Here is a 288,358-nt window from a genome sequence, read left to right as displayed (position 1 = left end):
ATTGTACTTTGGCCATTAATTGTAAAACTAAACGATGTGTAATGCAACTGTAATGCTATAATTTAGATTCATTAAGGTAAGCAATCAAATATAATTCTATCCAATGCTTTTATTCAACAAGGACATATTACATTTATTGAAAGTGACAGTAATCGGCATATTAGTATGATTTCTGAAGGATCGTGTGACACTGATGCTGAAAATTCAGCAGGAATATATTACATTTTAACATGTAAAACATGTCAAAGTGATTAAAAAATCTGATCGACCCCATTACCCTACATTATTATAACAAACCCATATAAAAGCATATCTGACAACTTTGATTTTTCACAGTAGCCTATATTTTCTTTGTGTCATCCATAAGGATTGAGAACAGAACACAGCCTGCTGAAAAACACAATAGAGCCCTGCCCAAAACACAATAGAAAATGTATTGGTTTTAATGGAAACTATAATGGTTTCTACTGGTATGTGATGGATTCTGTTGGTGGGATGTTAAATCCTATGGAAAAATGCCCAAAACACACTACAAAAAGGAATTTTGTAATGGTTTTACTGGAAAAAGCTAATGGATTATAATGGTATTTTAATGGAAACCATTGGCATTTCTGTGATGGTTTCTATTGGGCTTCTATTGTTTTTTTTTTAGCAGGGCAGTCACTTACCACCTAAACATATAGTAAACAACCTAAAGAGTTTTAAGTTAGTGAACAACATTATTACTTGTTTAATATTTAACAATGAAGTCAAGTCATCTGCTAAGGTTAAAGTCCTGTGAAATGATTATAAATCTATAAACAGCTGTTAATACCACCAACAGTGGTTCCTTGAATTGTTTAAGGAAAATATAGGCCAAGGCAAAACTGATATGAAGGAAGACTCAAGCAGCAATACTGATCAAATGTTTTCATCCAGAGCTCTCCAGAAAGTCATCAGATGATGCTATTCTGAATTTATAATCAAATTAAAAAAGGGATATTTTTATATGGCCCTGTAAAGAAAAATAGGAAAGCAGGAGTGCTATGTATTTCCCAGCCATACACCGTGTAGCAGCACTAGAACAGACACAGTCCAGCAGCTCTCTCTCGGTGCAGTGTGTAGCAGACGGCGGTGGGTTGAGCCTCAGTGACAGACTCGAGAGGAGCCAGTAGGAAGTGTTGTGCTGGTTAATGTGCAATCTGTCTGGGAGGGGAAGCTCTGTTTGCAAATGAGTTCTCTAATGTTTCATCCTGTTCTTTCGTACTTGTGTTGTAGCTCACAGGAATGAGCTTCTCTAGAAATCCTGTCCTTTAAGCAATGGTCGCAGTCTGACTTTTGAAAACCTACAGTTGGACATTTGAGGAAGTTTCACTAAAGTTTCAGAATGGTAAGTACACTAGAAAGCCTGCGCCGTTTGTTAGTTAAATGTTTATTTAAATGCTTATTTGTTCAAGGCTTTGACCTGCCTGTTTGAGGTGATGTGTTCAAATGAACATTGTTTAGCAGTATGACATTAAAGATGATTAACCAGCACATGAAACAGTGTTTCTTACTGGTAAACAGAATATGACGACATTATCTGTTGAAGCTGACTTCATCTAGATCTTTGGACTCATCTGAATATGATTGTCAGTCAGGAAGTTCATGGTGGACATGTGAGGGAAATGGGGACAAGATGGTACAGAAAAGCCAATAATGATATCCTGTCTAATTCAAAATATCATACTGCCTTCTTTTACTGGCAGTACGATACAGTACCATGCTGATTCGGTGCTGTCATGTTTGAATTTGATGTAATTACCGTTTCATCTATCTATCTATCTATCTATCTATGTTTATCTGTTCCTCTTCCTGTTTTTGTCTCTCTTACTGTTTCTAACATTACTAACACTGTTACTAATATTGAAAGTATATATGAAAGCAGGCTATATATATATATATATATATATATATATAATGATCAAAACGCATTGAGATTGTCTATTGTCTATTTCGTTACAGTGATCTAACTATCCATTGATATAACTGCTCAAAATGGAAAAGTAACTAAAAGTAAAATGAAAAAATTTAACTGTTACATTACTCTTAATGCACACCAATTACTATGAACATTAACCAACCGGACTAAATGTTCTATGGATGTAATATTTCATCAGTCTTTACTGGTTTCCAGACCATTTACATACATTGCTGTATGTATGCCGGCCTTTTAATGAAAAGCAAATATATGTATATATATATATATATATATAAGCAGGGCTTGACATGAACTTTTTTGCTCGGCAGCCACTGTGGCTAGTGGTTTTCCAAAATTACTCAGCATTTTCACTGGCCACAATTTTGTTGTTGGGAAATTATGTTTTATATGACTAAAGTTACTACATACTAAAATGTATTTATTTGCCTATTTAAATAGCTGTATTAAATGCATGTGTCATTTTTCATATCAAATTCTTACATTTTATTAATGATGTCACTTACTATAAGACGCTATGTATATATTGGGTTGGACTGGTGTTAATGTCAAGTCCTGTAAATAAGTACAGTTATCAACTCTTTGTTTTGCTTTTTTTTTTGGTGGGAAACACTTTACTACTGTGCAGTGTTTTCTTCCTTTTTTGTAGAAAATTGTTTTTGCTTTGATTTAAAAAAAAAAAAAAGAAAGGTCATCAATATTGCACTGTAGTCCAATACTGTAGTGTTTTTACAGTAAATATATATATTAAAAAGTCTGTCTGTCTGCATCTATGAATTCATTTAGTATTTTAATTCTACATCCTGTTTTCTATCTAAATCCAAATATTCAATTTAAAAGGCTGGATAGGCCTCATAGAATGTTGTGAACCAGATACGTGTGTGTTGTTATCTGTGTATTGTCATGTGCAGTGTTAGGGATAACGCAATACAAGAAACGAGAGTTACGTAATCAGATTCATTTTTTCAAGTAATGCATTACATGAGAATTTACAGTGAAATATCTGAGCTACTTTTTCCATGAGTAACGCTTTGTTTTCTCCTGTGCTGACTGACAGCTCTCGTGTCCTCATGTTGAGAGAAATTGGGAGTAAGTGCAAAGGCAGAGGCATTTCCTTCAGCCTGAGGCTTATTCATTTCACTTTCGGTGTGAAAGGGCTTTCACGGTTGCCAAAAATAGAACTTCTGGGTTTTTTGTTATTAAAATCAAATAAGCGAGCCCAGCTCAGGTTACAAAAAGTCATCTATAAAATTTACGCAGCTAGTCACTTTTTCATGGAGTAACAAAATGCATTACCTTAAAAAAGTAACTTTAACCCATTACTGGTTATGTGTATTGTTATTGTCATGTTGTGTCCAGTGGTTTACTCTTGGGTTTCTCTTTATAATGTAGGCTGACTACAACACCGAACCACCAGCACCTAGCAAACTCGGCCAAGTTCAGGATCAGGTCAATGATGTTAAAGTCATTCTCAAAGACAACATCAACAAAGTCCTGGAGAGAGGAGAGCGGTTAGACGACCTGATCGGCAAAACAGATGATCTGCAGGCCACGGTGAGCCTTTGAGACACAATATGTAACAAAATGAGACCAATATGTAACGTTTCTTGACCATGTTGATCTTTATAAGACCTCAAAAGAACATTTAGTGAAAATAACATGGTGCCAGATGACCAAACCAGTCACAAAACATGCTTGTTAATGATAACAATTGATTATTTGTGTAATTATCTTGCCCAGGCTGACTCATTTCAAAGGACGTCCACGCGTGTTGCCAGAAAGATGTGGTGGAGAAACACCAAGATGATGATTATAATTGGTGTGGTAGTGCTTGCCATCATCATTTTAATCATCCTGTTAGCAACAAAAGTCATTCCCACCTAATACAACCCAGACATACATTTCAGTCATTTGCATTCATAAAATACACACACACACACACACACACTAAGAATTAATGACTTTTTTACTATGAAAGTAACTGGATACATTTATGTATAGATAAATAACTATTTTTGTTATATTGACATTTTCTGTGATATTCTATAGAAATCTGGGTTAAATATGTCAGGGGTGTATACATATGCATTATGTGGTTTTTACTGCTTTGGGTTTTTACTCGTATACTGGGACTGAAATCAACAGAATTGATTGTAAGTGAAAAATGTTTCAGGATGTTTTTATTGTTAGTAGTCTTCCTTCGAGACTCACCGCTGTGCTTGACACATTCATTCCAAAGACATCAAAACTATTTTAATTCTATTTACATTTCATTACAAACCTGCATACCTCCAGCAGACCTTCATTACGGCGCTACAGCTGTGAATTGTTATATGACTGAGACTCATGATTCCTGGAACATTTCTCATGCTTTAATTACTGTGAAATCACTCTGTGCTCATGAAACTGATTTTATAACTTGACAAAGTGCATAGTCTGGACTGAGTTGAATTTAGAGCGTTTGTTCTTTGTATCTTTACATTTAAATTCAAACCCTTATAATGTATGAGTCAGTCTTTGTCAAGAGGATGTATGGCCTGTATAGATATGGGAAATACTGATTGACATGTACTTATTGTGTAAAAATAATTGCATGATAGAATGAAGCCTTTAAAGGAACAGTTCACCCAAAAGTGAATTACTTTTCTACTGGAAACAATATAATGAAAGAGAATCTAGACTATCACACTCCAAAATGAGCACCATATAAATATAGTCCTTATTACTCTGACCAAATGGTGTAGGATTTACTTTAAACAATTTACAATTTCTATTAAATTTCATGAATAATTACAAACGTTAAGTAACACTGAATTTAACAAGTAGAAAGACTGAAATAGAATTTTATTGTAAAATGTAATTTAGAAAATATAATGGTAACACATTATGTATAATGCATTATAAATGTATTCATAATGTGCATTGTAATGCATTTGATCTTTTCATAAACAATTGCAACCAAAGTGAAAATGCATTATTATTTGAAGGGTGTTTTAAGCTTTACACTTTCTGAAGGTGAATAACTGTGGTTGCAATTATTCATGAGACCATATGATTCATTATAAGGTGCATTTCTAATGCATTAAAACTACTTTTATAGTGCATGATAAATTGTGCTTGCAATCCAGTTTATTTCCCTTATAATGTCTGGGAATATAAATGCACAAGTCAAATTATGCTTTTTTTGTGTTATTTTAAAGCTGGGCCCCATATGCTTTACTGGTGTTATATTGAAAACACCAGCAATATTTGACACGAAGGAGAGTAAAAGATGACAGTCTTCATTTTTGGGGGAGCTATGACTTTAATCTCTGCAGAAACAACAGACGTAAAGTTTCATACACTTTATTTTGTTGTATTTTCCAATGGTTTACATGACTCTGTAGCAAAATACTGCAATATGAAATGAATATTAAATGGCCTACGCTCTGTACGCACTTGTAAGCAATAAATTAATAGACCTGTATACAAATAATTTCTAAATGATTTGGGCTCTCTATAGTTCATTGTACTCAACAACACAGAAATGCACGAGAGCAACACAGCAAGGAATACGATTATAAACGTACACAAGCTACAACAAATCAAACACAAAAACACATATTCTGGACGTTATAGTTCGAAATAACACTTGAAATATTCTTTAGTGTGTGTCCTTCAAAGTAACTTCAAAGAACTGGTGAATGAAATGGCGACCAAAGTGTAGTAACGTGTTGATCAACTCCATATTTAATAAGTCTGGCCCTCTTGTTTTCTCCTCTCAGGGTTGACTTTCGAGTCGCTCGTCCATCTGAAAAACAAAAAAGAAAACAGCAATTATGCTTCAGAAGGACACAAACTCATAAAATGTAAAGGAATCCCAATTCTCTAATAATTTCAATAAGGAGACAAGACATGACTTTGAAATCGAATAATAGCAAATACAATAGCGTTAAATTAAAAACTTGTGGAATCAGAACACTTAATGCGCAACCTTGAATCGATGGAAATTAAAAGACAAAAAGGTAAGCATTACAAGCATAACAATATGACCTTTCCAAGATTTCAAAAGGTTAAAAAAGAGAATCTGTTAGATGAAATTAACACGGTTTACAGGTGAAGCTTTGTCCACCGCTGTCAGTAGAAAACCACACAATACAAATATATAAAAAATAATAATAAAAAGCACTTCTCCGGCGCAGCGGCATCCAAGTACAAACCGGCTTTTAGCTCATGGACTACAGGATATTACAGCTACACGAGCTACAAGTAAAGAAAAGCAAGCATTACAAGTAAGATTAGATTAGAAGTGCATATTAACACTGGAAAGTCCAGAGAAAGCCGTATCCTTCAAAAAGTGAACAGTTAATTTTAATTCCGGCTCTCGTGTCATATTTTACCATTACTTGATGGTGCCTGGAAAAAATGGCATTACATTATAATATATTATTACATAAGACCAATCCCAAGACGTTCTAAGAGGAACATTTTAACACAAAAAAAAGAATAAAAATACACTCAAAACAAAAACAGAAGATAAAAGCTTGACGTGTCCTTTTTATGTTTTTGTTGCTGTAGTTGTTTTGTTTTTACAATTCGTATACAGGATGTTGGAAGACCATACCAAATGGGAGCATTCGAGAGCGTACGCCTCTCGTACCCTGTCCGCATTGAGCGGGCCTGAGACAATCGGGAAGTCAGCTCATGGCCTGCAAGGAAGTCCCCGCTGGCAGGTACAAACAAGGTATATGTCAGAGTTAGGAGACAACATTCTTCGGTTTTCTTTCCTTGTAATTCCATATTTTCTGGTACCCATTTAGCAGTACTGTACCTGTTAATTTTTACAGTTAAAACCCAAAAAAAAAAAATGGCAAGAAACAGCCAAAAGCCAGCTGTTTCTCTATGTCTCTATGTTACCACTACTGTAAAGCACTTCAGGGTGCTGTGAAACTTTAGAGAAAAACAAAAATTAAGCAACGTACATTACAAAAAATGTTTACAAATGGTGATTTAGAGACTAAAGTTGCATCGGCGTGAGCAACGCGACAACATACCTGCACGTTTCTCGTTAATACGGCTTGTAACTGTTTTGATGGCCGCCTCGCCTCGGGGATTTGCCGTAGCCGCTCTGCTGATCTAGAGTTAGGAGCACAAAACACAAACAATGCAGATGTCTACGGTTAAACGTGTTGGCACACGGGCGCTCGAGAAAGGCGGAAAACAGAAAACAACCTTAGCAATTTGGGTTTTAGAGCCAATTTCGTGACACTTGCGAGATACTTACGTTAATTGTATTCAAACATTCTTTGAAAATACTGTATTCTGAAAATGTGGTGAGAGACACAGATCTGTGGCGTAAATGAATGTTTGAAAACTGTTTATTATTTCCTAAAAACGACCGCCGTCCGGCGGTCGTTTCTTGCATGGCCTACAGATTTACATGTCCAATGGATTCAAAGGCACTTTGACAGATGTGTTTTGAAGCTAAGACATCCCTTTCTATATTTAGCACCATAGTTATTATAATACATATGTACAGTATAGCTTTGTGCAAGCAAGCCTTCCCTGTAGGACAAAAAGCAACTGCAGCAATGTTCTAGAGTTTTCTTTCAAAGCGTAAGGCATGTATGATACAAGCATGTGCATTCTGCTCAGATAATTTAGTGCACAACTGTCATAGTCCGGGTCGAGTACCGACAATCCACGATACAATATTTCCTTAGTTTTTTCATCTGTGCGTTCACAAACAGTATTACATACTGCTGTAGTCACCATATCCGTAGTAGTTGTTGTAACCCGTGTAATCATAGCCCCCGTATCCACCATAGCCTTGATTGTTGTAGCCATAGTTCCCGTAATTTCCATAACCTTGATTCCAGTAATTTCCGTATCCCGGGTTCCAATTCTGATTGGGACCTGCAACAGATGCCGAAGGCACAACACGGTTAATAACGGCTGAGGATGCTGCAAAAAATGTATAGCAGGCTATTGTGCCATTAATGTAAGTGGACTGAGGCATCAAAACAAACAGAAAATTTAATTCTGAATACATGAACATAATTAAAATGCATTGAAATTCCAACCGTTTACAAATTAATTCCCAGAAATATGAATAATGATCAAAATGCCAAGTACAGAATTCTTAATAGTATTTAATGAATCATATTGGAAGAGCACTTCATGCACCAATTTACTCAGTATATCAAAACGTCTTTTGAAAGTTATATTTCTATAAATTGATCCTGAAGTTGTGTACGTTCTGTGGTGCTCAACAGTAAAGCTAATGGATGTGTTTATTGACCTTATTATTGTAATTAATCTAGAAAAATATGGTTTATAAGCAGTGTTGGGTAAGTTTCTCTAAAAAAGTAATTAATTACTAGTTAATAATTACATCTGTAATCAACAGTGTAGTTAGATTACTGTACAAATGACTCCAAAAAGTGTTTAATTAATTATTACTTTCTAAATTCTATAATCAACCTCGACAAGTTATTGATACAAGAATAGACATGAAATGGTTCTTTTAATTCTTTCAAATAAATAATAGATAACTACATAAATTATTCTGGTCACACTTTAAAATAGGATCCAATTCTCACTGTTAACTAACTATTAACTATGACTTTTGCCTCAATATACTCCTAATTACTGCTTATTAATACTTAGTAAAGTAGTTGTAAAGTTTAAGAACTGGGTAGGATTAAGGGTTTAGAATAAGGTCTTGCAGAATAAGACATTAATATGTGCTTTAAGTAATAATAAACAGCCAACATAACAGTAATATTCATGCTAATAATCAACTAGTTAATAGTGAGAACTGGACACTAAAGAGTTACCAATATTCTTATTAACTCAAAGTATTTAAAGTGTGAAGGGTACATAAAAAGCATGCGTTTTAAGGTTAGACTTAACATTTTGATGTTAAATTCACTATTGTATTGTATATAAATGTTTACACACAGTATTAAGTTCAATTACATAAGTAACTAATTACTCAGTAACTAGTTACACCCAACACTGATTATAAGTATCTAATCACTTGAGAAAAACATTTATCTATCAGAGTATAAGTAGTCCAAATTAATTATGCAAATATTCTGTGGCTAAATCTGGAATTTCTTTGAACTGTAATTCAGTAAATTCTTTTTCAGTTCAACATTCCAAATCCCAACATTCTGTTTTTGCCGCACTCTATCAAAGGGTTACGGTGGTGTAGTATTTTACCTCCTCTCCCTCTGGCTCTGCCGGCGTATCCTCCTCTTCCGCCCCACTGCTGCTGCTGCTGGTACTGCTCCTTTGACATGGCCACCTTGACCTCACACTGCAGACACAATGACAGCATCCACATTACGATCAGACACACAACAACATTCACAGCTGTCAAGAGCATTTCACCCACAAATAAACGTGGCATGTCACTATGAAGCCCGACTACTGACCTACTCTCAGTTCTCACATCACAGAAAAAACACGGAAATAAAATGAAGTACCTTTTATTTAACTGCATTATCCAAAAATATGCATTTCCACATGGTAATTTAGCAAACGAGTGATTTTTGGCAAACAAAAGAGATTGCGATATGTACCATTAAAGTGATATAAAGCTGTGGCCTAAGAATGAGGGAATGAGTTGTAGGATTTTTTTTTACTAAAACAAGGGGAAAAATGACTTCCAGCATGTCATGTGCAGGTCTCCATAGGTTTTAATACGTTTGTACAAAAAAGCAATTTCCTCACATTGTCTTCGTGAGGTTTTATAAGTCTATAATATATATAAAAAAAGTGAAAATATTTCACCAGAAACTGTTTTTATGGTTTATATCAAATGGCAGGATCATGCACATTAGGATCGGTTTAAGACTGTACCTTGCTTAAACCGATGTTGTGATACTTCTTCTCCATTATTTTCTTTACTGGCTCCTCCTCTTTAAATGTTATAAAACAAAAACCTCGTCTTTTATTTGTTTTATTCTCCATTGGCAGCTCAATGGATTCCACCTGAGGAAAATATAGAAATGTAAATCATGAAGTGTTTTGTGACATACATACATACATATATATATATATATATATATATATATAGCCTATTACAAACGTCTATCAATTTTCCACTTTCTCTGTACCTCTCCATAGGCGTCAAAGTACTCTCTGATCTTCTCTTCTGGAGTATCTGGGGAAAGACCTCCTACAAATATCTTCTTCACAGGCTCTTTGGACTTCATGGCCTTTGCTTTCTTAGGGTCAATCGCTTTTCCATTCAGTTTGTGCTCCTTTTGTGAGATCACCTTAGACAAGGAACAGACACACACCAAGATTTGATTTAATCAGTCATAACTCAAATGACATAATTCTAACAGATTTATAAATACACACAGAAAAATATATGTCTGCCAAAATACCTTTTCCACACTTTCAGCATTTTTAAACAGAACAAATCCAAATCCTCTGGACCGGCCTGTTAAAGGATCCAGTTTTAAGGTGCAGTCCACCACCTCTCCAAATTTAGAGAAGTAGTCTTTCAGGTCTTTCTTTGTTGTGTCCCAACTTAAGCCTCCAACGAACATTTTCCTAAAACAAAAAGACTGATGTTACAACAGATTGTGGAGGAAGACATTACAGTGCTTTATACCGGCTGAAAACACTTATAGGTCAAGTACCACATAACAAAAAACAAGCGATTACAGAGGGGTTTATGAAGGAAAATTTAAGACCTTTATAAGAACAAACATTAAAAGGGAATATGCCAATATGTTATCTCAATGTAAATGTCTAAGGAGAACACAAAGAGCACAATTTACAACCAATCTCCATTAATTACACCAAAACAAAAAGCTTAACTACTAGACTATAGAAACATCTTTTACTGTCCTTCTAAGTATTTTTGTCATGCATTTCAGTGAAAATGTCTAAACTCTTAAAACAAGATGCTAAAGGATAGGATATATAAGAAGTCCTATAGAAGCTAGTAGCTCAGAGAAATCAACTTGGTTCAAAGTGAAAACAAGTTTTTATTCCCCACTGACAGATGTTGTTTTAAAAAACACTTATCTTAAGTTTGCATTTGAAGTAAATGTATCGTTTTAACAATATTTAGGTATTTCTTTTGGAAAACGACAAAAATGCTGACAAAGATGTATTTTTTTTCCATTACATGGAACATTTAATACCATTACTTTATGATTTTAAGTATTTTTGATAGAATTTAAAACCGGTAAGGCCTTGATTTGTGAAAATGACCTTTTTAAGACCTACATTAAAGCCTGGGTTAGAATCCTTCAAGCCTTACTTTCATCGGAAAGGTTGACATTTCACACGACGTTTAGTCATTACTTTATGATAAAACTACGCAACGACACGCTATGAACAAACACCACCATGAGCTATTTAACGCTTTAAGAGTTTCTCGTTTGAAAAAGACAGAGTTGACATTTGACAAGCTTGTATTTGAAAGGCAAATGTGTTTGGAAACAGCTGCAACCTCATGAATATTCGCACACGACTAATGATTATTCACAATGTCTTCCATAGCTCGACTGATATATATTGACGTTATTTACAGTTTGGCCCTTAATTATGTGCTCCATAATGATAAACGGATACTGATTCACAGTCGATTTTTTTCCTTATTTGAGAGAAATAGCCTCGAATAGCCTCTATAGACCGGGGAAATGACTTAACTAATCGATTTTTATAGGGAAACCGTGTAAATTCTTGTTTATTTGTTCAGTCAATCAGCCGAAACTCACCCCTCATCTTCCTCGTTTTTACTGGCGTCTATCTTCGAGCCCTCCGCCTCTCCCTGGCCTCCTTCATCGGCCCCCAGGATCTCCTCTTCACCGAAACCCTCTCCATCATTCTCCTCCATCTTCATCAGCGGCTCTTCGCCCAGGATCTGCTCCTCCGACATCTTTGATCAGTTCTCGGCGAAAACGCGAGCTATTGGATTTGTTTTTCCTGAGGAAAACGTCGTGGGTTAAAACGCGACTGAACTGGCGCTATGTCGTGTTAAATTAGGCTCGGAATCGCGTTTGTTTTAGTCTGCTTTCAGGATGTCGATGGCAACGGCGTCCATTCACAAAATGGCGGCGTAACGGAAGTGGAACGTAATGACGTCACTGCGCTTTTGAAAACAGCGACGTTAACGCTCATTGGCTGCTCTCGTCTGCACGCTCCCAACGACGAGCGAATGCGTTTATAAAGATTATATCACAGGTCTAACCATGTCTAACACACACTATAATTAGATATGAATGAGAAAGTGAAAGAAACACAGTACAACGACATCATTTCTTCGCAATTTTTAATCCCTTTATCCAAAAACCTTCAGGAAAAGAACTAAAATACAAAATAAAGGACACTTTTTCTATTCAAGACTTAAGAACACATCAGCACAAAACCTACAGGTTCAATCTGAACAAAGCACGGAATAAGACAAACTTGGAAACAAAACGCCTCGCTATTTACAAGGTTAGACACTGAATTCGTCCCCACAGGACTGAATAACGTTTTTTTTTTTTTTTTTTTATATAGTTGTTTAAGGACAGGAATCCACAAGCTGCCTCCGAGGAGCAATGTCGAAGTCAGCCTGCCGACCTACAAGAGAAGATACGCAAGATGAACCACTCGAATTTGGACAGGTTAAAGAAAAAGAAAAAACAGCACGTCCATGTTTCAGTGTTTAACTTCTTGAGCTGTCGATTTTAAACTAGGAAAACCATCATTAAAGATTAAAGATCATATGTTCGACATCTTATATTGACAAAACAGCTCATAAGCCAGCAAAAGCTTCAGCTCCAGGCGGTCGGTCGACCAATCGAGGAGCGAGCCCAAACGTCTTCCCCTTTAAACCAAAAATTGACATTTGCATTTAGCCAATACGTGAGTTGGTTTCATCTGTCTAACACAGATTTGTCAGCTTTCAATGGCTTGGTAAACCCACTTTACATATGATCTTTAAAGGCTATGCGCTTAAGAAAAAGCCTTGAGGTGTACCCATTTGAAGTTCTCTATGGCCTCTAAAGAAAAAGCAAGCATTATGAGAGAAATATTTATGCAATTATTTACAAGGGAGGTGTGACTGAAACCAAAGAAATAAAAAGAATAAATCACTGAAGCTCCACAACTGAAATACAAGAGCACTACAATTGAAAAAAGAGAATACAACAATTAAGCAGTTATGAATCACTTTTAGGTTACGTTAATAAAGTCCTGGAAAAAACACATTTGGAACTGTTAACGAAAACCAACAACTTAAGGAAAATGAGGGAAGCTCCTTTGTCTTTTTGTTTGTTTTACGCTGGTACAGGAAGTTTGAAGAGACCATACCACAGGACAGCGCTTTCTTGTGCATGCCGTGCTCTCTGCCCGCTATGTGCGACGCCCAGAGAATGTCGTGGTCAGGTGACACACGGCCTGCAATGAAGTCCCCGCTGGCAGGTACAAACAAGGTACAATAATCAGAATTAGGGAAAGAAAGGAAAAATCAGGAGAGGCGCCCTTACTCTGTACCCCTTAGCTGTACTTTACCTGTTAGCATTGCTATCAAGTCTCTATGTTATTCCATTATGATCACCTGTTAAAGCAGGAGGAGGAAAAGGAAAACCTACAGAAAAACACTTACGTTTTTCTGGCACGCTAAAAAGGCAAAATGGCTACACAAACGTGAGTGATTAAAGATCTATAGACATGTGTTGTTCAACTCGGGCGCATTGATATGCGTAGGCCTTAAGCTGTCAGATAGTGTCTATTGATCTTTAACATTGAGGTCGGGTCCAGAACGCAGCAAAGATGTGACCTTACCATGAACGTCAATGTGTTTAGCCACTTTATCAATACGGCTGGTAGCTGTTCTGATGGTTTCCGCTTTCCCGTGAGGCCTTGCCATAACTGCTCTGTTGACCTACAAAAATTACAAACATATAAAGCAATTTGTACAGCGTCTTTTTTTTTTGCACTTTTTGAGAATGTTTGCAGCTCCTTGCTTTTCTACAAAACCACTGTACCTGTACTGTACCTGTGCAAATGGCAAGAAATCATCTCTAAATATAGTGATAAGAGACAACGATCGTATAAAGCAATTCGTACCTAAATATCACTAAATGTGGATCAAACCTACACATAACAGTAGGCTCGGTTGGGAACAAATTTATGTACTTACAAAGCACTGAAACACTTTTGTAAATTTTTTTTATTTGTCCTTTCAATTTGTATTCGGAGCAGTTTCATCATTTTCATTGAGATGGTGTACATATATATAATATATAGAGTGATATTAAAATGAATACACTATTTAAAACAGTTTAATAATACTTAGTACTTTAACATTTTCTAACTTTTTTTTTTTTATAACTGTATCCTTACTGGTTGAATAAATTATTCTTCTAAATACATTTGTGTGCTTAATCGCACTGACTTTAACTTGGTATAAAAATAAATAAAATAAAAGTAAAAAAAAATGGTGCAATTTTGCAGCAATTTTTCCAAATTATACCCCAATGTAAATTTTGCCTAAACTGAATGGATTTTCATAACTAATAGCTTCCAAAAGGGTGAAAAAAACAATACATCATGAATATCAAGGCTTGGGTCTTTGAATGTTAAAGGCTCAATAAAAAACTGTGTATAAAATTACCACTGTAATCATCATAGCTTTGTCCATAGCCATAATTGGGATAGTTGTATCCTGAATAGTCATAGCCAGAATAGCCATTATAGCCCTGGTTGTATCCGTTGCCGTAGCTTCCATAGTTCTGGCCGTAGTAGCTGTTGTATCCTTGATTATAGCCCTGGCCCTGTCCTGTTCACAAAGAGTCAGAGGAACCCTTTTAGTCCAAAACTACTGGAATTACAAGTCTGCCAAAGACAGCAGCAACCTCTAGATTTGCAAACCTCTTCCACGGCCCCTGAAGCCTCCTCGTCCTCCTCCGAAGCCTCGGTCCGCTCTGCCCTGCTGCTGTCTGTAAACTTCTTTAGGCTGGGCAACTTTGATTTCACACTGACAACAAAGATTAACAGCATTACGAACATGCAGGGTTGGGCAAAATAATGCTTTACTCACAATAATAAATAAATAAATACATGCCTACTACGACCCCTTTTATTAATATCAAACATAACATCAACACACCTTCCCTGATCCAATTTGATGGTATCTGTTCTCCAGCAGTTGCTGAACGGGATCCTCTAAAACGTACGTCACAAAGCAGAATCCCCGCCTTTCGTTTGTTTTGGTGTCCATGGGGAGCTCAATGTTTTCGATCTTTTGAGAGAAAAATGCACAGGTTAGTTTAGACGCGCCGGTGTGGTACTACTTCCAAAAAATGAGATCTTGATTCGAGATACTCACTTCTCCATAAGCTCCAAAGTACTCCCGGATCTGTTCCTCAGACGTGTCTGGACTCAGACCGCCGACGAACACCTTCTTGGGGGGCTCTTGCCCTTCATGGCTTTGGCTCTCTTGGGATCAATCAGTTTCCCATCCAGCTTGTGCTCCTTCAGCTCTAACACCTAAAACACATCAAGAAGAACCTGCTGTGAATGCTGCTGAAACACCGTTATCACTAAACGTAAGGACTGACAGGGAACATTTACCTTATCAACGCTCTCAGCATCTCTGAAGAGCACGAACCCGAAGCCCCTGGAGCGGCCGGTCATGGGGTCTGTTTTGATGGTGCAGTCAAGGACCTCTCCAAACTTGGACAGGTAGTCAGAAAGGTCTTTCTTGCTGGTGTCCCAACTGAGTCCACCGATGAACATTTTCCTACAAAAAAATAAAATAAGCAGCATTCAAATCAGCAACTGCTGGTATCATACACACATTTGCTGGTGATGCATGTAAGAAATACAACAGAATAAAGTATTGTTTTTTGTAATTAAACCTCATTGGTAGATTTTTTTTTTTTAATGCCCAAATTAACCCTAAACCATTAGACGCTAATATGCTAGCACGCAAACGGATTAACAACTAGGTTTCGGGCATCTTGAGCTCGATGTCATGTTTGATACCGTGCATGTTAATACTGTGCGCGTTTGGAAGGACATGGAGGTGAATGATCGCTAAGAAGATGTTTTCGGTTGTTGAAGCTGTTGTTGTGTCGCGAGGGCCTCGCGCCGGACTCACCCGTCATCCTGCAGATTTTTACTCGCGTTTATCTTGGAGCCTTCTGGAAACTCGTCGGTGCTGAAGTCACCTTGCTCTTCGGCCTGCATTTTGAAGTATATGTAGTTTGATCCGACGCTTGCTACGTAACTGATTGTATTACTGTGGATTTAAAAGGTCAAAGACTTCAACACGAATAAAGTGCCGCGTTGATTAAAATGGCGGACGGAGATCAGTGACGAAATCCGTCTGCACGAGGAAGCGGGGGGATGGGCGGGGCTTATGCTAATAAAAGAGTCGTCTAATCCCAATGTGTGTTTTTTTTTTGTTTGTTTGTTTGTTTTGTTTTGTTGCAATGACCCAGTTATCCTTAATAATAATATGTGCGTTCTATTAAATAATTCCAACAAATGACACCAGTGTACTAACATTGTAATTAAAATTCTAGCTGTTTTCTAGCATCGGGTAATGGGCGGGGCCTGATTCAGTTGAAAAAAAAGAAATCATAACGAGAACAATGAAGCCTGAAAAATTACCACTCCCATAAAGGTCATGACTTATTAAGTATTAAGTATTACTCTGGCTAGAAACAAACATTTATTTTAGAAATAACAGTAACAACAGCAACATATAACAATTGCAAATATATAAATGGAGAAAATATTTTGTGTTTCCTTTTGTTTAAGGAAAAAAGATGCATCATGTTCAATTCTTTATATGAAGAATTGTATTTTCGTTAGATAACCAGTTATGCATAAAATAAATAAATAATAAAAATAAGTACGTGAATGAATGAATTTTATTTTATTTATATGCAGCCTTTACTGATCACATTTACTTCCTACTCAACAGCCTTTCCCAACCGTGTTGCCAGATTGAAATAAAATAAATAAATAAAAAAAAGCTTAGCGGCTACACGCCTATTAAATTACTAAATACATAATTTTCTGCACAAAACATTTCCTTTATTAATTTGACCACCTCAAAAAGTGTGTAGAAATAATAATCTAATATTTTATAAACTATTATTATCACCTTCTCTTACAAGTATAAATAAAAGTATAAATGTAGAGGTGTTGCATATGACAATGTATCATACAAAAATGTACATACATATAAAAAATAAAAAAAAGCAAATACATAAATGAAGTGTACCAGTGTAGCATTAATTGCACGCTAAGCCTCCTGATGACAGACGGGGGGGGGATTATGTGCGCAGGATTTGGCAACCCGCAACCGCTCCATGTGTTTGTTAGCTCACCACTAGCCTTGCATGCTATTAGTGATTCATTTGTCAAAATCTGAGCTTCTCATCTGATATATTCAAACCAAACACAGGACTTTAACAAGCATATATATCGTTTGCCATTGATAAAAATGGCAGCGATTGCAGTACCAGAAAATACTAGAGTCTTTCTTCTGGACATTGAAGGAACCACGACGCCCATCACGTTTGTCAAGGTAAGAGCCCACAGAGATAATAGAAGAGCATAGAAATCATATTCATTGTGTGCGATGGTTTATTGTGTTATTTCTTGCACGTAGGACGTGTTATTTCCCTACATCAGAGAGAATCTGGAGGAGTATCTGTCTGCTCACTGGGAAGAGGATGAATGCAAACAAGACGTCCATCTGCTCAAGAAACAGGTCAACACCGTTTACGCGCTTTTGACAACTTATTTTCACATGTAAATAGGTAGTTATGGCACTGTTTTAAACTTTATTTTCATGTGTACTACAAAATGGGTGTATCTTTTTGTTATAATTCGTTTTACATTAAGATAAGTATTATTGTACAAAAGCTTCAAATCTTTTAGTCCTTCCCAAGATATATTGACAAACTCTTTAATCTGTGGTGGTAAAACAATGTTATTCTTAAAAAAAAAAAAAAACATGTAAATCAGTGGTTGAGTACTGAAATTAGGAGGCAAGTTTTTTTTAAATCAAAGGTAATTTCATGTCCCAGTCACTTTTTCTTGGTTAAATAAACATTACTTGCACTTTAAAAGAAAAACAAACAATTCTATTTGATATTGATTACACTTTTAATGTAAAAATATTCTATTTATTCAAGCTATTTATAAATCTCACCAATTTAGTGTTTTTAAGCATTTTATATTTATTAAAGTAATAACTCGAGGCAGTATAATTTAAACAATGTAACTTATCTTCAACTGTTCTTTTTAATAAATAACTATTTTTGAGTTTTTCGGATCATCCTTCATCAAAGCTGGTCACAAACGCTGAGATTTATTTAAAATTTAAAAAGCTGATTACTCACTAAAAACTCCCACAGTTCATGTTTTCATTTTAAATCTTATTTTGACGTAAAAAAAAAAAAAGTGGTTGTATCTAAGTGTGTGAGTTGTTTGCTTGCTTTTTAAATTAATCTTTCCTTTATAATGTTTATTCAGACTGATTTGCGAACATGCATGAACCAATCAAAGCCGAGCATTGCCTCCTCTCACGTAACTTTCCCCATTCATTCTCAATCACCCCCCACTAAAGTCACGGCACGTTTTGGGGGTTCTGTTTAAGCTCAATGGGCTCAGGGGAGGCGAGAGAGATGTGCTGCTTTAGAAAAACTAGTGATTTATACAGTTTAATGCTATATATTGTAATATGGACGTTATTTTATATTTGTACTACTATTTTTTTTCTCATCCAATATTTTGAGGAGACAGTGCCTCCTGATGTAAATGCACTATCCAAAAGTACAGCATTTGGGACAGATACTAGCGCAGTGCATTGTTCAGACCGAACCCTGTGTGTGTTTCAGGCTGAAGAAGACTTGCGGCAGAATAAAGCGTGTCACGTTCATGCGGTGGACCAGACGGTTCACACAGACGAGGAGAAGGCCATCCGGGAGGTGGTGGATAGCGTGCTGTGGCAGATGGCAGCGGACAGAAAGAGCACTGCGCTCAAACAGCTGCAGGGCCACATGTGGAGAGCTGCGTATGTGACGGGGAAAATCAAAGGCGAGTAAGTAACCTCATCTTTACCAGCACAAACAGCCCATGTGTGTGTTTGAGCAGGACTGCTGACCTAGATCGAGTATTTTAATCAAATAAATGCAGTCTTGGTGAGCACGAGAGTTTCACACATTCAGCTATCAAACATTAAAACATCTTTCAGACCCCAGACTTTGTAATGATAGTGTACATTTATATCCCATGCAGTAGTCTGATTAAATTACAATTCTCACTAGAAGCAGTAAAAGTGAGTTATGTTATTGTTTTTCTGTGGTTTTGTCGCAGGGTGTACCAGGATGTGGCTCCAGCCATCAGACGGTGGAGACATCGCGGCCTGAAGGTCTACATCTACTCTTCAGGAAGCGTGGAGGCTCAGAAGCTGCTCTTTGGCTATTCTGTCGAAGGCCATCTATTAGATGTAAGCTTGATCAGTAATTATAAGCACTATTAGATGCGATTCGTTTTCTAAACAACACATGATGTTGTTTCTTGTGTTCTCTGTAGTCTGGATGTGGGCTTTAAGGAAGGTCTTGTGCATCACAAAACCCGTTGGACTTATTAATGTGATTAATTATGCGAGGAGTCATTTCCTGTAGGCAAGTCATTATTGGAAAAACCCGGGCTGGTACTAATCAGATACTGTGTCGCTCTGAAGGGGTTTATTTTGCACTGATATCCAGCCGATTGTACATTATTGCTGCTACAGTGGCTTTTCTGAGTCTACTTATTGATTTAACTTCCTTTTTCATTAGATGCCAGCAGTAATGTAATTTTATTAATGGTGTTGGACTATTGTAGTATTTATTAATATTTTGAATTAGTATCTTTTATATTTTTAGTTTTTAATTTTAGATAAAATTCCAGTTTTCTTGTGGGTTGCATTATTTATTTAATTAAAATGGTAGAAAAAAAAATTGAAATACTATTATAGTATTAATATTTTGAATGAACTTTTAGTTCTGTATCAGTTTTCATTTTAGAAAAGTATTATTATTATCATTATTTGTCTTTAGCGGTCATGTATTTTTAGTTTAGTTTTAGCAATTTTAGTACTTCAACTTATTCATTTCAATTATTTACCAAGGCTAAGTTTGTTTTTCCATCTAATATTTGTGTATATATATATATATATATATATATTTTAAAGTTGACGACACTGGTGCGTTCTTTTTCTCATTATTTTTTTTTTATTTAGGTTTTTTATATTAAATAACACTTAATATATTTCAGTTAGTCGCTAAGGCAGTATCTCTAATATTCTCTCTTTTTTACATTTAATATTTATATTATATTTCAGTTTTATTTGAATGTTTTTTTTAATAGTTTTAGTCTTTGTAATCACTGGCCAGCAGTAACCACCAAGGTTTTTTGTTTTTTTACCAAGAAAGTTGGCAAAAAAAGTTAATCCGTAATGAAGGGTCACCAGGAAATGAAATAAATAAATTAGCTTTAGTTATGGTATTTCAGTAAAGGTCAAAATAAATAATGCAAAGTGATCTAGAAAGGATTAATTTGAATGATAATCACATTTATAGCTACATGGGTGGAATTAAAGCCAAGAAACGGGGATCCTTCCGCAGGGAAAATGAGTTGATGTAGATTTGCAAGTTGTGAATTATTATATTTATTTTCTCAGCTGTTTGATGGTCACTTCGACACCAACATTGGTGCCAAAGTAGAAGGTAAGAGCTACGAGAACATCGCAGAGAGGATTGGATGCCAACCCGAGGAAATCATGTTCTTAACCGACGTCTCACGAGGTGCGTGCACGCTTCTCATATTCATTACATGCTTGTGCCACAATTACATGAGGATTCAATGTTAATTCAGCTTCGTTAAATCTCTCTTACAGAGGCAAAGGCAGCAGAGGAAGCCGGGGTGAACGTGATCGTGGTAGTTAGACCTGGTAACATGGAGTTAACCGAAGAGGAGAGGAGCCATTATAGAATAATCACATCTTTCAACCAGTTAGAACTGAGCGGGAACGTTTGACGGCGCAGAACCGGGCTCAGCATCGGATCATGTGAAAAACCAGCGGCTTCTATGTGTTGTTATTCCGCTGGACTGAAACGCCAAGCCTCCCAGGTGCTTGTTTTCTACACTGAAACCCATCTTTGAATTATCATGCACTTGCATTCTCTCTGAATGTTTTATATGCGGTGTTAATGTGTAGCATATGACATATTCATGTCTTTATCCCCCACATGTGCAGTGATATAAAATATGATAACCTGCCAACTAGACACAGGTTTAGTGTGATTGTACCTCATGTCTTATAAACCTCAGTCTTAAATGTTGTTGTAAAATTTTATTCCAAATGGACACATCGAACAAATCACATTTGCAACATTTAGATACACCAGCACCCGAGAACAGATGTCTGTTTTAGTAACAAAATACAGGATTATGAGCAACATCAGAGATGTTTTACAATATTTAACATCAAGTATAAAAAGCTGCATAAGCTTCTAAGATAATGCAGGACAGGCTCAAAATGAAATGCGCTTATATGAATACTATCTATGATTCAGTGATATAGAAAGTATAGTTCACCCAAAAAATTAAAATCGTCATGTACTCGCACTCAAGTTGTTACAAACCTGTATGTTCTGTTGAACACACAAAGAGGATATTTCGAAGAATGTTGGTAAGCAAACAGTTGACGGTAGCCATTGACTTCCATGGTATTTTTTTCATGCTTTGTAAGTTAATGGCTACCAGCAACTGTTTGCTTACCAACATTCTTCAAAATAGCTTTATTTATGTTCAAAAAAAAAAGAAACTACAGTTTTGGAACAACTTGAGTGTGAGTAAATGATAACACAATTTTTATTTTAGGGTGCACTGTCTCTTTAAATGAAGTTTCCAAACCCGTATCCCGTGTACAGATTCTTCAGAAGCTCTTTGAAGTGACCAAAAGGGTTAGTAAATAACAACAGCATGTTTCTGAAGGATTATCTTGCCAAAAACTGTTTCGGTATTCATCTCTTCTCCTTGAAAGTGTCATTGTTGCTTCGCTCATCTGACACACACACACATGGAACACGTCACAGTAAATCGTTGTGCATTTCGTGAATTTGTTGCTTTTGCGACAAGCCTATCTACACATTCAGAAGATGTACTCGTCCGAAGGTCTTTGTAGAGAGATTACAGTCAGTTTACATGCAGGACTGATCACTGGAAGAAGTACGAGGCTCCACAGATACTGAAGAGTGAGACTAGAGCTGGTCCGACTGGTACTCGGAGACCTCGGAGAAGCTCTCGGAGAGGCTGAGTGGAGGGTCCTGGTCGTCGCTGCAGACGATCTCGAAATGGTAGTGGCGAAACTCAATGGCGAACGTGCCCAGGTACGTCAGGAAGAACATGACCAGTGCCCACTGAGCGCGGGCCGCGTGCATGTGCAGCCGCTGAGCCATCAGAGCGAAGTCTGAGATCTGCCGTCAAGGCTGGAATATGGACAAAATGTGTAGAAGAAGACTTTGAACAAGTAGGGGGTTAAAGGGATGAAAATTCAGTCATTAATTACTCGCCCTCCTGTCAAACCCGTAAGACCTTTGTTCTTCTTCAGAACACAAATTAAGATATTTGTGATGAAATCCGAGAGCTTCTGACCCTCCGTAGACAGCAACGCGACTGAAATGTTCCCAGGTCCAGAAACGTAGCAAGGGCATCGCTAAAATAGTCATCAATGTGACACAAGGGTTCAACCGTAATTTTACAAAGCCATGAGAATATTTTATGTGCGCAAAGAAATCAAAAATAACATAAATTATTCAACAACTCTCGCTTAGTTACCGACTTTCGTCATTTTGGCGAGTAATCAGCGCTGTTTACGCTTGGGGGAATGCGTTGTGATACTCTCTAAAATGGTGGAAGACACAACTCTGGGAGAATAATTAATTGTTGAATAAATTATCTTTGTTTTCTTTGCGCTTAAAGTATTCTCGTAGCTTCGTAAAACTGAAGTTGAGCCATTGATGTCACATGGACGATTTCTACGTTTCTGGGCCTGGGAACATTACAGTTGCGTCGCTGTCTACGGAGGGTCAGAAGCTCTCGGATTTCATCACAAATATCTTAATCTGTGTTCTGAAGTTGAACGAAGGTCTCACGGGTTTGAAACGACACGAGGGGGAGTAATTAATGACAGAATTTTCCGTTTTGGGTGACAGCGAGACTGTGGCTACTGGGCATGCGTGCATCAATATAGCGTCATTTTTGTCTCGCTGCACAACAATACTTTCTATTTTTGCATTGTTGTAAGGGGTAGGTTTAGGGTTGGGGTAGGTGTAGATGTTAATATAAGAATAACACAATCTAATAGGTAGAAAATTAAATTTTGTTGTTAGTTTCCGGTCGGAGCTGTATCCCTTCTAGCCAAAGTAGGGCTGGGTGATGCATCACATCCCAGATTTTTTTAAAAAGTACACTTCCATAATGTACTTAAAGTACTCTATTTTTGTACTTAATATACTAAAAATGATTCTGTGATCTTAAGAAGTACTATCTAAGTGTACTCAACTGTGCTATTTTGAGACACCATGAATATGAACTAAAATGCACTTTTAACGTACTATCTCTGTATTTATAAAATGTATTTATTTACCACTTGTAGCACACTTGAGCCCATCTTTTATACACTAGTACACTCAAGTGTACTACAAGCGGTGACTAAAAAATTTTTTTAAATACAGAGATAGTACGTTAAAAGTGCATTTTAGTTCATATTCATGGTGTCCCAAAATAGCACAGTTGAGTACCCTTAGAGATCTTCTTAAGTTAAGATGATCTTAAGTTTATCTTAAGAAGTACTAAAGAATCATTTTTAGTATATTAAGTACAAAAATAGAGCACTTTAAGTACATTATGGAAGTGTACTTTTTTTACCTGTGATACGGTATATTCACAATTATGTGGCGATCGAGCAACATTGACCGCAACAACTTAAACCAGCCTAAGGTGGTTAGCTTGCTTGTTTTGATGGATAAGAGATGCTAGATAGCTTTAGCAGGGTGAATTGATTCATTTCAGTGAATCAGGTCAGATTGTCCGTTTCAGTGATTTGATTCATAAGTCTGATTCAGTGATTCTTTTCTGTCATCCCTTAGAAATGTTTACGGATATCCTTGCATGGCTTTTTATATTAAATAAAAATTTAGCTTAAAGGGAAATATTGCATTTTGTTTTTTTGTATTGTTATTGCCTTTGTATGGAAGTTTGTTTTTGCCTCTGAATAAAAATAAAAAAGGTAATTGCAATGTTTTATTTCACAATTCTCACTTATCTTTTCTAGGAATTTTGTGATGTAATCACGCAGTTGTGTGTTATAAAGTAAGAATTGCAAGATGTAAACTTGCAATTGTAAGAGAATAGTCCTTTTCCCTCTGAATTGGACATTATAACTCACAATTCTGAGAAAAGAAGTCAGAATTTCATGATATAAATTTGCAGTTCTAAGAAAAATTCAGAATTGAAACAAAGTTGCAATTGCCTTTTTTAATTTGGTGGCGGATATGGGCTTCTTAGCTTAGTGAGAAACAAGTACACTTGAGCTTTATTATTATGGAACACATTTTTTACTATGGTACTTATTATGGAAGTAATATACTGTTCAGTGCAAACTCAATGTAATGTTTTCGGACACTTAATTACATGTTGCTATTAAATGAAAATGTATTATAGTTTAAATTCATATTAAATGAAATGAGCTGAACTTTAGCTTTTTGACCCACTTAAGTAGGACTTAAGTACATCTTTATATGAAATTTCATAATTACTTCTATTGTCTTTAAAATAGTATAAATGTTAAAGTGAACAGCCGAATGTACTGACAAGCATTAATGGAAAACTGAAATATTTTAATGTCTTATTAAAACTTGTATGCCATATTTAAATATATTTGTAATATATATTTACTGCACATGCTACTTTAGTATTTTACATGTGCTTTAGTATGTTAGTCAGCACTTTAAATTAGAGTGCTACTTTAAAGTATGACAAAATATCATTAAAATAATAATTACTTTAAAGTAAAATGTTTAAGTTGACATTATTACAAAGTGCACTTTTTAAAAGTGTGTTATGAAACGTAGGTTACACTTTATTTTAAGGTGTCCTTGTTACTTACAAACAGGATTAGGGTTTGAATTCGGGTTTGGTTTGGTGTGGGGTTAGTTGCATGCAATTATGCATAATTTACTGTTCCTATTATGATAGTAAATGCATGGTAATCTATCCAAGTTAAGTGGCCTTTTAAATGCGTGTGTGTGTGTGTGTACACACACACACACACACACACACACACACACAGTAGTCAACATTTGAAGTGGATGAAAACCTTTATTGTACTAAAACCAAAACAATACCTGTTCTTGTCTTAGGACAACTTTGATTAACTTTTTTGATCCTCTTCAAATGTTGACTACTGTGTGTGTATATATATATATATATATATATATAAGAACCGTTTTTACAAAAATATAATGTTAAGATTAGAAGTACTTAAAGTACCCTCTTTTTTTTTTTTTTTTGCAAGGGGTGTGTATATAAATGGAATTTTTTTTTTTTTATGCTGCTTTGTTCAAATGGTGAAACACATTTCTAAAGTTTTAATGTTATACATTTTTAAATAATTTTAACAACAGTGGGTTTTGTTTGAAATTACATATTTAGATATTTCAGAGCAAGATGTGTAATGCATATCATCAGAAATCCAGACATTATCACCCAGCCCTATCATTTACTTGCAGCTAAAAATACTAGATTCATTTCTTTCTGCACAGTCAACAAAGACAGTGCTCGCGTATATTGTTTTACATACGTGAGGTTACAGTGGAAGGAAGAAGGATACAAAGCAACATGCAGGAAGTTACAGCTCCGGACAACAGGAAGCGAGGGATTCCTGCTCGCCTGCCTTCATTCCGCAGGTTGACCTTTAGGGTCACGAAAGACTGAACCCAGCAGAACAGTGTTCCTAGGCCAAAGGTCATGGACGTGCCAATATTATGCAGCTCCTCATCGTTGGACAGCTAAATCAGCAAAACAAATTAGGTGTTTAAAAAAAATCATTTAAATGTGTAGAAATGTTTCATTTTGGCATGAAAGAATATCTTTCTGTTAATCTGTTACAAAAAAAGCCTAAATAAGTGATTCAATGTTGTTTGCAAAAAAAAAAAAAAAAATTCATACCTGGAAATTCCCAACTAAAGTCATACCAAAGCAAGCAAGAGACAAAGCCACCAGACTACCGATGTTGAGCCAGGGTTTATGTACTCTCGGCTTCAGCTGCAGATATCGCAGCACTCCCAGAATAAAGCCTGGAGCCCAAGACCATGAACATTTATTTCAAACAATTCTACATTCATTCCAAGATGTAGATGAGTTTGTTTCTTCATCAGATTTGGAGAAATGTAGCATCACATCAGTGTCTCTGCAGTGAATGGGTGCCGTCAGAATGAGAGTCCAAACAGCTGATAAAAACATCACAATAATCCACACCACTCCAGTCCATCAGTTAACATCTGGAGAAGAGAAAAGCTGTGTTTGTAAGAAACAAATACATGATTAAGGTGTCTTCAAACCGTTGCTTCCAGCTAAAATACAAGTCCTCTATTCATAATATTGCTTCCTCCAGTGAAAAAAAAGTGGTCTGGTCTGAATCAGGAGAGAAATCTGCACAGATCAAGCACCGTTTACAAGCCAAAACAGCTCTAAACAAATATGTGTGTGGATTTTCCACTGGAGGAAGTGTTTTTATGGGTTGTAGACTCAAATTTTAGCCAGAAGCGACAATTTATGGATTTGTTTCTTACAAACACACAGCTTTTCTCTTCAAAAGACGTTAACTGATGGACTGGAGTGGTGTGGATTATTGTGATGTTTTTATCAGCTGTTTGGACTCTCAATCTGACGGCACCCATTCACTGCAGAGACACTGATGCAATGCTACATTTCTCCAAATCTGATGAAGAAACAGTCATCTGCATCTTGAATGGTCTAAGTATGTTTTCAGCAATTTTTCTTTTTTTGGTGAACTATTCCTTTAAGAACTAAACTGATGTTCATATGATGCTGGTGGACAGTGCAACAATTGCATCAGGCTAAAATTCAGGTCATATGAAATAATGAACATATCAGTCGTTAGCTCTTAGCTCTTTCTGTTTATAAGACCAAATCCTCTGATAGGATCTGAGCACCATTCATACCTACAAAGGCTGCCATGTTCATGACTTGACTGAACACACAGCTGGCAGGTGGGGCATTGCCTGCAATGCTAAACAGCAAAGACGGCACATAAGATCATTTATCAACCTCTAAACAAATCGTGCAGTTCATAATAAAATTCATATAGATTTACCTGATATATGGAGGAGATTTTGATTCTGACCTCCTATGTGAGTAAAAAAATAATAATTGAAGGGGGCATAAATATTGATAACTTATATTAAACAATTGGCCTGCAATAGAGGGAAATTTCCTTACTTGTACTCTGAACTGAGTGGGGTGATTTTCTCATCCTCCACAGCAATGAAATACCTGTTTAGAATGAAATTATATAACATTTATCTTAACAGCAGCTTAAATCATTGACATGGAAATGAGCGAAGCAGGTGTTGGATACTCACACGACCCAGAGACCAGCAGCTGTGAAGAAAGAAAACATTACAGGCAGAAACATCCATGGACTGCACTTCCTCATGTCTCCTCATGAACGTCAATAAAACAACCCTGCAATAAAACCAACACCACATTCTAATGTCCTACATTTATACTCTAACAAATCAATCACATTTAAAGTCTATAAAGTGCAACAGTAGCTGCCTCGTGTTGTTTGTGGCCCTCTTTCCCCGTCATAGTTGTCCACAGTTCTGGGTAGATTTGAGTCTGTTACTGATTACAGTTTACATGATGTCGTTACTAAAATTGTATATGTAATCGAAATAAAATAAAATTTTAATGTAATCTAGGTTGCTCATTTTAGGTAATGCATTCTGACTACTTTTTAGATTACTTTTGATCTAACTTGTTTTAAACTTACCATTAAATGTACCACACTGATATAAAAAAGCACAGAAAAAGAATATATATATATATATAAAAAATTATTTGATCCCCTGCTGATTTTGTACGTTTGCCCCCCGACAAAGAAATGATCAGTATATAATTTTAATGGCAGGTTTATTTGAACAGTGAGAGACAGAATAACAACAAGAAAAACACATTTCAAAAAAGTTATAAATTGATTTGCATTTTAATGCATCAAATAAGTATTTGACCCCTTTGCGAAACATGACTTAGTACTTGGTGGCAATCACAGAGGTCAGGTGTTTCTTGTAGTTGGCCACCAGGTTTGCACACATCTCAGGAGGGATTTTGTCCCACTCCTCTTTGCGGAGTCATCTCCGAGTCATTAAGGTTTCGAGCGGGTGCTGCAGGATTTCAGTCCTTCAGTGTGTTACCAATTGTTTTCTTGATGACTATGGTCCCAGCTGCCTTGAGATCATTGACGAGATCCTCCCGTGTAGTTCTGGGCTGATTCCTCATCGTTCTCATGATCATTGAAACTCCACGAGGTGAGATCTTGCATGGAGCCCCAGACCGAGGGAGATCGACAGTTATTTTGTGTTTCTTCCATTTGTGAATAATCGCACCAACTGTTGTCACCTTCTCACCGAGCTGCTTGGCGATGGTCTTGTGGCCCATTCCAGCCTTGTGTAGGTCTACAATCTTGTCCCTGACATCCTTGGACAGCTCTTTGGTCTTGGCCATGCTGGAGAGTCTGGAATCTGATTGATTGCTTGCTTCTGTGGACAGGTGTCTTTTAAACAGGTTATACACTCCCTTTAAGAGAGTCCTAATCTCAGCTCCTTACCTGTATAAAAGACACCTGGGAGCCAGAAATCTTGCTGATTGATAGGGGATCAAATACTTTCACTCATTGAAATGCAAATCAATTTATAACTTTTTTGAAATGCGTTTTTCTGGATTTTTTGTTGTTATTCTGTCTCTCACTGATCAAATAAACCTACCATTAAAATTATAGACTGATCATTTCTTTGTGAGTGGGCAAACATACAAAATCAGCAGGGGATCAAAACATTTTTTCCCCACTATATGTATATATATACAGTCATGGACAAAAAATATTGGCACCTTTGCAATTCTATCAGAAAATGCAAAACTTCTCCAATTGCAAATGTTTTGGTATTCACATGCTTTATTGCAACCACACAAAAAAACAGAGAAGAAAAGTCAAACTTGATCAAATTTCACACAGAACTCAAAAACAGACTGGACAAAATTATTGGCACCTTGTCAAAATTGTAAGAAATAATTGCTTTTCAAGCATGTGATGCTCCTGTAATTTGTATTTAGACACACCTGTGGCAAGTAACAGGTGCGGGCAATATAGGAATCACACTTGCAACCAGTTAAAATGGAGAAAAGGTGACTCAACCTGTGTGTTGTGTGTCACACTGAGCATGGAGAAAAGAAAGCAGTGTAAAGAGTTGTCTGTAGATTTGAGAGAAAAAATTGTGGAAAAACATGGACAATCTCAAGGCTACAAGTCCATCTCCAGAGATCTTAATGTTCCTGTGTCCACTGTGCGCACTATCATCAAGAGGTCTACCAAATATTAAGTTAAGGGTGCCAATAATTTTGTCCAGTGCATTTTTGGGGGTTCTGTGTGGAATTGTATCAGATATGACTTTTCTTCTCAGTTTTTGTGTTGTTCCAATGCAAAAACAAACAAACAAACAAACAAACAAACATGTGAATACCAAAACATTTGCAACTGCAACAATTTTCTGAGAGAAGGGTTGCATTTTCTGACAAAATTGCAAGGGTGCCGATATTTTTGGCCATGACTATATATATATATATATATATATATATATATATATATATATATACTGTATATATATATATATATATACAGTCATGGACAAAAATATTGGCACCTTTGCAATTCTATCAGAAAATGCAAAACTTCTCCAATTGCAAATGTTTTGGTATTCACATGCTTTATTGCAACAACACAAAAAACAGAGAAGAAAAGTCAAACTTGATCAAATTTCACACAGAACTCAAAACAGACTGGACAAAATTATTGGCACCTTGTCAAAATTGTAAGAAATAATTGCTTTTCAAGCATGTGATGCTCCTGTAATTTGTATTTAGACACACCTGTGGCAAGTAACAGGTGCGGGCAATATAGGAATCACACTTGCAACCAGTTAAAATGGAGAAAAGGTGACTCAACCTGTGTGTTGTGTGTCACACTGAGCATGGAGAAAAGAAAGCAGTGTAAAGAGTTGTCTGTAGATTTGAGAGAAAAAATTGTGGAAAAACATGGACAATCTCAAGGCTACAAGTCCATCTCCAGAGATCTTAATGTTCCTGTGTCCACTGTGCGCACTATCATCAAGAGGTCTACCAAATATTAAGTTAAGGGTGCCAATAATTTTGTCCAGTGCATTTTTTGGGGGGTTCTGTGTGGAATTGTATCAGATATGACTTTTCTTCTCAGTTTTTTTGTGTTGTTCCAATGCAAAAAACAAACAAACAAACAAACAAACAAAAACAAACAAACATGTGAATACCAAAACATTTGCAACTGCAACAATTTTCTGAGAGAAGGGTTGCATTTTCTGACAAAATTGCAAGGGTGCCGATATTTTTGGCCATGACTATATATATATATATATATATATATAAACTGGACTTGCAGGTAATATACAGTATTAATGAAATAAAAGGCTGCTAAAGTGTATTTAGAGATCTCATACTTTCATGACTGTCTTAACACATTTTAAGTGAAAAGAAGGTATTTTGAAGAATGTTGGTAACCAAACCATTGGCTGTAACCATTGTCTTCCATACTATAGAAAAAAAATACTATGGAAGTCAATGGCTACCGTCAGCTGTTTGGTTACATTCTTCAAAATCTTCTTTTATGCTCAACAGAAGCACTAATTTTAAAATTATGCTATCGTATTTTTTTCCCACAAAGCTGTGGTGGGAGTGGACAATCACTGCTGAGCTCTTTTGCAGGATTTCGATTTCCACAGTAACGTCTCTGATTGGTGGATCTCTCTTCATGGATTATGGGTGAGGTTCCTTATTAGTAATTCAGCTATTACACTATTACCCAAATTTGTTAAAATGAACAAACACAGAAGCATGTATCATCACTTAACAACTCTTAAGGTCATAATGGGGATGATATTTTTTATTTGCAGTACCCTACGGTTGCACTTTATTGTGAATAAGACATGAATCAAACCACTGACCAGCCTCGAGATCTCTTGGAGAATGTCTTATGTGTCGACAGGGTTCAGTCTACAGAGACAAAACAAAAAGCAGTCCTTTTACTGGCATACTCCAGCGTGCCTGACATCTGAAAGCATTTATTGTTAATAAGACAGCAGGTTTATTGATCAGTAAATGTCCATTCATTGATTTGGTGCTTGTGGACAGCGCCTTAGTGCTGAAATAGTGGACAGTGACCGAGATCAACAGCATTTTCCTGATTTCACATTCACAAATCCAGCGGCAGAAATAGGATAATAAATGAGCTAACTTAATTATCAGCTTGATATGATGGACTTTATTAGCCTATATAGTATCAATGCAATTATTTTTTAAAAAACGGCATGTTAAAACTGTATTTCTAGCGACTCAAAATAATAAAATGCCACCTTAGTTTAGAGGACATACCCAAGTCATGACTATATGTTCACTTTGAATCGAAATACACAGCATGAAATATCTGAACAAAAAAACACATCGGACGGCATTAATACGCGACACGCGAGTCCGTATCGTCTTCGCCATTAAAATGCAAGATAGCGCGTCAATTAATAAAAGCTTTAAGTCACTTTATTGTGAACGACGAGTATAAAAGCCATACCTTGTAGACAGCCTTGTATAAAGCCCGTGTCCTCTTCATTTCATAAGGACTGCAAGACAGACATCGTTCGCATTGGGTTGTATGAGAGAGCCGGTGAGCGGGTTTGGCTTTACGCGGTGTGAAGTCTGTACAGCACGGACTGGGCCGACGGACTCGGTCTCAGACAGACAGCGCGCGCCATGGATCTTACGAGCAGTCATGTCCGATTCGCAAACGAGTCGTTCTTTTGAACCGGTTCTTTTTAGGATTCATACGAATCGATTCGCAAAGCATTTGGACTGCACCGCGGATACAGCGCTACACCAGGCCACATGTTAGAATAGAATAGAATAGAATGATTTTCTGAAGTAAATAAAACAAACTTTATTTAAATAGCCTACGTTTTACAAGAAAATAGCCTACACTGTAAAAAGTGATAAGTTTACTTAACTTAAAAAAATTGAGGAAACCCGTTGCCTTAAAATTTTTAAGTAAATGATCATTAAAAAATAAGTTAAGTGAATTGTCAAGTTCACTTAACTTTAAAAAAAAAAAATTTTTACTTCATAATTTTAAGGCAACGGGTTTCCTCAATTTTTTTAAGTTAAGTCAACTTATCACTTTTTACAGTGTACAATTTAGTCTTTCTACTTAAAATTTCACATTTAATATGTTGTTGTTTCTTTGTAATTAATTATCAAATTTAGGCTACACTGTAAAAAAAAAAAAAAAAAGTTGAGCCAACTTAAAATTTTAAGGCAACCAGCTTCAGCAGATTTTTGAGTTTGCTCAACTTATTTATGTGGGAGATTCTCAAGTTTTTGTTGTATTAATTTAAAACGACAAGTTGAGAAAATTTTAAGTTGGCTTAACTTTTTTTTTTTTTTTCTTTTTACAGTGTAATAAACTAAATCCTAAATGTTTTGTTTTGTTTGTCATTACATTTTGTTATAAATTATAAAAAAGTAAAAAAATTAATTATAGCTACATTTGCAAAGTGAAACCATTATGAAAAGTAAAACAACCTGTTTTGTTGTTGTTAGATTGTCTTATCTTTTGATAATTTTAGGCTATTCCACCTTTGTCAAATACACATTTACAAATATCAAGGCTTTTACCATGATATTAAAAAAATAAAAATAAATGCAAACTAAAAGCATTTTCGGAAGAATAGAAATCAAAACGAAACTGAAATTAAAAACCAAAATACAAAACAAACATTAAAAACTGGTAAAAGTTTTTAACACCCCTGATCTGTACCGACCATACAACAAAAATATGAGCAGTGATAAATTCCTGTGAAGCACAAAAGGATACGATAATCATGTGAGAACAGTGTTATTTAGGCTACTATGATTTCACCATTTTTTGTGATAGTTTGTTAAAGTTAACGTGTTGATGTGTGTCATCTTGACAATGTTCACTTACCAATTAAACACAAATGGAAGGAAAGGAGCTGATCTGGGGTGCGTTTCTCAAAAGAAATTATGGTCTCTCAAGTTCCGTCATTACCAATAGAGTTCACTGGAATTAACGAGTTAGCTAACGATGTCAGTATTGGGGAAGTGGCGAGTCTTACAGCACTGCAATGGGACCAGTTTAACCAGTGTTTGTAACAGGTTTGTTAAGGTGCTGTTACATAAGCTAAAGAGTGCATGTACAACTACTGTAGCCGAAAGCTAGTTTTGTGGAATCACATTTTGGAAATGCAAATACAAGTAAATCAAAAATGTGATTAAGCAACCTGAGAGAACACTATTTTCTAGTGTGTGTGTGTGTGTGTGCGCGTTCTTGTTTATAGTACATTGTGGGCACCGAATGTCCCCACAAGGATAGTACACTCCTAAAAATAAAGGTTCTTTATTGGCATCGATGGTTCCATGGAGAGCCTTGAACATCCATGGAACCTTTCAAATGCAGAAAAGGTTCTTTATAGTCGAAAACAGTTCTTTAGATTTTTAAAATGTTCTTCAAAATGGTTATTTTAGGAACTGTTCACTGAAAGGTTCTTTTGGGGAACCAAAAATGGTTCTTCTATGGCATCGCTGCAAAAACACCCTTTTGGAGCCTTTATTTTTAAGAGTGTAAAACCAGAAATTTTTGACATTGTGGGGGGACCAGTCTGCGGTCCCCACGAGGGAAAAAAACAATTATTAAAAATACTAAATGATGTTTTATCTGAAAGTGTAACAATGCAAACAGGTTTTCTGTAAGGGGTAGGTTTAGGGTTAGGGTTTGGTTAGGGCATAGAAAATGGCCTTTGGTCAGTATAAAAACAACAGAAGTCTATGGAAAGTCCCCACAATTCACAGAAACCTAACGTGTGTGTGTGTGTGTGTGTGTGTGTTTGATCCTTGATTTTGATCCATGTCTGGAAGAGAGTCCCGTTAGATTACCATCATGAGATTGTCAGCATTCTCCATGAAGTATATTACTTACTGAATAAGTAATACCTGACATGCCTGTGATGTTGCCTTCTCTTGTTAAATTTTAGTACTGTGTAATCTCACAAAAAAAGTTTGTTAACAAAGTTGTCAACTTATTCATGTTCCCTGTAATTAAATATTTGCTTCCACTTTAGAAGTTTACCCAGTTACTCAAAATGATCAATTAGACAATAGGCCTACCAACAAAAACTCTGCAGCATACACTTGTCTTGGACCAGTTTTCTTATTTTTCTGTGTTAGCCTACTACTAGATGGCGCTGTTCATCCACATTACAACATGACTGCGGCCCCTATAAACAAAAGCTGTTCAAACAAACCTTGACTGGAGCTTGGATCTTACCATTTAAACATTACAGCCATTCATAACCATGAGTATGAGCACTATTAGACGGATGTTTACTGTATTCATAGACTCCTTTTACCCAACTCAGTTAAACCCATTATTAGTGATATTGGAGTATTAGTTACAATCCACTTTTTATTAGTTAGTCAAAGTAAGAGTAGGCTACAACTACTTTTTTGTCTTATATTTTATTATATATTTTTTATTTTTTAGAATATTTTATTTTCAGGGCATAATAACGTATTTGCATACTGTTTAACACATTAAGAAAAAAGAGTTAATGTGTGATTAGACTAAAAACACAAATGAACTGAAACCTGTTATAGCCTACAAGCAATGAGCAATTATTAACATTTCGATATTATTACTTACGCGGTCCAGAACACTTATTATTATTTTACGGTTTTACGGTAAAGTTGTCATCACACCATGTGCTAAAACATGTTATGGAACGTTGATAGCTCAAAAAAGAATCATTATCACTGTTTTTGAACAACGCAAGAATAGCTGCGTCATCTGCATATTTAAAATAATGGGTAGTAGTAAATAGACATTGACAATCATTCGTATAGAGAGTATATAGAAATGGTCTTAATACACATCCCTGAGGGGCCCCAGTATTAAAAGCAATGGTGGGTGATAATGAGTTGTCCACTTTTACCACTTGCGGCCTATTAGACAGAAAATTATAAATCCAGTGAATTAGTCCAGTGGTGATGGAACTTGCAGACCCTGTAATTTCCTGATTACCTGATGACGCTGTATTGAATTAAAGGCAGAACTAAAGTCAATAAAAAGAAGTCTAGCATAATTTCCAGGGGTATCCAAATGTTGAAGCATCTGTACCTCTTTTCTGCTTGTATGCAAATTGAAGGCAGTCCAAAAATGGTGAAATATACGGAAGAATAATATCAAAACATTTCATTATAATTGAGGTTAACGACACCGGCCTGTAATGGTTTAACTCTGATGGATGTGATTTTTTGGGGACAGGAATAATGATTGATGATTTCCATATGACTGGTATTTTTGAAGTATGAGAATGAAGAATAGGAGTTAATTCCAGGGCACGGTTTTTCAAGACCCGACCTGGAATTCATCCGGCCCAGGAGCCTTATTCAGCTTGCATTTAATGAGCTGGAAATAGACATCCTGCTTGTTTAAGAAGGACTCATAATCCAACTCTTGAAAAGGCAAGGAATCCAAAAGGCCGTCACACTCTGCTGAGAAATCAGGGCATAAAAATGATTAAGATTGGTAGCAAAGGTGATAGGATCTGATACACAAGTAGACTGTTTAATAGATTGTCTAGTAAGAGTCCTGCCACGATGAAAAGCCTGTTTAGTGTTCATATTTGCAAAATCCTGCTCCAGTTTGTTTTTATAATACTTAAAGATTTCGCTTTTAATGTCCCGGTTTATGATTTTGAGACCAGCAAAGTCCTTCTGCCTAAAGGCAATTTGTTTCTTATGAAAGATGTTTTATCTGTGGGTTGATCCACGGTTTTGAATTTGGATACGTTTTAATAATCTTTGCCGGTATCAGCGTGTCTATACAAAATTATATATAATCACTGATAATAACTAGAGTCTGCTCATCAAGCTCTCCCTTAAAAACTGCCCAGCCTTGAAGGCGTGCAATAGCATCTTCCGACCATTGGGGGCGCTGTGTATGATCGGTTTGTGTTGTTTTAACCCTTGTTTGTAAACAGGAAGTAAATGAACAACATTATGAACCCCTAGTCCAAGCGGTGGAAGAACTCTGGCTTTATAGGTTTCTGGGATATTACTATAGCACAGATCAATGGTTTTGTTAAATCTTGTTGGCACATCTACATACTCTTTGAAGACTGGCAGTACGTAGTCAAGCCGACAGCTGTTGAAATCACCAAGAAGTAATCCTGGAGCGTCCGGATACTTGCTGAGCCTTAATGTTGGCGCTTGGTGGGACATACATTACACACAACTAAGCACAACTGTGGAGATCTCCCTCGAGATAAAAGACACGGGCGGACAGGGTGAGCAGCTCCGAGTCAGGATTACAAATCATCTCATGCTACATACACACCCCTCACTTTCCCCGAGTTACTAGTTCTGTCTGCCCGAAAGATCTCAAAGCCATCCAGGGCAACCTCCGTGTCCGAGACAGACTCGTCCAACCAGGGGGGTATTCCAGAAAGCAGGTTATGTGACATACCCGGGTATGTTCAGGGTAAGTAAGCGGATAAACTCAGCATTGGCTTCCAAAAACGGTGGTAACTTTCAGTGTATGTAACGTTAAGTAACCATAACAACTTATTCTCTGAACATAACTGGCTCCGGAGTAGGTTATTTTTCAGGGTTAGTTTACTTGAGACAACATATGGTTATAGATTATTACAATATAGTTATGTAATATTATGTAAGCAATAAGGTTCTCGAGGCTGCGCTGTTCGCGTCGTGCCTAACAACGCCCTTCAGCCGTGATTTATTCACGATTCAGCACGGCCTCGAGTACCTTATTGCTTTTATAAAACGGTTACCACACAATAACAAATATTAAAACCAAAAATGTATGTATTGAAATGTCACTTTTTTGAAGCAAGTTCGTTAAATGCTGTCCTTCCGCTAAAAAAATAGTTCCTGACAGCAACAGTTAACGGCTAGAGAGTGTTCCGATCCTGCCTCTCATCTAATGGAGCTTAAATCAAAACAGAGAATAGGAGCTCTTATCATCCGCTGTGTCATTTATTTTTTTAACACCATATATGATATTTTGTCACACACACATATATCTGCTTATCTCTCAGCATGAGAAAACGTCTGTTTTCCGTCTTTTAGTTTTAAAACAGACTGATTCGCGGCACGGCGCGAGTTTGCAAGCGTCATGATCAGTGTAAACTGATGGACATACAGAACCATACCTGAAACAGAAAACTAATAAATACAGTAATATTGCCTTCTTCGGACACTGTGGGCTTTCACACGGACGCGCGCACATATCTCCGCCTGAGAAGCTTTTTGATGGGGAGGGCGTGGTCTCAAAATTAAAGATGAAAGATGGAACATAAGGCCAGCAGGGGTCACTCATACTTAATTAAATAAATAACAAACAGTTAATTTTGCCGAAATACATAATACACGGAACATTTTTAATGCTATATTATTGATTGTTTATGTTGCTAAGTGATACACAGAACTCTTGGGTGAAGCGGTCATAGCCATAGATATGTCTATGGTCATCATAGCCCTGCTGTATCGTGAATAAAACACAGCTGCTGACCAATCAGAACCAAGGAATGGAACCAACCGTTTTGTGTATGTATATATATATATGTATGTATATATGTGTGTGTATGTATTCCATGGTCTGTCTGAATACTGGATTCTGATTGGCTGGCAGGTATGCAGTATAACCGTTTAATGCACAGGTAGTTCCAAGTCAGTTTAATCACCGTTCCATATTAATGCGCTGCTTTAATTGATGCACACTAACCAACACGCATCACTCGCACACACACACACACACACACACGCGCGCGCGCGGAGAGAGAGAGGGTCGGGGATCGCAGATTGTGCTGCACACACAACTTGTTGTCAACGCTTTCCCGCGATTTTTATTACTAAAATAAAAGATAGATACTAGATCGCTACATTATATTCCCCAGCAACAAGGTGATAAAATCGCTGTTTTTTTTGAGTAACGTTAATTGTTTGTAGAGAGACGCAGCAAGCAGGTACACACACTGTCCCTCTCTCTCTCTCGATCGATAATTAATTGAAATACATGCTATATATTTCAAATAAATGTGGTCTTACCGCACTATTTCACCTCTGTGTCTGATTTGAAGCGGGCAGAATGCTACGAGCCGTAACTGACGAAAATAACCGTCATTTTGAAAAAGAGCAACACAAGTTTGAACTCGTCTATAACTTGGCAAATGACCAATAGACCATGGAATAAGCGGGATAATCAACGGCTAGCCGTGCATTAAAGGATTTCAATGCACTTCGAGGCATTAAACGCTTCTTTGTCTCCACGTCGTGCATTAAAATCCTTTATCCCTTACTAGTTGTATGATATGTTAATTATAAAACACTAATATAAGTAATATATAAAGTAATATGTTATTATTAATATGGTAATATATTATTCAAATATGGTTACTATATTTATTTTATTGGAATATATAATAGTTATCTGTATAAATGATAAAACAATATTATGACAAGGTAATGTTTAGTTTATTATATTATATATATTTATTTCATGTTATATTATCTCACACATGGATCAGCATTTTCTATGATGTATTTCTATAATAAAAATATATGTCGTCTTATATAATTAGCATCATACAAACAATATAATTCTTATTCTTAAGGTTTAAAGATTAAATGGGAAAAGATTGCATTTGAACCAAGTATGCAAATGAACAGAAGAAGAAAGAAGCAGCATAGAATGCTTTTTCTTAGCGTCCGTTTCCATAGTGACTCGTAGATTCATTGGTTTGTTGAGAATGTCTTGAGTCTTAACCAGGAACATACTCTGGGTTGAAAGAACTTAACTTACTCCCGGACGTGTTTTTGGAACCAACATACCTCAAGTAAGCGAGGTTTGGGTTAATCAACCGAGAGTTTAGGGTTTAGCAGATGGTAAGTTAACCTTGCTTTCTGGAATACACCCCTGGGGCCTGTACCATGATGGTAGATGAACAAATTCAGAGTTATAGGATAAGTTTTGAGTTGACAAAACCAAACCACTCCAATCTGGCTTTGTTGGTACCATGAAGCTGATCATCAACTTTCTCTGTCAACTCAGGCTTGATCCTGAGTTAATGGAGCGAGCACATGCACATGAATGTGTGACATCAGTGGCCAACAGCCAATCACAACACAGAGCAAGTGTGATTCACTTCTCTCTCGAGAGCAAGCGAGATTCAAAACTCTTTTGTTAAAGGTTAAGAGTTTAAAGAATATGAGGAATTTAAACGCATTTCCACTGAAGTACTTGTCCATGAAAGAGGACAAATAAAGGAAATCATCTTGCTCTATCAGTGCAGTCACAAGTGAAACTTGTGAAGTTAGTTTATATAGTTGATAATATACAGTGATAGAGACTCGAACATGTAAGGTCACATGGTCACATGTTTAAAGTGTTATCTATTGATTCTACCACTTATTTATATTACATATTATCTGTATATATTAACATTCATTTAAAATAAATACTTTATAATAATTGTTAAACTAAAAGTGCTTGTGTGTAATGGAGTAATAATAATATAAATCATATTATAATTATGTAAATCATATGAAAATTGTAATTATCATATATATATATATATATATATATATATATAAATAATTTTTTTTTTTTTTTTTTTTTTTTTAAGGTACTTCATAGTGAGCTGGGGGAGTGACTTTTTTTGTGTCACACTTCTCACTTTGCTCACATCTGATTGGTCCAACTTATCCCTGGCTGAGGATAGAACCGCGAAGAAACAGAAGTCAGACTTGCTCTTGCTGTTGCTCATGTGCTTTCTGATCTAATTAAACTGCACTAAAACAATATGTAGAAATAACAAACAGGCTACTTGATGTAGATTAAAGCAATCTGTTACTGTATAAAACAATATGGTTTATATGGTTGCTGTAGTAGGCTATGTAATTGTTTGTTTGAGATACTGAAGCCAATTTATTTATTTATTTACTTCCTTTTTCTTTCTTTTTCTTTCTCGTCAGATATCTTCACGGCATCGCTGTCAGTCATTAGCCCCGCCCTCTGGCGCTTTAGTCCCTCCTCTCGTTAAACTTGTTCAAACTCTGTCAAAAGGTTTACTCAGAATGATATGAGAGCTTCACCGGCCTACAATGACTGCTGGATTCAATCATGGGCGATAATCAGTTACAGACCGGTTTCTCTGTAGCTCTGATCTTCCTGAATGAGAACGACTTGAAGCAAGAGCTGCCGGTTTCTAATCAACATCAGGAGCTCAGACTGCAGATCCACAGAGAGGCGGACGACATCAGTCTGACCGCTAATGACGGTAAACAAGCACTTTACACACAAGCTGCACCATTAATGTCATAGTCAGTTAATATGGTTTGGGAAGAATTGCATGAGATACCTTTGTAATTCAAAAGTATTGAAATCTCTGACTTCAGATTGCAGACTTGAGTATTTTGGCAAATACAGGCCTAAGCAAACTTTTTTTTTTTTTTTTGAGTTGCGTTTATTATTATTATTATTATACATGTATTTAGGCCTATTTTTAGACATTGTTGCGATAGCTTCTGGATCTATGAGAAGACGTAATGGCGTTGTTACGCTTTGCATGTATTTCCTATCGTAATAATTATGCATAAAATTACAAGCAGTTAACATTAAACCAAACACTAACCCTAAACATATAGTTAGTACATGTACTTGCACAAGTACTAGTATTTGTGCATTTTAAAATAAAGTGTGAATGGAGAATCAGGCAAGAGACATTTAAACTTGGTTGATTGTATTAGCTGTAAAAACTGAGATATTTATGAGATCTCATTTGTGATTTTTCGTCATGGATCACTATGCTCTTTTCGGTTACACTTTATTTTAAGGTGTCCTTGCTACAGTGTAATTATATATTTAATTACTGAGTGATGTTAATTAACTACATGTACTTGGTTAGGGTTACTTGCATGTAATTATGCATAATTTATTGTTATTACAATAGTAAGTACATGTAACCTGTAACAAGGACACCTTAAAATAAAGTCTTACCCTCTTTTAATTTTTTGGTCAGTTGGTCTATTTTTATTTTTTTTTCCTTTTTTTATGGAATTTATTAGTCAATATCATGTAATGCCCATTTTCAGTATGTGCTCCTGTCTGAATAATATGAAGAGTGAGGAACCACACGGAAGCATTTACACTGTAAATAACGTCATATCATACTCATTTCTCCACTGGCTCTTTGTAGTTTCTTGTTTATTGGTTGAAGGGCAAATGAAGACTCTTTATTCAGGTGTGCCACACATTTTCTCGGGTCTCTTTGTGTGGTCTGGCTGCTCTGACAGATCTCCAGATTTACGGCTCCGCTGTTCATTCTCCGTGAGCAGTGAGGCTGTTCTGCTGCTTGAGCTCTAGCATCGCCTGCACCGGACTCTGTTTTCTTTGACATGGTACACTGGTCCTGGCCGCCAGCGCTTTCTGCCTCCTGGTGCACAAAATCAGATAGCACCGCTCTGGTGTTTTTCTGTATCCCGTTCCTCACATAGCAGGATACAGTCATTTCTGATGCACGCTTATGGCTGAAACACTGAACCTGTATGACTTTGAACCTGAGATTTTTCTGTAGAGCACAAAAGGATATTTTTAGCAAAATGTTCATGCTTATGTTTTCTTTATTGAAAACAGTGACCACAGGCTCACTTCAAGCTTCAAGCTTGAAAACAGTTAAAGTCCCTATTCATTAAAAATGTTTGAATAATGTATTCACCAACTGAACAGATTTGGAGAAATATGCATCACATCAGTGTCTCTGCAGTGAATGGGTGCCGTCAGAATGAGAGTCCAAACAGCTGATAAAAACATCACAATAATCCACACCACTCCAGTCCATCAGTTAACATCTTGAAAAGACAAAAGCTGCTTGTTTGTAAGAAACAAATCCATCCGTAAGATGTTTTTAACTTCAAACCGTTGCTTTTTGTCAAAATATGAGTCTATAATAATGTTTCCTCCAGTGGAAAAGTGCATCTCCTGATGTCTCTCACATCAAAATCCACTCACATATTTGTTTAGAGCTGTTTTGGACTGTTTCTGTTTTAAACGGTGATTGATCTGTGCAGATTTCTCTCCTGATTCAGACTTTTTAACTGGATAAAGCAATATTGGGGATCGATGACTTGTATTTGTAGTTTTGACGTTAATATAACTTGCAACGCAATTTTAAAAGGGGGAGAACAGCATTTATTTAAATTATTAATTAATTATAAATGTCTTTTCTGTCGCTTTTGATCAATTTAATCCATCTTTGCTGAATAAAAGTAAATTTATAAAAAAAAAAAAATGAAGCCAAACAAAACTGGTCGCCACATGATTCACAATTGATTGTTACATGCCAAGTTTGAATATGCGGAAGTGCAAATGAGACCAAGATCTTGTACGGCTTCAGAAGACTTGGTACAAAGTACATGAGTTTAATGAACTACTTTTTTGTACTGTTTGGATCTTGACAATATAAATCACCATCCACTTTAGTTTTACGTAAACATGCATGAACATTTTTCAAACATTTTCCTTTTGTATTCTATGTCTAAGGAATGGTGAGATTTGGGGTGACCGAAACCTTTCATTGTTTTATCAGCGTTCATATGCCCAGTGTATTCTTATGCTTCCAGATGCTGGCGTTTGTGTTTTTAAGTTCTCCATCACGAGGGACACAGAGTGTTGTCGGGTGGCCACCCGCTCATTCCTCGTCACACTGGGCTGTTTCAGTATCATCATGCGCTTCAGCACTCAGTCAGGTTAGTTATCTGCATTTATTTAGACTTCTCATCACTCTTTGCATCAAAATTGGCATATTTAAGTCAGATTTCTGCCTGATCGATCTTCCAAAAGAGACAGAAATGTTTTGATCTCATGTGACAGTTATGCCCTTTAGCAGAAGCCAAAAGTCACGTCAAACGTTCAAGACTCATAGCATTATTAATTCTTTATTGCTTTTCAGTATAATTTGGTTAATATTTTTCTAGTATTACTTATCCAAGATCAAAGTATGGAATATCTTTTTCCTCTGAGAAGCATTAAGTTTTTCCAGCACATCTGTTGTACATCTGTATTTAACGGCTCAGGGAGATTTTGGATGCATCCACTGGTAACTGAATCAAACATGATAGAAAAATCACAAATGGCAAACCCTGTGGAGACACGCTCAACATCAAACTCTTTATACAGAGGAAATGACCTAACAGCTCTAAAAGTGTCCGTGTTATTTAATATCTGATATTTAGAATGTAACAAATGTATTTCAACTCATTGTGTTCTATTTACATTTGGCAGTGCCTCTAAATTCTGTAACATGATTTATAGTGTTGATACACTGATACTGACAATAACAGTGAACTGTTGGTTTCTAGATATACGTATCCATTTTTAACATTTCAAGTTAAATGAGCAAAATCACCATTGATATGTTTTGATCCAACATGAAGTATATTTATAAATTAACATTAACCTTGATTAACCCTGTAAAGCCCGACAAAAGAAATTGAACAGTTTATTGAATCTTTAGACAAAATGTACATGTTTTTTGTTGATGCATCAGACTTTTATGGCTCATAGAGTATGATATAGTGTGAATATGGAGCTCATACTCAAGGCAAAAATATGGGGCAAATGCAAAAAGTAAGATGAAATTCTGCTTGTAATTTAAATCAGTGAGATCTTTATAAAAGTATAGCAGCCTACGAACATAAAACGATATTAATTTCAGTCGTCACTCTATATCTCTCAATAATGTCTTAGTAAGATGATGTTTAAATGCTTCATTTTATGATTAGGGCATAACATATAATGCAATGCAATACAGTGATGATTGAGAGATGAACAAATAAACATTCCTCAAAAGCCTGATGGGTAATATTTGATACTCATATTTGAACAGTAAATGTTCATATTGAAATATTACCCACAATATGTTTCCTTTGTAAATGTCACAGCAAAAAGACACATGAAGCATGAGCTGAAAGTGGATGATTTTTAAATATGATACAGTGGGCTTAATGACTGTGTTATTGTCCTTGCACAGAGTTTCAGATCTTCCACAGAATGCTGTGCTCATGGCAGGAGCTCAGGAGACATCAGTCTGTGTTTCAGCAGAGGACAGACGATTCGTCTGCACTGCAGTACTTCCAGGTAAAGTGGAGAATTACCTCACATTATACACCTGCAACTTTATTCAGTTCCTGTGTATGTGATATGTTATTTACCTCTGTAAGAAATGTGAGACATTTGTAGTTTTCTCTCAGTTCTATGGCTGTCTGTCCCAGCAGCAGAACATGCTTCAGGACTATCTCAGGACTGCAACCTACCAAAAAGCCATTTTGCTCAATGATGTTGACTTCAAAGATAAAGTATGTGTTTATATACTTGGCTAGTTTATTCTGATTTACCTGATAACATTACATCAAACACAGCAAACCTTATCCTGCTAGTTTTTAAAGGTGTACGCAGTATTTTTTGTTTATGCTTTATTGGCCAATAGTGGCCTTATACTGATACCTGTTACTAGGGGTGGATGATATTACCAAAATTTCACAATATTAATAATTTATTTCTTGATACCAACATGTATATCACAATATAATTATATATTTGTGTATTTTACAATTACGACAGGACACATTTCTCAATACTTAGCTAATTTTTGAAAACTCTTCAAGTCAAGTCAAGTCACCTTTATTTATATAGCGCTTTTACAATACAGATTGTGTCAAAGCACTTAACAGTATCAAATTGGAGGATAGAGTGTCAGTAATGTATAATGATAAGATTAAACACTCAATTTTCAGTTAAAGGCATTTCATTATTGAATTCAGAGATGTCATTGTCTAGCTCAGTTTAGTTTAAATAGTATCTGTGCAATCAAATCGGCGATAATCGCTAGAAATTAAGTGTCAGAGGACAGTTCACACAGTTCTCGTTACCAATTTCACATGCAAAATGTACTAAAACTACTAAAACACTTCATAGATGTTTTAAAATCAAGTCATTTGTGACCGTGGACCACAAAACCAGTCATTAGGGACAATTTTTTGAAATTGAGATTTATACATCATCTGAAAGCTGAATAAATAAGCTTTCCAATTATTTAAAAATCTGGAATCTGAGGGTGCAAAAAATCAAAATATTGAGAAAATCACCTTTAAAGTTGTCCAAATTAAGACTGTATCAATGCATATTACTAATTAAAAATTAAGTTTTGATACATTTATGGTAGGAAATTTACAAAATATCTTCATGGAACATGATCTTTATTTAATATGCTAATAATTTTTGGCTTAAAAGAAAAATGTATAATTTTGACCCATACAATGTATTGTTGGCTATTGCTACAAATATACCCCAGCGACTTAAGACTGCTTTTGTGCTTCAGGGTCACATGTTTCTATAACACTATAAAGGTAAAAAGCCTTGATAAAAGGCTTTGTCAAATAAATAAATGTAAAAAAGTGCACCTTTAAAAAAATGTAAAAATGAAAGTCTTAGCGAACTATATAATAACTGGTATGTGTTTATTGTTTGTTTTCTTAATTTTCTGTAGTAAGCCTTTATTCTTATGTGTTTGTAGGTGGTTCTCGATGTGGGCTGTGGAACAGGGATATTGTCCTTCTTTGCCGTCCAGGCCGGGGCTAAGAAAGTGTACGCGGTGGAGGCCAGTTCTGTGGCCAAATATGCAGAGGTACACACAATCCTATTTATGCTTCATTTACTCACCCTTGTGTCGGTTCAAACCCATATGAGTTTCTTGCTGGAACACAAAAAATGCTCTGCTTGTTTAGCAGAATATTTTCCATGCAATGAATTAAAAGTATTATAAAAATAGTCTGTGTGACACATGCACTATAGTGCTAGTAATACGATATCTCCGTGTGAGGAACAGACTGAAATGTAATTCTCGTGCTCAAAATCTTGTTTACTACTGTGGCTCTCAAATCTTATTCTCTACATATTCAAATGTCAGCTATGAGACACACGAGAGCCATTCAGCAGCATTGATGTGTGACAGATCTTCATGCAAATTTAAATATACACAAATGAAAGTTAAATCTGAGTGTTTTTCGAAAATAAAGGTTTGGGTTTGGCTTAAATTTGGGTCTGTTCCTCACACTTTGTTGTTGTAAGCCTTTATACAAGTTGCATCACACACAGACTACTTTTATCATTCCTTCATGTCCTTTTTTACAGCATCTTTTCCCATAAACTTGAGTTAAAAAAGAGTTGAATGAACGTTCTGCAAAACTTCCATTTTTGGATGAATTAACAAATTTATCATAATATTGGGACTTCTGATAATCAGAAAATTACCAGTTCTTTTACATTTTTCTATGGATTTGTTTTCAGTGTAGCAATTGAAGGATTAATTCACCCAAAAATTTGCTTAAGATTTATGCCCCTGCAGACCATCCAAGATGTAGAGGAGTTTGTTTCTTCATCAGATTTGGAGAAATGTAGCACTGCATCAGTGTCTCTGCAGTGAATGGGTGCCGTCAGAATGAGAGTCCAAACAGCTGATAAAAACATCACAATAATCCACACCACTCCAGTCCATCAATTAATGTCTTGAGAAGAGAAAAGCGAAAATAAAAACATCAAGACATTTTTAAATGTCATTTTATACCAAAATATGAGTCCATAATAACGCTTCCTCCCGTGACAAAGTCCATGCCCAAAATGCTGTTTTGGACTGTTTTCACTTTTAAGTGGTGCTTGATCTGTGCAGATTTCTCTCCTGATTCAGACCAGACCACTTTTTTTCACTGGAGAAAGCAATATTATGAATAGAGGACTTGTATTTTAGCCTGAAGCAACAACTTGAAGTTAAAAAAAACATCTTAATGATCTCTTTATAAACACACACCCTTTTCTCTTCTCAAGACATTAATTGATGGACTGGAGCGGTGTGGATTACTGTGATGTTTTTATCAGCTGTTTGGACTCTCATTCTGCTGAGACAGAATGTAATGCTACATTTCTCCAAATCTGTTCAAATGAAATAACAAACTACATCTTGGATAGCCTGAGGGCGAGGACATATTTTTTTTTTTAGCAAATTTTCATGGGTGAACTATTCCTGTAAAGCAAATCACAGATTTCCATGGGTAAATGTATTACAAAGAGCTTCCAGTGCACAGTGAGGACATATGTGTTTTTTGGCCAGCTGTTGGATATGCTAGGATGATAAATCACTTATCGCTATCTGTGCTGTCATACCCATTTGGCCTGAAGTTAAAGGGCTATGGGTTTTGTGGAAAAATACCCAGGCCGAGACAACTTTTCTGGAACATTTTCACAGAGCAACACCTTCAAGAGTCCTTCAGAAGGATCTTTCCTGCATGTCTGGAATGCATGACATTCTGGCTGCTAAATGACTTGAAGACAGATTTGGCCCGGAAACTTGCGTAATGGGCAAGAACACGTGTTTTCACGGATAAAGACTGCTTTCTTAACAGTGCTAATAGCGCTCTTTTTCTCATTTAGTGGAAAGCTCTCGTTACTCTTGTAGTATTGTGTAGACTACTACCACATGTGTTTGAGTATCTATTGCCACATCTGATTTATACAACTAAAGTTCCAAACATAACACACAAAACCTTTAACTGTTCATCTCTAAATGATTTCCTTTGTTTAGAAAACAGATTACAAATGAATTTGTGTAAGTTTGCAAGGGTGATAATCAGACCCATATTTTTAAACTCTTCCTCAGTGCTTGTAAGGAATTTTCCATTTAAAGTTTAAAGTGAATACAGCCGATTTAAAAATTGCAACCTTATAATTACAAATGTGTAATTACAAATATATTCAAAAACATGGCAGTTTTTTAAATAGAAATTATTACATTAAAGTTTATTTTAGTTTACCATAAATGTTTGCCAGTGCATTTGACAGTAAACATTCAAATATTTTAAAGACAATCGAATTATGAAAGAACATAAAAGATATGACTTAAATATGTCTGCATTTAATATAAATTTAAAGTATAATGCATTTTCATTTAATTGCAATTAACATGTACCCAAGTGCCTGAAAACATAACATTGTGCACACACTTTTATTCTTTTAAAGTATATTATTTCCATAGTAAGTACTTAAAAAAATCCATACATAAATAAATCACATGAGCTTGCTCATATTTTGTTAATTACTCATATAATTCCATACAAATTTATTTGTAAGTCATCCAAGTTGTCTTTTTGTAGTTGCTACTTTTGTAGGCTGATTTGTAGACTTCTGGCTGTGTTACTGACATAGTTCCTGTAATTTTGTCAGTGTAAATGGCTTATAATATTAAGTTTTGTTTTAACTTATAAGTTTATAATATAACTTTACACAGTTAGTAGTGATGCACTAGTCTCATTAGCATATAATCTTGTGGTAATACTTATAATAAAAAGTGTTTTTTGATGTTTATTCTTGTGCAAGATATTGCCCCATAGTATCCCATTATAAATGCATCACCGTGAAAGAGATGCTGTTGATAAAGCTTAAGTTGTTTTGTCATTCTTGTCTCTTCAGATTCTAGTGAAAAGCAATAATTTGTCCAACAAAATCACAGTTTTGTCAGGAAAGATTGAGGAAGTGTGCTGCCCAGAGAAGGTGGATGTGATCATCTCAGAGCCCATGGGCTACATGCTGCTCAACGAGAGGATGTTAGAGAGCTATCTGCATGCCAAAACCTGGTTAAAACCCAAAGGTCTGTGCATCCAACAACAATCATCACACTTCCCTGTACACATATATGTTGTATTCAAATGTTATGGGTTATTAGTTAAGAGTACTTGTACTGGTTTTCTGTCACTGTCCAGGCATGATGTTCCCTACTCAGGGTGACATACATCTGGCTCCTTTCACTGATGAACAACTCTACATGGAGCATCACGCTCGCTCCAACTTCTGGTAATAACAACTCCTGCAATCTATACTGTAGCAATTCTCCAACCTGATATTTTTATTCATAGAAAGACCATCTGGACATCTGGGAAATAGGACATCTGCTTTTTAAGTGTGCATGATTTGAAGAGAACTACCATTGTCATATAGGGCTGCCACCGACTAAAGATTTCTCTACGTCATTCATTTAATCCATTAGTCAACTAATTGCACATTTATATTAATTTAATCATTTAAATATATGCTGATGGAGAAACTAAACCATAATGAGCCTTTAATATATAGCCTGTTCCGCACTCAAGTGCTCACATAAAGTATATTTTTAATATTTGTTTAATCTTTATTTTTATGACTGAAGGCCAGTATCACTGATACCAATTACTGTAATACTGATTTCCCTATAAAAATGTTTCCCCCTAATATTTAACCTTTGACTACAGCCATTCAACTTTACATTATAATTAAGAGCTATCAATTTTAACATTTATTAGACATTAAAAATAACTTCTAATTTAAGTGAACTTAAAACAATCTTCACATAAACCCATTATAATAAATGTCATATTTAGCTACCTGTGCCCTTCAGCAGAAATGTACAGAAATTTAATAAAGTTATCAAACACTAAATTCTAAACTAAATACAGATGAATCCTTAAAACTATAAAAGTTATTGATTTCCTCTTTTTTCTTTTGTTGTTGATGAACATACATCATCACAGCAGCTGGTTATTAGCTTCTTTAAGAGCTGCTGCTGCTGAACGTGACGCAGATCTGACACGCATCGTATTTTCTCTCAACTCTACCTTTTCTGACCCAATTCCGGTCGGACTCCTTTCAGTCTCTTCTAATGAGCTGACGAGTTGAATCAGGTGTGTTAGATGAGGGAGGCAGTGCTGGGATGCTCCAGGACAGTTTTGAAAACCATTTCAGAGACATGTTCTTAATGTAACTCATATATATCATATTACATGCATGCACAGTTTTATGGCAGCTTTAATCGCCTTTTTGGTAACTTCATAACTTAACTGATCACAACATTGATATGAAATGATGCAGGCTATGTGCGCGCCGGCACCTTTGTGTGTGTATTGAAGAGCACGTGCTGCAAGCACAGTACGCTGAAGTTAAGTTAAGTCGTGACGTATTGTCAAGTATGCTCTGCATTTAACCCATCCAAGTGCACACACACAGCAGTGAACGCAGTAGTGAACGAGTGCACACACACACACAGTGAACACACACCCGGAGCAGTGGGCAGCACGGGGAGCAATTAGGGGTTCGGTGCCTTGCTCAAGGGCACCTTAGTCATGGTATCGAAGGTGGAGAGAGTGCTGTTCATTCACAATCCCCACCTTCAATTCCTGCAGGCACGAGAATCGAACCAGCAACCTTCAGGTTACAAGCCCGACTCCCTAACCATTAGGCCATGACTACGACAACTAAGTGAAGTTGAAGCGTGCGTCTGAAACGTCTCCTGTTTGATGTGCTCGTAAAGACGTTCTGTGACTGAATAAATGCACTTCTTGTTAAGAAAAAAGAGATAGAGCCCCGCCCCTGCGTTAACGGCGTTAAATCATTTAATGCGTTAAACTGAAAAAATTAATCGCCTGTGTTAACGCGCTAATTTTGACAGCACTAATACAAATACATACAATACATACAAATATTTGTAAAAATATATACATACAGTATGTATGTCTATTTATATTTACATAATAAATATACACAGTACACAAACCATAGACTGTAAAAAAAACATGGACGTAGTGTCCGTGACGTCACCCGTAGGTTTCTGAAAAACACAATGTCATATCTACACAATGAGAGGATTCACACGAGTGCACAGAACTCAACACTGAACAAAAACTCAGGCGTTTTGAGCACTGAGTGGATTTTAACTAAAAAACGCTTCTGGGCATTGCATTCAAGAAATCAACGGATATGTCTGTGATTGGCTGCATTGCTCAACGTTGCAAAAACATGTAAATAGAAACCTTTGACACTCTCCAGAAAGCAAACACAAATACGCATTAGAGCATTTAACAAAAATTACACCAATGTCAGAGTACACTCCTGTGTGTGACATCTCAAAGCAGCATATCTGCTGATATCTGTGAATCAGAGTCAAGGCAAATGCTTGCTACACACTGAAAAGAGGCCTTAATTACTATTTACGCTTGCAACTGATAGATTCTTCTGCACTACTGTTCAAAAGTTTGGGCTCAGTAAGTTTTTTTTTTTTAAGTTTTTTTTTTTTTTATGGAAATTAATGTTTATTCAGCAAAGATGTAACTGGTCAAAAGTGACAGTAAAGACCTTTCTATTCATCAAATAATACAATACAATACATTCACATAGAAAACAGTTATTTTAAATTGTAATAATATTAAATAATATTACTGTTCTTACTGTATTCTTGATCAAATATATGCAGCCTTGGTGAGCAGTAGAGACTTCTTTCAAAAACATTAAATAATCCCCAAACCTTTGAACAGTGGTGTACATTAGAAAAGACCAAAAGCTTGTATGATAAAATGCAGAAGTGGCTAATGGAGCATTGGTGGTGGGGCTTAGCAAAAAGTCAAACATTGATAACACACAACCATATGCTCATAGACCTAAAAAAAAACATGATCTTACATTAACATACAATGATAAAGCATATAACACTTTTGTTTTTACTGAATAATTAATTTGTTTCATAATCTAAAAATGGTATTTAACAAAAGTACAAACTACACCTCTATGTATTTAGGCCTTCCCAAAAACTGGCTCATGTACTGTACCACTGTAGACATTTTTTGGCTCTGCAAAATAAAACTTAGGAATGAACCAAAATTATTATCTATGGGAATGGACGTTTTTCCACAAATGGTGTTGAGAACATTTCTTTAATAGTACACATGAACATGCTGCTACAGACCCTCTCAATGCATCACACTGAACGTTTACAGCCTCATCCATGATGGTTTATTTTACATTGGCCCATAGGGGATTGTGGTTTGCTAGAATGGAAAGACAGTAATGGTCTCACCGCCCACATGCCTGCACTGTACTTGCACCGTGCCGTGACCAAACTGAAGCCAAGCAGCTTCCCGGTGCTGTAAAACACTGTGCTTCAGTCCAAACCTGACTCATGGCACATAGCTCACTCCTCTCTGTCTGTGCTGTTAAACCCGACTGACTGTGAGGAGTTTATGATACCTTGTGTGACCGTACTTCAGAACAATAAATGAAATCATCTCACTATAGCTTTTATTACAAACACATATAATGTTACCAGGTGTCATGTCAAGTTGAACACCCAATATTTGTGTTAGAACAGAAAAGGCTCATGTTTTGGTGTGGGTACATGATGAAATGTTAATCTGTAGAGCTTTGAAACTTAGATCTCTTTTTTGGCTTAAGTTGTAAAGAGCTTCTGTGGAATGACATTGAGGTTTGGCTGGTTATACTAGAACACCACCAGTATAGGGGAAAAGATTCTCTCTTGATAGCCATTGTATAATAGTTGTATTTTATTTGCATTTAACATTGTTCTTTCCTCCTGTCGAAACCCACTGGTTTCCGTAGATATTGATAAAACCACTCCTCTAAAACAAGGGTGCTCAACAGGGGCCCACTAGGGGGCCTCAGCAAACTTCCAAAAGGGCCTCAAGATGTAGAAATAAGACAAGACAAGCATTTAAATGAGCTAGAACAACTAAAATATATATTTCTTATTTTAATTAACCCCCCCCAACAACTATTTTTTGTCTTTGAAGAACCACGGTTCCCACAAATCTTGATATCTGGGCTAGTCTAATTTGAATCATCTAAGTTCTAGACCTGGAAATGTCATCTAAATAAATAAGGAACAAGTCATGCAAATTCACTGCTTAAAGTCACCATGAAATAAAATAAAAATAATTTTTACACAGTGTTAAAGTATTTATTATAAATGATTTATCCGTGCACATCATTATTATAATTTTTTTAATTAATTTACATTTAATCTTTAATCAAAGACATTAAACTCCCCTCCCCCTCTCAACGACACCTCTTCATGACACAAGACTTGAAAAGGGGGTTGGACTATGCAGACTGTCCAATGAACAGGGTTTTAGCACCCTTTGCATTTGATTGACAGGCAATCTGACCGATCATAATGCCAAAACTGCCATTTTGTTCAAAAAAAACAAACCAGACAGGAAAGTTAATAGATTAATGTCATTAACTTGAAAATGGTGTATTGACACCTTTACACGGTTGAGACAACATACCTTCTGATGTTCATTCATGTTTATTTCATGCTATAACTAGAAGGAAGAGATTGAGTCACGTTTGAACCACTAGAACTGAAGCGCTATAGTGATCTGTAACATTAATGAGCCCCAAAAATGATATTTATTGGTTAAATTAAAAAATGACAAAATTTGAAAGCCGATACTTTGTTTAATACCAAAAGTAACCCGCTCTGTCTTGTCTGCCAGCGCATTGTCAGTGTCCTCTTTGCTCTGTGATTTATTTTTCACTGCATGATGATTTGTGAGAACAGAACCGCCTCAGATCAAGCAGCATGTGAACAGATCGTCTCTTCTCTTTACTACTAGTTATAGCATGAAATAAACATGAATGTACATTAGAGTTATGTTGTCTCAACTGTGGAAAGACGACAGTACACCATGGTCCACTGATGTTAATCTAATTCTCCAGTTTGGGTTGTTTGTCGGACAAAATGGTGGATTCGGCATTGTGATTGGTTAGATCACCTATCAATCAAACTCCCGGCGAAGGTTGAAATCCCACCCTTCATTCCAGAAGCCATTTCACTCAGATATAAGTCACAATATTGAAGAAAAGACGATCGCAACTTCTGTTTCATGATGACTTCAAAAAAGATTGGGAACCTAGAAGAACATTAAGCTCTGAAAATGTCTGTAATTTCTGAAGTTTAGGGCATTTACACACCTGGCTCATTTGGAGTGTGTGTTTCAGATACTTTTCTTCCTTGGTTCAGTTTGTTTAGGCCAGGGGTGTCCAAACTTGGTCCTGGACGGTCACTGCCCTGCAGAGTTTAGCTACAACCCTAAATAAACACACCTGAACCAGCTAATCAAGGTCTTACTAGACATACTAGAAACTTCCAGGCAGGTGTGCAAGCTGGAGCTAAGCTCTGCAGGACACCGACCCTCCAGGACTGAGTTTGGAGACCCCTGGTTTAGGCTCAGGTTCATGGCAGTCGCACTCATATCCGCACCAAAATATGAGGTCCAAGATCGCCTGAAGGAGGTGGTTTTAGCCCATTTGAAAAACTCTGGAGCTTTTCAGATGTGGAGAGAAAGTAATGCGACCAACGGATCAATGAACCAAGCAGTATTAATTTATAATGGGAAATGTGTTACGCAAAGCGCAGCAGTGACAGATTCTGAGGGTGAGCACATTAGTTATAGCAGTTGAAAACTATGACAGCTATAAAAAATGCAAGAAGAAAGCAACATTTTGACATTATGGCCCTAAACTGTTCACAGAATTCTGATGAACTCTGGAAATAACATTTGTTGGAAACATGTTTATATAACAGCTGGAATTTTATTTTAAACCAGGAATCAGAGATGTTTCTATGGTGTGAACTTGAGTGGGCTTCATTCTTCTGCTGTGGATGAGTTCTACAGACAGCCAATAGTTGTGAGTCTACATACACATGTACAGCATCCATGAATCTGGTTCTCTGATTGCATCATAATGTTGTCAGAGAAGGTCTTAATGTATTTGTGTTTCAGGACACATTCGAGATGCAGATTCTCATGGCCAGGTCTGTGAAATACACAATCAACTTTCTAGAGGCAAAAGAAGAAGATTTACACCGGTAAGGACAGTTCAAGAATATAGCATGCAGAAATTACAAGCTCAAGCACACCAGTAGCATGCACATTTTTAGGAAAAGTCTATTAAAAGATTCACCGTTTTAATTTTCAATATATAACTTTTAAGTCAGTGCACATCACTGTAAATGTATTTGGCATTCTTAGCAGTGCCAAAAATAAGTGCACCTTTGTCAATATTTAAAACTGCCAAAATATGCGCGTTTTTAGTAACTTTTTAGTAAAGAAAAAATTAGGTACAGTCGGTCAAAAAGCTTGTAGGATACATTTGAAAATGTTTGACTTAGAGCAGTGTCTTAATATCTGTAGTGGATGTATGTAATTCACAGGTTGGAAATTCCATTTGTTTTCAAACTGCTGCAATCAGGGCTGATTCATGGACTTGCTTTTTGGTTTGATGTGGCCTTTGTTGGCTCAAGGTGAGAATCATAATTATGAAAGGAAAAGTACATGATGAAAACATGCTTGAAAGTATTAATAGTGTTTTTTGTACAGGATGACAGTATGGCTGTCCACTTCTCCAAATGAGCCTTTGACTCACTGGTATCAGGTGCGCTGTCTTCTGCAGACCCCTCTGTTTGCCAAAATGGGACAGACGTTATCTGGACGAGTTCACCTAATAGCCAACAAGAGGTACGACTAACTTTATTCATGCATATGACGAAGGATGCATAACATTTCTGGGTTTGGAACACGGAAGTAAAATGTAGCAGGGTAAACTACTGAAGATGTTCATGGGAAACCATAACAAATACTGTTTGTGCATTCCATTTTGCTTCAAAATAATTTCAAGTAGCTTAATATCCATTAATTTCTTTTACTCAAACAGCCAAAGAGTATTTTTTTGCATGTCACCAAACAACACACAGACTGATCTAGAACAATTAGGGAATTTTTAAATAAATCACAAATGTCTTATATTTCAGCTTCTTCGAAGTATCCATCTTTTTGTATTTGTTTACAAACTAATTTGAAGCATTAATGAACCTTTAATCAGGACTACATGCAGGTAGTATGCAACCTTGCTGCAACAATGTTTTGTCTAACTGTAAATCTCTTCTTTTATAGACAAAGCTATGACATTCATATCACTGCTGTGGTTGATCAGTCTGGATTTAAATCTGGGAACTCACTGGATTTGAAAAATCCTTTTTTTCGGTAAGCACCACAGAAAGTCAGGTTATAGAAGGTTATAAGAGTTGTCTTCCACAGTTTTAATCAATGTCCCAGACAGAGAAAACAAGAGAAGTTATTTTTAGTCACACCAATGTTTAACAAATTAAAGAGTTTGTTATGAGCAGGTCCAGATGGACTCTGCTTTCTTTTAATTCATCTGCAGTGAATTGGGGGAAAATCTGCAGAATTAAGCAGTACAATGTAGTAGATACATAAAAGACTAATCACGTGTGCAGTGACAGGCTTTCCAATTCTTCAGTGTATTCTGTGGAAATCATTGGCCTTCTTTACACCCGGCAATGACTAATTAGGAATAGTTCACCCAAAAATGAAAACTTGCTGAAAATGTACTCACCCTCGGACCATCCCAGATGTAGATGAGTTTGTTTCTTCATGAAAAAAGATTTGGAGAATTTTAGCATTACATCACTTGCTAACCAGTGGATCCTCTGAATGGGAGCCAGTGAATGAGAGTCCAAACATCCATCCATTTTCTGCCGCTTATCCAGGACAGGGACTGGGTGATCCCAAGGCGTTCCCAGGCCAGCCGAGAGATATAATCCCTCCAGCATGTACTGGGTCCCATTGTACCCGAATCTCATTCTTTTGGTCATTACCTAGAGCTCATGACCATAGGTCAAATTGAGAGCTTTGTTTTCAGGCTTATCTCTCTCTTCACCACGACAATCCAGTACAACAACATTATGCATTACTGCTGCTGCACCACTCCACCTGTTGATGCTCCAACCTACTCTCTTGTGAACAAGATCCTGAGGTGCTTGAACTCTTTTACATGAGAAAGCAACTCGCACCATACCCAATGCAGGCAATCCACTTTTTTCAGGCTAAGAACCATGGCCTCAGATTTGAGGGTGCTCACCGTCATTTCCACTGCTTCACACTCGGACACAAATCGCCCAAGTAATTGCTGAAGGTCACAGTCTGATGAAGCCATCAGGACGACATCATCCACAAAAAGCAGGGATACCACCCTGAGACACCCGAACAGGACAAACACCACCCCTGGTTCGCCTTGAGAATCCTGTCCATGTATATCACAAACAGGATCGGTGACAAGGAACAGCCCTTGCACTCATGGCCGTAGTAGGGCTTGGCAAAAAAAAAAGATTTTTCGATTAATCGTTTTTTTGATTCGATATAGATTCTCAAAAGCCGCAAATCAATCTTTTCCGGTATTTATTTCAGCAAACATTTAACACAAGATCTGATTAATGTGAATCTTGTCATTAGTCTTCTCCACTAGATGTCATCCTCTTATTTATCTTGCGCGATGTTACAACAGAAAGCCTGTCATTCATTCAGTGCTTATCATGGCGGAGATACTGTTGACAAGAACCAAGAACAAAGCAATATGCGTGGTTTGCAATGCTCAGGTGAAATGCTATAGTGATACTACAAAGCTGCGGAAGCATTTGACATCACGCATAAGGCGCCATGATTTCCACAATAAATGAATGGCGGATAACGCACTGTTTTGTTTACTACACACATACTAAAGCGCGGACGATGCTCGCTGTGTTTTCAGCCTCTGCCGTCTCACTATATGACAATATGAACACACGGATATCATCAGCTGCTTTTAGAGTCACTTCATTAGCATTGTACCGTTTAATTTGAGAAAACTACCGTCGTATCACATTCACAGCAGCTGCAAGTTCTTCACGGCAACCCGTCAAAATAAAAGTTTGGTTTAGCGTGAAGAAACTGTGACTTAAGACTCAATGTAACAATACTACTACTACTAATAATAAATATTAATAAAACTTTATTTTAAAGGAATAAACACATTTGTTTTCTTTTTAATTTTAACAGTAAACCTCTGTTGTGCAGCACTTTGTTTGCCAAAAAATAACATTTTCATTTGATTAGGATAAATTAAATTAATGTTTTATGCCTTCATTTGATTACCAGAAAAATTAAGAAAAACATTTTTAGGGCCCTATTATTGTTTAAAAAAATAGTACCCTATACAAAAAAGAATAGGTTTAAAATACAGGTCTGTGGTTCTTAATTTCTTTTTATTAATTCACCATTTGTAAACTGGTGTTTACTGTTCATTTTTAGAAATATCAATAGCATTTGTACTAAAACTATATTCACTGAATGTAATCAAAAAATAGAGGATCGACTCAAGAATCGAATTGAGAGCTTGCGAATCAGAATCGAATCGAATCGAATCAGGACATCTGAATCGATACCCAGCCCTACTAGCCAGGGTTTGAAAATTAGTGAGGTCTGGTGTGGGGTTAAGCTATAATAACCCCTACACATACAACTTATTATATACACTGAACACTTCAAAAGAGAGAGATGTAGATGTTTGTGAAAGATGTTTTCTCTGTTTTGGAGGAATGAACACTGTAAAATTATACCATATACAATTACACCATACCATATTTATTGCATCAGAATTTGTTAATACTTTACTATAGGTTTAAAATTTAATGAATATACTGAATGAAATAGCACAGACTTCTTCGTGGATAGTGTTTGTGTATTTCATTTCGTTCTGTAACCTACTTGTTCTTCAGATCTGTGTACTAGTGTTAAATGCTACTGTATTTGATAGTGTTGATAACGTTTCTGACAGATAATATCATGTTTTTTGTGTTTGCCATACCGAATGTGGTATCCTGTCAGCAATAACCTGTCCATGGCTCTTTTGATTACTGTCAGTTTAAGTATTGATATTGCTATAAAAACAAATAAAAACCAAAAAATAATCCAAAATTATTTAAATATTTTGCAAATAAGATAAGGATATCTCTGACTAAACTGCAACTTCCCACTTTATTAACTTTTCTAAAATGTCAAATTAAGTGGAAAATACAAGTCCAAAATTGCCTATAATAGCAGGATCTGGCAACACAGCGGAGGCTGCTCCCCCAAACTTTTAGTTGAAAAGCTGTCCTGAATATTAAAGTGTGATCTATCTCTGTCTTTTACAGGTACGCCTGAATCATCGTTCTCCTCATCTTTCAGATCAGACTGCAGGTCTATCACTCAGCATTGCAGATAAAATCTATGAAAGTTCTGTTTGCATGTGATGTAGTGATATATGATATTTGTTAATAAAAACAAGGTGACAGAATGAAATTGTTTTATTTTCTTAGCTATAATCTTTAATTCATTTGTTTTACTTTAAACGGATAGTTCACCCAAAAACTTAATTTAGGCTTTACATCACATCAAGGCACGTACATAAAGCACCTCAAATATGTTCAACGGAAGCTCAACCATACTTGCTTGAAGTGCAAGAACAAACCATATGAGACACGTGAGAACAACCCTCATTTGTTCTTGTGCATCAAGCATGTTTGAACTTTCATTTATCATGTTTGATAAGCTTTATGTGTTTTCCTGACATCTGTTGATTGTATGAACACTTCTAATCCAAATATGCTGATTATGGAAATGTGTGTAAATGTGTTTAACAAATACAAAAAAGTGAACAATAGCTACGTTCTATACATGGTAGTTACCTCTAAATCCTGTAGGATTACAAAGAACATCCTTAAACACTTTCAACTGAAAGACTGGGATTAAGTAAAATAATTTGGGAGAAAATTTGCCGTTGGCTCTGATGTCTCTGTAGTGGTTAAACTTGTGATATAATTCATTTTGGGTAAATCTAACAGGCAGTATTTGGTCTCATTAATCTATTATTTGTTCCAGAGCAAATAGTTTTGGCTGATAACTCTGTATTTTTATATAACTTTAATGATGTTTCAGAGCACTGCCTTTGCACAGCCTCTACCCACAAGAGGGATAACTGGTTTTCTCTGCTTAGGTCATCAGTCTTTATTGCATATATAATATTCTTGTGACAAATGACCTTTAGCTCACTTTGGACTCTGGTAGATCAGCTATTTTAATTTGGCTTAATCTAAATGCAGCATTCGATACAACCTACCTCAGATCACCTAAAGCAGGAGGCTAGTTTTAACGGAATAGTTTTACGATGATTTCCCTCCTATCTTTTAGACAGGTTGCTGACAGTTTTTGTAACTATTCATCTCCTGAGCTTTTTTCCTGTGGTGAGCCTCAGGGTTTTATTTCAGGCCCTATTTTTATTCTCACTGTATGTTGTATGAAAGTTAAAAAAAAACCTCAGTCTTCTTAGCAGTGATTCTTCTGAGGGATTCTAAGGTCCTTCTCCAAAAATATACACACCTGAGGTACAGTCAAAGCACTTACCGTGCAGGAGATTTCGCTGAGGTTTCTTATACTGATGCATTAAGAAAAGGTTAGAGGAAGTGTGTGAAAGAGCAGCCTGTAGTGTGACACGATGTGCATTGCTTATCCTATTTGATTCAGTCACAAGCGAGTCTTCATACCTGAACTGTACATTACACAAAGACAATAAGTCTCAAAATATCAAATAAGATACAGTAAGATCATATTAAGGCTAAGATAAGGTAGAAAAATGACTCCTCAAAAAGGTTTTTCCTTAGCTTTTTTTTAATTAATTTATTTTTTAAGTTTTGTGTACAGACAACACCGCTGTCAAACTGATTCTTGTTCACGCAGATCAATGAAAACGACTAGACACGCTGTATTATGCATGCCAGGTGGTGAAGATGTAGTTAGCTTTGTAAAGAAACACTACGAGTCTGCGCACATACCTATAGACTGAACACATAATACACAAGCACGATGTCACACAAATTCGCTGAGGCGATAACGTTATTGTTTTAAATACTTGCACTTTGAAACCTGTTTTCAAATGTTTTTGTTTCAGAGTCCCAAAACTCCACTGTTGTGTAAATGAATGGCCAAAACTCTTAAAATGTTTACAACAGAAAAACACCACCTTAAAACCTTTTTGTAAACACCACCTTAAAAAAAAAAAACATTTACCTTTTTTAAAACTTCATAATACAAACATTTCTTGATAATTGTAAATACAAAAATCTGTTTCTTGAAACTTGGCACGTGTTTTTTAAAATTACATTTTAAAAATGTCCTTTTCTTTATTGCATACTGTTAAATGTGACTGACCCTTTATCCTCTTTATGTAAAAAGGGGGGAAAAAACATTTTTGAGAGATTTATTAATTATAGTGTTTAAATTCATGCATCTTTGTATTTATTTATATATTTATTTATTCATTAATTATTTTAAGTTTTGCTCTGAATGTGTTCAGAGTTCATGTATTTCAATCATTAACCCTGAATTGAGATATACATTTTTGTTTTTAAATAAAAATTTGTAAAGCACGTCTGACCATTTAAACAGATCTGACAGGTCAAACGCTCTCAATGGTGGATATGAGACACTCTAAGACAAGTACAATGCAAGACAAAAATCATTATCTAGATATTGCAAGTAATGAAAACTGCTACCTGAAGGCCATCTTTCAAACGGGTCGCTGCATAAACAGTCCCAAACCTTACACTCAGCCGAACGCCGATTTCATAGCTGCATGAACTGATGTCTGTTAAAAGATAAATAAGTGTCGACATAGCATGTGACAGCACTCATCTAAAACTATTTCAACAAGGTTTATGTTAACTGAGACGCTACGTTCAATATATGTGCTTTTGTTAATTCATGTCACACAACAGGACTATTTAAGTGAAATGTGGCGGTCAGAAAAAATCCTGTTGAATGTTGAAAAAGTTAACTTATCAATTACCATAAAACAAAGTGCATAATAAAGTCAATGTAAAGCATAAAGGATTAAACTGTTGATTATAAGCTGCTTCATGCCTGAATAAGAACAGACTTTTTCTCACAAGTGTGTGTGTGTGTTGTCCAGTACCAAACTAACCAATAACTGTCCTCTTGTCATTATTATTGTCCATGTCTGCAGTCTGAAAAAAACAAACAAATCAGGTTTATTAGGTCTCAACTCAAAACAGATAATGCATAGAAAACAAATGCACAACAAAGAGAGGCATCATTCTTAAAGTAAAAAAAAAGGAAATTTAAGAACAAGTAAAAATATTTCAAAAAGTCTAAACATACAGTGGATCGACTATATGATAGTTGCAGGATGTACTGAAAGGTAGCGTAAAAAAGCAAATGTCTATAATCTGATATTTAAACCAAACCAAATCAAAAATACTTAAAAATCATCAAAATGTTTTTTTACCATAAACCAGTTGTGGAGACTGAGTTTCTCCAGTTCAATCCGCTGCTTTGGGTCGATCTGCAGACAACAGCAAACAAAATTGCAGCATTCTGTGAAGAAAAACGGGGGGGAAAGCCATCATGCAGCGGTCAGGCTCCTCCTGCCAGTCCAGAAGCTGGATGATCTCGGGAACCCTGGGGCCTTGATTTGCTCGAATTAACAGAGCGACCTCCAGTGGAACGGGATTGGGATAACCGTCCTAGAAGAAAGACAGTTGCTATGATGTTATGATGGATATAGGACCAAACTGCTGACAAGGATAGATAGTCTGTTGAAAAATCATTCATAGTCTGTGATTAATGTTAATATAAGATTTTGAAAACAGTGACTATGAGTAAGAGCAGAAACAGAGAGAACAAAGACTACTTACGATGCTGACAGATTTTCTGTGTCCCAGTGTTCCTGCTGGAGGTGTATTTTACTGCCACCTGATCAACAAAACAAAAAAAAGGATTTGTGTAAGATTTACAATTCATTTGTGTGCCGAATTAATCTAATTTCAATCATTAATTGTGAACATACATGTACATTGTCATGAATTTAAATTCTAAGCATGTTTTAACAAGTCTGATAGGTTAAATGCTTTGAACAGTTCATATATATGACCCTGGACCACAAAACCAATCATAAGGGTTGATACATCATCTAAATAAGCTTTCCACTGATGTATGGTTTGTTAGGATAATATTTGGCCGAGATACAACTATTTGAAAATCTGGAATCTGAGGGTGCAAAAAAAAGTTATTGAGAAAATCGCCTTTAAAGTTGTCCAAATGAAGTTCTTAGCAATGTATATTACTAATCATAAACGGTCTCAAAGCCTCCTCTACCCAGCTGAACGCCGATTTCATAGCTGTATGAACTGATGTCTGTGAACTGTAAACTGTAGTGGTCATAAAAAAAAAATTCTGTGTAAAATATACAATTTCACCTTAAATTTAAAAATGTATTGAATGTTAAAAAACTATTTTCATATTATTTAAGAGCTACCATTAAACAAAGTGCATATTAAACCCAGTTTAAAGAATAATTCATGCGTGTGTTTTGGGTTATGTTGAGGTTATAGTAGCAAACTTACCAATAATTTTTCTCTTCTTATACTGCAGCTGGCTGGACTGAGGTGAAACTCTGTCCTTTGTCTGACAGACTGCAGCTTCAGGGACGTCAACATTTACAGAATAAAACCAAAAAAAAAAAAAAAAAAAAGCTTCATCCTCACCGTCCGGATCAGCACAGAATAAAACAAGAGCTTCATCCTCACCGTCCGGATCGGCGCAGAATAAAACCAGAGCTTCATCCTCACCGTCCGGATCGGCGCAGAATAAAACCGGACTCACCGTCCGGATCGGCGCAGAATAAAACAAGAGGGGCTTCATCCTCACCGTCCGGATCGGCGCAGAATAAAACCAGAGCTTCATCCTCACCGTCCGGATCGGCGCAGAATAAAACCAGAGCTTCATCCTCACCGTCCGGATCAGCACAGAATAAAACCAGAGCTTCATCCTCACCGTCCGGATCGGCGCAGAATAAAACCAGAGCTTCATCCTCACCGTCCGGATCGGCGCAGAATAAAACCAGAGCTTCATCCTCACCGTCCGGATCGGCGCAGAATAAAACCAGAGCTTCATCCTCACCGTCCGGATCAGCGCAGAATAAAACCAGAGCTTCATCCTCACCGTCCAGATCAGCGCAGAATAAAACCAGAGCTTCATCCTCACCGTCCGGATCGGCGCAGAATAAAACCAGAGCTTCATCCTCACCGTCCGGATCGGCGCAGAATAAAACCAGAGCTTCATCCTCACCGTCCGGATCAGCACAGAATAAAACCAGAGCTTCATCCTCACCGTCCGGATCAGCACAGAATAAAACCAGAGCTTCATCCTCACCGTCCGGATCAGCACAGAATAAAACCGGACTCACCGTCCGGATCAGCACAGAATAAAACCAGAGCTTCATCCTCACCGTCCGGATCGGCTCAGAATAAAACCGGACTCACCGTCCGGATCAGCACAGAATAAAACCAGAGCTTCATCCTCACCGTCCGGATCAGCACAGAATAAAACCGGTCTCACCGTCCGGATCGGCTCAGAATAAAACCGGACTCACCGTCCGGATCAGCACAGAATAAAACCAGAGCTTCATCCTCACCGTCCGGATCAGCACAGAATAAAACCGGTCTCACCGTCCAGATCAGCGCAGAATAAAACCGGTCTCACCGTCCGGATCAGCGCAGAATAAAACCGGTCTCACCGTCCAGATCAGCGCAGAATAAAACCGGTCTCACCGTCCGGATCAGCGCAGAATAAAACCAGAGCTTCATCCTCACCGTCCGGATCAGCACAGAATAAAACCAGAGCTTCATCCTCACCGTCCGGATCAGCACATTTACCATCAGGACTCCTCACAGGAGGAACATCACTCTGCTCCACTTTCTCATCTTGACCCGAGTCGATGTTGTGGACTTTTCTCCTTTCCCTCTGAACTAAAGCAATTACTCCAAGTAAAGTAACCAGCATTTTGAATGACTAACTATGGTAGACTGCAACATGAGCAAAGTTAGAAACACCAAAATGAGCAACTAACTGCAAGTGATTTAGCAAAGATTTAGCAAAGCAGCATGTAACTGTGACGTCACAATCTAATTAACGTTCCACTGTTGCTGGAGAGCCGTTGCTGAGCTGCTACGTGATTGGTCCGTTTTGCGCTGTGGGCGGGGCTTCTGCGCCGCAAAACTCGTAGCACTAGTCCTGTACTGTACTTTTAGGAGGAGCAGAAATAAAACTGTGATTTAGGAAATTATCATAACATGCTGTCTGTTTGGTGAATAAATGCTTTGTTATTATTCCGTGCCGATTTAAGGGTTTACAGGTAAAAATGGTCTAATATTGGGGTGTATTTTGTATTGGCCTGAAAAATGTAAATTGTTGAGATTTAAGAATGAATTAACGCGCACTTTACTAATCGCGAGCACTTCTGTTCTCATTAAAACACCAGATATGACCATTTATTCTTTAAGTGTATCTACGAGTGTTTAATTAAAGCTTAATTTGTGTTATAATAGTGTTTCTGTGATCTAATGCTCAGCTTGTTCACAGCTTGTTGAAGATCATACAGAAACATTCATATGGCAATCATCTGTGCATTAATGACAGTAATGCCAGTAATAACAGTCATGGATATTTTAAAGTACTCGTTACTGTTTTCACTGTCAAACATCACATATCTGAATGTGTCCAGATGTATTGAGAGAAATGTACAGTTTAATACCATAAAACAGTTGTCAAATTGTATTGGCAATAATGTGTGAGACTGCATGCACTATTTATAACATTAGGAATAACATAGATATAGAGTTGTAAAACATAAGTGCGTGTCTATATACCCATCTAACCATATATTAGGGACAAATTTGTGTCCAGAAGTGAACTGCTTCTGAGATCATCCAGGGATGCCTTCATTTGTCAGGATATAAATGTAATAGTTTTTATCATTCAAAGGGTGCAGAAAGCTCCCTGTTTAAAAAAGCTTCTGTTAGGGCTAGATTATAGTATTTGTAATTAGCTTTATAAAAAATAAACAGTCTATGCAGTGTCCAATTTAAAAAGCCAATAAACCCATCTGGATATGAATTAAGTGTTTGTGCGCAGTTATTAATGGAATGCAGTGAAAAAAGACTTTTACTGATATTCCAGTAATTAATGATTTTAACTTTTTTGTTTTGATTAACATGCGTTCCAAACCTGTAAGACTTTATTCTGCTTTTTCAGTCATGGTTTGTATCATACTTTGGAACAAATTTTCATTTTTGGATGAACAGTCCGTTTAATATTTGATTTCACTGGAATTGCTGAGAGATGGCGTTCACATACATGCATACAGTCATGTGAAAAAGTTAGAAAACCCTATTGAATTCCATGGTTTTCTGTATCAGGACATCATACAAAAATAAATGGTCCTGGGCTGGTCTTAAAATTTGGAAAATAAAACCTCAGATGAACAACAACGCATGACATATTACACTGTGGCATTATTTATTTTAAATAAATCTAAAGTGGAAAAGCCATGTGTGACCAAGTTAGGACACCCTTACTGTTAACATTAAGACTATAAGTAGCAGTCAGGCACTGCTAATCAAATTCCTTTGATTAACTGATCATCAGCAAGTGTGAGCACCTCCATGAAAGCAGAGGTTTTGGCAGTTTGCTGGTCTGGAGCCTCCAGGAGTGTGTAAACACAATGCCAAGGAGGTAAGACATCAGCAATGATCTGAGAGAAGCAATGTTGCTGCCATCCGTTTGAGAAGAGCAACACGGCCATTTCCAAACAATTTGAAGTCCATCCATCTACAGTAAGGAAGAGGAAGTTTATTCACAAGTGAAAGACATTCAAAGCAGACACCAATCTTCCCAAGAGTGGACGTCTCAGCAAATTCACCCCAAGATCAGACCGTGTAACGCTCAGAGAAATGGCAGACAACCCAAGAACTTCACTGCAGGCTCTACAGGCTTCACTTAACCTGTTAAATAATAAAATTCATGACAGTACAATTAGAAAAATATGGGACAAGTATGGCATGTTTGGAAGGCTTGCCAGAAGAAAGCCTCTTCTATCTAAAAAAAGCATGGTAGCATGGTTTAGGTCTGCAAAGTTGCATCTGAACAAACCATAAGACTTCCAGAACAATATCCTTTTACCAGATGAGACCAAAGTGGAGATGTTTGGCCATAATGCACAGCCCCATGTTTGGTGAAAACCTAAAGAGCATATCAGCACAAACACCTCGTACCAAACGCTACACATGCTGGTGGAGGGCTGATGATTTTGGGCTTGTTTTGTAGCCGTAGGACCTGGGCACCTCAGTCATCGAGTCGACCCTGAACGATCTCCTCTGTATAACTAAGTATTCTAGAGACAAATGTGAGGCCATCCGTCCGATAGCTAAAGCTTGGCCAAGATTGGGTGATGCAACAGGACAATGATCCCAAACACACCAGCAATTCTACAACAGAACGGCTGAAAATAAAAGAATCAAGGTTCTGCAATAGTCCAGTCATAGTCCAGAGCTCATCCTGACTGAAATCATGTGGTGAGAGCTGTGCATAAACAAATGCCCAAAACCTCAATAAACTGGAGCAATGTTATAAAGAAGAGTGGTCCAAAATTCCTCCAGAACGATGTGAGACTGATGCAGAAAATGATTACTTCAAGTTATTGCTGCTAAAAGTGGATCTACAGGCAATTGAATCATTTTCAACTTTGTCACACATGGCTTTTCCATCTTGGCTTTATTTTTGTTAAATAAATAAATAAATGACACAGTGTGATATTTCATGTGATGTTGTTCATCTGAGGTTTTATTTTCCAATTTTTAAGACCAGCCAAGGATCAGATAATTTTTTATGTCCTGATACAGAAAACCATGGAATTCAATGGGGTGTCCTAACTTTTTCACATCACTGTATATATATATATATGTATATACAGTACACATATTACTCATATTTAAAGCACAGTAATCAACTCCTGTTAAGTATGAGGTGTTTGCAAATTAAATTAAGTATAAATTTGTATAATAATATAATATGAATACTTTAGTATACACTTTTACATGAATATGTAATGCCATGTGTAGTATATGAATTTAACATTTAAAACGAAGCATCTGTAAAAAGAAACAAACAAGCTGTCTTAATTTGTTTTTAATAAAACTGCAAAAAAAGTCATCAGATTTACAGTGCAATCTCAATTACTGAGACCGTACACAGATTGCATAAAAAACCCAGCGTTTTAGAGCAAGCCTCCAAACTTTTGTGCAGCCATATGCAAAATTGCTCAAAACAGACTTACTAACAGAACGATAGCTGGCTGAGACTGATTTAAAAAAAGAAAAAAAAGGATGATTATAAAAAAAAAGAAACATTCCCTTTATTGTAGCCTGACCTTTTTTCACACTTCAGATCCTATTTCTTTTGCCCTTTGTTTCAGAAGTAAGATGTGAAAAGATGTTTAAAACATGTGGTGATGTACAATAAAAGACAGGCAGCATTATTATGAAACAAACATAAGTCAAGATTTAATCGTAAATTTCCAATTGTACGAATGCCAAATACTAAATCAAATAAACTGCTTAAATAAAAATTCATTGCAATTCATGTTACCTTGATGCCAAATCCAAACTTCATCTGCAGAAATGATGTCGTAACGTAAATCAAAGAAGATTCCCAGAAAATAAATTGAAATGCAGAGGAGCTGCGATAATCGTAAACATCTTAAAACTCAAAATAATCATGCCAAATGAATAGCATAAATTAAAAATGATGCACGGTGCACTTGAAACGATTAGCTTGCCGCTAAAGCATAAAACTCGCATTTCATTTTATGAAGCTAATTTACCATTAAAACTGGAGACATAAAAGGGGAAAGCCCTATTGCACTCTGCTCTGTCATGATTACAAATATGTAATAACAACAACAACATTAAAACATGTGACAAAAAAAACTAAGAATAAACAACAAAAACGTCGCTGTAAACCAGATCGGTTAAGACTGGCGAAGTATATGCACAACTGGTCCTGGAATGATGGCTTGAGGGTTTGAGAATACTTGTTGGTTTGTGTGTTACAGACAGCGGATATCAAACACCCAGTTTGTTGGCTTGTGTCAGCACCACCTTCAGGACAGGCATGAAAGCGGACGTCTCGCTGAAGTTGCTGCTGCTCACGATGTGTGTGTGGATGTTGAGTCCGTCGGTGTAGGAGCGGCATTCGATGCTGCGGGCCATACTGTGCAGACCACTGACTATAGCTGGAGACAGCTGGAGAGAAGAGTTTGCGTCTCACTCAAAACATCACATTTAAACACCAGCGGTATTTTGAGGCTTGTGGTATTACCGCTGGATTACATGAAAGTGAGTGTTCATTCACAGTAAAATACTCACTGTTTGCTCTCTCAGCTTGTCGTAGAGATACTCGAGCCTCTTATGAGCATCATCCAACTTCCTCTTGGTTTGCTGTTAGGATGAAGGCGAAAAAACCTGTTTACTTCGAATGCTGGGAAATTTGAAACAGAAGAACATGCAAACAAACATTTTTTGGTAGTAGTAGTAATATTTACTGTGTGTAATAACTTGTATGCTGGTCAATATGTTTTTCAAAAGGAGTTTGAATGAATGCTGTCAAATGGCGATTAATCGCATACAAAATAAAAGTTTTTGTTTACACAATATATGTGTGTGTTCTGTGTATATTTATTATGTGTATATATTGTGTGTATTTATACAAAATACACACATTATGTAAACAAAAACTTATTTTGGATGCGATTAATCGCGATTAATCGTTTGACAGCACTAGTTTTTAATAGTCAATATTTAAATGTTTATATTTCAACAATGAATTGGAGTAGAAATATTATATATCATTAAGAAGTTGATTATTGTATCTTAAAATAAATAGCGATTTAATTTAATAATTCATACTGTTGTTAATTTTAACCTTTATTATAGTAATGTATCAACTGAAAAGATTCCCTGTACTGTTTTTGACAAGTATTGTACTGGATATATATCCAAACGAATCGCTATAGATTTCAGATCATAATCGAATCAAGAGCTTGTGAATGCAAATTGCAATAAAACAAATTGCATGTACGTAATAGTACATTTAGTAGTAAATATGAAAATGAAAACTAGGGACACACCATATAGAAATGGCGTGATAACTACACGAGAGCCAATATACCAATATTCTGTTCAGAAATTTGGGATCACAAAGTCTTTTTTCTTTCTTTTTGAAAACAATGAATACTTGTATTCAGCAAGGACACTACAAATTGATTAAAAAAAAAGTTACATTTAAAAAAAAACAAAAAAAACAACATGTATATCTGATATTTAAAACACTTACTGGTGTGTTTTTAATGAACAGTATTCTCACTAAAGATTTGTTGTAGAATTTATTTTGTAAAACCAGGTATCACATCATTATAATATTCAAGGATAAAGCCCTGTTCACACCAAGAGCGATAACTATAAAGATAACGATATTAGCATCCACACCACAGAGGACGATATCGGCTGTTTATTTTAAGCACATGTTTGTCTGCGGGTTTAAATTCTCCAGCTCATATATAGCAGGATGGATTCTGATTGGATGTCAATGTTTGTATCGTTCATCGGCTGGAAAAAATCGTTCTGAAAGTGATTCAAACGATATCATTTCTCTGTGCCTTTATCGTTATAGCTGTGGTGTGGACTCAGCTATTCTTTAATATTGAGAAAGATTTTTAGAACGATATCTTTATAGTTATCGTGCTTGGTGTGAACGGGCCTTAACTCATTAGCACTTCTGAAGCCTGGCATTAGTTTACTGTTTGAAACAAGTAAAGTCGATGCTATCTTCTTCTAATACCCAATCATGATTTCTGACATGCACATCTGTTTTTTTTTGTAGCTTTGGAAGACCAAGAAATCGTGAAACAAGCGATTGCTTTTAGTGTCATTTAATTGTAAACAAACCGGGTCTGAAGCAGCAGCCAAGCATTTCTGGATAAGTCCCTCAAAAGTGGTCTTCAGAACCATGTGCTCCTCAGGGATTGGCTTCTTAGTGATCTTCTCAGCCGGTATGGACTGAAGTGGCTGAGAATAAAGTATAGTATGGGTAAAACACTAAGTGTACGACCACTAATACGCTTCCAACAAACATTTACGGGTTAGCATTGTAGGTTTATTGTACATAAACTAATACCTTTATGACATCTCCAATTGGCGCTCCAGGCGCACCCTCCATGTTGCCCAGAGGCATGCTGGGGTTTCTGCCCGGGGGTCCCAGTGGCTGCTGCTGGATGGGGCTGAAGGTGGCTGGGCCCACAGGCTGATCTGGACCCTGTTGTTGTTGCTGAAGGGTCTGCATGGTTTGGGCAGCAGGGACCTGAGGGTCTCCTAAAGGGGCCATGATGGGTGCTGTAATGGGTGCTGGTAGAGTGAAGTTTTCTGGCATCTGGAGACCATAAACACAATGTTTTTCTGAAATCAAGTCTAATCCACGTAGGTTATGAGCAAGCAGACGATCTTCAAACTCACCTTCTTCTTTTTGTGAGCTCTGTTGAGTGCGGGAGGATCGTTCCAGCCGTTCTGAGGTCCTGCAGAGGAACAGAAGAGATCATTTCAATTGGTGGCAATGCATGGTCAACCCTGCTGGACATCTGAGAGGTTAATGCTGGGTGGACATCAGTTTAACACTCAAAATGGAGAGCATAGAGTTGTTAATGAATATTATATCATGCTGATTGGAAGTAGGTTCTTAAATCACAACTACTGCAGGACTCAACAGTTAAAGATTTGTTCTGCATGCAGCACTCAATGCAAGAAAACAATCAATTATATTGGACAACAAAATACGCCATTTTAAAATTTAAGGCATACGTTTTTTTACAGCCACAGTGACGTTTACCACACTTACCGTGCAAATGCAGAGCAAAATGACTGCTTATGTCCTTATATTTATTTACAGCCAATATTTCATCATTATATAGCTAAATGAGTGATTAATGCATTTTAGAATTACTTCAGAAAACCAAAATCACTGTGCAAAATTTTAGTGAATCTTGTTGATTTTGAATTTTGCAATTATTTATTAATAATCCAAGATGGAAAATTACGGTCCTCCATGTTAGATAGTTATAACTCTCTTTATAAATTCACCTTCCAAAGACCAGGTTGAGTCTTGATTTAATCCTCCTGCAAATACATAAGATAGCGGACGCATGACGTGTCCATCAACTTTTTTTTAAGGCAACATGGAGATTTTAGAAACTTAGGTAATAAACAGGTAATAAACAGCACCAGTTCACCACTGGTAGTAATTTTTAACTGTATGTGTACAACTCGACTGATCACCACTTTTAATCACCTATTTGTCTTTATTAGTTCAAAAATAACACTGCAAACAGCCAATCAGAATATAGCTACTAGAATATACTACTATCTAATATATTTGAAAAAAGTCTGAAAGATTTAAGCCTTTTATACTCACCAAGGCTATATTCATTTGATCATAAAACCTATAATATTGTGAAATATTCATTACAATTTTAAATAACAGTTTTCTATGTGAATGTTAAAATGTAATTTATATCCGAGTCAAAGCTGAATTTTCAGCATCATTACTTCAGTCTTCAGTGTCACATGATTCTTCAGAAATCACTCTAATATGCAGCTGATTTATTGCTCAAGAAACATTTCTGATTATTATCAATGTTGAAAACTGCCCAATATTTTTGTAGAAACTGTCATCTGTCATACATTACCATTGAAAAGCTTGAAGTGAGTGAGAGAAAAAAAAAAATTGTGTAGATATATATTCTGTTAGGATGCAAATAATTGATCAAAAGTGACAGAATTCTTTGAAATATTATGTCTCTATTTCCAATAGATGTTTTTAACATTCATAGTAAGAACTATTATTAAGTGAGCAGCAATTCAGCATGTTCGAACGATTTCTGAAGGATCATGTGACACTGAAGACTGGAGTAATGATGCTGAAAATTCAGCTTTACATCACAGCAATCAATTACATTTTACAATATATTCACATAGAAAAGAGTTATTTTAAATTGTAATAAAATTTCACAAAATTACTGTGTTTACTGTTTGTTGTTTGGTGAGCAGAAAAGGCTTTTGACCAGTAGTGTGTCTACAATATATATGAAAGACCTGATGATTTTCATCTGTTTCATCAGATCTCATACTGCTTGTATGTCTTAGATCTGGTGCTGAGTGCAGATCTGTTCTCTGGGAGGCTGGAATCAGTGCGGGTTCATTCTGAGTACCTGGAGCTCTGGCGACCGGAGGAGGAAGATAAGCCGCGGGCGACCCTGGCCCACCATGCTGGAAAGACACGCCAGAAGAGAGAGGAGGAGGAGAGAAAGGCTGACCTCCCTGAGGAGGCCCAGGAATCACAGGAGGAGCTGCCGGCTGAGAGGAGGCAGGATGCATGAACTGTGGAGGATAGACAGCAGAGGAGGAGGAGGAGGGTGGAGGATGAAGAGGAGAAGCCGTAGAGGAAGAGTACTGAAGAGGCTGATAGATGCCAGGAGTCCCGGCGGCAGGCGTGAACTGCTGAGCAGGAGGATAGTCTGAAGATCATGAGGAGAGGAGACAACAGGCATATGCAGTTAGTCATTCATAGAGTCATTTCACAGTACAGCCACAGTTATGAGCGTGCAAACATTAATAAACAGCTCTAGTGAAATGATCTTTAACTGTTAACATACATCTGAGTACATACTGAGCAAAAAGTTCATGCAAAGATTTTACAGCAGCCAGGATCCGTACAAAAATTTGTGCATTGGTTAAGTTTACACTAGTGCTGTCAAACTATTAATCGCGATTAATCACAAGTTTTTGTTTACATAATATATGTGTGTGTACTGTGTTTATTTATAATGTATATATATAAATAAACACACGCATGTATATATTTAAGAAAAATGTTATGTTTATATTTTAAATATATATATATATATATATACACACACACACACACACACACACACACACACACACACACATGTAAATATTTTCAAAATATATGCTGTATGTGTGTGTATTTATATATACGTAATAAATGTGCACAGCACACACACACACACATATATTATGTAAACAAAAACTTTTATTTTGGATGCGATTAATCGCGATTAATCATTTGGCAGCACTAGTTTAAATTTGTTGGTGAACTCATTTCTGCACCAAAATTAACCATGGTTTTATTACAAAAAAATAAAATAACATGGCTACAATAGTTCAACTATGGTAACCACAAATTAACCATGGTTTTGCTGCAATAACCATAGTTTACCCTTGGTAACTGTGGTTATACAAGCCAAAAACCATGGTTACTACACTTTTACTATAATAAAACCATGTTTAATTTTCTAAGGGGAAATCAGATTTTTACTGAGTGTCGCCTGCTTGTGCAAATCTAGCTGCTGTGGTTTATTATGAGGTGTTTTTAATGGATTTCCATGTATATCTAGACAGATGCTTACTGAGCAAGTCAAAACAATCCACCTCAAATTGCATTTAAGCAAAACTAAAACTACTTAAAAAAATAAAAATAAATACATTTTTTGGAATTGAAAAGCATGAATAAAATATTAAATGAAAACTTGAAATGACGCAACTGATGCAGGTTGGTTACATGACAAAGACAACATGGCAGATATGTGACCCTGGACCACAAAACCAGTCATAAGGGTCAATTTTTTAAAATTGAGATTTGTACATCATCTGAAAGCTAAATAAGATCGGACAATATTTGGCAGAGATCTGGAATCTGAGGGTGCAAAAAAAAAAAAAAAATTGAGAAAATCGCCTTTAAAGTTGTCCAAGTTCTTAGCAATGCATATTACTAAGCAAAAAAATTAAGTTTTGATATATTTACGGTAGGAAATTTACAAAATATCTTCATGGAACATGATCTTTACTTAATATACTAATAATTTTTGGCATAAAAGGAAAATCTATAATGTTGACCCATACAGTGTATTGTTGACTATTGCTACAAATATACCCCAGCGACTCAAGACTGGTTTTGTGCTCCAGGGTCACATATAGTATGTTCAGATTCCATTCATACTTTATAGATTGTACTTTTACACTTGGTGCAAAGTAATTACTCAATAAAAAGAAGTACCTGCTCAGAGATTATGTCATTTTGGACACAGCCAACAAGTCCATTGGCCAATGACAGGCCGTCGTTAAGTGAACTGGCTTAGTTTTGCTCTGTGGGCACTTGATTGGCAAATTGTTGAAAATTTTAATTTATTGAATAACCAGCTGTCTAGAAAGAGTTAATCTAACAGTGCTCGTCAATGTCAAAATGTTTGACATGACCAATTAAACCAAAGGCGGGCTTCACTGGTTCACAAACCGTACATGAATTCTTTAGTGTTACAGGTGAAAGAGTGTGAGGTAAGCAGCAGCTAAACGTGTAATATTTGACAACTGATAGGAGAAAGCTTTTTAATGCGTCACCTTTGAGCTCATGTAGTGAGGAAACAAACCTTTGTCTAAGTACACTTACTCTGGTACTGCTGGGAGTACAGGAACGGAGCGGACGCACTCACTGGAGACTGAAGGCCAAAGGCTGGAGCGGAGGACTCCACCTGGAGAGACAGAAACGTGTTTAGATGACATCTGACTCATCATGTGATCCGGCCTGCCACCAACACTAGAGATCTTTTTATACTACAACACTCAAACGTTTGGGGTCGGTAAGATTTTTTTCATGTTTTAAATTAGTCTTTTCTGCTCACCAAGCCTGCATTTATTTGATTAAAAACACTAATATTGTGAAATATTATTACAATTTAAAATACCTGTTTTCTATGTAAATATATTGTAAAATATAATTTATTCCTGTGATCAAAACTGAATTGTCAGCATCATTACTCCAGTCTTCAGTGTCACATGATCCTTCAGAAATCTGCTCAAGAAACATTTCTGATTATTATAAATTTTAAAAACAGTTGTGCTGCCCAACATTTTTGTGGAAACGGTGATACATCGGATTTTTAGGATTCCTTGATGGAAAATTTTAAAATAATAGCATTTATTTCAAAAATAAATCTTTTGTAACATTATAAATGTCTTTACTGCCACTTATGACGGTTTATTTCTGTCTGAATAAAAATATTAATTACTGACCCCAAACTTTTGAACAATAGTGTACATTTGAACAATTATTACACTATCATGTCACCCTTTACATTACAGTGCATCTGCCAGTTAAATATCACTTATCACCTATAGCATTTACATAAAGAACCCAAACAACTAGTGCCTTTTGTTATGAATTAATGGCATATTTTATATGTTGATTCTGATGCACAGATGTTAAACATGTCAAAAGTCTAACGTTACGAGCCACCAACTTAGTCAAAACCGTGTACGCTGACATCTGACTCCAGCTTTATGAAGTACAAAACTAAACTGCTACAGCACAAGCTTCAGCATATCTACAATAATCATGTAAATAAATGTGAAGGACTGTAAAATTGTTGTCCTTGGGGGAAAAAAAAAAACACTTGAGAAGCTGCCCAGCTGCTAATGAAATGCAGTGTACAGTTTAGGACAAAAGACAAGCATGCAGGACAGTCTGGAGATTGAAGGTTGGGTGTATGTCAGGCTGTAATCCTCACAACTGCACTGCGTCAGGACAACGGGAGAGATTTGATTATAATCAGTGACATTAAAAGTGTACTAGATACATAAACACTGGAGTAACATCATACCACAGGAGCAAGAGAGAGTGATGGACAACCAGTGGTACCGTATTTTACAGAATATAAGCTGTGTTTTTTATTATAACATTAACGTCAAGCACACAAACTGTGCAAAGTGCACAAATCTGGATTTGTGGAATGAGAGAGGAACGTGAGCCCAAGTTTATATGTATAATGCATTTTAGTTTCACTTACATTTGTTTTAGCTTGATATAATGAGTGCCAATATTTATAGTTGTATTTTACTTTCCCTCACTCCATAACAAACCTTTCAACTTTAAATTATTCAGAACATAACAGGAAAGATATATTTTTATAGTGCTTATAATGTTTGTAGATGTTTACCAGTATTTTACATTATTTCTTAATGTAATAATAAAATGTGCTTTATACATTGATGTGACTTGTGCATTTTTTCCCCTCTTAAATGCAAGTTTGTTGAGACTAATGTTCCGGAAAATACGGTAGGTGAAAATATTAGATGTTATAACAACACATATGAGACAAACATGTGATACAAAACAAACATCTGCATTAATGTATGAATGAAGAGAAGCCACAGAAAATCAGAAACTTCACACCTGCAAACTCTGGACTGATGAAAAAGGAGCTCAATAATACAAATAATACTTATTAATACTCTTTCAATTCTTCAAAAACTTACATTTCTGATATTAGAATAAAACTACATGGTTTTTTTTAGAAAGTAACGTGGTTTGGAAACAACTCCAACTCTAAAACATAGAACAATAAATAACATGATTTATTTGATTAAAAATACAGGGAAAAAAGTAATATTATTGCAATTTATAATAACGGTTTTCTATTTTAGTATACTTTAGAGTGTAATTTATTTCTGTGATCAAAGCTGAGACACGATCCTTCTGAAATCATGCTGATTTATAATCAATGTTGGAAACAGTTGTGCTGCTTAATATTTTTTTATAACCTGTGATACAGCTTTCAGGATTTTTTGATGAATAGAAATTAAAAAAAAGAACAGCATTTATTTAAAATAGAAATCTTTTGTAACAAAAATATACACTACTGTTCAAAAGTTTGGGGACAGTTTCTTTTAATTTGAATGAAATTAACACATTTTAATCAGCATGAATGTATTAAATTGACAATAAGTGATAGTAAAGACTTACATTGTTAGGAAAGATTTATATTTTGAATAAATGCTGAACTTTTTATTCAAAGAAAAAGTATCACAAGTTCTAAAAAAAAATATTAAGCAGAACAACTGTTTCCAATGTTGATAATAAATCAGCATGATTTCAGAATGATTTCTGAAGACTGAAGTAACGATGCTGAAAATTCAGCTTTGATCACAGCAATAACTTACATTTTAAAGTATATAAAAATAGAAACCCATTACAATATTACTGTTTTTGTCCTGTATTTTCGATCAAATAAATACAGCCCTGATGAGCAGAAGTGACTTCTTTAAAAAAAAACGTTAATCTTTTGAACGGCAGAGACGAGTTTGCAGGTATGAATTCTCAGTTCAGAAAAGCAAACAAAAATGTGTCTACAGTTAAATGCACTAATAATGGAAGTCACTGGAGTAAGCTAGAAAAGATACATTACTGTGTAGACCCAAATACAGCTCTGATGGAGCAAAGCCCACAAGAGATCGACCAAAGAAACAGAAGTCAAACTATGGTATTAAATGAGCGGTTTATAGACCCGGCAGGTTTTGCTCATGCGGTATGTGTCTGTCACAGCTCTGTGGGTCTGTACCTGCGGGTCAGCGGCAGGCACGAGTGGGCGAGGGACACTGGGCAGAGCTGTAGGGGTTTGGTTACTCCAGGACGTGACAGTAGTGGCGGATCTACCCTGAACACAACACAAACACAAACACACACTGGTATCGGCTGCTGGTGAGTCAAACAATGCACCCGCGTGCTTTACTCGTGTCTCGTACCTGTGGGTAATACTGAGGGTGTGTGGCGGGCTGCGCGGGGACCTGTGGAGGTTGAGGTTGTGTGAACGTCTGCACTGGTACAGGAGCGGGAAGCGTCTGCCTCACTCCAGACTGCTGCTGCTGACCCAGAGCTCTGCTCAGACGATCACGCAGCTGATGCACAGCAACCTACAGACAAATACAAATCAAACGCACAGAGCTGGCATTAAACCTTATAGACACAACAAAAATTGCGGCCCCATTTGATATTTTAGGTGGCCTTAACTACTATGCTCTTTCATTAAAAAATAAGTACAATGTACTTATTGTGGTCATACTGTATTGCAAAACACTTTTGCTGCTATTGAGGTGGGATAGGGATAAGGTTAGGGACAGGTTTGGTGGTATCTGTAGGTGTAAGGGATGGGTCAACAGTGTAATTATGAATGTAATTACAGAAATTAATTACTGATGTAATTACATGCAGGTATTTTTTGAAGTATAAGTACAATGTAAAAACATGTGTTCACAATAAGTGCATTGCACCAAATGATTAAATTTAAATTGTTGCGTATACGTCCTACATCATCCGCCGGAACAGCTTCCGTGTACGACACCACAGAAAAGTGTTTATTACGTTATAAATATGGATATTTTTCTTACAAAAAAACGCATCGTTTTAATAAGGATGGATGCGCTTTATTTGACTTCTTTTGGACTGTTGAAAAAAATCACCCGTCCATGCTACTCTAAAGCTTGGAATAGCTAGGACAATTTTTAATATAGCTCCGATTGCATTCGTCTGAAAGAAGAAAGTCATATATACTGTACCTAGGATGCCTTGAGGGGGAGTAAAACATGGACTAATTTTCTTTTTTGGGGCGAACTAACCTTTTAAACTTACTTTATTTAATTAGTTACCAAGGCAACACTTCATAAACATTATTTTTCATCTAATATTTATATTTGATTTCAGCTTATTTAAATGAACAAAAAACTATTTTCTAATAATGTTAGTTGTAGTTTTAATTAACAATAACAACCCTGACCCAACCAGCAAAGGTTGAAATCCTTGTTTTAGCACAATTACTGCATTTTACACAAGACGTGCTTTGCCTTAGGATGCATCAGGAGACATTAGTATTTACATTGGCTCATTTTAGACCATGTTTAAACCTGTTTTTAGTGCTGGCCGTTATTATAATTTGATATAGGCCTAGAGCTCTATAGGAAATAATTCAACACATTATTTTTGCAAAAGCAATAGCAGTTCACCACGTGGTAAACTTTCTCGTGTGACCATCTACCAACTTAAGGCACAATTTCTGACGGTCACCTGTTGAGTGTTGGTGGGCAGGTAGGATATGGCCGTCTGTAAGCTGCCCTGTGAAGCCAGCAGACTGGCGTACTGATTCATCTTCTCTGCCAGCAGTGCACCCATATCAGGAGAAACACCACCCTGAGCTTTCAGGACAGCTCTCTGCAGGACCACCACCTTCTCAACCAGCTCCTACAAACAACAACACCGTTACAACAATCCATTAGTTCATGATGGACTGCAGTCTTGGGCCAGTGAGCTGCTGGAGTCCTGTCTCACCTGCAGTGCCAGCGGGCTGCAGGAGTCCTGAGCTTTGGCCCAGTAGGCGATCAGCTGCTCTACCGTGCCTGCGCAGATGTAGCAGAGACAGGCCTGAGCCTGCAGTTCTGTGTCCTCAGCAGCCTCCAGCCTGGAGCCCAGCAGACCTGCAGGAAATAAATCAAACACTCATGCACATAACTACCCTTGAAAATATTAGAATGGAGTAATCAAAAATAGGGCTGGGCAATGCAGTAAGCAAATATATATAATAGGGGTGTAACAGTACAGGTATGCGAACCGAAAATTTTTGATTCGATACTTGTGTACTGAACAAATACAGCATTGTTTTAAGAACTGCACGTTCACAACTTAATTTAAAACTTCCAGTTTTATATATTGTTACTTTCTATAAGAAACAAAGCCTCATCTTTCAAACTGTGTCCATTTTTTCAGGAAATTCAAATGATAAATGCAGTTTTGGCAAGTTTTTGATGTGGAGTGTTTCTCTTTACTACTAGTTATAACACTAAATAAATGTGAATGAATGCCTCATGTAATCGCTCAGTCAGTGTTTTAACCACGGAAAAAAACATCAGTAAAACAGTTTGCAAACAAAATGTCACATAGCATTTCACATAGCAGGCAAGTCATCAGTGTCAACAGCTTGTTTGTTCGCTAGAGAAGAGCACTTTGCTAAATATATCCACTAAATTAGCCTACATATTAATTATATTTTACTAAAGCTGTTAGTGATGTCTTAATTATTTAATATATGTTTAAATGAATCTATCATGAAAACAAGTCACAGTAACATCCATTGTGTAAATAATTACATCTCAACAACAAATAGAAAATGTATTATTAGATTTATGTTAATGTAAAACTGCCTAAAAACTGTCCAATTTACATGTTTGCATACAATTTTTACTTAAGTGTTGAGTATTATATCTAATAAATAAATAAAAACTAAATTTAATAGTTTGGGCTCAGTTGTTAATTGTAACTTTTATTTATTACAGTAATGTGCATGAAATAGGGCTCCCTATCTAGGTTAAAACATTAGCTGAGGTTGATTTTTATCCATAAGATCATTAATTATAACTCAATGTATTTAAAGACAGAGCAACATTTTGATTTGTAAACCACTGTTTATTAAAAAGGCAAAAGAAGCAATTTTAATATAATATCTAATATATTGACAAGCATTCTGATTTCTTTATGAATTGTTTATGTTCACTTCTCTTTAACACTGGTCCTCGGCCATCGGGCAGTCATTATTACTGAGTCCTGGTATTATATAGTTATTCAATATATAGTAGCCAATAGGGCTGTGCAATTAATCAGAATACAGTTTCGATTTCTGCCTCCAACGATTATGAAAATACAATAATTGAGATAAAGCGATTATTTCGCCCCAAAATTGTCCAAATGCGGCGCTTAGTGACTATTCACGTAAATCCTCGTTGGTTATGTAATAAATGAATGCAAACACGTGTGCAACAGTAAATTGGATCCGTGCGGCTCTTAAAGTGACAGCGGGCTAATATTCCTGCTGCGACTGTGTGCTTAATATTAAATGTAAAAATTTTTAAGAAAAATTAAAAAATAAATCACACACTGCTCTTGACTGAAGGACTTTTTGAAGCTTTAATAAGTAACAAATGAAGTTTAATTCTTACAGTAAAGACTATGTTGTTTTATTTTATATTAGATTATTCATATTGATCACTAACTTTAAATAAATCCTTCATTTAAAGTTTAGGTCATATGGCCCACTCATAATCGTGATTACAATATTGACCAAAATAATCGTGATTATGATTTTTGTCATAATCGAGCTGCCCTAAATCACTGAGAACATTAAAATATTCAGTTTTCCTCCAGTATTAATTAAGATGTTAGTGTAGCCTGCAGAAGAGATTCTGTACACTCGACTCACCACAGAGTGAGGAGAACTCCTCTGGCTTTGCGTAAGTCATTACTGCAGCCAGCGCTTCCTTCCAGTTCTGCAGGTCACATGTCTCCAAAATGTCCAACCAGTCCTTCATCACCACAGCACTAATGAGCTACAATACATTGAGATCTGACATCAGAGCTACTAGAGTAAATGTCAAGACATGCAATTCAACACATCAACTACAAGTTCCATATGTTTTGGAAGTCTGCATAAAATAAAAAGGAAACTGGTTTGGTTCTTAGTCGGGTCCAAATGAAAACGAGACATATATAAGAGAAGGACAGATCTCTAATTTATAATAACACCTATAACAGAAGACACAGTAATGGCAACACATTCAAAGCATGTCTAGTGTGGCACTACATGACCTCACCTTAGAGATTTTGCTTTGAGTTCTGCTGAAGTATTTCTTCTGAGTCTCTGCCAGAAGCTCGGGACCTCCGGCAATAGCCAGGATGATGCCGTCAGCCATTCGGTTGTCATGCAGACAGAGGTTAACAGCAGCTTCGTAATCCCCAGTCAGCAGTGCCTGGGTGATCAGCCCATCAATGTCTGAAAGAAAAAGCAAGCATGAAGTCATTAGTAAACATTTAAATTCCTTTCGAAGAACGTGACCCCCAATTTTATTTGCTCCATCAACGTTCATTATATCAGTGAAGGTTATGTGATGAACATTCAAAAGGAAACTTGCCCTGGCTAACTTTGAGGTTAACGGTGTCTGAAGTAGGAGCTGGAGTAATGTCTGTGTTGGACGTCTCCTCAGCAGCAGGTTCTTCATCTTCAAAAGGAATCTCGTCTAGGTCAGGTGTCTCAGCGGCAGGCGGCTCTTCTTCTTCTTCCTCAACAGGGCTTTTCTTCTCAACCTTGATAAGAAAAATATATATGTAAATGACAGTGAAAAACATGAGCAATGCTTCCTCTTCCTGGTTAATTTCAACCACTTGACATTCCACACAATTCTAAAAATTTTGGATGTCATTTTAAAAGCAAAAAACAAAACACAAACACTAAAAAATAAAAACAAAATGTTTTGAACAATACACGCAAGGCTAACAAACCAACAACTGAACTGCCTAGTTGCAAACACTCAAAAGCAATAAGTACACCAAATAATCAGAGTAAGAAATTACTTCGGATTTAATTGCTTTCAATATTATTTACATGACATTTATGGGTTTAATTCACTATTCATATGTATCCCAACCCGGAACACAAAATATTCAATTTAAATAGGCCTCTTTGTATCCATAATTTCTCAGAAACACAACTAAAATGCCTCTATACTGGTGTTTCAAACTATTAAAGCGGTCATCGGACGCAAAATTAATTATTCCATGAAATGTGCGTTGGCAGTGTGTGTACACAACCACCCTATAATGATAAAAATCCACCCAGTGTTTTTTTTTTTAAATCTCGATAAATCATCTTCTTGTCTGTGTGACGTCACACAGACCCAGGCCCCTCCCACGATTGTTGATTGACACTGGCGTTTTACCTTAGACCCGCCCTGAGTGAGCTGTCATCAGTCCACCATTGTTTCGACACCAGAGCAGGAGAAGACAAGAATGTCTCCTAAGCGATTGATGTGTTTTGTTGTTGGATGTAATAATGAACATAGCAGTCGTCATTCACTCTTGACGCAGAGGTTTACGTTTGTTTTTGAAGGGAATGCGCCGATCCCCGATCTACCTAAATGCGACTATGTTCAAGCAAATCTTTCGTGATCCAGCTTCACCTACAGAAGATGTGAGTGTAAGGTTTTTTTAATGAATTTTGCAAATTGCCTTTCCTAACAATGTGCTCGTTAGCAAGCTTCACGAATGTGGCTAAAGTTTACAGCCTCTCAGAGAACTGCGCGTCACCCCACAGAAGAGAAACATGTGGAAAATGGGCATCCGATGACCCCTTTAATAAAATACATGGTTCATGTCTTGTAAAACTGTAAGCAAATCTCTGACTCGGAGATGCATAGAAGTGCATTTATTTTCCATTTCGCCATGTTTCCAAACTGCTTAAATGCATCACCAGAGATGGTTGCTCCACCGGAAGATCGAGTTACAACATTCTGAATAGGAATTAAGAGTTTAATAAAAAAATAAAAAAAATGAAACTACTTCTACCATCATTTAAACCACGTTCCAATCACCTGCGAGAAATGTGTTCTCACGATAATGATAAAAAAACATGTTAAGGTACTTAAAAAAAAAGTGTATTAAGCTAACGACCAGCTATGTGAAGCAACAAGATATCAACAGAAAAAAAATGACGATCTTGCAATGCCCAAATGGCTACATTTGTGACCTATGCTGGCAAAATGAGTCACAATTAGCTAATTTTTTTAAATTAGTTATTTTTTTACATTCTCTATTAAAAAATGATGTTGATTTGTTTTTTGGAATCAGACGAAAAATGACTGTGCTACACCTGTTTGAAGTGGATGGAGTCAGATTTAAAGTTTTCTGAAGGTTCCAAAGCAAAATCACCCAGCAACATTACATCTTTCCCCCCACTTCATTTCTTACTCAATACTAGATTAATAATCACAATATAGCTATTTTTTATTTTCTTTGTTGTTATAAATACAAACCGATGAAAAATAGAACAATAAGAAAGAAACAAGTGTATAGTGTATTACTTTTAAAAAGCATTCAAGTCAGAAAAACATAGTAAAATTTAAAAATCACTTTTGTTCATTACAAATAAATTGATTATTAAAACTGCAAAAGCAGTTCAATCAAGAGCAGCGAGTGATTCCCTCTTTTCTTTTATTGTTTGATTAACATTAAGCAGAGAAAAGGTACTCTTCTCAGAAAATGTACAAATAAAGATACTTTTAGATGTATAATCACTGTTTGGAGAATTGGGATCACTAGATAAGGACTTAACAAACTCATTTTTGCCTCAAATCCGTCATCTCACTTTTTTTTTGCCTGTAGCTCAAAATCAGCCTGTGCGCATTTCGACTCATTTTGCCATAATGGGTCACATTTGTTAGTCAACTACCAGCTGTTTTGGTAAAATCATGCTGGTTCTATGTTATGTACACCACAACTCCCAAGGTGGTAGAAAAAGTGCATGCATTTTACCGCAAGACTACACCAACTACATTTCAAGGCTTGGTTGAAGTTATTTGCAACAAAAATCTACCACAAAAAAAAGCTACCATTCCAGCATTCCTGTGTGAGACTTCAGAGAGTAGTTTATTACTCCCTCTATATTTTTCTCCCCCTGCCTTGTCAAGTTTCATTAATTCAATTCCAATAAAATTTGACACAGTTACGAGGTAATTCTATCACACAGGGATGCAGCAACAGGAGGCTCTAGCTGAGTCTATCGGGAGCATCGCTGGGCAAGGTACCTCCTCCAGTGTCGCTGCCTCTTTAGCCCTGGATTTATTTGGGTCACCACAACCAGAAACCTCTTCGACATGTAGCACAGGCCGGCAATCACTGGTATTCAGAAGATCAGTCTCAGAAACAGAACGCTGTGTCCTCAAATCAGATTCTGGTGCAGGTGTTTGGGAGTCAACTGGAGTTTGCAAGCTCATGGCTTCTTGAGGCAAGATATCTGGAGAAAGGCCAAGAGCGGCCCGCGGCTGAGAGCTACTACATGGTGGCATCACATCAGATGCTGGCTGTTGTATATCAACAGTAGGTTCTTGTACAGACTCAAGAGGTTCAGCTGGCAGCACTGGCCCAGAATGCACTGCACCAGATGCTTGTTGATTGACTGCCACAGATTGCTGAAACTCAACTGTTTGTGCACATGAAGGAAGAGACTCTTGTGGCACCATCGCAGCAGCAGATTGAGGAGGTAACAGTAGATCTGAAGATCCCAGATGCTGAGGTGCAAAGAGTGGCACAGACTGTGACTGCTCTTGAGCTGTGACCATCAGTTGACCAGAAGAATCAACCTGTGATGTGGGTGTGGATATAGGCGTCTGGTCAAAGGAGTAGGTAAGATCTATTGGTGGGGTGAAGTCCACTGAGGGCTGTGACTGAGGTTTCTGGGTTCTGGCACTGGGGACAATTGTGGGCTCAAGCAGAGGTTCGTTCACAGACTCTAGGTTTAGCTCAAGGTTTGGAGAACTTGGATATTTTGGCTCGAGCTGAGGCTGAGCCGACACAGCAATGGGTTCAGTTTCTGACTGAGTTTCAAGGACTGGTTCAGGCTTGGAAACAGGGTCAGGCACAGGGTTTGACACGGGAACAGGAGCGGGATAATGGTGAGGTATGGAAGAAGGTATGAGTGAAAGCTTCACACACACCACAGTCAGGATAAGATGGAATGCAAGTGGTGAAAAATTAAGCAAACAAGATTATTTAATTGAAGAAGTGACGCTTATATGACAAGCCAATAAAGTCCATGACTTTTGGCAGCCTCTACCACAGGTTTACAGATTCCTAAATGTTTTTGTCATAAAACAAATGTGTGCCCTGGAGCACAAAATCAGTCATAAGTAGCACAGGTATATTTGTAGCAATAACCAACAATACATTGTTGTTTCAAAAACAAGTCAAGTCACCTTTATTTATATAGCGCTTTTACAATACAGATTGTGTCAAAGCACTTAACAGTATCAAATTGGAGGATAGAGTGTCAGTAATGTATAATGATAAGATTAAACACTCAATTTTCAGTTAAAGGCATTTCATTATTGAATTCAGAGATGTCATTGTCTAGCTCGGTTTAGTTTAAATAGTATCTGTGCAATCAAATCGGCGATAATCGCTAGAAATTAAGTGTCCCCAACTGAGCAAGCCAGAGGCGACAGCGGCAAGGAACCAAAACTCCCTCTGTGACAGAATGGAGAAAAAAAAACAATTTACCCTTATGACTGGTTTTGTGGTCCATATTACAACCATTGCATTGCCCATAGAAATTGTGTGTGCTTAAACTCATCTGTGCTTGCAGATATATTCCTTGTGATATGCAATTACTGTAAATTACTGCTTTTCTGAAACAAGCCAGCCTCAATGATATATTCAGCCGACAAATGCTCCCTCTGAAAGGCGCAGCCTTCAAAATGAGACACGGCTATAGTATTGTTAAAGGTGCATTCAGTAGTTCTTTCAGTAGCATTATCAGGTCACTGAAGACGGCCTTTCTGTCTTCAGATAATTTTTGCTTCTTCAGCTGTACATATTGATTCTCCCGTTGTCTCCACTGGTACAATAATAATTACGGTGCACTGTCTAATTTTCACTCTTCACATCAGCAAACAACACTATCTACAGGAGGCTTTCCTGTAGCTCAAATAGTAGAGCATGGCGCTAGCAACGCCAAGATCATGGGTTCGATTCCCAGGGAAAGCAAGAGCTGATCAAATGTAAAAACTGTAACTTGAATGCAATGTAAGTCGCTTTGGATAAAAGCGTCTGCTAAATGCATAAATGTAAATGTAAATGTACAGAGGCGGAAGCCAATGAGCGTGAGGATTCTCATTTACATTTACCAGGTCACATTATTTCAACATTTTCGAACCCTTGTTAAAGAAAACTATGATGAGTACAGTCTTCATCTCATGTGATTGAACACCATTCAGATGACTCTTGAATTTATTTAAGGTATTTATTAGCACCAAACTACTGAATGCTCCTTCAAAGGGTTACTCCACCCAAAATGAAAATTGTGTCATTAATCACTTACCCCCCATGTCGTTTCAAACCTGTAAAAGCTTCGTTCATCTTCGGAACACAATTTAAGATATTTTGGATGAAAACCGAGAGGTTTGTAACTGTCCCATTGACTGCCAAGTAAATAACACTGTCGAGGCCCAGAAAAGTATGAAAAGAATCATCAATAGTCCATCTGCCATCAGTGGTTCAATCTGAATTTAATGAAGCGACGAGAACACTTTTTCTGCACAAAGACAACAAAAAAAATGACTTTATTCAACAATTCGTCTCCTCTGGTTCAGTGTAACGCTGGACGCAAGCAGCGTACGCTCTTCTGTGTCAGCCGCGCCACAAGGATACGTCTTCTACGTTTGTTTACGCTTTGATTTGAATGAAAACAGCGTATCCAGTATGCGGCTGACACACAAGAGCGTACACTGCTTGTGTGCAATTCTCCAAAATGGCGCTACGCAGAACCAGAGGAGACGAATTGTTGAATAAAGTCTTTTTTTTTGTTTTCTTTGCGCAGAAAAAGTGTTCTCGTCGCTTCATTAAATTCAGATTGAACCACTGATGGCAGATGGACTATTCTGACGATGTTTTTTTATACTTTTCTGGGCCTTGACAGTAGAGATCGACCAATATATCGATTTACCGATATTTTTCCTGATATTTAAGCATTTTACCATGATCAGATATCGGTTTTGTAATATCGGATTCACCGATAAACACCGCAATCGTGTGGGTGTTTTGAGAATTGCACATAGGATCGCCAGCGCGTCTGAGGGGAGACGAGACGACAACAACGGCGTGCACAGGTACTTGATTTGCTGTAGTTAGTAAACTTTATTTAACGTAACAGCCATTAATGCACAAATTAGATGAATTACATAAATGCCTGATATGCAGTTTACGCAGCTTGGCTCTAAGAAATAGAGACGAACTCACTGAGTCACGTAAAATAATCCGTCAGTCTGTCCCAATAAAGACGTAACTTTGCTTGAATTAAATAATATGCAGCCATGAATGAGCACATGTTAGAAATAAAAGTGCTGAATTTATTTCTCTCTCTGTTGTATATGCTCATTATTAGTCTCGTGAAGATGATTTCATATTGCTGTTCACTCAGCGGTTGATGCTCAGGAAATGCTCCAGCACGGCCACCGCATATTACTTTTAACAAGATTCACTTGTTTAAAACACGATAAATTATATTAAAATTTTCTATATAACCATTATTTTGCTAATACACATCTAAATAAATACATCTCTATGGAAATTAATGATGTATTATCTCCGCGAACAAACCTTTTTTTTTTTTTTTTTTTAAAGATGACTGAAAGGAGGAAAAACCAAAGTGAAGTATGGACTCACTTCATTTAGTTATTTATTTACTTTATAACAGTAAAAGAAATATTGGTTCTGAATATCGGTTATCGGGCACATAAACATGCAAATAATTGGTATAGGTAATAAAAAAAAATCAATATCGGTCGATCACTACTTGACAGTGTTATTTACTTGGCAGTCAATGGGACAGTCACAAGCCTCCCGGTTTTCATCCAAAATATCTTAAATTGTGTTCCGAAGACGAATTGAAGCTTTTACAGGTTTGGAACGACATGAGGGTAAGTGATTAATGACAAAATTTTCATTTTGGGGTGGAGTAACCCTTTAATGTCAGTTGCAGATTTTGACAGAACACCATATGTGACCCTGGACCACAAAACCAGTCTTAAGTCGCTGGGGCATATTTGTAGCAATAGCCAGAATTATCGATTTTTTTTTTATGCCAAAAATTATTAGGGCATTAAGTAAAGATCATGTTCCATGAAGATATTTTGTAAATTTCCTACCGTAAATATATCAAAACTTAATTTTTGATTTGTAATATGCATTGCTAAGAACTTAATTTGGACAACTTTAAAGGCAATTTTCTCAAAATTTAGATTTTTTTTTGCACCCTCAGATTCCAGATTTTCAAATTGTTGTATCTCGGCCAAAAGTTGTCCGATCCTAACAAACCATACATCAATGGAAAGCTTATTTATTCAGTTTTCAGGTCATGTACAAATCTCAATTTCGAAAAAACTGACCCTTATGACTGGTTTTGTGGTCCAGGGTCACATATAAGTATTTCCTATATTAAACTTCATGAATAGTTCAGCCATGAAACTCTACTCGCGTTCTAATTGGTTCATTCAATTCAATGTTCCCAGCCAATCGGATTCCTTATATAACCGTTTATATAAGTTTTTACTTATATAACCGGCACATATTCAATGAATGCCATGTCTGTGCTCTACGCACGTCCTCATGTTAGCCCACCGCCTCCCCAGCACCACCTGCCTAGATCTGCTATGGGCAGCAGCATGTTTACTTTTAATTTTATGACTTTGAGCATTTAGCAGAAGCAAGTCTACTTGCTCTGCAGCAGCGTAGCAGATCTAGTCCACCAAGAACAAACCTATGGACCTATTTACATTGATAAAGATTTTATAATTTATCCCAGAAGTTGTCATGACTGAATTATATTTATGTAATTCTTAGAAATGGCAAGGGTCGGCTAAACGTTTCCGTTTCTGACTGGCTGGCTACTAAGCAACTGCTAGGGGTCAGGGTGCAGGTTCAAGCTTTTATCAGTTTGCTGAGTCACAAAATGTTGTTCACAAGTTCCTAGGCTTCTACAATGAGTGTTTTAGAATTTAAAAAATGCATTTGCCAGAAATTTGCCAAATCATGCACTAAAAGATTTCAGTTAAAGAATTCAAGGGTTGATTTTGGAGGTAGTTGTTAGTACAACTATTATTTCCACTTTGTTTGGTTTATCAATTAGAAAAAGAATTGAGCAGCTGAAAGATTGTATTTATGCAATAAAAAAAAAGAGTTTCTTTTCACTTCCCCTTCCTTAGAGGAAAGCACATGAATCAAACTTTAAAAAAATGTTTGTTGCGGTCTTGTTTTGTGTAATGAATTAAAGCACGAGCATCTACTTGCTTGGCTTTCAAAAAGTCAAACAGGCTCAAACTGAATGCAGAGGTTGCCTGAACGAGTGACTGTTGCACTTACCACATCGGCCTCATCAGATTTGCAGTTCCTTTCTAATGCTGATGCAATCTGAAAACCACAAGCAAAACTTATCAAGACACAAAGAAGCAGATACAGATATTCACACTACAAACACTGTGAACACACAAAAATACCTTTAAAGCGAGCTCTTCCTTCTTGTATCCCAAAAGGTCCAAATATTTCCCCCGTGCATCTTCTTCAAAGTTCACCTGAGCACATAAATCTATTGGTTACAACTTCGGTAAAGATTTGATTACGTAATACAAGTACGACAGCTTATAAACTATTCCAGAGTCCCACCTTCAGAAAAGACCAAACGGTCTTCTCAAATTCACTCTGAGCAGCTTCAATCTTGGTTTGGCAGTACTCAAGGAAATTTCCTGCAGTGAGTGTCGCCTGGAGTTGGTTCGAGCGACCGAGGAAATCGGTTTCTGTCACAACCTGACTGATATGAACGACATGGGCAGCAGTCTGCTGGGGCTGTTGGGCCGCTGGCTTGACGTTGTCCAAAGTGACTAGTTTTCCACCAAACTGCTCACAAAAAGACAAAAGCTGATTAGAAACAAGCACACCATTTTTAAGGTGTCTATTAGATCTGTGGCCACTTACAGCAAAAGACGCTCCAACTGGTCTACGGATCCATTTGGGGGGTTTTTTGAGAGGTGTGACGGTGCTTTGGGTCGTGGCAGTCTGAGGCAGCTGTAAAGGCGGCAGCGTCTTGCCCGTTCCAAAAGGATCCATATTTCCAAATGAACTACTTAACTGTTGAGCCAAAGAACATCAGGAGCAACTGTGAGCAGATCAGTGTTCAAGCTTATGAGAATGTTAACGTGTATTGAAAAGGACATATTATGCTCTTTTTACAAGATGTAATATAAGATTTAGGAGACCCCCAGAATCTGTCTGTGAAGTTCAGCTCAAAATACCTCACAGATCTTTTATTATATCATTTTGAAAATGCCTATTCTGGGTGGAAGAAAAAAAAGGTTGTTTTTGTGCATATCTCTTTAAATGCAAATGAGCTGCTGCTCCCCGCCCCCTTTTCCAGAATAGGACTGTGCCTTTACAGCTCATTCCTCAGATACGGAGCTAAAAAAACAACTGTTTGGTTTTGATTATCATCTCATCACACTGAAATCATGTTTTAACAGTTTAAACTGATATACAGTTTTCTGAGCGCGCAGAAAGCATCTGTTACACGGCATGTGAGCACTAAACTAAGTGAGCTCTAAGTTCTCTTTCATGTCTTATTGCGCTTTAACTGTCAAATACACACAAGTTTATGTTAAAAACACACGAGTTACAAAAACAGTCGGTTATGTCTGTGAAGGTAAACAGCTGGCAAAGAAATCGCATGTTTATATTAGGTCTGTGTGGCAGCAGCATAATATACAGTAAATTTATTAAAATGAATCTAAATAGTGTTCTGTACTCGTCAGTGCAGCCAAAGACAGAGTAAGTGGCAGTAATATTATAACAAAACCCCTTTTCTACGTCACGGGGGGGGAAGTGAAATCTGACACGTTCGTTTTTTCATAAGCTTGCAGAGAAACACTTACCAAAAAAAATTTACTGGGTTAATCTTTTTCACGTTTTCTGAGTCCAGATTATAGCATTTAAACATGGAAAGAGTCAGATTTTCACAATATGTCACCCTTAAGAGTTAAGTTGTACCTGTTCGGCCTGTAAAGTACTGGCGTTGTCATTGCTCCCTCCCATAACGGAGTAGATGCTGATATGGCCATCAAAGGCAGCAGCAGACAGCACAGCTGGGTTTCTGGGACACCACTGGATGTCAAAACACCACTGAGTACTGGTGGGCAGCTCATACAGAACCTGATTGAAAAGACATCACAGTTTACACCCCATAACTTTTTCACCACAGTATTCATCACATGACTAAACTCTCACCTCAGCCGTGTTGGGGTTCCAGCACAGGATCCGGTTATCTTTCCCGCAGCTCAGGAGCAGCTCTGGATCTGCTTCACTCCAGGCTATGGCCAAAACACCCCTGAAAGCACACATACAGACCGATAAGGATAAAGAAAGACTCAAGGAGGGTAAGAGTATCTGCTGATGTTTATATCTACCTTGTGTGGCTCTCCAGCACTTTGAGAGGGGAGGTGGCAAAGCGCAGGTCCCACATTTGGATGACAGGCATTCGGTCGTCTTCAGACGCCAGAACCAGCTGAGTGGCCACCTCCGGGTTCCAGGCCAGACCAGAGCAATGCATCTGAACCACAACACAAACTCGATCACAAACTCTAACATCAGACAGTAATAACAACAAAATACTACTTCAATACACAAGCATGCCCTAGCAGAAATATAGTAATAACTAGGGCTGTCAAGCGATTAAAAGTTTTTATGTAATTAATTACACAATGGCGATTAGCGAAAATTAATTGCGAATTAATCACACATCAAATTTGCCTGAAAAATGACCTATTATTGTGCTGAATGAGAAAAGCATCAATCAAAGACATTACAAAAAGTAGCTTTAGTAAGAAATATTTCATTTGATTCAACAAAGAATTTATCATTACAAAAACTTATAGGCAAGTTAACCTTTGAGAAATGAGAAATGTCACAGTATTTTTTTTTTTTCATACAATGAAAGTCAGTGGCAACCAACAGTTTGGTTACCAACGTTCTTCAAAATATCTGCTTTTATGTTTTGAAAAAAGTCAAACAAATCTGAAACTACATGCTGGGATGAACTATTGCTTTAATAGTTTTTTATTAATATGGAAATATGATTTAAAAAAGAAATGAAATTATACTTTAAATAAGAAATTAAAACTGCCAGTAGGTGGTGGTAAATGCCTTGAGTAAATCGTTCATTCATTCATTCGATTCATTCAAACAAACAACTGATTCATTCAGGAATGAAGTAAATGGCTCTCTATATGAATGGGCCACTGAATCATTGGTTCACCCGATTCATTCAAAACACCGATCCATTAAGAAACCATCGCTGTGTGCTGCTCGGAATTTCATAACAGTTCTGCTGTGGCTTCATAGTTGAAAATTGAGCTAAATCAGACAATACTGTGCCATCAATCAATTGTATAAAATGTAATCAATTGTATAACCTGTGCTGGTCTGTGAATTACCCGCAATTTTTAATGCATTATTTTTCTTAACTAATTAATTAATTTCACACATTATATAGACAGCCCTAGTAATAACATGATACTTTGTCTTTAGTTAAATACACAAAATTGTTATGCATTATTAAAGTTAACCGTTATTATTAGCAAAAGTTTAGTAAAATCAAGGCAAAAAGGAATAACTGCACAAACCCTGTTGCTGTGGTCGCTGACTTTGATGATCAGGTCGTTCTTTCTCAGATCCCAGACTGAAGCTTTTCCGCTGGGACTGGCCGAGGCCAGGATGTGCTGCACCTGTTTGTTCCACGCAACACAGCTGATGTCCTCTAGGGGCTAAAAGCAACAACAAAGTCAACATTAGACAAGGGTGATGGGCGATTGCTTACTGTCCCAGGACAGTCCCAAGTCACATGGGCTCCTTTTTCTATGTCTATGGAATTTGTGGGGCAGTTTTTCCATCCACCAGGAAAAAATCTGATTGCTTAAAAGCAAAGTTGTTCTCAACCTTTTTCCTCCAAGGACCCCCACTGTCCACAACAATATTCAAATTTGTTTTAGTAAAGTTTCAGCTTATTTCAATTCATCTTGTGCCCCGCTTGAGAGATGCTGCTCAAACTACAACCAATAGCATAGTGATGATGGCTTCCCATGAAAACCCTACTAATGACATTCATAAGAACACAACAATGCATCATCTCAACGTTTATCAGAAATCAAGAACAAAACTAGACCTCCTTCTTGAGTGCACATTAGATCTGCACCTGTGTTTTAGGTCCTGGCGTCATTGGGGAGTTTAAGTTGTCCAAATCCCAAATGTAGATTTCTGACTCATTTCCCCCGGAGGCCACAAGGTTTGACTAAAGAAACAAAAGAAAAAAGGAGTCATGTACACTGATCATAACTCCACTTACCTGACATGGAAAAATAATAATTCTTGCACAAGCTGACCAAAGAATAAGAACTTGGTTTGGTTAATTACCTGAAACGAGTTGACATCGAGAGCTCTTACTGGTCCCGTATGTTTCTCGCTCTGGGCAATAATCACTTCACTGTCTCCAGCAATGATTTTGGAGGCGTCATAGAGGATAATGTTGCCATTCTCTCCTCCAGCGATGAGGACACCCGATGGCAAACTCTGGTCTTCAATGCCACGTGGACCCCAGACTAGTTTGTGGTATCTAGAGACAGAACAGAAAGGTTACTACTGGGGTTCAAAATTAACCCTTAAGTACAAGATGAGAGCAAAATTTGCTTTTGTAAATGAATAAAACAAAGTTATTCACCAAACTGCAAAATACATTGCAACCTTAAAGGGTTTATATTGATTTATTTGAACATTTAGGAATGATATTCCCTTGCTAATATAACAAAAAGCTATAGGAAACATCTGCCGTGATTTGTTTTGCAGTTTATCTAAGATGCACCTTTTTTGTCCTCAGAAGCATTAAGCCACCAAAATGAATGTATATTACGACCTGCCAGATTTTCATTTTATGGACCCTGATTTCTGAATAGCTTTATAAGAACAGCTCATACAAAATTTTTTAATTCAATCATCATTAACCCATTATCATTTTCAACTTTATTGCTTCCATGTAAAACAAAACATTTCACAGAAACTCAAGAGGAAGAAATGAAAGTGAATGGGGCCGACTATAAAAGATATACTCCACTGTTTTCAATGGTGAGATTTGTTTGGTGGTCATTCGGAGGACAGAACTGTAAATCACTAGCAGATAATGCGAGCAAAACACAGTACCTGTGTGGAGAGGAGAACGAACCACATGACTTCATGGCTAAAGCAGGATCAGAGAGATCCAGTTCAAAGATCTCCAGAGATGCATTGGTGCTGAAGGTGGCATCGAGCTGCTGGGCCGACGTTCCTGAACACACATTCATCAATGAGACACATCAGACAAAACAGACCTCATGTTTAATACTTGACAGGAATGAAAATGAGGCTGTGAGGGACTGAAGCGTTCAGTGGACTGTACTGTTGATTAACAACGACATACTGACTGTTCAGCTGACTAAATATCTTTCTGAAAAAAAAAAGTGTACATTCAGTTGACAAAAGAACATAAAGCAGTTTTGAAGTTGTTAAAGTCACAATCTGGGACCTTTATACAGCATGTGCCATCGTAAATACTGTAAGTCTGTCCCTTACAGCCTGACTTAAGGTCTATAATTAGACTTTTTCCCAGACTTTTGACCAATGACTTTTCCAGTTTGCTTGTGATTACAGTTAAGGGATTTTTAAGAATGAAATGCAAACTTATTCACTATTGAATCATTTAGACTGATTTGCCAAGCGGTTCCACAAACTCACTGAAAAGAACTGACCACAAAAAAACAACAACAAAAAAAAACAGTTGTCAATATAACTTGTGTGCAAGTTTTACTACACATAAGAGCGATATCATAAAAATGTTAAAATAAAAAAAAAAAAAAACTTTCACTATTAATAAACATGAAAGCATTATACTAAATTACAGATTATTCATTATTAATCATATTCATATCCGACTGTTCATTAACTACTAATCTGTTAAAAACATTGGCGTTCACTTTCCCTGATTAGTTAGCGCAAGTGAAATGTCTCATGCCAACTGCGCTGTGTATAATAGCAAGAGTTTGGAAATGAATTCAGTGAGTGATAGCGGTTACCTGCAGCCAGGTAGATGGGGTGTTGCTGTGCTGGACTCCAGGCCTGGATGGCCGTTCGGTTAATTTCTTTTAGCTTCATCCTATGATTAAAAAAAATGATATGCATTGACCATGCTATGATTCTTTAGAAAATGTCACATTGACAGTCAACATGCAAACTGTTTAGGTAAGTCAAAGTAATAAGGTTTGATGTATAACTCAATGGAAAGATCTACCAATTGACACTTGGAAGTTTATTTGGGAGTATCTCCTAAATATAATCTAATTAATTATACATGAGTTATTTGGTAACACTTTATTTGAAGGTGTCCTTGTTACACAAGTTACACGTCAAGTCAAGTTTATTTATATAGCGCTTTAACAATACAGATTATGTCAAAGCACTTAACAGTATCAAATTAGAGGATAGAGTGTCAGTAATGTATAATGATAAGATTAAACACTCAATTCTTACTTACTTACTATTATAAAAACAATAAATTATGCATAATTACATGCAAGCAGCCGTAAGCCAAACCCTAATCATATAGTAAGTACATATTGTTAATTAATATTACTCAGTAATTAAATGTATAATTACACTGTAACAAGGACATCTTAAAATAAAGTGTAACCGATTATTCGTATGACAGTACAAACAGCAGCTGGGACCTTCATTGCAAACAATAAATAATATCTTGCTGAAAATTAATTTTAGGCATAATACCTAGTTTACAGTTTGCAATACATTGGACAATGAATGTTTAGGATAACTTAAATCAGAAATTCTAAATAAAGCACTGTTATACATAAAAAGAGACAAGATGTTCACAACAGACATGTTTTAGTGAATGAAATGTGAAATCTGTAGACGTAATGTCTATTTAAACAGATAATACTGTAGCAGAGAGGCTAATGCAGCGATCCACAGAGGGATTGTGTTAGTTTTAAAGTGTTTACCTTCTCTCGTCGCGCTTCCAGCGGTCACACACACACTCATCCACACACAAACACGAGCGTTAGAGTGAATTAGCAGGATAACTTTATGAGATCCGTAGGTTTGTGTGAGGTTTGTCTGCAGATGGACAGAGCTCCACGTCCCCACTGCTGTCCATCAACGTGGCACAACAAGCCCCGCCCACCGAGGTGACGACTTCCGGCAGCGACTCCCTCCCCCCTCGGGCGACGAATTCCGGCGGAAGAGCTCTGTGTTTGTTGTGTAAGTGTGTGTTTTGGTTTTTGTGGCACCTGTGTGTGTTTGCACTTCTCAAATCTCAGTTAGTGATGTTTATCAGCTTTAAATATCAGGTTAGCGATTTCTAAGAATATTTGCGCACTTAATTTTCATGGCATGAAATCATATTCATATCATGGACGCAGTGCATATTTCTTAACAGTCAGTATTATATCAGTAATCAAATGTTAACACCATAATACTGAGTGATTAGCATAACCATTTACCGTGGTTATTTGAACGATACTCGTGCTTTAAAGGTGGCATTATAGTACATGTCTGAACATATTGTTATGTGTTGTTGTTGTTGTTGTTGTTGTAGCGCAATGCAGAAGTGGCCGTATGCAAAAAACTAACATAAAAAGTTTTTGAATAAGTTGCTTCAGTGCCTTCAGAAATACTATTTCAAGAATGTTTAGCTTTAGATGTATATTTAAAGGAATAGTTCACCCAAAAATAAAAATTTACTAAGTATTTACTCACCCTCAGGCCATCCAAGATGTAGATGTAGATTGTTTCTTCATCAGATTTGGAGAAGTGTAGCATTACATCACTTGCTCAGCAGTGAATGGGTGCCGTCAGAATCAGAGTACAAACACTGATAAAAACATCACAATAATCCGCGCGACTTGAAAAGCTGTGCGTTTGTAATAAACAAATCATAATGATGAATTTGTTTCTAACAAACATTCAGCTTTTCATTTCAGCTGTTAATTGATGGACTGGATCGGTGTGGATGATTAGAGCAGTGATTCTCACGTTTTGACTACAAGACAATATTCAAAAGCCCTCTCATCTAAAGCTCATTTAAAAATGAATAAACTCAAAAATATGATGTTAGTTTATTGCTGTACAGCTTTTTTGTTTAACATTTTAATTGAGATTGCTTTAATAAAACCGAATGTATTAATTTAAAATTATTTCAATGACTTACTGAGGCCCCCTATAGTGGGCCCCTGTCCACTTGTTGAGAAACCACTGCACTAGAAGACACAGTCCCTGAATTACCAGAACATTGCACGAATTGAATTGTATCAAGCAAAAACACACATTTTTAATTATATTGTTGTTTGCATAATTCTGTTCAGTAATCAGCCAGCATTTAGCAGTGGAGTTCATCCAGTGGAGAGACTAAATCAATATAATATGACTATACCTCAAGGTACCTTGCGAGGATGCAAGCCGTTTCTGTGAGAAAGCGTTTAGAAAATCCTCCCTGACAATATATGAGGACTATAGACACTTTCTGTATCAAAAGAGAATGTGTTATATTTGAAATCTGTGAAATTTGCCTTTTCAATTTGACAGAATTGTCATGTGACTTGACATTATTTAAATAACTTATTTTGAGATTTCTCCTTGGTTGTGTACCATTTCTATGTCGAGTATATGTGACATATTATACCTTCAGAGACTAAAACAAAATTGTTTCTTCTTTCAGAGTAGGCTACAAATCCTGGACCAGAAAGTGCCAAACTGCATCAGTTTATTCACTGGTGATAAATAGACAGTAGACAGTAGTAGGGTTGAGTGGGGGGAGATGAGACACCTGTGCATCTGAGCATTGATTTGTCATGTGACACCAAACAGTCTGGAAGTGCACAGCATATCCAGCTGTCTGTAAATGAGAGAAACACAAGAGAAAAGTGGTAAGATTGTTTTCATATTTGTTTTACTTGAAAAATTATTTTATTTTTCCATGTCGAAGCATATTTGTTGAGCTCTAAAATCATACAGTGCAGTCCAGAAGTCTAAGACCCTAGTTTAAAAAATGAATATATGAAGGCAGTATTTTAATTTAATGTAATAAAAATGTATTAAATAAGAAGAAATTAAAGATTTTTTAATGTTTTGATGTATAAGACTCTTATGTTCACCAAGGCTGCATTTATTGGATGTAAAATACAAAAATATTGTGAAATATTATTACAATTTAAAGTAACTGCTTTTTATGTGAATATATTGTAACATTTTTTTTTATTATTAATTCTGTGATTAAAGCTGATTTTTCAGCATCATTGCTCCAGTCTTCAGAGTCACATGATCCTTCAGAAATCATTCTAATACGCTGATTTGCTGCTCAAGAAACATTTATTATTATTATTAATGTTGAAAATAACATTAATAATATTTTTAAATAATATATATTTAATTAATATTTTTATTATTAATGTTGAAAAAAAGTTTGTTGCTTAATACAGTTTTTAAGGATTCTCTGTATATATTCTCTGTCATATATTTGAAATCTTTTGTAGCAATATAAATGTCTTTACTGTCAATTTTAAGCAATTTAATGCATCCTTGCTGAATGAAAGCATTATTTCATTTCAAAAGATATGTCATAAGCAGCACAGGTATATTTGTAGCAATAGCCAACAATACATTGTATGGGTCAAAATTATCCATTTTTCTTTTATGCCAAAAATCATTAGGATATTAAGTAAAGATCATATTCCATGAAGATATTTTGTAAATTTCCTACCATAAATATATCAAAACTTAATTTTTGATTAGTAATATGCATTGCTAAGAACTTCATTTGGACAACTTTAAAGGCAATTTTCTCAATATTTAGATATTTTTTGCACCCTCAGATTCCAGATTTTCAAATAGTCGTATCTCGGCCAAATATTGTCCGATCCTAACAAACCATACATCAATGGAAAGCTTATTTATTCAGATTTCAGATGACTAATAAAAGTATAAAGTTTTAAAAAATTGACCCTTATGACGTGTGTGTGTGTGTGTGTGTGTAATTCTTCACAGCTTGTGCTGTTGTCAAACACCACAGGAAAGCGATCATGCCACGGAACTATATTCGTAAAACGGACTGGGGCTCAGTAACCTATGAGGAGCTGGAGAAAGCGTTTGTTGAAGTGAAGCGTGGGAAATCTATCAGAACCGTGGCAAAAGAAAGAAAGATCGGCAGGTCCACCCTGCAGCGCTACATGAAGAAGGCAGAAGAGAAAAGAGAGAAAACCGTGGGCTACAGAGGAACGGCTGAAGCCAGGAGGATCTTGTCTGAGGAGTTAGAGGAGGAGCTTGCAGAAAACATCCGCATGCTGGCTGAAGGCGTGCACAGCCTCACGCCAAAGAGATGCAGAGAAATCGCTTTTGAATTTGCACAGAAGAACAACATTCCCGTCCCCAACAACTGGGGAGAGCAGAGGTTAGCGGGTAGGTTTTGTTGTGACACTTTGATTCAGTAATTCAGCTGACAGCTTTTGTGTTGCTAACTTGATTTTTTTTTAAATTCCTGTAGGTCGAGATTGGCTCAGTAGTTTCATAGCCCGCCACAATCTCTACAGCCACATAACTGAAGCAACATCTTTGGGAAGCTACGGACAGGTGACAGAGCTACTGAAGCATATTCGACTGAATCACTTGATAGGAAATCAGAATCGGCTGTAATGGAAATGCACTGGTCAAAATGTGTGGGAGTTTTAGAGCTGACATATTTACGTTTCTGCATTTTTAGGTCATCAGTTTCAGTCTCATTAACCAGGACGAAGTCAAGAAAGAAATCAAAGAGGAGCGTGATGTTCCTGTCCCCATTCATCAGACTTCAGAGGAGGACAGCGCTCAAATTTGTGATTCAGACCGAGACCTGTTAGATACTGATTTATTTCTGACATGATGTTATGAGGAAGCACAATGTAAAAAAAAAAAAAACACATTTTGTTGCTTAATTGTGTTTCCTGTTTGTTTAGGAATATCTTTAACAAAATAAGTACTTTAAAATTATTTGAAATGAGGCCACACATTATTATTCAAAATTCTGTTCATGCTGTTACTTATATAAATCATTCATAATCATGTTATTTCTCAAGATGATGCAACAAAATTGTGTATTCATGTATTTATTTATTTGTATATTCCTGTAGCTCAACGAGTAGAGCATGGCACTTGCAACGCCAAGGTTATGGATAAACCTTCAACCCCATAATGATTGTTTCTTTAGATCTGTTTTATATCTAAGGGGGAAAAACACTTTCAAAAGTTATACTGTACATAAAATTGTGTTAGAAGATATTAAATATGGTGCTTTCAGAAAGTATTCAGACCCCTTCATTTTATCACAATTTATTTTTTTTTTTTTCACATAAATATACACTTCATACTCCTTAATGACACATCAAAAACCAGGTTTATGATAACCTTTCAATTTTATTAATACATTTAAAAAGAGCGAGAGAGAGAAACTTCTATGGGCTGAACCAATTATGAAACCTGGGTGATGTTACATGCAAGCTTTGATTACTACATCTACAACTATTTCAAATTACATTTTACTAATTTCAAAACAATGAAGTATTTTCTCAAACTTCTGAAGAAGTACACTGTTTAATTATTTGTTTATTGCTGGGGTCAAATTGCAACTTAGAGTAATTGAATGATGCCTAATTCGTGATAAACTGAGCTGAAGCTTCAATAACACTTCTACTGGATTTTAAAGGAATTTTTTATTAAATAAATTGCTGAAAATGTCACCCGTAGGACATCCCAGATGTAGATGCATTTGTTTCCTCATCAGATTTGGAGAAATGTAGCATTGCATCAGTGTCTCAGCAGTGAATGGGTGCCGTCAGAATGAGAGTCCAAACAGCTGATAACAACATCACAATAATCCACACCACTCCAGTCCATCAGTTAATGTCTCGAAAAGCTTTGTATTTATAATAAACAAATCCATCATCAACACGTTTTTAACTGTTAAACCATTGTTTCTGACTAAATATGAGTCCTCTATCCATAATATTTCATAATAAAGCCATCTCATCTGAATCAGGAGTGAAATCTGCACAGATCCAAAACAGTTCTAAACAAACACATTGGTGAGTTTTGATATGAGAGAACAACAGGGGATGACTTTATCACTGGTGGACGCATTATTATGGATTATAAGAAGCCACAGTCTAACAATGCATACACGCAGCTTTTCTCTTCTCCAGATGTTAACTGATGGACTGGAGTGCTGTGGATTATTGTGATGTTTTTATCAGCTGTTTGGACTCTCATTCTGACGGCACCCATTCACTGCAGAGACACTGATGCAATGCTACATTTCTCCAAATCTGATGAAGAAACAAACTCATCTACATCTTGGATGGCCTGAGGCGAGTAAATTTTCCTTTTTGGGTGAACTATTCCTTTAATGATGCAGATTAATTTTGGGAAATAATAGGTTCAGTTCTAATTTACCATTGTTAATTTTACTCCAACACCATTGTGGTAGGCCTATCTGGAAACACAAAGTCAGGTCGCCCTCCTCAACAGAACATGAGGGTTGTATTGTCATGTTGTATTGCTCTGTATTGACGCCTAAGCGGCGCTGTTTCTTAGTTTTTTGTCCTCGCGGTGGGAGTGTTCCGCCTCATTCAAGGGGTTTCCTTTCCTTCTCCAGCGCTGCTGTCATTCACAACCAGAAAAGACACAAAGGAAGATCACAGATGAAGGTGTAAAGCTGAAAGCTGGTAAATGTGCGTTTATTCCGGCGGAGGCTCGTCTGATCTGATGCCTGGCGCAGGTGGATCATTTCCCGCATTGATCAGCTGAGCCTCGGAGATCAGCATCAGCATCAGTCGGTAAGACAGCTCTTCATATATAAATCATTCAGAGGAATACAGCTGCTCACATTCATCAACTTCACGATACGTCTCAGTAAACTGTTTTATTAGCCTAATCAGTCCGAATAAGTAGAAACCACTTTTTCATATAAATTGATTTTTTTCTTTTTTTCTTTTGAATAATAGTAACTGGTTTCATAAGATGCTCATGCAGCAGATGTGTCAGAATCATTGAAGGAATGGGGCTTTTTATATCCTATACACCATATTACAAGGTGATATATAGAGGCATAACGTCAGTGTTTGGTGTATCATCATCTATAGTGGGCTGAACAGGCGAATGCCGGGAACATCGTGATCTATAGAGTCACAGTGCATTATGGCACAAGACACAGCCTCACAGAAATGCTATGCAAACTGTTGAATACCAGCACATTTTAGGAAGTACTTCATATTCGTTCTGTTTTGGCTTGTCTTTATTAGCGAGGCAAAATCAGATGAGTCACTTATTGTCATGAAAATGTGAAAGTCTTTGCATTGCACTGCATATACGCCCATGGGATTCATAAAACAATAGTTCCGATTCTTTATTCTGATTGGTTGAACCGGGTCGTAAAGCGCACAGTGTGAACGCACATTTTGTATTAATGCGCAACAGTGCTGTTGCTCGGCAACCATAAACAGTCAATAGTTGGTATATGACTTGGAAGAATTATTATTAATACTTATTTACTGATGTGTTACTATTCATTAATTAAATTATACTGTACATTGAACATTGGTGTCTTATATCATATTGCGATTTAATTTTTTTAATCTTGTGCTTTGCATATTACTTCTTTTACCCATCCTTTTGACCACATGATTGCATATGCATATGAGTCCATGCATGCATGAACTATCTCAACTCAGCTAACTACAACATATGCATGTATGCAAAATCTTGATTTAACAGACTTCCCTCTGATAATTAATTCTGGTTCGTTACAAACGACTGTGGTGAAAGGGTGATTATTGTTAGCTAAAACTAAAACAATTTAAAAATGTTATATGAAACAAATTAAACATCAACTAAAATAAAATAAAATATAAAATAATATACATTTTATTTCAGCTTGCTGCCAACATTTCCCATTTTTGTTTAGTTTAATTTGAAGTACTAAAATAATAAAAACCAAATAAACAAAACCGAATGAATAAATAAAATGATATAACGTTAATAAAATTATATAGAAAATGTATTTTAAAAATAAAAAACAAAATTACTAAAACTTAACTAAAGTTAAAGTGAAAACTTAAAATGAAAAAATAAATTCAACTAATTCAAAATATTAACAAAAACTATACAATAGTGCAGTCAAACGATTAATCTCAATTAATTGCATCCAAAATAAAAGTTTTTGTTTACATAATATATGTGTGTGTGTACTGTGTGTATTTATTATGTATATATAAATACACACACATGCATGTATATAGTTCAGAAAAATATGTTATGTTTATATATTAAATATATTTATTTATAATATAAATGATATGAATATAAATATAGACATGTAAATACATGCAAATATTTTCAATATATATACTGTATGTGTGTGTGTGTGTGTTTATATATACATAATAAATATAAAAAGTACACACACATATATAATGCTAACAAAAATTTTGTATGTGATTAATTGCGATTAATCATTACACAGAACTAATATATTTATATTCATATAATTTATATTAATATATAAATATATTTAATATAAACATAACATTTTTCTTAAATATATACTTGCATGTGTGTGTATTTATATATATGTTACAAATATACACAGTACACACACACATATATTATGCAAACAAAAACGTTTATTTTGGATGAGATTAATCATGATTAATCATTTGACAGCACTACTACAGCATGTCTTTTCCTCATGACACTGTAACTACACATCTGACTGCAAATACCATCTTTCTCCATTGAAGACTGTCCAAAAATATCTGTATTGTGATAAAATAATATATTTTTTGCATACATTTAAATATGATATAAATAGCAGTCAGAGACAGGATAGTTTCTGCACACTGCAGATGAAGATGTAGGTCAGGTCTGTCTGTTTGCGATGCAGTTTGCAGAACAGAGAACTGAACTGTACAAAATCAAAATCATGCTGCTGCCTCCTGATCTCCGCTGTGCACTCAGACTGCAGCGTGCAGACATATTCATGTTGTGGTATTATGTTGATATTTCAGATTGCAGATCTGTTTTCTAGGATTACTTTTTGAATAAATCTATTAATAATGAATAGCAATTTTACATTTAATAATTGAGATTTTATTATCTCACACTCTTATGAGAGTCAATTTAGACAGTGGAACCACATGATTAATAAATGAATGCAAAACTCAATTGAGAGCTTAAGTTATACACTGATGGACTGCTAGTAAACGTAAAAGTAGTAGTCTTGAATAAGTGAATGAAAGAATGAAAAAACATCACCTCCAATTAAAAGATCACTGCAATTTTATGCTTCCTTCACATGTTATCGGAAACTTCGTACTTCCCACATCTGAAGTTGTAATTACGAGTTATTGCTGGAAAGAACAGACATCATAGTGGACAGCCTATTCATTCTTGCCTGTTTCTTGGGGAAATTGTATTAAAGCCAAAAGGTATAGATTAGAAGATATTTAGTCAAAATCCAAGAAGTTTTGAATAAAATGCAGCATCCCATTTGTTGGTAACAATATAAACATTCACAGCGCTATCTAGATATTCGGCTTGCTGACGTTTCCTAAATTTCAGTCAAATAAATGCTATTTTCACTGTGTTCAATACATACAATATGCTTTAAATGGTTATTTATATGTGTACTGTAAATATGCAAGACTGTAATGGCAGGAGAAAGCAATGTAGATGTAGTGAGAAAAACTAATAAAACTTTACAGTATACTGCTATGTTTCTCTCCTCCAACATATTTAAAGTTTATGGCCCACCCGTCTTAGAAACAGTTGTAAATATGAGTAGGGAGGCTGTTCATGTCCAATTTCTGACTAGGAAACTTGTATTTACGATCATTCCGGTAGCATTAATTTGGTCATTTTTACCATCATAAAAATTATTGACCACAACTGTCAATTTCTTTTGTGAAATGTAGCTCTTTAAGTCAAGCATGCATTCGTTTAAAACCTTCAAGACCCTCTAAAGGTCTGCTATTTGAGAAAACAACATAAAATAACACAAAGCACAAAAAAGCAAAACAAAACCTTATAGAACAACACGAAGCAAAGAAAAACTAAACAACATGCAGTAAAACAACACAAAGCACAAAAAAGTAAAACAACAAAATGCAAAATAAGCAAAAAACAAAACAACACAAAACAAAACACAAAAGCAAAACAAAACCATATAAAACAACACAAAGCAAAGAAGAAGAAAAAATAACACAAACTAAATGTAAGACAAACAAATGCAACAAAACATAGTTAACAAACGTTAAATGACTGGTTTTGTTGTGTTGGTTGAGCAAAAAATCACTATTTTTATTTTTCCAGTCTAACCAAATAGTTTGCTCATATATTATTTAATTTTTTTTATTGTTTATGTTTAACTTTGCTTTATTTGTGTACTGATGATAATTTTCTCATTTTGTAGAAGAATGTGGCTTAATAAGTTTTGACTGAGAACTGGCATGGTATATGTTTTTTTGTGTGGCATGCCTCATCCAAAAATGATCCAGACTACATTAAATATTGTTCACTTGCATTCTGTTGAATGTTTAATTAAAAAAAAAAAAAAAAAAGTGTAAAAGAACTTGAAAAATGCTTTTAAAGAACATGACTCCTGGACTGTTGTCTACCAGTCAGTCAGATAACAGTAGCTTCAGGCATGTTTGATGGCTGCTGCGTTTGCATTGCCTTTTCATCGTTCCTTTAAGTGCTTATTGTCAGATCAGCAGATCAGAATGTAAAGTCACCATGTTTTTGTAATCATCTCTTTGGTCTCAGTGCAGCGGGGGAGGCAGTATCGTCTTTGCCCTGCGGCGTGACATGCGAGACATGCAGTCAGGAAAGTAGTTAAGTCAGCAGACACTCATATCACAGCTGGGCAGAAAGAAAGGAAACGACCTTCATCTAAACACCTCTGCAAAACTACACGGTTGCAATACAACACTGAAACTTTTTACAGAAAGATTCAGACACTACAGAACTGTCAGGATTGACTTGCATTGCATTTGTTCCCTTTGAGATGCAGAATTTATGTGAGAAGAGTTTTTAAATGAATCATGCAAGGTGATTTACTGTGGTTTGTTGTCCAAGAAAGCTGTGGCATGGCTCATTTGCGCAGCTCTTGGTTGATTGTGTGGGTCATTATGGAAAGGATCTGCATCTGTGTTCTTTAATTTGCTGATTGTCAGTAGATCAGCCACAGAACAACAACTCATCAGGGCTTTTATGGGATTGCGGTCTCATGCTAAATCTGGCCCTAAGTCCATAATCACACTGTTCAGTCGAGATTATAACTTTATTGACATTATGTTTATACTGTATAGCCATAGGAGAGCTGGACCCCTGGTGGAGCCTAAGGGTGTTTTTCTCCATTATGCAACATCAAATAGAGTTTTTCCATTGCTTGCCACATTCGTCTTTGGTTTGCACACCGGGGGACTAAAGATAAGTGATAAGGCATGATTTTCTATCAACTTCTTGATGAAACTGCTTAGGGGTGTGCGAAATGACCAAAACAGTGATACTCGTCACCTGATAGTAATTCTGGCAGAACGTGGGTTTGTCACGACACCAGAATATTTCTTAAGTCAACAACTAATACCGTTTTCAACGTACTCGCATAAAATAATATATAAGCTACTATAGCGAACCTGTCCTACTGCCTGCTCTAAACTGCTAAATTGTGCACTATAAGACATTAAAGCACTATAGAGCTTAACTTATTACAGTATTTAACTTAATAATATTAAATTGTCTTGACTTAAGACCCTTTTTGCTTAAGTCTTCTAGAAACTATATGGTTCAAAGGTTTGGGGTCGGTAAGAAGTCTCTTAACACACTAAGGCTGTTTATTTGATCAAAATTAAAGTAAAAACAGTAATATTGTGAAATATTATTCAAATTTAAAATAACTGTTTTCTATATGAAAATATAGGCTATAGTAAAATATAGTTGATTGCTGTGATCAAATCTGAATTTTTAGCATCAGTGTCACATGACCCTTCAGAAATCACTCTAATATGCTGCTGATGAATGCCGTGTTGTTTTGCTTCATATTTTTGTGGACATGCATCTTTTCATGATTATTTGGTGAATAGAAAGACCAGAATAACAGAATTTATTTGAAATCAATTTATTTTTTGTGTCTCTTTTGATCAATTTAATGTGTTCTTGCTTAATAAAAGTATTATTATTTTATTTTTTTCCTTTTAAATCTTATTGATCACAAACTTTTGAATGGTAGTGGGACTTCGATTTAGACAACACATCAATGCCCTGGCAATCAGTACATAATATACAAACAATCAAACGCTCTGGCTGAATAAAGTACAAAAAATACACTCTTGCTGTTAATAGAGTACAAAAACATTCTTTCTTTAGAAAATGTAAAAATTTGTTTTATGACTATTAGCTGAAACCTGTTCTTCATTATTGTTTAGTAAGTGGGTTTTGCCTGCTTCATTACACTGCCCAGCTGAAGAACGCTCTCTTCCTATCTCTTCAGTCATCTGAGATTTATGAGTTACAGATCTAGTGGAGATAAGCGGAGAGATGCTTTCGAATGTTTTTGTGCTTTTTTATGCTTTTCTTTTTGCCTACATCTGCAAAAGTGGAGCTCTGATATCTTGGACAGCTTCAGCTTCAAGTTGTATGAAGTTTTGCATCTGTGGTTATTTGGATCTTGATTGTACGAGCAGGATTTAGTTGACAAATGCCAACAGCTTGGATTAAATCCACAGACAAATCCTGGTGGAACTTTAGTGAACCCAAGAGCAGTTAGCAAATTAGTGACTGAATTATGGCCGAAAGCCACTCAGTTCGTACCTACTGGTTAGTGGAATTAGTTACCCAAATATAACATTTCTGTCATTATTTACTCGCCTCCACGATGAAGCAAAACCCATGCGTTGCTTGTTTTCAATAATTTTTTTTTTCTCAAGTGGAATTTTTGAAAGAATCTATTCATAGGAACTGCATTTTAAAAAAGTCAGAAAAGATTTAAAAAAGATTCCTCACATTTTCTCCTTTTGTGCTTTATAAAATCTGAGAATACAGGTTGATAGAATGACATAAATAACTGCAAGCTTTTAAAAGAGCATCGTACTGTTTCGCAATCTAGTTCTACATCATATGATCCAACAGCAAATCAAATAATCTTTATTTGGTGCTAAGCACAGAAATCTGGTCAAGTACCTTTGAGTGAGTGATTGCACCATTGTTGTTCAGGACAAAACTAGAGTGTATTCTAGGATTGTTTTAATACCAAGACTGTGAAATCGCATTTTCCTCTCAAACCATTGCATTTTGGTGTGAGTTACAGCTCGTTGTTAAACTGCGTGTTTGTAGAGAATGCTCAGGAACGTCCTAATCTAATCTAGCCTCCATATGTTTCTCTTTAAGAGATCCTCCCATGCTTAAGACCTTTCGTCTGTGCGATGGTCAGAAATTCCTTGCGTAATTGTATCTTGGCACCTGTCCCTGAGTGTTTGTGGCATTGCAGCTTTAATTCAGTTTTGGCTGTTGCAGAAGAACCGAACATACTTTAGTTCATTCAGTTATAGAGCAGGGATTGAATTGATGTAAATTATATTAAACAATGTGGAATATTTGGAGGTTGTTTTTCGAGCATCACTTATAGTTCTGTAGGTATTAAACTTGCTACATGAAAGACGTACCTCTGTACCTACATTTTTGCAAAACTCTCTGCAGTTTCCAGGTGAAATGAACACTAGTAGCAATAAAACACCAACAGCTTTTATTCCGTTTTCACACAAATTATGATTACAGAGGCAGATTATCATTTAACATAGACTTATTTTTGCATGGTTTCTTGCACAATACTATGTTATGACCTCAAAACACTTTTATCACAGTGCATGGTTTGTAAACGAATACATTTTGATGTTTCCATCACATAACCAGCTCCATATCTAAAAAAGTAAAATTGCTCGGTAGCGCACCTGGTACGCCATTGAGTTTGTGATGCAGGGCGTTTGGCTATGAGTCTCGTGAAACATGAGTTGTGATAAATGAACTGAAAGACTTGTAGAAGCAAGATACAATAGCATGGTTGCTTCAGGAAATCTGTTTTTATCTCACGTTTGCCTTTGTTGTGAGATTTCACTAGCCACTAGACAATTCATTTCCAAACTTCTACAATACATACAACAAATAACGTAATAACTGAACATGCTTTTAGTGCAGCTCAATGGAAATTTCGAAACATGCAAAAAGCAGCATAAATCATTTTGCAGAAATGTCACCAGAGGCACATTTTTTGTTCAAGGAGAAGGTTCTTGAGACTTATCTAGAGATCAAAAATATGATAGAAAATAAGGGCCCTTTTAGTAAGTAACCACATAGTTACTTACTAAATGTTTACATGCATACATGTAAACATTTAACAGTTAGTTAAATGTTTACATGTATGCATTGTACTTGAAGTCCAGTGTCATTATTTTGAAGAAAAAGTCAAAATAGTAGGTCAAAGTTTACGCAAAACTCAAATAAAGAGTTTTAAAAAGGTTTGGAATGACATGAGATGAGGTAAATAAATAAATGTCAAATGTCATATAGAGTATCAGAAAGGCACTACAGGCAACAGGGTTGTGTGCCATACAGAACTGAACTGAGAATGCTTGTAACCTTGTGTTTTTTTAAGCCTTTCAAATTTGCATAAAAGCCGTACTAAATGATGCTTGCTTTGAGATGCCAACAGAAATAGGATAAGCAAGTACCCTCGTGTCAGGGGCAGCTCAGTGTCTTTGGCTGTTTGTAGATGAATCAGAGCGACTGAAACCATGTCATTGTCAATCAGCGTGCATCCTGTTTTCAGTGGCTGTGCACGAGAACGATCAACTTTCAAGCATGTGATGCATGAGAGTCCCGTGAGCTCACGACTTCAAGATGTTTTAAAATCAAGCTCATGGTTTTTGTTCTTGGCCCATACATATCTCTGAAGGATTCTGCACCTCGGTACTTTTCAATAACCAGAAACATTAATAATTAATTAAAAAATAGGTGCAAATACTAAAATTTCCTTTGTGGTTAGAGCTGTACCGGACAAAAGTGATGTGAACCTGCAATAGAGATTGAAACTAATACTGCAGTTTCAGTCTGTCTCATGGACATGTTGGATCCCTTGTGCATTTGGCATAGTGTCAGTCACGAGCCAGTTATGATATTGTGATGCATTGCAATCTATTGAATTGCAACACATGACTTTGTTATATATCATATCATAAGATAGTTGCTGATACCAAGCTCTTCTCTCAGGACGTTGTTAGGTGTAATTCCTAAAAAAATAAAAAAGCTACTTCCCCGATCGCCCTGAAGGGTATAATGGTTAGGAAGAATCTGAGATATTTCTTCACAAGCCAAAAATGGTAAATTGGGCCTAGGCAGACAGTGATGGCTTTATTAAGCAACTGGTCAGTTGTCAATAGTATCTGGGTCATTGCCTTAAGGAGAGATGAGGCATTGATGTTGCCTTGTAATGGCAGTATAAGGCAGGCTTTGTTACCACTTTCTTTGCAAAGGGAAACAAACCCTCTACCACTGGCGCAGCCATGCAAATATATCGTGCCAGACTTGGTGACATTTGTGGTCAAACACATCCTTTCTTGCATGCTGCAAGGTGTAGCATTCTGCATCAGATATCTCAAGTCACATGGTTGCATTGAAATGTCTAAACAACATCTTCAGTTCTCTAGTATAACAAAAACAACGCTTTTAAGGAATATTTTCACCTCACCTAATATGCACTGCATATGTCACTGCCGAGGTCATGCGTTCAAAGCCTAGGGAATGCATGCATTGAATGCTATGTAAATTGCTTTGCCCAATGCATAAATGTATTTATGAATTAATAGTATATTAATGTTAATTTATTAATTTACTGCCAGAGCACTGCTCTGTTATGCTGCATGAAAGCAATGGAAAAATCATGGTCGTGCAAATCTTAATGTCTGGAAATCTCATATGTCTGGGAGAATTAAGATAAGAAACCATATGTTTGTTTGAAAGGCTTTTGTGAAACTTAAAGAGGGCCAGCTAAGGGGTCTTCACAGGCCTGTGACGTTGTGGTCTTGTGATCTGGATCACAAAAGAAGGACTTGTCTACTGGATACTGAGGAAAAGCATGATGACATCAGAATGTGCCCCTGGCACAGCGCAGAGAAACATTTGTAAATATTTCAACAATTTTTATTAGGACCTGTGTCCCGGGTTCTTATGTGCAAATTAGGGAGGCATGCAAAATGTGCAGAGTTGAGGACACTGATGGACTCATCTAAACCCTTCACTTCAGAACAGTCTCACTTCTCTAACCAAGATCTTCTTAGTGCTGGATGAAAGGAAGAGCTGACCTCATAATATGTCTGAAAATAGGTAAATAGACATCTTTATCTGTTAAATGGTAATGCCAGGGATCTCAGGAGGCTTGGTCCAGTGTGTTTCCAGCTAATCTATCCAGTCGTGTAACTAAATAAATACAACAAAGCATTGGTCTGCTCAATCTGGAGTACAAATCTGCTCAACAAGACTCGCGATGGACTACTACCACTTACTTCATTACATCCAGTGATGGTCATCAAACTGTAGTTAAAACGAATTGTGGTTAATGTCAACCAGATTTTCAAGCAAGATCTGACAAAGTGCCTTTAAGAGGCTGCACAGTTCCCTCCACTCGTTTTATTGGTTATGAGCTACTTATTTTAGCTCCTGGGATGGAATTGAATTGACAAAAAATTGGTCATATGTCTATCGAACAGGGTTGATAACATTAATGTGAGATTACCTACTGCTGGGATGTCCAATCCCCTGCAGAGTTCAGCTCCAACACTCTTAAAAATAAAGGTGCTTCACGATGCCGTAGAAGAACCTTTTTTGTCTAAATGGTTCCATAAAGAACCTTTAAGATCTGAAGAACCTTTCTGTTCCACAAAAGGTTCTTTGTAGCAAAAGACGGTTCTTCAGATCATAAAAAGGTAAGAAAGAGAAGGTTCTTTAAAGAACCATTGACTGAATGTTTCTTTGTGCAACCAAAAATGGTTCTTCTATGTGAAGAACCTTTTAAGCACCTTTATTTTTAAGAGTGAACACAGTGTTCTGGAGGTGTCTCAATACTTTGATTAGCTGGTTCAGGTGTATTTAATTGGGATTGAAGCTAAACTCTGATAGTGGATAAGGATAGTGGCCCTCCAGGAGCAGACACCTTCAGACAGGTGTGTAGGACCAGGCTGGAGCTGAACTCTGCAGGACACCGGCCCTCCAGGAGCTGGTGTGGAGACCCCTGGTTTAGGGTCAACTCAATTCCTACAATCATTTCCAGCAAAAGCAGATAGGAGGAACAGGAGAGGAACAGAGGACAAGATGTGGAGCTTAAATCCCAGATCCTGGACAAAGTGGCATATTCTCAAAACAAAAAATTAATACCGGCCAGCCTCAAGAAGTACCATACAGTACTATACTTCAAACTACAGCTCGACTGTTTATTGTTGATTACATAATATTTTTTAATTATATTAATGGAGCGAGATTAATCTTGACTGAGCAAAATATTAAGAAATGAAAAGAGTGCTGCTTTCTTGCCAGTTTTACAATCAGGTGGATTTATTGAATTAAGTCCCAGAGAAAGAGCTGAATAAAGATGGAGCCGCTTCTTTTACTGAGTAAGAGCAGGGAGGGAAAGAACAGGGCAGCTTTTTTCTTTGGTAAATAAGAAGAAATTATAGAGAAAAAGAGACTGCTCAGTCTGCATTTGGCAGCATTGGCAAGCACGTGCAGATGGCCAGCCTGCTTTTGTGGGCCTGTATAATCAAACACTGTACTGTCACAGAGTTTCGCTTTAGTTGACATGCATGTAAAAGAACATTACTGAGGTAGTACTGCACCCATATAAACATTTATGTCCAACTTCTCTAGAATAGACAGTTCTTCACAAATGTGACTGTAAGCAAGGCAGTTTGCTCAGATATATTTGGCCCTGTACTTTTGTGTAGATAAGCGTGTTCTCTTCTTTGTTTTTACGGACATGATGTAAATATCCAACGAATTCAATCTGACAGCTTTTAATTAGAATTATTCCAGGCATTATTTTAGGCATACTGTAGTGATGCAGAGTAAGATAATCGTTGTTGAGTAAAATTTTGTAAATGTTATACAGTCTTTTAACAGGAATCGGGGTCCCAATAGCAATAGGTCCCCCCACTATCCCAAAATTGACTGGGAAAAAAAGAGTTTATTATCCACACTGTAAAAAAAAAAAGTTGAGCTTAATTAAAATTTAAGGCAACCAGCTTCAGCAGATTTTTGAGTTTTCTCAACTTGTCATTTTAAGTTTATACAACAAAGATTTGAGAATCTCCACAAAAATAAGTTGAGCAAACTCAAAAATCTGCTGAAGCTGGTTGCCTTAAATTTTAATTTAGCTCAACATTTTTTAATTTTTTATTTTTACAGTGCATAGAGAAGGTGAGTCTTCGTGAAATTACCACTTTTGTTATTCAACCAATAACCTTTCAGCTTATTTTATAGTACAATAGTATTATTACTGCAATATATTTCTTAACTATTTTATTTAACAGTAATTAAAAAAAATCTTAATCATAAAAAAACAATACTAATATTTCATAGTTATATTGAATGGGACAAAATGGTGGGAATGTAGCCTATGAAAACTAAAGTGGAAAGAGATTCACTGTCCCCAAATTTTGTCAAGTTTTTTTCCAAATCGTTCAGTGCTAAAAGGGATTGTTTGCTGTCAATAATTATTATAATATTATAACAGTCCTACCCCTTATGGATACACACTCTTACTGTGACACATTGTGTGTTTATGGATTTGGTCACACACACACACACACACACACCCCACCACCACCACCACCCATGGCTACTGTGGCAACAAGCCCAATGATGGAGGAATTGAAAGCCAGTGTTCAACAACAAGCGAAACAATCAACCTGAGTCATGCATTGGTTAATGAGTTTGAAAAGGGCAGGGGTTTCCCTTTCTAAAAAAAAAATAATAATAATATTTCCACTTCTCCAATCAAGCCATTTTTGCATTTCCTCATGTTACATATCCATCTCATGATCTGTTCCAGCGCTGGTGTTGAAGCACATGAAGACAAGTCCTAATGCTCTTATGTGGTACAGTGCACAGGATTATGGATTGTTGGGGTTTTCGTCACTGGTTTCCTTGTAAGCCAGTACATTGCGAGTGTTTCTCCTCCCCAGCATTGCTTACGTAAGCCGCATTGAGTGGGAGGATGGTGCTTACATAAAAGCCTCCGCGGCGGTGGGACAGAGGGGCGGGGCTTAGGCTCAGGAGCGTGCATGAGCCCTGGCCGGTCAGTGATGCAGTGAATGAATGCCACTCGCCCGCTGATCCGTAACTGAGTGCGGGACAAAGGCCTCCTGGAGAGCTCACAGCTCCTCAGCTGGGATAAACGCTGAGGCTCCTCTCCTCTCCTCTCACTTCATCACTGCGGCCGGTTAGGATGGTGAGTAAGCTTGAGAATCAGTCGTTTCTTTGGGAGTTGTTGTTGCATTGGTGTATGCTTTATGCGTTTGGTTGGGGCCAGTCCACGAGTCAGTTGTGTGATGATGGTTCTCTGATGAGTTTGCATGAGTTATAAAATGCATTCACTTGCATTAATGCAAATAAAGGAAGGTGGTGTGATCAAAATGTTATATTGGCCGGTGTTAATCATTTTGTGTCATAGTAAACTGTGTATACAAAAGTTTGAGGAGTTGAAATATTTTTGAAAGTACTTTATTCTCACCAAGGCTGCATTTATTTGATCAAAACTGTAGTAAAAACAGTAAAATTGTGCAAGTATCATTATCATGATTGAAAACTCAGTGTTTCTGTGGAAACTGTGATACATTTCAGGATTCTAAACGAACAAAACTTATTTGAAATCGAAATCTTTTGTAACATAAATGTCTTTACAGTCACTTTTGATCAATTTAATGCATTCTTGATGGATAAAAGTATTAATTTCTTTCAAAAAAAAAAAAAATTTCACAAATAAGTAGAAATAATCAGCGAGTAACAGATTTTGAAGTAGAAAGACTGAAATAGTATTTTCTTGCAAAACGTACTATTTTTATTTTATTTACAACTTGACAATGTTTTTTTTTACAGTGCATGTGGTAATGTCTACATTTATAAGACCCAGTAAACAAAACAAATTAATCTTATTTCTTTATTTCCTCTTTTATTTTTAAACTTGATTGCTGCAAACCAAAACATGCGTAACATCAGTGTAAAAACAGCTTAGTGTTACATTACGTAACACTTGAGTTCCGAACAAAATATTGCTATTAATATTATATAATAGACAGTTGGGACTCTAAATTCTGATTGAATGAGCTACCTTTAAACCTGGTGTAAAATAGCTGTGTAAATAACACATAGCCCTGTGTATTTACCGCTGTGTAGAATGGCAAAATCTCTCCCGTCTGTCATCGCGTGGGAACAGGTCTTGAGTGTATTGTGAAGGGTCTTCCTCTGACCCCTCACACAGAGGCCTTTCTTGCGCTGACAGTCTCTTTCAATGGGCCGGCTGCTCTTTGTGGCTCACCGCTAATGGAGGGATTTCTGTGTGCATCCCATCCTGTCATCCTACCCGGGAACATGGGATTCTTCCCTAGAAAACTCCCTTCTTTCCTACAGGAGCACGTGGAGATGAGCTTGCTATAGTTCCTAATAATGTGAACCATCCTTAAGAATTAAAGTTCACATTTTCAGGGATTTTTTGGCTGGTTGGTCGAGCTCAAAGTGTCTTTTTCCTAAGAAAGAGCAAATCAGCAAAATGGACTTATCGGTTTGCTTAGAGGTAATCTACACCCAGAAGTTGACTAAATGAACTATGCTTTAACCTTGGCACATATGCATGTTTAAAATTGAATCATCTTCTTCCAAGACCGAAGCGTTTATGTTGTGCTGCATTTCTCTATAGTTTGTCTTTTGAGGTGCTTTCCTTTAGTCACGGCATGTGGCGGATATAGCTCAGTCTGAAATGATCTCACATCCTGTCAACTTTTAGATCTTGACTTGATGAATCCAGGATGAATAGAGACTGTGGAGAAACTAGACACTGTCACATCAATAAAGGAATCAAAGCGTATTGAAATGCACAGATAATTTTAGCAGCGGAAGACGCTGCACAGAGACCAGCTCTGTTCCCAGGTTCATTTCCATAGACATTTGGCTCATGGATTTGAGCACTAAGTGTTCTCAGCACAGGATGCGCCAGCATGTGTCCACCACCTTGCCTACAATCATATGAATAGCACATTTTCAGTCAAAATTATCAAGCATGCATTACAGCGTTCTGTCCTAATAACTCATTTTGCACACACTTTTATCAAAAGTGCCATACAGATTAAAACAGTAAGACAAGGCTGTGTGGCGTGCCTAAGACCCATTTGGCTTGAGACTGTTGGTTTACCATTGTATGGTAAAACTACTGTAAAACTGTTCCAAAAGTGTATTTTCACAGTGATGCCATTGAAGAACCATTTTTGGTTCCTTAAAGAACCTTTCTGTAATCAGTTCTTGAAAATAAACATTCATTTCTTAGTGTGAAGAACATTTTAATAATCTAAAAAACCCTTTTTCCACTATAAAGCACCATTTGTGCAATGAAAAGATTCCTTTGATGTTAAAGGTTCTTCGTGATCCATTTAGTTTTTGTTTTTCAAAATGAACATTAAAGGAGTAGTTCATCCAAAAATGAAAATTCTGTCATCATTTACTCACCCTCACTTGACGGTAGCCATTGACTTCAATAGTATGGGAAAAAAACAGTATGTAAGCCAATGGCTACCATCAACTGTTCGGGTACCAACATTCTTCAAAATATCTTCTTTTGTGTTTAACAGAAGAATGAAACTCATACAGGTTTGGAACGAGTAAATGATGACAGAATTTTCATTTTTGGGAAAAAACTATCCTTTTAATATGGTAAAAGACACCAATGTTCAACATTTGTTATTAATAATAATAATTACACACAATCCAATAACACAAAATTCTTGCAGCGTTCTGACCATAGAGTTATATCGCTTTAGGAGTCATTTTATCATGGCAAATGTCACAGTGATTATTACTATATTGTAATGGTATACTTATACTTATATGGCTTATATTTTAATAAACATATAGTTTTTGCCTGTTTTAGTAACCATATAGAAATGTCCGTGCCTGTTGATAATTCAGTGAATTAAATCTTTTATTTAACTGAAAGGCATTTTCATTGTTTTTTGCCTTTTTATTTAAAACTTGATGGAAAAGATAAGATTATTCATAACTGAACTGCAAAAACAAGATGGTTTGTGTGAGTTTTGTGTAAATTTCTAACTTCAGGCACACAGTCGCTTGTTTAGAATTCATTAACACTAGAATGAAGTTAAGAACAAATTCTCATGCATCTGTTGTGAATCTCATGAAAGAATGTTCATGATAAATTCTCCTGTGTGTATAAGTATGAATAATACATGTGATTATTAATGAATGACACCCAGTGGTATGATATAATACTCACAAACTAATATTATAAATCCTCTGTGAATGTCTCTCTCACTTGGACAAGCCTTGGAATACTTGAGTAAGTGAAAAGTTAGGAGCAGATTTGCTGTTCCCTGCACGTGCATGGTCTTGGTAATAGAGCCCTTGCTCATGAATGGACTGGTAACAGTGCAGAAGAGTTGAGCGGAGGGACTGTGCTTGTGGATTAATGAGCGCAGACGTGGACCCTGGACTCTAATGACTCCAGCACACTAGCAGTAGAGTTTCTGACCCTGTGTGCCCCTCGTTTCTCCAGGTGTGGGTGTTTAACAGCGTTAGTACTGGCAGCGTCATACTGCTGTTAACATCAGCTTTAATACAGCATCAAGAACAAAGCTCTTACAGTCTCACGGGACAAACTTTCCTTGATTTTCCAGAAGGTGCAAAGCTGCTAATTACTGGGTTTTCAGTGGGCAATGTCAGGTTTTAATCAGGTTTATATTGTGATGTGGCTACACTTTCGGCCAAATGTTGTCATTTATTTATTTTTATATTTGTTTGTGTGTGGTCCGGTTTTAAGTGGGGTAATATTTAAGTCCTGTACCACTCAGACGACCACTCAATTTTTGGGGGTCAAAATGATCCGGACAGACATTTAAGGTAAACCTCATATTGTTTTCTCCATCCTTACAGTGGCTTTAGCAAGTTTTTGGACACTTGGGAATATTTAAGTTAGACTTTATTTTAAGGTGTCCTTGTTACTGTTTAATTTTACATTTAAGTACTGAGTGATATTAATTAACTACATGTACTTGGTTAGGGTTTGGTTTAGGGTTACTTGCATGTAATTATGCATAATTTATTGTTATTATAATAGTAATTACATGTAACATGTGTAACAAGGACACCTTAAAATAAAGTGTTACCAATATTTTTGTGTGATTGCCTTAATAAAATAAAGCAAGAGGTGTTGATTTGAAAGAATGACAGAACATGGTGCATAATACTTCACAAAGAGAAGTTTGTTGGATTTTAAAATGACAAAACAATAGATGAAAATGAGTAGAAAATGAACTACACCTGTCATTATTCTACTTCAGTCCTTCACTAAAATCACCATCATGTCCGTTGATTTAGAGTGATTGCAAAAATGTCCCAGAAAAGTACAGAAAACTCCCGTCATTTGCTTGCAGATGACATTTGATTTGAAATTTGACATTCTGATATTTTTATATGATCTAAGTATCCAGATACTTTTTGAGAGCAATCTGTCAGTCTGTAAACAACTGTTTTAAAGATTATCCAGCAACAGAGGACAGCCTTCTTGACTAAAAGTGCATATTAGTGTAATTACAGGCTAATAGACATCAATGCTAATTCATTTCTCACTGGCAACATTGAATCATAATTAATATGTAATTATAGTTTAGTGCATGATGAGTAGCAAACACTAATTAACTAGCGGACTATCTTGTTATAAACAGATGGCAGATCTAATATATATGGCTGGACAACTTGGCAAAAAAATTATATTGTGATTGTGATTCGTTGAACCAACGAACACTGAAGTTACTGTATAAATATTTAAGTTTGAAATTAGAGCTTTAAATTAAAATGTAACAGAATTTAAATTTAACATGTCAGATCCTGAAGCTGTTATTTTGGTGGAATATTGGTGAAATGCTGTAAACGTTTGTCTACAAAAATGTTGGAAATTATATGATTGTGAATGTAAAACATGCAGCAGAGCCGATTATGATAAACGCTGGTGTAAATAATCTGACAGCATCTTCTTGTGTCCTGCAGGTCTGAGTGTTTGCTAAGTGGACTGAGCCATAAACAGGCTTCCCGTCTGGATCTCTGCCATCGCTCTCTTCCTGCTCTCCCTTCCCTGGATCCTCAGGCTGAAGAACGCCACCATCATCCCCGATCGGACCATTGAAACGTGAGACTTGTGCCCCGTCCAGACGCGGCAGAGCCCCTCAGGGCCCACGGGCACAGCGGCACTTTAGGACAGTCTGCTAGTCATGAGTGAATTCTGGTTGTGCTTCAACTGCTGTATCGCCGAGCAGCCGCAGCCGGTAAGATAATCATCACCTCCAGAAACCGGGAAGAAATCACTTTGTTTTCATCAATCACCTGCTCATGCCTGTTCCTGTTCCCCTGCTGGGTTCCCAGTTCCCCCTTTCATATTCTACATCTGTCTCTCTTTTAGTCTTCTGTTAGACTTCGAGTCCAATTATAATGTTAGTCAAGGTTGCTTCCACCATAAACGTTTGACCATTTTTATATTATGTGTCTTTAAGTACTATGCACGTGCAGTATAGAATTAAGCATTTGCAGCAATGCAGTTATGGTCTGCATACAGTACATGTTGTTCTGCAAAATTCTTGGCAGATTTACATTTGTTGATATTGAGGTTGTGATATGGATAGGGTTTGGCGTGTTTTTCAGTTGGGGTGCAGTCAAGTATCTGCATGTGCATAAATTACATATGTGATTACATGCAGGTACTTTAAAGCCTGACATAAATAATATATATTATATATAAATAATAGTCTTTTTTTAATGCAACAGTTTATTAAACCTTTAGACAAAAAAAAAAAAAGTCAGCTTAACTAGTTTCTCATTAGCATGAATATTACTAGTATATCGGCAGATTATTAGTACTTATAAAGCACATATTAATGCCTTATTCTGCATGACCATATTTTAGTTTCCTTAATCATAACTCATACCTAAACTTAACAACTGCCTTGCTAACTATCAATAAGCAGCAAAGTTGCTAGGAGTTTATTGAGGCAAAAGCCATAGTTAATTGTTAGTTAATAGTGAGAATTGGTTCTCAAACTAAAGTGTGACCAAAAATTTTGTATAGATGTTTTTTGTTGTGTCATATTTGATACATCAGGATTTTATGGCTCATATAGTACGATATAGACAGAATATGGAGTTTAATAATAAAATTTATTTATTTATTTGTATATCTTTGCATAACTTTGGAGCAGTTGATATGGCTAAAAAGTAAGGTGGGATTCTGATAGCGTGTAATGTAAATTAATGAGATCTTTATGACAAGTAAAGCTAAGTTGCTTCAGTCCAGTAGGAAATATTAAAATATTAAAAACAATATCAAAGTTATTTTTATGTTTACTTCATAAAAATCAATAAAGATTTCAGCTGAAATTTCAGACTTGAGCTGAAGGTGGACGTTTGTACAATTATACTAAAAGACCTTTTACTTGCTAAAAAGGCTAAACTACCAGTCAGACAACAAAAGGCATGGAGTAGATTGTCTGTAACAGGTGTATCTGCAAAAGTTTAAGCATGTTGATCATTTTAGAAATTTGCATATCAAACATGAAACAGCAAGGTTAATGGAAAGTACAATGTAACAGCGAACAGTATGTACACAATAAGTATACTGTATCAAATTTTGTATGCAAGTACAATAGTAGTAAGGACACCTAATACAAAGTGGGTCCTTCTGTCCTCTATATATTTATAATACATTTATAAATATTTTGTCTGTATGGATGTGATGTGGCTAACATTTGTTAATAGTTATAGTTCTGGGGCGAAGGTTTGTCTGGTTAGCATGGTCCAGTTAGCTGCTGCTGGTAGAGTCAAGTCAAGTCACCATTATTTATATAGCGCTTTTCACAATGCAGATTGTGTCAAAACAGGGAAATAGTGTGTCAAAATAGTGTGCCATTCTCCTCTGGCCATACGAGACCAGCAGTTTAATTCTAGGCTGCAACAAATTCAGATTGTGCAGAGGACTCATCTGGTTCCCGAGGTCTTGTCCCGATGGCCGTCTAGGTGACGAGGTCCTCACTGGGGATCTTTCTCTGAGGCTCATCTAGGTGTCCTGATCTCCGCTGACGTTCAGGGCTGTAGAGGTCATCTCTAGTTCCTGATCTGCCATCTGATCTGGATACGGACTGGATCTGGTTTGCAACGCTGAGCTCGGAATAAGAAAGAAACAGACTAATATTAGCGTAGATGCCATTCATCTTACGATGTAACAAGTACATTGGGTGTTATGGGAAGTGTTCCCGGTTCTGGTTGACCTAATTAATGCAGCCTAACAATCCTTTAACAGATTTGAATTATAGAGATGTGTTAGTGTGTTATGTGTAAGCCAGTTTAAAGAGATGGGTCTTTAATCTAGATTTAAACTGACAGAGTGTGTCTGCCTCCCGAACAGTGTTAGATAGATTGTTCCAGAGTTTTGGCGCTAAATAGGAAAAGGATCTGCCGCCCGCAGTTGTTTTTGATATTCTAGCTATTATCAAATGGCCAGAGTTTTGAGATCGTAGCAGACGGGAAGGACTATAATGCGATAAGAGCTTGCTCAAGTACTGAGGAGCTAAACCATTCAAGGCTTTATTGGTAATTAGCAAGATTTTAAAATGTATACGATGTTTAATAGGGATCCAGTGCATGGTTCTGCCAGCATCTGCTAGCTGGTAGCTGCTGCATTTTGGACCATCTGGAGTTTGTTTATTAAGTGCGCAGAGCAACCACTCAATAAAGCATTGCGATAATCTAACCTTGAGGTCATGAGTCATGAATTAACGTTTCTGCATTTGCCATTGAGAGCATAAGTCGTAATTTAGATATATTTTTGAGATGGAAAAATGCCTAGGTTCTTGACTGATGACGAAGAATTGACAGAGCAGCCATCAAGTGTTAGACAGTGTTCTAAGTTTCAGTCTGGGTTTAGAGAATTTCATAGTACTGAATCTGCCCTGGTGAAGGTTACTAATGATATTTTACTTTCCCTTGACTCTGGTTCTTGCTGTATCTTAATCATGCTTGATTTAAGTGCAGCATTTGATACAATAGATCATGACATCCTTCTTCAAAGACTTGATCAAATAGTTGGTTTTCAGGGATCTGTACTGAGCTGGTTTGCTTCCTACCTTAAGGACAGATATTTTTCAGTGAATCTGGGAAACTATTTCTCATCTCAGGCTAAAATGTCCTACGGTGTTCCACAGGGCTCTATTCTGGGTCCTCTTCTTTTCTCCTTATATATGCTTCCACTTGGTTATATTTTTCAGAAACATAAATTATCATATCATCTCTATGCCGATGATACTCAACTTTATTTTCCTATTAAAAACAATAACTGTTCTATGTCAACTCTGTTTGCATGTCTTCAGGACATTAAAATCTGGATGGACTTAAATTTTTTACAGTTAAATAATGATAAAACTGAAATAATGGTGTTTGGTCCAACAGCTGTGTCCACTGGCATTGTCAAGCATTGGCCCTCTGTCATCAAATGTACGTGATCATGTTAGAAACCTTGGTGTTGTCTTTGATCCTGTGTTGTCTTTTGATAAGCAGATTAGTACTGTTGTGAAAAGCAGTTTCTTTCAGTTAAGATCAATTGCTAGAATCAAGAAAATGCTTTCTATGAAGGACCTGCAAACTGTAATTCATGCGTTTATAACGTCAAGGTTAGATTACTGTAACTCACTTTATCTGGGTCTGCCTAAATCATCTTTGAACCGACTGCAATTGGTCCAAAATGCGGCAGCCAGATTATTGACTGGCACCAGAAAACGTGAGCACATTACCCGGTTCTCGCCTCTCTACACTGGCTCCCGGTTCAGTTTCGTGTTGATTTTAAGATTTTGCTTTTTGTTTTAAGGCTTTACATGGTTATGCTCCTCAGTATATCTGTAATCTCCTCACTCCGCATTCCACCTCTAGATCTCTTGATCGTCTAGTCAATTTCTTCTTTCGGTTCCTCGTTCACATTTTAAAACGAAAGGCGACCGGGCTTTTGCTGTGGCAGCACCTAGGCTTTGGAACAGTCTTCCCCTCCACATTAGATCTACTCCTTGTCTTTCTTTGTTTAAATCTGCTTTGAAAACCCATTTTTATTCTGTATGTTTTAATTCTGTTTGAGGGTGTACAATTTTATTTGTCCCTTTGTTTGTCTTGATTGGGTATGTTTTTACCTTGTTTTATATTTGATGTACAGCACTTTGGTTGCAACTCCTGTTGTTTTAAATGTGCTTTATAAATAAATAAACTAAAATAAACTAAGTTCTTACATGTGGGGGGTTTTGGTCCTATAATTAACTGCAAAGAAATATAGAGCTGAGTATCATCAACATAACAGTGAAAGCTAACATCATGTTTCCTAATAATATCTCCCAAGGGTAACATGTAAAGCGTGAAAAGTAATGGCCCTAGTGCTGAGCCTTGAGGCACTCCATACTGCACTTGTGATTGGCAGTCAGATAAGTACGATTTGAACCATCCAAATGCACTTCCTCTAGAGCTGTTTTTGCTGTTTAGTTTCAGTAGATATTACACAGGGACGTTAGTTTTGAATTTTGATCATGATATGTCCTCTTTAACAATCTGAATCTCTGTGAAAAGATCAGTCAATTTCAGTGAAATCAGTAAGCAAAAGACAAAATACAATAAGTAACAGTAGTAGCTGTGTGTGTTTGCAGTATTGTAACAGCACATATTTTTGCACACACATCTGATTTATGCTCATCTACAAGCATGTGTGTTTGATGAGACTGTTATCCTTGGCTGGAGTCTCAGCTTTGCGTGGATGTGAATAATTTTGCCCTTTTTGCCCCAGCCATTTTTAATCATCACACATTCTGTGAAATGTCTGCTGTCACAACACATTATGTCAGAATTTGTCTCTGCTCAGTTAATAAGGCTGAGGAGATTTATAATAACAGAATACTTCAGCCCCAACAGGCATACCACGACTTCACTTAAGCAAAGAAGGATTTACTGATAAGATGGGTATGAGGAAATCTAGTTTGAGACTGTTTGCCAAATTTAACTTTAGTACATTTTGTATTCAGGGTTTGCAAATGCCTTGGCATTTAGAATTATTAGATTAATTCATGAATTAGGTTTGTTCTGTAGGTTTCAGTATGTTATTTGAAGATCTGGACTAGTAAGCAAAAGGTTACATTACGGTAGTAGCCTATATCAATTGATTTGTTTTCTTGATACAAACATAAATAATTCTGCTGATACAACTACATTTATCTTGAAATATAAGTTGTAAAAAAAAATTACAGGTGTTGTTCAACAGTGTTGGGTAAGGTTACTTTTAAAATAATGCATTACAATATTGCGTTACTCTCTAAAAAAGTAACTAATTGCGCTACTTAGTTACTTTTTATGGAAAGTAATGCATTGCATTACTTTTGTGTTACTTTTTCTCTTCTGGGCTGGGCTTGATTGTTAGTTTTGTGTAAAATGTAAAATCCCTTATTTAATTATTGCAGGTGTGTGTCATATTCTAAGTTTGCGTTTCATTGTTTTTATTCATTTTGAGGAATACTGAATCAGTTTTTGTGCAGGTGAGATGAGTAATGTTCACATTTAGTCTAGAACTACAGTTACATCATGTTCACACAGTGCACACAACACCTCTGCACTTACTCCTGATTTCTCTCAACATGAGGTCAGGACATGGGAAAACAATGAAACTACCATTATTTGAAAAAGTAACTTAGATAGTTTCTTGTAAATTAAAAAGTAATGCATTACTTTACTAGTTACTTGAAAAAACCCCAACACTGTTGGTCAGTAATCGAACAGCTACCCAGATCTCAGCTCAGGAACAGGATCTCTATTGATGTTGTGTGAAACAAGCAAATTCCACTGGCTGTGAAAAATAGCAGAATCTCTCTCAAAATTGATTTATCAATATATTCAGTGATATGCATAAAAACACCACAAACTTTATTAAGGATTCAAGCCAGTGTTAATCATTCAGTGATGTCTCTCTTTGATGGAACACTAATAGCTGGTGTTAAAGAATGTGTGGATGTTGTTATTCAAAGGCGTTTATATTGTTGCATGACAGAGACTAAAGGCTGACCAGCATGAAATGCAGTGAGGAGGGAAGATTCATTAGATGAAAGTCAGTGATGATATTCTGAAGAATATGGAACAGTCTGAAGAGGATTTTGTTAAATCAAAATTTTATGTTTTGGTCACATTTTCTCTAAACTTGAAAACTGTTGATAAGTTTAATTAGGTTTGGTTTGACTGAAGTTGTATAAGCTGAGAGATTTGCCACCTTTGGCCTTTTAAAGCTAAAGCACGCAAGGAATTTCTGAGACGTGTTATTACAGGCAGTAGCCACAGGTCTTTTCTTCTGTATGGTGACATACATCTGAGTAAAACGGATTATCAGAAATGAAAAAACTGTAAGGTAGAGATGTGGTTCTGTGCATGGCTTGCTGGTTGGATGTTGAGATGTGGGCGTGGCACTCAAAAGTGGAGGCAGATGAACATGATCTTACAGGGGCGGGGTTTATGATTGGAGTCCTGCATACATCATTTTCACAGGAAGATCGAATGATTACATTCTGATTAAACTTTATGAGATCAAAATAATTTCTTATCTATAACATGCATTTATAAATCACATTGGGTGACATTTATCTCTTACAAGATGAAGTTGAAATTGGTTAAATTAGTTTGAGTTAGTCATGGAAAAACATGTTTCCATGACTTATTGCTGTCATTTTTATTGTATTATTTAAAAATTTAATTGTAGACTGTTTATTTGCTAAGAATGATTTTTTGATTTAATTTTTTTTAATGAAAAACAATAAAACAATTTTTTTTTCATATACAATGCAACCTCAGCTGACTCTATAATTCAGTATTAGATCAAAAGATCAAAAACAGATTTAGAGAAGAATTAGATGCCTAAACAGACCCAGTCTAACAATTGAATTGGACTAAAATAAAATGTGACCGACTTAATTTTGCAAATACTTGATGGAGCCACTCTCAGTATATTTACTGTTTTGTGATTGTAATAGAGTTATTTACACGCTTATTTTCGCTTTACACAAATGAATAACAACATTAGTGCAAAAGTTTTCTGCTGAACTTGAGATGTTGCAATAAGGGCGGCTGATCTTAAATCAGTGTGTAATTTAAGAAGATGGGTGCTTATTAAATTAGGTCACACTTTCCCCGGAGCAAAGAGACTGTGTCCTAATTATGAGCTGTCATCTATCTGTCCTGTGACGAGTGCTGAAACCTTCATCCTCTGTGAGGAAAGAGGATCTATAAACACCCCCTGATCAAACAGCAGCAACAGCATCACACAAACAGCGCTTCTCACTGGAAACACATATAGAGACTCAACTCACAGCCGACAGAATTTTCATTAGATACTTCTCCTGAATTGGTATTGAATGAATAGTATATAGAATATGTACTCTACCATTCAAAAGTTTGGAGTTGTACAGTTTTTAAAAAAATGTAAAAACCAAAGCTGCATTTATTTGATCAAAAACAGCAAAACAGTAATACTGAAAAATATTATTAAAATTTAAAATAACTTTCTATTGTAATATAATTTTAAAATGGAATTTATTTATGTGATTACTCCAGCCCCTAAAACGTCTAATAATGCATCATGAAAACCAGGGAGGATGGGGATGATCACTATGTTTCCTTAAAGGAGACCTATTATGCCCTTTTTACAAGATGTAATATAAGTCTCAGGTGTGCCCAGAATGTGTCTGTGAAGTTTCAGCTCAAAATACTCCACAGATCATTTATTATATCATTTTGAAAATGCCTATTTTTGAGTGGAAGCAGAAACAGGCTGTTTTCATTGCATGTCTCTTTAAATGCAAATGAGCTGCTGCTCCCCACCCCTTTTCCAGAATAGAGCTGTGCTTTTACAGCTCCTACCTCAGATACTCTGCTAAAAAATATCTGTTTGGTTTTGATTATCATGTCTATCATGCTGAAATCATGCACGTTAAAAGCATATCAGTTTAAACTTCTAATATAGGGTATTCTGAGCGCACACATCTGAAACACGCGCACAGAAAGCAGCTGTCATACAGCATGTGAGCACTAAACTAAGCTCTCTTTCATATCTTATTGCGCTTAAACTGTCAAATACACACAAGTTTATGTTAAAAACACGCAGGAGTTACAAAAATGGCGCTGTGGGTGGAAACGTGCAGATTAAGGAGCGGTAATATTATAATAAGCACTACTTTGTACGTCATGGGATGAAGTGAAATCTGAAAGAAATCGCTCTTTTTTTTCACAAGCTTGCAGAGAAAGGCTTACCAAAAAAATACTGGGTTAATCTTTTTCACATTTTCTGAGCACAGGGGACCCGATTATATCACTTAAACACTGAAAAAGTCAGATTTTCATGATATGCCACCTTTAACAGAAAATCTGCTCATAAAGACATATCATGACACACTGTTCATGTTTTAGGGCGTGATGGAGCTCATACTGGGTGAGAAACGCTGTGGCCCAACAACTTCCAGTTTGCATACATCCATAGAAAACAATGTGTTCCAATTATAGGATGGAGATGCGTCTGGATTCTCACTGCTTTAGAGTCATTTGGCCTAAAGAAGATATTTCAGAAAGCCATAACCTTCTGCTTTTGGTGCATGTCTATGAAGTGCTGCCTAAGTTGGCAGATTACACTTAACGCCCAATGCATTGTGTAGTCTTTATTGTATTTATGAGTTAAAAATGTCTGATAAAAAGGGAAGGTGCTTAATTGGTGACCTTTCTCTGCTGTGCGTTTCCTCACACCTTGCTGGCCGTTTGGAGCGGTGTTGTGAAATTACAGTAATAAGAGGTTTTGTCCATTATATTGATTTCTGCTGACAGATCCTGAGGGCCACACGCTGCGCTCCCAGCAACTCGCATGATCCCAAAACTATTAGGACAGTAAATACAAACACACAGAGATTAACAGTTAATCAAAGACTTGAAAGCCAGGGATTTAGAGTTTTGAACATATAAAAATATAACAAAGGCCACCTGATGCTTTATTTTGAAATATTAAAAATGAGAAATGATTTGTTTTACAGCAAACATACAGTCACTTTAAATTTTACTTTGGAGTCAACTGAATGTTCAGTTCTTGAGTTATTTTAGATAATATGTTGCTACTTTTTGTCAGTCATTGTAGGAAAGTTGCATAAAAACCTTCAAAACCTTTCAATGATATCTTATTTTAATATTCAGTGATGGCTGAGTGTGAAAACTGGCCTAGTATTGATAAGACTTTTATAATTAATAAATCCAGTGTGGCATGTCATGATTTCTTTTCCTGGTATTTAATATCAATATTCTTCTTTTGAAAAAAAAAGAAAAGAAAAGAAGGATTTCATGAGAATATTTAGCTAGCACATGAAACTGTGTTGGCAATGGTCATAGAGAGCAACTGAAGTGAATAAAAACAGTTGATAACCATATTAAATTAAAACATTTTAGAGGCTTCGGTAGTCAATAAATGACTTTTTTGTCAGATGTGCTTTAAAGAAGCTCTAGAAAGCCTTCTAAAAACACGCTGACCCTCATATAAAAAGCATTAACTGAATTTTGATGTGGTATTTTTAAACCTGAATGAATGTGAATGTCATTTAGCTTTGTTGAACTTTGTTAGTGAATAATAAATTAAATTTGAGTCTATTGTGTGACTTTAGAAGATGTGGAATAAAGTGCATGAGACATAAGGACATTCTTAAAAAATTCAAATATTCTCCTTTGTGGTACACAGAAAAATAAACTGTGTTTGGCATAATGTATGAGTGATAGAATGCTGTCAGAAATGACATTTTGTGGTTTCCTTTTAATTAACTGTTCCTTTAAATATTTTACTTGAGAGTAGCATAAACGTGTGTCGAGTATGTTGATGTAAAACAGCCGAAGCTCTACAGGTTTGATGAATGCAGAAGCGGTGAGCTGTGAAAAGCCATCTCCTCTGTCAATGTTCAGTTGTCATAGCAACTGCCGTATGTTACGTCTGACTTGATACTGAGTAACAGAAGAGTGAAGGTTTCTGTGGTTGTCTGGCAAATTAAGAGCAATCATTGACTTCTAATCTTTTTAGTGAATGAGCCACAGCCAAGCAAGGATTCCCCATCAACTTTGTATTGACTGAGAGGTATTTAAACATACAGCTGTGCTCATAAATTTACATGCCCCTTGCAGAATATGCAAAATGTTTACAATTTTTTACCAAAATAAGAGGGATCATGAAAATGGCATGTTATTGTTTATTTAATACTGTCCTGAATAAGCTATTTCACATAACAGATGTTTATGAATTCTCCACAAGACAAAATAATAACTGCATTTATAAAAATGACCCCGTTCAAAAGTTTACATACCCTTGAATCTTAATACTATGTGCCATTTCCTGGATGATCCACGACTGTTGTTCTGTTTTGTGATAGTTGTTCATGAGTCCCTCATTGGTCCTGAGCAGGTAAACTGCCTGCTGTTCTTCAGAAAAATCCCCCAGCTCCCGCACATTCTTTGGTTTTCCAGCATCTTCTGCATATTTGAACCCTTTCCAACAGTGACTGTATGATTTTGAGATCCATCTTTTCACATGGAGGACAATTGGGGACTCATACATAACTATTACATAAGGTGAAAACATTTACTGATGCTCAAGAAGGCAACACAATATAATAAGAGCTGGGGGGTGTAAACTTTTTGAATTGGATGATCAGGGTAAATTGTACTTATTTTGTCTTCTGGGAAACATTTAAGTATTTATGTAGCTTCTTAAGTGCAGTACCAAATGAAAAAAATATGATCTTTAAACAAAATAAGAAAAATCATCATCCTGTTCAAAAGTTTACACCCCCCCAGCTCTTAATGCATTGTGTTGCCTTCTTGAGCATCAGTAAATGTTTCCACCTTTTGTAATAGCTGTGTATGAGTCCCTCAATTGCCCTCAGTGTGAAAAGGTGGCTCTCAAAATCATACAGTCACTGTTGGAAAGGATTCAAATATGCAAAAGATGCTGGAAAACCAAAGAAAGTGCAGGAGCTGGGGGATTTATCTGAAGAACAGCAGGCAGTTTACCTGCTCAGGACCAATGAGGGACTCATGAACAACTATCACAAAACAGAACAACAGTCGTGGATCATCCAGGAAATGGCACATAGTATTAAGATTCAAGGGTACGTAAACTTTTGAACGCGGTCATTTTTTATGAATTCAGTTATTATATTGTCTTGTGGAGTATATATAAACATCTGTTATGTGAAATAGCTTATTCAGGACAGTATTAAATAAACAATAACATGCTATTTTTTATGATCCCTCTTATTTTGTTAAAATTATTAACATTTCGCATATTCTGCAAGGGGCATGTAAATTTATGAGCACAACTATATATAACCATGCATTAACTTTATGTTTAAATGCTTTAAATCTAATTTACATTGTGCATTGATGAGGTTGTTGTGAGGTCATGTGGCAAATATGCAGCATCCTATTGAAAGATGTTTCAATGAATAATGCTGCTGTTCAGTATAAGCAGTAAACCACATAGTATTGCTCTGTAAATTTCTCAGTGGCGTATAATGGATTTATGAAGTGTCCTCAGCTGGGTTTGAGCTTTTTTAGTCTTAACTCATTTTCTATTTCGTTTTCATTTTTGCTAGATGGATTAATCATATTGATCATTTTTGAGCACAGGGCTGAAAATGATGTGCTCAAACCAAAATGATTGCTATTCCTGAAGCCTTGATACTGACGGCGTAGTACTGGTTTCTTAAAGATTTCTAATTAAATTTGAGAGGTTTCTGTCGCTCCATTGAAAGTCCAGGTAACCAAAACTTTCAAGACATTATAAACGCAATTCAGAATCTAACACTTTATTCCAAGTCTTCTGAAGAGATTAATTTTATGTGATGAGAAAAACTGCTTGTTTGATGCTTAAAATAAAACCAATGAGGTTTTGGTGAAATTAACTTTCATTGGAAGGTCAGAAATCTCTAAGGCGTCTTTATTTGTGTTTCAAAGATGAACGAAAGTCATGGAACGACGTGTGCGACTAAATGATAACAGTTTTTATTTTTGTGTAAACTTACCCTTTAATGTAAAGCTGTAAAGGGTAAAGGAACATTGCTGTTGAAACATGTTTAGATATGTATTCATCTTTGTTTGTTTCTTATTCTGCAGAAGAGGCGGAGACGTATAGATCGGAGTATGATCGGCGAGCCGACTAATTTTGTCCACACGGCCCATGTAGGCTCTGGAGATATCTTCAGTGGCATGAACTCTGTAAGTACAACCAATGTTCAGTAGGCTTGGGAATCAAAAAATCAGTTCCAGTTCCAGAATCGGATACTTGTTGTCAAATTAAAATTTCGATTCCGCCTATCAATTCCTGTGTCCACATCTTCTTTTTTTTTTTAAGGAGGCAAAAGGGGCTGTTTTTATGTAGCCTGCTGATTTTTGTTCATGGTGTTCAGCAGCAATTAAATGTTTTGCAAAAAGAGACACAGAATAAATACTGTATGTTTGATATCTACATGTTTGACTTTGACCACCCTAATGTTCAGTCATCTCATTGGTTTCACACGTGAAGTCATCTTAACACTCACAATGCGCAATTCTGCATAAAAGTCTCTAAAATATCCAGGCTTTAACCCACTTTATGCCCTTGTATTAGAGAAAGGTTTAGTGCAGCTTTAGTTCTGTAAAACCAGAAACACAGAACAAGTCAAGCTCAGAAGAAACAAAGAAAGTAAGAAAAAGTAGTCCATACAACATGCACTATTCCAGTTCTTCTGAAGCCACATGCCAGGGGTGTTTGATTTGATAACGTCCAGGTCTGGATAAGCTTCCCAGCCTTTGAATTGAGAGACACTCTTGGTCTTGATGGTGAGAACATTGGCCATGAGGGTATAGAGTGACTGCGGTTCTGAGTGACAAAAGACAGATTGCAGCATTGGTTTTCAGAGTGAATGTGGCGACAGATCACACAAAACACACCTAAAATGGGAAAAAGCTTTGCGATTGACCGTACAAAGAGATTTGACAAGAAATCTGAGGTATATTTTTACAGACTGCGGAAAGCTACAGAAAAGAGAAGCAAATGGATCCCTGCAATTCAAAGAAACAAACGAACTCCAGGCAGCGAAACACGGATTTGCAGTTATCATTTTATGTTAATATGTTGAGTTTTGCGGTAAAATCATACCCTATATGTTGTATTGTTATATATATCGTATAGACAACTCATCAATTAAATATTTACCGTCTCATATTCTGCATAAAACGGGATGTTTTTAAATAAACACTGACAAAAACTATATATGTTTTTGGGCTGGACGATATGACGATACAGCATATAGCATTGATATAAGTGATCACCCAGATTTACACCAACCTATTTTGTATTTACAAAATGCGCTCACAGACAAATTTGCTTTATATATTTCACCGGCGTCCAAATCAAGCACATTTACATGTTGATTTTGTTTTAATCCTATGTCCAGGTGAACTCAATTCAGAACCAAATGCAGTCTAAAGGAGGCTATGGAGGAGAGGCCATGTCTGTCAATGTACAGATGCAGCTGGTGGATACAAAAGCAGGATAATTCGTGTTGTTGGAAGGGGTGAGTAAACCACTCTTTAGTGGTTTAACATCATACAATAACATCATATCTGCTGCAATATAATGTAATAATTGTGTGGTTTAGTGCTTGAGATCTGAACTGGAATCTAAAAGCTTGTAGGTTCAAACCCTCCATGAACTGATTCATGAGCTGTGGTATAAGCATGACCTTAAGACACTTAAGGTCATTTACAGGGAACAACTGTATTACAGTAAATGGTGGTTTTGTACATTAAAGGGAATTAATGTACAAAACTGAAGCTCTTGTTTATATGAAAAAGGTCCACGGAAATCAATGACTCGTTCACCAAAGACTTTCATTCAGTTGAGATCAGTGGCAAATTATGAGTAATACAAATTTGAGTACAATCAGGTCATTCATACCCACAAATATCATTTTACAAAAGAACAACCTAACTGTTCAGATTCTCAATCCTAACGTCATTGTAAAATAAAACATATAGTCATAAACATCTTTTTGAATGTTAAAAAGGATGCACAAACCACTGCCTCCAAACTACAAACATTTCATACATGCATTCAAACATCTATAAACAGAGTCAGAGCCATATTTAGATTAGTACATCAGTGTTAGATATTAAATGTTGCTTTACTTGCAGCAACAACAAACTGAGGATTTCAGTAAGGATTCAGTTACACAGCAGTGAAAGACAACCGGTGCATCCAAAACCATGTACTGTCTGTTTAGGTACTACTTTTGACTTTGAATTTACTTCACGACCATTAAAAAAGTATGTTCTATCCACCTTTTTCTTCAACGTGGAAGAAAGCCTATGGGCAAGACTTCCGGTTCATTAGCCGCTATAGGGAAATAACGAGAAGAATAACAACGTGCAGTTAACGGTAAAACTGTTTGCACTACAAACCAGTGTGTTCATAATTAAGATAATACATTAAAATAATCTGGTAAGACACACCAATTTGCAATATCAAGCAGCAAAACAAGTGGTTTTGTACAGCTAAAAATACCTGGAAGCTAATGAGACCCATAAAATTTACAAATGGCCACGCCCATTTTTACGGGAAGAATGATGTCACTTTGTAGGCCAATCAGCTGTTAGCATGAATCTGGTTCCTCAACAAAAATCCAGTAGGATTTTTCCATAGGCTTTTGGATTATCTCCAAAAATAAGCTCTGTGTTCAACCATAGTTCATGAAACTTACACATTTTGTCCATCAAGATAGTCTTCACAAAATATGTAAGATATAACTTACATGAAGATATAATATACATGAACCGTTTCATGGAATAAATACAAAACTACAGCCAAAGTAAAACATTAATAATGAATAGTAGGCCTAAGTAGTGAATAAATGAAATAATCATAACTAAAGCACATATGAAAGCATGTATTTCTGTACATTTCGAAATAAGGTGCAAGTCAATACATCCTTGATTAATATGAATATTTTTAATTAAAAATATGTCTCCACTTGCTATTCAATAAAATGTTAGTGCATTTAATCTATTAAATAACAGCAGAGTGAGCGAGTTTTTGGATATGGTTAGATTAAATTTATTTTAGTTAATAAAGTACCACATTTCAGCTATCGTTCTGTTAATAAAATGTTAATTTACCCTTGCTTATAGAAAATCCTCAATCTAACAGCTTCACGTGGCCGTAATCACTTCATTTGAACGTGGCTTTAAGCACTATGCCGTTACTAAGCCGGTAAATGTGATGTTTACATGGAATATTAGTTTATCTGATGGTCCGAACCCAGAGTCTCCGCTGGGATACATCAGAGGGAAAGCGATAAACGAGCTTCTTCCATACAAAGACTTGTGTTGCATTTCAGGGCAAAGCAAAAAAAACATTGTCAAACAACAATATAAAATGCAGGAAACTAGTAATTGGTACAAATTATACTACAATTGGAAAATACTATAAATTGATAAACTGTTAGGCGTGATGATGTTGAATGTCTCCGACAGCGCCTGTAGTCCCATTTAGCAACTTGTTAGCAATCGTCTTTTTTAAGAAACGAAAGCGTTTAATAAAATCATGAATGGGGTGTAACTGGTATGTTTTATGTCGTAGAATAAAACGTGAAAGTATTTTGAGCCTTTGTGAATCTTACTAATACTGCCTCAGCTCATATCACACACAGAGAGCATAACTAGCACCCCCTGGTGGTGGGGAAGAAAATCAGCACAACATTCAAAACTTGTACAGGCAATTGTTAAAGGGATAGTTCACCCAAAAATGAAAATTCTGTCATTAATTACTCACCCTCGTGTCGTTCCAAACCCATAAGACCTTCGTTCATCTTCAGAACACAAATTAAGATATTTCTGATGAAATCTGAGAGCTTTCTGACCCTCCCATAGACAGCAACACAACTACCACGTTCAAGGCCCAGAAAGGTAGTAAAGACATCGTTAAAATAGTCCATGTGACATCAGTGGTTCAATCGTAATGTTATGAAGCTACGAGATTACTTCTTGTGCGTAAAGAAAACAAACATAACTTTATTCATTGATTTCTTTTCTTCCGTGTTAGTCTCTGCCGCGCTTCATAAAATCACGGTTGAACCACTGATGTCACATATTAATTAATGATAGAATTTTAATTTTTGTGCTATCCCTTTAATGTGGTTAGTTATTTAGTTAGTTAGTTTGTAGAGCACATTTAAAAACAACTAGAGTTGTCCAAAATGCTTTCCATTAAAATGACATTCCAACTGTTTAAATAACAAAAATCCAAAAATTATAATATAATATAAAATTTTAAAACATAAGTAAAACAAGGTACAATCAACTTTTAGAGCCTTTAAAGGGCACCTATTATGCAAATTTCACTTTTAAATGTTGTTTGATCATAAATCAACCATCTTTCGGATGAGACATTAAACCGAGGTCCTGACTCTCTGTGGTCATTAAAAATCCCATGACACTCATCGTAAAGAGTAGGGGTGTAACCCCGGTGTCCTGGCTTCCCAATAATCCCCATCCACTTGGTTCTATGACTCTCTCTCCTCTCCACCTGTAGCTGGTGTGTGGTGAGTTGTCCTGTGGCTGCCGTCGCATCATCCAAGTGGATGCTGCACACCGGTGGTGGTTGAGAGCGCTTTGGGTGTATAGCAATACACAATAAAGCGCTATATAAATGCCTCATTCATTCATTCATAAATGTGTGTTGGCAGTGTGTGTACACAACCACCCTATAATGATAAAAATGCACCTGCTCCTTTTTTTTTTTATCCTCATAAATCATAAGCAGTATCTCAGAACATGCCGTTTGCAGAGCCCCGCCCACGACTGTTAACAGACACTGCCGTATTAGCAGAGACTTAATCACTTAATTTCTAGCGATTATCACCGATTTGATTGCACGGATACTATTTAAACTAAACTGAGCTAGACAATGACATCTCTGAATTCAATAATGAAATGCCTTTAACTGAAAATTGAGTGTTTAATCTTATCATTATACATTACTGACACTCTATCCTCCAATTTGATACTGTTAAGTGCTTTGACACAATCTGTATTGTTAAAAGCGCTATATAAATAAAGGTGTCTTGACCCCGCTTTAGTGAGCCGCACACAATCCGCCCGTGTTTATCTGCACGCTAGAGCAGTTAAAAGTAGCATTTAAGTAAGAAATGCCTTCTAATTACAGCTATAGACTATAGCAGTGAGTGATTTTCTGTTTTCGTTTTAATGTTTGGGTCATATTAACAGCGTAGACCAGCAGTAGGTACTATATATATTACACTGCTGTCGCTTAGATCTAATATATAGATCTAATAAAAAACATGCGATTTCTTTCCCAGCTGTTTACCTTCACAGACATAACAGACTGTGTTTATGTAACTCCTGTGTGTTTTAACACAAACCTGTGTGTATTTGACAGTTTAAGCGCAATAAGACATTAAAGAGAGCTTAGTTTAGTGCTCACATGACGTATAACAGCTGCTTTCTGTGCGCGTGTTTCAGATGTGTGTGCTCAGAAAACCCTATATCAGAAGTTTAAACTGATATGGCTTTCAAAACGCATGATTTCAGCATGATAGACATGATAATCAAAACCAAACAGATGTTTTTAGCAGAGGATCTGAGGTAGGAGCTGTAAAGGCACAGCTACATTCTAGAAAAGGGGGCGGGGAGCAGCAGCTCATTTGCATTTAAAGAGACATGCCACAAAAACAGCCTGTTTCTGCTTCCACTCAAAATAGGCATTTTGAAAATGATATAATAAATGATCTGTGGGGTATTTTGAGCTGAAATTTCACAGACACATTCTGGGCACACCTGAGACTTATATTACATCTTGTAAAAAGGGACATTATAGGTCTCCTTTAAGGAGCGCCATCATCTGCCTTACAGTTGCATGTCGTCTTCATAACAGTGGTTGCTAACAAGTGTCTAAAAGGGACTACAGAGTTTGTCAGGGTCATTAAACATCATCACACCGAACAGGAAAACTCATCACTAATCACGCTCCTGCAAGCTATTCGAACTTAAACGTTCCCACTTGTGGATTTAAATATTGAAAGCGCTGGAAGCTTTACAGCAGTGGTCAGGCTCTTTGCATGAAGCTAATCAGTGTGATATTTTCCGCAGGGTCCCGTGATGAGCTATTTCTGCTCTCTGGTTCCCCTCCAGCAGCTCTCCACGTGCCCCGGCGGCAACTTTTCACCTCATTCTTACCCAGCAAACACATGGACAGTTGTGTGCTCCATGGTAAAGAGGCCGTCCTGCCTCGGACAGCAGGATCCCACAGCGCTTCAGTGTTGTTTCCGTCACTGCTTCATCGCATGCCCCTCGACGCCTAGAAGTGCAAAGTGTGTCCCTGCTTTCTTCTGTGGTTTGCCGTAAACTGTTGCTTTTCATCGCGCACATCTGTGGGTCTGGAACCAATGCGAACCGTCGTTTTGGGTTGGTTCTCTTTTGTTTGCTCATTTCGCCATGAAAAGACTGCTTTTATTTTTGATTCAGTGATCAGCTTGGAGCCGACAACAATGTTTGTATGAGAAAGTGGCTGCTTGCAGTCATGCGGTGCCAAACTGCTCAGTGCAATGGAATGACAGGAAGTACTTTGTGTTTAAACATGAACACAACAAACGCCATTTTTAAGGAAATGTGATTGTTACTTTGCTGTTTACAATGTTACAATTTGCATTTCTTTTCTTTTTTTCTGTTTTCATTATAATAATTTTTCAGTTTAGCATAATCACTGATGTTGAAAGGCATGGGTGGCGTTTCTCCTTCTGCTGTCTGCTGTGTCAATGTACGTCTGTAACTTGATGTAAAGCAACTAAAGCTATAGATAGTGTACAGAAAAGATGTATAAAATGATTTTGATTAGTTCTAGTGCTCTTTATCGATGTAGCTACGATTACTGGGGCATTTCAATAAATAAGGTAATGAGAACTGTGATGTGAGTAAATTTACTCAGGTAACACAAAACAGCGCCACCTATTGGCCATAGATGACTGGACTCGTTGAGATGCACAATAAGATCCTATTTCTGTGTGTAAAAGTATGGAGCTCCTACGAGGACATAGTCTTGGAAAGTGTAAGATGGGAGGAAAAAATGACCTCATTTGCTTGCAAAAGTTTTGCATTCCCCTGAAAAACTTTGTTCATTGAATGCACAACTGGAAATAATATAAGATTGAAGAAAAAAACTTTATTTCAGTGCTTTTTGGGGGGAATGCAATACTTTTGCAAGCAAATGCAAAAGTTTATTGGGAGAGTACAGATGTTTTGTAAGTAAATAAAACTTTTTTGGGGGGAACGCAGTACTTTTGCAAGCGAATGTAAATTTTCTTAGGTGAATGCAAAAGCATTGATAATTTTCCCCCCGTCTTGTATTTTTTACGTTACTATGTTCCCTTAGGGGCTCCTTAGTAAAAGACGCAACGCCAGCTGAAATTTATTGCTTGCTTGTAGAGGTCGTCCACTTGATCCAACCAAAATATTAAATGGAAATATAAAATGGGTACCTTATTTACTGAAAGGCCTTTATATTACAAAGTCACAGACTGATTTCTGGGGTCTCCCCACTCTCTCTTGCCTACTGCTGTAGTTTTATTCAAATATTGTTCTAGGACATAGAGTTAGAGTGCATTCTCTCAAAAATGTGGTGTTGAATCTCATGAAACCTGTCAAGAACAAGTCCTGATTATATTTACATCCCGAAAAAGAAGAAAAAGCCATTAATATTATTGCATTGAGGTGTTATGTTCATAATTTAATAGCCTCCACACACTTCACTTCTCATTACCATAATGCAACAATATCTGATTTGAATAAAATAATAATAATAAATGATTACTTATTATATGATTAATTACTGTATTTATTATAAAATTATATATATATATATATATTTTTTTTTAATGCACGCTTAAGCACAATTTTTTTTCATTTAAATCAAATATGTACATATATATATATATATATATATATACATAATTTGGGGGGGCAAGTGAACTTGTCCTGGACATGTTTTTGTGAGATTCATCTCTTGACTGTCTTCAAGATTAAGCAGGCAGTTTAATTAGATTTTCTGCTAATTTCAGTTAATTATTTCAGCCGACTGTGGGTTATTATACAGTGAACACTCCTATTCTTCACTCAGGTCAAGATAAAAATGGCTACAGTCTTCTCAAACCTCTTTAAATCCAGTATTGCCAATGTTATGACAAAATCAAACTTTTAAATGGTATAGACAAAAATGTAATTATTTTACAGTATCGTCACACAAACAGTTTAAAACTGTATATTTGGGTATATTAGTTCCGGCCCAGTGTTGTGAGGTTTATGAATTATCATAAAGGGTAAAATCCTTTTAGCTGCTTGGTATTTTTGTGCTATTTTAATAAGGCCTGCTGTGTCATAGTGAATATTTGCCAGATGAAAATGTAGAATCTTCAAATATTGACTTTGAGAAAGTCAAAAGATGACTTGTATTTGATTTGTTATAAATGCAAGTGAATTCCCATGTTGGTTTTAACATAGAATGCTAAATGTGTCTGTGCATCGGTCCCTGTTAACCGTAGTCTTTTCTCAAGTGCTTTATGTTTGTGTATACTGTATCTGCACTCTGTCTGCCACTATACTCCCTTAAATTATTTCCCTTGTTTTGCTGCTGTTGTGTTTTGTTCTTTGTTTTGCTGGCATGGCCGTCTTAGGGCGACTACACACTATGGTCAGAGATCTCTGTCAGTGCATTGTCAATGTGGACGGCGCGCTTTATGGATGTAGAAATTAAACCAGAAGGTATGCAAATATGACTCGCGTCACATGATCAAATGTTTAAACATTTGCTGTGACTCTGTCTTAAATTGACTGTAATTCTGCTTGATTTTAAACTGAACCAAGTCTTTCCACACCTTCAAAATACATCTCGCTCAGAGGTTTCCCTGGTGTGTAACCCTAAGCCATCATCCATTTTGGCACTATTTTTTAGCCATTTTAAAGGGACAGTTCACCTAAAATGACAATTCTGTCGCCCTTATGTTGTTCCAAACCTGTATAAGTTTCCATAATATAGTAGTCAATGGGGAGCAGTAACTGTTTGGTTACACACACATTCTTCAAAATATCTTCTTTTGTGTTCCGCAGAAGAACGAAACAACAACAAGAAGTAAATGATGACAGAATTTTCTTTTTTTTTGGGGTGAACTGTCCCTTTAAGGCCTTGTTCGTGAAAGACGAGCCTAACGAAGGTCTGACGTGAACTGATTTCTCATGTGTTGGTGTTTCATGAATGAGGCTCATGTCGTGTGCTGGACTGAAACGGTGGCAGAAATCCAAGCGGATATGTGATGTTGTGATGACGAAGACATTGAGTAGCCTATCTTGGTGTTTTTTAATTTTAATGTAATATTATTTAATGTGTGGCCAAAGTGTTGTCAGCCAACATGCAATACATGACAATAAATCTCCTCTCTGCCTTTGTTGTACTGCGGATGGATTTCAGCATCAGGGAAACAAGCTCAGCTTTGTTGATGTCAGACTCATTTTTTTGGTACCCATGTTATTTTACATTGTGTCAAATGGTCGATTACCCAATGTGTTCTGTCAAAATAAATATTTTTTACATGCATTATTGCTTGAAGGCATTTTTATTCATTTTTGCAAAATATTTGAGAAGTGTCGATGTAATCAGGTGTAAAATCAATTGTACAGATTTAATATGGTGAATAATATTATTAATATTAAATGTAGACAAAAGTGAAACATTTTACCCAAATCTTTCAGTTTATTAATAAGGCATCAAGGCTGCATTTATTTATTATAGAGTACAGTAAATACAGTAAAAACTAATAATTTGAAATATTATTACAATTTAAAACAGCTGTTTTCTATGTGAAAATCCGTTAAAATATAATTTATTTCTGTGTTCAAAGCTGAATTTTCAGCATCATTGCTCCAGTCTTCAGTGTCACATGATCCTTCAGAAATCATTCTAATATACTGATTTTCTGCTCAAGAAACATTTATTATCATCAGTGTTGAAAACGGTGCTGCTTCATGTTTTTGTGGAAACTGTGATTCATTTAGTCAGGATTCTCTGGTGAATAGTTTAAACTGCTGGGAGCCCAAGCCGAGGATGTAATGAACTCATGACACACTGACTCAACAGAAGCATAGCAGTATAAATGACATTAGCCCGTGTGTTTACAGCAGAGCAAGCTCAACGGTCTTGTGCAGACTGTCTTTATTCTGCATCACTTGCTGAAATAAAAGATGGCTGTGCAATATGAATACTGGACATGCGAGACATTTCTCATAATTTTTTACTTGCATTATGAATGCGTTTGCTTATAAAAATGACACATAATGTCCATGCCGTACCCATTTAGCTCAGCTTGTGACACTTGCAATAGCCAACAATACATTGTATGGGTCAAAATGATCGATTTTCCTTTTATGCCAAAAACAATTAGGATTTTAAGTAAAGATCATGTTGCATGAAGATATTTTGTTAATTTCCTGCCATAAATATATATAAACTTCATTTTTGATTAGTAATATGCATTGCTAAGAACTTCATTTGGACAACTTTAAAGGAGATTTTCTCAATATTTAGATTTTTTTGCACCCTCAGATTCCAGATTTTCAAATAGTTGTATCTCAGCCACTAACAGACCAAATATCAATGGAAAGCTTATTTATTCAGATGATGTATAAATCTCATTTTCAAAAAATTGGCCCTTATGACTGGTTTTGTGGTCAATAGTGTACATTCACAGATAATAAAAAGTCCACTAGGTGTCAGACTCACAACAGAAAGTGACCAGAAAATCTACTTTGATTTTTGAAATTGAGTGAAGGTATTTTCAAGTGTAGATATTATTGATTTATTTAACCTGTTAACTGTCGGCTCCACTTTTTGAGTATTGACCTGAAAATGACATTTTCAACTTAAATTGTTATACATTTTGAATGCTTTGGAGCAGAGACTTAAGGTTGGTCTTGTTTTAAAGAAGACACTTGGCAGATAGAGGTGAAAAAAGTTATAAAAATTATATTACAAAAACGTTATGGAAGTTTATGAAAATATAAAATGTAAAAATATTTGTATTTTATATAAAATATATATTTTACAAAACATGTTTTACTCTAAAACTGCTAGAAAATGAAAAGCAAAAATCTGAAGGAGTTGTGTTTCAAATTTGAGGTTGATATCTCAAAAAATGAGCTTTCAGTGAAATTTAGTTTGGGCGTAGTACCAAGCGTTTCCACTAGATGACCATCAAACCCCATTAGTCACCATATAAGGGCGCCTCCATTTCCATTCATGGTTTGAGTGATCCGAAACATGTTTTTCCATACTTTTCTCAATATGTATGATGCAGACATCACATTCAGAAGTATTGAGGGTAGTACGGCAGTATTTGATTTCAATTCAACCTCTAAAAAACACATAAAAGACATGCGACAAGAACCCTGGACGTACGTTATAGTTCACGCTGCATCAAAAATTGAGAACTTATTGTTTTTTCTTTATATTCGAAACGCTTTTAAACCTTTTTTTCTCCAAAAATAGAATGAATGTTATCTTTTGAACACTTTTCATGATATTTCATGATTTTATATATGTATCACTATTTCAAAGTAAAGGTCAGAACTCGCTCTCCGACTCTGATGAGTACTCTTCTTACAAATTAATAAATTACAGTTGCTCTGTAAAATATTTCAAAAATCAGTCACCAAATATGAAAACTAGAGTCTTTAAGCTTTCAAACGATATATAGTTTGTCAAGATTGCTTTAGGTTCAGATTAAGATATTACTGTTTAAACCATGTAATGGCCCACCGGTGGGCCAGTGACAGTTAACAGGTTAAAAACATTTATTAATTTATAAATAGTAAAAAAACAACAACAACAAAACATAAACAAGCTCGCACCCGCAGAGGACGGATGCACTGACGCTGATCCTCCACGCGACGGCGCATTGAACAGGGACGCGCACGGTCACGTGACTCAGTCAAAATGGCGTCGGGGCAACAGTGGGTGTTGGTAGAGATGGTGCAAGCTTTTTACGAGGTAACTACAACTTTCTTCTTTTGTTTTTTTGATTTTTCAGTCGGTAGAAATATCGACAGGCTTTGTCAAGTTTATTCATTTAAACAGCACCGGTCTGTGTGAGCGTATTTGGCTCTGTTTGACATATAATCGTAAGTATTCTCATAATGTAACTCCAGGAAGTGCAGTGAACGGTATTAAGTCAGTCAGGTGAGACTCACTCACATTAATATACATTTACTTCATTAACCACAGAGCCCGTATAAATACTAGACTTTGTTATTGTAAAATCGTGATGATTATTAGAGCTGTTCTTAAAAATGTAACTTAAGCTTTCAAGCTCGGTCTTTCATTTTGTGGCTGATTCCAAGTCATTGTAACGTTAGTAACTACAACTGTAATAATATTTAGGGGTAAATGAATGAAATGTTTTTTTTATGGGCTGTGTGCTGTTTATTCTTAATGCTGTAGCTCCATTTATTTTCTTTTTGTGTGTTAGGATGGGCGATTAAACTGTCACAAACCTGTAGGATGTATTTTCCCCTTTGAAATGCGTGTTAATTGTTTGTGGGAGAGTAAAGATTTATACGAGAAATAAATCAATAAGCCACAACAAACTTTCCTTTCAGTGTTTTAATAGTGTTACAATGCACAACTTATTGCAAAGTATGTAAAACACCATTATAAGACAAGACACTAATGGTCAAAAAAATGGTCAACTTTGCTAATTAAATAGAATAAACAATTATCTTGCCAAGTCTGTACAATTAGATGATCTGGAAATCTTGATAATGCTGTACAGACATCTGATAAACCTCTTTTTTTTTTTTTTTTAAAAAGAGCAGATTCACCACACTTTAAAGGTATTTAAATGTTAAAAAGGATCAGCGTTTTTCCTCTACAGTACATCTTCCAGTTAAAAACATTCATATAGAATGTGAATCAGAAGTTCGTTTATTTGTGTTATAATAGTCTTGTTATTTTCTCTTCCAGGCACCAGCATATCATTTGATTTTAGAAGGTATCCTCATTTTATGGATTATCAGACTGCTGTTTTCCAAAACATATAAACTTCAGGAGAGATCAGACCTCACAGAAAAGGTGAGAGAGCCTTTATGCACATTGCATATCACTTGTTTATAATCTAGTTCTTTTTATAATGTATGTGTGTTTGGTGATTCAAGCAACCTTATTGTACACCACTGTTCAAAAGTTATATTTATTTGAAATAGAAATATTTTGTAGCACTACAAATATATCTACTCTCACTTTTAATCAGTTCAAACCATCCTTTCTAAATAAACATATTAATTTCTTAGTGTTACTGACCTCAGACATTTGAATGGTGAAATATTTGTGTGTCATATTCTGCACGTTTTATATCCAAGTAAAGCAACAAACTGTCAAGATCTATAGAACTTTTTTCATTTTTATTAATAAAATGCTACACATTTGTGACCCTGGACCACAAAACCAGTCTTAAGTGTCAATTTGTCAAAATTGAGATGTATACATCACCTGAAAGCTGAATAAAGCTTTCCATTGATGTATGGTTTGTTAGGATCGGACATTATTTGGCCGAGATACAACTATTTGAAAATCTGGAATCTGAGGAAGCAAAAAAATCTAAATATTGAGAAAATCGCCTTTAAAGTTGTCCAAATGAAGTCCAAACATATTATTAATCAAAAATGAAGTTTTGATATATTTACGGTAAGAAATTTACAAAATATCTTCATGGAACATGATCTTTACTTAATATCCTAATGATTTTTGGCATAAAAGAAAAATCAATAATTTTGACCCATTTAATGTATTGTTGGCTATTGCTACAAATATACCCCAGCGACTTAAGACTGGTTTTGTGCTCCAGGGTCACATTTATCTTTAAATATTAATGTGAATTATAAATTTGCTGTTTGTTAGTTGTTTACAATAGAAGTGTAATTGATTATTATTCAGTTAGTTGCAATTAACCAAACTAAAATCTGCATAAGATCAATACAAAAAATTAATTTATAACTAACAACAATTTAGACATTTGTAAAAGTAAATCACAATATGATTCCAGAAATCATGGAATGATTGATCCACCGATAATCAGAAACTGATCCAGTAATTTCAACACAGGAAATTGGAAATATTGCTTTGATTTTATTTTATAAGCTTTCTCAGTGACGCTTTACAACATATTAGTAAACAGTAGTTAATGCATTTGTTACAGTGTTTATTAATCTTTTTTTAATGTAATAAAAATAGTTCCAACTTTTGATTAAAATTAATGTATTAGTAGATGTTGAAATCAGCACTAAATAAGATTAATAAAGCTTTTCAAGTATTTTTCATTGTTAGTGCATGTTCAGTAATGCAGTACTAATATAACCCTTGTAAAGCGTGCTTTATTGCTGTGTGTTTCAGGAGAAGGAGGAGTTGATTGAGGAGTGGCAGCCTGAGCCGCTGGTTCCTCCCGTATCAAAAGACCATCCTTCCCTTAATTATGATGTGGTCACGGGGTACGTCTTGTGTACAATTAGCAAGTGGAGACATTTCTGAATAAACCTCTCATTTGAATCCGCGTGTCTCCATCACAGCTCTGTCTGCTGCGTATGGTATAATAATCTCTGTGTGCTGTGGAAACGATGCTGACTGAAGGCCGTGTTTTTCTTTTACAGGCCTCCAAGCCACAAAATCATTGTAAATGGGAAAGAGTGCATTAACTTTGCCTCATTTAACTTCCTGGGTCTGCTCGACAATGAGCGCGTAAAGGTTTGTAGCATTATGAGCGCTTTTCCATTCGTCACATTTACGTACATCACAGCTGCTCCTGATTGTAATGTGCAGTTTGCTCTTTAATGCTAAATACAGCTTGATGAATAAAAATATCAGTGGTGCATTTGATTTGAAAGGCGTAATTTAAATGGCACTTGCACTTACCAGCTGTACGAGTTTTTAATGTTTTTTTAAATATTTGCCAAGGCTGCATTTGTGTGATTAAAAACAGTACAATTGTGAAATATTGTACAAAATACAGTATACAGTACATTTTTTAATGTAAATCTATGTTATAATGTAATTGATTGCTGTGTTTAAAGTTGAATTTTCAGCATCATTACTCCAGTCTTCAGTGTCACATGATCCTTCAGAAATCATACTAATACGCTGATTTGCTGCTCAAGAAACACTTCTAATTATTATCAATGTTAAATATTCTTCTGGGAAAAAAAATAATGAATAGAATTTGCAATCAGTTGCAATTTAAATGCTTGTACTGTCACTTTTGATCAATTGAATGCATCTTTGTTTAGAGTAAAATCTTTCTTTCTACCACAACTATGAATGGTAGATAATTAATAGTGCTGTCAAACGATTAATCGCATCCAAAATAAAAGTTTTTGTTTACATAATATACAGTGGGTACGGAAAGTATTCAGACCCCCTTAAATGTTTCACTCTTTGTTATATTGCAGCCATTTGCTAAAATCGTTTAAGTTCTTTTTTTTTCCTCATTAATGAACACACAGCACCCCATATTGACAGAAAAACACAGAATTGTTGACATTTTTATTAAAAAAGAAAAACTGAAATATCACATGGTCCACATTCAGACCCTTTGCTGTGACACTCATATATTTAACTCAGGTGCTGTCCATTTCTTCTGATCATCCTTGAGATGGTGCTACCATAGATATATATATAAACACTAGATCTCTAAAGGCGGAGTCACTTCCGGCATCATAGGGCGGCCATCTTGCCACAGGGAAGCTTTCTGGCAAGTTCTGAGGTATCTGAGGTAAGATGAGTGATCAGCACGAACATAAATCTTCTTATCTCGCTGAAATCTTGACGGATTTACAAACGGTTTGGTTTCTTACAAACGTTATTAACGTGGCTATAATTCTGAATGCTGTAACATGTTAAAATTGCAGATTGTTATAATTATTCATATGTATGCAGTGTCATAACTACATCTCTGACGTTGATAACAAATCAAACCGTTTGAAAATCGGTAGATAATTGAGCAAGTTATGGTTATTTAAAAAGTACATGCTTCATACAACACAATGTTACGAGTGAGCGAGCACCCTGTGGCAAGATGGCCGCCGTGTGCGGACGTCGACCTCCATTGGCCAACAAGCGCGTACGAGGTATCTAGTGTTTATATATATCTCTATGGGTGCTACACCTTCATTTGAGTCCAGCTGTGTTTGATTATACTGATTGGACTTGATTAGGAAAGCCACACACCTGTCTATATAAGACCTTACAGCTCACAGTGCATGTCAGAGCAAATGAGAATCATGAGGTCAAAGGAACTGCCTGAAGAGCTCAGAGACAGAATTGTGGCAAGGCACAGATCTGGCCAAGGTTACAAAAACATTTCTGCTGCACTTAAGGTTCCTAAGAGCACAGTGGCCTCCATAATCCTTAAATGGAAGGCGTTTGGGACGACCAGAACCCTTCCTAGAGCTGGCCGTCCGCCAAACTGAGCTATCGGGGAGAAGAGCCTTGGTGAGAGAGGTAAAGAAGAACCCAAAGATCACTGTGGCTGAGCTCCAGAGATGCAGTCGGGAGATGGGAGAAAGTTGTAGAAAGTCAACCATCACTGCAGCCCTCCACCAGTCGGGGCTTTATGGCAGAGTGACCCGACAGAAGCCTCTCCTCAGTGCAAGACACATGAAAGCCCGCATGGAGTTTGCTAAAAACACCTGAATAAGATTCTCTGGTCTGATGAGACCAAGATAGAACTTTGGCCTTAATTCTAAGCGGTATGTGTGGAGAAAACCAGGCACTGCTCATCACCTGTCCAATACAGTCCCAACAGTGAAGCATGGTGGTGGCAGCATCATGCTGTGGGGTGTTTTTCAGCTGCAGGGACAGGACGACTGGTTGCAATCGAGGGAAAGATGAATGCGGCCAAGTACAGGGATATCCTGGACGAAAACCTTCTCCAGAGTGCTCAGGACCTCAGACTGGGCCGAAGGTTTACCTTCCAACAAGACAATGACCCTAAGCACACAGCTAAAATAATAAAGGAGTGGCTTCACAACAACTCCGTGACTGTTCTTGAATGGCCCAGCCAGAGCCCTGACTTAAACCCAATTGAGCATCTCTGGAGAGACCTAAAAATGGCTGTCCACCAACGTTTACCATCCAACCTGACAGAACTGGAGAGGATCTGCAAGGAGGAATGGCAGAGGATCCCCAAATCCAGGTGTGAAAAACTTGTTGCATCTTTCCCAAAAGACTCATGGCTGTATTAGATCAAAGGGTGCTTCTACTAAATACTGAGCAAAGGGTCTGAATACTTAGGACCATGTGATATTTCAGTTTTCTTTTTAATAAATCTGCAAAAATGTCAACAATTCTGTGTTTTTCTGTCAATATGGGGTGCTGTGTGTACATTAATGAGGAACAAAAATGAACTTAAATGATTTTAGCAAATGGCTGCAATATAACAAAGAGTGAAAAATTTAAGGGGCTCTGAATACTTTCCGTACCCACTGTATGTTTTTACTGTGTAATGTGTTTACTGTGTATATTTATGTATAAATACACACACATGCATCTATATATTTAAGAAAAATGTTATGTTTATATATTAAAAATATTTGTATATAAAATATAGTGATATAAATTTACAAATATTTTCAAAATATATACTGTATGTGTGTATTTATAAATACATAAACACAGTACACATACGTAAACAAACTTTTTTTTGGATGCGATTAATTGTTTGACCGCACTAATAAATGTTTTGTTTTAAAGTGTTCAATTAATATGACACATTCTCTTGTTGAATTAAAAAACTAACGAAAGGTACAAATGATTGACAATAACTCAGACTTCTCAAGTTAACATTAAATCTAAGTTGTCTCTATTTCTTAAAATATAATTCTATCATCATAACCTTGCAACAAAATGTAGTAATTGTTCTACTTCCAAACCAGCTTAACTTTTTAGTTAGTGCCACTAAGCATGGCTCGAGCAATGCCAAGGTTGTGGGTTCAGTTCCCGGGGAGTATATCAACTGTATGCCTTTGGACAAAAGCCTAAATATAAATATAAACTCGGCACTGCTATATACCGCATATACCTTTAAGACAGCATCAAATGGCTTTCGCAGTAGTTTTCCCTATTTTTACTGTTGTGTTGTGATGTTATAAACATTAAAAACATATGTTTTTATTGGAGTAGCATACACTGAGTCATGAACAATGTGATGTGGAACATGTATTAAGCAAAGTAAATGATGACAATTGTGATTAACTCAGTGAGGCATGTGAATAAAGTTCATTATGAAATTCTGTTCCTGATTAAAATCTCTCCGTACATTAACAAAAGCATTAATCCACGGAGCCTAACGGTGCCGTTCATTTGTTTTCAGTTGAAGGCTTTGTCATCGCTAAAAAAGTACGGTGTGGGAACGTGTGGACCGAGAGGCTTCTACGGGACCTTCGGTTGGTAGATTTATCATCTCACGTATTTCTCTGTCTCGTGTTACTGCGTCAGTTTACAGCACTGAAATGTTTCACAGATGTTCATCTGGAGTTAGAGGAGCGATTGGCGAGGTTCATGAGAACAGAGGAGGCCATTATCTACTCGTATGGCTTCGCCACCATCGCCAGCGCTATTCCAGCGTACTCCAAGAGAGGAGACATCATCTTTGTGTAAGATCCTGCTGAACCCAACAGCCTTTCCACAGAGGACTGCCTCCTCACCCGGGACGTCCTGAGATGATAACGCATGATCTGTCTGTCTCTCTTGTGTTCTCAGCGACGAGGCGGCGTGTTTCTCCATTCAGAAAGGCCTGCAGGCTTCACGCAGCTTCGTCAAATACTTCAAACACAACGATATGGAGGATCTTGAGCGCCTTCTGAAGGAGCAGGAGATTGAAGATCAGAGGGTGAGGACACTGAACAGAAATTCAGACACAGCATGAAGTAGTTAATGCATATTTCCTGGTGAAACATGTGGAAGGCCAATTTAGTCGAAATTAAATCAATGTTGAAATATATAAATAAATCGTTGAATACATAATTAAATAAAGACATAAAGAAATGCATAAATGAATAAATATTCATTCATTCATTTATATATTGATTTATTGAATTATTAATTTTATTTTTTAGTGCTGTCACACGATTAATCGCATCCAAAATAAGTTTGTTTACGTAAAACTTTATGTATGTGTACTGTGTATATTTATTATGTGTATATATAAATACACACACATGTATTTATTATGTTTATATATTAAATATATTTATTTATAATGTAAATTATATAAATATAGACATGTAAATATTTTCAGAGTATATGTTTATGTATACATAATAAATATGCACAAAGCACATTATACAAACAACAACTTTTTTGTATGCGATTAATAGTTTGACAGCACTTATTTATTTATACATTTATATCCTCCACATTACATTTTTTTAGGGTTACGGTTGTCATTCATATGTTGTTCAAATATTTATTTATTTAACGATTTATTTATATATTTCAACATTTATTTAATGATTTAATTTTGAGTCATTTGGCCCTCCATAGAAACATAGTGTGCAGTATATAAATATTAAAGTAAATAATACAGACTTGATTTTAAGGTAGCACTTAATTTTACAGTGTCCTTACATGTTACATTTACTTACTATAGTAAATTAAATTATGCATAATAATTACAAACAACAATCCCTAGTCCTAACCCTGTATTTAGTATATTTTGTTCATTAATATTACTCCGTGCTTATTTGTGTACACTGCAACAACAGCACATTAAAATATAGCGTCACTGATTTTAACAATTGGGATTTGACTACAGTGAAAAGTGACTTTATCGGTTATTATAATATTTTTCTCTGTCCATGTGGCCTTTGTCTACAGAAATGTTTTTGAAGTAGAGAAAATTGTTCCTTTTTGATGCAAGATTACAAAAACAGACTTGACTTCTTTAGTAAAACATGCACAGATGAATAAAGTGCAGTAAGATTTACATTTACATGATCTATCCACGCTAAAAACCTCTAAAAAAAGACTTTAGCAACGTCTAGCATTCACTCAGTCAGAGCACAACAGAAAAAGTTTGTTTGATGTTTCACTATAAAGGTATACACGCTTGTTCATTCGTTGTTGTTATTATTTATGTGTGTTTCTTTAGAATCCACGTAAGGCGAAAGTGATCCGGCGGTTCATTGTCGTTGAGGGACTCTATATCAACACCGCAGATCTCTGTCCACTACCTGAACTGGTAAGACAGCTTTTTAAAAATGTTTTCTTTTTAATAAATTTGCAAAGTCATTGCAAAGCTGTTTTTTGCTTTATCATTATATGTGACCCTGGAGCACAAAACCAGTCATAAGTAGCACAAGCATATTTGTAGCAGTAGCCAACAATTATCAGTTTTTCTTTTAATACCAAAAATCATTAGGATATTAAGTAAAGATCATGTTCCATGAAGATATTTTGTAAATTGCTTACCATAAATATATCAAAACTTCATTTTCGATTAGTAATGTGCAGTAAGTAGTAATGTACTTAATTTGGACAACTTTAAAGGCGATTTTCTCAATATTTTGATTTTTTTGCATCCTCAGATTCCAGATTTTCAAATAGTTGTATCTCAGCCAAATATTGTCCGATCCTAACAAACCATACATCAATGGAAAGCTTATTTATTCAGCTTTCAGATGATGCAAACAAAAGCTGAAACAAAGAAATGTGAGAAAAATCAGCTTTCTGAAAGCACTGTTTGTCATCTGACTCTGTGGTGTTTGCTAAGGAAAGCATCACTAATGCTAAACTAAAAAGAAAATGGTGTTGGATTTACTTTGAAAGAAGTTTCACTCACAAATTGTGAGTAAATTTGACAAATAATTTCAAAGAAACACATTGAATTCACCAAAAAAATGAAAATTCTGTCACCCTCATCTTCCAAACCTGTTATACTTTTGTTCATCTTTGAAACTCAAATGAAGATTTTTTTTAATGCAATCTGAGATATTTCTGTTCCTCCATTAAAAATCTATTCTCACCACTTCAAAACATTCATTAAGAGATTTAAATAAACCCATATGAATTGAGCCGTTTAATCCATGTCTTCTGAAGAGACACAATCAGTTTATATGAGGAACAGATTTAATTTATGCTTTTGTTCACATGTAAATGGGAGTTTAAAGATGAATGAAAGACTAATGGGTTTGGAACGACATAAGGATGAGTAAACAGTGACAGAATCTCATTTTTGTGTGAATTGTCCCTTTAAAAGTGAAAAGAGAAAGTAGAATGCTATTTTCTTGTAAAACATGCTCCAATTATATTTGTGGGTTTTTGTTTCGATAATATTGTTTTAACTTCCAAAAATCATTTTTTACAGATTATTGTAAGTTTTATGGAATTTGAACGAACATCTAACCCTAAATGTTGCATTTCTGCACTTTTGTCCTACGGAGATAATTGATGCCTCAAATTGTAAGACGGGTGTTATTACTTTTCTAAAGGATATAATTTCCATCTTTTTGAAAATAGAAACTAGACCTACATCTCATCCACCAAGAACACATTAAAAACCGTCGCAACACTGAATAATTTATGTTTTCGTCTGAAGTACTGCTATTGCAATATTGCACTGGTTATGATTTCCACATAGACTGATGTTTTAATGGCTGCATCTTCTTTTCCAGGTGAAGCTGAAGTACAGATATAAAGTGCGGCTCTTTCTGGAGGAGAGCATGTCTTTCGGAGTGCTTGGAGAGCACGGAAGAGGAGTCACAGAGCATTTTGGGGTCAACGTACGTAATATAAACTTCTCTACAGTTTCAGGAGCTCAGATGTAAAATAACAATTCAGCAAAAACTGCATGTGTGTGTTAATTTCAGATGGATGATATTGACCTCATCAGTGCCAACATGGAGAATGCGCTGGCGTCCATCGGAGGTTTCTGCTGTGGACGATCGTTCGTTATTGATCATCAGGTATGACTACAAAGCAGCAATATCTGATCTGCACCATTGTGCATACTTTCTAAAACGACCATTTATTAAAGGTATATTCAGCATAAAGTCTATAGCGTTCCATTCAACTCAGAAAGACTGCGAAGCTAAAGGCAGTGTCCTGTCTTTATACGTGATCTTCTTAGTGCAGGGCACTGGAACAACTTTATGGTCTGAAGTCAGAGATATTACATATGAATATCCTACATCCGACTTTGAATGCAAGCCAGAAAGCAGAAATCCTAGCTTTAGCCTAATTTTTATTTATATCGTCTGTGGCTCGCTGTTCATTTTTCCACAGACAGTCATTTGGACTCACTGTCTGTACAGTACATCTGTGAATAAGGGATGTGTTTACAGCAAATACTGACAACCGAAAATAACCTGAAATATCCTTTAATCTTAATATTTGATGTTGGGTTTGTCTTTGTATTCAGTAAGCAAAGGATTTTATTAGTCAGTGTGTATTTTCCATACTCTCAAAAGGTTTGGCTTTCTGGTTATTGTTTAAATGATCAAAAGAAGTTTCCTTAGATGTATATTTCTATACATATGGTTTCTATACTCTGGAGATAAAAGTGTAATTGTATACATATGCGTTTTTAAATCTGGACCTAAGAGCACCATTATCCTCATGTAACCTATAGTCACTGAAATGTGATCCAGATCCCTAGAAAAGCAGAAGCTCAGTAACCTGTTAATCAGTGTCTGTTAAATAACACAGTTTCTTTAGACTGTCTAAGGGTAGGTAATCGACAGGAATCCTTTGATATGACACATTACGGATTACGCCATCCTCTTTACATATGTGTTTTGATACACTAAGTACTGTGATAAGTGATTTATACTTTTCCGTGCATATTTTACTTTCATATAACGGATCATATCAGATCCATTCTTCCCTTTAATGATGTGAAGGAAGTGAATCCACACGCTCTGTTTAAATGCATATGGAGCGTCAATAATCTGTGCAGCGTGTGCAGATTTTCATACAGTCGCTTTCACTGATGAGAAAACAGTTGCTCTGGAAAACTTGCAAAAATCAAAGTTTTAATCTAGAAATACATAATAATGATAAGCATAGCAGCAGGCTGCAGAAATTACAAGATCAACTTCAGTTGAATATCAAAGACTTTATATAAATATAACATTCAAATAAAAACATTTCAATTCCTTATAACATTGTAAAGAAATATTTTTAATACGCCAGTGGATTAATGTCCTTGTTTCTTGTTTGGCATTGACATTGAAAAATGCCCCTTAAGACTCAAAAATCAATAACTTGCTGTGATAACCTGTGAGTCCAGTTTTGGTGAAGATTTGACAATTTGTACTCATTTGTTTTTCGCCAAAGATGAAAAAGTCTAAGTGTTACAAAGATCCAGTAGTTTATGATCTTTGATATTGCTGACCTTGATGAATGTGGTATTGTTGGACTCTGCATGGAAAGTTATGAACATATTTATAATTTATCACTTTGTAAGTGACTTCTGACTTCATAACACACAACTGCATCTTTATATCTTGCAAATCTTAGAAGAAAAGTCGGAATTGTGAGAGAAAAACTTGCAAATCCAAAAAAAAAAAAAGTCTGAATTGTGAGATTAAAAGTCGCAGTTTATTTTTTATTCAGTGGCTTGCATGGGTTTTCCACCAGTCTCCAAACTTCTCATGTACAATTCATTGTGGCCCACCAAGCTTTGTTTAAATAGGTGTTATATAGCCTTTGTGAAAGTCACAAATCCAGAAGGAAGGATCTGCTTGCCTTCTAAAGAAGATTTTCTGTTTCCCATAACTATTGTACTCAAAAACGAACATCAATATCTTACGTTGTGAATTGGTGATTGAATATGAATGTGTTTTGTCATGTTGTCAGCGTCTGTCAGGTCAGGGTTACTGTTTCTCAGCGTCTCTTCCACCCATGCTGGCCTCTGCTGCTATTGAAGCCCTCGACATCATGGAGGAAGATCCAGGTAACATTTACATTAACAAAAACAAATGCATTATTTAATTTTTTCCAGTTATTAAATTTTTCATTTATTAAATCTACCTCCTCGTATATACACGTGGAACATGAGTATTTATTGTTTTTATAACATGACTGAGCATTTCTTTTCTGGCTAAGTGCTTCTGCTAACTGAATTGGCTGGACTTTAAAGAGACCCTCTGATAGTCAGCTGATCCAAACCATATGCAGCGACACTCAAACATACTTTCATATAGAAAATGGACATTATTTTTAACCGCATTTGCTCGGCCAGCATTACTATTATTAGTAGTCACATTTAGGTAAGGCATTCAAATAAAACTTGCTTGGCTAACGTTAAAAGGGAAAAGAAAATCCAGCAGACTTACACTGACAAGTAAACTGTCATATCAATGGCCAAAAGCAACCATATAGAAACAACTCTTAACAACTCGGAGCATCTTGACGACTAGGGACAGAAATTTAATGAGTCTTAAAGGGTGGAAATCTCTGTAGCGAATATACATTTTTCTAGTTATGCTCAGCTGTGAAATATTTAATCGGGTTGAAGCTTCTGTCTGAAAATGTATTAAAATCCTTATCCTGTATTTGTCAATGAACACTTCAGCATTGATGAGTGGCACGGTGTCAGCAGAATTCGCTGCTTGTCTCTGAGCTCGTCAGTGTGAGATGAATGAATGTGTGAGACAGCGCTCAGACTGGTTCTCCTCAGGGGAGATCTGGCTCTGATGGCGCTCTCAGTGGGAGTCGAGTGGAGGTCAGTTGATTCCAGCACGGATTGAGACCAGCCTCACTCATGCCAACATCAACTCGTTATCAGCTGAGTCTGGATCTTTGATCTCTGTTATGTATTTTTAGGCTTAAAACATACTCGTATGCAAAGACACAAACAAAAACACAAATTATGAACTGCAAGTGTGCAGTCTCAATGTACATACTTAATGTGCATTCTTGCATTACTGTGACTTTTAACTAGTGGTTGACCGGTATGTTGTTTTTTTTAATTTATTTTTCTTTTGTTATTGTCTTAAGTGTCAATTTTTCGAAATTGAGGTTTATACATATGAAAGCTGAATAAATAAGATTTCCATTGATGTGTTGTTTGTTAGGACGATATTTGGCCGAGATACAACTATTTGAAAATCTGGAATCTGAGGGTGCAAAAAAAAATCAAAACATTGAGAAAATCACCTTTTAAGTTGTCCAAATGAAGTTCTTAGCAATGTATATTACTAATCAAAAATGAGGTTTTGATATATTTACGGTAAGAAATTTACAAAATATATTCATGGAACATGATCTTTACTTAATATACTAATGATTTTTGGCATAAAAGAAAAATCGATAATTTTGACCCATACAATGTATTGTTGGCTATTGCTACAAATATACCCCAGCGACTCAAGACTGGTTTTGTGCTCCAGGGTCACATACAGTGAGGAAAATAAGTATTTGAACACCCTGCTATTTTGCAAGTTCTCCCACTTAGAAATCATGGAGGGTCTGAAATTGTCATCGTGGTGCATGTCCACTGTGAGAGACATAATCTAAAAAAAAAAAAGTCTGAATTGTGAGATTAAAAGTCGCAGTTTATTTTTATTCAGTGGCTTGCATGGGTTTTCCACCAGTCTCCAAACTTCTCATGTACAATTCATTGTGGCCCACCAAGCTTTGTTTAAATAGGTGTTATATAGCCTTTGTGAAAGTCACAAATCCAGAAGGAAGGATCTGCTTGCCTTCTAAAGAAGATTTTCTGTTTCCCATAACTATTGTACTCAAAACGAACATCAATATCTTACGTTGTGAATTGGTGATTGAATATGAATGTGTTTTGTCATGTTGTCAGCGTCTGTCAGGTCAGGGTTACTGTTTCTCAGCGTCTCTTCCACCCATGCTGGCCTCTGCTGCTATTGAAGCCCTCGACATCATGGAGGAAGATCCAGGTAACATTTACATTAACAAAAACAAATGCATTATTTAATTTTTTCCAGTTATTAAATTTTTCATTTATTAAATCTACCTCCTCGTATATACACGTGGAACATGAGTATTTATTGTTTTTATAACATGACTGAGCATTTCTTTTCTGGCTAAGTGCTTCTGCTAACTGAATTGGCTGGACTTTAAAGAGACCCTCTGATAGTCAGCTGATCCAAACCATATGCAGCGACACTCAAACATACTTTCATATAGAAAATGGACATTATTTTTAACCGCATTTGCTCGGCCCTGTCCCATGTGCAGAAAAACACCCCCAAAGCATGATGCTACCACCCTCATGCTTCACAGTAGGGATGGTGTTCTTGGGATGGTACTCATCATTCTTCTTCCTCCAAACACGTTTAGTGGAATTATGACCAAAAAGTTCTATTTTGGTCTCATCTGACCACATGACTTTCTCCCATGACTCCTCTGGATCATCCAAATGGTCATTGGCAAACTTAAGTCGGCCTGGACATGTGCTGGTTTAAGCAGGGGAACCTTCCGTGCCATGCATGATTTCAAACCATGGCGTCTTAGTGTATTACCAACAGTAACCTTGGAAGCGGTGGTCCCAGCTCTTTTCAGGTCATTGACCAGCTCCTCCCGTGTAGTTCTGGGCTGATTTCTCACCTTTCTTAGGATCATTGAGACCCCACGAGGTGAGATCTTGCATGGAGCCCCAGTCCGAGGAGATTGACAGTCATGTTTAGCTTCTTCCATTTTCTAATGATTGCTCCAACAGTGGACCTTTTTCACCAAGCTGCTTGGCAATTTCCCGTAGCCCTTTCCAGCCTTGTGGAGGTGTACAATTTTGTCTCTAGTGTCTTTGGACAGCTCTTTGGTCTTAGCCATGTTAGTAGTTGGATTCTTACTGATTGTATGGGGTGGACAGGTGTCTTTATGCAGCTAACGACCTCAAAAAGGTGCATCTAATTTAGGATAATAAATGGAGTGGAGGTGGACATTTTAAAGGCAGACTAACAGGTCTTTGAGGGTCAGAATTCTAGCTGATAGACAGATGTTCAAATACTTATTTGCAGCTGTATCATACAAATAAATAGTTAAACAATCATACATTGTGATTTCTGGATTTTTTTTTTTAGATTATGTCTCTCACAGTGGACATGCACCTACGATGACAATTTCAGACCCCTCCATGATTTCTAAGTGGGAGAACTTGCAAAATAGCAGGGTGTTCAAATACTTATTTTCCTCACTGTATATGATATCCCACTACTTAACTTAAAGAAAATAGAAAAATTGCTGCAATTAAACTAAATTTATTTGACATAACATTTACTAAAATAAAAAGTATTTCACAAAGTATTTGAAAAAATATTAAAAAAAAATATATATATAAAAAAAAAAAGATTATTCTTTAGATATGTCAAAATGCTTACAGCACATATTGGCCAAACAGAAAAATGTATTTATCAGAAAATGCCAATTATCTTCCAATATATGTGTAAACCAGAGTAACAGACCTCAGTACTCAAGAGGGTCATATAGTTTTCTCAAAATGTCTGTGCCATGAAACTGTATGTATTATTATTCAGATCAGTGATGATACTAGTTGACGCTGCTGCACCTTGAGTAGTCCTTGTGTTCAGTTTTGAGTGCAACAGCACTGACATTTAGTTTAATTAAACTACGTTCATTCACTTTCTTGTGTAGAGCATGTTTTGGGCAAAACATCACATTAATTGCTGTATTTTTTCATTCTCTCTCACAGGCATTTTCAGGGTGTTACAGGATAAGTGCAAACACGTCCACGAAGCACTACAAGGGCAAGTCCATTTTACCTCCCTTTATTCATGAAAAATAAAAATTCAACAATCTGTGTAAACAAAACCAATGTTATACGAGTTAATTTGAGCAGTAATAATAATCTAAATGCCAGATATCTTGCATCCATGAATTAGAAGTCATTCCTGACCTGTTTTTTGTGGACGTTAGTGATGATTTCAGTGGTGTTTTTTGCAGGACTCCAGGGCTGAAGGTGGTCGGAGAGCCTTTAGCTCCTGCTCTTCATCTGCAGCTGGAAAACAGCACCGGATCCAGAACAAATGACCTGAAGCTGCTCCGAGCGATTGTCAATTACGTACGTTACAACAGCAGATCACAGATAACAAGTCAGCTGTCTTAGTGTGGTTATCATGGCATATGGTTGAATGTGTTACTCATGTAATAATGAAAATAACATTGCCGTAAACAACGTACTTTTGTAATATGAAGTATTTACCAGTTCAAAAAGAAAATGTAGGGCAAAAAACATTCATCAGTTGGGTATTATTTGGATTAGGGATGGGTGATATGGACTTAAAACTATATCACGATATTTTCTTTTATTTATTGCAATAACGATATCAATTACGATAATTTGTATGCGTCCACTGAGAGACAAAAAAATAGGGTGTTGTGAGCACACACGTAATGTCTGTGTCATTCATACCGGACGCTAGAGGGCGCCCTCGCGCAGAAACTCCACATATACATCACACAAGTAATAACTGATGACTTTCCAGGAAATCCCTAATATGGACATCCAGCTATCACTGAGTAAAAAGAAGATAGAAACGCTTAAACTGATCAAACGTGAAGACAATATACACACGATTGTGACAATATATGGTTTATCTCTGTTTTCCAAGTCATCTTGGGTATAAAGTATATTAATAATGCAATGCTAATCGACATAGGATTTCTGCCTCATTCTGTGATATGAAACCAGGTCTGGTCACAAAAGTAAGATATTTCAGACACTCGACTGATGTTATAAAGTGAATTTGGAGTAGAAGTATGTCAATAAATCTCTTTTTTGCAGGTTTGTAAATAGGCTCATACACATGCAAAACGTTATCGCACACGTGCTTCTGCAGTAACGGTACATTTATTCATTGCTCAGACCGATTTTTTTTGTTGCACTGTACAGCCCTGAACAAACCAGTTTTTCCTCGTTTAGCGATATATTCCTCCTCGGTTTCACGTCCGACTTCCGCCATGTCGCTCCGCACTGTCGCACACACAAATATGTCAACAACTAGGTTTTATCGTTATTATGATGGGGACAATTTTTACCGGTATATCGCAAACGATAAGATATCGTCCATCCCTAACCTGGATCATGAAAAGTGAACAATAGAGACCAAAATGAAGCTACACTACCATCCAGACGTTTAGGTTCAGTAAGATTTTTATTTAATTAAATTTTTTTTTTTTTTAAAGAAAGTAATACTTTTATTCAACAAGGATACATCACAGGAAATGATATTTCTCAATATTGCTGTTTTTACTGTTTATGTTCTTTGCGAACATAAGAGACTTTTCAATAACATTAAAAATCTCATCGACCCCAAGATATTTCTGTCTGCAGAGCATTGTCGCCAATATGCATAAAATGAAATGCACACAATATTTAAGTTGCTGAAAGCATTGCTACGCAACATTTCCATCTGGTGATGTGATTTTCTCAACATATCAGTCAGTTAATCGTCCTGCTCAATATAGTTATAGGAGTGTTGAATTGAACAAAACAGCAATGTAAGATGCTTCAGTGTTCAATAAATAATTCAACACATTTTTATTAACAACTAGAATAAACAATTATTTCATCAAGTTTGATTGTAGGCTGCTTATGGGTGCCAAGAAAAATAGCAACTTAACTATTCAATATAGAATGTGCTATCAGCATTTGCGACAATTTGCGACTCATTATTGAAAGTGTTACCAAAATTGTATATATTGTTGTGTGTATGTGTGTGTGTGTGTGTCTCACAGTCTTGAAAGTTTGGATTAACCCTTTCATTGCTGTATCCATCAAAACCAGACTGCTAGAGGGTTACTGTAATGCACAATTTAGAGTTGGAATTGCCAATTTTATAACATTAATTAACCCTTGGCTACAGGTGCATCTCAAAAAATGAACAAAAATTAAAGCAAAAAACTTTTGAAATGTCTTACTTTACATGTAATGAATGTAGAATATATGAAAGTTTCACTTTTTGAAACGAGTTACCAAAAAAACTTTTTCACGATATTCAAATTTTTTGAGATGCAGCTGTATATAACCAGAAAAAAAGGCATTTCAGAGGCAGAGAAAGTTTTCAATTGCTTTAAAAGTTATGAAAACAGTTTTTTTTTTTTCTGTAGAGAAATATATCAGACATATATTAAAGGAAATAAAAGTTGGGAATTCCTGGATAGTATAGTAAATGCTGTGTACCTGCTTTGAAAATAATCTCTCGTTTTTGGTCATTTCTGTAGAGTTTGGAAAGACACATCGCACTCACTTTGGCTCGATACCTGGACAAAGAAGAGCGTTTTCTTCCACTGCCAAGGTGATTAGCTGTGAACCTCTATAAACCTCTATGAAATGGTGTTTTGCTGTGAAGCTGATGTTTTTGAGCATGTGTGTCCTCAGCATCAGAGTAGTCGTGACTGTTGAGCAGACGCAGGAGGAGATCGAGAAAGCAGCGCAGTGCATTCGAGAAGCGGCAGTGAAGATCCTAAAATGACGAGCGATCGCCTTCAATGTGTCATTGACGTGAGATCAGACGTGACAGTGAGAGCCATCCCGCCTGATGGTTCGGTGACCTTTGACCCTGAAGACCTCAACTGCAATGGATGAATACACTGATTAAACCTGATTGTATTATATTTATGTTTTCCATACCTGCTGTACAGATAATGTTGATTATTTTAGTCTTCATTTCACATTGAAATAAATGCAGCGCTGGTTGGTGTGCACCATCAAACCTATTTATGTTGTGTTCTTGAATAAAGATGGGAGATCTTGACTAATCAACAATAAATATACCATAAAAATAGAATAGGTATTTTATATATGAAGTCATTTTTATATACACTAATATTTACATTCCTTTGTTACCTTTGACCAAAGAGTTGCTTCTTTACACATAAAAATCATTTCACAGTGTTTATGCACTGCGTACGAGTTGTTTTTGATCCGTACAATAATGCGGTCATTCTTATTTGGACTCTTTTGGTAACTCGATGCTTTGTGAGTGCACTGGGTCAAGACGCTTGCACACTGTACAGATATCAAATTTGATCTGTCATTTTGTCAAAATGTTACTTTGTTTTCAAATAAATTTCAAGAATAAAACACATTTCAGCCTTTAAATAGTATTGTTGCATTAGTTTTTGTAATCTTTTTTGTCTCCAATAATAAATTGCCTACTGAATCATATCTGAACCCTGCAATGCCTTCCGTCATCAAAGGACTTTTAGTGTAACTGTACGAACGTCCACCTTCAGCTTAAGGTTCATGTGTGTTTTTGCTGTAAAATTGATTTTTCTGAAAGTAAATATGAGAATAACTTTTATATTGTTGGTAATATTTCAAGATGAAGACGTACTGGACTGAAGCAGCTTAGCTTTACTTGATTATCCAGACATTATTGTTATTATTATTTTTAGGAAAATCATGTTAAACTATCAAATATCATCAAGCTTTTAAGGAATGTTTATTTGTTCGCTTCTCAATCATCAATCATCCCAGCGACAAATTATATTTATATGCATTTTATGGAAGTATGCTTTTATAAAGATCTCATTACAAGCTATCAGAATTTCATCTTACTTTTTTGGCAATTTGTTTTCATCATTTCGCCATAAAATCTTGAATTATAATAAATATGATATTCATCAAAACACTATTGATTGTCTAAAGGTTCTCTAACCTGTTCAATTAAAAAAGAAAAAAAGAAAAGATTTTTCTTTAATTTTATGTCACGCTTCACAGGGCTAATATGCAGAAACTTTTTGTAAATGTTTTAATAAAAATGTTTTGCTGGCTCATTTTAGAATGTGAATGCATTCATATGAAACTATGTAATGTGCATAATATGGAAAGGAAACGTTGATTAAATTCTGGCAGCTATGAAAGTATGATCCTTCCACACAACTGACAATCTCATAAACAGATATAGATACGCAAACCTGTTCCTAGCCCTGTATAATGAAACTGTACAATTCTTTATATTTGTGAATTTGACAAATGTCTGGTCAGGTTTTAAATGTTGAAAGCATGGAACCTTTTTTTTTTTTTTTTTTTTGATGATGATGAATTGGATTTTATTGATATTATTGATTTATTGATTTTATTAATTTCTTTTGTATTATCAATATTAAAAACACTTGCACTGCAAGTTTTGTGAAGATTGATAATTTTTTATGGATTCTTTAATTAATAAAAAGTTCAAAATAAGCGCATCTTGACTGTAAATTTCGATTAAATGAATGCATCCTTTTTTTTTCTTCTTTTAATAAAAACAATATAGATTTTTCTCTTTTTCACCACTAGGTGTCGTGTTTTTTCAAGGTTATCAAACTTCGAATCCATTTCCAATTCACTAATCCTACTATGGCTAGAAATTCCTGGTAACCTTCTTGGAGCGTCGTGACACGTGACCTCTTTAATATTCATTAGCCAATCAACGTTTGCGTTCCAGCAAATCGAGCGGGCCTGCTGATTGAGGGTCATGAATATTAATGAGCTGCGCCTTTGCCGTAGTAGGATTCGATGGATCCGTCCTACGTCACGAGGAGCCGGAGTTACTCGTTCACTTCTCTATTAGGAGACTTTGGGACACTTGAACGGGATCAGCGGCGGTCGACGAACACCTCTCGGTTGAACGGGATGAAACGCGTTATTCTTTTGCAAACGAACCATCAGAAAGAGTTTCACTCACTGCACACTTGAGACCGCACGCGCTTTGTTCGCACGCGCAAACTCGCGTATCACTTGTGGAGAGTTTAAACGCACTGATTCCCGAACCATCAGAGGAACGCTCCCAGTGAGGATGTGCACACTGAGGATTACACCCAGAACTCATCTGCTGCTCATATCCATCCTCCTCACAGCACTCACACGCGCAGGTAAGACTTTCCTACCTTTATTATGAGCTTTCCTTTAATAAACGCGATGCGAGCGTTTTTGTGCTCGGAGAAGTAACCTTGTAAGAAAGGAAGAAAGTTTTTACTCATGCAAAAATAAATAAATAAGTGTTTTTGCTGTTCATCACGCTTTTCGTGAAGTTTAAACATCAAGTTTATTCAAACCATCCGACCAAAGAAATGTTTCATTAAAGTTGAAGTCAGTTTTAATTTCGTAGCCTAAACGTTGCATTCCAGTTCTGTCCTTTTTTCTTTTCTTTTTTTAAAGTGAGATGATTTATTATCATATGAATATGCGGTTGGTTGTATTTATGCTAAATTATTGAATGCATCATTTTATATAATGCACCTTTGCTTCACTTTGATGTAATTATGCACGGTTTCTGGTTGTAACACTTCAAAAATCAAGTTCAATCAGTGTTGCACCAGAGAGCCATCGGGTTTGTTTGTTGAAATTGGCTGTTGATAATCAGATGCATATTTTGGGAGTGATTTCTCGTTAATTCATTTCCCTCCCTGCAGGGAGGAGGTGACAGATGTTGAGATTTCCTGTTTTGAATTTGCGCTCTTTTTGGCCATTTGGCTGGAGTTTAAAGGGGGATGGGACGCTCCTGGTGTCTCCTACCAACTTTATCACCCCGTGCTAAAGCTTTGTCACCAGCTCTTGAGATTGCGGGCCTGGAGCAGTGGAAGAGTTGAGCGCATTATTGATGAGGCGTTCCTGCACGCACGACACCACGTGACTGATTCATGTTTATCGGTCTCGCGACTGATTCTTGGTCTGGAACGCTGCAGTGTAGACGGACGAGGCGCGTTCACACTGAATGCGTTTATAAACGCGAGAAGCAGGATTGTGGAATAAAAAACAAAAGATGTATAGATGCTTTTTTTAGTTGATTGATTTATGCATTAAAGCAAGGGGTTTTTATAACGCAGCGTATGAGAAGGGGGCGTGCGCTACGAGTTGTGTTTTTATTTAAAAATTGGTTGTAAACATTGACAAATATAGATTAAAGTAAACCTAAATAAAATGAAAACATAGAAACGATGCAATACAATATTTAAAAATGTTACCATTTCACCGCTTTCTTATTTTTCAAACTCAATCCTGTTCAAAACGGTCTGTGCTTGTAATGCACATTGTTTCATGACATTTAATGTTTATAATTTCTTAATATTTATAATTTTTTTAATAGGGTATTACAGATAACTAAAACTGTAACTAAAATTAAAACTATAAAGGATAATCGTTACTTAAAATATTAAAAAATTGTATTTCTTTTGTATTTTTGTTTCTCAAAACTTAAATTACTAAAACTTTTACAAAACGAATATTAATAAAAATCATAATAGTAAGTCTGTGATGCAATACTAAAATACAGTGTAAGACAGTTGAGATTTGCTATATTGTATATATATCAATGTATGCAGATGAAGCTGGATGCAATGTGTGACCCTGGAGCACAAAACCAGTCTCGAGTCGCTGGGGTATATTTGTAGCAATAGCCAACAATACACTGTATGGGTCAAAATGATACATTTTTCTTTTATGCCAAAAATCATTAGGATATTAAGTAAAGATCATGTTCCATGAAGATATTTTGTAAATTTCTTAGCGTAAATGTATCTCAACTTCATTTTTGATTAGTAATATGCATTGCTAAGAACTTCATTTGGACAACTTTAAAGGTGATTTTCTCAATATTTAGATTTTTTTGCACCCTCAGATTCCAGATTTTCAAATAGTTGTATCTCAGCCAAATAATGTCCGATCCTAACAAACCATACATCAATGGAAAGCTTATTTATTTAAAAAACATTTGACCCTTATGACTGGTTTTGTGGGCCAGGGTCACATATATGTACAACTTTATAGCAAAGAGCAGTGCGATTAATACAGGTTACATTTTGCGACGATATAAGCACTCAAAGTGTCAGTATCCAATCCATTTTTGCTGGGAATAATAAATGGAATTTAAAAATGGCTCAAACCAGCCCAGCTGGAAGTAGCTGCTTTTAGCTGGTCTTCAAGCCTAAACAGCTAAAGAAGTGGTCAGAACCCCTTTAAAACCAGCCTGCAGACCAGCTTCTGAGTCTTCATCATCCCCTGGACTGTCATTGCTCATCTTCAGTCTTGATGTATTTCTGCCTGTCCGCAGGAGGTTCAGCTCTTCTGACTCACACTTTCAACCATCAAAAAGGTGTAGGAGATCTTCAACAAGCCCATTGATGTGCTAATTGATTCACTTGCTAATAAGAGTCCCTGAAGCCACAGACAACTGAATCAGCTTCAAACAATGCCGAGCCTTGACTGAGTTGTGGGCTTGTGTTTTCAAATAGTTAAGTCTTTATTTGCAGATCCTTCTCTGTAATGCCTTCTCCTTTGAGCTTAATGTCTGCTCCTTTCAGCCGTTTGCATATTTACACTTTCGAGATTTTGGAGGTTAATGCTGAATGAATGTGTTAATCATTAAAAAACAAAAGGGGTTGGTGTTAGGCAGGGGTTCTAAGCTATTCTCAAACCCCCTCCAAATATCATGATCCCCTTTAGAAGGAACCCTTTTCTAAAATATAAAGAGGAGAAATTTCTAGAAAGACAACAAAGGTACAAACTAATTTTTATTTAATTTATGCTTTCAGAGATGTTTTTTTCTTTAGATCAAGGAGAAATGAAATAAATTAAAATTATTTAATTTAATTGTATTATTTTTTGTATTTTAAAATTGATTTTTAAAAAAAAATTAATTTAATGTTTTGAATGACTGTTTAAAATAATGATAATTACAAATAATGATAAAATAAAATAAATAAAGTGCGGATGCATTATGATAATGAAAATTCAGGAGTAGGGCAACATGTGTAACTATTAGAAAACAAACAAGAAAAACTTAATACAAAACTGGCCCAACAAACAAACATTTAAATTTTTATTTTTATTTTTTTTTGATCTGATATGATATATATGCCCTGAACGTGTTTTTATGAGATCCAGCCTGCTATACCTTGATGATCTTCCATCAGAAAAGTCTTGACTCAAGGAAAGCAGGTTGTCAAGCAGAGATGGCCGGTTTGCCTTGATTTTTGAAACAAAGAGAAGCGTGGTCGTTGTCCTGTTTTATGGCTGTCTGTGGACCCCCGTGGGCAGCGCTGCTGTTGAGCTGTGAAATGAGCTGGACGTGATTGTAGAGTTACCCAGAGTTCAATCAGTTAATCCAGAGTTGACCAGGGCAAGAGGAAAATCTTCAAAGCGCCCGTCATAAAAAAGAGCGGTAAGGCAGCTGATCCTTTAATACTTTTGGAAAGAGCCAGTTTAGCCATGGGAAAGACCTCGTCAATTAGTGTGTGAAAAATACCCATGCTGTACGCCTTGATGTTAGTCATTCTGGCTCTGCAGTAACCTTCATTACACGCACATACCTGTTCTGTAATATTAAGGAGGTATTTATGAAGTTTTTGCAAAAACGGATAACTCCGCTTTGATTCATTTTCATGAGTCATGTTTTTGTGTTAGTTAGCTGTATTTTTTAGTTATTATTATTATTATTTAATCAAAACAACCCAACTGCAGTTTGATTGATATTAATTGGAATGCAGGATAAAAAAACATGATTTTTGAATATTTTTAAAAACTGAGTTATGTTTTTGCAAATGAAATCTTATATTAAAAAGGGTTTGCAATAAACAAAGTTTGGGGTCGGAAAGATTTTTTTTCAGTTTCTCCTGCTTCCCAAAGCTGCATTTATTCGCTCAGAAATACAGTAAAAATGGTAATATTGTGAAAAATGATTACAATTAAAGTAACCGTTTTCTATAATTGTAATACATGTTAAAATGTAATTTATTCCTGTGATCAAAGCTGTATTTTCAGCATCATTACTCCAGTCTTCAGTGTCACTTGATCCTTCAGAAATCATACTAATATGCAGCTGATTTTTGTGGAAACTGATATTTTTAACTGTAAGTTCAGAAGAACAACATTTATTTGAAATATTTTGTGTATCAATGTAAAAGTTTTACTGTCACCTTTGATTATTTAAATGCATCCTTGCTTAATAAAATTATTCATTTCTTATTTAAAAAAAAAAGCTTACTAAATTTTTGAATGCAGTGTAAACTTAAGTTGAAACAATATTTTAATGAATTGTTGTTTGATATGTTTTAATTAAATAAAGGAACAATTGAGGAAACATACTTAAGTCTAAATATTTGTAAATATTATATATATATATGTGTGTATGTATGTATTTATTTCTAAATAAAATGCATTGTAGGAATGGCTAATATGCTTTGGTTAGGATTCATACCATGCACTTTGAGGCTTTATTCTGTATATTTATATAACTGACCAGTAAAAACAGACAGATCAAGACTAGTATTAAAAATGCCATTTTATGGTAATTGCAAGATGGAAACAAATGTGGAAAACCGAAATGGAAATGAGTTTTGGTGGACTGATGAATGCAAAGCAGATGATTAACGCAGCGGAGCTGATTCAGTACAGCACCGGCCACAGCAGATGAAAACGCTTTCGCTGCTGTCCATAGAAAGAGAAAATATGTCCCTGACTGCCAAGCCAGTTAAGAGCACTGCGGTCCGTGGTCGTGCTTGTGGAATGGAAATGTTTTTGTAACATTATTGAACCCTCGCATCCCTAATCCAAAGCATCTCTAATCAAAACATGGCAACAGAGGTCGGCACCAGCACTGTCCTTCCTGAAGAAGGCGAGGAGTTTGGAGGAAAACAGCACCGCTGTGGATCATAAGCCCACGCAGGCAGAAGATCTCAGCGGTGCGTCATCAGGAAACCTGATCAAAACATTTAATGGTGGAATGATGCTGGGAATAATACAGTGCTGACTGATGAAATCACGGAGAATGAATGTGCTCTTACAGAGCTTGTTTTGTACAAAAGTTTGAGATTGAGTTTTTTTTTTTTTTTTATTATATACTTTTATCCATGAAGGATGCATAAATTCATCAAAAGTGACTGTAAAGACACTTTATATATACATGTTCTGTTTCAAATTAATGCTGTTGTTTTGAACTTTGCATTCATTAAAGAATCCTGAAAACTAAAATGCATCACGGTTTCTCACAAAAATAAGAAGCAGCACAGCTTCACCACTGATGATAATCAGAAATGTTTCTTGAGCAGCAAATCAGCATATTAGAGTGATTTCTGAAGATCGTGTGACACTGAAGACTGGAGTAATGATGCTGAAAATACAGCTTTGTTTCACAGGAATAAATTACATTGTCACAGAGAAAAGTTATTTTAAATTAATATTTCACAATTTTTACTGTTTTTACTTTATCAAATAAATGCAGCCTTGGTGAACAATCTTTTAAAGGCTTATATGCAATCTAAGTTGCTTAGTAATGTAATGCAATATCAAGTTCTTTGAAGTATAATGGAGGTGGAAACTTCTTTGCAATGAACATTATCAGCTTTGTATAAAGTATAGAAACATAATGCAATAGCAAAGTGATTTATTTTTTATTTTTGCTGAATCATACCGTAAAATGAATTACTCTGGGCAACTGTTGTGATAACAGATTTCTCTTGCATGCTATATTGCGGTTTTATGCATTAGTACATTAAGAGCGTGACTTTACGGTCGGCTCCACATTGGTCCTCTTAGCAGCATGAAAACAAAACTGTGTTTCATATTTTGATTCAGGTCAATGACTTACACGAACAAGACGTTTATGGCTTTTCCTGTGTAATCTTTAACATATTACTGCACCCTTTCTCGGTCTGGAATGCTTGTATTTTTAAGCATTAACCTGATTAAAATGGAAAAAGATGGAAAAAATCGCCCGTGGTCCATTTATTTGATACTGATTATTTAACCACATTAAATCAAAAGGCTTTTTTGTGCTACTTTCATACATTTTGATTTAATGTGTAAGCAGTTTGTTGTTCTCCTAATTTTGCGGAGTCAGATTTTTGGCATATAATAAACCAGACATTTTATAGCCTATTCTGTGTGTAAGTACTTACCTACACTGTAAAAAAGAAAAAAGAATCAGTAAAATTGATGGTAAAAAAAACGGCAGCTGTGTTGCCAGAATTCTACCGTAAAAAATATGGTGGCAACATTTTAGGTTTTACAGTTTTAACTTAAATTTACATTTAAATACCGTAATTTCTTTAACTGATATGTTAATATACCAACCAACTGAAGTACTGAAATCTGTTTTGTACCTTTGTAATACACTGATAACCACCAAAAGCAGGTGGTGATGAGATTGATTCTTTTTCACTTCCAAAACGGTATTCTACCGTAAAATTACATGTAATGTCCAATACAGTTTTTCACTGTATATAGTAGGGGAACTTACCGTTAACCATTTAACGGGTTTTTAATGTAGCATTTTTAGTCTTTTACTGTTAAAGTCACAGTAATTTTTTACAGTGTAGACAAGAAGGGGCTGTCTGTAGTTAGAACATTTAACACAAACACTTGTCTAGAGGTCAGATTGAAAATGATCAAATCAGATCTAATAATTATAAAATCCTGTTTCCACCATAGAATCGCAAATTTTTGTCTCACATTTTTGACTTTGTCTTACACTACTGAGGAAAAAAGTCAGAATTGCGAGAGAAACTTTTAATTCGGAGACTTTTTTTGCAAGATTTAAACTCAGAATTGCTGACTTTTTTTTGTGACTTTATTTTTTCTCAGAGATGCAAGTTTGAGTCTCACAGTTCTGACTTGCGAGAAACGAAGTCTAAATTATGAGAGAAAAAGTCTCCATTATCTTTCCTGGCTTAAACAGGCTTCCATAGATAATGGCCTCATTGTCAAGTAATAAAATAAAAAAAATAATGTTAAAAAAAACTAGGTTCGGTTATATAAATTTTCCATCATTTTGTTCTATTCTTTTATTTTTTGTGATCTGCTCATATTTTACGTCAGGCGTATGTTCAGCGGTGTGATAAACATGTCCTGGGATTGTTCTTTAAGTGCCTGTTGTTGGACGACTTTAGTCGGTAGAATCTGAGTGACTCCCACACCTATGATTTTCCTTGACAGCTTAAGGACCCCGATTCGTAGAAACGCCACATTACACCAACAAGGTGACATTTTTCCAGAGGCCACCCAGAGTTAGATCAGAAATAAACTTTAACATTGAGCAGAGCCTCAGTACTTCAGCACTAATCTCTCCTTGGAGGAGAAGGACATTAATGTGGTTGCCTTCTGTTGGAAAATTGGCCTGCGTCTCTGTCTCTGGTGCCACTCTTCTGCTTATGTTGGAGTTATTTTTTTCCACTTTGCATGACAGATAAAAATAGACTATCAGACAAAAAGCAAAATGCTTATTCATGCTTATGCCGTATGGCAGCATTGAGCTGTTTTTCATTAGAGATATTAGCTCAGCCAGATGCTTTTGAGAAGACTGGAGCTGAAGAAACTCACATGCTCCGATTGATCAATGCTAGAAAATTGAATTTCATGCAATTTAAAATGATATATTTCAACTTACAAACAAACAGGTGTGGAAAAAAAAATCTACTTGCATACATATCACATTTAAAATACATTTTTGGAAGATAAAGTGACAACTTGTATGCATGTAATGCAAGTATTCAGTTATACTGTTATGAAGATTTCATTTGATTTGCATTACAAGCTATCACAATCTTACTTTTTGCCATATAAATATCATTATCTGCACTAAATTGTGTATTTCTTGCTCAGTTTGGGTCTCTGAGCTCATGCTGGAGCAGGAAAATGTATTCAGTGTTCTCACTGTATCATACTATATGAGCCATAACGGCTTGATATTTCAAATTATACTTAAAACACATGCAATTTAAATTTTTTAAATATTTTGTCTTAAGGTTCCGTAAACTGTTCAATTAAAAATAAAAAAAAATTCTTACTGTTATTTCATATGTCAGGCTTTACAGGGTTAAACACCATTGAGCTGCCATTGGTCCTTAATGAAATGGGTTAGTGTGATCTTCAGGTTTAGTTGTTCAGATGCAGCATTATTTCTCAGCTGTTGAGCTTCTCCGAGTGCATCAGGGCCTCAGTGAAGACGGAGCATTGTTCCGTTCCTATGGAGCTCGAAGACGCTTCACTCTAACTGTTTAAGTGCAAGTTCTGGCAGGAACTTCTGTCAGTGCTTTGGACATTTGAGTCTGAGGAATGAAACTGTACCTGTAAAACATCAGCACGTTTTATTTAGTCCTCAATTGAAAGGAACAAACATATTTCATGAGGTGTGAATCCTGCTGGGCAAAGCACAGGGAAAAGCAGCTGTGCGCCTCCATAAATACCACTTGATGTGTTTGGATGAGGAAATGGCTGATCCTCTAGCTGATGTGTTTTCAGAATCTGTAAGAAACTGCCTTTAATCTAGTGCCTTGTAAGATGTTAATCAACAGTACTTGTTTGTGCATGAGCATTGCTGTGTGTGTGTGTGTGCCTGCAGGCAATGTTGGCAGTCTTTTCCCAAAGAGAAAGAGGGTCAGAAAGCTGTGTGCTTAGAAGGGAGGGTTGTGGGTGTAACTTGCAAATATGGATAAAAGGAAGATTGTAGAATAAAGATGACTTTCAAGATATGACATTGAACAAACATCCACTGAACTAGATGTTCAAATCAAGACATGTAAAAAAAAAAAAAAAGCAGGTGTTACTGCTATCTCAGATATTTTGTGGAGTCCCACTACAACAGCATATCATTTTTTAACATTTATGGAAAGCATTTCTAAAGCCAACCTGAACTATGAATCTTTGTTAGTTACAGCCATGAACTGGAAGTATGCATGCTTGTGGACTTTTGAGAGTAACGTGTCTTAATCATGCACAACGCATTAATAGCCCAGATAAACTCATGGTAAAGTTTATTTTATTTATTTACTTTTTTTTTTTTTTCATGCAATGATACATTTCTACAAATCTGATTAAGAAACAAACTCGCTTACATCTCGGATGAGCTGAGGGCAATTAATCTTTCAGTAATTTTTCATTTTTAGGTGAACTATTCCTTTTTCCAGAAGTTTTGAACGACTGAATCAAACTCCAAAGCACCTTTGTTTTCACCAGATTTAGTCTGAAGTATACTGAGGCCTTGGCTAATGCCCCCAGTAGCCCTGTCAGGTGAAATCTCGTTTTACCGTAATCCTGCTTCGTTATATCATTAACCATCATATTTTTTCATAAAGACCGAACAATGACTTGCGTATAACTGAAACAATCAAAAACACAACTGGAAACCAATGTTTCAGTGCACATTTTGACAGTTTCATAGTGCGAAAACATCAATTTTTATGAATGCCTCTTAAATAAGACATTTGTAATTCCTGTAGATCTTACATTCTAACAGGAATTTACGAAGCGTCCTTCCCTCGACCTCTCCCACAGAAAAAGAAACAAACGTCTAGCTCGCCTGTCCAGATAAAGTTTGCTTTTGTAATCCTTACGCCGTCATGAATCAAGGATCTGTAGAGAAGCTTGCGTGGAAGCTGCTGGAGAAATGAAATGTGTTATGGCCGTCAGCCAGCGATAGATCTGTGCGTTCATCACCCATCCATCAGCGGAGCGCGAGCTCCGGCGAGGCCTGATTCACGTCTGCGGCGGCAGGTGTTCACCGCGGATCACTGCACTCCATCAGATACTGATCCTGAGAGCCCCTCGGTGAGATAAGCCAAGAAACTAATAACCCAAAGGCATGTTCTGTTGGCTTCACACTGCCAGGAAGGAATTTATTCAAAAATGCATTCGATTCATAATCCGCACTGACAGGAGATGCTCAGTTTTCTAGCCCAAGCGGTCATGGTGGTGGATATACGGTGTGGTTAATTAGATTGTATTTTTAGGTAAATACAAATTCTACTGCCAGCAAAAGAAAATTAAGCTCAAGGAAAATAGCCACAGTGTCACAGGGATATTTCACCCTATGGAAGCCCATTATTTCCGCCATTTGAATAAAAAAAAATAAATAAAAAAAAGTGATTGCGACTTTTTCCTCGCAATTCTCACTTTATTTCTTGGAGTTGTGACATTGAAGAAAAAAGTCGCATTTACCTGATATAAACTAAAAAAAAAAGTCAAAATTGCAAGAAAAATTACGCAATTACCTTTTCTGACTTTCTGACATTATTTCTTAGAATTGTAAGTTTATATCCTTCAATTCTGGGAAGTGTCACCTTTTTTGCGAACTTTTTTTTCTTGCAATCTTGACTTTTTTTTTTTTTTTTTTCTCAGAATTGCGAGATATAAGCTTGTGATTCTGAAAAATGAAGTCACAATTCTGGGTTTTAAAGTCAGAACTGTGTGGGAGAAAGTCACTTACCTTTTTCTGACTTTTTTGTGAGTTTGTCACAATTCTGAGAAAGTCAATTTCAAGGAAACAAATTAGAATTGTAAGATTTTTTAATTTATTTTTAAATCAATTTTAATTAATACTTTTTAAAATATTCAGTCATCATGAAAATAGGCTTCCATATCACTCCCCAAAATGGTATTTAAGCATCTTTTTTTTTTTTTTTTTTAAACAATGGCTGAATTTATAGCAGAAAGTATAAACGTTGACATTAAACAAATGATAGATATTTAGTTTTAAAATTTTGAAACCTCTCCAATTCTGTAGATTAGTAGACATTGTAAACTGATTGGCTGCAAATTCTACAAATCAAAGAAGGATTTATTTCAGTGTAGTTTAGATTCTTGCAGAGACATTATAGCTGTGTTTTGCAGTTGATGTAACCGATATAAACCTGTTTCTCGTGTAAGTTTGAGGAAGAGTGTGTGGCTTTTATATGTGGCACAGTGATGTGATTGTTTCAGTCTTTCCACCTTTTTTCCCTGCAGTTGTCTGAAAGCAGTATTGTGCCATTGATTTTGATTAATACCTGCTCTGATAGAGATTGAAGTGTGTTTTCAACAAACTGCTGTTTCATGTGGAGCTGCTGAGATGCCGGGCTCTTTAATGATACGCTAGGAAACGCTCTGAAATCTGTTTTTAATTTGCCTCATAAACAGTCACAGGACATTGCCTCATGTTTAATACTGCATACTTCCACAAGTATGTAACGGTCTACCATCGCCTGCCTCTTTTGGATTGGGATGTATATTTTCTTGGACTCTGGACTCATTTTAGCTTCTCTTTATAATAAACCTGTGCAGTTCAGTCTCACATTGTTGTGATTGTCGTCTGTCTTAAAAAAACAGCTGTAGAAAAAATGCTTGACTGTCATTTTCCTTTGAGCTGTTTTTGCTCAAACTCTCAATAGAATTGCCGTTTCAAATGAACTGCACAACAGAACAGAGTTTCGTATGAAGAGACCAAGATTTTCTTAGATGAGCTTTGAACATTAGCTCCGCCGTAATCCCTAATGTCTGGGCCGTAGGATATGTTTGTTTTCAATATTCAGAAGAGAAGGAACTTTCAAAATAATAACCGTAAAGGGAACAGGTTGTGAAGGAGGCCAATTGGCTTTTGGGGAGGTGTGTATGCGTGTGTGTGCGTGTGTGTGTGTGTGTGTGTGTGTGTGTGTGTGTGTGTGTGTGTGTGTGTCAGTCAGATCTCAGCAGTTCAGCAATATCATCTTATTAGGTGAGAAACAATTGGAAACAATTACACCTATTATATTAAGAACATTTTTGTGTTTTATGTGTCTTATGTAATAAAACCTTAATATGTCGTGACTGGGTTGTGAAAAGAGTGTTTCATAAAAGAATAAAGTCGGGTGGGATCAAATGTTAGAGGGATTTGTGCTGAAAAGGAAAGTCATTTTAGAGGTTATTGCATTTTGATGAAAGATAAAGACAAACTTTTTTTACACTTGGAATAAAGTGCACAAATGAATCACACACACACACGCACGCTGTAAGTTTTGATTTAATGTTGACTGTGTTTTGATGGACAGGTTTGTTAACCCAGCCATTGGGATTAAATGACCATCTGCGAGCTACCTTGATAAGGCTTGATAAATGCTTCAGCTGTCTGTTGATAGCATCTGAGTTTGCATTTGGAGGAAAATACCAACAGTGTGCAGACATGTCAATATTATCTGATGAAACCTTTCTGTGTTGCTGTGCCGTTGGTTCTTTGTGTGTTTGCTGACTCAACTCAAAGTCTGATTTGCTAGCATTCAAAAAAAAAATTGTTAAAGAAATTAATACTTTTATTTAGAAAAGATGCATTAAATTGATCAAAAGTGACCAAAGACATTTATAATTACATAAGATTTCCATTTCAAACTTTATTCATCAAAAAAATAAAACTCAATTTTGTATTTAACATTTTTAATTTTTAAATGAACTACAGGAAGCATAATGAATGATGGGATTAAATAAAATGAATGACTTGCATTCATTGAATTTTTTTTTTTTTTTTTGTGGCAAAATCTTAATATATAAAAATTGTATATACACTACAGGTTTTTTTTTTCAGCAAGTACAAAAAATAGAGATATTTTACAGAATATTTCTATTTCAAATAAATGCTGTTCTTTTTAACTTTATTAATCATAAAATATTGTAAAAATGTATCACGGTTTCCACTAAAAATATTAAGCAGCACAACTCCCTTCAACATTTATAGTAAATGCATATCAGCATATTAGAATGATTTCTGAAGGATCATGTGACACTGAAGATTGGAGTAATGATGCTGAAAATTCAGCTTTGAACACAGAAATAAATTACATTTAAAAAAAAATGTAAATATAAAATTTGAAATTAAACATTTCACAATATTACTATTTATACTGTATTGTTCATGAAATAAATACATCTTTGGTGAGACTTTAAAAACATTTAAGAACATTTAAAAAATATTCTTGACCCCAAACTTTTTAAAGGTATGTAAAAGGCTCTTATTTTAGTTTTTATTTTTATAATTTTTTTATTTTATTATTTTTAATTTAACTTTTTTTTTTTTTTTTTTTTCTTTTTTTTTTGAGGCTTCAGTTTTTGCCAGGCAAAAATCATAAGTCTGATCACTTACAAAAGTAATAGCACTCTTCTCAACCAGTTTGTAGCACAAATAGTGCAAAGTATACTAGTTAGAAGTCAATGTTGCTTCAAATCTTATGCGTTTGCTCGAGCACCACTAATGAGAACCTTCTAGAAAGCCAAGCGATGTTGGTCATTTTATCAATAAGATGGTCTCAAATGTTTGGGCCTTAATGGAACCCAGACAGTGAAACTAGATGTGCCTCTATTTATTGAAAGTGTACACAATGACATCTGCGTTTCATTTCTCGGCCGGTGCAATCATTCGTGGCTTATGTTATGAGCTCTCTCTCGCTCACTTTCTCTCTCATGTGTTTGATGTCGTGATGTTTACCGTTCCCTTCTCTCTGATTGAAATCAGCACAAACACACACAAATGCACACATCTCCCCTCAAACCTTCCCAGGGTGGAGTCTAAACCTGAAGATCGGTGGTCAAGCATTTGTAAATGGATCTTTTTGCCCGGCCTAGACACACAAGCCGCCTCACACCGTGTTCTTTGAGCATAGTTGGAGGCTTTACCGTAGTAATAAAGACCAGATGATGCCGGAGAGAGAGTCCGTAAGGAGCTTTGTCTCCAGCTGCCTGTCCCAGTCCAACTGTAGTGACTCATGTTAGACGTTTAAAGAAATATATTACCCAAAAAATGAGGAACATCATCCTTGGCATTCTGTCTCCCAATATTATTTTCTTTATTCAGTAAAATCTGAATGTCCAAGCTGTTATTTTTCATTCAGCAAAAGTGGATGATTTATACTGCCAAGCTCTGCAAAGGAGGAAGAAACACTTCTTTCTTCTTTTGAACACAACCCTATTTTGAAGAATGTTGGTAACCAGACAGTTGACGGTAGCCATTGACTTCCTTTTTGTTTCCGTATTATGGAAGTCAATGGGGACCAGAAACTGTTTGGTTACCACAGCCGCGGGAACACATTTTATCTGGGCGGTGCTGGGGGGCGGGGCTTGATGTGGCAGGGCGGGGCCACAGTGTTTTATTAATTTTTTTTAAATCCTATAAACAGCCCAAACTCTTATAGATTAACATACAAATGAAGATGTAGACTATATGCGAACCAATATATATTTGTGCTTTTGTGATTTTAGTTCAAGAATTTTTTTCTTTAATATTTCTATTATTTAAGGGGATTGTATTAAATATTAACATCGCTGATAGGCAAAAGTTTTGGTCAATGCACTTTATTGAATTGTCTCATCAGAAACAACAAAGTGCAGATGTAGACTACCTATGTGCGATGTAAGAGATTAATTCATCATACACTGCAGACAACATCACTGATTATAGCCTATAGTTTTTTTTTTTTTGAGTGCTTGCACTCACGCTTCAGTAATATTCTTTGATAATGTAAATGTTATTTGTTCGTTGTATATTTTGTTCGTTGTTTGAATAATAGGGGCGTGTGTTATAATTTAACTTAATATCTTTTTATTAAACGTGATCAGGTTAAATTCAAATTCAGTCTTATTAAAATATTTTGTCATAATATGGATAGCCTACTTGCCTAAAACGTTATGGTCGTAGTTAATAGATTACATTAGGCTACAGATTAGACTGCAGTGGTTTGAGCGCGTTTGACCAGAGACTAGAGCGCAATTAAAGAGCAGTGCTTATTGATGGTGGCTGTCTTGAGAAGCGAGAAAGCTTCAGAAAATGGCTCATAAAAAGGACGAGTATGTGAATGGTTTTTACAAGTCGGAATGTAAACGGTAATATCGCGTGAACATTCACATGAAATTCTGTCAGTGTGAGGGGGAGATGTAGGGATTCTGATTGGCTGGCAGGTATGCAGTAAAACCGTTTAATGCACGGGTAGCACACACACACACACACAGAGAGAGAGAGAGAGAGATCGCAGATTGCGCTGCTCACACACAGAAACTTGTCAACGCTTCCCTGCAATTTGTATTGATAAAATTAGCCTAGATACTAGATCGCTACGTTGTTCCTCAGTAACGAGGTGTAAAATCGCTGTTTTTGAAGTACCACAGCTTTGTCTGGAGAGAGAAGCACAATTGTCATCTCTCTCTCTCTCTCTCTCTCTCTCTCTCTCTCTCGTCCATCCGTCTATCCGTGTCTGATTTGAAGCGAGCGGAATACTAGCGCTAACGAGCCGTAATTGACGAAAATAACCGTTATTTTTATCGTTCTGTTCAAATATTGCACTGAAAACATCATTAACAGCTTTAACTTGTCAATGCTGGCAAATGACCATGGTATACGTGGGATAATGCATTAAATGTGTAATAGGGGACCTATTATGCCCCTTTTTACAAGATGTAAAATAAGTCTCTGATGTCCCCAGAGCATATATGTGAAACTTTAGCACAGAATACCCCACAGATAAATCTTTATAGCTTATTAAAATTGCCACTTTTAGGGTATGAGCTATGCAAATTAGCTGTTGCTCCTGGAGAAGAGGGCGGAGCTTCAAGAGCTCAAGCTCTGGCATTAGCAGTGCTAGCCTTTGCAAATAAACATTCCACTATTAATAAAAGCCTGTTATCTCTACAGAAAACATACTGTGTTTCATAGTCAGTCATCTGATTATACTGTGCATAACAAATTTATGAATTACACACTGCAGGATAAAAATAATAACATAGCTGGTCTCATGCTATCACAAACTTTATAAGTCCCACTTCTGATTATGAGCTCGACAGCTTCAAGCGATCGACTCACATTGCTTTCATATGCAACTTTTAACTACCACATTCCTATTCACGATCATTCTGGTAGCACTTGAAGGCAGCATCAGTGAAAACATGCAGAGACAATGATAGCTTTAGCAATTAGCCTTACAGAGTGCCAAAAATTGGTATTGATTCCTAAACATTTAGTGGACGATTTTTTCGGGGATATTTCCTTCGAAAATTAAATTTAACCACCGTGTCCTCGGCTCAGATCGGGGGAGATTATGGCGACTCCTATGTTCATTAGTGCATCCCAAAATCCCTCTTCGGCGCTGACATTGTATGTATCCCCAGTAATGGCGGACCACAGCTTCTCACTCAGGGCTGTGTTTATGCTAATAGGGCAGAGAGCGTCACAAATGGGTGGGACTTTTTCCCCTCGGTGACGTGAACAGAGGGAGAATCTGAAACAGCTCTTTTGAAGAGGCTGTTCATGATTTATTGGTTTTATAAAAAAATGAGTTGGTGCAGCCATACAACTGTTCAAACACCTTGTCAAAGTGATTTTTGCATAATAGGTCCCATAAAATGGTTTAATGCACAGCTTGCGTATGTCATTACTCCAGTCTTCAGTGTCGCATGATTCTTCAGAAATCATTCAAATTTGCTAAATTGCTGCTAAAGAAGCATTTCTGATTATTATCAGTATTGAAATTTATTGTACTGATCAATATTTTTGTTTACAGGATTCTTTAATGAATCAAAAGTTCAAAAGAGCAGCTTTTATTTGAAAAAATAAATCTTCTTTAAAAAAAAGTTTAAGCTAAAAATATGAATTTCTTTCTTTAAATTTTTTTGAATGGTGTATTTTAAAGATGAGTGAACCTCAGATTTCCTCCAAATCAAGAAATGACCTTAATTTTTAATTAATTAAAAACCTAAATGAATTAATGTTACCATCCCAAACATTAAAAAGCATAAATCACCATCCACTTTTGTTAAATGGAAAACAGAAGCTTTGACATTCTGTGCAACGTCGCCTTTTGCGTTCTACAGATACGTTTATTTATTAATTTTTTTTCCTCTCATTCAAATGTTTAGATTATTCTTTTCAAGTGTTTGAGTTCAAATATTTTATATCGTGTTTGTTCAGCTTTCTGGTTCTGTTAATGTCCCGATGTCGTGATCTTATCAAGGCTTTGACAGCAAGCAGAGCAGCTTATATGAATGCTCTTTTAAGTGGAAAGCCCTCATCTGATCAGGATCATGATACAGGGTTGTGTACATGCAGGGATGACAAGCCACATCAAACTGAGAGGTCTTTGCCCCTCTCCAAGTAAGGTAGGAAGCGTCTTCAAGCCTTTATAAGTAACCCTTTTTAGTTATCATTATCAGACAATCATCCCGGACGGTGGCAATAAAAGTGGAGTCTGGGTGTGTTTGCATCAGACAGCGACTCCGGCCGGCTAATTACAGGCTTGTCTTTGTGCAGATCTGCATCTCAGAGACGCTCTGTTAAAGCATTAGTGTACAGTCAGGGTGACTCAGATACTGAGGAGCCTCATTATTCCCCCTCCTCACTTCCTGTGCCCGTGTTTCACCTAATCTAATAGGTTTTTTTTTTTTTTTTTAAGGCTCCATTGAGGTCATCTATTTGCTTTTGGGAATACACTAGTTAGTACACTGGTTCTCACTTCCAGTCCTGGCGACTCACTGCTCTGCACAGTTTGTATGTTTCTCTCATCTGACACTCAGTTCAGTTCATGGATCTGTGTCCTAACAAGCTGATGATCTTAATCAGGTGTGTTAAATAAGGGAGGCATGCAAAGTGTGCAGAGCACTGGACTGGAATTGAGAACCAGTGTACTAGTAAATTCCCAAAAAGTTGACCAAGAAAAAAAAAAACATCTGCCGCGCAGCCAATAGAAGGTAGCAAATCAAATGCATTGGGTTTTTTTCTCCCAGATTTTTATTTATTTTTTTAATGTGAGGGAAACCTAGCACAAAATAAAACTGTACAATAGCAATAAATTGCTATCATCTTAAAAACAAAACCATTATTAATTAAATTCGGAAAGGGGGATTTTTGTTGTCGTTTCATAAGAGGCCTATTGTGCTCATAAAAGCTGCATTTAATTGATCAAATATAGTGCAACAATAATACTGTGAAATATTACAATTAGAAAAATGATTGTCTATTTGAATGTTTTAAAATGTATTTTATTCCTGTGATTATAAAGCTCAATTTTCAGCATTTCTGATTATCAATGTTGAAAACAGTTGTACTGTATTGTTGTTTACAGGATTCTTTGATGAATAGAAAGTTTAAAAGAGTAGCATTTATTTAAAAAAAATAAAACATTTTAAAATTATAAGCTAAAATAATAATAATAATATTAATATTATTATTATTATTATTATTATTACAATTGGCATAATCATTTTCTATTGAATGTTTTAAAATGTAATTTATTTCTGTTGCCAAAGCGGAATTTACAGCATCATTTCTCCAGTCTTCAGTGTCACATGATCCTTCAGAAATCATTCTAATATACTGATTTGCTGCTCAAGAAACATTATTGTATTTTTACCAGAATTTAAAATGAAAATTGAAAGGAACACCATTTATTTGAACAAATAAATTATTAATGCCTTTACTGTAACTTTGTTTATTTTTTACTGTCAATTTAATGCATCTTTGCTGAATTATTATTATTATTATTATTATTATTATTATTATTATTTATTTATTTATTTTTTTAATCTTACTGACCCCAAACATGGCAGGCAGTTTTATCAAAAGCAACTTATATTGCATTCGAGGTACATGTTTTATCAGTTAATTTATTCCCTGGGAATTAATTAACCCATGACATGTTTGAGTCCTGTAATATGAAGTGTTGTATGAAAATGGTTTAAACTGTGCACAACACATGCACATCTTGTACAGAAATCCATGCAAATGCATGAGATGACATTCCATCTTTCTCTTGCAAAAACAGCTGAGCCACTTTAATGTGATTGTTTAACATCAATGAATGCGTTTCTTAGGGATTGTGAGTGTAAAGGGTCGAATGGCAGATGCGGCTGTTTAGTCTTACAACAGAAATCTTCGAGTTCAGAACAAATCGATCGTTACTGTCCTGGCCCTGCTCTCCAAGACACTTTGAGGTGAATATAATGTCTGAGGTGCACATTTCTTTGGCGACGGAACAGGAATAAGAGGTTCATGGGTCCTGGAATGATTTTTCCAGACTCATGTTAGTTTTGTGCTCTCCAGGACACCTCATGTCTGCTGGTTTAATCGTTCAGGGTGTTAACGGAGAGCTGCACTTCACACATGATAAATTGAGCTGCTCTTTCGGAGAGAGCATGGGTCCAAAGGGACTCCCTGGCTCTCCATGTTCTCCATTTCCGACTCCGTTTTTATACGGCAGCCCACAACTATCTTGACTCCTTGCACTTTCTGTGCCCCTTCTTCCTAAAATAACACATTTGTAGTCTCTCGCTTCACCTCACGCGATGTTTTTGCTCCGACATTATTTTTTCCACTACCCAATATTTTGTCTGCTCATGCACTTTTTACATTTCCCAAAATAAACCTGTTATTATGGAGGGATTTTGGAATAGTTGACTCTGCAGATCTATGAACTGCTCACTCGCACAGAGAGGTTGACATGGATTTAAAAAATCTGGTCTCAGTAGTTTTTTCCTCACTTTTTCTCCTTGGTTTTACACAATTGCTGGTTGTCAGAGATTGTTAGTTTTTATCATTATGCCTGGTAAATGTTTTATTTTGTATTCAAGAATCCTGGAAAAAAAGTGACAGAAAAATATGAAGCAATTCTTCTCACTTTCTGTGCTTAGATTTGTAGACTCCCAATACTTTTCTGTTGTGCTTCCCTAGAGACACATGTAGTGTCGTCTAAACTTCAGTCAGCTCAGGACGTCTCTCGCAGAGCATTCAGTCTTGATTAATTCAATCCTGATAGGCTAGTTTCTAATATTGATTAGAATGAGATTATCTAGAAAACAAGGAGGCAAATGGCCAAAGTGGTGTAGATTTTTTAAATACTCTTTAAAATCTTTAAAATACTTTTTTAAATACTGAAATACTACAATTAATACTTTTAATATTTTTAGTAACAACAATAACAGCTATTATTATTATTGTGGTAACACTTGACATTAGTTAATGGTAGTGTAAAACAGCACCCTTTTTACCCTGTCAAAAACAGCTCTTTTCAGAGCAAGCCGTTTTCTTGCATGTCGCTTTAAATGCTAATAAGCTCTGCTGACCCCGCCCCTCTCTTCCGTGGGGTGGTGAGCGCTTCTCTGAGAGACTGTAAACTTTAGCCGCATTCGTGACACTTGCTAACTAGCACGTTATTAGGAAAGGCGATTTGCAAAGATTCATAAACAGAACTTATACTCCCTTCTTCTGTAGGTGAAGCTGGATCACAATGATTCGCGCGAACAAACACATTTAGGTAGATCAGGGATCTGCGCATTCCCTTCAAAAACAAACGCAATCCTCTGCGTCTTCAGCGGCTCAGCAGTCTTCATTAACTCCCGACATCTATGTTCATTATTGCATCCAACAACAAACACGTCAATCGCTTAGGAGTCATTCTTGTCTACATCTGCTCCGGCGTCGAAACAATGGAGGACTGATGACAGCTCACTCAGGGCGGGTCTAAGGTAAAACGCCAGTGTCAATCAACAATCGTGGGAGGGGCCTGGGTGTGTGTGACATCACACAGACAAGAAGATGAGAACGGCTTGATTTGAGAAAGGGGTAATGATTTTAGTAGATTAAAAAAAAAACACTGGGTGGATTTTTATCATTATAGGGTGGTTGTGTACAAACACTGCCAACACACATTTATGTTCAAACAACTTGTAAAAGTGCATGTCGCATCCGATGACCCCTTTTAAAGTAATTATTCAAAAAATTGCCCTAGGAACACTTTAAATTCTTGGAGGCAACCAAGCTGGATTCAGTGTGTTTAGTCTCCATATTCAATGTACAGTGCTTTATATGCATATCATTTTGCCAGCTTTTAACTGGTCATGAAGCATATTGGGAGTTTGACAGAAGCAGGATGGATTCACACAAAGACAGTCTAGAATCTAGTTTGTTCCTTCTAGCACAAGTGGTGCGTTGTTCCCTTACAGTGATCATGAATTTGGAGCTGTGTGCGTGTAATGAGACACAGATCAGAGCAGATGTTGACAAGGGGTTTCTGAGCAGCTCCTCGCAGACAGAGCTCTTGTCCTGAGGGCCGCTGGTCTGTCTACATGCACTTTGACATCTTGACAAAATATGTTTCCTCCATGAAAGATCTTTCAGTTCTGTTACTGAACCATGAAATTGGTTTTACTTTTGCTATGCTAGACATTATGGTGTATTAAGAGAAACTAATGTCTTGTGTTAAAGACATGGAGCTTTGTATCTAGAACCATGTGATTACTAGGCTAAATTATTTATTTCTTAATAACTGTCAGATGATAAAATGTGAATATCCCATTCCGACCCAGTCCACACCTGTGGCAATTATTTTAATCTGATGCAGGTGTGAGGCATAAGCCAATATTTTATCCCTCCCACTTTATTTCCTGAGTGCAGTGATTGGCTGCCTCTGCTGTGAAGTAACACAAGGCAGCTGTGCTCTTTGTTCAACTTGCCAGCCTGCAAACAATTTGAAGTCTGTGACCGCCGGGAGTCCTCGCTCAGAGCGTGTAGAAGTTAAGCTGCTGGGAAGCTCAGCAAACCCAAGGAATCGTTCTGAGTCCCCTCAAGAAAACACCAGAGCATGCTGAATATCCTGCTTTAGTCAAATAGGAGGTTCTGTGGAAGACAAAGGCGAGTTTTTGGAGGTGCATTTTTTTTTTTTGCTGCATGTATGGTTATTGTTTTCTTGCTGTATAGTTTCATAATTAAAATCCTTTAAAAAGGGAGAATAAGTTCTGCCGTATGATTTCTGTGAAATATGAAAAGTAGAAAGTAGAAGAGTGGTACTAGTGATGACATCAGTGATTCCCGGGGGGAGGGGCCTCTGATGACATTGGCTGTTTGCTTGTAGTGGGTGTGGTTTATGGTAGGCATAGTTTGTACTGGGTGTTTGTGATGGGTGTGGTTTGTGATGTGGTAGGCGTGATTTATGAGGGCGTGGTTTGTAGTACTGCAGGACACCGTCAGATACACTTGGCCAGGGCTCAGTCGGGATCCCTAATAGTTACGCCCCCAACATTTGCATATTCCCACCCATGTTCTAGGCCAGCCGAACCTACACAGCCGAATCATCAGAAGTTCTGCAGGTACTGTGAAGAAACAAGTGAGGACAACAGCGAAAATGGCAGATCATGGAAATAAATGTTATGTTCCAGGCTGTGCAGGGGGTGTGATGTGCAGAGATGGGTTGGTGTCTGTATTCAGAAAGGCACGGAAAGCGAATAACGTGTTCTAATAAAATAACGCGAGCCACTAAAGGGACATGGTTAGCTCCTTGCTAGCGGTAGCCTGTTACATTACAGTACATAAGATTTCACTCACCACATAAACAGAGTAAGGAGAGATGACTGAGGATGATGAATGATTTACAGATCCTGAGCACCACTGACAAGCATCTGATCTGGTAAAATGTGTGGCAAGTACTGCCACTCCATAGTATAAACAATTTGTGTGATTGCGAATCTCCAAAGTGAAAGTAAAAAGCGATCGTGCATTTGAAAGCAGTTTCAGTGCCCAGCATATTAATAGTGGCTCCCTGATGGCTGCATTTTATATGCAGGATAATTACCCGACGATATAACTGCGAGAGAAAGTATTGAAATATATATTTTCCTCCCTGTGTTTCCTTCCTGCTGTGAGAGCTACTGAAATGAGCCGCACTGTGAAACAGCCAATCAGAGCAGAGCTCAACATTATTATTCATGACCCTTCCAAATAAGCCAATAACAGACCATTTAATTCTAGGGAGAAATCCTAGGGTTGTAAATGCACATGTAAAACCGTTTCTGGAGAATTTTTGCCTTTACCTACGCCACATACCTTCTATGTAGATATCAGAGAACAATTTAAAATATTGTATCAATGCATTCTATGGCACCTTTAAAAAAAAAAAAGTGCAGGAGGAATCAGTTTGGCATCTTGTTGCACAGAAATGAGTGTTTATGTGTTCCCTGGGTCACTATTACTCTGTGTAACCTGAAGGACTCGGTTGTGTGGCTCATGGTCTGTTTATTTTGCAGGTATGTAGAAATTATGTCTCATGGGTGGAGTCGAGCAGCTGTAAGTTCTGGCAGCCCTTGCGGAGTTCGCACCCGGTAAAAAGGCCACAGTAAATCAGATGGGCCCCAGCGCACCATATTGTAGGTCTCCATGCAGATTTATTCTGATCCCTTATTTCCTACAGAATGTCATGGTTTCTCCATTTGAAGTTGTTATTAGACAGATGCACCTGGGCTGTCAGAGAGATAATAAAGACAAGAAATCAGTGTCTTTAACTGAAGACTTATTTGGGGATGCAGTATTAAACATTAGGTTAGAGATCATTTCATGGTGATTTTAATTTTTGTATTTTTTTAATATGAATTTAATCGTTCAGATTATTAGGACAGTCAGAATCTGTGAAGAATCCAAATTCTGAAAAATAAATAATTGAAGACAAAAAAAATTAGCTAAGCATATTTTTAGGGCTGCAATAACTAATCAATTAAATCGATAGTAATCAATAATGAAAATAATTGGAAACAAAATTGATGAATCGCTACACACTTCGAGTCACGTCATTTTACAGCAGTAAATAATGCATTTCTGAGTACAAAATGAATATGGAAAACAGTGGAGGTGCTGCTGTGGGAAATGTACCCAAAATAAGTTGTCCTAAACTTGAGAATGCATCATGTTAAGTGCTTAAGCCTTTAACTTGCATTTTATGGTTGTATCCTCATCTATAATTGACTATGCTTGCATGGACACCAGTAATCTAATTATTTACCTTATTCTGAATAAGGTGTTTACATGAGCTGCTTTTAGAATATTCCTTTCATATTCCTGTTTTACGTGTTAGAGTACGTAGATCGATTAACTGACGTCCCCTCCAGAATTTCACGTATCAACATACAGTTAGTCTTCGTTATGGTGTCATATACAGTTTTGGGTGTTTCATTTTTAATTTTACGAAAGCTTCAAGTGCAGTTAATTATTTGTCATGCTCTATGTGCAAACAGATGACAGTGTTGTGGAAGCCATGCTCTTTTGTTTGCCATCAAACCATTAACCACTGCCGTGTGTATCCTGTCGCAAAATGTGGCGAAAATCCTACGCGACGGTAATAGTGTGATTTTTAAAGGTGCAATAGGTGATTGTCTTAAGAAACATTTGTTATGCTGGTTGAAAGGCTCTTCACATCCCGATAGCAATCATTAAGTTAAGTGGTCTAAATGTATTTATCTGTATATATTCTGTGGAAGGCGTAGGACCAAGAAATGTTCATCCAATCAAAATGCTCGTTCCGGGCATTTTCTTTGACTTTCCTACCTATGTCTGTCAGCGTATGTATTTGCATACCTCTGCGCACTTAGTTCGCGCAGACAGGATACGTCATCAGAGCGAGAATGGCAGACAAACATCAACAACCCGATCTTCCTTCCTGGTGTTGTAGTACTGTTACTAACTGCGCTATAAAGTTTTCTCACCAGTGAATGACACATGATGTATTGTAGTAATGTTGTCTCTGGTCGTCAGGTCTGTTTGCGTTAATACTTTCAGGGGGCGTGGCTTTGGACGGCGATTGCAGGGAGGGTGGGACGTTCATTTTCAGTGCTATTAGGCTAAAGTTAGCATTTTCCAAGATCTCCTACTGCACCTTTAAGGTGTGTACATGTCTATACTGCACTTCAATAATGCGACTAAAATAGGAATACTCCATGTCCTAATTCGATTTGTTTACTTGGAGTATGACCTTAGCCAGATTAAGGTAAGCAAAAATCTGTTCACATAGTTGATTTTTCCATTTTGCATAAAGGCTCATCCTGACAGCAAGCGAGCCCCTAAACTTCACAGAGCACATATGCGTCAAACAGACGGAATACAGTAATTCTGACTAAAATATTACTTTTTTAAAAATATTTCTTGTTTGACATTTAAATGCAAGTTTAAAATTCAACATATATCCAGTAATTGGGACTATTGTATTGAAGTATAAATGTAATATGTTCAGATGAGTGAATGTGTGTTCCTACGTTGTACCAATTAACACTTAGACTGCTTTTGATTCTTTATCATTTTTAATATAGTAACGTTAACTTGTACTTTCAAATGTAAGCTGTTAGTTTAATTTTTAACTCCTTGTTTGCACATACTGTTTAACTGCATATTACATTCACTATATCATTGCCTTCAGATTGCACATCATTTGGAAGATGTGGAATAACAATTTTGTAAATAATGCATTTAAATTGATTTGTTTAATTTAAAATATATATTTTTAATAATGAGTAATTTTTGGAGTTTTTCCATTGGATTATTTGATTAATCGATTAAATAATCAACAGATTAATTGATTTATCAAAATAATCATTAGTTGCAACCCTATATGATTTATTTGTTGCAGCCCTATATTGCATATATTTGAGATGACAGGTTATCTCTCTTTAAAAGAAGACTTAATTAACACTGTACTGACCACATTAGTTAGTTCGTTTTAAGCCTTTCTTACCTGAAAGCTTGATTGCAGACAAGTGTTAGCCTAATCCTATAAACACCTTGTTTAATGACCATTAGAATGGCGTGTTGGAAAACTGATTAATGCTGTGATTTAATGCAGTTTTTATATTTTTAAGTGTGAAATGGTGTCCAGATGTCTTGCGGAGAAGAGCCAGAGGCTTGTTGCATTTGAGTGTGCACACAAACATGATCAATGGAACAAGATTTAGTCCACAGGAAGTTACGGTTCATTATCTGCAGGCCTGAATGTTCACCCTATTTTTGTACTTGATTAATGCACGTTTCTGGTCTTATAGGGCATGACCAATCTGTGCATGCTATTTCAAGTAAATATAATGTCTGTTTTAAGAATATAATTAAAATGTAATAACCTTCCGGATGTCTGAAACAACTTTTCATCAGATGTCACACATCCATCTTACTTTTTCCCTCTAAACACCTGGCTCTATTCTGGAATGTAACACCCACTTTTCTAAACATGAAAGTATGAAGCTGACCATTATTCTGCATCAAGATTATTCACAGTTTCCACAAAGTCGTCTGCCAAAATAGTTTTTTTTTTTTTTTTTTTTCTCAGCATCCAAACAATTAATCAGCTTTGCTTCCAAAAGAGACACATCACTGCTGTATGATATTTCAGATAAGGGTTATTGCAAGAGTCTGAAATGTATTCAGCTTTAAAAGTTGACATGCCTGTTTTTTGTGCCGAGCATTCAGACCTAAAGCTAAATTGTGATTTTTCTGTGATTTATTGTTCAAATGTGAATAAAATGAAAATAGAATTTAAGGAAAAAATAAAACTGATTTCATAGGGCTCTAATCATGTCTGAAAACAATGTCTAATTGAATGGGACTGCAGTAACATAATGATCAAGCTTACATGATGAAAAGAAACTCTCAGAATCCCAGAAATCTTCTTAAAATTCTCTGCTTTGTAAATGCATCATCTGTATTCATTCTAGGTTTAGCTCATTTTGTCCTCTGAATCTTTTGGCAAATCTTCAAATTTTGATTTTAAAGTTTGTTTAATGAAAGGAAGCTTCTGTGATGCCGTACCTCAAACAACATCAGAAAGAACTAAAACACAAAATTGAGGAAAAAAGGCTTTAATGTGAAGAGGCCTAGTGTTTATCAAAACCGTAGTCTTGAATACAGTGTCCCGACATATGATGCTTTCCCAATCCCATTCCCCCCTCTCTTCTCCACTCGTTTCCTTTCTCTCTTCAAACTGTGCAGTCTAAAGAGAGCCGGAAAATACCTAATTTGCAACAAGTTGATTGTTTCCCAGTTTTCCACTTTACAGCAAACACTAACATGCATGGGTGTCCTAACAAAGCATGATGCAATAGCTAGTGACAAACAATTTCTCTGTACACTGAATGGAGTTTTTGCATGATAATAGACAATCACCAATTTCATATATAGCTAAAATATGTGACCCTGGACCACAAAACAAGTCATAAGGGTCATTTTTTTGAAACTGTGATTTATACATAATCTAAAAGCTGAGTAAATAAGCTTTCCATTGATGTATGGTTTGTTAGGATCGGACATTATTTGGCTGAGATACAACTATTTGAACATCTGGAATCTGAGGGTGCAAAAAGATCAAAATATTAAGAAAATCCCCTTTAAAGTTGTTCAAATGACATTCTTAGCAATGAATATTACTAATCAAAATTTAAGTTTTGATATTTATGGTAGGAAATGTACAAATATCTTCATAGAACATGATCTTTAATTAATATCCTAATGATTTTTCGATAAAATCGATAATTTTGACCCATACAATCAATTTTTGGCTATTGCTACAAATATATCCATGCTACTTATGACTGGTTTTGTGCTCCAGGGTCACATAGTTATGTGGCAGGATTTTGAACCAGTGGGATTTCACAATAGATGTGACTTACAATGCTGCAGAAACTTTGGCTGCATAGGACAAAAACTTGATAAATCTTATCTCTGTCATGCCTTCATTTGCAAACACTTGTTTTTGAGAATTCTGTTACTAAATATCAGTCTGAATAAGTTATTTCATGGTATATCCAGTGTGTGTCAGAGACAAGGCCATCACTATAGGTCTTTGCTTAAAAAGGGTTGATCTTGGCATATTTCTGCTGGCTACTCTTTTAATCTGTAATATTGTAAGGCAGAAACGGCGGCAGCAGCTTTTGGCTCGTCTAGGCGGGTGAGATTGGCTCTTAATCCAGAGCACACTGATCCGTTTGGGCTGTGTTTATGTAGAGAAACTGTAAACTTTGCTTGAGGTGCTGAAATATGCACTGTTGAAGCCCTGTAAGCTGGGAGAGGCACACTTTATGAAAACAACAGGGCGAAGAAGAAAACCCAAGCGCTGGCCAACCACAGAGCTCTGTGTATATGGAAACTCGAGTCGTGATGATGTTATATGTGGAGAATAACGAGGGTCCCAGGACGGTTTATTCCAGTTCTGGGTCTTATCATCAAAGTCCTGCGAGGCAGTACAGGACGCACATCAGCAGTGATGGATTTATCACAGTAGTGTGTGTGTGTGTGTGGTCTGCTCTGAACAAGAGTGTACTGGGTCACGTCTTCTGTCCATATTTGGGATCTGCTTTAAAAAAAAAGCTTCTGGTGGGTTGTGACCCAATAATAGGCTGACAAAGAGTTACTGACATTAAAGTCTGTTCTCTGTGGCATTTTAGCACAAGTTTATATTCAAAAGAATACAAAATTTTGAAACTAAAATTCAGTTTTTATTTAGCTTGTTAATTTTACATGTTGTGTATATACAGTAGTGCTGAACATTTAATCAAAATAAAACTGAAATTGCGAGATTTATTAGATTATGTATTTTCAGAGCGAAGCGCAGCACTGTGTTCTTTTACATGCGAGCAGCTCATGATTCAGTGTTTTTCGTAGTAAATGCTGCTCCACACGAATGCATTTCTGCGTCTGCTCTGAGCTTAGGTCACTTAATGTGCATTTGGTGCACAATATGTGCCAACATCTTCCCAAACTTGCCAAACCTGTAATGAGAAGCATTTACAAGTTTGGGAAGATATTGGTGTAAAATTTTATGTGTTCAGCCAAAATAAAACCTTGTTGGTTAAATGCTTGTACATGAAGAAATGAATACATAAATGGTAGGAATTTTAGTTGAATTTTAAAATAAAATTATTGTTCTTAATTTTTTTATTTACAGTAAAATATTGCAGTAGTATTAGCAATTTTAAATACGAAATTAGTAGTAGTAATAATAATTTATTCATTATAGTCATATATATAACCATAACATTTTTGGCCTAATTGTTTAGACTTACAAACAAGCTCATTTTAAATCTCATTTTCAAATTTTTTTTTTATCAGAAAAATCACAATTAGTATTTTTCCCTCAAACCATGCAGCCCTAATATTCACTTTACTGATATATTAATACATTTTCCTCAGTGAAAGGACATCTTTGTTTACTTTTGTTAAATAAACACTTTTGGCCCTGTGAATAGCCACTTGATGTTCGTGTAAATCACGGTCCTGAGAAGCAGTGGTTTATATCCTGCACCAACAATTTATTTGCCTAAGCCGGGGCGTTATTTAGGCCAAAAGGCTCTCATTGTGACTAAAAGTAAATGGTGCTTTGTTAAGGGTCGTTAACAGTGCTTTGACATGAAGGAAGGTGAGGGCTGACAAACAACAAAGAGACATACAGAGAGGGAAAGTGGGGGAGATCCAGCGAGAAAACAGCTTGAGCGAGGATAAGGATGGCAGTAGATGGGCCGGTCAGATGCCGTCAGTCTCAAAAGGCTCTTTCATGACCACAGTCGGTGATTGCAGGAGCATTGCTCTTGAAAACTCATGCCTACCTTTCTATTTGAAGAGTTCATACAGAGAGAGAATATTTCTCATTTATCTGCTAGATCAATACTAGAAAACTGCTCGGGTGTAAGCCGGTACAAAAAGACAGATTGCTACAGGTTTTACTGATTAGGTATGACCAAAACCTTGTGTGTATGATAACAGTTTATAAAAAAGCCAACTCAAATTGCTCAAATTGTGCATAACTTTTCATATGTAAATTTAAAACACTATCCCAGAAACTGTTTAACCACAATTTGGATGCATGCATTTGAAATATGAATGAACAAAACATAATTTGTGCATTGAATCCACTGGGAACCAACATTGCCACACACACACACAAAAAATGATAATAATTAATCAATTTCATATAAATGCTGTTCTTTTGAACTTTGTATTCATCTGAGAATCCTGAAAAATAAAATATCAGTTTCTACAACTTTTCCAACATTAATAATTATAAATGTTTCTTGAGCAGCAAATCAGCATATTAGAAATATTTCGGAAAGATCATGTGACAAAGATTTATGAAATTAAAAAGTGTCAAATTATATAACATACTCAGAGCGTACATAAATGCAAATGGGAGCATTTGAAAATGAATTGAGCTGGTGCTCTTTATTACTGCTACTGCAGGTTGATGGTGTTACATTTTAACAATTTCAGTATTGACTTGATACTGAGGAACAAAGTACTTTTGACATACACTGTCATTGTATGCAGCCTATATGGTATCACAATGGCATATGGGAAAAATACACTAAACTTACAAAACTCAACTTTTTGTTAGTGGATGCTAATGGGTAGTGCAGTGAATGAATGAATGTTGTTAACCTGTTGTTTGCTGGTTTGGGCTCTTTTAAGTTTAATTGCGGTTGTTCACAGACAGTAAAGACTTCCTCTAGTGGCTTCTAAACCATAAATGCTTCCTCTGAGCCTGTCCTGATTTTTGTTTTTCATTCGTAATTCAGTAACTTTCGGTCAGAAATGTGGTCTATGGAGTTCCAATGGAGTCAGGATAAAATCAAAGGAAATTGGACTTATCTGATCTTCGTCTGGGGGCCATTAGAAGGATATGAGAGAGAGGGATATGAAAAGAGCTGCAGCACACGCTGGGGGTTGGGAACCTTTATAACACAACGCATCTATACTGCTTGCTGAATATTCCTCCTGAACATTTGCCTGTGTTTTTCGTGAGCAATGTAGCGTAATTTTCACTTCATGTTGACTTTGTGTAAATGGTACTAATCCGTAGCATTAAAGAGAAGAAACTCTCTCTCACCCAGACATGGTATGTGAAGGGTCAGGAAAAAGAGCGGCTCTGTCTGTGAGCCGTGTGTCTGTTCATAAGAGGCTGTTTGTTTTGGGCTCCTCTAAACCCTCCTGTGGTATGTGGAGTGCCCTGCTGGTGTGTCCACGCTTGTACGTCTACAAGCCCTCACACCACTTTTATTCCCAGCCAAAAGCTGAAGTGACCGACCTGAAGTCAAGATGCAATTCTGTTTGCCCTTAAAGTTGATTCTAATTCGATTGAAGGTGGTATTTGGCCTAAAAGGTCACTAAGAAATTTGGAGAAAACTTGTCAGCCTTGTATTTGACATGGTTCCTAAGTGGATTTAAGTCATTTAAACAACCTAGGCTCATTGGAAAAATGTGCCTCCAACTACATTTTCCAAAAACATACATTAAAACAACTTGTAAAATTGTGATTTTTAGGGCCAGATTCTCAATAAATAAATAAATAATTATTTTCTTGTGGTTCCTTGCACAATACTATGTTATGACCTCAAAACACTATTATCATAGTGCCGGATTTGTAAACTAACACATTTTGATGTTTGGATTACATAACCAGCTCCGCATGTATGTTTTTTTTTGGCATAGTAAACTTGCTTGATAGCACTTGTGACGAAAAGGGCTCGGGTACGAGTCCTGTAAAGCACAAGTCATGTTAAAAGAGCTCAGAGACTTGCAAGTGAGCTAAAAGGGCATGGTCGTCTCAGCAGCCATGTTTTTATCTCATGTTAACACTATTGGTTACGTTTACTGTAGGGTTTGTGCCATGTTGTTTTCAAAAGCACTCCTTTTTTGCATCACTCATTTCCAAACTGACACAATACATACAACTGCTAACATAATAAAATCTTGCCTAAGTCACATTCATCTGTTTGGGATAAAACTGAACACACTCACTGGACTTTTTACTTGCAAAACATGCAAGCAACATAATATCATTTTGCCAAAATGCCACCACAGGCACGTTTTTCTGGCACGTTGGGTTGAATTTAAAGGGAAAAATTTAGTCTATTTAGTATCTACCATGAAATATATGAACTCTGATGGAGACTAGCGCTATATTTGGGACAAACCATTATCATTTATTTAAATCTGACATGAAGGAAAACAGATTTCTGGACTTGTGAGGGGAGCTTCCTGTCTTTGTGAAGTGGGGTCAGAGTTTTATTAATGAGCGTTGAGGTTGTACGCCGGATATTGTCAAGCCACTATACAGAACATGTTTGAGATACGAAAGGAAAGCCCTTATTTTCCCACATCTGCTGAGCACATGGCACTACCGCTGGAGAGACGGAGAGAGATGTTAGATGAATGCATAATTCTAGCTAACAAATGTACCATGTTATGTGGCCATGTTTCATGTTGTTTTTTTTTCTTTTTTGGTGCTGCATTAATACCATAGCATACTGTCATAGTAAGGCTTCACAAAACGGTACTTTTTTGTCTGTATGTGTGTTTTATGTAGTTTTGTATTGTTTTTTTCTGACTTGAACAAACAGCATATTGAGCATTGTGCCTTTGTCAAAAAGACGATTGGCTCTGCCTGTCTGTTGAGTTCTGATGACGTCGGTTTTCCATTATCCTTTTGTTAACTACTTGTGTTCGTTGCAAATATTTTGAATGAGATTGCTAACGAAGATTTGTGGCTCATGTCTGCCTCCTGACAAAAATATTTTCTGTCTGTAGCACAACCCAATAATTGTCGCACTTCTAATGAATCTAATTGGGCTCAATCTTTGAGATTCGACAGATGGAGTAAACTAGTTGAAGGTGATATTGGTAAGATTCTCAGATTAAAGTTCCTTTCAATTTGTTGTTTTAAAGGATTAAGTTCATTTTATTTACAAATTTTGTTGGCTCAAACATAATGAAATTAAGTTGTAACAACGTCTAAGAATTGCATTGCTTTAGCTCATTTTAATTAAGTTCAACAACTAGAAAAATCATTTTTTGAGTGTTGTCCAGGGATCATATTGAATCAGTCTGGATGTTGGGCTGCTTCAGGTCTGTTTGCAGGTGGTTTTGCTCATGAGGATAAACTCCATATCAGATCATTTATGTTGTATGCAGTATAAATAGAGCATTTGCTCTGGTCTTCATCGTCTCTTCATTTGTTTTATAGAGGAAAAACGATACTTGTGTCTAAAGCGCCAAGAAGACCTAAAAGACCAAAGTATTTAAATCTCAGTGCCTCTGAGAGCTGATTTGGCCATTTCACAAGCCAGAATATTAATGGTTGTTTAGAAATGACTTGTAGCCATTAACCAATGAAGTGTTGGCTCGTAACCACTAGAGTAACCCTAAAATATGAGAACGAAGCTCTGACTTGGAAAAACCTTCATGAAGCGCATAAAAGTTCATGGAGGTCTGGAATTATTTGCTGAATCAAAACACTGCAGCATTTGATTTGAAGCAAAACTGAAAATGAGAGGAAAAGAGACAGAGGTACTTGAGGAAATGAACTACTCATGCCATGTAGTATTGGTGTAGTTTATTAAACACGTCAGCATACAAATGGTAATTACAAGCGATAATTTGTAAGCATGTTTACACTAGTATAATGGTGCAATGCACCTTTAAGCTGTTCTGCCTATATAATTGCATTTTTTCAGGTTTCTGTAGAGTTCATTGATTGTATTTCCTTGAACATTTTGATTTATTCAGGGAAATAACAAATCTTTGTGAGAGAGTCGGACCAGTTTTAGTTGAATTTATTTAAGCAGTGGTTTTAGAAATGCAAAACAAAGCTCAAATTAAATTGGCTTGTTATCACTGGACTGTTGTCAGCTGCTCCATAGAAATTGTTTTTATATTGAAAATCTTGTTGCTGCTGAAAACTTGGTATGAAAAGGCCTTTAGCCACAGTTTTTTACAGCACAACTGTTTTCAGGCAGAGCTCGACCAGCGAAGCACCAGTGCAGTTAAGACTGAACTTATTTGGCCAGATTTCTTCTCACTTGAAGCAGAGTTGATTATCTCATTACAGGCCAAGTGTAAGAAATCCACAGCGGTTTACACTAAACCACAGAAAACAAACCATCAATTCGGAGGGAAGAACAATGCGCAGTAATTGCGTGATTTGGGGGATTTAGCAGATTGATGAGGTGGATGATGAACATGTTCAACGGTCTAGCTTTTTGTTAGCTTTGAAGGCAAGTTAATACAGGATTCAAAACTATTCACAAATGCAGTTTCTAGCTGAATTGTTTAATACATGAAACCTTTCAGGTGTTTTTGAATTAATGTCATGTTTATTGTTTTGAATCTTGTACTCTGTATAGTTTGACGCCACTTTTTGTAGTTTTGTTTATGGTCTTTGTAGTTCTCTTTTAGTTACCTTGTCCTAATTGTGTTTAGGTGTTCCTCCTTTTCCTGTGGTCGGTTATATATTTAGACTTGTGTAAACCTAACTAATCGTGTCCTATTTCTGAAAACACTATTTTATGTTTATAGAAGTTGTTCATCTGCAAAATTAACTTTGTTTTTTTGTCTGAAAACAGTTTTGTCTACCAAATTACTTTTGGCTTTTGTCTGCAACTTGTTATTTTTTTGTCTAAACACTTGTTTTCAGAAAGTCAGATTGTGAGTGGCGTATGGATGATTTTGTCAACAATTTGTAAATTTGCAAGTTTCAGTGCATTGTTTTTCCTCTTTTCCGATAGAAATCCCTTATGTTTCTGTGCATCAGTGTATGTCTGCTGTATTAAGTAGGGGTGTAACAATACACGTATTCGTACTGAACCGTTTCGGTACGGGTCTTTCGATTCGGTACGCATATGTACCGAACAAATACAGTATTTAAATATTTTTTAAAAAATTTAAAAAAAAATTTCAGGAAATTCAAATAATAAATGGCGTTTTGACCGTCTTTGTGGCATGACAGATCGCTGTATAAACGCATTAGAGAGCCGCTTCTGGGACGGTTCAGAAACATGCTGGTATAAACCCAACACAAGCACTGACTCGAGCGGCCGCGATCCCGTGTCTGAGCCGTGACGCAAGTGAACGCGATCATTCCTTCCTCTGTACTACTAGTTTTAACGTGTTTCAACCGAGGAAAGACATTCAGCAAAACAGTGTGGAAATAAAATGTCACGTAGCATTTCATTCATGTCCACAGCTCGTTAGTTCACTAGAGAAATGAAGTCTAGAGAGGAGCATTTCGCAAAATATTACACCATATACTCATATTTTACTAAACCTGTTAGTTTTAATTATTTAATGTTTATTTAAATTAATTTGTTATGAAACATGCTATGACAGCCAGTGTGTAATTAGCCTAGCCTAGAAATTTTATTATTTAGAAGTTAATTTAAAAACTGCATTATGTGCAGTTTATTTTTTATTTATTTTTTTAAAGTTCAGTGTTGATCATCTATTTAAAAATAAATAGTAATTAAATTTTAAGTTTGGGTTAAGTTGTTAGGCCTAATTGTAACCTTATAATGTGAAAGGGCTCCCTATGGTTTTAAGCATAAGCTGAGGTAGATTATTATTATTTTTTTTTTATCACTTAAGAAAATTTTAAACTATAACTGAATGTATTTAAAGAGAGAGCAACTTGTTCAGTAAACCACTGTTTATTAAAAAAAAAAAAAAAAGTTTTTTCCCCCCTGCTGTACCGAAATCATACTGAATCTTGATGTTAAAACCGAGGTACGTACCGAACCGTCATATTTGTGTGCCGTTACACTCCTAGTATTAGGGCCATTCTCAGACTGTTATAGACTGTCTTGTGCAAATCTATGCCTCTGCTGGGATGTTCTGTTTGAGTTAGTAGTTTAAATGAGAAAAGTGAGTTGTGAATCAGTTTAATTTATCGGTACTGACGCCAGTCACTAATTTACTTTACAGACATTTGTGTAAACAACAACAAAGCTAGTCTCTTTTAATGCAAAAGCTAGACATTATGCAACTGTCCATGAATCCATTACTGTCAGTCTTCACCTGTGAATATCCATTATAAAATTATGAATTATAACATTGTTGCAGATTTTGCCCAGTAAGGTATAATAAAACATCACATGTGATTGTAATATTTTAATGTAATTTCCAAGCTGTAATATTGTCAAATTATCCAAAATGTTCATAGATATTATTTATTTGTGAGTAGATTTTAAATATCCCTTGCATCTAGCAACTGTACAGTTTCAAGTCTCCTAAAAACAGGGCATCTTTACTCTGCTAAAGTGGAGAAGAAACTGCTTCTGAAGCAGCATAAATACCACGGAAAGCTGTTTATACCGTTGTTTCCGAGGGAGCTCTGATTTTGCAACAAGGGAGCCATAATTGGTCCTAACTACATGAAAGTGTATATTTAACTACGCATTGTCTCATAAACATCCAGTGAATCTTTTTGGCCAATTCATTTAATGAATGGAGTCATAAGAGTTGTTTGGGAATCTGGTTACACTGAACACACTTTTTGTGTACAGATCAAATGTGATTATTCTGTCCACATTTACAGAAGAACAGATTACAGTTCTGCTAATGGAACCGAACATAATAAATTAAGAAATGCACAGAACGAGTACATTTTAACGCTCATAATATCTGGAGAGAAATAGCGCAGATGTTGGACAAAGATGTGTTGTCCGCATGAGACCTTTTATGCCCCTTTTTACAATATATAATACAAGTCTCAGGTGTCCCCAGAATGCATCTGTGAAGTTTTTTAACAAGCTTGCAGAGAAAGGCTTGTATGTAATGGGTTAATCCTCTCACGTTTTCTGGGTTGGGACTCAATTATAGCGCTTAAACATGGAAAAACATGAAAACAAAACTATTGAAATATAGGCTACTTTGGGTCTAAGAAGTGATTCTCAATTCCCAACATTAACAGACTTTGTAAATTGCTACTTCTTCTTTCTATAGAGCTGCTTAGAGCCTTCATGTTAGTTGGACATTCCTGGAAACACTTTGAAATTTTGGCTTGCATGTAGTTAATCATGCAAAAGCAAAACAGACATACACAAGCTTGCACAGCCTTTCCTTTTGGGATATTCTGATTTCACAGCAAGATCTGAAAGATGTACTCGAAGCATATGTTCGCCAACAACAAAAACGCTGAACAAAAGGTTTATTAGCTCTGTTGGATGCACATGAAAAAGGAAGGATTTGAAACTCTGGTTTCCGCATCTGTTTGAGCGCTTGTGTGGGAGTTGTGAAGGTCTGTCCCCAGAGGCGTGTAGTTTGCTATTGACAGGCTGGAGGTGATGAAAACCAGAAGATGTCTCAATAAAGGCCCAGTGCTTCTCAGACCTGCTCCAGCAAGTCCAGCAATGCACGACCAAACATAACATCCTCCCATTTATCCTTCACTGCTGTTAATGAACAGGTGGCATTCATCTCTTTATGAGCTCTAAAAGAGAGTTTCTTCTACAATAAGGCATCTGTATGTTTTGGATATGTTATACAGCACCACCTCTGTTATATGTAAACTATATGACCAAAACTATGTGGACCCCCCCTTCTAATGATCTAATTACGGTTTCCTATTCAAATATTTTCTTTAAGGACAAATCTTAAATGGATATTACATACAAAAATGAAAATTGTCATTTACTAACTTCATGTCATTGCAAATGCAGAAAACCTGTTTATTTTTGGAATAACGTTCTTTTCTTTTTTTTTCTCCATCCACACTACCAAAATTTAAACTACATAAATGAATCAAACCGTTTAATTCAAATCTGCTTATAAGAAATGATGAACCAATTTAATTTAGGCTTTTATTCATGTATAAACATTGAGCAACACATAATTAGAGTACGTGGATTACTTAAGGATTACATTAGTTTGGACACTATATACTTACAAACATTAAAATATAACACAAAATTATAAAAATGGGAGGCATTTACTTGCAGATTTCCTGTTGTTTTTTGTTGTTGTTTTTTTTAAAGGATGTTGATGTCATTTGAATAGTGCAACATTTTATTTTATGGGGAGCTGAGATGGTAACAGATGTTTTAATAAACCCAGACGTTTCTGCAACAAGACAATTTATTTATTTTTTTTTTTTAAAGAAATATTCTATCGCATCTACTATATTTGAAAGGTTACATCTTTTTAGGACCAACAATAAGAACTGCTTTCAAAAGTAAATGTCCTTTATTGGCATCTGTGGCTCCATAAACAACCTTTAACATCCACACAATCTTTCCATTGCACAAAAGGTTCTTTATAGTGGAAAAAGGTTCTTAAACTGATCTCCACATTCTATTAAGATCTCTTCATTGAAAGGATGGTTCTTCTGTGGCCTCGCTGTGAAAACCCACTCTTGGAGAGCAGAGTGTTTTTATTTGAGGATGGCACACAGAATAGTGCGACTCAGTGGCCACCTCATGTGAATGGAATTTATTGCTTTGCTCTAATAACAGGATGGTTTCTAAAATAAACTATTATGTTGGCAGACGGTCCACAAATCTGGTCTGTAACATGTCAGACGACGCACTCTGTAAGTTTTCTCACTGTCCTCTCTGCAGAATATTGCCCGCTGCCCCATTTTGGGCGATTTTGCCAACGTCATAACAGTCATATGAGCTATAGACTTTAGAGACGGCTCGCCGGGGTGGAAAGTTTAAGTTATCCTTGTGTCAGCGGATGTAAATTGCAGCATGCCGTCTGACACGAGCCAGTGAGGTGGGCTGTAACTGCCTGAAGTTTTGTTAATGTAAGTTTTGTCAGCTTTCCAGCTGGAGCGTTCCACACTAGACACGCTAGTCATTCCTGAATGTGAGAGCGCCTAGTCAGGCTGACACAGAGTCATGTTTACATTACCATGTAAAGCTCAGCTTTACTTACAAACTACTTTAAGTGACAAGTGAATTTTTCTTCCAACCAACATTTTATTTTTATTTTATTTAAAGGATAAGTCCACTTACAGAATAAGCATTTCCTGATAATTTACTCACCCCCTTGCCATCCAAGATGTTCATGTCTGTCTTTCTTCAAACGCAAAGAAATTAAAGTTTTTTTGAGGGAAACTTTCCAGGAATTTTCTCCATATAGTGGACTTCAATGGTGGCCAAAGATTTAAAGGTCCAAAATGCAGTTTCAGTGCAGCTTCAAAGGACTCTACACGATCCCAGCCAAGGAATAAGGGTCTTATCTAGTAAAACGATCGGTTATTTTCTGAAAAAAATAAATAAAAATACACTCTTTAACAATTCCTGGAATGTTTTTCTCAAAAAACTTCATTTCTTTGCGACATGGGGGTGAGTAAATTATCAGGATTTTTTTTATTCTTGAAGCCAACCAACAATTATAGCACAATTTTAGATGTTTATTTATTTATTTATTTTTTTGCTTATTGTATTTATGGCGTGAAATCAAAATCAGTTGTCTGTAAGAAATCGAAATTGATCCCATTTTTTGATTGAGTAAAGTTGTTCGCATTTTGGCAGGCACTTTAGTAAAGCTCAGCGTTATTCTATAGAGTTGAATGCATTGGGCAGTGCTGTGGTCTGCATTACGTGATCTCTTTTACACTATATTCCTCATTTTAAGTGATGACCTATTACACTTTATATATTTAGTCTTGTTATGACTACCAGCATTCCTGCAGATAAACACAGTGCCCAGAGGGAGTTTATGTCTGTGGAGAGAGCTGTTATTATCCCATCATTTGTGTGGAAGATCTGAGTAAAGCTCGTACGCTGCCATGTAATTACACTTTTGCCCTGAAAAATACACTGCTCTGATGGAATCGCATCTCTCCTGACTGAGTTTGTAGTGTGAAAGACTGTTTCATATTCTGCGCTTCCCTTCTCTATTTCCTGTCTCAGGGCTAGTCCAGACCGGACTTATGACATTTCACATGTACATGCATCACACTGGCTATTCTTTGCATTAGGTAGGTGGACGAATGGAAACATATCTCCTAAAATTACATCTTTTTGGCATCTTATTAAATTGCTATCCTCCTGTTGAATTGATTTAAAGATCAGAATTGCCGTTGTCAGAGCAGCATTACATTTGTCAGATTTGGATTTGGCAGGGTCTCCTCAGATTCTCTGAATGCTGCAGGCCTTGGAGGATTTGAACTACAAACAAATGTTTGCTCTTACCGTCTCTTTTGAAGTCTGTTTCCAATAGCCTGGCCAACGCTGAGTTTACTGTGAGGGTGGTCCTCAGATTCTTGCATTAAAAACAGATTTGATTGATTGATTTTTTTTTTATTTTTTTTTTATTTATTTATTTTTTTTCTTTGTAAGAAGCCCTTGTGAACACTTCTGTGTTCTGAGTAACTGAATTTGTTTTGGAAATTTCCGAAGGACAGATCAATTAAAACTTTTAGGCATTCTCCAGGAATGCAATCCTGGCCACTCTTGTTAAATAATCAGCAAAAACTTTTCAATCATTTGCCGATTTGTTTGAAGGATTGAGAATTATTACATCGCATCATGGTGAAAAATTAAATCAAGTTGATCAAGGAGTTTTAAAGCAATAGTTGGTTATTGTCTGCTGTAGGGCTGTCACAATTCCTCGATTCAATTCAAAGTACTCATTTTTTAAAAATCCTCGATTTGCATTTTGAAGTGGCGCATTCCACGGACGAGAATCCATGAAATGCGTTATTACCAATTGTAAGTCGCTTTGGATAAAAGCGTCTGCAAAATGACTAAATGTAAATGTATTAGTGCTGTCAATCAATTAATCGCGATTAATCACAACCAAAATAAATGTTTTTGTTTACATAATATATATGTGTGTACTTTTGTATATTTATTATGTGTATATAAATACACACACACACACAGTTTATATTTTGAAAATATTTACATTGTATTTACATATTTATATTATATATAAATATATTTAATATTCAAACTTAACAAACTTTTATTTTGGATGCGATTTAATCATTTGACAGCATTCGTTATTAGACCCATTTCCAAGGTTACATGATATATTTAAACCCATTTAAAAATCACAAAGCATAATGCTATTGTGAAATCACAAATGCTACGATTCAATTAAACACGTGATGCAGGTTTAATATGCGCTTTAATTACAGTAGTCAACATTTGAAGTGGATCAAAAAAGTTCATCAGTTGTCCTAAGACAAGAACGCATTTTGGTTTAAAGGAGTGGTTGACTGGTTTTTCTAGGCTTCATTGTTTATGGGGTGCATTCTAACATGTTAATGCTTCGTTTGTTAAATGCATTATTTTTCACATAATTTACCTTTATTTCACACCGATATGTCCCTTCTCTGATAAACGTGCTGATCATTTCCTGCTTTTATGAAGCCCCTCCCTCAGAAATAAACGATGGGCTCTGATTGTTTAGCTGGCCCAGTGTGTTGTGATTGGCTAAACTTTCTCTAGTGCTGTCTAGATGTCCCGCCCTCAGCTCAGCGGCATGTGCTCCGGTTCTATTGTAAACAATGGCGTCGACTATCTTGCTTTTCAATTTGAGCTCGCTTGAGATGCAGAGGATATTAGTGAAGAGGATCGTGCAGTACTTGTGCAAGCACGGCTTTTAATGGTAGGCCTAATGTTTTTTTTTTGTCGTCTCATACTTTTAGATATGCTGTTATTATGCTACTGCTTACGTTAGCTTTTAATATATGGTTTTATCATGATTAAAGCTTTAATACAGTACGGCAACCGTATGCGCGTCCATGTTTAACCCTTGTCATAGCTATGTGAAAAGTGTATAAATGGAACAGTTCATTGTTGGAGCTGAGCTGATCTGAATGAGTGAGAGAGAGAAATGCAGAGTGTGTGCAGAGCAGGGCGACGTGAGGAACAGGATTGAGAACCACTGCTTTAGAACATTGATTTTGATACTTGTGAATCCATTAGAATCGCTAGAAGACAGTCGCGATTCATACAGTATATGAATAGATTTTTACATGCACCCCTAGTTTTCTTTCTCTTCTCTAAAGCATCACAGCATGGCCTCCTCGCCCCCTTCGTTGCATGTTCCCGGGGGTGGGGTTTATCTGGGTTTATGATGTCACTAACCCGGAATTATTTTGTTGTAGTCCCTTACCAGCCGTTCACTGTAGGCAATGCTATGCTAATTCTGTAAAAGACAATTTCTCCCTTTGCATTGAACTTTGAGCTTCGCAACTTTGCAGATATTGTTTATGCTCACGCAGCTACATTACACACTAACAAAGTTAAAAAGGTGAAATCGTATTATATGACCCCTTTAAGGTTTTGGAACAACTTTGAAAGGTTTTGATCCACTTCAAATGTTGACTAGTGTATTTACATGCATGAAGGTTAGTTATGTATGTGTGTGTCAGTCAGAGCGGCTCTGCTCACAGTAAGTGCTACTCCACACAAACTGTTATCATTTTACATATGTGGAGCGTCTCAAACTCCATCTCTGCATATTGTTGTGAGTTAGGGTTTATTAACATTCATCTGGGAGTGCAGCGTGCGCCATTTCATCAAGGCAAATCATTTATAAATCTACATAAACACAGGAGAATAAATCAATATCTTTCTCAATATGCTAACTGTTCATTGCGATTTTAAAATAAAAGCTCAAACTCTCGCTCTGAGTTTACACGTTTTGATGTCCACATATTCAAGAAATTACAGTGGCTGTAGCATTTCTGTCATAAAGAAATGGCCAAAGATTAAGTGGACATTTGAATTAAATGTTGTTTAGTCAATATTAAACAAGGATTAGATTGTGCAGTAAAGTGTAAAAACAATCGTCTGGCCGCTCGCGCCCTCTTGCAGTCATTTGTTATAATGCATAATGTACATTAGCTCTATTGTTTATAATACATTATAGTTGTGTCCAATAAAACCATATTATTACTTTGCTTTTAATACTTTATTTGAAACAATTATTATTGCCTCATTACTATTATATATGTATTTTAAGTAATTTTAAAAGCTATTGTTCGCTTGGGTCTTGTTTTTGTTACCACCAAAAAATGTATTATAATTATGTGATCACTCGATTAATCGGCAGAATAATTGACTGATTACTCGATTACCAAAATAATCGCTAGTGACAGCCCTAATCTACTGGTGTATAGATACTGCGTCCAAATACAGGACAAGTGGATGGATGGATACGTTTGATGTGGTCACATGATATTGTGAGATTGGATGATGAGCTTTAATGAATTGACGGCATTGGTGACTGTTCTGTATTAGATGCCAGTTTAGAACAATGCCGGCTTTGATCCACATCTCAGAAGTTCTTTAATGCTATTGGAACAAGTACATTTCAAACTAATGAGCCACTGCTGACCTCACTAACCATATCAGCCAGCTGTTCTGTAACCGGATCTAAGGAAACTTGTTTTGGGGTTTTTCATTCTCTGACAGAGTCATAAAGGAAACAAACTGTTCAGGAATGCTGTAACGCTCCCTTCATCAGGTCATTGCTTATGTGGCCTGTGCCTGTCAGGAAACACCACGAGCTGTTTTCCATGCTTGTCACCTCATGCTAAGTACATCTGCAGATGTGCTGGTGAACCAGGTCTGGAAGTGGATCGTCTTGGTGCCTTTTTGCAGATCCATGGTTGCAGGCCAGAACTGACGATTGAGCGAATGAACGAATGAACAAGTAAAGCCAGGAATGTGCCCAGTCAGACCTGAAACACAAAACGTACTGATCCCTCTTTCAAAGCTAACACAGTTGCTCATATATGGTCAGGACCAGAGCTGCGTAGTAACTGATTACATGTAATCTGGATTACGTAATCAGATTCCAAAAAGTAAGTACTTGTTGTTTGGTTATGAGTATTTTAAAATGTAATGCTATTAGAATACAGTTACTTTTTTATTGATTACATAATTATATTTTATTCACACAATAGCTATAAATTATTCATAATATTATTTTTTTTCGTCTTTTAAAATTTCCTTTTAAAAATAGCCTATGTAATCGGATTCCAAAAAGTCAGTACTTGTTATTCGATTATGAGTATTTTAAAATGTAATGTAATTAGACTACAGTTACTTCTTTATTGGTTGCTTGATTTACATTTTATTCACACACTAGCTATAATTGATTCATAATTTGATTTATTTTTCATCTTTTAAATTTTCTTTTCTTAAACAGCCTATCGTTTATATACATTCAGAAAGTTGAAGTCAGATGGCTATAATTACACAGAAAATTGAGAAACCACATTCAATTTTAGCAAAAATCATTTAATGCTCTTCGTGATGTTAATAATAACAAATAAAATATTTTCTTTGTCTTTTGTATTTTTATATCAGTACGGTACAAGATTATCCTATTTAAATCAATGTGATGAATGAGTTGGGTCAGAAGTAATCTAAAAGTAATCAAAAAGTAGTCTGATCATATTACCTAAAATGTGTAATGTATTGGATCATGTTACTAACTACATTTTTTGTTGTGTAATTTGGAATCAGTAGCAGATTACAATTTGTAAGTAATCTACCCAGCTCTGGTCAGAGCCTAAACAAAACATCTCATCCGTGGAAGAGAATGCAATGTTCTTCTCAATTTACTTCATGGGAAGCTACAATTTAACTAAATGGGTTTTTAGCGATGTTGTTTTTCCCAACGAGTTCAGCTCTTCCAAAGTTTCTCCCCTTTATCCCGCTCCTTTATTTTATGAATCTGGCAACCAGTTCCAGACTAAACGGTTCTCCAGAGGACGAGATGGAGTGTTAACAAGCTTCTACATTCTCAGTCTGGCCGAGGGTGTGCTGCCCCCATCCTGGAGCCGGACTCTCCCACGGGGGGTGGCTCGGCGCGCTGCAGCCATCGCGCTGTTTGCCATCACCTCTTTATGAGCGCTCCGAGTGGCCTGCTTGCCGACAGTTGCCAGGCGAGTAACTCGCTGAAAAAGGAGAATCCGCTGTGAAAGGTGGTGATTCAGAGGCTTGAGTGCTCGCAGGCACCCTGAGCCAAAATAATTAGATCAGCGTCTTTTCCCAGGTCTCCACACTGGCTCTTTTGTTGGCCAGCCTCCAGTGCGGTGGCAGCAGCCTGCTGATTACTGCTGTGGGCCGCTAACACGGGGGTTGAAGGTTCAGTCCTAAGTAGAGGTGACTTGGGAACTGATAAGATGCATGATCATAGACGTTAGAAGAAATTACAGAAGAAAAAAATTGCATTTACGAACATGACTCAGAGTGCTGAACTCCCGTGAAGAATATTCTTTTTTTCTTTTTTTTTTACTGGATTCATAAAAATAAAAAAAATCATCTTCACGGGAGTTCAGCACTCTTGAGTCATGTTTGTAAATGCAATTTTTTTCTTCTGTAATTTCTTCTAACGTCTATGATCATGCATCTTATCAGTTCCCAGTCTTTAATAATGGGCAGTGTTGGGAAGGTCAGAGATTACAAGTTACCTTATTAAAAATGTAATAAGTAGTGTAACTATTTCAATTACTTTAAAGTACTGTAACTGATAACATTTGATTTACTTTTTCATTACTTTTCTAAATTTCTAATGAAAGTATTCAATCATTTTCAAACATTAAAGCAGACAGGGTTAACCTTACAGTAATACTCAACACTTATTACTGTCAGACTTTCTAAATCCTTTGTCACTTTAAGATTATTATAATTCAATTCTAAAGCACAGCCACCACAAAATCAGACTTTAGCACCTCTTTTTACTTTCAGGTCATTATGAGGTTATATACTGATTTAAAATCATAACAAGAAACCATTTAATAGCTATGATACCATTTTGAAATCAAATATTTGCATACCTATGACAGGATACACTGGCATCTAACAATGCATTGGGAGGAAAAAAGTTAATCTTAAAAAATAAAGCACATAAATCCTAATAGGAAATAAAACGGTTATTAAATAAGCATGTGTCCTATTCTGTGAACTCCTGAAACATTGGTGTCTCATATGTTAGAGCAGTCACTGCAATTTGGGAAAGAAATCAATCAAATCTGTGTGTTAAAAAAAAAAAAAAAAAAAAAGAAAATGTTAATGATTACAAAGGGGTTACATCTGAATTTTCTTAAGTAACTAATTTAATTACACACTTTTTCTATTAGTAACTGTAACGGATTACAGGTAACTAGCTACTCCACAACACTGAATATAGGAGATGTCTCAGAGACGTTCAAAATGTGTGTTGTTGAGGTGTCCAGGAACAGAGTTGAGAACCGCTGTTATAATTTGCATATTAAGCTGAGATTGGAGAAAGTAGTTTAACAAAAACATTTTTTAAAATCACTGTAATGTTTTTAGTAGCATGATTGTTGTAGTGTGTGCAGAGCTAATTCAAGCGAGCTCAAAACCAGTTATAGAAAATTTATGAACAGTATTTGTCAATGTCCATGTAAATTTCCTTGTTTTCCGGACAAACAACACAACTCATTGCCAAAGTCAGCCGCCTTATTCACTTTGTTGTGCCTTTTGGCTTTTCCTTTTGCACATGATTTGAGAGTGGAAACACCTGTTCATGGCTCAGAGGTGCTAAACTACATGGGTTATTAATTTTTAATTCTGCTTTATTTGTATTGACTTAATGACTTAAGACTCATTAACGGCAAGAACATTAACTATATTAGCGTCCACACCAATGAACGATAACGTTCTGTTTATCAGCATGCACTGCTTATCATCTGCCGCTTTAAATGCTCAAGTAGTTTTGGGTGTCAGTGTTTTCATCGTTCATCACCTGGAAGAAAGTGTTCTAATAGTGATTCCAGCAATATTGTTCCTCTGTGTTATTATCAGTATAGCCGTGGTATGACTTCTGTTCGCATTTAATTAGAGCGATTACTGTCTTTTACATATTTTTAATGTTCCAAAAGGGAATTTTTTGCCATAGAAGAACCATTTTTGGTTCCTCAAAAAACCTTTCATTAACCAGTTATTAAAAGAACCATTTTTTCTTAGTGTGAAGAACATTTTAATGATCTGAAGAACCTTTTTTCACTATAAAGCACCTTTTGTGCAATGGAAAGATTCCTTGGGTGTTAAAGAATTTTCATGGAACCACAGAATCCAATAACGAACCTTAATATTTGAGTGTAGAGTTTCTCATTTATGAAGAGACATGGTTTGACCATCTGGTTGAATTTTTGGAAATCTTTCAATAAATTAAAAAAAAACACTTTTAATTGCTTTTTTGCATTTAAATGTTTTTAATTTCACATCTGTAGAGCAGGAATTATGTTCACTTGCAACTTTCCAGTTCTGGCGCTGATTCCATTAGGATGCCGTTAATAATCCATAAATGGATTCATGTAAAATGTGTACATTTCAAAAGCATCCTCTGCTTTTCTGTGTGACTCATGTCTTTGGATTGTGCATTAGTTTCAGGCACTGGAATGTTTGAGATATTTCATATGTGAATTAAACTTCACCACCACAAGAGAAATGTGTCTGTAACCCTAGTGTATGTGGGTTCTGCCACGGCCTCGCCGGCTCTGAAAGACACCATCTGTGTGTGTTATGGCAGATAATCATTCAACAGGCAGCGAGGCGGCATAAAATAAACCTACACAACCAATGTTTGATTAGCGGAATCACCAACTTCATCAAGATCCTCCTAATCTTTGCAGTTCTTTGTTTTAGCACAGATGAATGTTAAATAGTCAATGTATATTTTGTGTAAATAAATAGTTGGCTGGCTTGTCTTTGGAGAGCCAATCTGATTTGTGTTACACAATTATGACTTGTATATACGTTTAATCTTTCAAATGTAAAGTTGTGGTAGTACTGTAATCATTTTATTAAAAAAAAAAAAAAAACAGGATCATTTTCATTACCGTATTTCAGTACATATGGGATAAAACGAGCCGTGTGGTGTGTTTGTTAGGACTGTGTGGATGAGTCCTAATCGCTCACTAATGCTTCAGCTGGCAGCGCGTTATGGAATATTACTTGAATACAGCACTGTAATTATGTGGAAGACCTGGACCAGCTGTTTATAGCATGTCAAATGTGGTTTTCGACACGCACTTTCCCAGCTTACTTTAATTTGAGGATCATTTGCCTAAAAACAATTTAATTTATTGGAACAGATGAAACGAAGAAATAATTGCAACAACATATTAAGCAAGCATAATTTATGCCCCATATGTAATGGTTCTCACGCCGTTTTCAGTCTCGGAAGGAAATCATTCCACACTGTTAAACAAGGATGTAATTTGCCTTTAACCATATACAGCGAGCTTGTTAAACACCGGCCCAGTTACCATCTGATGATTATATTAAAAAACTCCACTTGTGTTGTCTGTGTGATTTAACTCAATTTAGAGTATTTATGGAGCATCTCAGAAACCACACTGTCAGCAGTAATGTGTTTTATGATAAATGAGATGCTCTTTTTGGAACAGATGAAGGACGAACTAACCGCCGCTTCAGATCAAACACTGCCTGAAGCTGCTTTTTTCTTGCACGACAATTAATGGTAATTTTCCACTGACGAGAGCCCTTAGTCGTAGTCTAATATTTCTTTATTATTTTGCTGTTGGTTCTTTAAAAAAAAAAAAAAAATATATATATATATATATATATATATATATATATAAATATAAATACATTTATTTTTAAATCTAGCTTTAATAATGCACATGTATCTTATTTTGGTTTCATGTGAAAAACTACAATTTTCAGCCATTTTATTTATTTTTTTGTAAATGTATTTTTGAGTTGTATAACACCGATTCCCCACAGAAACATTTGATGTTATATGCCTTACAAGAATATTGAGTAAATATTCACTGTTCACAGTAGAAAAGTTATATTCAAGTCACTGTATGAATTGCATGTTTGTGTATTTCTATAAATGACCTGTTGGTAACACTTTAGAATAGGGAACACACTTTCACTATAAACTAGGAGTTTTCCCTCAATAAACTCCTAATTTGCTACTTGTTAATAGTTAGTATGGTTGTTGTTAAGTTTAGGCATGGGATGGATTAAGGGATCTAGAATAAATGCAGAATAAAGCATTAATATGTGCTTTATAAGTATATATGCTAGTAATATGACTAACGGCGTACTAACAGTCTCCTGTGTGTTGTGCAGTGGCTGACGTGAACCTGTCGGAGTCTGGAGAGATCGAGGCTGTGGCTGAGGCCCAGAGCGGAGGACTGCCAACAGCTGAAGGTACAGGAACACAAGGCCTGATTAAACTATCCAGAAAGCATCATCCTAACACTGTGTTTTCATATGACCTTAAATCATGCAGTTTCATTTTACTCAACTTTGGCATTTTTATCACAATCTCACAAACCACCAATTTGGAAAATCCTGGTATACAGCTTCTAAAAGAAAAGTTCAATCAAAAATGCAAACTCTTGTTTTTTGATAATGCTCGATTGCTTTTTTTTTTGTAGTGGCATCATCAGTTAGCATCACATGTAATGGGTCCAAAATCCTACTCCACATAGCTGTATATTAAACATTTAAATATGCTATTATTTGCTTGTTTCTTGTAAGTGTGCGCTAGAGTTATGTCATCTGCTGCTTTATATGCTCAAGTTGAATTGATTCTAATTGAGTGTTTTTATCATTCATCACTCTGTAAAAACATTTTTTAAGTTATGGTAACTAGGGCTGTCAAAAAAAATTGCATTCGAATTTTAGGTGTGCCTCAGGCAGCTTTATCAGTGGCGCACAAGATACGATGACGATGTAAAAGTGTCGTTGCATTTTAATGCTTTTCATAGCTAATCCAGTTGAACCCACTGGATGCAGCGCTGCTTATTCAAAATATTGCGGAAAAAGAGAACATCAATGCAGAGAAGATGCTGTTTACAGCGAAACTGAAACCAAGCCATTCACACAGAACGAGTATTTATCGCATTTTCTATATGGACATCTATCAGCGTTGCACTTGCATCTTGCACAAGAGAGCCACATGTTTAGAAAGCCATTTAAAATTAATGTAAGTTCAACATTTAAAAAACATGTCTCGAGACTTTATGGCGTCCCGCTGCATCTCATGTTTTTAAATGGAAAAAGTGCTCTTTTGTTTTCGGTCCTTAGTATTAAACTTTACATGCATGATGCTTTTTGTTTCTAATTGTTTAAGCAACGTAATTAACCCTTGTGCGTCCTTTTGGATATTTTTGTCCTTTTCAGTTTCGTTTTTTTGATAATTTTGCCTGTGTTATTGCCAACTGCATAAATTTTGGCACAGTTGTGTATTTTCATTGGAATTTTACTATTTCACTTCCATTTCCTTTAATAAATCTGTTTTGCACTAGATACACAAAATTGTTCCTCTCAGGACCTTAAGGACAAAAATGTCCCCATTGAAACCCATTAAAAGTGCTGTTTTTAATCGCAGTGCCATTTTAACTGTAAAATGATGCAATTTTTGTTAATTGGCTTTCATTCTGTTGGCAAGGCTTCAAAATAATTTTTTTACCAGATGGTACCATTTTTCAGGTTTGGCCTATAAAGCAAATACTCGCTTTATTCCTGTTTTCTGCTTCTGCATATTATAGAGCCAATTGGATAAATAATGCAGCTATAATTGTGTGGGTGTGTTGGTATGAATGTCAGAGTGCGGTTTGTATGTGTGTCATAAAAAAAAAATTGTGTGTGTGTGCTTGTAATATTTGGGGGAGAGAAAAACTCTACTGCAAATCACAAATCCAACCACTGTGTTCACCAGCAGAGTTTTGCTGGCATCTAATCTAAAATCTTACTGAAAGCTCATTTTTTGAGATATCAACCTCAAATTTGGAACACAGCTTGTTTAGATTTATGGCTTTGATTTTCTAGCATGTATAGAATTCAACATGTTTAATAAAATATATATTTTAATAATGTTCATAAACTTAAACCTCTATAATTGTTTTTTTGTTTGTTTCACTTTTTAAACTTTTTACTTCAACAGTAATCTGCCATGGGTCTTCTTTAAAATGAGACCTAACTTAAAATTTTTATGATAGTTTTTTGACATGGACATTTTGGCCACTATGGACCTGTATAACTTTGTTTTTTTTTTAATTGACACACAAGGGTTAATTTATATATGGTTTAGAAACATTTTTAAACATTATGCACTTTTTTTCAAAGATAGTCATGTTATTTTATTGCTTTAAAGAAACCTGCATTAGTAATATTTTACTCGATGCACCCTCTTGTGGCCTCAGGAGAGAAACCAAAAGCTTTCCCCCCTAACAGAAATTATGCCTTTTAAATTCAAATATAATTCGAATATTGATTGCTATTTTAGTACAAAACTCAAATTTAGTTTTTCAGCCAATTTGACAGCTCTAGTGGTAACCCTTTATTTTAAGGACCAATTCTCACTATTAACCAGCATGCATATTGGCTGTTTATTATAAAGCACATATTAATGCCATATTTTAGATCTCAAACTTAACAACTACCTTACTGTTAATAAGCAATTAGGAGTTTGACGCAAGTCGTAGTTAATAGTCCTTTGTTAATAGCAAGAATATGACCTTAAAAAAAGTGACCAAAAATCAGTGAATAACTGCATGATAGGTGTTCACGATAAGGTTTGGATCGTGAAATGTGGCCTGCTATGTCCGTCAGTAGCGCGTCTGCGTTTCTGCTTTCCGTGTGCATAAATCAAGAGTTTCAGGAAAAGCCACCACTTTGCTCTGGCAGGCCTGTTTAATAGCAGCTCCGAATATGAGCACTGCAGAGACTATTTGTGTTGGCCACGGGACCAAGGGGTCTGGGGACGAGAGGAAGCCGTAATAGTTTTCAGGAGAGTGAATGAACGTATGAAGGGCAGTGTTTCTAAACCATGCATTACCAATATGTACTTGAAGCAAGAGAAAAGCTCACAGTGGCTGTGAAACACGTTAGTAAGCGAAATGTAGAAGAAACAGTCGGAAGTGAATTCTTTTATCTAACCAGGTGCATGATAAAGCGTTGTTCAGTAAATAATGGCTCCATATTCAAAACCAGTCGTGACAGTCAACTGTGTTCTGCAACAAGACATTTTAATCAATTTTTGGTTTCTATTTTATGGCTTTAGGCTAATTAGCTGCACCCACAGAAACCTTCTGAGGGGGTTACAGCGATCAGTCGTATTACATTTAAAAAGCATCAAAACATTTATTTTTTTGGAGTTTTGTGTTTTTTAGTTTTTTTTAATTGGCAAAATTTGAAAGCTAAGACTTTTCTCAAAAATAACAACACAATATGTTTCAATGTTGATAAGCAAATTAATACATCAACTGTTAACTTTGGCTCTCCTTGTAAAAAGCGTGCTTAATTGTATTAAATGTGTAGTATACTTCAAATCTTAAAAGTATATATTAAAAAAAGTACTTGCAGATAATGAAATAAAAGGCCACTTGAACTTACACTTTCATGACTGTTTTGTAACATTTAAGTAGACTTCAAAAATGTCCACTTTCTAATGTCAAATTATGTTTTAAATTAAGTCATTGTTTTAATCTTTTCAAAAAATATTAAGTTTGAACTAAATGTGTATTATTTCTGTAGTAACTTTTAAAGAATGCATTAAAGTGTACTTCTCTTAAGGGTTCATAAGAGTCAGTGGCTTCAGGGGTGCATATTCCTCCAACATTTTAATGATGTGTTTGAACAATTAAATATGATGGTATGTTTGAAAAGCAATAACTTTGCAAGATCTGCTACAAATGATGTTTATTGAACTTATATTTCCATATCAACTGAAAACAAATGTAGTTTAAATGATTGATCTTGGGATTGAAGAATTGTTATTGTTAGAATGGTAATTGTGAAGCATTTGTAAAATCATTATTTTTATCCACTTATCTTAAAATCTACATGGTTATTTTAGCATTTAGTGTTGCGTTTGAAGGCCAGAGGTTGGTTATATGGCGAGTTATAATGGCTTGTCAGCAGTGCTTGTGTTGTTTATCGTTCCAATCATGGCCGCCCACAAGTAGTCAAACCCACTTAACCTCGCCTGCCAGCTGCACTCGCCAATCCTGGGCTACAGAGAGATCTCCCCTGAGTGTGTTTTTTTTTTCTTGCATAAGTGGCTGCAGATAAGCCACAAATAATTTTGCATAAGTTGGTCCATTCCAACTATGTTCATGAGTCTTCTTCATTGTTGTCTTCATCTTCTTTTTTCTGCAATATTCTTCTGAATCATAGGACTAACCTCTGATTTGGCCCATTGATTTACCTCAACTTGCTCTTTTTTTTTTTTTTTTTAATCAGTAGTTCATGCTTTAGTTTATGCTGTTCACAGTGTGTTGTGCTTTAGTGAAGTGACGAGTACAGCTTGGCATGTTGGAGTGGGCGCAGCTTTATACTTTGTCTTGTTTGCTCTTTGTTGCACTGGCATCTATGCATGAGTAATAATGGATTAGTGTAATATTAATTTCACATTCTGCCTGTTCTAGCACGCTGACTTTACCTGACTGTAAGTCTAGCCGCAGACAGTCGCGCAGCAGTGGTTCACTGATGTTGAACACGTTCATGTACAGTAGTGGCGGTCTCATTATGTCACGTCTTCAGAGCGTCAGCTGAGCATGATCACAACACCCTCGCTCATGTTTACAGATAGCGGAGGGCCTGTAACAGCTTGCCTTTATCACAGTGAGGGTGTATGGACTCGTGTGTTTTCACGGCTTCACTTTCTCAGACATTCACAGTTTGGCTTTGCGACACAATTGGGCCTTTCATGCCTCAGTTTCTTCGCAAATCTTCTGTGATGTGATGCAGATCTTGTCAACGCTGCCTTGTTTTGATGGTCGTCGTCATTTTTCTTTGTGCTGTTTTGGTCTGTTCCTGTCGTCTTTTGTTGACTTGAATTATCTGCTGCTATGGATTATTACCGTTTCATGTTGTTCCTAACTGAACAATGTGTTTCAGTTGTCTTAAACCCAAGAGGATACTTTAGTTTTATGCATACTCTATAGTATACCTATAGAGTGTGTGCCATTAATTTAGCCTTTAGCACAGTACACGTAATGTATGCATGCAGCCCAAGTTTTCTAACCATGCTTATTCTATATGCACAGCTCACAGGTGTTTTTTTTTTTTTTTTCATCGCAGTAATTAGTTGATCCACATAGAGCTGTCAATAAACAATATCATATCAAGATCACAATTAAATATGTTGATGATAATAAGCTTTGGATATCTAACAGTTTATCATTGATAAATGATCAGCGACAGCAGTGGTCAAGTCGTGTCTAAGTCGTCTGCATGTTCTGTGTGTCTCTTTGGGAATGAGTGGTGTACTTTTGTCTGATACACAAACTCAAATGTGTTACGCTCGCGGTGATTTCAGCATCTGCGTCTCAATACATGAGGACATGAACACGTCAACTTCATCTCCAGAGATGCTCTGAGTGTCACTTCAGCTTTACAGGGTTTCATTTGAGAAAAAAACTACCATCATGTACACACTGAAACACAAGAATACAAGATCTTCACCAAATAAAACCGCCATATAATAAAAAAAAAAGGTTTGGTTTAACTTGAAGAAATTATGATAGAAATATATTACTATCATATACTAAAATGTACTAGTAATGATAATATTATCATTTTTAAGGAATATCATACAACCAAGATATTTTATCCATGTCTGTTGTGCAGCATCTTATTTGACAAAAAAATAAAAATACAATGTTTTGTTGGAAATTGTTACATTTCAGTTTGATTACATTTGAAAAGATTGGTGAAATTGCTAGTTTCATTTCATTAGACACCATTTATGATGATAAATTTGTATCAAATCATAAAACACAATTTTTTGGGGGAAAAAACTTAAATTAAAAGGTATCTTGCACTGTGGAGTTTAGTTGTGAACAAAGTTATCTTTACATTCATTCTCAAGGTCTAACACACAAGGAAAACGTTTCCTTCCACATTTTAATGGTAAAGGAGTATTGTGATTTATTAACATTTGAATGATCTGAAAAAAATACATATTGTGGTAATATTTTTGGCCATATGTCGTAACGTGTTGCTTCACATCAAAAACTGATGTGAGAGAAACGCAACTCTAGTTAAAGTGTACATTACCTTTATCAGTCGTTAACTCGTTAATAGCGCAGACACCAGCCGAAGATGAAACTGTTGTGTGCATGTGTCGAGCGCGTTCACATGTTATCAAATGGAGTGTCCATCCAGAGGCTACGTGCTTGGTTGTGCTTGTTTGCCAAGCATTTGTGTAAAAAAAAAATAAAGTATACTTTGCAAATGCTAGTCTGTGGCAAAAAGCTGCTTGTAGCAAACTAACACATTTCACACTAGTTTGAAACCGATGCAACCGACCAGCATTTAGGAGTTTTGGGATTGTTGCTACAGACAGGAGGCGAATGATCTTGTAATCTATGCCTAGTTTGTATTTAGTTGTGTAAAATGGTCACCAGCACAACAGAAAACAATAAACTGTGAGGATTAAATGTGCGCAGGCGGCGTCTTTCTGCCTTGCATGCGCTTGGACTCCGCTCTTGTAATCATTCAAGCATAGGTTAGACAACTTGGCAACTGCGTGTCAACCCATTTAAGGCTACATACCACCCTTATGATGGCTGTGGGTTGTGGAGATATGATCTCAGATCAGGTTGGAGAGTGCAGGGGATTTCATGTCTGCTCGATAAGGCTGAGGCGTGCACGGCTGTGTTTATTTGAGCTCCGTCTGGCTCTCTCTACTTACTATGAGCTCACACTTCTCAGGCTGAGCTTAGCCAGGCCCGACGCCTCTTCTCTTTGCACTCTTGCTGTCACTTTCTCTGTTTTCCCATCATGCAGACCTGTTGCATTTCTCACCTCCGCACCATCGCGTCATCTCTCATGTCTCTGTGAAGAGCGGAGGCCTTGGACTCAACACACTGGGGCCAGACACTCTTTTAAAACTAAAAGAACAATCCTCTATGGACGCGTTGGCAATACAATCACCATAAATATATTCCAAATGAAATCAGATTGAAGATACGTTCATATGTCTCATCCTTTGCAAGTATAATAACTTTTAAGCAACGCCAGTCAGATATTTTAAAGACAAAACTGTAGTAATTAGAACTAAAATGTGGCAACTTTGTCTAAATGAAAATGTATGAATGTGTATTTGTCATGATAAACAAAACTTGAGAAATTACTGGTCATTCAGTATTTAAAAAACCTCATTTGTAATAGTAAATTTGTGAAGTTTTGAACACTTTTGTACAGACATGATTACAGATTTCCCTGCACTCATATTTCTAATGATTTTGTATTTGAGTTTTAATTATTTACGTATTTGTGAGCACAAACCAAAAAACATAATTCCACAATTTTTTATTGTCTACAATTTTGACCCACATTAATAGTGAATAAGTGATATTGTGAAAGCCCTACTTCAAAAGACAGTTCAAGTGTTTTATTAACACAGTCACCTTGTGTACATTTAATTGAACATGGAGTTATTTGAGGGGACGTTATGGGTCTGGAATTTGGGAAGCTCTGCTCTACCTTTTTTTTTTCTTTCTTGGTTTGTTTGCTACATTGCAGAGGTCTACAAATCATAGGTTTGCCAAAACAAACAAATCCCCTCCTGAGATGTTTCTTTCATCCGCAGTTGTCGGGATGGGACCACTCGACGGAAGATGTTTGTTTTGATCTGAAGCTTGAGTTACTTAATCCAGATGTGCTTTCCCAGAGTTGAGTAATTCTGCCGTCAAACGCAGGGGTCAGTGCTGTGGCAGTTTGACCTTGACCAGTCAGCCCATGTTTATCTTATCTGAAAATCAGACAAAGACTTAAGCTAAAATACATGTGTACAAATGCAACAAAATGAGAATTCTTGCTGGAACCAAGCATTCTGAAGCAGCTTCAAACATGGCTCATGCATTGAATTTTGATTTTAATAAAGCGATATCACATGAGCCAGTGTTTTAGAATGGTTCATAGAACAAGTATGTAAACAGGACAAATATTTAAATAAGAAAAAGATGAAGATCCTCTTGTGTGTGGGAACGACTGTCTTGCGCCACAGATTCAGGATCTGCCAACTAAGTTCAAAATTGTCCCAGTTTCTGTTACCAAATTGAAAGTCACATTAACAACATGGGGTTTTAAGGAGTAACAAGGAGACAGCACAATTGTAATCTTGCTTTTATGCAACAGTTCAATAAATAGGAGTTGAAATTGAGTAACTTGCATTTTAGAAACAATGGACCCTTTTAATACTGTTAATGCAAAGTTTTGCTCTATCATCTATCTATCTATTGCAATAAATACAACTTGGTATCTATTACCTTGGTATTAAACTACAAAACTAATAAATAATTGAATAAAATAGTTGCCACTGCTGCAAGGGTGTTTCTAATACAACGGCTGATTGCCGTAATCAATCTCTTTATAATTTTTCCATCTTTTCTTTTGCTATTGGGTTAAACTAGAATGTAAAAATCACATTTGCTGTAGTTCCCTCATTTCAAATTCCACATCTGACACCCTAAGTGATGCACCTTGACTTACTTGATTCAGTGATTTTGGACAAATTGGTTGAGTGAATAATTCAGTGACTCCTTTTATAAAGGCAGAGTAGCTTTACTGCAAACTGAGACCCAAAAACACTGTTATCCTGAACGGTTCCCTTGTAAATAAACACTTTGCCACGCTTCACTCTGAAATGCATTCCACATGTATTTGTTTTGTTGTATTTATAGCACATTTTCTCGATTTGTTCAGCCCTTGTTTTAATCCATTCTAAAAAGTTTTAGTATGTGAATGTATGATGTAAAATTGATATTTGATTTGTTTCCATTCACAGTGTTTTATTTTTCTTTGCGATCTTGAGTCCTGATGTGTGCAGAAACCCACACATCAGTCAAACCTTTAAATGGTTTCAGTGTCTAAAGCTGCTAGTATCCATCACAGCCGTCTCAGCGAGGATGGGGGGTTGATTTCTTCTCAAGCCTGCATTGATGCTCAGGGTCCTCACCTTTGACCCCTCTAACAGCCTTTCTTGCCCTTTTCCCTCAGGTTATTTCCTGGAGTTTGTGGAGCCACCAAACAATATGACTATAGTGCAGGGCCAGACGGTCACTCTACACTGCAAAGTGGCGGGCTACCCGCGGCCCAGCATCCGCTGGCTTAAGAATGACGCCCCGGTGGTGCAGGAGCAGGGCCGAGTCTCCATCCGTAAGACAGAGGCTGGATCCAAGCTCCGCATTCAAGACCTGGACACCACCGACACCGGATACTACCAGTGTGTGGCTTCAAACTCCATCAAGGTCATTTCAGCTACTGGAGTGCTGTATGTGCGACTGGGGAGTGGAGGTAAATGATTGCTTTTTAATCTCATTTTAATTATGTTTTGAAGACTTTTAAACTCCAAACCAACATTACATTTAAAGCAAAATAGTTTTGCAAAATATGTAAATATATACAAATGTTTTTGTATAATTGTATTGTAAATACACTACAGTTTTTCAGCAAAGTGCGATTAAATTGATCAAAGCCATTTATAATATTACAAAAGATTATTATTTCAAATTAATGCTCTTTTTTTCATCAAAAAATATAGAAAAATGCATCACGGTTTACACACAACTTTAGCAGCACAACGCTGACAAAAGAAAATCAGTATATTAAAAGGATTTCTGAAGGATCATGTGACACTGAAGACTGTTCAAAATTCAGCTGTGATCACCGCGATAAATAGTAATTTTATGATATACTGAAATAGAAAAGTTTTTCTAAATTGTACAGTATATGGTCTTTTGCTTTCTGATTGGTTGAGCTCTCTTCAGAATTATGGGTGTTGTAGTTATTCAGGAATTCTTTAGAAAAATTATATTAAAATCACATTGACTTGTAACTTGAGCATATTTAATTCTTCAACTTTGTAGGTCTGTCTTGAAAGCTTTATACACTGTCATTAAAAATCAATTTCTCTGTGGATAAAACGAATGGGATTTTTACTTGGGAAGACGGCACAAATTTCCATTCATTGTCAGGCCAGAGATTTGTTGGCCAAGTTTGTGCTTTTAATGCATAGTTATTTTTGGAAATGATTGCCGTCACATGAAACCCAGCTCAATTAAATATACCTGTGTGGCATCCCAATATAAACTCCTCTCAGACTTTGTTGCTCACATCGGGGACTACAATCAATGCGTTCTCTTTCTGTCATAGCTCTAGTGTTTCCTTTCCTGTTCGCCTACTTTGGGAGTCCATTGATTTACAGACAGACTAAAGCAGCAGTGTTTTACAACCATATGCACCAAATCTCACCCTGGCATCCCTGTATATTTATAGGAAGGCAGCGGCATAAATCTCAGTGTTCCTGCATTAGGACTCTACTTAAGGAACAACTTCCCACTGTTTCCTTCTGGGGGAAAAAATCCCTTTTATGTGTGTACGGTAAATTCTCCACAAGGAGCGTGTCCGATGTGAAATACATTACGCTTTTGACAGGTTTAGGAGCTTGCTTGCGCCGTGCCTCCTGCTTCTCTGAAAAGTCATCTTGGCTTAATAACATTGCAGCTTCCCTTGAACTGAAACGGCAAATTAGGGTTTGTGAAAACAGCTGCTCCCGAAGGGAAGATCATGTTAAGATGCTTGTCTGTAATTCCTCCTATCTGTGTTTTACAGGACAGTCCCCGGCCCATGGAGGAGAAGACTCGTAAGTACTGCTTTTGTCAGTTTGTGTCCGTGTGCATTCACATTTTTCTGGTGTTTGTGTTTCTGTAAATAAATGTTTCATCACTTCCACACAGTAAATTGTTTATTCCAACCCACTGACCACAAAAATACACACCCACAAATGACCTAAGATTTGATGAATTTTTTTAGAATTATTTTCGAAAAGAGTCAGATGTTGGCCGAACTTTGAGTCACCACATTTCTGCTTAAAATGCTTAGATCCTTTTTTGTTTAGTGCAAAGCTCCCTGCTGACTGGCGTCTTATAATATGGTAAATAAGCGTCATCTACATATTCATACTCTTTCTCGTGCACTCTTTTTATTTGCTCGGTTGCTACAGCATATACACATATAATCTGATTTCAGTGATTTGTGGAAATAAAGCAGGACCTGCTTTTCCAAAAAAGAACAAAAACACAGGCCTGTATCCTGGCTTGAAGCAGTATATCTGACTTAACTTCCTTAAGAGCCAAAGAGAGGGCTGGCATGCATCTTCAGTTGGGGAAGTTTTGTGGCAGGTCCTAATGTTTCCTTTTCCAGGTTAAATAAATGGTAGTGTAATGTCTGTGGGGGTGTTTTCAGGGCAGTGTTCATGTTAATAGGATTTAGCCTTCATTCTTGCATGACATACTGTAGAGCAGTGCTATAATGGTGCGGTCACATTTCTGTTGTATGGCAAATTTTTGTGGCCAGATCCAGTCATTTCAATAAGAAATGACAAAATCCGGAAATATGTGTGAGGGTGAAAGATTGGTTGACTGCATTGACCGACAGAAAGCTGTTTGGTTTAATAATGACTTCTGTGTGAGCTGTGCTTCATATATCGCTAGACTATTAAAAATGAACTTTTCCCCTGTGAAGTTTCGCCAGAATCTTGCTAATGTGACCGCAGCTCAAGTGAGGTTCAGTAAATGGAGTCGGACATTGATGAGCTCCAGGAACACTAAAAAAAATACATAAATAAAAGTAGTCCAACACGTGTGTCAAGTCTTCAGAAAGAACAGGAGTAAAAGAATATTGAATGTGTAGTTTGTTAATGTATGTTGTGCTGTGTAGTATCTGTCTCTAGTGATGTGACATTCGACACCGAGGCTTCGGCTACTGGAGCTTGATTCGTTTTGCCGTAACCATGTGAGCTGTGACGTCCGAAGCTTCGTTTTCACACACAACCATGTGACTGATATTCTGATTCAAATAACGTGAACCCCTTGCGCAGGTTTCAAGTGTCATTCACTTCTTTAAGAATAAATCATAATACGAATAAATATGCACATGTGTAGTTTTGTGCATGCTCATTTTGTAGTAATCCCTGCTTCACAAGCACTTCAAATTAATAAGAATTATATTATTAATATAAAATAATAATCAAATTAATATTAATCAACTGAACAATATTCTTCAAAATTTAAAAAGACATTAAATTACCACCGATAACCAGTAGATGGATGCAGAGGAGCAGTTATTTGCCAATTAATTAGCCATTTCCGCGTTTTTCAAATGTTTTACTTTTAAATGATTTTTTATTTTTTTTAGAGATTATCAAATCAGTATTATAACATTTAAAAAATAGTTTTTTGTCGCTTTGTCTATTTTTGTGACTTTTTGTACTGAAGCATGAAGTATATATTTGCAGGAAAGTCTCATGTAAAACAAAAACTTTTCTTCAAATTGTAAATGAAATTAGCAAGTTAGGAACGCTTCCTTTTTATGATCACTGGAGCTGTCGGTTCAGTCTGAAAACTCCCATTTTAATCATTGAATCTGACTAAACTTCTCCAATGAATCTTATTTACATCGTGTCTCTGCTTTGTTATAATGAGAGGATTTGCGTGCATGTAAAACTTGCGCTAAAAACTCATTCAGCGTTTTGATAGATACTAAGCAGATTCTCACAATCGGTAACTTAATCAATAGAACTGCCTGTGATTGGCTACAGTTCTCAACGTTGCAAAATCACATTGTAAATGGGCACAATTGCAGCACCGTTGAACTCATGTTGCACGAATATAATAACCAGATCGCTGTAATTTGCTTGCTTTTCTCTTTTATCAAACGGTTACCAATTATATGTTACACAAAGTAAATCCTGCAATAAAATTATACTACTTTGCATTGACCTGACCAGGCAGTCGCCACATCCTGCGATACCCAACTGATGCCCCTGAGCACAAGAGACAAACTGCTAAACTCTTACGGGTTTGCAAGCACATGAGGGTGATTAAGACCCTGTTTATAGCTGTATTAACATGCATTTCAGATGAGTCTTCTGTCATCACTTGTCTTCAAACAATGTTACACATCTTATGTGGAAGATATTGAAAAAGGATAAGGAGGGCAGCTGGGATTTCTACCAAAATCCATGTTTGTGGTGCGCTTTCTCAACCCGTCCCGGAATGATCATGTGTAAGGGATGCATGCAGCATGCATGAGCATTTATGATACACGTGCAATGTAGTCTCAGGTACCTTGTGTTATTTTAGTGATCTGATCACACCTGTATTTATCACTCTGCTGCAAAAAAATAAAATAAAATGCATGTTGATTTCGGGTGGAAAGGTGGTCTGAGTTGAGATGAGATCTGCAGTCAGATGTGTGGGCCTTCAGCTGGCACAAGCATTTTGGTGGTAAAATTTAGTGTTTGTCTTCCCTCAGTTCCTAGTACTGCATGTGTAACTCTCAGCTAGACAACACGTCCTGTGTCCTGTGTCCAGTGCTTAGATCCACACTCTACTGAAGTTAGGTTCTGCAAACGCCTTCATATTAACCTCCGTGTTGACTTCTCTTCCTGCACTAACTGGTTCAAAACAGATGTTTTTATCAGGAATATAACATTTGTCCAAGTGTTAAACACGTAAAAATGATTCCTGGCTTTATTTAAATGTAAGGAGAACATACCATGTTGTGCTAGAAAGTGCTTTTCCCGTTTCTTTGAAGTTGCATCGTCTTAGAGCTCTCTGCATGAGTGAAGGTCCCAGACTGCATTTGTTCTGAGAGATGGCGAGGATAATTTGAGGTTAGAGTCATTAAAGAAAGCGGTTATCCAAGAAGGAGCATCGAGAAGCTCTAAGACCACATGTACACACATTTGATAAAGGCAGAGTATTGTTTCTCTCTGCATAAATGGTTGCAGATGAGCATGAGAGAAACAGATCTCCAGTCGTGTTGCTTACAGCTTGACAGCCTCATTGTCTTTCACACTGATGCGTGTGTGAATGTTCAAAATGTCGTTCAAGCTTTTCTTGGAAGGGCAAACTTTTATGCAAAATGAATATCCAGTTCTTGTAAACTTTGCACTGCTTACAGCCATCATGGAAAGAATGCTTTGCATTTATTTTATGCAATATTTTCAACAAAAAAAGGAGGAAGTAAATCTGAATCTTGTTAGGCTCGAGTCCTCAAACATTAGCTTGAGAGAAAATTCCTTGCTCAATCCAAACTGCAGTGAAATTGTAACCATATGTGATATTGAGGCTGGCCGTAGCAGAAGTTTAGGGCATTGATGGATACGCTGGCAAAATGCCATAGTTAGGAGCAAAATCAAACGTGCATAGTGCAAAATTCTTTCTGAGAGCAGTTATTTTAGCACAGCTTCACATTACATCTATTCACAGCTTTCACCATAGGAGTGCAATTTATAAGTGTTTGAAAAACACTGATTAGGGATCTACTAAAAAGTCAAACCCAAAAGCTAATGAGTGGAATATGATTTGCTGCGGGCTCTGTGCTGTTTGTTTCTGATCATGTTACACATGGCTGAGGGTAGCACATTTTCAGAAATGATGTTTGTACTTCAGTAATTTAGTAAGATATACTATATAAGAATTGGATTGGTAACAGATCAGCTCTGTTTGCAGTGGATTAGTCTCACAAGCAAGCAAAACAATGCAGTCTAAACATCTTATTTTTAACTTGAGTGCAGCCATTTTTACCTTGAATGTGCGAGGCTTGTGGTGTCATTTGCTTCCAGTTATTTTACCTGTTCAAAATAATTTTTATTTATCATATTAATTTATCATAATCTTAAACTCACTGGTTTGTAGCATGAATATTTTTCCTGTTTACTGCCCTTTGTTATTATTCTAGTTATTTAGCAATAGAAACTGGAAGCCTCACACATTCACAGAGAAGAGCTTACTTCCGATTTGAAAAGTAAGGCTGCTAGAATAGTTCCAAAAACCTCGTGTAAACATCAGAGACATGCTCTCAACACAAAAGCTGTTTCAAAAGAGTTATACTGTCTTCTGGCCAAATTCAAACATAACTTTTATTAGGGGTGTAACTGTACATGTATTTCTACTGAAAATATTCAGTACGGTACACGTGTTCCGAACAAGTACAGCATTGTTTTAACCACTGCACGAGTGGAACTTCTTTGGAAACTTAGTTTTATATATTGTTAGTTTTAATAAGAAACAAAGACTCACCTTTCAAATTATGTCTATTATTTTCAGGAAATTCAAACAATAAATGCAATTTTGGCGCTCTTTGTTGTAGCGTGACGTAATCGCTGTATAAACGCCTCGGTTCAAAGGCAGCACGATCATCGCTTTCTCTTTACTGCTAGTTTTAACGTGAAATAAACATGAATGAACATCTCATGCCTCGTGTAATCGCTCGATCAGTGTTTCAACCGCGGAAAGACGTCAAAACAAAATGTCACGTAGCATTTAATTTACCTCCGGCATGTCGTCGGTGTCCACAGCTCGTTAGTTCGCGAGAGAAATTAAGTCTACACATGCGTACCGAACCGAAAGACCCGTAACGAAAAAGTGTGTCGTTACACCCCTAGCTTTTATGGATCCTTCGAACGTTTCATCGAGCTTGTGAGAAAAGATGTATTGAAAATATTGATTATACATACAATAACGTTCAAAGAGTTTGTGGAGAGTAGGTTTTTTCTTTCTTTCTTTCTTTTTTTTAAGAAACACTTTTATCCAACAAGGATGCATTAAACTGCTAAAGACTGACTGTAAGGACTTTTACATTGCACATACATAATTCAGTTGTTCTGTAGAACTTTCTATTCATCAAAGAATCCTGAAAAAAAATAAATAAATAAATAACTGTCACAGTTTCTGCAAAATATAAAGCAAATCAGCATATTGGAATGATTTCTAAAGGATCATGTGACACTGAAGACTGGAGTAATGATGCTGAAAATTCAGCTCATCACAGAAAGAAAAAAAAACTAACAGAAAAGTTATTTTAAATTGTAATAATAATTCACAATACTGTTTTTTTGATCAAATAAATGCAGCCCTGGTGAACATATGCAACTTCTTTCAAATACTACAATAAAAATCCTATCCACCCCAACTTTTGAACAGTAGGTGGTACTTACAACTCATTTCATATGTAAATGTAAAGGTAAATGTTGGCCAGTATTTGTGTGTACTGCGTATTTTTATGTTTAGAGTATCTTGCTAAGATCATGCTCTTAGTTTTAACCACCAGAGTTTGCGTTCGTTCCAAATCCATCACTTACAAGGTTTCATTTCGGTTGGGATGCTGCCTTAGAAGGGAGACAGGAGACTCGGTTTGGATCAGAGCCTGACTCGGTATCGTATTTTAGCTCTGGAAATCTCTGCTGTTGTGGGTTGACGGTTCATTGTGAGACTAAAACAAATGTGTCTGTTGTGGAAACGAAAGAAAAAAAACTTCAAGGCATCAAGTTCAGAAGCCTTCAGAATCCAACTCCAGCCAGTTCCTGAGTCATCGCATAAAGCCATTTGTGTTTGGCCAGAATAGAGCACTTTTATCCAGTTGGTAACGGCATAAACAGCAGAGATGGATATCCTGAGCAGCAAATACTAACGATTTTGGTCACTTCACGTTCAGATTATGATGAGAGAAACAGCAAAGCCCAAAGGTAGCGTAATAAACAACCACTGAAACTTCAGAAGTGCTCCAATCATAACACTCAAACCGCAGTCCGCTGTGAATACACTTCTGTATTGGCTCAATGTGAGCACCTAGATTTCATGACTCTGTGAACAAGAGGTCATGAGATGCATAGAGACTCCCTTAACGTTCATTAATGTGGTCTCTTTGCTGAAGCCAGCAGGATATTCGTTTAACATCAGCATTAGAAAGCTTACAATTTGGTCGGTCTAGATGGCAATACCCTACACAACTCACATCCTTGAAAAACGATTAACACGTTCAAATTATGACATACACTAAATATAATACAAAATTAGCGGTGAAAGGTCATAAACACGTGTGTTTGATAGAAACTCAAAATTGTTGTCCTTCGTACAGTGTACCGCTTTAGGCAAGTTGACTCATTTAATATCAGCTCTGTGTGTCTTTCAGGAAAGTTATTATCATCTTATTCATCACTGTCTGTCATTTTCTTTTCTCAGAACGCACGAGAAGGGCTTCTGCCAGCCGTACCGCGGCATTGCGTGCGCTCGCTTCATAGGGAACAGGAGTATCTATGTGGAGTCTCTGCAGATGCAGGGAGAAAGTGAAAACCGCATCACTGGTGAGCACTGCTGTCCAGAAACCACTGCTGGGAACATCAGCACATACACACTGTACAGGTCAAAATTCAATTCAGGTTTATTTGTATAGTGCTTTTCACGATACAAATCGTTGCAAAGGAGCTTTACAGAAAATCTTAAGTTTCTACATTATATTTAGGAGTAGGTTATTAGTGGTGACTATGGCAGAAATGTACAGTAAAAATCATGCAGTTAGTTACAAATTACATGTAATCAAACAGAACGTGAACACTATTAAACGCAATGATTATATGTTGCGATTAAACTTATAGCAACATTTGGTAGTTTTGTATGTTGTTCCAGGGTTAGCATCATCTAAAAGTTTGGAATAAGTTGTATTTTCAAAGCCTGTTAAATGTTAAAGATAATGGCTTTCAATTATACTGTAATGATGAATAACTATAATTAATGGCTACATTTGGCTGAGATGCATCTATTTGAAAATCTGGAATCTGAGGGTGCGAAAAAATCGAAATATAAGTTCTTAGCAATGTATATTACTAGTCAAAAAATTAAGTTTTGAGATATTTACAGTAGGAAATGTACAAAATGTCTTCATGGAACATGATCTTTACTTAATGTCCTAATGATTTTTGGCATAAAAGAAAAATCAATAATTTTGACCCATACAATGTATTGTTGGCTATTGCTACAAATATACCCCAGCGACTTAAGACTGGTTTTGTGCTCCAGGGTCACATATATTTAAAATAAATAATCTTTGCTGTTTCTACATTTAATTTGGAGATTCAGTGTGAAATTATGACAATATTAATGTTATTAATCGCGGTTAATTACAGAATTTTTTGATTATTTGTTTAATCAATTGACAGCACTAAAAAGAATTGTTTACTATTTGAATACATTTTAAAATGTAATTTATTCCTGTGATGGTAAAGCTGAATTTTAATCAGTAATTACTCAAGTCTTCAGTGTCACATGATACTTCAGAAATCATTCATAATCATATCTGTATTAATAATGGTTCTTACTATTATCAATGTTGAAAAGTTTTTGCTGCTTAAGATTTTTATTCGGGATTCTTTAACTTAATAAAAAGTTCAAAAGAATAACATTGATTTAAAAAAAAAAAAAATCTTATGTAACATTTAAAATGTATTTACTGTTACTTTTGATCAATTTAATGCATTCTTGAAAAACCCCGTTTTCAGTATTTATGATATGAAAAACACCAAATCAGCATATTAGAATGATGTCTGAAGGATCATGTGACACTGAAGACTGGAGTAATGATGCTGAAAATTCAACTTTACGTCACATTTTCAAATATTTTAACATTAAAAAAAATAAAATCGCAATATTACTTTTTCGCTGTTGTTTTTATCAAGTAAATACAGCCTTGGTGAGTTTAAAAGACTTCTTTCAAAACATTTGAATTATTCCAGGTACACCAGGTTCCAAAAAGCGGATTTTCAGACTGATGCCATGCATAGAAGAACCATCCTGGATTCCCCAAACAACGTCTTAGTGAACAGTTCTTAAAATAGCAATTATAGTGTGAAAAACATTTAAACAACATTCAAAATAATCAAAAGAACAATTTTTCCACTGTGAAGAACTTTTGTGCATTGAAATGCTTCCTTGAATGTTAAAGGTTCTTCATGGAACCATCAATGCCTGTAAAGAACCTTTCATTTAAAGAGTGTAGTGTATAATGATCATAGACGCACCTTACATTCTGCTGTTTATCATTATTTTTCATTGTGTATTTCTCCAGCGGCCTTCACGATGATCGGCACCTCAACCCAGCTATCAGACCAGTGCTCTGAGTTTGCCATCCCGTCCTTCTGCTATTACGTCTTCCCTTTGTGCGAGGAGGGCACCAGAGGGCCATGGCGGCGCCAGCTCTGCCGCGACGAGTGCGAGGCTTTGGAGAATGACTTGTGCAATGCGGAGTACACCATCGCACGCTCTAACCCTCTCATCCTCATGCAGCTGGAGCTGCCCGCGTGCAACCTGCTTCCCCACCCCGGCTCGCCAGAAGCTGCCAGCTGCATTCGCATCGGCCTGCCACCGCAATGTAGGTTGACTTGACTGAACTCAAAACCATAAAATGGGGTTTAGAGCCAAGGAAGACTCAAGGGAGGGTTTAATAAGCATGAAATCCAATGTAATTGGCTCCCAAGCACCCTCAAAGAGCAGTTAAAGCGAGAGGGCCCTCTTGTGGTGCATCTAAAATTACTATGAATGATTGTCTACAACTCATACACACAAATGAATATTTCAGATACTCTGATTTTTATTTCATGTTTTGAGAGAAAGCACTTTCTAATTTTCAATCCTTCTTAAAGATTCACCCCCAAATCACAGCTGTTACAATGGAAGTGGCGCCAACTACAAAGGCACGGTCAGTGTCACGAAATCAGGCAACCAGTGCCAGCCGTGGAGCGCTCAGTATCCACACAGTCATCATCTGACGCCTGTTGAGTACCCTGAGCTCAGAGGAGGCCACAATTTCTGCAGGAACCCTGGAGGGCAAATGGAGAGCCCTTGGTGTTTCACTTTGGACCCTAATGTTAGAGTGGACGTCTGTGACATTCAGCCCTGCAGTGAGTAGAATGGCTTTATGACCCTCATGATGGGCAGGGAAAAATCTCATTTGTGATTTTTGTTGTTCTAAATTTTCTTTTTCCCCAGAGCCTCCGGAGAAAATGAAGAAGGAGATACTGTACATATTAATCCCCAGTATAGCCACTCCTCTTGTTATTGCCTGCTTATTCTTCTTGATCTGCATGTGCCGCAACAAACAGAAGGAGTCTGCTGACACCCCCACTCGCCGGCAACTCTCTGCCTCACCGAGTCAAGAAATGGAGCTGCCTCTACTTAACCAGCACAAGCATCAGGTAATCCTCACTTTAGCTTTTGAATTTCATTTGAAGTTGCATTCAAAAGCTGCAATTTTTGCATTCACAGCTCAGTTTGGACCCAACTGAACATATGATTATAAATTAGTAATAAATTATTCTCTTTTTTTTTCAACTAATATTTTGCACCTGATCAGTAACTTAATGAGTAAATGCCCAAAAGTCAAAGATTTGTGTTATTACCATGTTATTACTACATGTATTACCATGTTACTACTACATTATCCCTTTTTTAGTAATGAAAAGAGAAATGTTTTGAAATTGTGATGCAAGGAAAAAATCCATGAATTATTTTATGAAATTTATGAGAATATATAATCTGAGAGTTTGCAGTATTCAGTGAATTAAAACAATTTAATGTATTAATTTCATAATTTAATTCATTTGTAATTGCAAGTTACGACTGTCCAAATTTTATTTTCTCACACATCAATATTACTCTTAAAAGTTTTTCAAAGAACAATATATTCATTTTATTCATTCATTTAATCTACATAAACTATCATGTTAAGATGAAAAATGTATTTTTCTTTCTGCAGCGGTTCATCAATAGGTGTGCACATTCATGTTTATCAACAAAATCCAGTCCCAAATATGTGAGATATTGGAATGAGGCTAAATACATTTTACTTAACAGTTTTTGAGACAAATGTAAAAAAAAAAAAGGCTGCATAACATCACGTGTAAAACCTCATTTCCAAATGTACTCAAAGGTGCAAATTTTTATTAAATGCTGCATCTCTTAAAATTTTTAAAAATGTTGTGTAATACTTTAAATACTTGTGGCATTTTTAGAAGTTATTAATCTCTTAAAATGAACCTTGATGTATCATTATGATTAGTGAGCCAATGCCTATTAAGTTTTGTCGTCATATCCGATGTGTAACTGCACATTTTGCCTCTTCAATTGAGCACAAGCAGACTTGAAGATTTCTTATTGTCTTTAATTCCCAGGCGAAGCTACGAGAACTCAACCTGTCTGCAGTTCGGTTCATGGAAGAGCTTGGAGAGGACCGTTTTGGAAAAGTCTACAAAGGTCACCTCTACGGTACAGCTCCAGGTGAACAGACACAGGTGGTGGCTATAAAGACGGTCAAAGACAAGGACGAGGGACCTCTACGGGAAGAATTTCGCCATGAGGCCATGCTCCGGTCCCGCCTACAGCACCCCAACATCGTCTGCCTTTTGGGTGTGATAACGAAAGAACAGCCCATGAGCATGATCTTCAGCTATTCGGGCCACGGTGACCTCCACGAGTTCCTGGTCATGCGATCCCCTCACTCGGACGTCGGCAGCTCTGATGACGACAAAACCGTCAAATCCACTCTGGAACAGGCAGACTTCCTACACATCGTCACACAGATAGCAGCCGGGATGGAGTATCTTTCCAGCCACCACGTGGTACACAAGGATCTGGCTGCTCGTAACATTCTGGTTTGCGATAAACTCAACGTAAAGATCCTGGACCTTGGGTTGTTCAGAGAGGTCTACTCAGCCGACTACTACAAGCTGATGGGCACCAGTCCCTTCCCAATCCGTTGGATGTCCCCGGAAGCCATATTGTACGGCAAGTTCTCCACCGATTCAGACATCTGGTCCTACGGCGTGGTGCTATGGGAGATATTCAGCTATGGCCTCCAGCCGTACTGCGGCTATTCCAACCAGGATGTGATTGAGATGGTTCGCAACAGACAAGTCCTTTCCTGCCCAGATGACTGTCCAGCCTGGATTTACACACTGATGCTAGAGTGCTGGAATGAGTTCCCTGCAAGAAGGCCGAGATTCAAAGACATTCATGCCCGGTTGCGCACCTGGGAGAGCTTGTCCAACTACAACAGCTCAGCGCAGACCTCAGGAGCGAGCAACACCACTCAAACCAGCTCCCTCAGCACAAGCCCCGTCAGCAACATCAGCAATGCTCGCTACGTTAGTCCCAAAAAGTCTTCCCCATTTCCCCAGCCTCAGTTTGTGTCCATGAAGGGCCAGATGCGCCCAATGGTGCCACCCCAGCTCTACATCCCAGTCAACGGCTACCAGCCAATGCCGGCTTATCCGTACATGCAGAACTTCTACCCCATGCAGATCCCAATGCAGATGCCTCCGCAGCAGCTGCACCCACAGTTGGTCGCCAAGGCTGGATCGCACCACAGCGGCAGCGGATCCACCAGCACCGGCTATGTGACCACGGCACCCTCCAACGGATCTGGCACGGAGAAGGCGGCCCTTATGAATGAAGACCTGAAGGGGGCGGAGGAGGATTTCGCTGACGGAGCCTCTCAAAGTGGCCTGCACAACGAGGACCTTTCTGTTCCAGAGACAGAGCTCCTGGGGGACAATGACAGCCCACACACCAAGAACAATGAAATCAACTTGGAAGCGTAGATCATCTTTTAGATTGGTTAGATGGGAAGAATCATTTTCTGAAGTTTTTCTCAGTTGTACAGGTTTAAAAAGTGAAGGGAAACCAGTGAATGACACATGGACGTAGTGTTATTTATGGGTTTTTTGTTTTATCAGCAGCCACTGATGCTGTTGGAGATATTTTTATGAGAAATGTCAGCTTCACCCATGAGCTGCAATTTTTGTAGTCTATGATGAAGAATCGAGCTTTCAGCCCTTCAGCTTTGGGGTCCGGTTGCAGATGATACAGCGGAGGACATCTTGTGGGTTTAGTTGTTTTAATCAAATTGTTGCAAAGCTATTCAGAAGAATGCATGTTCTTACTGTTGCTGTGCAACATGAAACATCATTTCAAGCATGTAGTGGGAACCATTCATTAATGTGACCTTCTCAGTTGGTGGTGTCATTGAGAACAAGTCATTACAAGATTAAATGTATTTCTTGCTGGAGGGATTTGGTAAATGATATGCATGATGAAACCTCATCATGGATCACGATTATTGGACTATAAACGATCTGGATGTGCAGAGACATGGATGCTGACCCCAAGACATTTGTGTCTTTTTTTTTTTTTAGAAGTTGCTTTTATAAAACTTTGTTTGTAAAGATTTGTAATTTATGCCATTGATTCTCTTGAAGATTTGTAACTGGTTTGTAATGTTCTTTATCTTATTTTGTTTAGCCTGTAGTATTACTTTAAAGTCATACCAACCAGAAACTTGCTTTCTACACAGATGTTATTAACAAACATTAACCATATATTGTGTTCATCCAGGCACGTGGAGAATCCAATAAAGTAATACATAATGTGATATTACTTGTGGGGTTTCCTCAGCTTGTATACAATCTAGACATTGGAAAAGCATTTTGCTATGATATTGTAATTAAAATAGCACAATCGCGTATTTTATATGACTCATTATTTGTACTTGGTGAAAGATTAACTGAGTGAGTGATGTGTGCTGGTTCATGTTAACCAATGACTGTAAAGTAGGCGTTCTTATTTCCCAAAAAAGGCGGGACCACAGTAATAACTCATATATTCTCCACTTTTGGCAGACAAACTGCAAATAATTTACACTTGCATACAGGACTGATACTTATGCAGTAATACACGTGTGCCTGCTGAGATGTCAACAGGTACTTGTTGCTCCACGCATGATGAACTGACTAGCATCAGCGGTTTACGGAATGCCTACCAGTTTCACGCGGCGCCCAGCCTCCGTGCAAACAGCGCAACGCGACGGAAAAGACAGTTTACGCCCGATGAGCAGAAAGACAGTAATTACTGGCTTAAACGGACTCGTAATAACGAAGCTGCGAAGAGGTCTCGCCAGCGCAAGAGGATGGAGGAACATCTTCTGGAGTCGCGCGCCGTCACGCTTCAACGAGAGAATGACAAACTAAAGGCTGCGCTCTCTGCAGTCCATCACCACAGCACGGCTCAAAGTAACCCGATGGATGCTGCTTTTGGGTTCCCTCTTGGACTGCCAAATGACTGTTATCCGCGCAGTTTTGCCGTCCCTACAACTGTGTTACCACTGCGCAGTCTGCCTCATTGCCCATTTTCTGGTTGTTGCGGAACAATATGTCCTGAAACGAATCTTTTTCGCTCGGTTTTCGATTTGGCATCATACCCTGTGCTGAAAAACTCTGCCAATGATAATACTACGAAATCCCCGCGCATCAGTTTATTGGATGGTTATCATCCAATGGGCAGGTACAGTCATGGAACCAATGCATGCACCAGCGGAGCGTATGTGAGGAATAGAGTTTTTGCGAATGGAAATGATTCGGCTCAAACGATGCGCGAGCTGCCGGAGGACAGAAACGCATTGGCGTATAATCCCAAAACATCGTCTTCTGATCCGGCGCAGAATTACGCGAGGCAGCCTGGACCGATCGGGGGTGAAACGCAAACAAATGCGGCGGAACGAACTTGCCAACACCAAGCGACCACGCAGTCCGTTCTGCTGCCGCACAAACTGCGCTACAAAGTTGGTAACGCAAGGTTTGCGTCCACGAATTTTCCATCTTAATGGAAACCAAGAAAGGCAGACGAGGCGTTCATACTACTTTTTTTCTTTTTCATTACAGATGTGTTACTGTCTGTCATGAAAAGATTGTCATTGTTATTGCATTTGTTTAATTGCTCACATTTAAGTAAAACAAACAACAAAAAAAGAATCACTTACCTTGCACTGTGAATCTGTAGTTGTAATACCTCTTAAATAAAAGGTATTGTTTCTGCACACGTGAGTGCTTTGTATGTGTTATGCACTGAACACTGAACGTTTTTCTTGACTGCATAATCAACATCAAAACCTATGCATCTTACTTTCAAAATGCGTATGAAATGTTATAAAGGAAAAATCGATGCTTATTGGTATAATATTGTGTTAGGTTGTTTCTAAATGTGCATTTGAACGAATGCCAGCGCAATCAAAACGTTTCTTTTTCCACTGGATGGCGCACTCATCCACATCTTATTTAATGTAGGTCATCTTGGGCGCCACGTTGTGCAACTCCTTTAGTTTTAGGTTACATCACATCCACACCTGTTATATCATTAGACAGATATAAATTATATGTTAGCCTACATGTTGACAATTTCATAACACACGCATTTATATATATTCAAACTAGTTTTAGTTGGTGGAGAAAAGCTTACGGCGGTCATTGAGTTAATGATGCTGAGAAAATCACAAATTGGAACTGATTGTGTCCTTTAAACGAGGTAATAATGCATAACACCATTTATGTAAGTCTGTTTGAAAAGGAGCCATTCTGCTGTAAACTTTTCCCTGTTTCTTTGAATACCACAAGGAGGCTTGATTTCTTTCAAACAGAAGATGTGGCCGTTGATATTTTGGTAACAGCTGCATACACGTCATCCAAATTTGAAGTAATTAAAATTAGACGGGCAATGGTTAGAATAATCGCTATATAATTGGGCTTTATTCATTTCTATATTAAGATTATTGCAGTTATTTTAATGATACTAGTTCTGCTACTACCTACAACATCAATACCCTAATAATAAAGTATTAATGAACGCCGTATAGTCATGGTTAAATATATAATATTTATGTAATGTTTGACATGTAGAACTTTCTGGATGGCCATAAACAAAAGTTTCACTGTAAGCATTTTTAGTAGGCTATAAAAAAAATATACACTATAGCCAACAAGGTTTTCTCAGACTGTACTATAGGACTCCCCACTATGTATATTACTGTTCATTCTTATGGAGTCGTTATTGCTTATGTGAACCAGACTGCTATTAATGAGGAGCGATTCATTGGCTCAAATCGGAAGATGCTGTATTTGGATTGGTCGCGAGATGTGCCAGTCAATGGACGCTGCCAATACACTTCTGTAGTGACCTACTAACACAGATCCATGAGGCAGCAGTCACTCCGGCAGGAAAACGCAGGAGAAACACAAGTATTATTTCCAGATGGGATTTTATTACTGCTGATGAAACACTTCTGGTCGCTTTGAATGTTTTTATATGCATTATTTATCCATCTATTTGGACCTTTGCTTATAAGAGGTAAATGCTTTCTTCTTTTACCGTGAGGCTTACATGAAACGGATAGGGCTCGTTTGGGGTGTTTCAACCGGTAGCCGGTATATGGGTTATAACAGATTAATACAGTAAGGCAACTTTCAACGTGCTCTATTTTCAATATGTGCGCCATACTTATTTTTCGCACAACATCATGTCAGTGCAGACATGTTTTAGTGTTTAATCTAAACGCTTATGGATTATTGTTACTTGTACAGTGCCATATTTTTGTACCGCACATTACTTGTATGATATTTTTGAAAATCAAAACATAATAGGGGCATTGGGAGAAGGGGTGGCACAGTGACCCACTATTCATCGTGGGTGGGTGTATCAGGCTCCCATGGTCAATACATGATACATTTAGACCTTATGCAATTTAATATAATTTAACATAAAATGATATTAAATATAGATCTGTGTTGCATTCGTACAAAATTTTGCAGTTGCTTTAATAGTAGGCTAAACGTTAATAATATGTACAAGAATTTCCGTTTCTCTCCGTTCAAAAACGAACGCTTGTTTGCATTTATTGTGTAACAGTGACTGATCATCTTACAGTCCTTGCACAATAACGGAAGCTGGGACACTTCTGACAAAAAGACTGCAACGGCACGACATCAGAAACGAGCTGTTGATTAATGCCCAGCGATAGCGGTTATTTATTCTGACTATCTGTAAAAACCGATAGGCCTATCTTTAATGTATGGCTAAGGTTAATGTTTCACGCGCACAGATCAGACTGTCCGGAGTGGCTGTGTCGGGATGGGGTGAATGCATTAAAGGCCTGTCAAATAACAACACAGCAAGGGTATGGCATGTGTATACGCATTTTAAACCCGATTTAAGCGTAAACGTATCACTTCACGCCAGCCAACTTTGTTGTAGCCATCTTTTTATTATTCCTTGGAGACGCAGCCATGCATCCGAAAACCATAACACTCACATGTAGTCTCTGTTTCAATTAAAAAAAAAGTGTGTCGCCATGAACCATTATAGCAAAAATAATACAAGCCCTTGATTGTCGAGTTGCGAGATGTTTCAGTCGCATTTTCTAGCGCCCTTATATTGATTAATTCGTCTCTGTTCAGCCACGTGTGATGCTGGCTGGTCGCATTCCTTTGTTCCCTGCGCTGTAGTCTGCGCCTATACTGGAGCCTAAGTTCAAGCCTGGCTGTGTTTACAGTCTGTTAATAGTGTTATGATCGAGCGCACTGCTAAGTTACTACAGAAAACTTAAGTTTATGGCCTCAGCCAGGTTTAGATGAGGTAATTCCAGCTGTTTGATCTGCAGGCTAAAGGTCATTGTCAGGTCTCCAAATCGGTCTCCTGCAACGTTGTGAACTAATACCGTACTTCTTTGAAAGGGTTGCCAGATTTTAATGTAATCACGACTACATTATATTAGTGTTAACTACATTATGCGTTTGAAAGCGTGAGCTAGCTGTTGCATTACTTTGAGCATGCGACCCGCCTCAAAAATGGTGACATAATGGGGCAGAGCATAATTTGAAGATTACTGTATGTTTTAATAGTCACGTTTCGACTTGTGTGACATCACGATGTAAAACTTTTAATATTTCCTGTCCGTCTTTTTTAAAAATAGAAACACTGTGCACGCTGTTACTTTTCTCTCTTCGCTAAAAATAATTTCCCCTGATGATAATATTTCAGGCTTTTCAGCAATCACGTCCAGTGCGTTTTCTATCAGCTGTTTATGATCAGAACTACAGATGTCAGACCGCGAATGATTCACTCTGATCTAATCGGTCAAACGGGTTTGCAAAAACATTTGAAATAGTTGGCGATTCATTCTGACACGGTTACAGCGGTCTCTCACAGTAATGGGATACTTTATAAGCCAGAAAACAAAAAGTTTGCTGGATGAGTTGGATATTTACATACAACCAATTGTAGGAAAAAGAAGTTGCAAATGTCTTCTATCCTTTGTGAGCGATAAAGCAGCTCTTTAGTTATATTCATAACCGTATCAAAATATGGGGACACTTTTTTGATTGGGGTGTCTAATGTGTCTCTGTTTTCATCTCACCAGATCCATTACAAAATTCTCTGGAACTGACTTCACAAAAGAGGACACATGACTTCTATAGCACTTGGTCTACGATGAAATGTCTACTTAAAACCAGAGTCAACTAATGAGCTTATGCAATCTTGATGACCACATTGTGTAATATGCAAGCCATTAAGAAGGAGCCCTCGTGCACTGGGCCCTACAGTGGAGAGGATGCCTTGGTGCTGGCAGTGGCTTTGCAAGGGACAGACAGGGACCTGATTAACCACAAGCTGTCCACCATGCCCTTTAAGAACAAGTCCACCACCTGTCGCAGAAAACGCGAGTTCATACCAGACGAGAAGAAAGACAACCTATATTGGGAAAGGAGGCGCAAGAACAACGAAGCAGCCAAACGTTCACGAGAAAAGCGCCGACTCAACGACATGGTTCTGGAGAACAAGCTCATGGCCCTCGGGGAAGAGAACGCATCGCTGAAAGCCGAGCTTCTGTCGCTTAAACTCAGGTTTGGCTTAGTGAGCTCAGCGACTTACGCTCAGGAGGTGCAGAACATTTCCAGTTCCACTGCTGCACTCTATCAGGAACTTATCCCAGCCAGTGCCGCCAAGGGTTCTTACCCAAGTGAGCTCGAGCCAGCGCGTTTAACCAGCAGCCACATATCAGTCATCAAGCACTCACCTCACAGCGCCTTGTCCGATGGATCCGACTCAAGTATGGTCACCCAGGGGAGCCCACTTATAAATATATCCCGAACCCCTGACAGCATCAAACAAGAAACCCTGGAAACCGGCAGATATGCCAAGGACAGGGCAAGTCCATATGAACTGTACAGGAACTACCTTAGCAGCCCTTTCCCTGGGAGCTACTCCCAGCCATCGTCGTTCTTGCAAATCGCCAGATCGTCTAGCAATTCGCCACGAACATCTGACGGTGATGACGGGGCTGTAAGCAAGTCCTCAGATGGAGAGGATGAACAGCAGGTCCCGAAGGGTCCGGTTCCACCCAGGGCCGATTCACAGAGTGTGATTGTGTCGACCCTCAAAGTGCCAGATGCCAGTGCCTCAGCTTTGCCCCACAAGTTGAGGATCAAAGCCCGGGCCATCCAGATCAAAGTGGAGGCTATTGATCCCGACTATGAATCATCTGGCAAGTCCTCCTTTCCCATTGACATGTCTGCAAGTAGATGCTACCAAATGAATCGGTACGTTTCACCCGAGTACATTCAGTCATCTCTAAGCCCGATGTCCTTCCAGATGACTGATGTTCAGGACTGGGGTCAGCAGCCGAAGGAATGGCACAAAGATCACCCGGAGGAACCAACTAACTGCAAACACCGGCACTGTCCAGACTCACCGAGACCTATGCCTAACCAACTCATCGCCGACCTTAAAAGCGACTCGTATGCTAGCTCCGATTCTGAGAACTTGTACTTGAAACAGGGCATTGCTGATCTGTCGGCAGAAGTGGCCTCCTTGAAAAGACTGATTACTAAACAGCAAGCGTCTGTTATCGAGTCCACGAAAAGCACTACTGAAATTGACTCATTATGAAAAGGATTTTTCTGAAACTAAGTTCCCTCTATTTGCACAACGCCTGTTTTCCACTGTGTTCGCTACTGCACTGTGCGGTTGTTATGGTGTCAAAGAGCTGCACTTCATTGAGAAGAATGGTGTTTTGTGCACTTACTGTTGTAGTTTGGCGTGTCTTCTTGATGACTCCATTTGTAGACCAAAAATTGGGCTACTGCTAATGTTAACTTCTCAATTTATTGTACATTGTATGTTCTCTTTTGTTTACAATAAATGCAAGCACTGAAATACTTGAGTCTTTTCCATCTTCCTTGCTTATTTAGCAAAACTTTTACAAGAATATTAACTCTTGAATATTACATATTCTGAGGAAATAACTAAAAAGGTCACACTCGCCAACTGTAGCTATAGAATATAACAACAACAGATATACTCAATAATTCTGAGTGCTCATTAATGCAGTGTATAAGTGAGCAAATAACATTTAAGATTGCACAATGCCTTATATGGTGAATCATCTCATGAATAATTGTAATAACAGTTATAATACATTATAATACTTACCTATTTTTGGTTATAGCTTTTTAAAAAATGGTGATTTACAACACACAATGAACACACTGTAAGCCACAAAGAATTATAGTTCTCATAATGTTTTATAAGCTTATGTCATGATGGTTTAAGATCTACGCAATAGCTTATCACATTTTATGAGCGGAGCCTTCTTTTAAACATCCAAATGGCTTTATAATGTTGTCATAATATTTATGTGGTCTTTGTCTGCCTTAAGTAAATAAGTAACAGGTAAGTCTTTTAAACAGAATATATCATGAATGATTTATATTGCACATTTGTTGTATTTATTATAATATCAACACAGTTATACTGCATTGTTTCAGATGTAAAAAGTCTAGCATGAGTTGAACTACCACATAGGTAAAATTGATCAAATACTCAAATCTGAACAACCACCCCAACTACTGTTAAGATTTAGTCAAATAATATGGAGATCTTTACCAATGTCAAGATATGAGCCTTATAATACATTATGCATATATTTTAATGTGTTAAGACTATCCTTATAATGCATCATAGATACAGGATTCATAGAAATGTATACCTAATGTTTAAACATTAATAGCAAAATGAAACAATGTGTGACTTTCTGCAAGGACAAAATTAGGGAGACTAGGTTATCAGTTAGAGGTGACTGTTCGACTAAATTTAAGAAAACGGTCTTTGGACAATCAAATTTTTCAGGTAGAGCAGCAGAAAGATGGACTTCAGTACCTGTTTATATTAGAGTGTACAACATTTTGTATTGTTGAAACTACACTCAAAGTATGGCTTAAGGAAAACCAAATATGTGATCACTGAGTTTGATGTGATATTGTATGTATGGTATTGCGTATGATGACGGAGTATTGTAATTTTGTACCCAGGGACTGCATATGCAAATTAGCTTTATAGCTAACTCTGGTAAAACATGCATGGTCCCAGTTAAATAAATGAAATAAACTAAAAAAAAGAAAAAGAAAACTAAAAACATGAAAAATCGATGTCCTTTTGATAATCAGCCTAAACTGGGCCTTCAACCAGTGGTGGTTCTCAACTGGTTTTTGCTTCAGGAAACCAGATTTACTTATATTTAAAATTAATATAAATATAATTAATTACCATTGACTGTACAAATTATTAACAAAGGCAGAATAGGAGAACAGACACTTTTGGATTCCAAATGTCTCTTCAATGGTCTGTTGCTATAAAATGCACTGGTATTGATGCAAACCATGTTTTTCCTTGCGGAGGGAGAATCTATAACACTCTCTAGGCAGTATAACCTGGTTAGTCTTACAGGTTTGCAAATAATGAGGAAAATTTGCATACTACCGTATATACTTGACATTGTACTATGCATGCCCTGCTAAAAAAACAATAGAAGCCCAGTAGAAACCATCACAGAAATTCCAATGGTTTCCATTAATATAAACCATTTGCTTTTCCCAGTAAAACCATTACAAAATTCCTTTTTGTAGTGTGTTTTGGGCATTTTTCCAATAGAACTTAACATCCCACCAATAGAATCCATCACATACCAGTAGACACCATTATAATTTCCATTAAAACCAATACAATTCCCATTAAAACCATTACATTTTCTATTGTGTTTTTCAGCAGGGTGTTGTTGGCTCTTGTGAGGAATCATACGCCAAAATACTAGATTTGTAAGTCGCGTATGCTAAATGAGTAAAGCTAAATGTCAATGACAAATGGCGCACAGGTCTTTATAAATTTACCATGTGAATTGTGTACAGGCTGTATATTTTACCTAAAGATCTAAGAAGTATGCTGAAGTTCATCGCTCTCCTTACTGCGTAGAAATCCCGCCGCCGCAGAGAAACCGCGGTCACGTGACCTGAAACAAGCGCGTCACTCGCAGGTCAGAGTTGAAAGTCGAGGAAAGCTGAAGCATGGCGGCTTTAGTGAAGTGCAGAGCGCTGTTTCAGCCTTTCCGATCTCAAACAAACGTTATCAGCGGCGTGTGCAGATCGGACAGTGTTTTGCACGCATTTCTTACCAAGAGAGCGCCTCATTGTGTGCGGCTGTGCAGCTCCGACGTTAAGTCTGGAGATGACCTTATCGTTAGATACCTGGACGGTGCAGACTCAGGTAGAGCACGAGATAGTGAATGACAGACCGCAGAGTTTGTGTAGCGGATTCATATGCAATGCAAACACGTACTCGGCAACTTCTCTCATAATGCCCCATTATTTAACCCTTTCAGTGCCCTGTTACTGCAAGAAGCTGTCAGTCATTTGTCTTTAATAAATGCCAAATCTGCTCAATACTCTCAATATTATTATATATTCCTAGCTAATATTAGACTTTCTTGTCACTTCAAGGGTCTGTTTTAGTTGTCATGATTTTTCATACATTTTCTTGCAGTTTGTTAACTGTTTATTGTGTGTAACTGTTATTGTGTTTTAGGGATTGTTGTTTTGGGGATTAATCGCCCTCAATCTAAAAATGCCATCAGCAAAAATCTTGTTACCATGGTGAGTATTTTTACAATGTTACTTGTCAAAATGTAATGGTTAATCACTAATGGCTACTGCATGAGTACCTAATACTTAAAAAAAAAAAAAAAAGCATTGTGACATTTTTTTTTTAATTAACAAAAGTACCATGGTATTCTTAGATGTACTTTAGAATTGCCTGTACACTCTAAAAACTAATGTTATGACGCAAAACAGTTTGCATCAATCTTTTTGAGTTGTGACTACTTCTAATGAAATTGTTCAACCATGGAATAACTTTAGAAGGAACTAAATTTGTACTTTACTAAATCACTTCATTTCATCATTTGTTCTCCAGTCCTATGCTGTTAAATCCACTGTTCAGTTTTATATTCGATTAATACAGCTTACCATTATATTAAGAAATCGATTAACACAGAAGTTTCAGTTATGTTGACATAATAATGTTGCAGCTAAATGTTTAATTAAATCAGTAAATTAGTTTTTAACTTGAAACCATTCATTTGTTTAAGTTGTGGTAACAGGTGAATAGTATATTCAATCGCTTTGGATAAAAGTGTCTGCTAAATAAATATTATAAAATATTTAGATAAATGTAAATATTCCTTACAACAGTGGACCCTGTTAATTCCTTCCATCATCTCTGAGGCACAAATGTTAGGATTTGATGCGATAACAAATGAGAGCTAGGACATACTTAATATCCCCCTTTTTATGATTTGTTTTGTTTTTGCTAGATGTCAGAAGCTCTCGACTCATTGAAGAGGGACAACAGAGTGCTTACTGTAGTTTTGTGCAGTATGGTGCCTGGAATATTCTGCGCAGGTATTTAGCCACTGAAGTTGTTTAATGCAAATTGTATACAGCGTCACAGGGTTTGATTGGATTGTGTGGGTTACACTAACATCCACATATATTGTTGGTATGATATTATTGGTTGCACACAGTTTTGGTTAAGTCAAGAGAAGTTGGGTACATGGGTGGATAAAGTTGTTACTTTTTTGTTGAAAGACTGAAAACAAACATTGCCTTCAAAATATGGTGAATTGGGAATCATACATAATTAAGATGTAGTGATGCTGAACTTCATACCATTTATACAAATGTAAATGTGGGACAGCAAAAACACTAGTACATGCAAAATTTCATCTGCTGCATACGAAAGTTTGGTGAACATTGACTTGCATCCAGTTTGCATAATAAAAAGACACTTCAACACACAAAAAAAGAGCATTTTTACATTCTGATGAAATCTGCAAAGTATATTACAGCAGCTTTAAACCATGCTTATTTATTTAAAAAGTAGTTCTGTCAAACGATTAATCGCGATTAATTGCATCCAAAATAAAAGTTTTTGTTAATGTGTGTGTGTACTGTGTATATGATCATATTTATATATAAATACACACATGCGCATATATATTTCAGAAAAGTATGTTATGTTTATATATTAAATATATTTATATATAAATATATACATGTAAATGCATTTAAATATTTTCAAAATATATGTGTATGTATGTGTCTTTATATATACATAATAAATATACACAGTATACACACACATATATTATGTAAACAAAAACTTTTGGATGCGATTAATCGCGATTAATTATTTGACAGCACTATAAAAAAGTTAAAGGGATAATAGTAAATACTTTTTTTGTCTATAAATGTTTCGAGCACATTTCCATAGTCACTGAGTCAGCAGTGGCCTGTTGCATGAAGCTAGATGAACAAACTCAGAGTAGCTTTAGAGTCGACAAAACCAAACAATTCAAAAGCTTAAAAGAAAATACATATTGATTAGTCATTTTAAAAGATTTATAGATCGAAACTTATTTATAGGCTGTATATATTTAAATTAATTCAAATGCAAATTTAATATTATTTGCCAGCTCATATAATATTTTTAAATATATAATTATGAATAATTATAATTCATATGATATGAATATAATAATTAGCAGCAAAAGGCAATTTTGTCTCTGAAATTTTTCTACTCTAAACTGCTTTAATTTGTAGCAAGAGATACGGGGGAGTGGAATAATTGCATCTGATATCTGTCACTTTGCTCACAGCTGATTGGTCCAGTTTGGGTTTGCGATCTCTAACCCAGAATAAAACCTGCTCTGGAGCAGGGTAGCTGTGTAGCGTAAGTTACCATGTTGACGAAACCCGCTCAAAACCAACCCGTCTTCTTGAGCCTGAAAACTCCGTGTTTGCTTAAACTAAACACAAACTTACCTGAGTAAATCCCCAAACCGGCTTCGTGCAGCAGGCCTCAGATCATCTCATTAAAACTGATCATTACTGCATCAGCCAGTTCAGAATTGAAGTAAACTTGCCTTTAAATTTGACAAGGCAAACCAATGTGAATGTACCAACCAATGCCCGTGTCATTACAGTTTCATTATTTCAAGCACACAGATCTTTGAGCTAAAATCGGCCGCTTTTCAATGTCTTTCACAAGAACTTAACTTTGCATCAACGCATGTTTGTCTGAACAGGCGCAGACTTAAAAGAAAGAGCAAAGATGCAGCAAAGTGAAGTAGGACCATTTGTTACTAAAGCAAGAACACTAATAACAGAACTTGGTAAGTTAAGCTTAATAGGTATTCCTCAAATTTATTTGATATTGCCATTATTTAACCAAACAGCTAATATTTATTTAGTTAGCACCATGAGCGAATTTCATACAGTCACATTATGCTTAAGGTCATTGTGTAATTGTACAATGTAAATACCAGTTGCAGAGATGGATAATGTTTCAAAGAGTTATGGGTAATGTATTTTACATCCTATTAGCTATCATTGCTTGTTATTACAGTTTCATTATTTCAGCCAATGGAAACCCTGCTTTCTAGATATCAGCTCAGCCATTAAAAACAAACAATTGACTGCAAATCAGAAAAGTGTTTATATATGAGAAGTTCACTGTTCATTTAATGGTTAATCCAGTATTGGGCATTTGATGAAATGTTTTAGGTACTCTTCCCATGCCAACGATTGCAGCCATTGATGGGGCGGCTCTTGGAGGAGGTCTTGAAATGGCTCTTGCCTGTGACATCAGAGTGGCAGGTAGAACATGTGGTTCATCTCATGAGTTTATATGAACACACACTGTAGCTGATTCACTCAGTTCAAAATGAATGATTTTAATTAAATACTGAATATTATTATTGGCACATGCACAAGTGTGGGATCAACAACAACCTAAAATGGTTTAAAGGGGTCATGACATGGATTTTCTTTTATTATTTTAATATGTCCCTCGAGGTTTACTTATAATGTTAATAAAGTTTTTTGCACATAAAAACCCAACAAATAAAACGAGCCGTTTTTGGAGCGTGATTAAATAAATGCTTTGCTTATAACGAGGAGGAGGTTTTAAGCTATGAAACTTGCAGGATGTTTTAATCGTACAAAGACCTCTTATATGCCAAAAGATCAAGGCAAATTTGATTTCTCATGTCATGACCCCTTTAATGGTTTAATAAGTGTATCTTGGTTCACTCAGTGTTGTGAATTAACATTTCTTCATTACGCTGTCAGATAGCAGATGGCTTCTTTCATGCGTTCTCCTCTCACACCCAGATTTAGATTTAGGAAGTCTGTGCATGATGCTATAGCAGGTCTCCTGCACTTCTTCAAATGCATTTCACACCATATGTTTTCACACAAGGCTCCTTTTTTTTTCAAATGTGGATATTTAAGGTTTATATTCAGTGTAATTGCACATTGACTCAAAGTTGTGCTGCTGTAAAAAATGTGGAAATTATAGAATGCCTTAAGAATAACAAAGTATTTAAAAAAAAAAATGAATGTGGAATATTATTTAGTGTTCTTTTCAGATGCCTCTGAAATTGTTTTCATGGTTTCAAACTGTGAAATAAACTGGCTGCCTTTGAGTATTTTGACAGGTGTGAGAATGGTTTATATTTAATGCGCTGAAAAACAAAACTTGTTTGTGAAATTTAAGTGTTACATTTGTGCATTTTTTTTCCCAAAGCAAATTAAACTAATTTCACTTGTTGATCAGTTTATTTATGTGCTGTTCAGTGTCACAAGAAAGTAACTAATGATCAGTAAAGTATTAATTATTGATAAAATAAAGTGTCTTTTAATTGGAGCACAGTTAGTATGAGTATTTTTATTATCTATTATATTGTATGCATCATAAACCTGATTATTTTATGCTGTTTACCTGATTTAAAATGTGTGATTTCTGAAGGCATTCATATTTTTCAGGGTCTTCTGAGATTTATCTCTTTGAAATCAAATAGTCTAACTGATTCTCCACACTTTGACCTATTTTACAGCTAGCTCTGCTAAGATGGGACTAGTTGAGACTAAATTAGCCATCATCCCGGGCGCTGGTAAGTGCCTCTGTCTGTATTTGTAATTACTTCTGAGTTCTTCTGAAAATCAAAGAATTGTGATCAATTGTCTTCTTTATTGTTTTTGCATTGGTTTGAACCAAAAGTATATTCAAATACTAATCAGCCATAAAAAGTGTACAGTGAGTAAGAACAGTGCTATGATCTCGCTGCAAATGACTGAATGATTTAAGATTCACCCATTCTGAGACTCTGTTAATATGCTGCCTTACAGGCAATTGTCAGTGTATACAGCAAGTCATTTAGGCAATAAAATAAATTTAGTTTGTGCCAAGTGTTTCAGTAAAGTTTAATTGGAAACTTTTTGCATCCCTTTTTATTGAATCATATCATGAGACTTGTGGATCATATCAAAAAATGTGTGTATTGTTACAGACCTATAAGGCAGCTCACTAGGTTTCGGAGCACAGCTTGTATCTCATAATAACAAACTGGGCCAAATACTTCCAACTGCCAGGAAAAGGAAAACAGAACACAATAAAATTATTATTCAAAGAGATGTTTTCTTTAAAACATCTGTGCATCATTTCCTGGAGCTGCTGTTTTGTTTCAAATATACAATTGTGCTCATAAGTTTACATATCCCTTGCAGAATATGGAAAATGTTAATCATTTTTACAAAATAAGAGGGATCATGAAAATTGAATGTTATTTTTTTTATTTAATACTGTCCTGAATAAGCTATTTCGCATAACAGATGTTGTCCACAAGACAAAACAATAACTGAATTTATAAAAAAAATGACCCTGTTCAAAAGTTTACATACCCTTGAATCTTAATACTATGTGCCGTTTCCTAGATGATCCACGACTGTTGTTCTGTTTTGTGATAGTTGTTCATGAGTCCCTCATTGGTCCTGAGCAGTTAAACTGCCTGCTGTTCTTCAGATAAATCCCCCAGCTCCTGCACATTCTTTGGTTTTCCAGCATCTTCTGCATATTTGAACCCTTTCCAACAGTGACTGTATGATTTTGAGATCCATCATAGTTTCTTAAGTACAGTACCAAATGAAAAAATATAATCTTTTATGATGTGCTATTTACACATCTTCATCCTGTTCAAAAGTCTAAACCCTCTGGCTCTTAATGCATTGTGTATGAGTCCCTCAGTTGTCCTCCATGTGAAAAGATGGATCTCAAAATCATTCAGTCACTGTTGGAAAGGGTTCAAATATGCAGAAGATGCTGGAAAACCAAAGAATGTGCGGGATCTGGGGGATTTTTCTGGAGAACAGCAGGCAGTTTAAAAGGCTCAGGACCAATGAGGGACTCATGAACAACTATCACAAAACAGAACAACAGTCGTGGATCATCCAGGAAATGGCACATAGTATTAAGATTCAAGGGTATGTAAACTTTCGAACGGGGTCATTTTTTATAAATTCAGTTATTATTTTGGCTTGTGGAGTATATATAAACATCTGTTATGTGAAATGGCTTATTCAGGACAGTACTAAACAAACAAATAACATGCAATTTTCATGATCCCTCTTATTTTGTTTCAATTATTAACATTTTGCACATTCTGCAAGGGGTATGTAAACTTATGAGCACAACTGTAGCTTTGTATCTGAAGTTAGAATAGCAGCAGAACTGTAAATATTTCTGATGTGCCTGTAAGTGATTTTCACAGATTTTCAAACTGTTGCAGAACTGCATAGTAAAGATTTGTGCTCCAAATTCAATATAAAATATATTATAATTATATACTATTAAAAAATCTAGACAAAGAATGTGGATGCTTTGTTGTTGTCTTAATGTAACATAACTATTAATGTGGCAAACCACACCTCTGGTTACACCTGTTTGAACTTGCAGGGAATTAAATTCATCTGTTCACTAAAATCATCTTAACATTGCCAAAATGCAAAGAAAATGCATGTTATTTTTTGAGAGAATGTCGTTGTTTGTTTGCAGATGTCACCAGTAGATACCAAAATCAAACCAGGTGCCAGTTAGAAATGTTCAAGTGCCCAAATACTTTTGGGGCAACTGTAGCTCATAAGATACAGGACTATTCTGCAACAGACAGATTTGTTATGGTTATGATTTGTTGGGTGAAGGCAAAACCAGTGGCATGTTTTCCAGTTCCCTATCTAGGTACATGTGGTTGAGTTGGAAAGTATCTGTGTTTCAGTATATAGTGTCAGCCCAGACTGCCAGTGAGGTTATCGCTCAAGGCTTGACCTGCAGCCAGAGGGTTTCTGTCTTCAGGATGAAAATAGGTCACCGGAGCTTTGGCACCCGCCCAACAGCCAGAGCTTTATTAGGCTGAGAGACCCTGGAAAAACAGTGGTGAAGACGTCAGCACAATAATTGTTTTTTGGTTCGGTGTTGTGCTGTTTTGAACCAATTTGTTTGACCTGTTATCTGAAGATGTGAGCGTTGCATCTTTGTAGACATCTGAAAAATGTTATTTACTGGAGCACAGGATCAGTTACAGTTCTGCTTTTTTGTAACAATGGCCAAAAAACAAAAAAATTAAGATAAAAGTTGTCTGTAAAGGAGGAGACTCTTTTTAGTGAATGACCACCTAACTTTCAATCTGCCTTCAAAAAATAATGCATGTAAGACATAAGGACTACGTTTAAAGTCATGACATGGATTTTTTTATTTTATTTTAAAGTTCCTTGAGGTTTACTTATAATGTTAATAAAGTATTTTTTGAACAAAAAAACAAACAAATATGTGGAAAAATTATAATTGTCAACCCTCATTCTGAACCTCTGTCTAAAATGACCTGTTTTTAAGGGGCGTGTCCTTTAAGGCTTGTTAGTAATCAGCCACTGTTGTGATTGGCTAACGTCACTGCATAGGAAGCAGTATCAGTGCCCCCTCGCTATTGCATGTGAGTGTTTTGACAACATAATCAAAATAAAACGGCCATTTCCAGACGAAGCATTATGAAATCCAGGACCGCTTCACTTTCAACAAATGTTTCTTTGTGAACTTTCCATGACACCGTGGTTTTTGGTTGCTTTTGACGCAACATGACACTCGCTTTCAGCGTAATCAAGTGTCAGCCGTAAGCGAGTGAACACCAGTGGGCGGGGCCTATGGTGAGAAGAAGACTATTCGTCGATGTCTTGCTCTGGAGGCAGCGTTTATGCAAACGACTGGTGACATCACCCTGCACCTCAGATCCAAAACGAGACGTATTTTGTAGCTTCAATAAATAAATGCTTTGTTTATAACGAGGAGGTACAAATCGTACAAAGACCTCTTATATACCAAAAGATCAAGGCAAATTTGATTTCTCATTTCATGATTCTTAAGGTTCTTTTATTGTGTATTGTGTGTATAGGTTTTGGAGCCATGGTCATTACTATCTATTATTGTATGGAAAAAGGGCCATTGAGTATATAATGACAGAGCTTTGATTTCTGGTTGAATTACTTCAGACCTGCTGTGGTTTCCCTCTGCTTTATTGAGTCAGGGCATTTTAGCCTTTTAGAGCTCTGTTGATAATGTGTAATGCTTGCGTGCTACTCCATAGATAATTATTTAATTGGCTCCCTGATTACCAAAGATTTCTTGATTGGTAGCGTTTGGAAAATTGCAAGACTGCAAAGGATATTGCAATTTTCGACATGAAGTCTTTTGAGTTGTTTGAGCAGTGTTTGATAAATCAACATTTCCAGCTATGGGTACTGAATTAAAGAGTATATGGGAGTGACTTAATCATGCCAGCCTCTTCACCGCATGAAGCTCATTTCCAATGACTCAGCACATAGTGGGTCAGAATAGCAAGGAATATTCACACCCTGGACTGACAAATCACATGGCCACATGCCTTCAGTACACATCAATATGCCAAAGGGGAAGAGCAGGGATGACCGGGATTTGGGCCTTCCTTTGAGATTTTGCCGATCATAACAAACTTTAACTGCTTAGTCTTTGTGACAATAGAAATGCTTCCATCAGTGGAGATTTTAATATTGTTTATACCATGGCGTCGTCTATGAGAAGGAAACTGCAGTTCCAGTTCTAGCGTATGAGGCATTGGTGACCAAAGAAGCACACAAAGCCAGTCATGAGGAAGCAGTGGGAACACTATTTAGAATGAGGAAGATCAGGTGTGACTCGAGAGGACAGAGCCAGCTTCACCGCTTGAGTTCACAACCTGTTTGGCCCTTACGAAGTGAAATATGAATTCTGGTATAATGTGGGGAATTGTCTACTGTTGTATGGCATCAAGGGTAATGTTGTTTGTGACCAGCTGAAGGATTTGTGACTCTGGAACACAAAACCTGTCATAAGCGTTCATTTATTTGAAATTGAGATTTATATATCATCTATTAAGATAATAAGCTTTCCATTGATGTATGATTTGTTAGGATCGGACAGTATTTTGCCAAGAAGCTACTATTTGAATATTTGGAATCTAAGGTTGCAAAAAAATCTAAATATTGAAGAAATTGCCTTTAAAGTTGTCCAAATGAAGTTCTTAGCAATGCATATTACTAATCAAAAGTTTTGATATATTTACAGTAGGAAATTTACAAAATATCTTTACGGAACATGATCTTTACTTAATATCCTAATGATTTTTGGCATTAAAGAAAAATCGATAATTTTGACCCATACAATGTATTGTTGGCTATTGCTACAAATATACCTGTGCTGCTTGTGACTGCTTTTGTGCTCCAGGGTCACATTTATGTTGACCGCTCAAGCATTTATAAAAGAACAAAGAAGTTGTAGGTCTTTGTATCTGAGTGTGTAATACCGGGTGCGATACCGAGCATGCATACTGTCAGAAAAGCCACACACACAGTGCTGCATATGTGATGCAAACATCAATGTTGTTTACAAAACATCCACTATATGGTGAAATCATGTCATAGCATAACACAAATAAGTGTTTATTAATCAATAATTCGCCCCCGTAATCATAATTTGTGTGAAATGGAATAGACATTATGGCGTTTGATTCTAGTGTATATTTTAGCTGGAAACTGTTGTAAATTGCAGTAAATTGTATTTCATAAGTGTGTTTTTGGAGTTTAGTGAAAATGTAGATTGAGGCACATATTTCCAGTAAATCTAGGTTGAGTTTGTAAGATCTACTGTTTTGCTCCAATTGCATGTGCAATTTGCAGTTAGCAGTTCTGACAGTTACTTTTGTTCATTTGCAGATGTAATATACAGTATCTCAATCCTAATCCATCCTAGTTGTGCGGTTTCATAATAAATCGTCACCTCTACTGCTTTCTTGAAAATTTCACAGTGAAATTAAAATTCTTTAAAAACCCATTTGTATTGCATGGTCTAAAAAGCATGCTATATGCATGCTTTTTAGACCATGGTGAAACTGTCAAATTTGAAATCTGACCATAAATAAATTAATTAGATAAAATATCAGATCAGGTGGTGTTGTTTTTTTTGTTGTTTTTAAGTTCCAGTATGTTTAGCTGAAGTGTGTTAATTACCATGCTGTGCTTTTAGCTTTTAGACTGTGTACATTGTTTTTCTTTGTCCTAATTTTCACACAAGTTTTTTAGACTGAAACCAACCTAATTATACAGGGATTTCTTAATAGGTTGTTAGTGTTTTGCCTGAATGGCTAGTCGGTTTTAAAAATGTGTAGTTTTGCACATCCCTACAAGCATTTTCTTTTTTTATGTTCAGCTAAGTTTATCTGGTTACAGTGGATATAGTTCACCCAAAAAAATAAAATTCTGTTGTCATTTGCTCACCCTCAAGTTGTACAAACCTACGGAGCCCTTTACAGGACATTGTGGTGGGAAAAATTCAGGGTGGGAGGAAACATTTTTTTCAAATGTTTTGCGTTCCCTTGCAAAACCATTTGAGTTCGGACAAACGCTTCCTGTTTACTTTGCAGCTTGAAGTGGTTACAGCTCGTATGTTCACAATGGAGCGGTTCATAGAGTTTTATTTTGAACTTGCACTCAAAGTAATACAGTCAGTGCTTATTTCGAGGCACGGTTTTGGGACATAATAAAACGCTTAATGTGGCTTAATGTTTTAAAACAGTGACTTGGAGGACCAAATTATTAATATTAATAATATTACTAAGCAGAATAGCCCAGAATATGAACGCAACGCCCTGCACATAGCCTAAGCTTTTTCTCCCTCATAAAACGCTTAAGGTAGGCTATAATGAAAACGGTGATTTAAAAATACCAAATCCGTTGCATTCATATTCTGGGCTATTCTCCTTTATTAATAGTAATATTATTAATAAGGTTATTAATATAAACCTAACAATTTTATTAGTATTTATTATTATCGAATTTGGTCCTAATGTCACTGTTTTAATACATTAAGCCACATTAAAGCGTTTTAGAATGTCCCAAAACCGTGCCTTGAACTTGAACCTGACTGTATTTCTTTATACTTGAGTCAAAGTTCAAAATAGAAACTCTATGAACCGCTCCATTGTGAACATATGAGCTGTAACCACTGCAAGCTGTAAAGTAAACAGGAAGCGTTTGTCTGAACTCAAATGGTTTTGCGAGGGAACGCAAAGTTTCTCGAGGGAACGCAAAAGTTTTGCGAGTTTTTTTTCCTCCCACCCTGAATTTTTTCCACTCACAATGTCCTGTAAAGGGCTCCGTACAAACCTGTATGAGTTTACTAAAAAAATATATTTTGAAGAATGATCAAACAATTGACGGTACCCAAAAAATACTATACTAGTCAATGGCTACCATCAATTGTTTGGTTACCAGCATTCTTCAAAATATCTTTTTTTGGGTTTAGCAGGAGAAGGAAACTCATACAGGTTTGGAACAACTTGAGGGTGAGTGAATGATGACAGAATTTGGATGAACAGTCCCTTTAAGTAGTTCCAGGCATCTAACAGCAGTAAAGACATATCAAAATCTCCTTACTGATTAACTCTACAGTAAGTGAAGTCATTCCTTATTATAAACAAGTATGAGTGAGTTAATGACAGATCCACTGACCCACTTTTCAGTACCACAGTATACTTTGCTTAGCCTGGCCCAGATTCTTCAGAAGGACTGTTGCACAGATCAGATTAAACCGTCTCTGTTGATCACACGTCCACACATTATCACAACAAATATGAAATCACGTGGAGGTTAAAACAGGACTGTGAATGCGACACCTCTGAGTGTAGTTGTAATATGTCTTTAGAAATGAAAACAATTATCTTGAATGTTGATTTTTTTTTTTTGGGTCACACTTTACAATAAGGTCCCATTACTTCACGTTAGTTAATGCATCAACTAACTGCTAATACATCAACTGACAAGTTTCATTTTCAGGTCAACTTTCTTGAGGTCATAATTCACAAAATCCATTGGCAGCAATACTGTGGGAAGATGAGTTCACTGGTTTATTTTCATAGTTCTTCATGCTTCCTGTCCTGTGCTGGGAATGAGTGTGTTATGTGTGCAATGCGGAGGAACAGAAGGTAGTATAGAGGCCTTCTGTAACAGGAGAGACATGCGAGACGTGTGTTTTTTGTTTGTGAACCGAATGACATCAGTCTGACACACCTTTTAAATAGTGTGAAATGCAGTGATACCAGATAAATGGGGAGTGTTACAGTAGATGTTTGTATGTGCTTGTTCACGTTTTATTTTCTCATGATCGACACACTTGAATCATATCTTTACCTTTAAGTGCGTTTGTGCACAGTTAAAGCAGTTAAATAAAAATGTGTGCACACTGTCAATCAAAATGTACATACTGTGTAACCACATTTTTTTAGAATAAATACAGGTGATTATTTGCTTGCAAACATTGGGCCTCATTCATTAAACACAAGCAGAATGATTTCTATATAAACAGTTTTTTTGTTTTGTATGTTGTGACATAAACGAACTAAACGTAGCAATTTATATAAGAATGAGAACACAATTGTGTTGAGTTTTATTAATGAGACCCATAATTTGCATGTAGAAAGAAATGAGTTCCTTTTCAGAATTTAGGCCATTATTATTGGCTCAAAAAAGCCCAATGTAGAACAAAAACCGTAAGGTTCAACCATAAAATTTACACATTATTTGAAAGTAGAAGAACGATCACTGCACTGTTTATGCCTTGTGCATGCATTTTGAGTTTCTTAAGTCCCGTCAAACTGGACAAGATTAGATTAAAGGCTGCAAGGATTGTGTAGCCCTTCCAGGAACTCCAGCACATGTTTGACTGTGACGCTTTTTCTTGACGGCCGCTCTGGTTTCTTGGAATGCAATGTGTAACACTTACCAGCCTCTGCTGCCGATTTCAAAACAACCCTGAGCTAACCTCTGTCACACTCTTTGCCCTCCATCTTTCTTCAGCGTGTTGACACTGTTTCTGGTAATCTTCTTTTTTTTTTTTGTGGTGTTGTTGTAAATGTGCCGTATAAAGGCAAAGGCCACTTTCTCACTAGCCAGGACTGATGTGTTGCAAGGATTTCCCTGAATTTCTTGCGAAATCTCTGCCGCATAACAGTGTTGTTTGTTACCGGCTCAAGTCATTGAGTTTAGTCGTAGCAAATCCACTCATATGGGGAACAACATTTGACCTACAACATGTATATTTGATCTACTATTGCATTTCTCTAACATCAGGGATTATCATAATATTTAATAAACCATTGAAAAGCCACAGATATACATTTGTTTGTTAAAAACAGTTGATGGCTAATGAAATGAGATTGCAATAAAATTAGATCTGTGTTATCATTGCATATTTCCATATTGTGTATTTTACGGTAAGTGGGAGTTGTGTGCAATAGTGTCAAAAGATGAGTTGATTAAAATTCACATGAAAAGAACCTGTCCTTGTTGCAACAACATGCCAAAATGGCAAATTTCTAAAGAAAAGTGTCTTTTTTTCTTTCTGATTTCCAAATAGAAGTGCAAAAAATACAAAAATTGCACACGGATTTTAAAAGCTCTACAATGTTTCAGGAAATCAACCTACAGTCACCTTCATGTTTTTCCAAACCTGTTTGTTGTTTTGTTTTCTGAGAATTGATAGTTCATGTTGATGGTTAATGAAATGGGAAGCTCGCACTAAAATCTTATCATTGCTTATAGTTGTATTTATATATTGTGGTTGTCTGTATGTACATTATAGAAGTCACGCACTCTTATAAAGGCAGTGAAATATTTGCGCTGCTGTCCAAGAACGCTCTGACAGAAATATAGTCAAACTGGAAAGACAGTCAGTCGGTGCGGCTGTGCCCTAGATTCATAAACACTATGATTTATTCATGTGTCTTTTTGCCAGAGCGAGGTGGCAGTTGCCCGTGGAGGGCTGGGAACTGCTTTATTAGTGAGCACTTATGCAACACGTCCCTGCGCTTTCATGTGTAAACATATTTCACGCAAGAGCTTGAGTAAGAGTTGTGCAACTGAGTCAAAAGATGGCCTGATTATGTGAATTCATGTGAAAGGAACCCAGAAGTTGCGGTAAGATGCCAAAACAGCAAATTTCCAAATTATTCAACCATTATAAATGGAGGCTTCAAAATGTGATTTTAAATTTTTTGAGTTAAAGGTGGCTTGATTTCAATAGTGGCACCAAATGGATTTGCAAAAAGCCCTACAGTGTTTACACTCTTCAGGAGATCAACCTACAAATTACTTGCGCACTTAAGTTTTTCATGAGAGAGCACCTGGAGATTTGGTTTGGTGCACCTAGTGTGACCCATTAAATATAATTATAAAACAATGTAAAAAAATTATTAATGTTAATGATGGTATTATTGCATTTGACTTGTTTTTATAAAATAATCAATATTTATAATACTATTGTATTATATTGTACTATTTTTTTTTTTTTTTTGGTCATTAAAGAAATTCACAAAAATGTAAATTAAATCACCCTCATGTTTATCCAAACCTTTGTTGTGGTGTCAAACAGCTATTTTCCTTACAACAATAATTAATGTCCAAGAAAACACAATAAATAAATAAAAGAGCCATAACGTTGGTCCATTTAACTTGTACTTGTACTCTTTTTCTGAAGCCAGATGAAAATATGAGCAACATACTGAAATTTGAATCATTCACTGATAATCTTCCCATTCGCAGAAACTTTCTCCATTTTAGGCTACATACTGTATCTCTTACTGTATCTCTCGCTCTCTGTCTTACGCAACTGCATTCAGTTATGCCACATAAGGAAACCAGTTTTGAACCAGTGGCACTTTTTTAGTTGGAATGCAGACGTGATTATCGTTATTTGTCTGAAGAACAGACTGACCTGAAATCTAGCGCACATAAAACATCCTTATTACATTCCAGATATAATTTGATCTGCTTTTAAATATGATCTGATGTTTACTTGCTTGTGTCCTAGAACTTGACAACCCTGCTCATTGTGAACTGTACTGTAGCCGTATGGGGAAAACATGACAGCATAATTGAGGTTTTAATTGAGAATATTCACAGTAAATAATGAGAGAATCTTCAGCTTTACATCAGCTGTGTGATTAGAAGTATTTCTAACATTGAAAACTGCACAGTTTGCCTTGAACTAAAACTTTAATGCATCAAATTTTCCAAATACTTGTCATGCCTAGAGTAGCTAAACCGGTAAAATGTTTCCAACATACTTGCTAGATATCAATGAAGTTAATTTCCTGGTGTTGAATAGATAGGATTGTAGCTATCTATTGTTACAGCTTGTCATGCTCATGGGGTTGGACAGGTTCAGATTTTCAAACATCGACACACACTCACCTTCATTTGTCTGTTGGTGATTTCTCTTTTTTGTGCTGTGTTGAATTGAATACAAAATGATTAGGACACCGTTCCCTGTCTCTAGTCAAGTCAAGTCACCCTTTATTTATATAGCGCTTTTACAATACAGATTGTGTCAAAGCACTTAATTATTGAATTGCATTGCTGTGGCCATAATCACATCCATTTCTGTACAAGTTGACCTGTGACCTTCGTTGCCTTTTGAGTTGCACGTGTTGAGATCCTTGTTAAGGTTAATCTGAAGTTTCTAGTAACATGGGTGCAACCAATAAGTTGTGTCAATCATTTATAAGACCCAGTCTAAAGACTCATCATAAAACAATTAGCTTTGTTTGGTAGTTTTCTGAGACAGGTGTTTCTAACTCTGTGAGTCAGTATCATGCTGAAACAGGTCATGAGAGCTTGTCTTTCAACGGTGAAAGACCAGCACCATTCAATGTGTGCAACAAGCAGTGATCACATGAGAGTTTCTAGGATTTTGGAGAGGTGGACTGGGGCACCGTTGAGATGCAGTCTTTTGTTGCAACTGTGAATTAAACATGCATTTCTCAGATGGTTCATTTGGCTGATCAGACAGTTCTTGTGTCCTCTCTCTTTGCCACTTTTCACCGCTCTAATCAGAACTGACGTGCTCAAATGAGTAGATTTCTAACACTTTAAAGATGAAAGATGTTGTATTCAGTTTTTTTTTTAAATCGGAAAATTGACAAAAAGCATCCTTAGAAATCACAGACACCATAGAGAGAAAAAGAAGAATGTGACACAGCCAATTAGAAAACTTGTTTTTGGAAGGCAGGGGTTTGGAAAGAGAGCAAAGCACTCTTATATAATGTAAAAGTATTTAGCAACAGAACCGTTTTCAGCATTAATAAGAAATGTTTCAAATCGGCATATTAGAATGATTTCTGAAGGATCATGTGAGACTGAAGACTAAATAAAACTAAATAAAAAATTGAAGTCAAGTCACCTTTATTTATATAACGCTTTTAATAATTCAGATTGTGTCATAGCAGCTTTACAAAACAGTATCAAATAGTTAAATAGTGCGAAAGGACAACAGTAAACACTCAGTTTTCAGTTAAAGGCAGTTCATCGTTGAATTCAGTGATGCCATCATCCAGTTCAGTTTAGTAGTTTAAATAGTATCTGTGCAATCAATGTTGATGATATCGCTGGAAATTAAGTGTCCCCAACTAACAATTCCCAAATCAAATAAATAAATAATATAAATAAAATAAATCTCTTCATATAAACAAACTAAAGCTTTGCCTGTCCTCTTTCCATTTAATAATCAGGCCACCACTGTATTTCAATCACAATCCATACGGAGGTGCTGCATACATGCAGCATTAGCAGTTTTTGATTTAAATTTGATTAATTTCTTAATTTGAAGCAAAAACAGAATGGTCTGATTTTAGATTTGTGACACTATGCTAAATAAAACATCTGAACGAAACAGAAACAGCAGATGGGCTGAATGAGATGCAGATTCACTCTCTGCCAGCAGGTGGCGCTTATTAACAGCAGCGATACCGCTTATAAACACTTACTGCGTCCCAATTCGCCTACTTATACTATGCCTTAATATGACTTAAACGTATCATTATAAAAGTTCACAGTGTTGCTACAGATGAAATATAATGCGCGTAACATTAAATGAATATTTTTTTTCATCAGGTTAGACATTATTTATCACTCAAATCAAGTCTTGCATATCTGCCATGTTTGTAGTTTTTAAACACTTTTTATGCGTGTATGGCTTTTTAGAGGAAACGGCTTATCATTTAATGAACTGACAGCCTATCGGCTAATCTTCAACATGTTTTACACTAAACAGTACATTTGGATTGAACTATTTTTAGAGTTTACCATGAAAAAAAATGCTGTTTTATAAGAGAAGTCACTGACATTTTGCGACAGGTGGGATTTTCTCAGTCACAGATTTAAATAACATGTCTAGTAGAATAACTTGCTCTTGGAATCATATTTGTGACCATGGACCACAAAATCAGTCATAAGGGTACATTTTTTTTAAATTGAGATGTATACGTCATCTGAAAGCTGAATAAATAAGTTTTCCATTGATGTATGGTTTCTTAGGATAGGACCATATTTGGCTGAGATTCAACTATTTGAAAATCTGGAATCTGAGGGTGCAAAACAAATCGCCTTTAAAGTTGTCCAAATTAAGTTCTTAGCAATGCTTATTACTAATCAAAAATTAAGTTTTGATATATTTATGGTAGGAAATTTACAAAATATCTTCATGGAACATGATCTTTACTTAATATCCTAATGATTTTTGGCATAAAAGAAAAATCGATAATTTTGACCCATACAACGTATTGTTGGCTATTGCTACAAATATACCTGAGCTACTTATGACTGCTTTTGTGCTCCAGGGTCACATTTGTCATGTTCTGGCTGTAGGGGGAACTCAGCGTCTGCCACGAACTGTAGGAGTGTCTGTAGCTAAAGAGCTGATATTTGCGGCGCGGGTGCTGAACGGTGACGAAGCCAAGAGTCTCGGCCTAGTGAATCATGCTGTGGAGCAGAATAAGACTGGAGATGCGGCATATCTGCGAGCTCTGGATCTGGCCCGTGAATTCATCCCTCAGGTACGAACACTTGAGTTGGTCCATTCAGAGAATTTCTTAGTGTACACTGTTCTAATGAAGCTTCGATGATTGTTCTCTTGCAGGGGCCAATTGCAGTTCGAATGGCAAAGTTAGCAATCAACCAGGGAATAGAGGTAAGATTGCACGTGACTTATCTGGCCAAAAATCAAGTTATTTTCTTGTGCTGTATTCTTTTGAGAGCGAGGATATTTTACACAACCTGTCTGTGTTGACATCTGAATCTTATTGCCATGTCACAAAAAAAAGAGAAGGGAAACATTATCTCCTCTATTTGAAAAGATGTTTATTTTCATATTGTGCTGTCTATAAGCAAACATATCAGAACAGACATACTATGATGCATAAGATAAACCGCTGTGCTGTACTACCTACTGTACGTCTCTCATTTCTCATCGTGTATAAGCTTACCAGTGAAAGTGTGTTTGTATGTGAAGTCATGTGCAGCTGTCATCCGAGATACCGAAGAGAGAGTCTGCTTCATGACATTACCTTGACCCCAGAGGCCGGCCTGTCAACACCGCAGATCCCTCAGGCCACAGGTCCCTTAGGAAGTGACCTAACAGAGCGGAGACCTCAGCTTTTCTGTTGAAGTCATTAAAAGAGGAAAATGCCAACATAGGAGCATTGGAAAAATTTGCGTCTACCTGCATTTTTGCAAGGTGTAGATATGGTAACACTTTAATTTAGGGAACAATTCTCACTGTTAACTAGCATGCATATTACTAACATATTTGCTGTTTATTAGTACTTAAAAAGCACATATTAATGGCTTATTCTGCATGACCATATTTTAGATCCTTTAATCCACCCCATACCTAACTACCTTACTAATTATTAGTAAGCAGCTAATTAGGAGTTTATTGAGGCAAAAGTCGTAGTTAATAGTTAGTTAATAGTGAGAATTGGTTCCCAAACTAAAATGTGAACGTACATACAATTCACTGCTGTTTCCAGCTAAAATGAATACTAGTGCCAGTAAAGCACCAACAGATTTTATTCCTTTATCACACAAGTTATGATTACAGAGGCGGATTATCAAATAAAGACTTATTTTCGTACAGTTCTTTGCACAATACCATGTTATGACCTCAAAACCCTTTTATCATAGTGCATGATTTGTGAACCCATGCATTTTGCTGTTTCCCTCACATAACCAGCTCCGTATGTATGGCTTATCTAAAAAAGTAAACTTGCTCAGTAGCGCACCTGGTAAAGCATTGTACTTTTGATGTGAAGTGCTTTTATACGAGTCCCGTGAAACACGAACAAGATAAAGAGCTCAAAGACTTGTAGACGCAATCTAAAACAGCATGGTTGCCTCAGCAAATTTACTGTTATCTCACATTTGCTTTTGTTAATACTATCGTTTAGGTTTAGTGTAGGCGCTGCATTGTTTTCAAACACTATACACCAGATTAACTTTTATCACCAATCACTGGACATTTTGTTTCAGAACTGCCATGATGTGTATAACAACCAATGTAATAAAACTTTGCCAGATTCTGATTTAGCGCCACTCACCTGAAGTTTCACTTTGAAGGAGTAGTGAAACCTGCAAGAAGCAATGTAAAATCATTTTGCACAAATGCTGCCACATACAGTGATTTCCAATGAGCCTGGGTTGAAAAAAACAATTCTTCACTAAGACCCAAAATAGCTTCGTGTCTGACCTTTTTTTTTTTTTTTTTTACAGAAAGAGCTCTATTGAGCAGCTAATGCCAAAGGACATTTTCTTTTTCTAATGAAGGGTTCAGATATTTATTCTTTTTTGTGAAATGCCGAGGTCACCTACAAAAGTAGGTCTCTTTGTTGTCATGAGGAGATCTTGCACATTTATTGGATGGTTTGTTCCCACAGCTACAAGGAGAAAAGAAAGTGTGTTGTGTACGCATTCGTCATCATTTCAGACTTAAGTTCTCTAGCGGCTAATACAGTAATTGTGGTTCATATAAACAGTTTGCGCATGACAACTGATGACGCAAGACTGGTGAATGATGTTGTTGATTTGTTCCAGGTGGATTTGAAGACCGGATTAGCTATTGAAGAGGCATGTTATGCTCAGGTATGTTTACACAATCAATGTTTCCATGAATCTTGAGAATCAAACTACAATTTTGTTGTATGAAATATTGTTCTTATATTGTTCGATTGGGTTCCAGAAGTAAAAACCCCATTTGTTTTCAACATTGAGTAATTTATTTTAACGATGAATAAACCTTTCAAGAGTCATTTCCATGTGGGCGGCGCTCTGACAAATTTACTGGAGTTCGTGTCCCAGCTTGAGGTCTTTTCCCAATTCTGTTTCCCCTCCCTTTCCTGTTTCTCCTGCCAAAATGCCCAGAAATTAAGTATATCAAAAAATGGATGTAATTCTTTAATTTGATATAATAAGTCTATGTATCGGCCACTTCAAGTGTTGACATAATGCTCTTCACGAAGAGAGCGAACGCTGGCCTAGATCACTCAGGAAGCCACTATATTTAGCTCTTAAGAAGCACAGCTTCAGCGTTCCTCTGATATATGCGACTCTGTTGTCTCCTAGGTGATCCCAACCAAAGACAGGCTGGAAGGTTTGCAGGCGTTCAAAGAGAAACGTCCTCCTCGCTATAAGGGCGAGTAACTGTGGCCTAACCAAGCCAATTACAAGCAGCTGCCTTCTGAATCGCCTGCCACTGCTGGCGAGTCTCGTAAAAGAATGTTGCATATCTGAAATGTTTGGAGCACTGCTGGGCCCCTGAGGGCCCGATGATGGTAAAAGCTGTAGGGATTTGAGCTGAAATGTTTGAAAGATGAAAGCGATTCCTTTGCCTGAGGATCAGCTTCTTTTTGTGTGGTATGTCCTTTTGTTGTCATTGTGAACTTTCTACCTATTCCTTACGTAATATAAAGAGTCTTTGATTGTTCGTTCTCATCTGTTAATAATAATATTGGGTGCATTTCAAATTAACACAAAATGGAAACTTTTACAATGCACAGTACTCCATTATACTCTATTAACGATGTGTCTGCTTTGAGGAGCATATAACCCAAACTAAATCTGGTTGAGTAGGTTGATTCCAGGAATCAGCGCTGATGTTATGCATCAAAGCTGCTTTCACTTTAAACGTGCATGTAAGCAGTCCAATCAACGTCCACCCAGTTTTTGCCCCAAGGGTAATGTTTTTAGAGAAGGTGTTATGAATATTTGTAATTTATGCAATAAAGCCTTAAAACGTATCTATGCTCCATGTCATTCAACAACAAAACCATTCATAATGGAAAAAGCTCCAAGATAATGCTGATAAGTACTGAAATATAAACGTTATCTCACTTCCTCCAGTGAGTATTGCCTTCTGGTATTTACTGAAGTTATCTTACAGCTACATCCTGCTCTTCATTAGTTTAATATCAGGCAGTAAAATGTGTATATATGTCATCACTGGCATAAAAACAGCTTTATTCATGCTAATGTTCAAAACAAGGAAACGTATAACTAGAAAATTATATATGCATACACCACTCTATATCTATATATATATATATATATATATATATATATATATATAAAATAGTGATGATAAAACTATTTGTTCTGCATTTTGCTTAGTCATAAAAAAATGACTTTTTTTTCAGTATATTACTTTTCAAAATAATTTTCCATTGTCTTTTTACATCTTTTTTTTTTCCTTGTGAGTAATCAAGAATAACTTGATCAATCAAAAACTTTTAAAAAGTTGATAAATCAAACTTGATCAATCGAAAACTTAAACACCTGAATATATGAATATTTTATATATATGTAAAATGTGGGATGTACATGCCAAAAACACTGACCACAGTTATCACGCTTCAAAAGGACCCAGAAACACTGCAGATGGATGATGCAATAGTTGTCACTTTGGTTAGACACATTTAAGCAGTGTAAATATTATTAACAGTTACATTTCGCAATTATTCTGTAACGTTGTCACAGAGAGTCACACCTAAGAAGAGCTCCATTCCCAGAAGCTCTGCAATCATTTCACTGATGCCGATTGTTACGGGAAGTGCTAAAGCAGTTAAACCCTCTCAAAATCACGTTTAGCAGAAACAAGCCTTATTTAGCTTCAGGGCTTTTTTTAGCACTCAAAAAATGTGAATTACCACCCTAATAGAATATTATAGTTGTGGGTGGTTTTACAGCCTTTGTTATTTGAGCTTCAGCTGCAAAAGAGGAAAAAACCCAGACTGTTGCAAGAGCTGCTGTGTCAGCCGACAGGAACGCTGCCCCAGGGGCTCATGGGGGATTGTTTCACACACACTATACTGCTGCTGCATTCTGAGAACTGATGTAATGATGTAATGCTTATCTAATATACACACAGCAGGGAAGCACGTGACTGCCGCTGTACGCCTGACCCCAGAATATATGTTCAACTTTCGCTCGTGTCAGCTTTAATGCTGTTTTATATTCCTGCTATTGGTTCTTCAGTATCTGCTCTTCCAAAATGTAGCACCATTTGGTGGCTCTCTAAGGAACTAATACAACTTAATATATAGTTTGCATAAATTAAAATGACTAATTTTAAGGGAGAGATCTCACTGTTAACTAGCATGCATAGTACTAGCATATTGGCTGTTTATTAGCACTTAAAAAGCACATATTAATGCTTTATTTTGCATGACCGTATTTTAGATCTCTACCCTACTACACCATACCTAAACTTTACTATATTACTAACTATTAATAGGCAGCAAATTAGGAGTTTATTGAGGCAAAAGTCGTAGTTAATAGTCAAGTCACCTTTATTTATATAGCGCTTTTACAATACAGATTGTGTCAAAGCACTTAACAGTATCAAATTGGAGGATAGAGTGTCAGTAATGTATAATGATAAGATTAAACACTCAATTTTCAGTTAAAGGCATTTCATTATTGAATTCAGAGATGTCATTGTCTAGCTCAGTTTAGTTTAAATAGTATCTGTGCAACCAAATCGGCGATAATCGCTAGAAATTAAGTGTCCCCAACTGAGCAAGCCAGAGGCGATAATAGTGAGAATTGATCGCCAAACAGCATTAGTTTAATTGAGAAACGTGTCGAATTTTAGGATCATTAGTTAGATGTAGCCCAAAACAGTTATTTAATTGTTATTTATTCATTATTTTTATTCTTATTATCATTTGAACTAAATAATGCATGTTTTTATTTTTTTAGTATAATATGTTATATCATTTTTTTTTCTATCAAAAAGCAGAAATAAACTATTTGTTCTGCATTTCGCTTATTGGATATGTAACAAGTGTCAGTCATAAAAATATATTACTTTCTTTTCACAAATTTGTTTTTCAGGATATTACTATTTTCACTTGTCTTTTTACACTCGGATGTTGAGCAATCTAGAATAATTTGATAAACAATCAACAACTTAAACACGTGAATAGGATCCTGAAAGATTACTTAAAGCCTGAGTAGACATTGCAATTATTAGTCATGGAATTATTTCCTATCCTATAGTATTAGTAGTGCAGAGATGATTTCTGAAGTATCGAGCAGGAAATAACATGCATACTTGTGTATTCAAAGGCTTTTGGGAGGTTTGTCTCAAAGCCTTCATTTCTAGAGTTCTTTCTTCCAGCCTGTTTTCTCTTTGATGACAGCATTGCAGCATGTGGTGGCGGCTCAGGAATTTGAACCACATCCACATCTTAGACGGCTTCAGCCCACATTCCTGTGTGCTCAATGAAGCCTTTATTCCAATGGTTTAACACGTAGCATGTCTTCACATGCGCTCCAGCTATCAATTCCTCATTATATTCTCCCCTCTGAAATGGTCGGCAGCACCACACCTGTGTCGGCCGCAAGAATGTGCTTACCCTTGATGACAGATCTCAGATCGTTCGACTTAACAGCCAACAACTGTCTTTGTAAAGCGTCTTTCAGCAAAGACTGGGTGCCGTTCAAAATTGGACTTGGAATGCTTTTTAAATTCCTGTTTAGTTCCTGGTAGCAGTCAGGATCCAAATGTGTCATTCAAATTTAAATTTAAGAAACAACAATTAAAATAGAATTTTAAAAAACAAGCATTTTTATTAATGTTATTTTTTCAGTATGAATTACCCATAAACATGCTATCATGCATGGGTGTGATATTGAAAATTGAAATTAAATGATTATTTCAAACCTCATGTAAGGTGTCTTGCTGTATACTGCAATGTTTGGTCTGTTTTAGTGTCCCAGATTTGCTCTTAAATGTAGGACTATTTGTACAATATGTAGTTGACCCATTTTTCTGTAATGGCTGAGTGTTTGGCAAGTGTAATGTGACAGTTTTATTTATTAGTCTCAGTTGTCAAAGGAACACTGTCAATTAATTAGAGCACTCGTATGTAAAAATGTAATCTCAGACATATGTTGAAGGTGCAGCAATGTCCTCATTACATCAGCTTATGTAAAGCTGCTTTGAATCAATGTGAAAAATGTAAATGTAATGCAAGTCCTCTGCACAATCTGACTCTGCTGCAGCCTAGATTTAAACTGCTGGTTTTGTCTGGCCAGAGGAGAAAGACACACTATTTCAACACACTATTTCCCCGTTTAATACTGTAAAGCTGCTTTGACACAATTTGCATTGTAAAAAGTGCTATATAAATAATGGTTACTTGACTGTAAATTTGTAAAACTAGCCACTTTCTGTTGTGGCAATTAGTTTGTAAGTATTATGTGTTACGGCATGAAGAAATGCTGTTGGTATGACATACTGTACGTGATCTGCGTGTTGCATAAGTGCAGAAATCAGCATGAGTGACAACATACCATTTGTCTTATCACATGGTTCAAACAGAAATAAGTTTCTCTTACAGTCATTTCCAGTATAACTCCTATGAGCCTCTTCAAGCTCAGTAGCCCCAGTAACACTCGTCTCTTTTTTTTTTTTTTTTACAGAAAATATTCTTGGCTCAAAGCACAAGAATACTATAAATAAAGTGGTGCGATGCAGTGACATTGGTGCTGTTCTTCAGCCTCAATATCATCAGCACAACCCTGCTGGCATAAACATATTTAGAAAGAGAATGTCATGAGTTATTTTATTTATTTTTCATTTATGTGAGGTTTATTGCTGGACACTCTGAACTGAGAGATGCTGCTAGCATTCACACAAATTTCAATGAAATATTTTAAGCATACAGTGATAGGATTAAAGTTTCATAGCGTTTAATATTTAATATTGGGTAATAGTTCTGTCTTTGTTGACACATATGGCTGTGGTAGTTTTAGCCTGAGGGGGAAGAATTATTTCACTGTCTCTTTCTAAATGAATTATTTTGTGAAATGAAATTGATCTATATGAGAGTGTCTCATATAAATCAGTATTTGACATTGTCACAGACAGTGTTGGGCAGTTACTAGTTACTAGTAACGCATTACAGTAATAATATTACTTTCCCTGGTAACTAGTAGTGTAACTAATAAAATTTATTTAATATTACAGTTACCATACAAAATAATGTCTAGTTACTATTTTGTCACAATTGCTAATGATTTAAAATTAAAAAATTAAATCATCCCTATTAATTTTCATAATCGTTGTTAAAGCAGTAAGCAGCTTCAACGGAAGATGGAGAAGGTCACATCATATAGCACCTGGAAATACAGCCATCGTTTTAATTTTGTAGGGAGAAAGGATGACAAACATCAATGTCACATGTAAATTGTGCAGTGGTACTAAGACTTTGTCAGCAAATCCCAACATGTTTGGCTAGTTTTACCAGCTTGAGCCCTGTTGCAGAATATGCTTTGTTTCTGCTTTATTAAATAACAGAAGTTGCTTAAAATATTGTGGCTTGTCATCAGTTTGAGCCAAATGTACTCTTCATTTATCTGTAACTTTCATGGATTCAGAGGCTGCAAAAAATATTCAATTACCAAGTTTTTGGGGTGTAATGGAAAAGTAATGTAACTAGTAGTGTAACTATATCGGCTGGGAGTAATAAGTAATGTAATATTACTTTTGAAATGACTAGTAATGAGTAAAGTATTACATTTTTTGAGTAACTAGCCCAACACTGGTCACAGAGTGGGGTGGGGGGGGTCTCAAAGTCTCATTTTTGCACACTATTATGTTATGACTTATTATGTTATGAATTTTAAGACGCTGTGAGATTTGAAAACTGATACTTTCGAACATTAGCGTCATATATAGGCTACATCAGCATATATGTTTTTATATCACATTTATATTTGGCAGATGCTTTTATCCAAAGCGACTTACAGTTGAGGAATACAACAAGCGATTTACCGCAAGATGGCAATAAACATGAGTTGCCTGTTATAAAAGGTTTCGGTCATCATTCACATTATCAGGTAAGTTTAGGGTTGGGATTGATGTGGGGGTGTCGTTTTAGCGATACGCCCCGGATTTTTAAATTCTGAACCGCAGCAATACGTGCCTGAAGCAGCATAAAAGAAACGTGGCCACTGTCGCGAATTGAACGTGTGATTTAGAGCCACACTGGACATTTAACTTTGTAACTGCCACGAAACGTGCATTAATATCGGTGTTACAGAACCATCGCCAGCAACGATGAGATGGGAAGGAAACTTATAATTCAATGCTTTTGCATTCACTCGCAAAACTTTTACTTTGCTGAGTGCAAACGTTTCTTGGAGGAAACCAATACTTTTTGAGAAAATGCAAAGTTTCTTGGAGGAACAGTATCCTTATGAAAATTAACCATGGTTTCATTATAGTTAAAGTGTAGTAAGTAATGTTTTTTTTGTTGTTGTTTTTTTGGCATATTGATTACCATTTGTATAACCACAGTTGTACTACAAATGCCTGTGGTTAGTATAGCAAAACCATGGTTAATTTGTAGTTACCACGGTTTAACTGTAGCAAACATGATTTCAGGTGTGTTTAGAATGTGGTATGTCACCCCTATAATATATATGTGACCCTGGACCACAAAACCAGTCATAATGGTCAATTTTTTGAAATTGCGATTTATACATCGTCTGAAAGCTGAATGAATAAGCTTTCCATTGATGTATGGTTTGTTAGGATCGGACAATACTGGGCCAAGATACAACTATCTGAAAATCTGGAATCTGAGGGTGCAAAAAAATAAAAAATATTGAGAAAATCGCCTTTAAAGTTGTCCAAATGAAGTCCATAGCAATGCATATTACTAATCAAAAATTAAGTTTTGATATATTTAGAAAATTAACAATATATCTTCATGGAACATTAATATCATATTAATATCATAATGATTTTTAGCATAAAAGAAAAATCTATAATTTTGACCCATACAGTGTATTGTTGGCTATTGCTACAAATATACCCCAGCGACTTCAGACTGGTTTTGTGCTCCAGGGTCACAAATATAACGTTTGGGATCAGTAAGATTTTTTATGTTTTTTTTTTTTTTTTTAAAGAAGTTTCTTATGCTCATCAAGGCTGTATCTATTTGATCAAAAATACAGAAAAAAAAACTGTTATTTTGTGAAAAATTATTGCTATTTAAAATAACAGCTTTCTATTTTAATATACTTTAACATATAATTTATTTCTGTGATCAAAGCTGGATTTTCAGCATCATCACTCCAGTCTTCAGTGTCACATGATCCTTCAGAAATCATTATAATATGCTGATTTATTATCAGTGTTGAAACTGTTGTGCTTCTTAATATTTTTTTGGTGATACTTAAAAAGTTAAAAAGCACAGATGCTGAAAATTCAGCTCTGCATCACAAGAATAAATTATATTTTAAAGTATATTAAAATAGGAAACCAATATTAGAAACTGCAATAATATTTCACAATATTACTGTTTTTTTCTGTATTTTTGATCGAATAAATACAGCCTTGATGAGCAGAAGAGACTCCATTAAAAAACATACAAATCCCAAAAATGATCCCAAACTTTTGAGCAGCAGCTCAATTTTATTATTAGCCATTTCAACACACAGATGTTTTACCAGCTAAGAAGTTCTTTTAGAGTTTCATCCCTCTCTCTGCTGTGAGCATAAGTGTTGGAACAGTTGCCTCACAGGTCTTTCTAAGTGATCAGCTGTGTCCTGTTGCATTAATTCTTCAGATATTAAAAGCAGGGAATGTGTCGTATCAGTTATATCCATTACTTCTGAATTCTGAATCTTGCATTCGATGATGACACACACAAACCAGGATGAAGATGAGGGAGCTGACTTTGAGAGAAAAGCAAGCAATTTGGATGCTAAAAGAAAAGAGGAAGTCAATTAGAGCTCTAGCAAAAACAAAGGGCATGGAGAAATCAAGAGTTTGGAAACCACCAGCAACCAACAACTACCTGATCGGCTGAGAAAACAACAGTAGTTGATGACAAAAGCTGTGAAAATGAATCCTAAAAGACATGTCTGTAAAATCACCAACAACTTCCAGAAAGCTGGGGTTTGCTCTGACAATCTACTGTCCTCAGGAGACTTTGACACAGAATTACAGATGCTACACAGCAAGATACAAACCTCTGACCAGCTCCAAAAATAGAAAGGCAAGATTAGAGTTTGCAAAAAAGCACAAAGGTGAGCCGGAAGAGTTTTGGAACTGTGTTTATGGACCGATGAGACAAAGATGGGAAAGCAAAAATGTGGAGAAAAAAAAGGAAACTGCAATGATCCCAAGCATACAGCCTCATCTGTAAAGCATGGTGGAGGTGGTGTCATGGCATGGGCATGCATGGCTGCCTCTGGAACAGGCCATCTCAACTTTACTGATGACTTAATGTATGATGACAGTAGCAGAATGAATTTGGAAGGGTACAAAACCACCTTGCCTACCAATAAAAGAAAACAAGAAAATGCCTCCAGATTCATTGGGAAGTGCTTCATATTGCATGAGGACAATGACCCAAAACACCCTGCCAGTTCAGTCAAGGAAAGGGCAAAGAAATGGAAAGTCTTAGATTGCCCAAGTCAATCTCCAGATTTAAATCCGATTGAACATGAATTTCACCAGCTGAAGAGGAGAGTAAAGGCAGAAACTCCCCAAAACAAGCAACAATTGGAATTGGCTGCATTAAAGGCTGGGAAAAGCATTTCAAAGGATGAGACCAAGAGTCTGGTGATGTCTTTGGGTCCCAGACTCACTGCTGTGATTGTGCGCAAGGGATCTGCAACTAAATAATAGCTTTTAATCTTTTATATCTGCCTTATGTTCATCTGTCCCAATACTTATGCTCACATCAATGAGTGGGATGAACATATATGTATATATGTGTGTATATATATATATATATATTATATTTAATGCAAACCCTGGCTTGCTTATAGTTATTGTAGGCCATGTATGGTGGCTGTGTTCTACAATAAATAATCAATAAAAAAAAAAACTGTAGCAACCATGTTTTTTGGGGGGGTTTTTTCTTTGTAGTAAAGCATTGTTAATTTTTGTAAGGGCAAATCTTTTGCAAGTGAACGCAAAGTTCCTTGGTGGAATCCAATATTTTAGCTAGGGAACGCAAAGTTTCTTGGCTGAACACAAAGTTTTTGTGAGCAAATGCAGAGTTTCTTGGAGAAATGCAAAACGTTTATCAGGGGAACAAAAGTTTTATGAGTAAAATAAAAATTTCCTCCTATGCTGTTTTTTTCCATCACCATCTCTGTAATGTGTGGTAAACTTACGATATGATTCTGAACTTTTGCAGTGTTTTCTGGGAATGTGCAGTCTGTGTCACGGTTTTTGGTTTGTTTGTTGTTTTTACTTTTGAGGCTTGCTCAACAAATTTTTCTCCAAGCTTTTATGTGCCGCCCATCCTTTATCTGAAGTGCACTGGGAACTCTTGGCTTGGTTTTGTATGCTTAAACAGTCATTGGAAGTTGTTAGGGGAAGCTCAGAGTTGCCTCACACACACGGGTGGTTTGCGGAGACGAGGGAAAGGCGCGTTTAAGGGCCCGAGTCCAAGCCTACGTGCTAAACCTCCCCTCCACACTGACAACATGGCCTGGATATAAACAGACCTATAAACGTTTGCTCGATTCCACACATCGGCGGCCTGCGTGAGCATTCGTTTGTAGTCACCGATGACAAAAGTGTTTTGCATAACATCCAAACTGCGGTGCATGTTTTCAGAAATACACCACTGAAAGCAACCATTAAAACTACATTTGATGACCTCACCCCAGCTGACCAATGGGTGCTGCCGGTCACACAGACATAGCCAAAATTTGATTGAAGCTTGTCCATTTGTCAAGTCAAGTCAGGTCACCTTTATTTATATAGCGCTTTTAACAATACAGATTGTGTCAAAGCACTTAACAGTATCAAATTGTAGGATAGAGTGTCAGTAATGTATAATGATAAGATTAAACACTCAATTTTCAATTTTCAGTTAAAGGCATTTGTTTCCATGTGTGCGTTCAGGAGATGGTATCTCCTAAACTCATAAGGTCTGGACCCCCAGCTATTGCATGGAGAGATGCTCGGAGCCTTGCGTCATGTGTTTGCTTGCTTCTCCTCTCGTTTAAGCATGTGGCCAGCAGTTCATTCCATGGTCACGCGCACAATGACCGAAGCAGAGCTCATATGTGGAAAGGGGCCTTCATTCGTTTTCCAGAACCTGTGGTGTGACCAAACCTGACATTGTTTCCTGCTGGTAAATTTAGTCACATAATAAAAAGCATTTAACCAAATAAACTTAGTATGAAACTCACTGTGCGTTAATGGAGTGTAAAGAAGCAGATGTGAGATATATGTATGTCACTTCTCGTCATACAGCTCAACTTGTTCCATGATTCATCTTAGCTTTTGTAAACGTTCCAGAAAGAAAATGGATCTCCCCGAGGGAAACAGCTTTTAGTTCCTAGAACGCCACATGTATTTCCACAGAGACCAAATTAAACTATTCATGATATTTAAGTCTATTTCCATCGTTACTCGAAACCAATGCTCAGTGTGCTTTAATACAGATTTCAGAGATAATCATACAAACTAATCACACAATGTATATTTTAACGGTGTGATTGTAAATCTGTTGTGTTGAACTAAATGTAACAACAGATGCACTACTGCTTTATTTTATTTTTTTAATGAATACTTTTTTTCAGCAAGATTGCATTAAATTGACCAAAACGGACAGTAAAGAGATTTATAATGTTGCACAAGATTTTATTTTATTTTTTAAATACTGTTCATTTGAACTTTCTATTTCTTTAAAAATATGGAAAAAATAAAACCGTGTGAAACACATAAAACTGTTTTCAACATTGATAATAATCAGCAGCAAATCAGCATATTAGACTGGTTTCTGAAGGATCATGTGACACTGAAGACTGGAGTAATGATGCTGACAATTCAGCATTTGATCACAGAAATAAATTACATTTTACAATATATTCGCATAGAAACCTGTTATTTTAAATTATAATAATATTTCACGATATTTCTGTTTTTGTGTAAAAATATGCAGCCTTAGTGCCTTAAAAACATTTTAAAAATATTAGAGACTCCAAACTTTTGAACAAGTGTGGCTGTTCCAAATCGAGCTGAACATGTTATGGCACAATTTGTGTGCTACAGACACATAATTATGCTGCCTTATAACTTATGTATCATTCTTTTAGCCACATTTTAAGACAGCACTTTGTGGTTCCTTTGTGGTGAAGGCAATCCCAAGGATTTCCAGTGTTTCCAAGATGAGAGACAAAGCAAAAAGCAATTCAAGCGTTGATTATAAATATAATTTAATCCAATAAAAATGCCCTCTGTGTTATTTACAGTGTTGCTGCCAATTAAGCGCATTCCACATCAGTCACTTATAAGCTTCTATTTCAGTCAGGATTCTGCTTTAGAAGACGACTGCCAGTGTAGGCATTAGACACCAAGGCAGCTCACTAGGTTTTGGAACAGAGCCCCAGTGTTTAGACGCTGACTCTGAGAAAGGTGGTTCTATGAATGGGGAATCAGCGCCGGCCCAATCCAGCTCTCTCGCTCTCTCTCTCTTCCCGTCTCACCAGTACAGCTGCTCCAGACTCACGTGTTGCTATTCCTAGCCGCACCCAGGAGCTATAAATAGCTGTCTTTCTTTGCAGACTGCTGGAACACGTGCCGTCAGCCTTCGAGGCGAGAGGGGCCAATCAGTGGGAGAAACTGTTGAGTAACTGGAACCATGTGATTTTATTGTTTTTAGATGGAAGTTATGGTCATATTTGTGGAGATAAACTGACTGTCCTTCACAGCAGAGCTCTATTGAGGAATGTTATGTTTGCCTTTGAATAGATGAATAAGTCAAAGAATACAACAAAAGCGGCACACGTTTTATTAGATATACAGGAGCCCCAAGTATTTGCACTCCTCAGTCTCACTTAAACATATCTGAATGTCATAGTGTTTAGAAAACAATACTCTATATCCAATCAAGGGGGCATTTATTTAAAGGAAAAATATAGGTTTGTTAGGTTTACTATGATAAAACAATAGAATGTCAATAGATGTTTTGATTAATTATCAAGTAGTTGTGACTTCATTCACTAAAAATCACCAGGATTCGTTCACCCATAAATGAAAATGCACTGGAAATGTGTTCACCCTGAGCTCATCCAAGATGTAGATGAGTTTGTTTCTTCATCAGATTTGAAGAAATGTAGCATCACTGTCTCAGCAATGAATCCTCTGTCTGCAGTGAATGGGTGCCGTCAGAATGAGAGTCCAAACAGTTGATTAAAAACACCACATTAATCCCCATGTAATCCACACCACTCCAGTCCATCAGATAACGTCTTGAGAAGACAAAAGCTGCTTGTTTTAACAAACAAATCCACCATTAAGATGTTTTGAACTTCAAACCTTTGCTTTTGGCTGAAATACAAGTCCTTTATCTATAATATTACTTCCTCCTGTGAAAAAGCGGTCTGGTCTGATAAGGAGAGAAATCTGCACAGATCAAGCACTGTTTACAAGAAAAGCTGTCCAAAACAAATATGTGGGTGGATTTTGATGTGAGAGACAACGGGAGATGGACTTTTTCACTGGAGGAAGCGTTATTATGGATTATACACCAGAAGCAACGGAAATTCCTTAAAAAAATGGAAATGCCTTAAAATGCCTTGACGGATTTGTCTTCAAATCTGAAGAAACAAACTGATCTACATCTTAAATTGCCTGAGGGTGTGTAAATGTTTTAGGTGAAATCTTCCTTGAACACCAGTTGGTTAGAGATCATGTTCATAGGCCTATATCATTTTCTCTCAATTTTCCCTCAATTCTCTAAGTTTTCTCTCAGAACTCAAATCTTTGTTATCTATTATCCCCCACAGTTTTCTTCAGTGTTGATGATGCTTTGTTAACGTTTACTGACTGCAGTGATGTCATCCGAAGAGAAATCCTCTCCAGCTTAACTTGATGTGAAGATGTGTTGCTCGGCAACCGTACGCAGAAGTGAGGAGTGGGAGTGGACTCTGACTGAGCCGAATGACGCAAAGCAGCATTTATCATCGCCGCACAGCTCTAAACAAGGAGGGGGCAATAGAAGCGCACGCTCAATAGGCCTTCAAAGAAATAAACATGTTTATTGCTGCACAAAGAATATGACCTATATGAATAAAATAACACGTGTGAGTGTCGCCATAGCAACTTTTGGAAACTTTATCACATCTGTGATGATCTGTAATATCCTCTTTAATCTGAGCAAAACAAGGTAATAAAGCGGGGAGTTAATGTGCTTAGGTCTGTGAATCACGTAAATCCAAGCTTGTTGGAAACTCTGTGTTGTGAAATCTGGCGTACAGCAGTCATTTACTTAGTCTGAGTGTTCAATCATCTCGGAAATCTTTAATAATTTATCTCTCATTTTGCTGCTGTTGTCCTTGAATGATCTTTAGTGATAGCTCAGTCTGGTTCTATACAGCATAAAAGAGTACAGAAATGTCAGGGTCATGTGTTTGAGTGTTTGATATGATATTGATTTTCCAGCGATACGATATTTGCAGATACCTCACAAAAATGACGATACGATTTCGTTGCGATTCGATCTTATACTTATTATACTTATTTTACACAAGCAGTTAAATTTTTACTAACTCACAATTGCAAATAAAATATATAACATGAAGATTTATCTGAAATTTGCACATCGTACCTCAATTGGGGCATTCACAAAAAAAAAAAAAAATTTAAACAATAAAGAAAATAAAGAATAATTGGAAAAAATCAGATCACATGACAACAGTCAAGAAAGTATTTCAGGCTGTGCAAAAATGTGCAAAGTGTAAAATATAGTGTAAATCCTCATTAGGAGACAGCAAAACCAAGGTACTTGTAGAAAAATAAATATTAATGTAGAAAAATAAATATACAAAAAGAAATGGAAAAAATAAAGCTCTTAAAACTTATTTTACTTTGAGACTTTTTTTTTTTTGTTCACGTTAAGATATAACCATCTGTGGTTACTAGGATATTCACCAAGATGTGCATTTTGATGTAATTTAGTGTGTATTTGTTCGTCCAAGCACAAAAAGAAGCGAAAGAGAACTCAATTCAGTATTCGGAAATGCATAGACAAACATTGCGTAAAAATGTGGACAGTGCCAAAATAAAGGTGCGTATTTATACCACAGTTATCGATTTCTCATGTGCTGCATTGATACATCATATCGTAAGACATTGGATTGATGTATCAATCGTTACACCCCTAATACGTTTCACGCAGATAACTCATACGTAGGTGAGAAGCAGTTCACTTGCAAACCCGTTCACATTAAGCAGCCATTTTGACCCGTTCCGCATACCCAGGTTGAAAGTTTGAGTTGTTTTTGTGCCTGCAGCTGCTGGCCTAATTTTAGCTGTGGGTCGATGGCTGAGCTCTGGCCGCTCTGATGTAAGATTGAGCCATCACATTAGTCGCCTATTGTGCTGAATGCAGCTGGAATCAGATGGTGATCCTCTGGCCGACTTCCAAACGCCGACACCTAATCCAGTCGGCACTCTGCCTGCATGTATCTGCTCGTTCACGTGGAGCCCTATTGAAGGCCTGTTTATACAGCCACGAGAGGCCATGAGGTTCATTCATGCACCGATAGCCTCGGCTTCTGTGTCCCTGACAGATTCTCACACTCGTATTGCTTGCGGCAGCTGCTCTGCAGTTCACTCGCCATCAAATCCTAGCTCCCTTCTGTCCTGATATAGCAACTAGGACTTCTAGTATGAATGTTGTACAAATAAAGGTACTGGTTTCATAACATTGGCCCATTTTACTTTGGAAAAAGTTGATTGTGATGGTACAAAGTGTACTAAAACTTGATCAGGCAAAGTGTTGTTTAAATTTTACAGGTGGGCATGCTCACAGTGGCTAAACACACGTAACAAATTGAGGTTGGGAACATTGTTTTGAAGTGCTTCTAAAACATTGAAATGTCCAAATGTGTTCTTGTTGTGATTGTAACATTATTTAAAAAGTACAAAAAAACATTTGTTACCATGTATACTAGAATTTTTATTTTATGAATGTTAAAAATGTTTTTTTTTTTTGTTATAATTAGAATGTTATTTAAAGGTTACAAAAAGAAGCAGCATCCTAAAGACATTCTGACAACGTTCCAACAATGTTTTTCTAAGAATGTTTCCTCTCAATGTATGAGAACATATCAAATATTAATGACCATTAAGAATTTTTCATTTTGTTTTAACATTTATATAACTTTTTAAAAACATTGTGAGAACGTTCAGTTAGCTGAGGACACAGTTTTGCATGTGAAATTGCATTATCCCAGATATTTACTGGTATTAAAATGAAGAATGCGTATTTTTCACTTCCCCAACTATTAACTGGAGTTTTAGGAGGATCTTGCTGTGAAAAAAATTCACAAATCAATCGGGTCAGTATAATAGTGCTTTTAGCCTTCTATGTATTTTTTCAGATACACACATTATAAATCTGAGTAGCAATGAAAAAGTCAAGACAAGTCACCTTTATTTATATAGAGCTTTATACGATACAGATTGTGTCAAAGCAGCTTTCCAGTGTCAAACAGAAAAATAGTTTGCCAATAATGCGAGAGGACAATAACAAAGAGTCATCTTTCCAGTTAAAGTCAGTTTATTGATGATTCAGTGATGTTATCACCCACAAAACAGCGATATTATTTAAATGTTTACGAACTGCAGAAAGAAATTTGAATTTCAAACAGCAAACTATGTTAAGTGAGTGACCACAGTTGTTGATAAAACCTTTCTTATTCATAAAGGTCAACTAAGGTAAAGCTTACGAAATTGTGTGAACAGGTTTTTTTTTTTTTTAAGGCACACATAGAGAACAGTGTTATAGTAATCAAGAAAAATGTTATATGACAGGCTGAACAGTGCAATTAGCCTGTCAATCACACCACGACCACGAGGATCACGAAGTTATTCTAGTATAAATCAATGTATTACTTAGTAAAGTCAAACACTGAAACACTATCTATTGTGTAAAACGTTATCAGCCTACAAAAAAATCTGTAGCCTATCTTTTAGAGAAGTGGGACTCTCAGAAGAAGGTCACTGCATTAGAGAGAAACCTGAGCAGAAGGACCCAGCTGTTTTTTTCTGTTCGTCTGCCCCCTTGTGCTACAGAGTGATATTGATGATTTAGTTATCATTTTGAAACAAAGCTGATAACACACATAAGACATCAATCAAAGAGTACTGGAGTACGTTTAAAAAGAAAATACTATTTTAGTTTTTCTACGTCACGATAATTCAACGTGTTACTTGCTATTTCTTTGTAATTATGTGTGAAATTTAATTTCAATTCAAATGAATTTAATGCATTGATTTACACTAGTCTATTAATGAAGCTGTTTAGTAGCATTTCATCCTTGTTATAGAGTGTAAAGTGCGTGCCTTGGCTTTAAATCTAAAACCCTCTCTCTCTCTCTGTCTCTAACCTCTGCACATGCATCAGGACCTACTAAAATCCAAGTTATTTGTGATCAGAAAACACTTCGCTCCATGCCATGTTGCTGAATTTGATTAACGTTTATTGACTTGCGTTTGAATTTCAGCTACTCATAGAAATAGCCTATAGGTGTGCTCGTCTGTTCAACAGTGAAGCCCACATTTTTTTTGCCCACAACAAATGAGGCATATGCTGTCCTAGACTGAGTGGTGGCCTTTGTGTTTTGACCGCAGGGCGACCACATAGGGCTTAGGGAAGATTGAATAGACTTCCAGCGGATATCCAGTGGTTTGAACAGGCAGCTGAATTGGCATCCACTGCATAATAAATTAAACATTGAACCACACACCTTCCAGCTCCCCGCCTGCTGCTGTCAACAGCCTGATTTGAATCCTGGCCTACAGTGTGCCAGTGTAATAGTTATCACACAGCTTCTGTTATATTTTACCTGGATTTCAAGAGTTGGTTCATGAAAACAAGCTATTCGGCGCGCCAACATGATGCACTTTGCGCAAAACACCTCGTTTACAGAAGAATACCATGCTAGATTTGAAGTTTAAAGTGTGCTTTTGGAGTATCAGTCCATCTGGGCCTATAAAAGATTCAAACCTGCTAACCGAAGCTTCAGTTCTTTGGGTCACTGATTTCCTATAAAGCATGGTTTGAGGATTTGAGAGTGACTGTTGAAGCACCTGACGTGGAAAGAAGCATTTGGTACTGCAGCGACGCAGCTGGAGCGTCCTCACATCTGCCACAAGCCGAGACGCAACAGAAATAGGCTCTGGTTTACCGTCTCTGCGGTGTCTGTCTGCAAGCACAGGTTCCGATGGCTGCTATCAGACGCTTGCAGGCGATCTGCCTTGACCAGGAACCCTGAGCTGTGGCTTCAGTCCCAGAGCTGCAGGGGCCTGTGTCAGGCAACGCACATCCCACTGTGGGTGACCTGTTTCCGGCAGATGTCCCAGTTGCAGGGCCGAGGACGATTCCACCACAAAAAGCGCGAGGAGGAAGGGGTGGAGGCTGTGGGGGTTGCGTAAAGACGGTTCTCCTCTTGCTCTGAGGTGAAGGGGCCAATGCATCCGTTTGGTCAGAGCTCCAGCAGCAGCAGATGAGAAGAAGACTTCTTGTGCTTGTCTCTCAGCTCTCACATCGGCTGAGGTGGACTGGCTCGGGTTTACCAGCTGGAACCCCATTTATCATGGCTAGTTTATCAAGTTCTTTGAATCTCTGACTCGAGCAGTTATGTGCAACGTAGTTATTAAATTGTCTGGCTGTAAATGGAAAATGAAACTGTGTGGGTGTGATAGTATTGCAGATTTTGTCATTGGTTGATCTTGAAAATTGCATAAAAAAATCTGATGTTCAATGAACGTTCTGACTTAACAATAATTAGAAATAATTAATAATTAGAAATAATTAGTGTAGTCACAATAGCAACAAACCACCATGTCAATCAAATACAACAAACAAACAAACCAGCAGTGAATATTCTTGTTGTAATTTATTTCTGAATATTTTTTAACTGGCCAATTAAGAGTCAAATCTATCTCAGATGGGGGTTTTTTCGTGAAAAAGAAGTTTACACTTTATCATACTTTAAAAAAAAAAAAAAAAGTGTACTTATTACAAAAATAATATAGGCTACTTACAGTGCAAACTAAATTTATTGCTTTTGGACACTTACATGCATGTTAATTGCAATGAAATGAAATGCAGTACAGTATAATTTAAATTTATCAAGTTAGCTGAATTTAAGAGTGATTTTCGACCCACAGAAGTAGGACTTTAGTGCATTTCATAACATAATAACATACTTATATTGTCTTTGAAATATGGTTAAAATTTACCCTTTTTAAATCTAATGTATTTAAATATATTTGTAATTACACAATTGTAATGATAAAGTTGCATTTTAGAATGCATGAAATGTATTAACCTCTAATGAAGTACTGAATAATAGTCAAGTCAAGTCAAGTCACCTTTATTTATATAGCGCTTTTACAATGCAGATTGTGTCAAAGCACTTAACAGTATCAAATTGGAGGATAGAGTGTCAGTAATGTATAATGATAAGATTAAACACTCAATTTTCAGTTAAAGGCATTTCATTATTGAATTCAGAGATGTCATTGTCTAGCTCAGTTTAGTTTAAATAGTAGCTGTGCAATCAAATCGGCGATAATCGCTAGAAATTAAGTGTCCCCAACTGAGCAAGCCAGAGGCGACAGCGGCAAGGAACCAAAACTCCCTCTGTGACAGAATGGAGAAAAACCTTGGGAGAAACCAGGCTCAGTCGGGGCCAGTTCTCCTCTGACCAGACGAAACCCGCAGTTCAAAAGTTTATATTTCTATTTTAATTTTGTTGCAATTTCTAACAATAGTAGTATTATGTAGTTAGGTATTTTATTATATTTTAGTTATTTTGTTATTTTTGGTTGATATATCTAGGGATATATCTCTGGGGGTCATCTGGGTGTCCTGGTCTCCGCTGACGATCAGGGCTGTAGACATCATCTCTTGGTGCTGATCCACCATCTGATCGGATACGGACTGAGAAACAGACTAGGAAAGAAACAAACAAATATTAGCGTAGATGCCATTCAACTGACGATGTAACGAGTACATCGTGTGTTATGGGGAGTGTTCCCGGTTCCGGTTGATCTAATTAATGCAGCCTAACAATCCTTTAACGGATTTGAATAATAGAAGCGACACGCGTTATGTGTAAGCCAGGCTAAAAGATGGGTCTTTAATCTAGATTTAAACTGACAGAGTGTGTCTGCCTCCCGAACAGTGTTAGGTAGACTGTTCCAGAGTTTGGGTGCTAAATAGGAAAAGGATCTGCCGCCCGCAGTCGATTTTGATATTCTAGGTATTATCAAACGGCCAGAGTTTTGAGAACGCAGCGGACGTGGAGGACTATAATGCGATAAGAGCTCGCTCAAGTACTGAGGAGCTAAACCATTCAGGGCTTTATAAGTAATTAACAAGATTTTAAAATCTATCCGATGCTTGATAGGGAGCCAGTGCAGTGTTGACAGAACCGGCTAATATGGTCATATTTCCTGGTTCTAGTAAGGACTCTAGCTGCTGCATTTTGGACTAACTGTAGTTTGTTGATCAAGCGTGCAGAACAACCACCTAATAAAGCATTACAATAGTCTAACCTTGAGGTCATAAACGCATGAATTAACATTTCTGCATTTGACGTTGAGAGCATTGGTCGCAATTTAGATATGCTTTTGAGATGAAAAATGCAGTTTTACAGATGCTAGAAACATGGCTTTCAAATGAAAGATTGCTATCGAACAGCACACCTAGGTTCCTGACTGATGAAGAAGAATTGACAGAGCAGCCGTCAAGTGTTAGATAATATTCTAGGTTATTACATGTGGGGTTTTAGGTCCGATAATTAACACCTCTGTTTTTCAGAATTTAGCAGTAAAAATTATTTGTCATCCAGTTTTTATATCGACTATGCATTCCGTTAGTTTCTCAATTTGGTGTGTTTCACCGGGCGAAGAAATATAGAGCTGAGTATCATCAGCATAACAGTGAAAGCTAACACCATGTCTCCTAATAATATCTCCCAAGGGTAACATATAAAGCGTGAAAAGTAACGGCCCTAGTACTGAGCCTTGAGGTACTCCATACTGCACTTGTGATCGATATGATACCTCTTCATTCACTGCTACGAACTGATGGCGGTCAGATAAGTACGATTTGAACCATGCTAAGGCACTTCCACTAATGCCAACAAAGTTTTCTAGTCTATTCAAAAGAATGTTGTGGTCGATAGTGTCGAACGCAGCGCTAAGATCCAGTAGAACTAATAAAGAGATACAACCACGATCAGATGATAGAAGCAGGTCATTTGTAACTCTAATGAGAGCAGTCTCAGTACTATGATACGATCTAAATCCTGACTGGAATTCCTCACAGATATCATTTTTCTCTAGGAAGGAATATAATTGTGAGGATACTACCTTTTCTAGTATCTTTGACAGAAAAGGGAGATTTGAGATCGGTCTGTAATTAACTAGATCTTTGGGGTCAAGTTGTGGTTTTTTAATGAGAGGCTTAATAACAGCCAATTTGAAGGTTTTGGGGACATATCCTAATGACAACGATGAATTAATAATAGCCAAAAGAGGATCTAATACACTGCAGTTAAAATGATCACCAAGTACTTCACGTGTTAGTTTGTTAGTTTGTAAGTCAACGTCTTTGAAGCATGACACAGAATAAAACAATGATTTAAAAATTACTTTGAATTACTTTTAACGTTTTAAAAACTTTTAATTTGACATTATTACAAACTGTATTTTGTAAAAGTGTACTTAAGTGTGTTAACAGTGCACAGTAATCTCTTTAAGTACATTTAAGTGGCATTTTATTTAATTAATATGACAATATCTGCTACAGTTCTTTTTTTTTTTTTTAAATATACTTTTAAGATTTGAAGCACACTAAAAGTGCACATTCAGTACAATTAAGTGCACCTTTCAAAGGGATATAATGAAAGAGGCCTAGTTTCTCTCTTTAGGCTATGCATGCAACATGCCCACATTTTCCCCCCAAGACTTTAGGTTTAAATTTATATGAATATTTATATTTTAGGTGCATCGTCATGTTCTTCAGCATTCTGAACACTTTTTGCCTTCACAAATTCATTTTAAATAGCCCTGTGAATTAG

At 36.5% G+C, this 288,358-nt stretch overlaps 13 protein-coding genes and 1 long non-coding RNA gene across 39 annotated transcripts in view; 9 read left to right on the top strand and 5 right to left on the bottom strand.

Annotated features, from left to right (window-relative positions):
* Nucleotides 1-5,085, top strand: part of si:ch73-234b20.5 (uncharacterized protein LOC449923 homolog) — a 5,922-nt gene extending 837 nt beyond the window's left edge. The window contains exons 2-4 of the mRNA XM_058789871.1: nucleotides 1,258-1,369; nucleotides 3,350-3,511; nucleotides 3,698-5,085. Of these exons, the coding sequence (XP_058645854.1) occupies nucleotides 1,367-1,369; nucleotides 3,350-3,511; nucleotides 3,698-3,841 (309 nt within the window). The 5' untranslated portion in view covers nucleotides 1,258-1,366 and the 3' untranslated portion in view covers nucleotides 3,842-5,085. The remainder of the gene's footprint in view (nucleotides 1-1,257; nucleotides 1,370-3,349; nucleotides 3,512-3,697) is intronic.
* A 201-nt stretch (nucleotides 5,086-5,286) lies between these two features.
* hnrnpd (heterogeneous nuclear ribonucleoprotein D) lies at nucleotides 5,287-12,057 on the bottom strand. Of its 8 annotated transcripts, XR_009273180.1 has the most exons (9): nucleotides 11,686-12,057; nucleotides 10,339-10,507; nucleotides 10,063-10,224; nucleotides 9,806-9,937; nucleotides 9,164-9,260; nucleotides 7,697-7,852; nucleotides 6,991-7,072; nucleotides 6,561-6,662; nucleotides 5,287-5,747 (listed from the first exon to the last, which is right to left on the bottom strand). XR_009273180.1 is itself a non-coding variant. In XM_058789851.1 (8 exons), the coding sequence occupies exons 1-7, from the start codon at nucleotides 11,844-11,846 to the stop codon at nucleotides 7,005-7,007; spliced, it is 945 nt and encodes a 314-aa protein (XP_058645834.1). In that variant the 5' UTR covers nucleotides 11,847-12,057; the 3' UTR covers nucleotides 5,287-6,662; nucleotides 6,991-7,004. The 8 variants fall into 8 exon arrangements, 6 of the variants coding, with proteins under 6 accessions (XP_058645834.1, XP_058645835.1, XP_058645838.1 ...); XR_009273179.1 differs by having other exon boundaries at nucleotides 6,561-7,072; XM_058789851.1 differs by having other exon boundaries at nucleotides 5,287-6,662.
* A 149-nt stretch (nucleotides 12,058-12,206) lies between these two features.
* On the top strand, nucleotides 12,207-21,655 carry enoph1 (enolase-phosphatase 1). 2 transcript variants are annotated; one of them, XM_058789860.1, is made up of 6 exons: nucleotides 12,207-13,386; nucleotides 17,583-17,684; nucleotides 18,817-19,019; nucleotides 19,295-19,427; nucleotides 20,646-20,769; nucleotides 20,862-21,655. In XM_058789860.1, the coding sequence occupies exons 1-6, from the start codon at nucleotides 13,288-13,290 to the stop codon at nucleotides 20,999-21,001; spliced, it is 801 nt and encodes a 266-aa protein (XP_058645843.1). In that variant the 5' UTR covers nucleotides 12,207-13,287; the 3' UTR covers nucleotides 21,002-21,655. The 2 variants fall into 2 exon arrangements, with proteins under 2 accessions (XP_058645843.1, XP_058645841.1); XM_058789858.1 differs by lacking the exon at nucleotides 12,207-13,386 and adding an exon at nucleotides 17,228-17,498.
* Nucleotides 12,223-16,293, bottom strand: hnrnpdl (heterogeneous nuclear ribonucleoprotein D-like). The gene is given in 8 exon segments (XM_058789857.1): nucleotides 12,223-13,838; nucleotides 14,571-14,735; nucleotides 14,828-14,933; nucleotides 15,066-15,197; nucleotides 15,285-15,373; nucleotides 15,376-15,445; nucleotides 15,530-15,698; nucleotides 16,059-16,293. Coding segments are annotated over 8 exon segments (891 nt in total). The 5' UTR covers nucleotides 16,148-16,293; the 3' UTR covers nucleotides 12,223-13,767.
* Nucleotides 21,656-21,734: 79 nt separating the features above from the next.
* tmem150c (transmembrane protein 150C) lies at nucleotides 21,735-39,859 on the bottom strand. Of its 3 annotated transcripts, none has more exons than XM_058789863.1 (9): nucleotides 38,489-39,859; nucleotides 31,303-31,351; nucleotides 27,634-27,736; nucleotides 27,491-27,544; nucleotides 27,366-27,398; nucleotides 27,214-27,281; nucleotides 26,198-26,325; nucleotides 25,860-26,037; nucleotides 21,735-22,436 (listed from the first exon to the last, which is right to left on the bottom strand). In XM_058789863.1, the coding sequence occupies exons 3-9, from the start codon at nucleotides 27,705-27,707 to the stop codon at nucleotides 22,228-22,230; spliced, it is 744 nt and encodes a 247-aa protein (XP_058645846.1). In that variant the 5' UTR covers nucleotides 27,708-27,736; nucleotides 31,303-31,351; nucleotides 38,489-39,859; the 3' UTR covers nucleotides 21,735-22,227. The 3 variants fall into 3 exon arrangements, with proteins under 3 accessions (XP_058645846.1, XP_058645845.1, XP_058645844.1); XM_058789862.1 differs by lacking the exon at nucleotides 38,489-39,859 and adding an exon at nucleotides 33,330-33,452; XM_058789861.1 differs by lacking the exon at nucleotides 38,489-39,859 and adding an exon at nucleotides 31,923-32,143.
* Nucleotides 36,413-59,504, top strand: carm1l (coactivator-associated arginine methyltransferase 1, like). 5 transcript variants are annotated; one of them, XM_058789842.1, is made up of 15 exons: nucleotides 36,413-36,708; nucleotides 40,066-40,179; nucleotides 40,415-40,719; nucleotides 43,061-43,186; nucleotides 44,470-44,576; nucleotides 44,690-44,794; nucleotides 46,012-46,122; nucleotides 48,957-49,134; nucleotides 49,247-49,337; nucleotides 54,917-54,998; nucleotides 55,094-55,179; nucleotides 55,525-55,614; nucleotides 55,691-55,828; nucleotides 56,264-56,353; nucleotides 59,341-59,503. In XM_058789842.1, exons 3-15 carry the CDS (start codon nucleotides 40,563-40,565, stop codon nucleotides 59,348-59,350), a joined length of 1,371 nt encoding a protein of 456 aa, XP_058645825.1. In that variant the 5' UTR covers nucleotides 36,413-36,708; nucleotides 40,066-40,179; nucleotides 40,415-40,562; the 3' UTR covers nucleotides 59,351-59,503. The 5 variants fall into 5 exon arrangements, with proteins under 5 accessions (XP_058645825.1, XP_058645827.1, XP_058645824.1 ...); XM_058789844.1 differs by lacking the exon at nucleotides 40,066-40,179 and having other exon boundaries at nucleotides 36,413-36,902; nucleotides 44,714-44,794; nucleotides 59,341-59,504; XM_058789841.1 differs by lacking the exon at nucleotides 40,066-40,179.
* Nucleotides 59,505-61,534: 2,030 nt separating this feature from the next.
* LOC131548526 (uncharacterized) lies at nucleotides 61,535-63,665 on the bottom strand. The gene is made up of 5 exons (XR_009273181.1): nucleotides 63,607-63,665; nucleotides 62,899-62,956; nucleotides 62,490-62,727; nucleotides 62,166-62,208; nucleotides 61,535-61,829 (listed from the first exon to the last, which is right to left on the bottom strand). It is a non-coding gene; the product is annotated as an uncharacterized LOC131548526 (long non-coding RNA).
* Nucleotides 63,666-68,212: 4,547 nt separating this feature from the next.
* On the bottom strand, nucleotides 68,213-97,805 carry sec31a (SEC31 homolog A, COPII coat complex component). 6 transcript variants are annotated; one of them, XM_058789838.1, is made up of 29 exons: nucleotides 97,666-97,805; nucleotides 96,727-96,806; nucleotides 95,819-95,942; nucleotides 95,039-95,237; nucleotides 94,821-94,916; nucleotides 94,252-94,392; nucleotides 93,037-93,179; nucleotides 92,858-92,957; nucleotides 92,621-92,782; nucleotides 91,556-91,708; nucleotides 91,247-91,477; nucleotides 91,081-91,155; nucleotides 90,947-90,994; nucleotides 85,618-86,514; nucleotides 82,951-83,116; nucleotides 82,633-82,811; nucleotides 82,242-82,368; nucleotides 80,321-80,466; nucleotides 80,060-80,233; nucleotides 78,745-78,912; nucleotides 78,561-78,656; nucleotides 75,614-75,695; nucleotides 73,314-73,661; nucleotides 72,229-72,267; nucleotides 71,608-71,666; nucleotides 71,273-71,524; nucleotides 71,044-71,163; nucleotides 69,466-69,537; nucleotides 68,213-69,342 (listed from the first exon to the last, which is right to left on the bottom strand). In XM_058789838.1, the coding sequence occupies exons 2-29, from the start codon at nucleotides 96,803-96,805 to the stop codon at nucleotides 69,163-69,165; spliced, it is 4,656 nt and encodes a 1,551-aa protein (XP_058645821.1). In that variant the 5' UTR covers nucleotide 96,806; nucleotides 97,666-97,805; the 3' UTR covers nucleotides 68,213-69,162. The 6 variants fall into 6 exon arrangements, with proteins under 6 accessions (XP_058645821.1, XP_058645816.1, XP_058645818.1 ...); XM_058789833.1 differs by lacking the exon at nucleotides 85,618-86,514 and having other exon boundaries at nucleotides 82,951-83,122; XM_058789835.1 differs by lacking the exon at nucleotides 85,618-86,514 and having other exon boundaries at nucleotides 72,229-72,264; nucleotides 73,356-73,661; nucleotides 82,951-83,122.
* Nucleotides 97,789-101,985, top strand: zgc:113274 (uncharacterized protein LOC552925 homolog). 4 transcript variants are annotated; one of them, XM_058789865.1, is made up of 5 exons: nucleotides 97,789-97,924; nucleotides 99,386-99,588; nucleotides 100,706-101,116; nucleotides 101,202-101,287; nucleotides 101,418-101,985. In XM_058789865.1, the coding sequence occupies exons 2-5, from the start codon at nucleotides 99,564-99,566 to the stop codon at nucleotides 101,574-101,576; spliced, it is 681 nt and encodes a 226-aa protein (XP_058645848.1). In that variant the 5' UTR covers nucleotides 97,789-97,924; nucleotides 99,386-99,563; the 3' UTR covers nucleotides 101,577-101,985. The 4 variants fall into 4 exon arrangements, with proteins under 4 accessions (XP_058645848.1, XP_058645850.1, XP_058645847.1 ...); XM_058789867.1 differs by having other exon boundaries at nucleotides 97,810-97,924; nucleotides 99,381-99,588; nucleotides 100,731-101,116; XM_058789864.1 differs by having other exon boundaries at nucleotides 97,810-97,924; nucleotides 99,381-99,588.
* Nucleotides 101,986-103,311: 1,326 nt separating this feature from the next.
* cdc42se2 (CDC42 small effector 2) lies at nucleotides 103,312-142,775 on the top strand. Of its 2 annotated transcripts, none has more exons than XM_058789872.1 (5): nucleotides 103,312-103,524; nucleotides 121,058-121,332; nucleotides 133,250-133,351; nucleotides 134,572-134,691; nucleotides 139,283-142,775. In XM_058789872.1, the coding sequence occupies exons 2-4, from the start codon at nucleotides 121,279-121,281 to the stop codon at nucleotides 134,671-134,673; spliced, it is 258 nt and encodes an 85-aa protein (XP_058645855.1). In that variant the 5' UTR covers nucleotides 103,312-103,524; nucleotides 121,058-121,278; the 3' UTR covers nucleotides 134,674-134,691; nucleotides 139,283-142,775. The 2 variants fall into 2 exon arrangements, with proteins under 2 accessions (XP_058645855.1, XP_058645856.1); XM_058789873.1 differs by lacking the exon at nucleotides 103,312-103,524 and adding an exon at nucleotides 116,079-116,237.
* A 2,314-nt stretch (nucleotides 142,776-145,089) lies between these two features.
* sptlc1 (serine palmitoyltransferase, long chain base subunit 1) lies at nucleotides 145,090-165,161 on the top strand. The gene is made up of 15 exons (XM_058789874.1): nucleotides 145,090-145,223; nucleotides 146,196-146,303; nucleotides 147,621-147,715; nucleotides 147,875-147,968; nucleotides 151,591-151,663; nucleotides 151,741-151,873; nucleotides 151,980-152,109; nucleotides 153,370-153,459; nucleotides 154,892-154,999; nucleotides 155,087-155,182; nucleotides 157,077-157,173; nucleotides 160,903-160,957; nucleotides 161,154-161,271; nucleotides 163,434-163,507; nucleotides 163,591-165,161. Exons 1-15 carry the CDS (start codon nucleotides 145,170-145,172, stop codon nucleotides 163,682-163,684), a joined length of 1,419 nt encoding a protein of 472 aa, XP_058645857.1. The 5' UTR covers nucleotides 145,090-145,169; the 3' UTR covers nucleotides 163,685-165,161.
* A 541-nt stretch (nucleotides 165,162-165,702) lies between these two features.
* Nucleotides 165,703-236,885, top strand: ror2 (receptor tyrosine kinase-like orphan receptor 2). The gene is made up of 9 exons (XM_058789839.1): nucleotides 165,703-166,070; nucleotides 214,555-214,635; nucleotides 223,441-223,737; nucleotides 225,055-225,085; nucleotides 231,471-231,592; nucleotides 233,350-233,652; nucleotides 233,924-234,181; nucleotides 234,270-234,475; nucleotides 235,451-236,885. The coding sequence occupies exons 1-9, from the start codon at nucleotides 165,995-165,997 to the stop codon at nucleotides 236,876-236,878; spliced, it is 2,802 nt and encodes a 933-aa protein (XP_058645822.1). The 5' UTR covers nucleotides 165,703-165,994; the 3' UTR covers nucleotides 236,879-236,885.
* A 3,388-nt stretch (nucleotides 236,886-240,273) lies between these two features.
* On the top strand, nucleotides 240,274-244,316 carry nfil3 (nuclear factor, interleukin 3 regulated). Of its 3 annotated transcripts, none has more exons than XM_058789383.1 (2): nucleotides 240,274-240,452; nucleotides 242,521-244,316. In XM_058789383.1, exon 2 carries the CDS (start codon nucleotides 242,643-242,645, stop codon nucleotides 244,047-244,049), a length of 1,407 nt encoding a protein of 468 aa, XP_058645366.1. In that variant the 5' UTR covers nucleotides 240,274-240,452; nucleotides 242,521-242,642; the 3' UTR covers nucleotides 244,050-244,316. The 3 variants fall into 3 exon arrangements, with proteins under 3 accessions (XP_058645366.1, XP_058645367.1, XP_058645368.1); XM_058789384.1 differs by lacking the exon at nucleotides 240,274-240,452 and adding an exon at nucleotides 241,012-241,278; XM_058789385.1 differs by lacking the exon at nucleotides 240,274-240,452 and adding an exon at nucleotides 241,326-241,736.
* Nucleotides 244,317-246,411: 2,095 nt separating this feature from the next.
* auh (AU RNA binding protein/enoyl-CoA hydratase) lies at nucleotides 246,412-268,011 on the top strand. Its single transcript, XM_058789696.1, has 10 exons — nucleotides 246,412-246,698; nucleotides 247,017-247,084; nucleotides 247,804-247,891; nucleotides 249,577-249,663; nucleotides 250,055-250,147; nucleotides 251,389-251,445; nucleotides 264,587-264,774; nucleotides 264,858-264,908; nucleotides 266,810-266,857; nucleotides 267,338-268,011. Exons 1-10 carry the CDS (start codon nucleotides 246,500-246,502, stop codon nucleotides 267,413-267,415), a joined length of 957 nt encoding a protein of 318 aa, XP_058645679.1. The 5' UTR covers nucleotides 246,412-246,499; the 3' UTR covers nucleotides 267,416-268,011.
* Nucleotides 268,012-288,358: the final 20,347 nt, after the last annotated feature.

This window comes from Onychostoma macrolepis, chromosome 10, assembly GCF_012432095.1.
Source record: "Onychostoma macrolepis isolate SWU-2019 chromosome 10, ASM1243209v1, whole genome shotgun sequence".
Taxonomy (NCBI): Eukaryota; Metazoa; Chordata; class Actinopteri; order Cypriniformes; family Cyprinidae; genus Onychostoma; species Onychostoma macrolepis.
This window is presented reverse-complemented; position numbering and strand designations above follow the sequence as displayed.

Excerpts from the sequence above, each read along its gene's own strand:
- hnrnpd (XM_058789850.1), bottom strand. The coding sequence starts at position 11,846 with ATGTCGGAGGAGCAGATCCTGGGCGAAGAGCCGCTGATGAAGATGGAG. Across the intron at positions 9,938-10,062 it reads ACTTTGACGCCTATGGAGAG|GTGGAATCCATTGAGCTGCC; the intron begins GTACAGAGAAAG and ends TATTTTCCTCAG. Across the intron at positions 9,261-9,805 it reads ACAACATCGGTTTAAGCAAG|TGTGAGGTCAAGGTGGCCAT; the intron begins GTACAGTCTTAA and ends TTGTGTCTGCAG.
- enoph1 (XM_058789860.1), top strand. The coding sequence starts at position 13,288 with ATGCCGTGCTCTCTGCCCGCTATGTGCGACGCCCAGAGAATGTCGTGG. Across the intron at positions 13,387-17,582 it reads CGCTGGCAGGTACAAACAAG|GACGTGTTATTTCCCTACAT; the intron begins GTACAATAATCA and ends TCTTGCACGTAG. Across the intron at positions 17,685-18,816 it reads TCCATCTGCTCAAGAAACAG|GCTGAAGAAGACTTGCGGCA; the intron begins GTCAACACCGTT and ends TGTGTGTTTCAG.
- tmem150c (XM_058789863.1), bottom strand. The coding sequence starts at position 27,707 with ATGAGGAAGTGCAGTCCATGGATGTTTCTGCCTGTAATGTTTTCTTTC. Across the intron at positions 27,545-27,633 it reads GCTGCTGGTCTCTGGGTCGT|GTATTTCATTGCTGTGGAGG; the intron begins GTGAGTATCCAA and ends CATTCTAAACAG. Across the intron at positions 26,038-26,197 it reads CTTTAGTTGGGAATTTCCAG|CTGTCCAACGATGAGGAGCT; the intron begins GTATGAATTTTT and ends TTGCTGATTTAG.
- carm1l (XM_058789841.1), top strand. The coding sequence starts at position 40,563 with ATGGGCGATAATCAGTTACAGACCGGTTTCTCTGTAGCTCTGATCTTC. Across the intron at positions 43,187-44,469 it reads GCGCTTCAGCACTCAGTCAG|AGTTTCAGATCTTCCACAGA; the intron begins GTTAGTTATCTG and ends GTCCTTGCACAG. Across the intron at positions 44,795-46,011 it reads ATGTTGACTTCAAAGATAAA|GTGGTTCTCGATGTGGGCTG; the intron begins GTATGTGTTTAT and ends ATGTGTTTGTAG.
- sec31a (XM_058789838.1), bottom strand. The coding sequence starts at position 96,805 with ATGAAGCTAAAAGAAATTAACCGAACGGCCATCCAGGCCTGGAGTCCA. Across the intron at positions 95,943-96,726 it reads CCCCATCTACCTGGCTGCAG|GAACGTCGGCCCAGCAGCTC; the intron begins GTAACCGCTATC and ends ATGTGTGTTCAG. Across the intron at positions 92,958-93,036 it reads GTGCTGGAGAGCCACACAAG|GGGTGTTTTGGCCATAGCCT; the intron begins GTAGATATAAAC and ends GTGTGCTTTCAG.
- zgc:113274 (XM_058789865.1), top strand. The coding sequence starts at position 99,564 with ATGAGAGAAACACAAGAGAAAAGTG. Across the intron at positions 99,589-100,705 it reads AGAAACACAAGAGAAAAGTG|CTTGTGCTGTTGTCAAACAC; the intron begins GTAAGATTGTTT and ends AATTCTTCACAG. Across the intron at positions 101,117-101,201 it reads GGGAGAGCAGAGGTTAGCGG|GTCGAGATTGGCTCAGTAGT; the intron begins GTAGGTTTTGTT and ends AAATTCCTGTAG.
- cdc42se2 (XM_058789872.1), top strand. The coding sequence starts at position 121,279 with ATGAGTGAATTCTGGTTGTGCTTCAACTGCTGTATCGCCGAGCAGCCG. Across the intron at positions 121,333-133,249 it reads TCGCCGAGCAGCCGCAGCCG|AAGAGGCGGAGACGTATAGA; the intron begins GTAAGATAATCA and ends CTTATTCTGCAG. Across the intron at positions 133,352-134,571 it reads TCTTCAGTGGCATGAACTCT|GTGAACTCAATTCAGAACCA; the intron begins GTAAGTACAACC and ends TCCTATGTCCAG.
- sptlc1 (XM_058789874.1), top strand. The coding sequence starts at position 145,170 with ATGGCGTCGGGGCAACAGTGGGTGTTGGTAGAGATGGTGCAAGCTTTT. Across the intron at positions 151,874-151,979 it reads AGAGGAGACATCATCTTTGT|CGACGAGGCGGCGTGTTTCT; the intron begins GTAAGATCCTGC and ends TTGTGTTCTCAG. Across the intron at positions 155,000-155,086 it reads CAGAGCATTTTGGGGTCAAC|ATGGATGATATTGACCTCAT; the intron begins GTACGTAATATA and ends TGTTAATTTCAG.
- ror2 (XM_058789839.1), top strand. The coding sequence starts at position 165,995 with ATGTGCACACTGAGGATTACACCCAGAACTCATCTGCTGCTCATATCC. Across the intron at positions 231,593-233,349 it reads AAGTGAAAACCGCATCACTG|CGGCCTTCACGATGATCGGC; the intron begins GTGAGCACTGCT and ends GTATTTCTCCAG. Across the intron at positions 233,653-233,923 it reads CATCGGCCTGCCACCGCAAT|ATTCACCCCCAAATCACAGC; the intron begins GTAGGTTGACTT and ends TCCTTCTTAAAG.
- nfil3 (XM_058789383.1), top strand. The coding sequence starts at position 242,643 with ATGACCACATTGTGTAATATGCAAGCCATTAAGAAGGAGCCCTCGTGC.
- auh (XM_058789696.1), top strand. The coding sequence starts at position 246,500 with ATGGCGGCTTTAGTGAAGTGCAGAGCGCTGTTTCAGCCTTTCCGATCT. Across the intron at positions 251,446-264,586 it reads AGCCATCATCCCGGGCGCTG|GGGGAACTCAGCGTCTGCCA; the intron begins GTAAGTGCCTCT and ends TTCTGGCTGTAG. Across the intron at positions 264,775-264,857 it reads CCCGTGAATTCATCCCTCAG|GGGCCAATTGCAGTTCGAAT; the intron begins GTACGAACACTT and ends GTTCTCTTGCAG.